General features: G+C 40.9%; 4 protein-coding genes across 4 annotated transcripts; 2 read left to right on the top strand and 2 right to left on the bottom strand.

The window, feature by feature from the left end:
• Positions 1-17,937: 17,937 nt before the first annotated feature.
• On the top strand, positions 17,938-43,013 carry hgfa (hepatocyte growth factor a). The gene is made up of 18 exons (XM_074698436.1): positions 17,938-18,082; positions 22,238-22,400; positions 22,554-22,666; positions 23,281-23,395; positions 26,538-26,680; positions 28,024-28,144; positions 28,334-28,458; positions 31,895-32,066; positions 32,277-32,410; positions 33,983-34,076; positions 35,259-35,398; positions 37,688-37,723; positions 37,912-38,020; positions 38,126-38,200; positions 40,107-40,244; positions 40,477-40,583; positions 40,704-40,837; positions 41,993-43,013. Exons 1-18 carry the CDS (start codon positions 18,019-18,021, stop codon positions 42,167-42,169), a joined length of 2,160 nt encoding a protein of 719 aa, XP_074554537.1. The 5' UTR covers positions 17,938-18,018; the 3' UTR covers positions 42,170-43,013.
• A 5,633-nt stretch (positions 43,014-48,646) lies between these two features.
• On the bottom strand, positions 48,647-52,225 carry pax4 (paired box 4). Its single transcript, XM_074698291.1, has 10 exons — positions 52,192-52,225; positions 51,953-52,083; positions 51,607-51,822; positions 51,435-51,525; positions 51,176-51,316; positions 50,994-51,076; positions 50,849-50,912; positions 50,685-50,758; positions 49,611-49,716; positions 48,647-48,948 (listed from the first exon to the last, which is right to left on the bottom strand). Exons 1-10 carry the CDS (start codon positions 52,223-52,225, stop codon positions 48,647-48,649), a joined length of 1,242 nt encoding a protein of 413 aa, XP_074554392.1.
• A 3,517-nt stretch (positions 52,226-55,742) lies between these two features.
• snd1 (staphylococcal nuclease and tudor domain containing 1) lies at positions 55,743-285,267 on the top strand. The gene is made up of 24 exons (XM_074698290.1): positions 55,743-56,079; positions 58,710-58,859; positions 59,482-59,602; positions 60,731-60,812; positions 68,416-68,576; positions 72,768-72,859; positions 73,549-73,707; positions 73,795-73,901; positions 74,484-74,574; positions 83,061-83,165; positions 99,485-99,586; positions 112,667-112,767; positions 117,301-117,411; positions 118,797-118,869; positions 124,073-124,214; positions 139,033-139,142; positions 199,252-199,440; positions 231,402-231,543; positions 250,546-250,669; positions 252,252-252,321; positions 256,045-256,158; positions 263,779-263,982; positions 281,570-281,614; positions 284,234-285,267. Exons 1-24 carry the CDS (start codon positions 56,005-56,007, stop codon positions 284,297-284,299), a joined length of 2,736 nt encoding a protein of 911 aa, XP_074554391.1. The 5' UTR covers positions 55,743-56,004; the 3' UTR covers positions 284,300-285,267.
• On the bottom strand, positions 165,407-170,750 carry lrrc4.1 (leucine rich repeat containing 4.1). Its single transcript, XM_074698610.1, has one exon. The coding sequence runs from the start codon at positions 168,929-168,931 to the stop codon at positions 166,067-166,069; it is 2,865 nt and encodes a 954-aa protein (XP_074554711.1). The 5' UTR covers positions 168,932-170,750; the 3' UTR covers positions 165,407-166,066.
• Positions 285,268-286,137: the final 870 nt, after the last annotated feature.

The raw sequence follows: 286,137 nt of genomic DNA, 5'->3' as shown, positions 1-286,137 counted from the left end.
GCATACAGTAGAGTAGAGCTCACATACCAAAGTTCACCACTTAATTTATATGCATATTCTCAAAACCTTCCCTCTTCTTGGCAAATGCTTACTCTTGCATTCCCCTCTCTGTCAGATGAAGAAGATATAGTTTTGGAATTCTCCTTTCCATTCTGTGAAAGCTGAACTACATAGTGAGTGGTTTTGAATTACTAAATGTCCCCACACAGAACCTGTGTCAGCAGGCTACTACTGAGAAAATGTTGTTTTTGCACAGTTGCCCTCAAACGATCCAGTAGGCGCATGCCTGTTGAGAAGTAAGAACAACTTTGAGGGCTGTGGTCAGGAAAAATAGCATTTAGATCTCCGACGCACAAAAAAGAGCAGAAAGATTAGACCACCAAGGCATTGTTGTGGGCTGTGTGTTTTTTTCCACATTTCCTGTCTTTAAGCTCCACTGTGTAACTTCAAGGCCCGCACTTTGACTTAATGCTCAGGAGGAACATCTGTAACCGCCCTCATCCCAAATGAAGTTTGAACCCCTTCATTTAAATTTCAAACACCTCATAAAGGCATTTGTTTGGCCCGGGCCCAAAACCCAATCACAAGTGCTGTAATGGACATCTTGTGATATTTATAAGTCACAAGGGGATATGATTTCAGGGAAGTTGAGACTGACATGCTTGGGGCATGCTGTTCTTACAGGATGTCTCATTTATTTGCCTTATTACTCTGAAATGTTGGTATGTTCTTGTTTTTTTTTCCAGGCGCAGTAGTTCTCTCCTCTGAAGTTCAAGTTAACTCCACGCTATCAGCTGCCCGGAGGTGTAAATGTGAGCACAAATTGTTGCCTCTTACTGTGTCAAATCTTTGATTGGCTGATAACCTGTTGAGGACAGATCTGGTGTCAGGAGAATCAGTTTAACGCCAGTGACAGATAAAGTCTGCAATGATTTTGTTCAGAACAAAGTGAGGACTTTTGTTTTGGAAGAAGTTTGTTTTCTTCAAAGAGAACAGATTGCTCAATATGTTGTAAAACAAAATGTCCAAGTTCTAATGAAGCGTGAAATGGATACACACTTTCTGGTTTATCTCTCATTTCTAGACTTTGGTTTGTTTTTATTATTATTTTATTTTTTATGGGGACTAATGGCAAAGTAAATTTTCTTGTTTGCTTTCCCTTTTGGGTGCAATTACTGCCAGCCTTTTGAGTGACTCTCCAACATATCCTCAATACCTGGGGAATTTTTACTAACACACACTTTGTCTATTGATGCAGGGACCCAACACATTTATTGTTGGAGCTCAATTTAAAACACCTGGTCCTGAGTGTTCAGAAGCTTAGGGTCATGAAAACAAATAATTGTATTTGATTATTTAGTTCTTCATCTGTGTGTTAATGATAAAAAAAAATCCACAACTAAGTCTTTTAAGGTTCTCCTTGTATTACTGTATGGGTTATTTTAGGAGTTTTTGCTTCAGGTGAGGCAAAACAAGGAACAAAAACTAAAAACTTTTTGTGTAACACTTTCTACAGTTTTTTGATGTTAAAGTTTTTTTTAGACACACACCTTCTGGTTTATATGCACTTGAAGGGACTAAAACTTTAAAAAATAATGTTGTTTAACGCTGCATTTGAATATGAGTCTATTACTGTATGAACCTGTATTTATGAACACTTTCTGGCAAATCTGTCATTTTAAGGATGAGTAATGAGTTGGACATAAGAGCTGCCTTATGTAACCAAATCAATTCATTGTTTTATTTTAATTTGACATTGTAGGGATTTAGGGTTTATAGTCTCAACTTTTTAACGTTCTTTTTAGAAAGAAATCATCACGTTTTCATAATCTTAATGAAGTAAAAAGTTGAATTTGCACTTTCAAATTTTCACCTGCATCTTAGATATTTTACTTGCACATGAGTTCTGCCTCAAAGTAAGCTTCTTATCCTGCCTCATTAAGGCTATGTCTCCGTCTCTATTTGCCAGCATTGATGGCTCTGTGCTTAACCAACCACCCTGCGGCTCTTATGTGCTCACCTTTGGACAGTCTCTTGGTTTCGAAAAAGGTACAAATAAGCACATTACAGCGTCCTGGCATGCACTTTGTTTGTTGCATACTAATTTCGTTGCTGTATTCTTGATAGAGGAACTGTTTAGCCCTCCAGTGTCTCAACTTCATTGGTACATTTTGTACCAATACTCTGCTTTTGAAACCAGGTGTAACCCATCAAATTGTCCCTGGGTCCATCTCAAAATGAATCATTTTAAATCCATTGTGATGACATTACTGTCTTCCTCAGGAAGGACATCAAAGTCTTTTGTAAAAAAAAATCAGTACATCATCAAAAGATCTCAGACGCAAAGGAGGGTAGGTGACACCGGTACTGTCTTAACATAGAGTAGAAAGTCACCTCAAAATCCTGAATATAGAACGTATGAGCTCATATGTAATTGAAGTGATAGAAATAGAGGTTCATCTCATATTTTCCATGTAAATCTGCATCATGAAGATTCATCATTGTAAACAATCAAACTCAGAATAACACTTCTGTGTAATACAAACCAGCAATGATGCACATCCTCTGGAAATTAGAAAAGTAATTATTTACATAGCCTCATGCAACCTGAGAAACACGAAAGCTTTGGGAGAAAAGCTTTAAACAATTGGCTGATGAAAAATCGCTATCTTTCCAAAACAGCTTGGATCCAAATTCCTTCACCTGCTGCCCAGCCTTTGCCCCACTTTGGATCCCTGTTGGGAGCTCTGTTGCTTTGTGACTCATCTGCTGCTCATTTCTGCACTCACTTTCTTGTAATTGCTGCAGTCTGGTAGCATTGGCTTTCCATGTTCCTCCCATGTCTTTTGGCCACAGAGAAAGTGGAGCTTAAGTGGAGGCTAACGGGGTAACAGAAAAATAACCCGGGCAGATGTGGGACACCCTCCCTCAGTGGGCTGTGCAATGACCAGTACCAGAGGCTTGATGTGGTTTTTGAATCAGCAGCATCACCCACGGTTTTGCATCAGCTGTCCTTGACAGGAAAAATGAGTGGTCCGACTCCTTATCTCAGGGGAGGGAGGAGAAAACACAAGAGCTCTTGCTGAGATTTGCAGACATATCTAATGTGAAACAAGAAAAAACTGTTGAAACTTTGTTTTTTATGATGGTACCTGAACTGGGAAGAGGGAAAAAATATTAACCATTCTAGAAACTTATGAACATCATCTGCATCATCTCAAGAGAGACATAAACTGATGCATTGTTGGAGTTCATTTTAGGAGTTCATCCCAAACCTCTATTTACACAAAAAAGTTAGCAGGCTGTGAATTGAAGAGATTTTCACAGAATATGCCAAAACCTTTAAAATAACAATTTTTTTTTTGAAATTATTTCAATGACACCTTCAGACAGGAAAAGGAAACTTTCTGTAATGTTGAAAGGACAACACCTGGACTGCATCTCTTAGTCTGGAAGAGACTAAACAAATAATCCAACAGTCTGGTAATGTTCTTCTTCTGCATAAAAAAAGCAAATCTATGGATGGTTTGATAGAAATCTCTGCTAATAGGGCACAAGGCTAAAATCACCTGGATCTGTATGTATGTTCTGTCATTAGCAATGAAAGCAGAGAAATTATACTTGTATCTATACAACAAATCACTTTCCAAACTCCAGAAACTGTTCTCATCAGTTCACAAACTCTGTGGCATCACTTTTTAAATAAGCATTGACTTTCCTTAAAACAAAGCATATTTTCAGTGTCTGCCTTTGATATGTTGTATTTGCTCAATTTTCTCTTAATTATAGGGTTTAAATGTTTTGCAGCCCTTTGAATTCTGTTTCTATCAACATGTTACAAAGCCTCCCCACTTTTTGGGGAATGGGGTTGTATTTTCTTGTTCCCCACCAATCATTAAAAGCTTATTAAGGATTATTTTCAACCCTAATTGGTTCATCAAAAATGTGAATTTGGATCGTTGTCAGGACTGGTTGATTGCAGGGCAACAAGAGAAAACTCAAGGGAGTCAAATAATAAGTTAGCAAACAAATAGTTGCGGTCACCATTGATTGTTTTTAACCAGTCATGTTTTCTGGAAAAACTTTAAGCGAAACATGTTTCCATGTTGCACCACACTGTCCCCAAAAAACACATTAAAATGTTTTCATATGGGGAAAACTTTTTGTAGGTGCCCGTGAGTTTCTAAAAGAAAACTGTCACAGGTTAGTTTCTGGACTAAAACAGTACAAACATTACAACAATAACAGAAAGTGATTTCAAAAATCAAATAACACGAAAACAACACATCCATATGGATGTATCCCAAACATCTTTGGCAAGTACATAAAATAACTGAACTTTTCCTGTTTGTGCCAAGAAAATTAAAATCTTTGATGAAATATTTTAAAACTACAAACAGAATTCTGAATCAGCTCCATGCACTGAAGTTGGTCCAAAAAATTTTAAGCAAACAACATCAAAATGTAATACCTGTCTCAACTCTAACAGAAGTACAGAGACTTCTTTTTGAAACTGAGAAAACAAAATAATTACTCTGTTAATAACAATTATCACGCTCACACATCAGCTGCATAGTGTTCATCGTTTATGAGTAAAAGGAGCTGTAAACGAAAGATTTATCAGCTTCTAGTCCATGCGATGACTATTATGTTTTTCTTGCCGGTAGACATACTCATGACTGACCAACTCAGTGATTGGCTCTATGCCTCATTCAACATCAGAGCAAACAGATACATTCACCCCCCGAGTCATAAACAATGACTCACACAGACGGACAAACAGCTCCGTGACTCTTGGGGAGTCTCTCGTTACAGAGGCAGACGCGTATCAGATGGATCAGATACGAGTCAATTACATAACAAGTCTTTTACTCAGAAGTCCTTCACTTCAGTGAGTTATTTCCTTTAATGTGAGCCCCAGGTGTCCCAGCCAGTCAGCATTTTATCTGTGTGTGATGATAATGTGTGTGATTAAGCACAAGGGTCTGGCACATGCAGAAAGGCTACTCTCTTAAAGACCCTCTGACACGCAAAGCACCGTCTACTGTGGCTAAATTAAACTGGAGCTGTAGCTTTCAGCTGAAGCTCTGACAGATGTTCTGTGCAGCCCACACACCAAACACGCAGTCACAGGAAAGATAAACAAACTGTAAATCCTGATGCCTAAATTTTCATATCAAGATACCAAAACTACATAGTTAGCATATCTGGCTTATTCAGAAAACTCTCTCTTGGCTCAACCGCTCACAAAAACACACACCGCCCACTGTTGTGAGCATGAAGGCAGGAAAAGTTACAAGCATGCAAACAGGCCTGTGTGGCACCTCTCTAACCACAACCATCAAAGGGGTGGCTTGTGGTTAACCTGTGTGTGTGGCTAAGGGGTAGTTAGATGCCTAATAAGTGCAAATGTGTGGTAATGACCAATTAGCGCAGCTGAACAGGGTGAGAAAGTTAAAGCGACTGTTTGAAATTTAGCTAGGTTCAGCTGAGTTAGCTAAAAACTGTTAGCATCTTTGATTAACCTCAAACTGGAGACATGCTATCATATTGTCAAAAATAAGCTTATCTTTGAAGCCTAGCCTAGGAACTTTGAAATTATACAAGTGAAGCTAAGCAACTTCTAGCTTAACTTAGCCTAGCTCAATTAAGCTTTGCTGAGCTTAGTAAATAAAATGTAATGGGCAGTCACAAATTAAAAACAATACTGAACATTATCCTAGTTAAGAAAAAAAAAAAAAGTTACATGCACTTTTTCGACTCTTTAAGGAAGATCAAAATCTGTACTAGCTAGCTAATACTAGGTACAACTACGCATTCTGTGTTTTCTTCACTCATCCTCTCAAATGCAAGTATGCTCCAGAAGTTAGCTTGTTTTTGTAGCCACTCTCACACTGTCTGAGTCAACCATAGTTTAACATCACATTGTGTCATGCTAGTTTTTGTCAATTCATTAATAGTAACTGGTCAAAACCAAGAAAAGGCATAACTACGGATGACAACTTTGTCAAAAATTATGGTCAAGGTATTGGGAAGTATCTAATCACACTTTTTATTAAGAGAATACTATTTTTTAATGTACAGCAGCTTCCAGGGTTTGTCACAATTTCTGTAAAGTGTGTTTATAATTTTTTGAAAAAAAAAATTGAAAATAAAAACCATCAAATAAAAGCCAAAAGAAGTATACAAAGCATTGCAAAACAGATATTAATGAGTGATATGAATTTGCCGTGAAACATATGTTGTGACTGGGGAGAGGGGTTGTAAGCACTGCTAGCATAAAAAATGCTGTTAGTGGACACAGGCCCTTAATATTTAATTGAGCTGTAAACAAATGGTTTATAATTTATACGAACAGAAGAGGCACTCTTGTCCATCTTTGGAAAACTAGCCAAGCGGTAAGTGTTTTGATTTTTTTATTCCTCAGAGAATAAGTGGGGGAAGCCGAATTGAAGCATTCCGATTCTGCTGTTTATGACTTGTTTGTGAGTAGAGATGTGATTTTTAGACCATGAAAGTTTTATTTTTAGTGGATGTTGCATGAGTTATGTCTGCTTGTGTACTTTGAAATAAGCTAGCATGTAGCCTGCTACTACAGGTTTAACTTCAAGGATGTATGTTTGTGTTGTGTGAGTGTAACTCTGGGTGTATGTGTGTCACGGGCGTGTGTCTAGGGTGTGAGCTGAAGGGAGGTCAATCCTCGGTCTGGGTAATTTGCCACAGATGAAACCTGACTCCATTCCAGGGGACCAGCGTGAGCAAGCGTTTCAAAGCTGCAGGAAATCTATTAGCACCTGGTGGGACTCCCCCCGCCCTCCTCAGTCTGTCCTCCCTCCATTCCTCCATCGCTCGCACTACCATCTCACCTCTCCTTGCCCCACCCCAGTTAATAAAGCCACACAAGACCACCACACTCCCGCTGTGCCACTAAAGCCGGGGGATTAGTGGCTGTATGTGTGTGCACGTTTGTCCATCTGTGGCGTGTGGCGAGGTGTGCATTTACGTCTGTGTGCAGACTGCTTGTAATGTATGTGGACCTGTCTTTGTACACACGTGGAGCCAGTTAGTAGTGAATGAGGTGCCAGACAAGCATGCAGCAGCTGCCACACTGGAAACAACAGCTCAGGATCCAGACACAGTTAGCAGTTGAGCGCTGACTCCAGGTCAGAGCCTGTTGACTGCTGTGAGTGCTAAGATGATATTACTGTCAGTGTCATGTGTACTGTGGTCAGTATGCTGTTTTTAATGAATACTCTTGTAAGAAGCTGACACACCCAAATATGTCAACCCTGTCACCATGTTTGCACAGAGCTCTTGTAAAGCATTTGTACTTTGAGTTAAAAGCTAAATCATCCTAGCTCATCCCATCAGACAGAACATCCGTGATTCATTTTGTTTGATGGCATTTAATCAAATGTTGTCCAGCTGTCTCGTCTCAAAGTTTTGATAGAGTAGGGTGATGAAAACATGAATTAACAAGAAGACTTGCAGCCCAAAGCTCTCAAATGAAATATTTTATTACAAGGAAAACAAACTAGATTGTAACAGTAATTTCAATACTTGGAGAAGAAACTGTAGCTGACAGCTGGAGGCCAGATGCAATTTACTGCCTGTAATTATGACTTGCTATCTCCCAAAACTTTCAGATTGATATAGTTTAGTCTATGTGAATGTATAATTGAATTTATCCTTGGATTAACTACAAAGTGGGGTTATCTCTATAATGTGGAAAAAGGATTTCAGGTTACCATAACAGCCACTATGTTTTTCTGTGTTGGCGTTTTAAAATCATGACATTTAGAGCAATGTCAGCCCTTCATACACACGCGATGGCCTATGTCCTCCTGAGCACTGTTGTCCAGGCACAGCTGGTGTGTCACCTTTTGATTGGATGTTAGTATGCACAGTTATTTAGCTCCCTTCCTTCCTTGAAGGTAGTGAGTTTTGTCTTGATCCAGTGGGTTCATGTGAGGTACTTTTCAATAGTAAGTGTGTTACCCACAAGGGGATGTAGGCAAGCTGGGCCTTTTTGTTGAGCTGAAATACCATTACATTTTTTTCGCTAACAGAAATTATGATGATAAATGTTTGTCGACATCCATTTTTCATGATGAAGACAAGATGATGATGAGCTAATTTAATAATTAATGATAAAAACTTTGATGAATGTTTTTTTTTGTTTTTGTAACAGAAACAATAACAAGACAACAATGTTTGTGTGGACAACATGGCTTTTAAAATCCACATTTTCCCAAGTGAAATGTCTTAAAGTTGAAGATGAATGATACATATTTTTTGTTGCTGAGAATTTTGTCTACAAGTCAAGAAAAGATTTTTTACTGGTTGAAATGTTTTGTTTTTTAGTGTCATCCAAACCAATTGAAAGCTATAAAGGGCACGTAACTAAGCAGCTTCTAACAGCAAACCAGCTGAGCTTAATTTAGCCAAGCTTAATAGAGCCAAGTTCATCTTTAGCTTTTGACTTTACTCTGTCAAAACCATAGACTGTAAAAAAAAAAGAAAATGGACGTCCACTTGCTCGGCTTGAAGTGACGTCTCCTCAAAAACCGCTCCCCCTGGTGGCTGGCTGCAGTATAGGTTAAAAAATCCAGCTTTCCAGCCATTCCAGATGGGCTGTGGTCAAACTTTAAATAATTGATACACCTCGTAGAAATGTTTCTGACGTCCGATAGTTGTGGTGATTTGAAGATATCATTTGGCTGTCTTGTATTCAAGTCCTCCTTTTTCTGAAAAGTTTCATTTCATTAGTTATAAGAGGCTAAATACGAGGTTTTACGTAACGTTTAACGATGATTGACAGATGCCGTGTATTTTTTTCAGGGATTGTAAATTCTGTCGGGAGGTAGAGTCAAGAAGTGACCTGACTCTCGAAAGAAGAAAAAATATATATTTTTTGTCACCCAGCTCCACTCAGATTCTCCCAGAATCCCTCACAGTCTCTACTGCGCAGACTCTGGCTGCAAACTGCTACAACGGCTGCACCTGTGATGGCGGTGTTTTGGCTTCAAAACCGTACAATGGTAAATGGTGGAGCCATGCTGTCCACTCTAAATACAGTCTATGGTCAAAACTGAACATAACTCACCTCCCATTATATTCTGAATTACTTCAAATAAATTGCATGCCCTTTGTTAACTTTCAAGAAAGCTCAAATTTATGGAATACAAGATTATCCAAGGAAGAACAAGGCACAAGTGACAAAAGTAGAAGGGCCAAGCAGAAGAGCCGAGCTGACAAGCACCACATGGCTCAACAACCAAAAGCCCATCAAGCAATCCCACTAAAAAAAACAACCAACCATCCCTTAACCATTCATCGTTTCCAGACAATGCCAACAAGCATTTGCTGACAATACACCCGTCCTACCACACTGGTGCTGAATGCTTCTGTTTAACAGTTGAGGGTAACGATAGCAGCTGTGACTCTCTCTGGTTTTGCAAATGTACATTCCTGCATTTCAAGTCAAACATAAGCTCTATTCAGTCTCATCTGTTTGGTGTTGTGGGTTTTATCACTGAGTTACAGCAGATAAAAGTCGTTACAGATAACTGTAGGGGGGGATCCATTGTCTGCTTTTGTCTTCTTGCAGCTTTTCTTTGCTGAAGGCCTTTTGCTGTGGAAACAGCAACAAACGTCATTGATAACTTTGCTCTTATGTAAATGGAAACCATGACAGGTGTAACAAAAGTAGCCTTGTGGGGGAAGTGCTTAACAGTCGCTGTCAGATCAGTGCGCAAATAGGAAGCGTTCCATCATTTGGCTGAGAGCTAATCCTAAACGATGCTTGTCCTGTGTTAATAACCTACTCGAGCTTGCCAAACCACTTACACTGTAGCAACATTTATGAGACAGCTTTGTAATTCAAGGACTTAATGACAAACATACAGCATTTATCGCTTTCACCAATTCATTAATGTGCGGAAAATTGATTGGCCAATAACCTCGGCCTATGAAATAGAATCCTTATTGGAATCACATATCCCGGAGATCCTCTGGCTCCTTGTCATCTTCGATACAAAGCTTTATTTACGGCACTTTCAGGAACAAATAACCAACTTCAGAGGGGTGACGTTTTTGACAGAACGGCTCCCTGAGTGAACATGTTGAAGTTTTGTTGCCTCTGGGTTTAAAAGCTTGGCACAAAACACACACACAAGGTTATTTGATCTGTATTATTGGATCCCAAGCCTTGCGACATTGGAAGAAGTCTTGCAGTTGATGATGCAACCTTGGCGTAATATAAAATCCTCTGATCCAATTCTGCTCTGAAATGCGACATTGTCTCATGGATCTCCCTACTCTGGTATAGATCAGCCACCTGTGTAAAGAAAACCCTGAGCTGTCAGAGTTGATCACCCACCACTACATCAAAACCAGACTAACCCAAACAGCCAAAACCCTGAATTAGAGCATTGGTTTACTTAAGCTTGGAAAGTCTTTAACCATTACTCAGTCTATATCTTCCTTTAGCTGCTGTGAGAAATCTGATTATTTAAGTCAACTGTGTCTGTTGAGCGTTTGGGCGGTCGACAGCGCTTGTCTGCTCGCAAGCTAGCTCGTGTGCAGGGTCCGGCCTAATTGGATTTATGTGCGGGAATGTTTTCCAAAGCCACACTTGTGAAATACCTCCACATCTGCTGGCCATTAGCACTGGACATAACACACAACAGAGAGAGCAAAGCCCCCAACGCCTTGATTCATTGGAGTGCAGCTCTGCTTTTATTGCAGCGGAGGAAAAAAGGCTCGCTGTAGTGTTTCAGCACAGCGCGAGTCACCTTATCTCTCTCTGTGTTCTTCCTCTCATGTTCCCTATTTTATTTGTTTTCACTTTGGTCATTCAGTCTTTCAGTCTCCTTGCCGTGTCCCTAAATCTGTGTGCTTTATGTAACAGGCATTCAGTATGTGGCAGAGGTTGTTTTCACTCTTTCTTTTATCTCTAATTTTTGCTATTTCTCCCCTAAACTTTGCCTCAAATTGCCCCTTCTTCTCAACTCTATCCAACTGATCTAATTTCCCATCTGCTTCCTACCCAGACTTCCTCGCTCTTTGTGCTGCAGTGCCCAGTTCTCCGACACTCATTTATCTACGTCAACGTGACTTCCATCTCGAGACTTTTCTGCCTTGTCATTCCCCAAGGCAAGGACGTCCTCCTGTTTCATCCCTCGGTGAGTGCGACGAGAAACTGGCAAGGGGGTCCGTCAACCCCCTGACCCCTCATCTGTCATCTGTAAGGAGAAAAGCACCCTCCTAATTGGGGAGGGTGAGAGTAGGGGTGATTGGTGGCTGGTGTGGAAGTTGTTATTCTAATGTTTTGGGGGGGGGTCAGAGGTGAAAAGAGGGAGATCACACTGGTGATTAGCCTTCTTTTTGTGCAGAAGTAGGGAAGACTTAGGGACACGGGATGTTGCTGTGCAGCTTTTGTGGAAAGTTATCAGAGGGTTGCACTTGAACCAAAGGCGTAGTCATAGTTTTCAAGACAAGGTGTGAAGCCAATTTCAAGTGGGTGCCATTCTGAAAAAGCAAGACTCGACCTAGCAACAGTGAAGTCTGGATGAGACAAAGAGGTGGGCCTCAGCCTCTATGAAGACAACTACAGGGTGCCCACCTGTCAGACAACTGAACCATGCCCTTATATGGTTAAAATCCATAAGGCCAATAACTTACAAAATAAGAGTTGTGAAAAATTCACCCTGTACAGTTTGTGCCAAAAGAAAAATCACCTATCCAGACTGAACATGATATTTGAACCAAGCTTCAGCCACTTAGGTAGCTAAGCTGATTTTCTGTAGGAAACATGATAGATACCTTTCAATTCTTGCTTACAAGTGACCAGTGAGGTTGGGTGGAACTGAGTTCAGGCAAATTGCTCATGCTAAGTGGGTCAACCCAGTTCCGTGGTTGTTGCTGTTGATATATTAACATGATCACACATTACATCCTGTAAGGTAGAGGGCGCCGTCGATCACGCGAGATGAATTGCTTATTTTCACATTCTTAGGTGCAAGTCAAACAGAAGTCATTTCATTAATTATGGAATCATAATGATCGTCACTGTGCCTGGAAAAGTTGTCGCATTAGGTATTTTGAGACAGTGTGTGCTAGCTTAGCGAAGAGGCTATAGCTTTTAAAAATAACTCTTTAAATCCTCTTTGGACATCCCAGACCAGTCAAACTTGTAAGCAGATAGTCAATGCTGTTGATCATGTAATATGGTCAAGGCAGTTGATCTCAGGCCGTCTCCTTTAAGGACTGTAGCTTGTACATGGGGCGCATAATGTAATCACCAAGCTAAACCTGGAAGTTGGTGGAAAAAGGGATAGGAAGGTGGGGCTTACCATGCATGGAAGAGTCACTGGGTCCGAATTCAAGCAGGACTACCTGCACTTGAGTAATGTAAGATAAACAGCATTGTTTCTTTTGCACCGCCAACGAGACTATGATAAGGGGAGTTCAGGCCAATTCTAAGAAAGACAGTCAGCAGCACTGACTGTAACCACAGTAGGTCATAGGCGTCTGATGGTTTTAAGTTGATCAAGGTTGTAGATGAATCATGCTTCTGTTTGCCAATATTGGTCATTCCATTTGTCAAATGCGATGCTCATCATTTAAGGCTGATGAGGCCATTATAAAGGCATAAATGCCCAGTTACTGATAGAGTAATTCCAAGCCAAACCCAGAAATACCTCACACATACATAAAAAGACTCAAGATAAAAGCACTGCAAATGTTACTGCTTCTATTTTGTCCTTTGAAAGACTTTGCATCATCTCCTTTTGATGTATAAAAAACAAAGTCTTAACTCGCCAGCTGAAAAACTACAACAGCTGTGTGTTACAAGTCAGTTTATCTTTGAACCCCGCTCACTGGCATACTGCTGCGAGAAGCAGGTCAGGAGAAAAATACCAAACGAGGTTGGATTACGTGAGTGCTGACAAGTTCTGGCCCCTGGAGCTGACGATGTCAAAAACCTCCCTGCCCTCCCTGATGATGAACATCGCCCATCTCTGCCTGCCTCCTTACTTGTGCTGTCTGCACCTCTTTACGTGGCCCAGCAGGTCATGAAGTAGGTGTTTGCTAATGCGGGCATGTGGAGAGGGAGGAGGAGCAAAAGAAAGACAGATCTAAGAAGATGTATCTTTCAAAGATCCTTTGTCATTTTGATGGCTTTTTGTGTTTGTAGAAAATGTGTCCTGGCTCGGAGATTTGAGATTGTGAAAGGATTCAAGCAGATTTTCACCAGACTCCACCAATAAAGTAGATATTATTTAATTTTCCATCTGTTGTTTTTTTTTCTTGATCCATAAAAGGATCATAATAAGCCAGAAGGGAGACAAAACCCAGGCTGATCCTGGGTTTAATTAATTTGGTTTGTCCCCTGTGATTAAAGCTCCTGTGAGGAGTTTTAAGTTTGTGAAACAGATTTAAATTGATACTGATGCCTCAATAATCTACAAAACATAAAAGACCAAACGCAAGAACAAAGATGACTTTTTACCAAATTCATTATGCCTGAAGCCACTGTGAGGGGGGAAGTTCACACGAGGACTGGTATCAATGAATGACGTATTTGCCTGTTAATATAAAACTGGATGAGATTTTGTCAGAAATATGACAGAGCACATGATCGTCAGAGTAACAAGTTTTATAAATATATTTTTAATACATGGGAGCGCCAAAATCGACACCTACTCATAGTACCTCAAAGCTCTACTTTTGAAAATTCTGGAGTTGTATTCACACATGGGCAAACCACCTTAAATTTACTAAAACATCATCTCATGGACGCAGATTTTTACAGCAAAAGTAAACGTGTTTACAGCTTGGTACAAAAACAGTTTGAGTCTGAGTAGTTTGTTTTTCTACCAGCTTATTTTCTTGCAACTTGTTTTTTTTTAAGTTATCAAACTAACAAGTTTTGCCCATACGTGGGTTAACTAACTTGAATGAAAGGCAGGAACCCTGTACCTGTAAGTGAAGAGCCGAAAGACCCACCTCTTAACCTCACCTTACTGGAAGTTGGGCTGAGTTTAATATTTCTAATTTGGCCACCATTAAAGACAGGCTTCAAATCTCTGTATCAGAAACAAATGGGTGATGTCACAGAAACTATGTCCATATATCATACAGGCTTTGAGCAACGTGTAATGCAAAATAAGCGAAAGAAGTTCAATAATCCTCAGTCCCTTTTTTTTTAAATCCAACACACATTAGAAATCCTTTGAAAGAAAGCAAGGGTGCAATTCTGAAAGTCATCTCCCAGACATCTGCTGAACTTTGTTCTTGGGGGGTCGCAAATTTACTGGAAATCCTTTGGGAGCTACTTTGTTATCTGATTAGCTTTTGAAGGTGCTGTCCAAGAAGTGGACGAGAGGTGGACACTTGTTGTTACTGGCAGTTGTGAAATCTATGTCAGTTTTGCTGATTACTTCTTCAGCCAGTGTTTTTTTTTTTTTTCCTCTTAAGGCTCATCAGCCTTGTACATCACGGCGCTGCCAAACTTCCCATGCTTTAAATAACAACACCGCGGAGTGACTGACGTTTTGGAATCCTGCACGGTATGCCCGAGGCTGAGAGTAGAAAAAATCAATCATGAAAGTTTATACTCCCATTGCTTTGGTGTGTTTTGAAGAAACACTCCCACTTCCAACATCTTCCCCCTTGATGCATAATCAGCTGTCAGACTTAACTTATTTACCTGATGTGTGTGAGGCACATGGGACAAGGCGAGATGGAGGTTCAAAAGGTACCAATCTGCAGAAATTTCCTCAAAGACAGATTTTCTGAGTGTCTGGAATTCCTCTTTGTGCTGACACTGATTGACATTGTGGGTGTGATGTGTGCACCGTGCACGATGTACCTCCATGTTGGCTGCCAAAGCTCAAAGAGCCACACACACACACCTCTACACCTGCTGGCATTTTCTTGCACACACACACACACAGGGAGGAGAAAGCACCAAAGGAAAATGAGATGACCTGCACGCGTCTTAATGAAGGAGGGCCAGGCATCTGGCATTCACCTCAAACCATTTGGGCACTCTCTGGAGGGCTTTAAGCCTGCTGCCGTTAACAGCTGAAGTGTGGATTACCTGTCGAGTCAGGGTTAGGGCCCAAGGAAAGTCCTGTAGGCTGGTACCTAAACGGGATCACTTCCAGCTGCCCTTCCTTACACATACACTTCACGTCCCTGTTGGGATTCATGGTGCAGAGAGTTTTCTTTACAAAGAGGTTATTGCACTTCCATGGCACTTTAACCCCTAATAATCAATGTAATTATCCCTCTATAAAGATATAACATAATATAAAGTTGCATGTCTGGTCCAATGGTATCCCTGCATTGTATTTCCTTATGGGGCTGTATGAGGTCAGTCTCAAAAGTGCCATTGGAAAAAGCCACAAATAGACTCTTGGCTCTCTTTTTTCCCCCCATACCTCGTCCTCTCATGAGGATTGTTCGAACAGCAGGACAAATATTCCCTCAGTCCCGGACAGATATTTTTCATCACTGTCATACTCTGACTTTCATTAGGACATCTGACCCTTTGTGCGTATAAAGATGCTGTCTCATGATATGGCATGGGAGTGTCTCTAAATCAGGTTTATGAAGTCCAGTCCCAGATTGTCACTTTATTGAGGGCATAAATCAAAGAAATGTCAGTTTACAAGCTCTGACAGACTGAGAACATTCCATTGTTTTTTCCAGACACGCATTAAATCTCAAAGTCAACATGTTTGATGCCACAAACTTCAGACTTTTTCACATCCACAGCTTAAACGGCTTGCTCAAAGACACCTCAGAAGGCCAGCTCATGCTCATTTTGTACACTTCACACTTGTGCTTTGTCTGGTTCTGTGTGAGGCATTTTGCAACTGTCGATTCCTTTGAGGATGCAATCACTACCACAGGCCAAGGGCTCTTTGGCGCACCATGTAAAGAATCACATCTGCCTTCTCAGCTGAGCCAAAGTGAGGCAAGTGAAGAGAGACAGAAAGATCATCCTGTCAAGAAGATCCTGTGTGATGGCCTCTTAGAAGAAGTTGGCTGGTTGGTGAGTGAAGACAAGTCATTCATAAAGTCATTAGAGCAAGAGTATGTAAAGTGTTTTAAAATGCAGTTTTCAACAGAGCTGGTGAAATTCTCTTTATATACAGCAGTATATTGATCAAATGTGCTGACAGCAAACAGGAAAAATACTAGTATCTGCAGCGGTCTCAGGGCTGTTGTAGGTCCATCAAGTCATTTCAATTTGAAGCACCAATATATCTAACACATGCTGCTTTTTTAGAGTTACCCATCCTGGCTTTAAAAGCTCTATTATGTTTTATTAAGCTCTAATCAGGCCGTTAATTGCAACCTATAAACCCTGTAAATAGTGTCTCTTTTTAGAAAGCTGTCATCATGTGTTCCCATTTCTACACCATGGGGTTTTTAATAATGTCTTAAATACTGAGAATAAGCTATAAGAGGGCTCTCCAAGTCTGTTTGTTGTAGTAGTGCTTGCAAAACAAAACCAGATCTTCATGCTACCCAAACCTGCGGCTGCACATCCATAACATTCCCATTGTTTGATCACCATTGGCACATTCTGACTGATTAGCCTGTATGCTAACAGCTCCCTAGTATGTATCATGTGAAAGTGCTCACTTTTAGTTGAGTTCGAGCTATCAATTTTTTTTCTCCTGAAAGTGAAAGCAAAGTGACACCAAAATATTAACTCAAGGGTTGTTAGCATATGATGCTGGAGGCTCCAAGGTATGTACTGGACTGATGTCACAGCGTTAACTTGAATCAAAGTCCTAGCTAATGTTTAACTTACTGATAAAACATCCAAGATCACTCTTGTTGATAAAGTCAACAGTAGAATAGCTTCCTGCGCTGATATGAAGCAGACACTTGTGCTTTTGTGGATATAGAAATGATTTTTAAGTTTGTAGAATTGTCATCTGTGACAATAACGGCAGCTCCTGTACATGGGGTGCACACCTACAAGTTATGTGTTGATATTAATGATGCAGTTTTAAGTAAATATCAGATTTTAAAACCTTGAAATTTTCTTCAAGTTTAAAAAAAAGAAAAATAAATGTTCACAAAGACTGATAGTTTTTCCATTTTTTTAATTTTCTAAAATACTAAAAGTATAACACTTTTTCTAAAATAAATGAGTCCCTCTAAAGATTTGTACTGATTTTGGCTTTTGAACATGGACTTTAAATTTAAGGTCAAACAACCTTTTTACTCACTGTTTTTCAGTTTGTCAGACTTACATCCTGGTATTTTGGAATTATACATATTGAAAACCAGCTTTTCTTCCTTCTTATCTCAGGATAACAGAGTAGATAAATATATTTAGTTATTTTGAGGCAATGATTTCTGTGATAACTGGATCAATTTTTGGAGCTGGACCACAATATGCCGTGCAGCCTTGAACTTGTGTCTTACATTCTCGTTTTTGTCTTTGTACTTGGGATATTAATTAAGGGAGACTTCAAATACCAACTGAATAAACTTGCTATCTCAGAAAAACAGATTAAATGTAATGGCTAAGCTCTGAGTGTTTTATTACTGTGAGTCAGTTGTTGAGAAAATGTGCTGCTGCTTTGATCTTTTTGCGTGACTCCTTCTATATCACAAAGAAACTGGGTGTGATGAATTCACTTTTGCTTTTAATTTGCTGACAACAGAAAAACTACAAAGAATCACCAGACTTTGATTTTTAAATTATACTATTTTAATTAGTCACCTCCGGCTTTATTTTGAAACTCACTCCAGGAAGTTGTAGTATTTAACGGAGAGCGCTTGACGCTGCTGAGGTGAGAGACGCTGATAGAGAGGAGCACAAACTCAAGTTAAGTGCGGGGGGTTGAACCGAGGACGTGTGGTTTGCTGGCAAAGTGGCATCTGAGTGAGGGAGTCTTCTGCTGCTCTACAGACACTCTGAACTTCATACAAGCACCAAGTCTGATTTACTTCATCCGGATTGTATTCTGCTCAAAAACCATGAGGACTAACGTATGGATTTACCAAGCTTTGGTGTGTGTAGTGGTGACTTTAATGGACACAGGTAAGACACGAAAACTTAGATTTTAATCATGAAAATCAGCTTTTTAAAAAGCCAACTTGTTAACATCATTTATCATTTTAAATTAAATTCAAACGTGTCCTGCAGAAAGAACAGACAATAAAACAAGTTTGGAAATTAGGGGAAATAATAATACGCACCAATTTTGTATTAAGTTTATCAGTTGAGGCTTGTTTCAAGTATTTTTAGAAAATAAGCTTTGTTGTTTAAATATTCGTCAATGATTGTACATACATGACGCAGATGAGCATTGAATGAATTCGACTACAAGTCCCATCTTGTGCCGCAGATTTGGCTCTGTCTCATCACGTAAATACACTAATTGAGGTTAGCGAAAGAACATACTTGAGGCTATTTTTTTAAAGTGAGTCTGTCAACAAATATTTGTAGCATTCACTTCATTACAGCTGCAAAAAACAAACAGATCCCAACAACATAAAATGCTTTGTGGAGTACATTTAATTCATGGTCCAGATTACTCCGTCTCCAGCTGCGTAAAGGTCGAAACTCGTGCCAAAGCGCACGTTTTGAAGTGCATCTGCTGATGTTACTGCTTTGTCATTAAACCGTTTATAGGTCATGGTGATAGGAACCCCAGAGACCACTGCATCTGCAGGGCTGTTTTCTGGAGGCAGCGCATGTCTGCTTGTAACATTGCAGCGCATAAACGCTTCAACAACCACTGTGCGTTTACACGCACCCGAAACGAGCAATGCGCCTTGTTTGAAGCGTGGATTATTTGGTGCTTGCAGAGTGTGCCAGTTCACATCCGCCCCGCTGACATGTCACGGAGTAAAGCACTGGATCTGTAGTTACCACCTCCAGGGGTGCCGACCCTGACCTTTGACCCGCCCTGGAGTCGGGGAAAGTAAAATGCGCTTGTGTCCCGGTAGAGAGATAGAAAAGGGAGCGTGTGTCTGTGTCAGGGGGGAGAGGGGTAACAGAGTTTGGGGTAACATCTGGTGGAGTCTGACTCTGAAGCAGATGTATGTGTGCTTAATTCCCAGACAGTCACACCTTTACACTACCTCTTTCAAAACACTGCCTTCAAATGTATTTAAATGCAGTATTGTTGCATTTACGCTAAGGTCACCTGGACTTAAACACTAAAGAAGCTGGCGCTGAAGTCCGCTGCTCAAGGGCACCTATGTAGGAGTTTTAGAGGAAGGTGAGAGTTTCGGTCAGTCACCTTACCTCTCTACATTTTTCAAGCCAAACCAGAGGTCTCAAACCTGTTCCCTGTAAGCTATTCCTGTCTCTTCCCATTAAATCCCCTCTCTCTTAAACCTGCCCATCGAGCACATTTTATTATAATCTCCAACTTCAGCGAAATGCTCGGGATCTGGAGATAGCAGGAGTCGGACGTCAAGAAGAGGAAGAGACTTAAGTGAAATCTAATTGAGCAGCCTGGCCAGACATCAGGGCTGGAACAACACCATGATGAGTGCCAGATGTGATCCAAGGGAGCCCAAACATTAATAACACGTTCTCCTCGAAAAACCATTTTCGGCCACAAGGACCCTCTAAACGCTACAAAGTTTATAATATCCTAAGTACACACACAAAGTCCTGTGTCGGATCTTGGCACAGGAGCATGGAGCTGTAACTCAGTAGCATAAGATTTCCCTGTGTGATTTATAACGCACTTGCCCCTAATTATAAAGGAAAAAACTGTTGTAACCTAGCTCATACTGTGCTTTAAGATGTTTTTGTAGACCTCAGAGCTGATTTTACGGTATCAATCAGAACAGATTGAATTTTATTCAAAAAGGTAAAAACAAATGACATATTTTTGTTTCAAAAAACTTTCTCAACAAATGCTTTTAAATGATCAGTTCCTTAAAATTCACCCAACATTCAAACCTGGGCTGTTTTGTTCATGTCGAAAGCCAAGACGTGCTTTAATCCTGAATCAATCTACAAGATTAGTGACATAAAGCACCCTCTTCTTTCTTACATTTGTTACATTATAAGATAAATGTGGCCCTCGTAGCCTTGATTATTAGAACACGATCGCTGTCACTGCAGTTACACAGCAGGAGTCTGAGTACAAATAACAGGACTGCGAAGAGTCATGAGTACAAGTTGCAGAAACAACATGTGGGTATCACAGATTTGATTATCTTCTATGAGATATAACTAGCATAAATGCCACAGAGTAGTTAAAGATGTTGTCAAAAGCTGTTGTTTGGCTCTTCTTGAAAGCGCTGAAACATGAGATACACTTTCATGGGCAGCAAATGTCCAATGGAGGCACTGGAGCGCAGCAGCCTGTTGGATGGACATCATTCTGTTTTCTTGGCTGTCTTCGCGGCTCAGCATCCACTCTTCATTTGTCAGGCAACATTCAAGCGAAGCTTTGATCCTTGACACACTTCATACTTGTTTTCTGACACTTGAACAAGTCTGCAGCTCGGGGTCAGCCAGCACAGCCGAAGTACAAGCTAACAAAATGTTCTCATTGTACATGCCAGACATTTGAGGACATACTTACCTTAGGAAGCTAAACTTTGTTAGTGTGCCACGTCAGCAAGATACAGGTATACAAATTGAGCTGATGTAGCTGTTAGCCAGTGTAATCATTTCACCACATCCAGCTAATCTGAAGCTAAAAGTAGAAAATCAGAAGACGTATTGAGCTGCGTTCATGATAGAAATACTGTTAAGCTATCTGTTTAGCTACAGTTTCATAACACTCAACAGCTTCTCTGCTAACTTTGTTTAAAAAAAATAATACATGGAACCATTTTTATCTTGCAAGAAAATGTGAGCTAGCTTAAAATCAGCTTTCACAGCTCACATAATGCTCTTACAATTCACCACATCACAACAGACAGTTCCCTCTTGCCACATGCTCAAGTTAGGATACTTAAAATCAATCGTGACATCATGCCAGCATATTCCAGGCTATCCAGTCATCTAACTCTACAGAATCTGGCTCATTTTGATTAGCACTCAACCAACTTTTCACTAACTTCTTTGACAGTTCCAATGTTCTATGTTGAGATAGAAGAGGAGCCGAATTGAGGCCATGACGGTCGTTAGCTAACTAACACTTGGCAAAGAACTGGTCAAAATGGAGTTAGCCAAAACGCTTGTTTCCATCTGGAGTCCATGACCGGATGTTAAAAAGGGTACATAAGAAGAACCAAGTAAAATAGAACAAAAAGGCAATAGCTTGCAAAAGCTCCTGTTGCCAATAGTTTGCTAAAGCTAACCATTGTCTACAGCTAGCGAAGTGACTTAACTATCGCTTATCAGTTTGTTTTTTATCTTCTTGTGTTTTCAATAGTTCCAAATCAATCCAGAAGCAGAATTTAACATTCAGTATAACAATTCTAACTTGAAACAAAGTGAAAACCTTGAACAGTGCAGTGCTTCTCTGTAAAAGCATTTTACTGAGCAGGCTTCAGGTTTCAGAGATGCATGAGAGTGATTTAGCACTGTCGATGCTCACACATCAACATGAAAAAGGTTTGATGAAGTATAAAGATGACTTCATTCACTGCTGGCCACCCAATAGAATATATGACAGTAGAATAAATTAATCTTCACAGTACTTAAGCCGTGCCAAAACTCTAAAACCGCTTTTCGTACCTCCTGCTGTTTTAATATTCAAACCACCAGGTGAAAACTCTGAGGAGCACTCTGAACGCTTTGACAAGTTCTTCTTTACCTGAAGCACCTTGACAGCTGCAGTGAAATGTTTGGCGATGTCTTAGCAGCGTTTGAGTAATGTTTGATGCTTTGACAGAATAGAGAAAGAAAAGAAATCCCTGTTTTAACTTTACTGTATCTGTTTTTGCATCTTCTTGGCAGCTGACAGCTTGAGTATAGTCAGGACCTAGAGGTTCAAGACGAACTGAATCCTGATTTCTGACACGAAATGGTTTAAATCCAAGTACCTGTCCAAGACACCGCCCGTTATGTGGTTTTGTTAAAAGAGTGTCACTCAAAAGATAACTCGAAACTGTCCTATGTGAGAGTGAGGACTCAGGCAGTAACATTTCTCATAAATAGTTGCAGAAGATCTAATACGGTCTTTAGTAAACAACTAAAACTTCTTATCGAAAGCAGTGCTTCTTAAAATTGTACTTAAATTGAAAATTTATACATTGTGCCTTCATGTTCCTGCAGGTTTTTGCAGAAGGACTCATCAGTCATTACAGAAATATGAAAAGACGGAGCATCACATGCTGGTTTGTACGGACTGTCCTCAGCGGACGATGGTACGAAACAGCCGATCACAGGAACACTGCGCCCGAAAATGCAAGAAGGTCAAGAAAAACTTCAGCTGCAGGTGAGAAACCCTCGCTTTCTGTTTCCCTGGAGCGTTTCTCAGAGCCGTGTTTTCTCAACTCTCTTTCTTTTCCTGGATAGATGAAGTATTTACATATTTTTTGGGTGTTTATCATTTGGTCATCTCTCAACAACTTCCCGTGTGTCTCCACAGGGCTTTCAACTTTCATCGGCACAACAGGAAATGCCACTTGCTTCCCTTTGACCGTTTCACCCACGGCGCTCAGAAGCAGGCGAATGCCAACTTTACTCTGTACGAAAAAAAAGGTAAATACGTCTATTTTTAGGCTGACTTTTTGAACCCCTGTTTATGTGGAGAGGATTCAGGTGCAGGGCGGGCGACTTGTTTTCTTGGGGATCACAGGTTGTGCTTCCTGCATCGGGCTCTGGAGGTTTTTAAGGTCCTCAGGTTTCTGTTGACACAATAAAAGGCAGCCAGTCTCCCTCACCCCCTGCTGTTTCATCACGCCAGTGAGAAGAGGCGCGTGCATAAACATGTAGCAGGCTTTAAGTGGAGTGTAAACAAAAAAAAACTCATTGTTTACAGACTGAGCGCAACAGTTTTCCTCCACTGCAGGCTGTGGAATCTAGCACTTTAGAGTTTACTGCAAAATTTACGGAAACTCCCCCTGGTGACATTTAATGAACTTCAGGGAGTTGACTGTTTTGGGAATAACACACAAGCCGAACATAATAAAACGGTCGCTGTTAAAACGACTTATTGACCATAGATGGGAAAATATACTCCAGGTGGTCAAGGTCAGTGTTTAATTGACTTACTGCTGAAGAAATTGGCACACACAGAGTTCACAGGGACATCTTGTATCAAAAATCACAAATGGATGTTTTCAATTGCTTTCTATACCTCTGCTTCTTCTTAGATTATATAAGGGAGTGTGTCATTGGCACCAAGGACAACTACAGAGGCAGGAGGTCATGGACCAAGTCTAACATCACTTGCCAAGCTTGGTCAGATAACAACATCAACGAGCACACGTAAGTCTTCCTTTTTGTTACACAGGGAGTGGATTTCCAAGTCAGCTGTGGCTTGTTTGCGTGACACGGGGAGTGGAAGGTTTTATTCATCCCGTAGATTTGAACCAACAGCCTTCAAAGCTTGCTTCACTAATCTTTGTTCCGCACCACCTTCTGGATGCTCCTTCGCTTCGTCTCTGTGTCTGATATTGAACAGACCTCAGCAGCTGATTTATTGATGTTCACATCATCCTGCTGCACCTCAGGGGTTAAGGGACGGTGGAGGCTGGGAGGCGAGTGAATGTTTAGCCAGAGTTAAGTCAGATTTCTTTCAACACAGGCAGGGATGTCCTCTCCACTGAGAGTTTTTTTCTGCTGCACTGCAGGCCATCAGGTGTATCCCAAGGATTTTTTTTTCTCATTTGAGGCTCCACGCTGGGAGAGATCAGTGAATTTTGTAATGATGGGTTCAGTGCCAGGGGCTCATTAGCGAGGCTCATTAGTCACAAGACATTTTAACTGCTGCACTGGGGAGGGTTTGAGAGACAGAGTTATAAAAGTTTGAAGAAGTGCAGAGAGAAAAGTAGTCAGGAAGGAGGAAGAATTAAACAAAGGAAGCGCAAAAATTTATAGACTGAAGTCATTTACTGTCTGTTTTCCAGCTGAGCTAAAAAAGTACTGATAAAAAATTCCACCAATCCCCCTCGATTAAATCACTCTGCAGTGTTGGTCTTTCCCCCCCTTGTCTCCTCTCCTCCTGTTCCTCTTCTTCTCCTCAAGGAAGCAGCGCCACACAATGCTCCATCATTGTTTATTTGACACACAGTCCGAGTTCCACATTGCCCGAGCTTGTCAGCAACTTTTAACCTTCAAAGAGTCAGAGGGAGCTTTGCTTAAGGGAGATTTAGTGCCACTGTGAGGTTACCTAACATGGGACCGTCCCGCTGTGTGAGAATTACCGCCGTAATGAAGCACGCACTATTTGAGTTTCAGGTAACTATTATTTTCATGCTTGACTGATCGCCATGGGGCAGGGGTGATTTCTCAGGAGGTTCCCTTCCAGGAATGGGACTTCCACCTGTTGTCTATATTTAGCATTTGAACCACGGTGAAAAGAGCTGTGGACTGGTGCCCAGCCGAGCGTGGTGAGTGGAGTGGAATGGAACATATCTGATTATATGAGTAATAACAACTCCCTTAGGGACCATTGTTTATAATCTACACATTTAGGAAGGTACAGTTGATTCATTCAAAGAGACAGTTGAAAAATTGCACACCTTTCATGTCCCTGTACAGTAGGCTGCCTTGGTAGCTAGCAAGGATAGCTTAGCATTACCAGGTGGTTTCTTGTTATCATTAAGTTTTAATTTGGTAAAGCATGTTGGTGTTTTGTTACCATTCCCATCTTTTCTCTGAGCTAAGCTGAGCTAACCACTTCCTAGCTTCAGCCTAATATTTGGCTAGCTGCAAAAGAAGCTTTCAACATCCTTTTTGGCAATCCAGCAAACAAACACACATGCAGAAGTTTATAATTGCTTTCACTTTAACATCCTGCCTCCAAAAATCATTATGTCTTAAGACTCATTAATCGCCTGCGTGCTTGCTTTAATCTGCTAATAATTTTTCGTTTGGATGCGCCGCAGTGATGCATGACCGCGTTTGTTCCGTAATCTCCAGGTGCACGTTACTTGACATTTTACAGCAGTTACTTCAGCTTCGAGGTTTCAACTGTAGTGATATCCAAAATCTGGCCAGTGTGTTTTTTCACCGACCCAGGGAGCGAAGCATGTGTGCACAGTGTCTGCCTGTGCTCCGATGGGAACAGACTTTGGCAAGGAGATGAATAACTGGCCAACATCTGTTAGTGCAACATTATTATTGCTAACTTGCTCCCATGCTGTGGAGTTTTTTTACGGACTCTGACCAGATGCAACCTTTTTTATATGTGAAAAACCTCGTAATTCCATTTATAAATTAAAGATACTGTACTATGATAGAAGTTTGGTATTCTGGGCTCGTGAGTTACATTCAACAGATGTGCACTTTGGCGCTTTATCGCAAAGGAATTAGTGTCTTTTTTTGTTTTGTCACAGTTTGTCTTATCCCAGTCACATTTTTCCAAAGGTGGGACTTTGATATGTAGCTTCCCTTTCGTTTCTTCTTTTCTGCTAAGTTTGGCGCCTGAGATGTTTTCTACTTTGGGATGAGTGATGATGTGCATTAGTGTACAAGCGAGGGTAAGCCCGGGGGCACAGAGGGGAGAGCAGAGCAGACTCCCTCAGGTAAAGAGTCATTGACTGAGGAAGAGTGTTCAGACAAGCTGTGGGAGGGAGGGTGGACTCTGGTTCCTTTTGTGTATTTATTTCCTCATCTCAATGAAACCAATTTAACAGTACACTCTTAACTTTGTATTTTCTTAAGCCGTCTTCTGTCCTTTCATGCTCACTACCTTCCTTTCTGTCTTCTATCTCTGTCTCCTTGGGTGGGAGGTGGAATGTGGTCAGCATGGATCACAGGGGTGATGACATGCCAGCTTTTCATCATCCTTCCCCAGCAGAGGATGAATTTCACACACTGTCCATTTAGTACGGGGCTCCCATGATGCCCCCCATTGTTACATCCCATATGTTTGTACTAGCCAGGTTCTTTTTCTTACAGCTCTGAAGTTGCTCGACAGAGAGGGATTGGATTTAAAAGTGTTTGAAGGATGCCAGAAAAAGACCTGCTTGGGTTGCTCCCAGTGGTTTGGAGCATTGTTCTGTGCTGTTGGTGGTTACTGTGCTGTGACAGAGTCTGGCTGTTTCACACATGAGGGAGCAGGGGTATGGTAGGAATCAGTAAGGCGATCATGCAAAAGGTGCAAACCTTGAGAGTAGAAGTGTATCAATGACATACTTTGCATGAGGTTTCCTTGAATGTTCATTCTGGGATTTCAAATGTGACTTACTCATGTAACATTTTCTCAGAATGGAGCTTACATCTGAATATAAATGCCCTTTGAATTTGTTTGGCTTGTTACTGAGAGCACTAGCAGGCAGGCATGCAGGTACAGCACTGTATACACCAGTGGGGCAGCCAAGTGTGCAAGTACTCCCTCAAATTTATTTAAACAGCTTACAGTATCAGTTAACACTTTCAATAATGTGTGTCTACTCCCCTGTAGGTTTTATCCTGATAGGTACCCAACACAAGACCTGAGGGAGAACTTCTGTCGGAATCCTAACAACGATCTTGGTGGTCCGTGGTGCTACACCACTAACCCTAATGTACGGGCTGAGGAGTGTGGCATTCCCAAGTGCTCAGAGGGTAAGACTCTCACAGGTCAGACAGAAGCTACATCTCTGGATGTTTTCTTACAAAAAAAACTCTGGTTGCACATTTTTATTAGCCTTTCATACCTAATACAAGCCCCCCATAACGGATTGGCCTTAAATGGCTCCCATTCCCCGATTGCGAACCTAGGTGGGCTACATGCTCTACCTCTGCTGACTACGCAAGACATATTAGAAAGAGGAAAGAGAAGGCAGAGCTAAGACAAGACTGCTTGGGCCCACCAGGGTACGCTGTACGCTCTACCTTTCCCAACTCCCCAAATTTCTGTGGTAGGAGTGGAGATAAGGAACCAGGTACAAAAGTATAAAGAGAAACATAGTGCAAGGAAGGTTGAGCAATATCAAGACCTATTTGGGCAAAAGCTTACTCTGCCAGCTAAGGCTGTGTGCTCTACCTCCCACCACTCTCCCACCACTCTCACAGTTTTAGTGAGGAGGAGTTGGGGAAACGTAAGGAAAAGAAGTTTTGCATGACAAGTTGTAAATGAGAATGGGGAAGGAAGAGCACAAGTGAGGCAACATTTAGAGTTTGAGCTCCCGCCAGCTGATAAGACTGTATGCTCTACCTTTCCCTATTCCAACAATTTTTTGTGGTAGGAGTGGAGAGAAGAAAGGGAGAATAGGTAGAAAAGTAAGTAGATTTACATATAGCAGAGAAGGCAGAGCAAAGGCAATTTACCTGTTTGGTCTTAAGCTTACTCTACTTGGTTGAGCTGCATGCTCTACCTTCCACCACTCCAGTTTCATTAAGGACCAGAAGTGAGAAGTTTGAAGATAGACTTTGTAAATGAGGACAGGGGAGGAAGAACAAAAGTGAGACACCAGTTTGGGTTAGCCCTACTCGTACAATTTTATCAGGTAGGGCAGAAAAGGGGTAAGTGAAAACAACGGGAGGGATATGCAGCGTAGTGTTAGAAAGAGGAAAGGGGAGAGCGCAAGTGTGAGACACCTCTTTGGATCTGAGCACACTACGTTATAACGCAGTATGCTCTACCTCACTCTACTAGACATTTTTGTTAGGGCGGAGAAAAGGGATCAAAAGAAAAACTGGGAGAAAATTTCAAGTTTGTGAGATGATACCCAGTATCCCAATCCAAACCCCTTTGTTCTTTAGTCTGGGTGCTGTAAATCACACTTATCTCAGACTAGACTTCTTTAAGTCAAACAAGGGGCTCTTAAAAAGATGGTCCTGTTCCAACGAACACAACAATCAAATGATGTTTTTATTCAACGTTATAAGGAAGGCTGTCAGAGTATCAGGTTCTGTTTGTCTTCATAAATCAAGAAGCTCTAATGACTTGTTCCCTTTTCTGGCAGAAGTCTGTATGACATGTAACGGAGAAAATTACCAGGGTAAAATGGACCATACAGAGAGTGGCAAAGAGTGCCAGCGATGGGACTCCACACGGCCTCACAAACACAACTTCCAGCCCAAAAAGTAAGCTGCAAAGCACATAATCCTGTCGTATCATATCCTTTCTCACAGACAGTGCTGAACACACCCATGACAGATGCTTAAAGAAATGACGCTAATACTCATGGGACACAGACCTCACTGGTTATTATGACTTATTTCCCTCCCTCTTATTTTCTTTCCACCCTCTGTCCCCTCTGCTTTCTCTCCCAGGTATCGGGACAAAGATTTAAAGGACAACTACTGTCGTAACCCGGATAATCGTCTTCGTCCCTGGTGCTTTACAATGGATCCCAAAACACCATGGGAGTATTGCAACATCACTGTGTGTGGTACTGGTAAGAGGCTATTTGTTGATGTTCACATCTGGGGCTTGGCAGATCTTTAACAAATCTATAGGAGAGCAAATTAATGTTTACTTAGATTAATGACTCTGTTTCTATTTTTTTCAACATTTAGTGCTGTTGCAAGCCTTAAACCATTAAGTATCACATAGATACAAAGATTTAAAAGATTTAGAACTTTAGATCCTGAGCTTGTTTTCTGAAAAGACTGTGGTTGGGTACTACCAGCTGGTGGTTTGGGGGCTCAAGGGGTATGTTACATTTAGGACTTTGGTGGTTTGGGGTTAGTTGCAGTGAGATGAGTGAAAAAGCCCCTTTTCTCCCCTGCAGAGTCGCATAAATCTCTTGTTTACTCGGCTGAGTGTTTCATGTGGTGTTCAGCTTCAAATCCCTCTACCTCAACAAGGAAGAATAAATAGGTTGTTTATAAAGGGGAGGGCATCAGACTTGAGAGCCTGAAGTGTTTTACAGAGACCACTGACAGATGACTAGGAAGGAAGAGTTACAATGGAGGCCACTATATGGAGATTAAGATAGCTATTTCAGTGCTATAAAGAAGATTATGTATATACATACAAGTGATGAATTAAAGGGACAATAGAAAGGAGAAACATCATGAATGCAGATGCTGCCATACCATGCACAAAGAGTGGCTGAGTGGTTTGATGATCTGGGAAATGATGTGAATCATATGTTTTGGTCCTCTCAGTCACAAGATCTCAATCAAATTGAAAACCTATGTCAGGCCTTGAAGACTGACAACATTCCGCCACCAACCATCGTCAAAACACTGAAGCTGTGTCTGAAATAGCCCATTACTCACTGTAGAGTACACTACAGAGGAGAACTGACATTTTGTGGTGGTTTTTTCAGAAATCAAGCTGTTTTTGACTATGTAACGGTAGTTTCACACCAGAGACGATAAAAGGTGAGAAACCAAAGTTTTTATGTAAGAAAATTAATGAGTTGCTCTGTGAATTCTTTTTTTTTTTAAATCAAACTTCATTCATTTTTTCATTCATGGTGGCCATCACTGAATTTGACAATATTTTTTGTTGTTGAGTGACATTTTCTGACAATGTTTCCGATTTTTTTTTTCATCAGCCTAAGTGTTCTACATTTTGCAAATGGACTTACAACCCCAAAGCATGATGCACCGTCAGTTTGCTAACAGCAAGGTGTTACTTAGACCAGGGGTTTAGAAACCCCTTTTTCATTCTGTGACATTCAAAATACCACGACAAGAGACTAGTCACCCCATGCTACACTAACAGGCCAATCTAAAAACAGACAAAAACAAATAAAGAATATAACAGAACCCTCATCCTTCTTTCAAAATTTAAGATGATAAATTAAATATTTAGTTAGAAATTGTTTTTGATTTTTGGAAGGCATTTTGGGACCCCCCACTTTGAGAACCACTGACTTAGAACCAGAGTGCAGTTCCTTGTAGGGGATGGTGGGGATCAAGCCCTCCACTGGTTTTTACATCCCTTCCTCTGCTGAATGAATTTCATGCTTGGGGGGGACGACCCTGTCAATGATTAAACCCAATTGAAATAACAGGCAGGTTGTGACAGAGTTTTCTTACAGGTATAGCCCACATTGCTGGCACTAACTTTCACCTGACCTGAACTGTCAGTAGACTTGGAATTCACTGACATCCCCATGTGCATTCTTACATTGTATACGTAACAACGTACATACACTCCGAGTGCAAATGTGGATTTAGTGCCACGAATCACAGCCTCTCTGATGAGCACAACAGATTGAATGACGTGCATTCGCCTCTGCTCAGTTGGTAATGTTATATCCGGCTGTTGTATATCTTACCTTCAAACTCCTGGTATGATTCAAGCACCACCTCTGAATGGATTAACCCCATTGCACTTCAACACTCTTGAAAAAAAAAACCCCAGAAGCAACCACGACTAACTGAGACACCTGAAGTTGATTTTCTTTGTTTTGTGACCAACTTTTATAAGATAGTGCCGAAAGAAACTCTCACCGCCAAAACAAATAAATCTGCTGTTGAGAAGAAAAAAAGTTTGGTACATTTGATTTACATCTGCTGCCATGAATATCAACACAGGCTGCTTGGCCGTGTTATTTTCAGGGCGGTGTGCTTTTGTTTTAACATCTTGCTCTTGTTCCTGGAGAACCAGCGCTACCAGTGACCCATTTATTGGTTTAAAATGCCAGACTTCTTTTTGTGGACTCGGACTGGGATTTTTTTTGTTTTTCAAACCAGCCACAGAAAAACTTTGTAAATATTGCTGTTCTTTTTTTAAGTTAAATGTGCATGGTCAGGATAAGTCAGTATTAAAAAAGAATTATTAAAATATTAAATCCATTGCTGTAAATAAGTATTTATAAGAGATAATTGTCATTTTATCACTGCAGCACTTCACAGAGCAGTTGTTTAGCCAACTTTAAGTCCACCAGTGCAACAAAAATGTCTGAGTATGGATTCAAAGCAAAAGTTCCCCAATAGATGTGTTGGTTTTTTTCTTTGAAAGTGTAATGAAATATCCCCCGTGCACAGTCACAAACACACAGATCATCTCTCTTTGTCTCTGTCAAACACACACATGTAGTGAAGAGTACATGTTGTGATTTACAACGAGGGCGGAGGATCTGCATTTGTCCAGATGTGTGCATCCCTCAATGCCTGCCCTCGGAAAGATAAAAACCACTGACCTGTACAACACAGTGCACACAGACACTGGCATGCATTACATCAAGCCAAAGAATCCCTCTTTTCCATCCGCCTTCTCATTTCTGCTTCAAAACATTCCCCTTCCTCCTCCATCTTCTCCCATCTCATTTGTCAAAGGCTAAAGAAACAGAGACAGAAATCCGGAGGGGAGAAGTCGCTCCCTATGTTCTGCAATCCCCACACTGCTGAAAAGCAGAATTCCTTCTCAAGATGTTTGGAATAGTTTTCCGGTGGATAGAGTTGCCCCAGCCAGATTGGGTTGGATGTGATATCTTTGGTTTAGCTGGGATAAATATATTCACCAGAAACATGTTTAAACGTGGCATGGAGGTTTTCCTAAACAAAATCAGGTTCAAAGTTTTTTTTTTCATGACAACCTGTGACATTTTGTGGCGTCAGCAGGTTGAATAACTGCATGGTGTTTTGTTTTGGGTGTCCCTGCAACAGCGTGCAAGAATGTGGGGCACCACTCTGTTTTGAATGTACAGAAAGTTTTCTGTCAGGGCAGAGACAAGGGGGGGGGCTACTGTTTTTGATCATCTGTCTCTAGGTTAAACATGACACATTCTTATAGGGATTAATATCTCCCTCCCTCCCCTCCTTCTCCCTGCCTTTGGTTTCTACATCTCACTCTCTCCAGCCAGCTTGTCCTGTGATTTCAGCTTCATGATGACACTCAGACATACAATTTCTTTTTTTTTTCTTTGCAAGATTCTGACTCAAGTGAGGACACAGATGTCAATGTAACTTCATCCTGTGTCCAGGGAAAGGGCACAGATTACCGCGGCACGATGAATGTGACTCCAGAGGGGGTGACATGTCAGCGCTGGGACTCCCAGTTTCCCCATAACCACTTGTTTCTCCCTCAGAACTTCAAATGCAAGTGAGTCATCCTTCTTTCATGGCCCCTGACAGCTTGGATTGGTTTCTATCTGCTGTGTCAGGGAAGTGATTTGTTCATTTTGTGCATTTGATTGTTGTCGTGCCAGAAGGCGAGGGATGAAAGTAAGACTTAGGTAATCCTACGACTGCAATAAAGAGAATTAATTCATCAGCGCTATGATTTAAGTTGTAGTATGTGTCCATGTTACAGGGACCTTAGAGAGAACTATTGCCGTAACCCTGATGGTGCAGCTTACCCATGGTGCTTCACTACAGACCCTAACCAGAGGAAAGCCAACTGTACCCACATCCCCAGGTGTGATGCTGACGCCACACAAAAAATAGGTAAAATGCTGTTTCACTGTAATTTTTTTGAAGTCTGGATTCTTTCCTGTCATGGCAGTGAATTTATTCTACTCTTATGTGTCTTTTGTAAACATATAACCAGCTTGCAGAAACTCAAACTTTAGCTTGGCTCTGGCCAAAATATTGTCTAGTAGCTATCTAATCCTTGAAGTGTAACCATGAAATATCAATCCAGCATATACTTTTGAGTGGTTTTAGTGTGATGTATTCATTGTGACTGCTTCCCCATTTCCCTTTTAATGCTAGGCTAAGCTAAATGGCTGGTGGTTGTGTGTAAATCATTAAAATAAATGTGTTCATGTAGCCAGCTCATATTTTAGTGAACGGCCAACTGACTGGCTAAATTTACAAGTCATGTTGTTGTTGATGTAGTTCACTCTGGGGACAGTGAGTGACCGCTTATATTATGGTAAGGTCTCTAAGGTATTGAGAAGGCATTCTGCATAGCTCATGTTGCTAGCAACTCAGATGTAGTGAGTGGTGCTGATGGTGCTATTTCTTCCAAACATTTAAAAGAGTTTTTCGGAACAAACCATGACAAATTGATCAAATAGGCAAAAAACTCAAACTTGTACGGTTTTAGGGTTGTGTTGCTTTTTTGATACAATTCATGCTCTGTTCCAGATTCACCCTTTGTGTTTGGATGCTAAATTCAGAACCTCTAGCCAAATATTCAATATATATTCAAATATTCAATTTTCATAGCTGAGAAACTTTCCTGGGTTGGAATATGGATTTCTGGGGGTATAAAACTTGATCTGTCTTTGATCATGTTGCAAAATACGGTAGCTTGTTTTTTTAGGGAATGTTACTGATCAAGGGCTGGAAACCAAAGCAAAGGTAGCTCTACTAAAAAAAGAATTCAGAAAATAAATGGTTTTAACTTCTAGACTATGAACTTTAAAAAACATGCTAATGAAATGAGCATGTGGCAAATTTTTAGTCCATCAATCTGATGTCCATGCTGCTTCTTGTGCAATATGATTGAAAAGAAGAACCACTAATAGTCTTGAAGACATGTCATGTTTTTGCAAAGTGGATTTATGCAGACACGTTCTGTATTGCTCCCACAGGAGCGAGCCTCTTGGCAGCACACTGCCCACTGAATTCCAATTCATGAAAAAGAACAAAAACACCAGACTTTCTCTAAAGTGCTCTCTATCATTTCCCATGACATTCTGCTTTACATTTTCTGTAAGACCACACATGTCAAAGTGCAGCCAGACTCTTGGTAACTATAGCAAAGCTTCCAAGCCTGTTCGAGAACAGATATAGTAAGGGTTTCATTTTCTGTTAAATTTGAGAACCATCGGTTACACGGAGGCCCTGAACACTAAATTGATCCAAACCACAAGGAAAACTAAAATTTTGAGCTTAATTTTGTTATACTTGCTCCAATGAGAAAGGCAGCCACCATCGAATCAAATCATGCACAGTTCTTTTTATGTGCCCACTTACTGACTGCATAACAGTATTTGAAAAACTGCTTGATTCAATATTTCATGCATGCCTGGGACTTCTTCTTTATGACTTCACCATGTTCTTCTTCAGACTGTTATGAAGACAATGGAGAGGCATACCGGGGCACTTTATCCATAACCCGATCAGGGATTCCATGTGCAGAGTGGTCACATCACATAAACAGGTAAGAACGCATTGAAACTTGTTGTTTTTCACAATCAAATGCCAACCAGACGGGCTTGTGATGTGTGAAAAAGAAACATTAGAGGTCTTTCCTAGAGAGACTAAGTGACATTCTTTCCAGCTCAGTTGATGAGTGTTTGTTGACAATTTAGCTCCCATTGCCCTGTGAAAATCCCTTTCAAATGAATGAAGCCAAAGTGAAAACAAACAACGAGAGGAAATCAGGGGTTCCACAGGGGTCAATACCAGGCCCAATTATTATTCATCTAACTGACGAGAGGAAACCCAGGGGTGCACTCTAAGTGACCCAACCTGATGGAAAGGTTGCCCACCCCATGGCTGTTGCTTCATGCGTAAGTCGGGCTGTTGGAATTACTTAATTTACAGGAATTTTAAAAGCCAAAATGGCACAGACAGATGGACATGTTCCAGAGCCGACCCCTGACCCCAGGAAGTGCTTTCTGAGGGAAGTAGATCAAAGCCAATCAGCTCCCTTGCGTAGACTGCAGCCAGCGAGTCTACCCTGCTCAAGGCCAAGGGTCATCCCAGGAAAAACTGCTGAGAGCTACAGCTTGTTTAACATTCTCCTGGGAAGTGGAATTATCTTCACCCCCTGACAAATTGTTACCCATCGCTTAGCATCATTTTTCCATGTGTGTGTCCAAACTTTGCCAAAGCAGTTGATTTTTTGTGGTATTTTGGATATCTGAGATTACATTTAACTACCTCAGAGCCAAAAGGAATGTTACAGAAGGGGACACAATTAGATGTGAATTCCTAAAAATGTAAAGCAGAGCCAAATCTTTCTGCAGAGGATGTGGCTCCCGCTGCTCTGAGGCCTTCTGAATGCTTAGAGTGCATACTTTTATACTCCCATGAGCACTCCTCACAGAGCTCTGTTTCCTTCTACGGGCTCTGTGTACCAAATGAAGTGGATTCTCTACACTATAGGAATCCCAGAGTCAGACTAACACAGCTTCATACAGTGTGCATGTACTTCTTGTATCTGTGTGTGTGTGTGTGTGTGTGTGTGTGTGTGACTCAATGTTTGCACATGCTTGTGTGTTTGTAGAGTGTGAGAGCGTGTATGAATCTTCATGAGCCGCGGCAGAGTCTTAGCACTAAAACACTGTGGGCACAATAATAAATGGAATATGAGAATGTGTATTTGTGTGTTTTACAGTGGGGATTCTCACTCTACAGAATCCCATGTTGGCCTAGAGAAGAACTACTGCCGGAACCCAGACCGGGACAAACATGGCCCCTGGTGTTACACCAATCCAAATAATCGTTTGGTCTGGGACTACTGCAAGCTAAAGCACTGTCAGTTGATTAAATTACCTTGTCTCTTCTTATGTCTGTGTAATGTAGGCTGTACAAACTGGCTGATCCTGTGTTCAGCAAGGGGGTACTTTGTCAGTACTGTATTTCAAGAAATACTACATTAGCACATTAGCTTGTTATCTAAAAAAACGTATGCCTATGCTAAGGAGCTCTGCTGATGCTGGTAGGCAGATATTTATATAATTTTTTAGGAAAGCCAACTGTTTCCCATTTACAAGGAAGTTAGTTAGCTAAATTTGCCAAATTTGCTAACCAGTTGCTGCTAGCTTAATTACTATCCTTTAGCCTTAAGAGTGGTTTCAACCTACTTTGAAGCCTCTTTTTAAGGAAACAACAAACATGCTAAGAAATTGCTCATTGAATCCTTGCAGATTCATAATTCCCCTGTTTCCTGTCAGCCAGATAGCTTACCTTGAATATGCCAAGCAGTTTCTGATACCAATAACTTTGGAGCGGCAAAGGTCTACTTGTGTAATGCAACAAGAATTCGGAACAAGTGCACTACCAATATGCAAATCTAAGGATTGCACTCTTGCTAGCATACTATCAGCAGATTAGCTAAACTGTGCTAATCTGCTGCTTAAAGATGTGTTTTTGTTTAGCTGTATTAGTCTTAATGTTAAACTCCCATTGAGACTGAGACGAGTGTATTTCATTAAATTCTTAATGTTTTGTCATTAATTAAGGTGTTCCACTTGGTTTCCTGCTAATTGGTTAGCTAAGTGGCAACAGTGACTACTTAGCTTAATTTTTTTGCAAAGACGTTGAAAGAGTAAAAGTGTATTTTTATAACCCTCTGCAAGAAGAAAAACAAGCATATTATCATAATGACAAACTATGGGTAGAGGTTTTCTCAGTTTCCAGATGGTTAGCAAAGCATCGCCAAGCAGCTGCTAATTGCTTTGTTTTGTTTGCTGTTAAAAGATTCATTTTCCCCCGTCCCAGACATGGGACCAGAATCACTTTACTCGTATATCTCTGACCGAGTTATTCCCTAAAAGTAGATTGTCTTTGAGAAAAGTTAAGAAATGTTGTCCCCTAACAGAAAAAACATGGTTGCCTTTGAAGTCAGAACTTGCTGCTCACCAAAGGGAGGAAGGTTACGAGGGATAAAGTAAATATATTGTTGGTATATCTGAATGAACAGGCTGCAATGGGTGAAATATTGCCTGTACAAGCAATAAAGAGGCTTTGCGCTTTTAATGCTTTGAATTTTATTCTGGTGGTGACAGTTTGATTCAAAAACAAAAACACAAGGCTCCTTAAAAGCATTTGCAGAACATTAATTGCTGCCAACACAGATGCTGTTGATACTAATATACTCTCGTAAACATGCCAGAGCAAATAAAAAAAAAAAGGGGAGCTATAAGATTAAGGCGAAAACAGTTCCAGACTGTAGATTGGGTGTAATCACACCTGGAAAGACCCTGCCGATGTTTACAAAATGCAGATGTTGATTGAAAGTGGCACCATGGAAACATTTCAACAACGGGTCTTAATTACGTGGCAAGTGGAAAGCTTGCTTCTAAACGCGGAGTGCAACCACAGAATTCAACACTCTGGACAAACAATAATAAACAGCGTCAAGTTCTGTAAAGAAACCAAGGTGTTTGTCGAGTGCAATAGACCCTATAAAGTTTTAAGATGTGTAGTTATATTTACGATGTGCAAAAGTGCCAAAAAAAGATACTTCAAGGTCAGGCAGGGACGATTAGTGGTGATCATTTATAGATCAGAGAACCCATAATGGTTTTTGGGTGCAGTACAATGAAACGACAGAAGTGATGAAGTTTTGCAGCCTCAGTAGACTTCATCCGAAATGTCTTTCTTTAAACAGCTTGGCCGGTGGCTTATGTAATGTGTTTGCCATGCTTTCGTCCAACGTTCAAACAGCAAACAGATGCAGATCTCTACTGACATCCTTCCATTCGAGAAACGCACACCCACAAGCGGCTGGACCCAACATTTTCTTTGGCTGGTTTCAATCTGGCTGCATTAAAAAGCCGCTTTCAAATGGCTGCATAATAATTTCCATAATATAAAACATGTCTTCCGTGAAGTTTTTGAGGTCTAGAGCAAATTTATTTGCTGCGGTTGCTGACTGTTATAGCCTTAAACGATGATTCTGATTGAGAGATAGGTCTTTATGAAGTGAAGAAAGGTTTCCTTTTAGATGAGGTTTAATGCCTCGTGTGTCAAGCGGTCTGAATTATTGCATCCTACTGTGGAGTCTCATTTTACAGTTTCGCTTTTCTTTACTTCTATCAGGTAAATCAGCTACAGTGGCTCCTCAAGCAAACCAAAGTGAGTACGGCTGTGACTTATCTGCTTTCCACTCTTATCTTTAATCTGGCTCCTCTCTCTTTTTCATTTAGCTTTGACTAAACAAATCATATTTTATGGTTGTCTTTTGAAGTCTTAAAAATTTTCCCATTGAAATGTAAATTTAACATGTGTCTTACTTGCAGAGTAAAAACTGTCTCCTTGTTTAGCTGTTAGTAGGCCCAAGATATCGTGTTTTGTGCATATAAACACAAGGATCGTCGGAGGACACCAAATGCGAGGAACAGATGGCAGCTGGGTTGTAAGCATCCAAAGAGAGTAGGTTATTTTACCTCTGTGAACATACATTTCATGCTTTTGTTCAACAAATTTATGCTTTCTATGCCTACTATAGTTGTGTCATTGTTGCTTTGTTTTTCATAGGAAGGTTCATTTGTGTGGTGGCTCGTTGATCAGAGAAAACTGGGTTTTGACGGACCAACAGTGCTTCACCTCCTGGTAATTTATGCTTCAGATTATTCTTTCTATTTTATTTGTTTTCTGGAAGCTTATTAGCCAGTGCTGCAGAATCACTAGACATGGCAGGAGTAGTGGAGCAAGACAAATTCTTTGGAAAATGGACCAACATTTTGAGGACATATCTTCTGAGTAATCGTCAGTGACAGAAAGTCAGTTAAAAACTATAAACATGAAGGCAGCCAGAGTTTTTTTAATCCTAATATTCAAGGTGCTCTTCCAGCATTTATGTTTTTCTTTGTATATAAAACTGTTGGACGTAAACAGCCATGAGTTTTGGTTTGTGCAGCACATTGGTTACTCACTGGACGCCAGTGATCCCCTGTTAATGAAACTGCATTTGCACTTTTCATTAGTTGCTGTTTCATAACAATCCTGTGCGTATGGAACTATTACTCCAGGGGGAAAACAAAGTGTATGATTGGTTCAACCTTTGACCAGTGTCTTGTCCATTGTTGACCGACCTTCAGTTAGTTGCAACCAGTTTAGTAAGGATGCTCCTAACTAGCTCTGTACTGGTTTTTGTGATGGGGTTGATAAAAGCCTGATTAGCTGCACCTGTATGCTTAGCTCATGGTCAAAGTTTGTCATTACAGATTCACTGAGCTGTGTTTGATCTTTTTCCAATAAAATGTACCATTCAAATGTGGTTTTATTAGCAGCGGAAGTAAAAGCTGCATTGGCTTAAGTATAGTTTTCCAGAAAAGACAAAGTAGCAGACGATAAGAAAACAAATTCAATACCTTAACTAGCTGTTCAAAGCTGACAGGCCTGAGAAGCATACTCTATACCTTAACTGGGCGGAGATTGGAAGGCAACTGAATATAAGTTGGATGGCAAAAAAAGAAGCAAAGTGGCACCCTCATGTGGATGTTTTGTGTAACTTCCAGCACAAGACACATATAAGGAAGTGGAAGAGTCATTATGGACAAACAGTCAAAAATGTACATTTCAATTTTCATACCTAAAGGAGGCATTAATGATGTCTTAATGCCTCAACGTCAACCAAATCCTTCTTTTACTGTATGTTCCTCCTCCGATTACTCTATCCTTCAAAAATGCCTCTTTTCTACTCACTCCCCCTTTTTAATAATGTTTAAAGATGTAGGACATATCCTGTTTACAGACAGCTCCCTTCCCCAGGTCCCTGACCTGAGATATGGAACAGAAAAGCTCAGTCTGCAGATCTGTTTAGCTTCTGTACTTATCTAAGTCAGAGCCAATTGTACACACACACACGCACACTATCTCTACATCTGAAGTGGCTTTAAAGAAAAAGACCATATCTCTCTTCAGTCTGTATTTGTTGCATATGGAGTGAATCAGCGGCTTTTAGCTGATATTTTTAAGCCCATAAAAAATCATGTGGGGCTTTGAAACTCTGCACTCTTCTTTGCTACATTTGTAGGTCTTGTCTCCACCTGTAGTGTTTTTGAAAAATGATTGGTATAAATCATATATTAGTGTTAAATGTAGATTTCTAACATAGTCTTTGCTGTGAAGAACTTGTCAGAAGGTGCAAGGAAATGCAAAGTTAAATTAGAAATTTATTTTGGACAATTGTACCATTGACCCTGGCACTTTCTCAGGAGTGTCAAAAACAAGACCACTGCTGCTAAGGGAAAAGCTCATTTTCTCTCTCACTTTGCTTGCCTTATTTAGAGTTGATACAGAGTTGCACATCCATTAACTTGTCAGATTCAATTAAAGACACATTTTAAGTTGATACCAGCAGTAAAAACCAAGATATTCCCAAAGGAATCATTTTCACTTGGTCCTACTTGCCATGTAGGAAACATATTCCTTCCCCCTACATCTCTACTTCTTCCTAACCAGTGTCCGGTTGTTTCAATTTTGCAACTCATATGTTGCTACTTTTCATTACAAGTGTTCCAGACCTAAGGGAATACAGTGTGCAAGTGGGTCTTCACCACCTCAATGAATCATCAAATCACCCTAGACTTCACATCTCCCGCCTGATCTGCGGCCCTGAAGGCTCCAACTTGGTTATGCTAAAGCTTGCAGAGTAAGTCCACATTACTCAACATGTCTCCACTGACTGTTAATTCATTGCTTGTGTCATAACTTTTAAAGAAACTGTGTGTTCAGGCTGGGTTTAACTTCAGCCTGCAGCTATTGACTGTTATTTACCCATTCCCTCATCTTTCATTTCAAATCTGTTATGAGTCTGATTTGTTTCATTTGTGCACATACCAGTTTTATTTGGCATTTCATGTGTGACGTTTTTATTTCTACAGTCCTGCCCCTGTGTCTGAAGGTGCCTCCACCATTCATCTCCCAGTCAAAGAGTGTCACATTCCTGAAGGCACCAACTGCACCATGTATGGATGGGGGGAAACCAAAAGTACTGCCTTCTTTCACCCACATACCATGCCATTCTGCATTGAAATCTTATTTTAACTTAAAAAAAAAAACAACTGTAACTGTCATTAGTAATGCTTTATATATGGGTTCTGTTTTTCAGACACAGGACACAATGAGGCGCTAAACTCTGTCACCATGCCTATGGTTGACAACAACATGTGCTCACAAATCAAGGGGGATGCTGGGGACAGCCGAATATGTGCCGGTGGCAGGAGAGGAGAAGGCGTATGTGATGTAAGAAAAAAAAAGAGAGATATATGTAAGGTGTCTTTGAAGGTAGATTTCTTGAAGATGCTTCACCTCTTTTCAGGATTCTTCACTTCCTCAAAGCATAGTTTTCTGCCAATGAGACGACTCCACTAATGCCCCCATGTGACTCACTGGCAGACTGATGACCAAGATTGTTATAGTTAACAGAAAACAAATGAAATTACAAAAAACGAGAGGTGAAAGAACATTTCCATAAACTGAACAAGGCTTTACAGAAAAAGTTAACAAACTTATCATTTTTGCGCCAGTCAATGCTTGCACACAGGCAAGGACGCGTCCACACTTATGATCTTGTGTCTGACAGGAGCAGGTGCCTTGCACTGGAAGGTGATGAAGTATACGGAACACATCTCAAAGTCCATTGAAAAGCTCACAAAGGGAGGCCAAACTAGTTTACCTGATCAAGGCCTAGCCCCCTTCCCCTGAAACAAAAGCTAAACCCTAGCCAGGCAACATGAAAGCAGGAGCACGATAAAACCATGAGGATGGATGTTTATCTGTTCTTGGTGTTAACAATCTAAAACCAAAAAATCAAAACTATAACAACCTTGGTGATGACCCTAAAAGGCTTATATTTTCCATCCTCTGGAGCAGCCTTTTGGAAGGAATGTGAAACTTCTTTAAGAACTCCAAGTCCAGTTACCTTAATTGGATCTGGCTTGTAAGAGAATTTTGAATAAGGCAACATATCAGTCTTTTTGTCTCAGAACAAACATCTGGCCCTGAATTTTGGGATAAATGAACAGTCGACCAGCAACTTGACCTTTTTGTTCTTGTTGCTGTTTTCCTTTTTAATTGCATTTGAAGGATGGGAGACAATTCAGCGAGCAAAATGTTTCAGATTAAGTTGAAATCAGAGATCAAAAGGCAAAGAAACACAGCCTGCTTTTTGTCATTTTAGTCAACTCACACTTTAGGCATTTGAATGTATCTGGTATTTGTTGGGATGAAGGATATTAAGTATAAGAACAATTAGATTTTTTTTGTAACATCGCCTCTAGCATCGTGCTCTGAAACCCGTTTTTTGGATTCAGGTTTAGTTTGATTTTTCACAGTGTTTTATCTGCCTTTGTTAGCTTCCTGTTTCTCTGATGTGTTGATTCTCCTCTTCTCTTCCAGAAAGACAACGGTGGTCCTCTTGTTTGCCAGGAACACGAGCGCAAAGTCATTGTTGGTGTGAGCATCCAAAGGACCAAATGTGCCTCATCACAGCCAGCACTTTTTGTGAACGTCGCTTTCTACTCAGAGTGGATTTACAAAGTGTTCAGACTTTATCCCAATTCTGAGAGGAACTGATGGTTTGGTTTACGAATCAACTCTACATACAACAAACTTCAAGAAGGAACTCAGAGACTTTCCAAGAATAGACCATGGGAAGAAATTTGGAATGCGAGGTTGCCATTTTTGGATTTTATGGCTGAATTTCACAGAGAGGACAGATTGAAAGAGATGAAGCCTAAAGAAACAAAACGGAATATCATTTTTTTTACCACTTTTCAAATGAAGACACCCAAGTCTCCCTCCATTGCATCATCACAAAAAACAAAGTCTTCGGCACATGAATACTTGTAGTATTTTTGACATGTTCAGACTTTCTGAAGCCATCCAAACAAAGACAATGAGACGGACTCGTTTGACTCGTATTATCTCCTGGAAAATACTTGAAAATGGAACGAAATCAATCCTTTGGGGGTTGGTTTTCCTCTTTTTATGCCTTGAGCTGGACTGCAAGCTATCTTTTTACATCCAACATGAAGGACGTGTTTGGATTCTTGTTGAAGCCCAAAAAGATACAAATGTGGTCACAAAATTTTGGGATCCCCAACAAATACAACACCAAAATGAGAAAACTTTTACCTGATGAATCCACTGAAGTTCATTTGAAAGACACTGATAGTACAGACCCTTAAGTCCCAATAAAATGGTGATCAAGGCTATAGCCCGTAATTGCAGCAAAAATTAAAATAAAGCTTTTAATTTTCCTGCAGCTGAGTATCTAAATTCCAGCATTTCTAACTGCAGCAGCTTTGGCAAACCATATCGTGCTAATTGTGCGCGGTAGCCGGACTACCTTTTCCCCAGTTAGCTGTAACTGTTAGTCTCCCCGTGAGAGGGTCTAAGTAGGAGTGAGCGGACTGCTCCAGATCTTATGCTAATATTTGTAGCATGAGAGAGAGTAGAGCCATGCCAAGTATAACATGGCTATTTGGTCTCCAGTTTGGAGGGAATTTTGGCCCCTGGTGGGCTGTGTGTGGTCAGTAAGAGATTTTATACTTTACTTTTGTTTCATGGAAAGTAACTGCTTATGTACATAGCTGCAGATTTATTGAGTATGTTTCTGCAGAGCTGTAAGGTTTATAGGTCTTATAGATCTGGATTATTTTTGTTCTCTTATGTCAAATTAGCTTTTTCTTCTTGTCTCTGATTGTCTTAAATATTTAAAGAGACGGATCATTTCTAAGTAGTTGTTAGGTATATTTATTTTTTTCAAATCAGCAGAAGACATCATTTGAAGGGAATGCAGATTCTGTTTTGATATTTGGAGCTTTATTTGGAGAGTAGTAGTAACCCGGAAATAACTAGTCTGGCTGTTTGACTCGCAGGTCAAGGCTTCACAAACATATAACAACAGGCTCGGTTACAACATGCCTTTTCATTAAGAAGTAATTGTTGCTGAGTGATTTTATTTTTTTCAAGGGGTTAAGATTTATTTTTTAACAGAACAAACCCAAATACTTTCCGTTTTTTCCAAGTGAAGTAATCACAGGGAAAACCATTGACATATAAAAACTGGAGATGGTTTTAAGTTGTTTTTTAAAAATGAAAAGTTAAAAAGATACAAAGAATGATCCTTTAAAGCAAATATTCGTTAATAGTTGTGTGTAGTATGCAACAAATAATTAAATAGTCCCTCCCCCCCCCTTATCTGCTTGGTACATCACTCTCTGTGCACGGCTGCAACTGACTTATGATACACCAAATTGCCAAGTTTGCTCTTGACTTTAATTCGTCAAAGAAGTTCCTCACAAAACTTTTTGAAAGCTGACAAAGTTTCTGCACTTTTCTTTGGCTCTGAATCCCATAGAATCACACTTAATGCTTTTATTCTTTAATGCAGTTTTAAAAAAAAACTTTCATATAGGCTATGCAAACAAAATGTATTTTCATGGTAAGTTACTTGTGCCATGAACTATTTGATTTTTATTTATTTTTTGTTTTATTAGAAATAAATCACTAGTTGAATATTTAAAAGTCATGACTCATTTCTATTAACATGGTCACAATGCTTCTCAATTAATTCTAAAAAAACAAGTTATTTTTCCTGACAAAGATCTTTGTCTGTGTCCATTTCTGAATTTGAAAATAAATAGTCAAATGTTGACTGACTCTTGTAAATGAATAAAAAGGGGAGGGGGCTTCTTGACTCTACCTCTCGAAATATTTTACATTCCCCGGAAAAAAATACACAAGAACGGCAGCCCACAGTCATCGTTAAATGTGACATGAAACCTTGTTTTAACCTTGTATAACTAATGAAAATGAAAGTTTTCAGGAAAAAAAAAGAACTTGAACACAAGACAGCCAAATAACAGCTTCAAATCACCAAAACAATCAGACATGAGAAACATTTCTACAAGGTGTATTAATTTTTTCAACCACAGCCCATCTGGAATGACCGGAGAGCTAGATTTTTTGACCTATACTGCAGCCAGTCACCAGGGGGAGCAGTTTTTGTGGCGACCTCACTTAGAGCCAAGTAAGATGTCGTCCATTTTTATTTTTTTTAACAGTCTACGGTTTCAACATATGTTGATACTGAGGATACATTCCCTGACACAGTGGTCCCGAGTTCAGCTTTTCCCCTACTCTCTACTCTGTAGATTTTGTGTCCTATTTAATAAAACCAAAATACCCTTGAAAAAAAACGGTTAAATTGTGCCAAAAGGACCTTTCACTCTCCATTAACACATTTATCTTCCAATGTTTGTGTAGCACTTAACTGGGAGTCAAACTATGCTTTCTACTCTCAGCTCCAAGAAAACCATTCCAGAAATCACATTTTAAAAATGGTACGAAACTACAGAAGCTGAGGACGGTTATGATTGTAATTTTTTTATTTTGAGATCACAAGTAAATTTTTTTTTTTCTTTCCAGACACTCAAGCTTTTTTTTTGCATCTTGTTACCTGTGGAGAAGGACAACTTTTCAGGCGATGAACAATAAGAGAGCATGTGACAGTTAAGATGTATTCATGAGTAAGAGTGTGATACATTAGATCATAACTGAAATCATATGAAAGTAGAGTCTGATAGGTGCTCCTTGATTTTATTCATCTTAAATATACATTTTTAAAGAGGCATTTTGCCTCCTGGCAATCATCTTTACAATAATTTCATCCTATACAAGATTTTTTTTTCTTTTCCTTGGATTGTTTTACTGTCTTGAGAAAACAAAGCTCCTTATCTTTGACAAACAGCATACATTATTTACTTTTGATCTTGAGATAACTGCATTACATAAACTATTGCAAACAGGGCTGTTTTGGCTGCCGTACAAAACAATAAAGAAAGAGAGAATCATAGCAAGGGCTTTGCGTCAGTCATTTTATCCTTTAGTTTGTCTGTTCAAAAACCACAGCTGCTGCAATAAAGTCATAACTGTAGCTTTTACTGTACTCTAAGGAAAAATGCAACCCTTTAATAGCTATGCATATGCTAAACCAAAGGATGAAGTATGACAAAAAGAGATTTAAAAAAGAAAAAAAAAATATTCACAGTTTACATGAAATTCCACATATCCATAATCATGTTGCAAATATACGATTCCCCGTCAGCTGTGCTCTTTTGCCGTGTTCACTGTTATTTAATTTGACTTTTTTGTAAAAAAAAAAAAAAAGTCTTTTGTAAATGAAAATGTGTGATTTCTTTTTGTAAATATCCTCTAAGTATTTTCACCATATATGTTTGTATACTGTAAATGTTAAATATATCAGCTGCTATTTTGTGTTTCACTATGTTGTTTTTATACCTATGACTTTTTCTGAAAGCAGTAGCCTTTGTATCCCTCCTATTTTAATAATTAAAAAAAAAAAAAACACAACTTGTCGTTATGTTTAACTTTACCCTGCACTTTTGCTTCTTTCCTTTGGCCTTTTCCCACATACTTAAATATGTTTACTTTGCTTTTGGCAGTTTACTCCTTGTATCAGTCAGAGCAGCAGATTCAAATGTGTGATAAATACGCTTAAGTGTCTAAAAGAGCAGGAGTCATCCATCTAGGCATGGAGGAGAGAAATAATAACACGTCTTTAGAAACATTCGCTGACAAATGCGGACATCCAACAGCTTGGTTTAGATACAGTTTAGCTTTTCGGTTTGGGGTTGCTCAATCAGAGATTAGACTAAATGCGCTGAAGACAGATTTGGTGTGTCTTGTATATGAGTGTTTTATGTGGCTGTTCCTGGGGATTGAGCCCCTCCAACAAGGATCACAAGATAAAGCATGTTGGCCAATCGTAAAATGATTTATTTGGTAGAGGAGGGGAAAAAAAGCAGTTCTGCTTCATATCCCTGTTCATTTGCAACTTTAATCTAATCTTTGTATGCCTGGGAAATAGATAATTTCACATTTCAGTTGTGAAACCACCAGAAGCCTCATGAGGGGGCCCTGTGGTGCAGCTCTTACATTGGGGTCAACATTTAACTTGAGAGGGAATATCCTGGCAACAGTGCGTGGTTGGCTAATCAATTGTTCTACACTAATTTCTGTTGTGACTTTGATTTTATTGGGGTTTTTTTTTGTTTTTTTTGTTTTTTTTTTTTCAGAGGGGATTTGGTTTTTTTGCTGAAATAGTCCACAACACTCACAGTTTGATCCTAGCTGTTTATTCTTCAGCCATCACAACATCCATGTCATTACTCACACTAAACTGAACATTTATTCAAATTAGAGTTTTTAATACTGATATCAAACAGAATATTTCATACAGTGAGCCAGTGTGGCTGTTATGACTCACATTTAACTGAATATTTTCTAAAACAGGCTAATGCGGATTTCTTACATGAGCTGCTTTTGCTCACATTAAACCAAATATTTCTCTAAATGAGCCTACATAGCTGTTTCTACTCACATTAAATTGAACAGTTAAAAAAATAAGCCAGAGTAACTGTTATTACTCAAACTAATCTGAAAATTTTCCTAAAATGGGCAACTCTAGATATTTTTGACCACACAAAACACACAAGATTTTTTTAAAAATAGATATACGGTGTCAATATTTAAAGTAGAAGGCAGGGTGTTGAGTATTTTAAAAAAAGGAAAGTGGTGTATCAAAATGAAATACTCGGTGAAGTGAAATGAAATGGAAAGACTGGAGTCTAAGTTTCCAAAAATTGTTTCTGCTCACTACAGTGAGTAACCCCCTTGACTAATATCAGTTACAGTAAAACTGGCCTCATCTTAAAAAGGCATAATGTTCCCTTTTCCATAGCCGAGCCAAATCATTTAAAAGGCTTACACATGATTTATACTCGCAGCAGAAATCACAACACAAACGTTTATTCTGTCATGTGGAGATGTAATTTACCTATCTGGCTCTGTACTGTTGAATTCCAACAGGTCACTTCTGCCAGTAGGCCACTTCCACGCCTGCTGGCCAAGCTGTTTGCCGTCTGATCCCTACGTCTTCCCCCCCGGTGACCAATTATCGAGAAACTCCCGAGTCTCAGCGTCTCCTCACTGTAGTAAAGGGACACGAAGGAACTCAATGCCTCTGCCCTGTGGCACTCATAAAAAGTGATACCGAGCAGAGCAGATATCAGGTCATGTTTAGACTTTTTGAAGCTATACTTTTATAGGTTTTCCCACTGGCCTCCCTGTGGAAAGAAATGTTGGAAGAGCGCCTTCATCTCCTCTTGCTCTTATTAAACAAACATCAAACTGAGACTATAAAAGAGATAACATCCATATTACCTAGTGGTAACCTTAAATGATCCGTAAAACTATGGTTTATGTTACAGTTAGGGTTTATCACAAGCAGGTACCACATCCAGATCAAGCTATGCACAAATGTTTTAACTATTTTAAATACCCATTAAAGTCGACACCATCTCAAGCAGAAGCATTATTACACTCTGAAATCAGACTTCTCCTGATCGCTAAGATCTGATTTTAACCTCTGATAAAAGTCTCAAACCAGCCCTCTCTGTTCACCTTTACTATGGTACTTCCTCCTGTGTTTTCTTAGTGAGTTTAGAGTTTTTGAGGCTGTTTCAAACATCATAATGAAAAATGGAATAAAAATAATGTTTAAGATACTTATCTTCATTTATTTCACTACTCAGTGATTGATTTTCAATAACAGTGTGACAGGGGAACTGATGAGCAAAGCAGGAGTGCGTTTCAGAAAAAAAGACCAGGCGTTAACTTGTGTCTTTTGCCGCCCTCTGCTGGTTAAAGTAAGTCAATGCAGCCTAGAATTGTATTGACTACAAATTGAGTGTGCTTACCACTGATGGCATATGTGACTCAAGTAAAAACAGATTTTTTTTTCAGCTTTTATTGGTATTGAGTGAACAAATTTTATCACTGTACAGAATGTAAACATGGCAGACTTAGCAAAAATACTGCTGCTCACATGTGGCTGCAGCTCTCGACAAGACAGCTTGGACAGAAACTTTGCTGACAATGATTTACAGATTCAAAACCACAGTACATCCATAAAAAATTAACATTTTACGAAATGAAAATGATCGTTATTCCATTATTATTCTATTATTCCATGTAACTGTGTGGATTGAAGGCCCATGGCTGCTGGGAAATCTGGCTCCATGTGAGAGAAACTCCCCGCTGGTTCCACATTGGGGTCCCAGTATTCTGTGGTCTTATTGTGTCAGAAGCCAAAGGGAAGGCAGAACATGTAGTAGCACTGTGGTGGAATAAAGGGAAGATGTATTTGTCTGTGTGAAGATCCAGTGCAGTCTTTGTTGTCATTGTGTGGGCCACCCTGTGATCGGGTTGATGGAGGAACGATCCTGGGACTGAGATTGATGTCATATGTCTAGAATGCCCAACACCTGTACATCAGAGTGATAGAAATAAAAAAATAGTACCTTAATACTCTTTAAAGTCAAGTAAGGACTCCTTTGTGTTGGAGTAGCGTGTAAAGGCAGCTCTCAAGGCATCACGAAGGGCAAAGAAGCAGGTGTTTACAGTTACGTCTGTTATTTTAACATCATAAATATGCATGTTTGCAATTACATGTGAAATAAACTTCACTGGAATATCCCTGTGATTAATAAAATGCTCAAATAGTGAGGAAATGATAAGAAATTGGCAGAAATTGAAACAAAGCTAGCAGGGTGGTTGAATAATCATGTAAATTAAATGCAGTTATATGAGGCATCGTGTTTCATATAAGAGGCAGATATGGAAGACATATGGGGAGAACTTGCTGAATAAATCAATGCCAGCTTTTTCCTTAGATTTTGTAAGCTTGAAGGAATGCAGAGATCAAAATAACGATAAACCTAACCGAACACCATGTGTAAGTTTCTGTTTTGACAATTTGGCAACTCTGGGATTATAAGTCTCACCTTGTGTAACTTTTCACACAACAGATCTCCATCCAGCTCTGAATAATAAGCCTTCATTCAAGCATTTAAAAACACAAACTAACAAAAAACATACAGACGACTGGTCAAGTTGATGCATTCAGAGAGATTTTTTCAGATCTTACCTGTTTCTGACGCCAAGTAGGAGCCATTTTGCAACTTTCTGGCAGCTGCATTGTATGCAGAGGTGGAAGCTGAGTTTTCACAGAAAACTCTTGACATTCCTGTCATCTTCAAATGAACACAAACATAGAATGATTGCAGAGTACATGGTTACCTGTAATAAGTATCAAAAGCCAGTTATGATTGGCAGATTTGGTCACAGTTTTTAAAGCGGGTATTGTAATACAGGGGTACTGTAGTATTGTATTGTAAGTGGGTATTTGTGTGCAGTCATTTGTTGTAGAAATCCCTCAGTCTGTCTATAAATTGTGCAAAATGTTTTGTTCTTGCAGAAATTATGCGGTCATCAAATCATGATCTTCTAACTGGCCTGTAGCCAATCAGAGGGGAGAGGGTTTGTGGAGCTGGGAGGTCTTAAAGAAACAGCAACCAAAATGAAATGTTTCAGACGGAGGCTGAAATATATATATATTTTTTAAATTCCATTATGAGGCAAATGTTTTTAAAACTCTAAATCATTTAAAGTTACTGCGGGGAGCCAGATGGATAGAATAATCCCTAGGGAAAAAAAGAACAGTACCCCCTCTTTAAACAGTTTTCTTTTCCACTAACATTACACTTCCACTAACATTTTTCTTGATTTGAACTGGAAGTTGTGCAAGAGCTCAGCTTCTTTTTTGAAAAACTGAATGGAAGCTAGCATATCAGCTGCTACAGACAGAGTAAACATTAGCATGTTGCTAATTTTTTAAAAATTGCAACCCAAACCTTATATTTGATGCAAGTGGTCACTCTATTCAGGAGATTCTGATTCTAAGAGTACTTAGGTCTATGATGTATAAGTCAGCTTAATTCTTTTCCAGTGTAAATACAGTTATAGTTTTGATAGTTTTTTGCCTCAGCTTGATGTCATTTTAAGCAACAAATGCTAATGCTAAAATGTAAGCTATCTAACCTTTTATTACAATCCTTTAACCAGTGAGAAGAGCACATGAGAAACATAGGTAGTGAAACTGTTGCAGTATGATCAGGGCCTTTCAGGTGCTGGGGTTTGAAAGTGTGAAATCAAACAGTACCTGTTGAGATGTGGAGCTCTGTGGCATCAATGCATTCACAGGAACAAAATCTTTTTGGTTTTGAAGGTCTGCTTCTGTTGTGGAGAGACGTGGTTTATTAAATAACTACAGAGTCTGGATGATGTGTTCAGGGAGACTTCCCACTCCCAAATTCACATACTTACCTTGCATACTGCTCTGGTGTTTGACCTCCCTCCTCCATTTGGCCCGTCTGTTTGAAAACCACACCTTCAAGAGACAGAAAGTCATCATAAAACAAGTATTCAACATAAATTTTTAGTCTCTTTGAACACTTACATGGTTTGTTACCTTAATGGTTTCCTCGGGAAGTTTGATCTCAGCTGACAGTTTCTCTCTGGTGAACATATCTGCGTACTGGTTTTGGGAAAATTCTTAATGTGGAGGATCGTAATGAGAAATTAGCTGCAAGTCCAAGTGGAAAATGACAGTGTTGAGTTGGTTCAATATTTTTCAAGATTTAATAAAGTCACCTTGCTCAAGTACTGAACTCTGCTTTGAAGTGAAGGTGGTCCGGATTCGATGTTTTGCACCTTTGGGATTTTGGTTGCTGCTGCACACTGATTCAAATATATCTCTCTCATTCACTTCTTCTTGAATGACTGAGATGAAGTCTGCAGACACAGAGAAGTTACATAACTTCAGAAGAAAATTGTGCACTTTATGACTGTTTTCCTCAGTTACTGGTGAAATATTTCTCTTTTTAATGTAACCTCACTTATTTTAACTCACCCTGCTCATTCCTGCTGTGCGCACTCCTCTCCATACACAGTGGTCCATGGTCCAAGTGGATCCTTCTCAAAACCCGATTAATCGACGACACCTTGTAGACAAAAGGTGTTCAGACATCAAAATCAAAGGGTGGAACATACCCAAAACTCCATTAGAAATCTCTCTGACTCACACTGGGGGTTTTGGAGGCCTTGCACACCCGAGCTGCAGCGAGCCGTTTTCGAATCTCCCAAGCGAAGATGGTTGGGTTTTCTCTTTTGCACTGGATGATTGTGGAGATGACACCCGGGGTGAGGAGCCGGGGTCGACTCCCTCCAATAGTCTTTGGCTCTAGGAGTCCGGTGCGTCGGAATCGGCTCAGGATCTTACTGACGCAGCCGTTGGACACCTGAAATAGTAACGCAATTTGATCCACTTCAGTGAAATTTACGCAACAAGAAAGGTCTGTTTTGAATCATAAATTACATGTGAGGGACAACTTTTTTCAACATAGTCTGAGCCAGAAGGGTTCTACTCACCCGTAGTATCCTGGAGATCTGGCTTGGACGGACTCCCTCTGAAGCCAGCTCAATCATTTTCCTCCTTTTGGATTCTGGGAGAGGTCTGCCGTTCAGAAACATACCTCCAAGCTGGTTTACAGTTCCACAACCTAATTATAACAGACCTTAAAGTTTACATCACGTATCACACCGTTACACTCGCAACAAATTCTTGTGCGCAGGTTGACAATGTAGTGCAAAATAATTGTTAATTTCACCTTTATTCTGCGGATCAACGTCTGCTCCACACATCTTTTGCTTGCTCCAAACTTTGATGATAAAATCCAGGAATAAAATCATCAGGTTGTTCAAAAATGTCCAGATAACTACGCGCATCCACGGAGACCGACAACGAGGAGAATGACGCTCTTCGGCTCTAATTTATAGACCTGACCTCAACATGACGTGGTGAAGTGTCACCTGAAATGTCAATATTTCTCGGTGGGATGTAAACGCAGGTGGGGACTTGAAACAGGCTCCAAATTATTTTACAAAGCCATACGTTTATCAAATAAAGACGTTCGTTTCTGACGCATCTTGTTTTCGTAAAAAAGCTGACTGCTTAAGTCTTGGACTTTGAAATGGTTAAAAAGATTCCTACAAGTCAATTTCCAGCAAGTTTATCTGATGTCTAGTCGAGGTATGACATGTATGAGTAGAATCTATAAAACACGCATGCGTAAAACCTCAAAGAAATCAGCCAGAAACTCAATAAAACACCAATCACACAGCAAATTAGCACGTGCGAAGTCAGATATGTGAAATCATTTTATACTGCGTCATTGTTGCCTTGTAATTGTGTGGCATTAGTTTGCTTGGCCGTACCAAAACACTGAGTTGAGTACACTTTCGTAAAAAATAAAATCTGCTCCAGAAATTACATCAGCCACAGACGTATCACCCTTGGAAGATGTGTCTGTGTGATGTTTCTTCTCCCTGCTACAGTAAGCAAATCAAGTTACATGTGTCTGGGACGTCAGACTGGCTTCCTTTTACGCATTAGCAGCCCCCCAGTCTAATTCAGACCCATCACATTTTCGGTGGAGGATGATTTAGGCCTACACCTTTCAGCTTCTTTGTGTGTATTTCTCCAAAATGAAGCTGTTGAAACTTTTCTTTAGAGGAAACTAGCTCTGGTTTGCATCCTCTGTCGGAGATATGTGGTCACGTGACTGGAGCATCCTTTCCCCGGGGTGAAGTGGCTCAGATTAAAACCATCTCTGGCCTCATTCATAAAACAAACATTTGTAAATCTGCCCCATTGACGAATGCCATATGGTAAAGTGCTTTTGATAAATCATAAATCCATCACCGGGTCTCTCTTTATTACATTTTCTTTCAAAACGTGAACAAATAGACTCGTGCATGGGCGCAGGGAAAGAGCCAATTGGAGGACCACGTTTATCCAGACGAGGGAGGTTGAAATAACCCTCGCAGATGTTCCTTGGGCAGCCAGCAGATAAAAATGCGCTGTAAACGTTTCAAAGGGAAATATTTGACGAGTAAATATTAGCCTATGTGAAAAGCCACACAAGGCTCGTTCTTTGGCGTGTTTAATGACTAATTGAATATCATTAGTAGTGTCCACACAGATCGAAGTGGCACCGAAATAAAGGCTCAGATTTTAAAATGCCATATGGCCCGAATTATACATTAACCATGTGTTAGTGGACTATAATCCTCTCTGTGTACAATCAGTCAGGATGGAGGGAGGACAGCCATTCTTGGACACCATCATCTCCTTGCCAACCAAGAGACAAGACAAATAAGGCAAGCTTTTTTTTTTATTTATTACCCTGGAGTTAATGTGGTCATTCATTTATGGTACTTGATTACGCGTACAGCGTGTGTCAAACCAGGTTAATTAAGGTACTTTGGTTGTTTTGTTAAGATAAAACCCCGCATTCGTTGTGCGTAATTTTTAATCCGACCTCGCCAAAGAAGTAAACTGGAGTTGAAAACGCAAAACAGTGCCACAAAATAGCAAAATATGTTACTAACACATCCCATGTGATTGTTTTGTGTATGAAACGCTTGTGTTTGTCTTTCATTGCTTCCTCAGGTGTTTGAAAGTGCAGGTAACCATCCGCGTAAAAAGGTCAGGTTTGCGTCACTAAAACGCACAAAGGAGCTGTGCGCGCAATGGAGGTACTTTCCACGTCGTGACAATGAAAAATATCCAAGAAAAATAGTATCTGAATTTCTTTTTCGTCTATGTATTAAACTTTGGATTTTCAGTTGACCCTGGACATGTGTTTGTTGCAGACGATGTTTGATTTTATTTCAGTACCTTTTCAAAACAGTTTCTCTTTGTTGCCACATCCATGACCAGACGCGCTGATCCCAGCAACAGGGCACAGTACAGACAGCGTGTACCACAATGAATCATTTCATTTTGATAGAGTTCCTGTTTGTAAAATGTGATAAAACTGTCTAAATAGCTGTTGAAATCATTTCCCACCCAATTCTAAAGCACCAAAGCATCAAAATGTAGCCCATTTCTAACGGCACACGAACGCACAAGCTCGATGTTCCATTCTGTTATTTTCCCATGATGCTGTGTCATTTTTTTCGAACGAGATTTTTGACACGTTGTTGAAATTCTGACACGCCTCTAGAAACACAGAAACAATTGATGGTAATCTAAAGTCCCCCTTAACCCTGATCTACATCTTGATCTCATGCGTTCTTGTTTCATGGTATGCGTCACGGTTATGAACTGGCTGCGTTCTGCAGTTCAAACGTGCCAGAAAACATGCGTGTTTTATAACAAATAACAGAGCAGCTCATATAAGAATCAAGTGATTTCGCTTAAAAATTTAAAATTCATCACCCAACTGACCATTTTGGAACTAAAAAAATAAAACGTGAATATATTCAGGTATAAATGTGCTTGAATTTATCGGCTCAGTATAGCCAAAACATACCATATGTTATTTCAATGTCACTCATGATGCAGTTTTGTTTTAGCATATTAAGTATTGTACTTGGCAAACACTGATGGAGGAATCAAACAAAGAGGCAAATGAAGACTTTTTTGTAATGGTTTGCAAGTAACTATATACTTTTAACAGGGTAAACACATATTAAAAGGGATGCAAAATTAATCAGAAGAAAAGAATTGTTCATTTTTGGTCATTTTTAATTTGTATTTAAAAGTACAACATGTGGCCTATAGATATCCAAAACTTAGGGAATCCAAAAGTTGTAAAAACTTCTTTAGAAGAATACAAAATTCCATGCAAAGGCTAAAGTTACACCTTTCTGCCTTCTGTCTTCTACCTAATCCCCCCCTAGTGATAATCTGTCTCTTTCTGCTCATTTATCTACAGGGTTTGGTTAAAGTACTTGAGGCACTGGGCAGGTCGTATGTGTTAAGCTCAAATTGTGAAGGAATACAAAAGTTAACCTTGAGAGTGTTTTTGAAGAAATGTAAATCTTTATTAGTGTGGAAAGAGTTTTTCAGTTAATATTCAAAGTTATTTTTGGAACATAAAAAGGCAAGGTAATATAATTTCTAAAGCTAGTACATTAAGTAATGGCAATAAATGAAAAAAAAAAACAACATAAACAATTTTGATAAATACCATTGTAGACCACTGTGACATCAAGAGTTTGTAAATAAATCTTTTGTTTGGTCACTGGAAAACATTTTATTCTGTTTCTAATTCAGTAGGGCCGTTCGTGTGGTCCAGGTCAAGAATGAAACTTTCAAACTCCCCTTGAAAGCACCATGAGCTTGGGTTAACAGTATGCTGACGTGTCGCAGCTCCTGCTCCGGAAGCCTTTATTTCAATTCGTATACGCGGTTCAGCCCTGGCTCCATTCACTTCCATTCATTCTGCATCTCCAAACCCGGAACAGTTTTGACGTGTGTGTATGCATGGCACAGTGTGTTTCCGGTATAACGTGTGTGTTGATCGGTGCTCAGCCTTTTTCTCTTGGCTTTCAGTAGAACAGTCACCCACTTCAGAGCCCCAGCTCCCTTACCTGGTCACCCCTTAACGACGTTGTATCTCTAACCGGTGGACATGGCATCTGTTTCAGCACCAGCGCAGACAGCCCCTTCTCCGGCTGCTCCTCTGCAAAGAGGGATTGTAAAAATGGTAAGGAACCTGACATGTGAATATGTGAGCCTTCTGCGCGAGACTGAGCTCACAGCTAGTTAGCTTTAGGCTAATGGAGGCTAAACTAACTCTCTGTCACCCTACAACTTTAAATCAACTAATTAGACATTATATGCTAATTTATCTACTTACTACAAGAGTGGCAGCAGTGTTACTTTTTACTGTCACTAACTCTGAACTCACCTGGCAGTAACAGCATGACGGCTAACATTAGCTCCAGTGCCAAGCTGCTAATAAGCTGAAGCCAATCGGCATTAGCACATGTTTGCTACTCTACTACTTAGCTTTGAGTAACGATGAAAATGTAAAGTGTCCTTTTGATACCATTCTTGTAAAAAGTATTATATTGAAAGTGAATACATTGTAATATAATGCTTTCTAATTTGGATTAAAATTAGTATTACTTTGAAACTTATTAGCTTTAAGGTCAACAGATGTTAGGTTTCCCAGCTAATGGAAAGCTAAGTGTCCGCTAAGGAGCCTTTAACTTTCCAGCAAGTATTGACCAAGTGAACAAAGTTCACTTCAGTCCAATGTGCTGCTGAGTTTGGTCACAAGTGAGTTATCTTATTCAATTATATGAAACTAAATCATACATTTTGAGAGTATACTTGGAATGAGAAGTATGGAAGTCAGTTTCCGTTAGGTAAAAGAAAAGGGAACCTTGCCCTAAAAAGTCAAAATTATACAGAAGCCTTGATACCAACAGGTACAAAAAGGACTAAAAACGCGAAAGTTGCCCCAATTAGAAAAAAAAAAAGAAATTAAAACACCTTGTGTTTTTCAGCCTGTCAGAAACAGTCTTTCTGTATTGTTAATATTTCATAATTTTGAATCATTATTTCAAATTTATCACTGAATATTAAAAATTAATTGGACTTGCCCTAAAAAATAAAATATATTTTTCATTAAGTTACCCTGTTTTTTTTTCTCACTATATAATTATTTAACTTGACAGAATAAGGCTCACGTAGTGACGCTAACTGCTTCCATCCTCATTATTGCCACTTTGTTTCCCCCTCAAGCATATTTCTTAAAAGCTGTTGAGTCACATTTCTGCAAATGGAACACCCGTTATTAGTGGGATCCCTAGACAGGGCATTTCCTCTGTGTGCTGGTTAAAACCAACCACGGGAAACTGACACGTAGCTGAAGGTTTCATGCCCCTGTAATCTCCCATTCATCTTGGCTGTGTAGAGACACTTCTTGTCCATGTTTGATTTTGTCCACCTTTTGATTTTACATTCAAAGAGGCACATATTTCCTTCAGATTTGACATATTTAGCTGTGTTGGCAGATTTAGGATACCTGTGGAAGGAGCATGCCTTTAGCATTAGCATGACAGAGAGACCAAAACAAATGCGTCCAGTACTATAGAGGCCTAAAAGCAAGATGCAAACTTCATTCCTCCTGACTTGATATTAAGCCCATTGTTGCGTTTGATAGGCCGAAGATCATACCTCTATCATGAGATTAAATAATCCAAAATGAAGGGTAATTTAATGGTTATGCTACGAGAGGAAATGTACAGAATTTTTTTTTTTTTTCCCCACACAAATGATAATACCAAGATTATTTGCACTCATGCTCTGTGTGTTGCTTCTTTATCTCAGGTAGCATACTTGACTTCATAACCATCGTTTCCAGGTGTTTGCAGAAGTGTTTTTAGTTATGTGGTAAACTGGTAGGTGGAGTTTTCATCCTTGGAGAAGGAGATGTGCCACACTCTTTTAGGTTTATTATCTGAGGAATTGAGGGTTCTGGGAAAGAATAATTACTGCATCTCTTATCCAAATAAAGCCTGTGAAACTATAATTTTGTTAAAACATCAAACTTTTCAAAAAATTACTCAGGATTTTAATATCCTTTTGTGGGAAGGTAAAACTTTTGTCAACACAAAATAAAGACTCAGTGACCCCCCCACCCTTTCGGTCCAGTCTGTACTTGGTGGGACTCAGTCAGACAGAGGGTGATGGTGGTGATTTGATAAAAGTCTTTATCTAGCTCACATCTTAGATCAACAGCCCCTGGGGATGCTCCCTGCAGACTCTCTTGAGAGTCCACAGATAAAAGGTGTTTGCTTAGATTCGTGTAAATGCCATGGTTGTCAAACCCAAGAGTAGGTTATCTATTTTTTTTTCTGTATTTAGCCACGTTATCAGATGGCCTGATCTCCCCTTGTATTTGGATGACACATCATCACTATAGCAACATGCAGTTTGCGCTGGTTTACTAGATCTGTAATAGTTTTTCAGCTTTTTTGTAACTTGTTACTGTTTAGAAATCTTTCCTTGGTTGTTTCAGCAGATTTGAATAAACCTTTCCTCACTGTCATGGATAACTTGACAGACTGATACTTCTATAATCCAGATGCAAATACATCCGTTGACTGTGTACGCTACAAAGAGAGAGAAAGAGCACTCTGTCAGAATAGACACTGAAACTGTTTTTGCACCTGCTGTTTTTAAAGTATTTTGTTTTTAGAATTTCTTTCATTTAATAAATTTAAGAAGCAAGTATTTGAAACTTTTCTTTGCACCTGGTGAATTAAATCAAGAGCTTAAACTTATTTTCTGTCCTCTAATTGTCTTTTTTGCCCCCCCTCAAAGGTCCTGTCAGGCTGTGCCATCATTGTCCGGGGCCAGCCTCGAGGTGGCCCGCCCCCGGAGCGCCAGATTAATCTCAGTAATATCCGAGCCGGGGCCATGGCCCGCAGAGCCGCTCAGGGTCAGCCTGACACAAAGGACACCCCCGATGAGGTGAGAGCCTCTGTCCCGTTGTGTTTGTTTTTGTTTGTGTTTGTGTGTGTTTGGCAAAGGCAGAGCAAGGTCTTACTTAACAGCCCTGCAGCACAAACATTGATACTCCTATTTGTGGTTGAATGCTGGGGTGTGTGTGTGTGTCTTTGTTTGTCGTGTGGGGTGAAGATTTTAAAGACCCAGAATGAACTGGTGTCAAGAACATGTGTGTGGGAGATGATGATAGAGCCTTAAGATAAATATTTGTCATTTTCTTATTATGATTTAAAAAGTCATCACTTAATCATTTAACACTGATGACTCCACTGCTTCTAATGTAAAATAATCTATCATCAGGAAGTTGCTATATATAACCTAATATAATGTAATATAATATAATATAATATAATATAATATAATATAATATAATATAATATAATATAATATAATATAATATAATATAATATAATAAAACATTTTTGTGTAACCCAATGGCTTTCCAGAGAACTGATCATTCTGTTTATTTCAGATAATTGTACACATTATTTGAAAGAAAAGGTCTAAGTAATCAAATGCTTCTTTTTAACTTTTCTAATTTTGTTTCCTTACAAAGGTTTAAACTCTTGTTCCATCTGTTTTGCAGCCTTGGGCCTTTCAAGCCAGAGAGTTTCTGCGAAAGAAGCTTATCGGCAAAGAAGTGTGCTTCACCGTGGAAATCAAGACAGCTTTAGGCAGAGAGTACGGCATGGTCTACCTGGGACGAGGTGGGTGGAATGATACTTCTTGAACCATGAACCAGTATAAACAGATCATTTACAAATCAGGGATCAAATCAGACGACTTATACTCCTCATGTTGCTACATCTTAGGTAGCATACTCAACATAGTAACTCTTGTCTCCAGGTGTTTGCAGCGGTGCTGTTTTTAGAAATGTGGTAAACAGGTAGGTGGAGGTTTGCTCCTTTGAGGATGCAGATGTGCCACTAAGTCACACCCTTGAGAGTTAATCATTTCTGGAGTTGAGGGTTCTGCGAAAGAACAATCTTGCACCTAACTGAAGGCTTTTAAGCTAAAATTTGAGAAAAAAAAATAAACTTTTATCATAGCCCTGTATTTTAACTCACTGTTATGTGCAGTATGGACCAGTTCAACAACTTTCATATACGACTCATTATAAGGAGCCTGATGCCTGGACAAGCATGATCTGAAATCCAATTTATTTACTTTGAAATTGTATTTATCCTACTGGAAAATTCAGATCTGTATTCCTTTGGTTCAAAAATGCAATTTCAGTTTGCATAATTTGGGTTCAGTTTCACTATTTAGTTTCAGTTCATCTGTGAGGAATCTTAGCCTATAGTTAACACAAAAAAGTTGTTAGTGTCTTTTTCCCCTGTTTCTTGGATAATTTTCCACAGAGATCTTAATCACTACCTTATGCACCAGTATTTTTAAAACATTCAGTATATGAAAAATAAGTTCACCCCCTTTTTTATTTTTTCGAGGACCAACAATGTCATATTGAAGACTGTGTTATGACAATCACAGTTTTTGCATCAGCTCGGAGGAGCTCAGGCTTGTGTTCAAATTTAGGATTTGTTTGACTGTTTTTTTTCATTTCAGTAAAAGTTGTGCCTGGAGTCAGGATATTTTACACACTGTGAACAGAAAACTGTTTGCAACGAACCGTAAAATCAGCACACCTGCAAAAAGTGATTGTGTGTAGTGAAATACTCCTCTTTCCAAAGCACCAGCTCTCATGGTTGCCTCTCCTGCAATCAAGCTAGCAGACCTGAACTAACTGCTGGGTTATTGTAACCGACAAAATAAAAATGCTGCTATGTTTTCCTGAAGTGTTTGATATTTATATTCCCTCTGAATTCTCATTACAGACACAACAGGCGAGAACATTGCTGAGGCTTTGGTGAATGAGGGCCTGGCTACAGTCCGCAGGGAAGGGATCAGAGGAAACAAGTAAGAGTTTCTGCTTCTGTCGCCATAGATGTGATGCTGTTTGTTGGTTGGTTTCTATTCAGTCCAATGGCACAACACACGCATGCATTCACCACTTAACCTTACAGTGGAACTGCTACCTATTATTAACAACTTTGCGTGTTAGCATGACACAGTTTTGTGTATGAACATGTGACCGCTTCTTCTCTTAACATGGAGCAGCATCCTTGGCACAAAACTGTTTCCAATGTTAGCCTGAAACAGCTTCTGAAGTTAGCATGCATGCCTGCAGACATGCCTTTATGTTAGCAAAACAGAACTTCTTATGTTAGCATCTCAACAACTCTAGTGTTGAATTGAAACAGTGTAAGAAAGATTCAAGGCAGAACTTCTTATATTAGCATACAACTGCTCTCTATCTGCTTCTAATGCAAACATGAAAAACCTTTTTAGCATGAAAAAGCATCTCCTCTTAGCGTCAGCAGCTTATTGTGTTAGCACAATTATATTTTTAAGGAGAAAAAAAACAAAATTTGTCAACTTTTTTTGGTGAAAGATTATGGCTAGTTGGAGACAGCTTCTTGTGTTTGCATGAATGGCTTGGTATGTTAACAAATAAAGATTTTATTTGAGCATAAAACAGCCTCATTTGTTAATATCCTCTTATGTTAGCACAAAAAATAGCAAACATTAGTGTTAGCATCAACAGCTTATTTTGTTAGCATTAGGGTTTTTATTGTAGCTCAAATTGGCCTCATCTGTTAGCTTCTTTTGATGGCATGAAAAATCTTTGGTTAGCATGACACTTTGCTTTTATGCTACCTCAGTCATTGTAAGCACACAGCAGCAAAGTATTGTCACGTTAGCTCTGGTTGGCATGAAAAATCTTTGTTTTATCTGTTCATCTGCTTTGAAGATGAGTTGAATTGTCCCCCTATAATTGCCATGTATGTCATAATTTCCCCTCAGCCTATTTGATGATTCATCTGATTGTGTGATGTGATGATATAATCAGCTCTGTTGGCCTGGTTGACCTCCAGTGTGGTTCTAGTCGTGCAAGACATCAGTGCCAAACATGTTTTCCCTCCAAAACTGTTTGCTCAGTCAGTGTGGTTGAAGTAATTTCTTACCCCGTCAAAGCTACTTTTGGTCTGAAACAGAACTCTTTGTCTCACAGAAAGAGGCAGAAATCACTTTTGGTAACATGATGTAATCATCTGCTTGCCTAAGCTTATAGCAGCACATCACTGGTAAATCTGCAGGGAGATGTACACGAGCTTGACTGCAGAGAATTGAGATGGAGCCATAAAGTCCCAGATGGTGGCAGCATTACCCTGCTGCTACACCACTGTCCCTCTGAAGCCCTTTTCTGCCACATTGGCCCCAGGCTGTAATCCCTTAAATACACTTACACACTCAGCTCTATATGACAAAGCACTATATATCCCCCCCAGTGGCAGTATTTGCACATTACACACATTACAAGCAATTTGACTCATGCTGCTACATTTGTTTCCTCCAACATGAACAGAGATGATGATGTGAATATTCTGCCACTAATGACCCATTCCAAGCATTCGGTGCAATGGCCCAGAACGGGCTCTAATGTAAATGATGCTTTAAGTGTAAGCAGGCATCATTTGGCCAAAGGGGGAGGCCCATTACTCAGAGAGGACTTCAGGCTGCAGTTTTCCCCTCGCTGCCCTAGCCTCCAATATCATTACCCCTCGTGACTGGCTACACTAACAATGATGTGATCATAATTACGGGGGTGATTATAATGATGATGGCTTTGGACAGTGCAGTTAGATGTGAAGAAGAAGCCCACCACGGCTTGGGAAAACTGTCAGCCAATTCACTGATTTAAGTGCCCCGGCTGTGTGAAGCGGTGCACCAGAGCGAACTAAGGGCACAGTTGTTTGGGGCTGGTTTTCATTGGTTTATTAGAGCAAGAATGAAGACACAGACACTTTCTCTCACAAACACACAGTTCACAGGAGCACACTTCTGTCCAGATATTTATCAGACGCTGAATACATTTGGAAGCATGTTTCTTTTCTAAGCTACTCTTGAACTTATCCATATTTGTTTGTTGTGAAGGAATCAGGTTGTAATTCCTCCATGAATTGCAACCTTGATGTCTAAGCTAAGCTCAGTAATTACGTATGAAAACACTAAGCATTTTGAACACTAAAGGCAGGTATTACAAGAGCCAGAGAGACGCAACATTGTAAAAATGTGATATCCCGAAAACAGTATTGTAGGGATTCGATATATCTTGTGTCTACACACTGCCAAAATAGTATTTTGGACATTTTCTCAGAAAGAGATTCATTGTGAGTGATATGTAGAGAGGTTTTTGATTGTTAAAACAAGGTGGGAATTATTGTTTTTGCTCAAAAGCACTGTTTACAAAGCAGCAAAAAAGATAAGTCCATATTCCGTAAAACACAGAAGCAGTCTTGGTGACATCACCCAGAAGTTTTTATGAGCTTCCAGTGAGCGTACGACAGACAGAAAGCTATGGCATGCTTTGGCCTCCTCGTAACTACCTCCAACATTTCAACTCGACTGTAATCCATACGTTCAATTATAAATTCAAACTCTGTACTGTGTTGGTCTGACTATAGCTGCTTTTTGCACCTGACTCTAAATTTGCCATAAATACAGGCGTTTTAATTTGGGTGTTAATGGGCATGACTTGGTTTTTGGAGCCAGCCTCAAGTTGACAATCAATGAAATGTTGTTTTATTTACACTTCAAAAGTGGCTTAATTTTTTAAATAAATGAATCCAAATCAGTCGTAGAAGACATCAAAATAATAAACTAAAAATCTCCTACAGGAGCTTATGTAGATAAAAAATAGTGATTGTGCATTTTTGACCATTCAAAGCACTATCACATCGTTATCACAAACCGATGGCAGGACCTGGGAATCAAACCCTCAACCCTCTGATTAAGAGAGAATCGACTCTACCGTAAGGTTTGTCTTGCTTTGAAAAATTAAATTAAGAAAAATGAGATTGAAAAGCAGAAAGACAGAGTCTTACATTGTGACATCAGCAAAAAAAAAAATCATCATCCATCTGACAAACTGAACTTGAAATGAAGAGTTGGTGAAGTTGTGGTTGTTTGTCCTTTTCTGTTGTTGATTCTTTATTAAAGAAATATTTTTTACCTTATAAGGCTAATTATGAATTTTTGTGCCATAAAAAGAAAGGAAAAAAACATTCAAAATACCTTAAATGCACGGATGACTCTTATCTTTTGGGCTTTTATGAGTTTGTGGTTCGGACTGGATACTGTATAATGTAGGAAACTCAGCAGCTTAGGTTAACATAATAGTAATAGGTTTTAATAAAGCTTGAAAAAGCCAAAATGCCATGTACCCAACATTTTATGATAAGGGTTCAAGAGCCATAAAGATGACTCAATTTCTTGTTTTCCATATTTTGATTTCTTGGTTCCTCTTCCCATCCTTGATTCTTGTAAATAATTTACTTGCGGGAATTTCTACGGAACATAGAGTCCTCGGTCTAACTTTCTGTCTTATACACGCTGCAGTTTTGACTGTCAGACAGATTTATATCTGTATAAGTTGCTCAGATGAGTTTTTTTTTGGTCAGCTGTCTAGGACTTCATCATACAACTGAGTTTGACTTTAACGTGATCAGGCATAACAAATTCTGTCCTTGGTGCTGAGCCATGCAGTGATTGATGGAGACGAATTCATCAATCTTCTGGACTCAGTCTCACGTCTCTGGCTCCATCAGCCAGTCAAAGTGCTTATCTTTGAAAGAGCTCTGTCCTCAGATGGCTGAGCCGGACTGACCAGGTCGGATTTCTTTGAGTTAAAAGATAAAAACTCTAGACAAGACCCCTAACCATGGTGGCAAAGTAGAGCCACATTAACGTGGGGTCCTGCTGTGCTTTATCACCCCCCATTGCTCCCTTTCAAGCAGCCCTGTAGAGGAGGTGTTAACGTCTGGGGGATGATGTGGGCATCTCTGCCTACTTGTAGAGGAAGCACACTGGGAAACCTACACCCTCTTCAAACCCAACAACACAGGCTGTAAAAGGCTCGCTAAGGTTCGACACTTTGTGTCTTTTGAAAGTATTTTCGGTTGCTCCCGGGAGCCTCTCAGAGATGAAAGGTGTAGCCTACAGCGTGTTCAAATACAAGGGAATTGGAAAGTTTTCCTTTACCTCGGCCCTTTTGTTTCTCCGCCAGTCTTGCTAGGGATTGCACTTTCTTACCCATCAATATCTGTTTTGATTTAAAGCAGTGTGTTGGTTGGAAGGAGCTGCTGACCTAAAAAAAAAAATCCACTCTTTTTGCAGACATGGATAAGTTCACTATCGTCTGCCTCCACACATGAAGCTATTTCTACATCCTTCAAATCTCTGCTGGGGAGTTGCTTTCCATTTATCCCTGCGCCTCTACAACATCTGCCCCTCTTGATTGTATTGTTCCCTTCGCTCCTTATCTTTGTAGCTTTCTCTCCTCGTTTAAAATCCAAGTAGTTTAAACACAATTGACTTCTTACAGAAAGTTTCACTCAGTAAGCAAGAAACGGTTTCATTTAAGTCTGAAGTTAGCGGCCAAAGCAAACTGGACGGCTTTCGGGCGCCAGTCCAAAAGCCCAATTAGGAAAACAGGACTGCAGGGGAGGCCACACGTGTGTTTCTGTGTGTGGCGTTTTAATTGAGACCCACTTTGTTGCTTCTCGAGTTGCTATCGCCACTTTCATGTCAATCAAGCAGCGTTTGCTTCGTGGAGAAACAAAGCCTGTTGGCCATTTGAAGGTCTGAATAATTAAAGTTGTACAAGAGCCCTCAAAAAGCATTAAGGCCGGGCGATTTGCAGAGCCGGCATGGAATTAATTGTGGCGTTTGTAGCCGTCTGCGTGGCTGCTTTTGAAGGAGCTGTCAAACACAGTTATTGTCTCCTCACAAAGTGCTCTGATACATTTTATTAAAGCTGTTATAATCTGGCGGTCAGCTGGTTGCTGCTAAAACGGCTGCACAGTTTGTCAGGAACAGCACTTACAGCAAGAATTAGTTCACCGAATCTGGAGCCTCAGCAAAGCCGTGCTTGTGCAGTCCCGTTGTTCTAATGAGTGCTTGTTTTAGGTGCTGGAGTTAACAACCAGCGACGGTGCTGCTGAACCGAAAAGCCATCGCCGATGCTCGACGCATTTCACTGAACCCAACGCGAAAGGCGTTAAAAGACATTTCATTTCATACAGGCTCCGACTTGTTATTCTTGTAACATTAATATTTGCCTGTTGAGGAAAGGCTTAGGGTGGCTCATGATTCCACACAGACGGGATAAGAGCAATTAGAACATATTGAACTTAACAAATGCTGCGCGTCGACAATCAAAAGCTTTCCTGCTCGTTAAGCACACACACCGAGTATGGCTCCCTGACTCATGTGGAATTAATTGCAACTTGTTAACAAGCCGTGTTAATGGTGCTATTATATTTTAACATATTTTTTTCATCATAAGCAGCTTGTCACAGGAGCTGTATTGCACTCTTAAGATTTTCTGATTAATACAGATGACTCTCCCAGCTACTTCACATACATGCAATGCTTCAACAAGAGTTGCTTCAGATTTAGAGCAGTAGTGATTCATTTTTCAGAGCTGGGTAAAACATATCAGAGAAATATGAATTAAATCATCATTTAGCCTGGAATTAGTAAGGAATCAGTTGAGGTGAAGTTGCTTTGGATATTTCTAAAATTGCCACTAAATGAAAGGATTTTTTTGTTTCCCTATTAAATGATGCTAGATTTATAAGAAAGGTACATTTGTGGGATGAACTGCAGAGCTGAGTATTTGGGTTGTCCCCCATGAAATATGCCAACAGCTTATCCTGCCACTGGCTTGCATTTTTTTTCAGACTTCAATCATGCAGTTCATCAAACATCACAGAACAAGACCTAGCTCAGCTGCTCATTCTGCAAATGCATGTTTCATCAAAATGAGGCACCATTTAAAAGGGGCAATAACAGGCTTTCTAAGGGTATAAGATTTATTTCTAAGAAGCATTGTTACAACAAAAAAAAATAATCAACCAAACACAAATTTCCCTATGTTTTTCTTGTGAAGTTAACCTTTTATTAAACTTTTTAGTTTTCAGTTTTCATTCAACATTTTTAAAGAACAGATACATGCAAACTCAAAGTAGTATCAGTAAAATAAAAGTCAAATACAAAAGAATAAGACTAAATGGTTGGGGTTTTACTATCCAGGTATAGGCATAGACAACCATGCCAGTTTGGGTAATGATTAGTAATGTCTTTTTTATCCAATCCATTTTTCCCAGTGTTGTTCTTATAGACCTGCCTTCAGTCTTAGATAGTGAGTCATTTTCTCAGTGTATGCCCAACCACTGTCCTGGGGATAGCTTTTTTTACATGCCAGCGTCAGGACTTTGAAAAGATAGGGGTCCTCACTTTCAATTAAATCCACAGGAAATAGTCTGAGGTACATAACTCTTGGGTCCCTACTTGGGATTGGCATTTCAAGCAAAAGAGCTGTACAATATTCGCTAGTGACTATTTCAAAAAATATTCGAAGATCTCCCCACACACAAACCTGCACCAACATTACACTTTGACAAAGAGGGAGAGGGCTGTTATGCTCTGCACATTGATCATCAAACTTACTTCTAGGGTGACGAAGCAGAACCACTGACTGTTGATCTGCGGACAGCACTGCACTTTCCGCTGCATGCCTTGCTCTCACATGCAGGGCAGTTGTTGATGACTTGTGAAATGCTAGACTAACTTTGCAAAGTTTGCACTATACCTCATTTTCGATCATTTTTCAAGGGGGTTCCCACACTCCCCAATCCATATTTGAATATCTTCTTGTTCTTGTTTTGGCTGTAAATCCTCCAGCCTTCACTTTTGGTCTAGCTCCATTCATGATGCCAGTTAATTGCTGTGGTCTTGACATTTTAGATGGTTTCCGTGCACAACTTCCTGTCCCCCTTGACTCGCTTTTTGTGAAATTGTCTTGTAACAGCTTCGGCATCCTGCGTAAAACTGCCATTGGCTGCAGACAAGACGAAGTGATCTTCACATGAACTATTTGATTTTTTTTATATTAATGACTTTAGAATATTCGGAAATCATTGCCCATCCCTAGTCCCTAGGTGTCTTACAGTATAAAATCTCTTCAAGAATCTGGGTAACACTGTCCCTGAATGATTGAAATTTTTTACATGACCAACATATATTCGAGTTACTGACATTTACCTGACTGCACTGTATCTACATGATTCCCATTTTATTAAATTCAGTCACACTTAGTTAAATCTAAATCAGATCAAACTGAATTGCCCGTCTTCTGGTTTCTACAGCAGCTTCTTTTAATGGAGATGGCCATGTTCATACATTTTACATTTGTTATAAAACGACAAACACATCACAGTTTGAAGGCTGTAAAACCAACTTCTCTTTACTTGATTTTCATCGAGAAACATATTGATTTGTTTTCGGGTTGAAGTTGACCAAAGTTTGAAATGTACTTCTGTGAGCATTCGTTTATTTATGTCTTAAACTTTTCCTTTGTGTGTGTGTGTGTGTGTGTGTGTGTGTGTTTTAACAGTCCAGACCAGGCCAGACTCTGTGATTTGGAGGACCAGTCCAAGGCTGCAAAGAAAGGCATGTGGAGCGAGGGCGGCGGCTCACACACCATCCGCGACCTCAAGTACACCATAGAGAATCCACGCAACTTTGTCGACTCCTTGCACCAGAAACCAATCAACGGTAATTGGAGAGCTTTGCCTGAGAAAACAAACATTGTGTATATGTAAGCTTGCATAAATCCATAAAAGACATGCATACATAAGCTCTGTCAGCAATTATGAGTCGGAGGTCGAGGGCGTTATGTTGGAAATATCCTCCATGTAATGCCACTCCAATGGCTCATTTCTCCGTTCTCTCATCTTCGACCCAACTGGAGGTGTAATGTGCCACTCACTTCAGTTCCAGGCGACTGCTGCCAGCAGTGGCTCAGCTCATTTCACTTCTCTTTAATTGAATGGAAAAATGGAGAGCACATTCTTTTATTTCTCATCCTCACCACTCACGAGGCGCAGTTATGCTTGTTTTAAGACTGGAGGCAGCAATCCACCTGAAGTGTGCGACGAGTTGCAGTGGCTGAAAACAGGAATTCCAATTTCTCTGTCATCGGCTTACGCTGAAGCACACACAACTATACATTCAAACAGTTAGACACAGAAAGAGAGCACTCAGAGTCTGAGAGAAGCCATAGAAACACCATTTAGGCGTGAAATGCTTTTTCACAGGTGACTCAAAACCTCTTCAATTTCCTGAAGCACTTCAGAGGTCAGCAGCTACATTTAGAGGGAAAGTTTAATTTTGTGACCTGAAAGCTTTCCAAATAAATTGACCTTGTCTCAAGCCCATGTGCTGCCGTTCGTACAGAGTAGCCACAATTTTGAAGTGACTCTCAAATATCCGTTGGTTGAGTGTCAAGTACACACCTCTATAGGTTTAAAATGAAACACTAAAATATGGACAAATTGAATTGAACTTTCTTCCCAAAGGGCAGTGGTCAGCTTTAGTCTGTAATGGATAAGTACAAATATATAGTTAATGAAAAAACAAGCATGAAAAGTACAAAAGCATTTTAATTAACTAAAATAAAAACAAGGCTTTACCAAAAAACAATAACTTACTCAAACTGTATTGTAAGTTTACGAAACTAAAATTGGAGAGAAAATATCTATAGTTTTTTTGTCTTTCTCAATCCATCTTGTACAAAAACTCACTACTTTGTTTTTTTTACACCATCAGTCTTGTGTCCAGACAGAAACACACATTTCATTGTTTTTTTGTGGATTGTTTTTAATCTGTCCTTGGTCAATATATATATATGAAATTTTATAACTGTATTGAGTTTGTTTTGCAAAATACTGTGCTAGCATATTTAAATCTTGATTATCCTAAAATTCAGCATTTGCAAAAAAGCCTGAATTGTACACTAAAAACTACTTTAAAACAAATTAAAACTAAAAGGAAATTAAAAATAACAATTTAGACAAAAAAAATTAAACTAAAGAAAAATGCTTAGCTATAATAACTTTGGCTCATGCTGCTATAAATACCACTTATGTTGCAATAATGTACAACAAACAAGGAATTCTGCCCTTCTAAAACTGATAAAACTTAACCCCCCCCCCCCCCCCCAAAAAAAATAAAAAAAAATAAAAATAATAATAATAATAATAATAAAATAAAATAAAATTAAATTGAATTAAATTAAATAAAACCAAATTATACAAAAACTGTACTTGAACCATAAAAAACAAACAAACAAAAAAATAAAACTAAAGAATACAACAAAAAAAACCAAACTTCCAAACAGCGTTCTTCAGATTTTTGTGATGCAGTTGAACCTGTTTGCTTAGCTTGTAGATAGTCACTCTAACTTATAGGACTACATGTACTTTTCCCCCAAAGCGATGCTTTTGGCCTTTTGTAAGAGACAGGAAATAGTGTAGGAAGACATTTAGCAAAGGATCGTCGCTGGGAGTGGAACCAACCACTAGCAAGGGTTTAAACCTGTGAGGCGCCTCAATGTAAACAAGCTACGTGGGAGTCTAATCACAGAAAAGTGTTATCATTATTTTCCAACACTGCACTAGTGGGAAGCAGGAAGACTATGCAGCAGCTCAGCTACTGTGTACCTAAAGGGACAAAATGGCTTGATTTAAAAAAAGTCAATTTTAAACATTAATTCCATCACGATCAATGCTTTCAAACTGACAGCCCCAGTTTTGTGGCTTGTCGTGGCTTAAGAAACTTCTTGTGTGTGATGCCAAAACTCTTTTCCAAGGCTGTATTTGAGCACTGAGTGGTAAATTGTGCCTTAGAGCTTTTATTGACATTTTGGTTTGTTATGTTGTGGAAACTCCAGTTATTGTTAGTAAATGACTTCAGCCTTTCAAATCTTGTAATGCTGTGTGGAGGAGGTAGAAAACCTTTTCCAGCCTCCCTTTCAGCCTACAGTTACACGTGTTAAATAAAGATTTTGGGTGGAGTATCACTCGAAGTTGAGTGCGCACTCCATGATTTTCTCCTCTTTGACAAGCACCAGAGAGCAATCCTTTGAAAAGACACTTCAATTCAACTGCTCAGTGAAACACTGCAGTTGTTTTTAGCATGTCAAAGGTGATATTGGTTAAAATTCAACCAGTGTCACTCAGGTCATCGCTGAAATGGTAATTCATGTTATGACAATCCTCCCAGGTTGATAAAAGAGTAATACAAATGAAATACACTCAGATATTCATTGGTGGGACCTTTTTGGGTCAAAAAATCAGGTCCAGTCCAGATAATGGATTCAAATTCACTCTAACACCTGATAAGAATGTCTCCAGGAAGAAATTAATGGAATCAGAAAATACACTTAAAAAGCCACCAGGGATAATCAGAGTGCGGTACTAAAAGGTTCATTCCACAAAACACAGAAGCCTGAGCAGAATCTGGACTCAGCTGACTCCTGTCTCTCATGGTCCTTGGCTTTTAAATATTTCTGATACAATTCAAAGATGGGTTTCCGTTTTTTGTTTACCTGTGTTGTGCTTTCGGGAACCTTGCATTGACCTTCAGTCACGCATGCACAGACGACAGTGCAGCCTGTGCGACGTGTGGCCATCATGCAATCCTGCCAGCTGTTTCTAGTGATCGCATTCGTTTCATACGTTGCGTCTACTTAATGAAATCAGTATGTCCTAAAGAATCATTCATACCCTTGTGCTGTCAGCATTATTTACAAATGTTGGCCACTGGAAAATGAACAGATGCTGTGAACAGAAGCAGATGTTGCATCAGTGTTTGCTCAGTGTACGCCTCATAGACAGAGGCTATAGTTCTCGTTGCAGCAGTCGCTGGTCTTATTTCTTGCTGCAGCTCTCTGCGGTATGTCATTTTCAACTCTTTGCACCTCCCACACAGACAAAAAGAGATTTACTTAAATTTCTGAACTGCCTGTTTGGATTTTACCATGTCGACAAGAAACTTTTCTGTAGGTCTTGCCATGACAGTGATGCACAAAAATTCATGCAAGTAGTTTTAAGTAGCTTGAGGGGCTGTGTTTTTTAGCTGGGGGGTGCTATGGAGCACATGTTGGAATTAAAACTGTGAAACAAATTTTGCCTGACTGTAAGCACATTCAAGCACACAATTTGGTGGCGGAAGAAACAAGGGGGAGACCACGTGCAATAATTACCTCTGCCAATGAGGTTGTGTTTTTGGGAGAGTTTGCCTGTGAACAACAGAACTCAAAAAGTTACAAACAGATCTTGATGAAGTTTTCAGAAAATGTTCAAAATGGGATAAGGAAAAAGTGATTAAATTTTGGAGGTGATCTGGATCACCGCCTGGATCCAGGATTTTTTTGAAGGATTCTTTATCATTGTAAAATAGGGCTGTTTTCACCACACGTGTATATAACTCCACGACAAATGGCCTGATTGCTTTGCATAACAATACAAGACAAGGTCAGAATAATTTCCAACAGATATTAAAGTATGATCCAGATCCTGGCAATATTCTGGATACTAAGATCCAGAATATGAAATATGTACTTGGTCATCATAATTTTCAACACTGTCAGGTAACAAATTATCGTACAAGCCTGCAACTAACACCAAATTTTAGCAGACAGTCTGCAGAAAGTATAACATTAAAGAAGAGCTAAAGTGTTGTGTGAAAATCACAATATGATTGGTGGAGGTCTGCACTCTGAGTGCTTTTTATAGTTTGATACATCAAATCATAGCTTGTTTGAAAAGATCAAGAATAAAAAGCTCTTATGAGATTGGTGTGTAAACTTTTTATCGCCATCAAGCTTAATGTCAGTATGAGTTGTTATTCAACACACTCTCCTCTCTGGTGTTTTCTAAATTCTCTACCTTCTCTCCCCTGCAGCCATCATAGAGCATGTGCGTGACGGCAGTGTTGTTCGTGCCTTGCTGCTCCCTGACTACTACCTGGTCACTGTCATGCTGTCTGGAGTCAAGGTAACTGCCAATCACCTGCTGCACTATCAGATGTGCTTTACTGTCAACTTGTGATGTCCTTGTGTAACACACGAATGTCAGAAGGTGGGATTACGACAAAAAATGGAAATACACTCAGGGTGCCTGTTTTCTTTCGCCTAAATATTCAACCACTCTCTGTTTCCCAGTAATGAAATATTTGGTTGTGCTATTTACACGCTATACCACTTTGACTGCACAAATCCCCATCCTTACTCTAAACAAAGCCCAAATGGTAACACTTGTTTTTCTTCCCGTAAATCTGTTTGCTCCACCAGTGTCATTTCCGCTCTGCTACGTTTCCCCATCCATCCCTCTCACCAAGCCCAGCTTTGCCAATTGCCCACTCAAGATAACTAATCTGTTTCATCTCCCACTCGAAGATATTACTTCCATTTCAAGGTGTTCTTTGTCTCATTGTTCAAAGGCTTGTCTTCCCTTCCTGTCTGTATATATATCTGTCTGGTGTTCTGCTACACTCAAAGGAGATTACAGATGGCGAGGAGGAAAGAGGTGACACCAGTTTAAAGAGGATATCAGCTATAAACCTAAATAAAACAGATGAAGTGGGAGATCACAGGAAACCAAAGAAGACAAAATGTGTTCTCTTTTGCTATTTTCATATAATCTTTTGAATTGTTATTAAACACAATGGCTCCCTTCTTCCCCAGTGTCCCACGTTCAAGCGGGAAGCGGATGGCACAGAATCACCAGAGCCGTTTGCAGCAGAGGCCAAATTCTTCACCGAATCCCGACTCCTGCAGAGAGACGTCCAGATCATCTTGGAGAGCTGCCCCAACCAGATCATACTGGGAACCATCCTGCACCCGGTAGGACACGAAGCAGCATCCTCCCCTCTTGGATCAGTCTCTTTAAATTCAAGCTCATGAAACCAATTCTTGTCTTCGTTTCCCCAGAATGGAAACATCACAGAGCTGCTGCTGAAGGAAGGCTTCGCCCGCTGCGTGGACTGGTCCATGGCTGTGTACACACAGGGAGCTGAGAAACTCAGAGCTGCTGAAAGGTACAAGTCTGCTGTGATACAAACATTCATGCTGGAGGTGTAGAGTTACATTCCCCAAGAAAAGTTGTGACAAAAACATTGTGTAACCTACCTTTATGATACTGAGTAGACACTAACATCAAGCTCTTGTGAATACCAAGAAGAAAATCTAAAAATAAAGGATGAGGCAACATATTCTTCAGCATTTCATGATGTTGTATCATACATAATAAATCAATTTTCTGACAGAGAGAGGTCTTAGAGTCCATTTTAACACACATTTTTCCTCAAAAATTACTGATTTGTCACAAGATTAAAAGAATAAAAACTGTGCTTATAGACTCATTTAGCTGAAACCAAGAAGCAAAATTAAAAACTATACAAATTAAAATGAACAATCTAGCACAATTGTGCTGCAATTATATTATTTCCTTCCTATTATAAGCAGTCACAATGGGCTAATCATGTTTGAATGCCCTCCTTGTATTTTTCACAGCCTGTTATAGAATTTTTAATCACTTTGATTAAGCACTTAATTTCTTGTATCTGGATGATGTTAAGAACTACCACTCATACTGATTATCATCATTATTTCTTGGCCAGATCTGCTAAAGAGCGAAAGGTCCGAATCTGGAAGGACTACGTGGCGCCCACAGCCAACTTGGACCAGAAGGACAGGCAGTTTGTAGCCAAGGTGAGGCCGTGTAGTGGCTTTTATAAGCTGTGAACTTGTGGTAAAGGTGTCTTAAAATGGCTCTTCATCTCTAGCCCCCAGCGTAATGTCTTTCAATTTGGACCATCTTCTCCCCTTTGAAAGTCCTTGCTTCTCTTTATGCTACAAAAAAAAATCATTTCGAAGGTGTAAAACTTGCAGCATGACATGCAGACATTATCCAGCATGAATAAGACCTGGCTTCAGTGCTGAGAGGGAGCTGGTCATTTCTTCTGCTGCTGCATTTCCAATTTCCTCCCAGCAGGAGCAGAGCTACTTTGAGGTGACTAACGAATTACTCCCTGTTGAAGACTCTTTTTCCCCACATTTGCACCATCTCTGCTTAATCAATGCAGAAAAAAAACCTTCATTTGAGGAGGAATGTTAAACAGCAACCATATAGCTCTCAAATCAGAGCCAAATCACCGGCCGATGCTGTAGCAGCAGTGCAGAACGACGCCCAAAAGCAGAGAGATATTAGCTTTAGAGGTTATTCCCCACAGCCTCAGGGGAGAAGACGTGTCCTTAAAATCAAGTACAAGGGACTGCACTCCCTCCTGGTTGTCAGCACGTATTAGTTTAAATCGAGTGAGATGGATTCCTAGAAACATTTTGGTAACAGTTTTACGATGGGATGAAAATTACAGTGCCCATGTTTTAGCTTTAACGTAGTAAGGCGACTCTCTCCTCAAAGCATTACCGTCAAATCTGGTCCCTTGTGTAAGCATTTTGATTCAAGCGTCACCCAACCCTTCCCTTTCTCTCTGTTGATATATTTTTCTCCTGAAATGAAAAAAGTTTAATACCTCTTAAGTTTGCCTTTTGTCTGAGTTTGCTTCCTCTGCACCCCAAACTTTTAAGACCCTGAAAAATTCACCGCCAGCCTGAGGATTGCACCGAAAGGTGTTGCTGTGGCAGTTTGCTTACAGAATGAATTTGATAAACGGTGAACTCATAAAGAAGGCGGCGAAAAGGGAAACTATGTGTATGAATATTTTTTTCCCTGAGTAAGAGGGAAGAGGATGGAGAGAGGATAAAACATTTATATGATCAGTGTGAGCTGCTCCAGCATCTCTCTGAAACCCTTCAATAAAAGAGGCAAGGGTGTGGAAAGAGAGTGAGGAAACATTTGGTGTTGAGCTCAGGAGGGGGTGTAATAAAAAAAAAGAGGCAGAAGGCTGGTGGAAAAAAAGTAGAGGGTAGAAGAAGAAACTGAATATGTGACTTTGTGAAGAGAGGAAAATGGAGGCTTGAGGGAACGGGGATGAAAATACATGAGAGGGGGGAGTCAGAAAAAACTGTATTATCAAGATCCCTCGGACTATGTGTATCCTCTGCGGTATCCTCACACTTTTTTATACTACAGTGCTGCATTGCTGATGCCCCAAGTTAAACTTTGGTGCACTTTTTGATCTCTCTATGACTCCTCTCTCTGTCCTCTTTGCCTGGAACTGCTCTTGACCAACAGATCTGCAGAGGAGGATTTCTCTCTGTTACTTTTCTGAGCTTCACTTTTTGGAAGTAGATAAAGTATTTACAGACTTTTCGTAGAAATATCCAATACTATGTGCTGTATGGACTTGAAAAGTGTTTTGAATTCTCTTTGTAGTACATAGAGAAAGAGACCTGTCATGTATTTGTGGGCTTTGGTATGCAAGGAAAAAAGTTCCTGCGGAGAGTAAAAGCTGGTGTAACAACATCTTGATAAGTAACAAAAAATCGAGTGTACAAGTCTAGCGTCCTCAACAGTACAAAATGCAAAATAACAGTATTTTACCCTGGAGATGGTGCCCAAAAACAGACACAAAGTTTCTGATGCTGACTTTGAGATTAGGACAGAAAAACCTTTTTCACCTCATGTGACAGCTTAGGTTTAGAAAATTAACCTTACCTGCACTCTATGCCCAGTCTTAGATAGTTTGAGACATTCTCTACAACAGAGGCAAAGGCTCTTCTAAAATTGCAGCAGCACCATCCAGCTCAAAAACTTTCCACCAACAGTGGAAATGGCATGCTGACCCTGCCACTGCTTGAACCGTTTCAAAGCTAAGTACATATTGGACAGCCTAAGGTTACTCGGCCCCATCATTGCCCCTCCACAGTCGTCCCTGTGACATTTGTGGCCACCTAATAACTGCAATGCGCCGACTCTCCCAGGGACACATCAATCCATCAATCCCACCATCATCATCGTCATACACTCCTCCCCTCTCTTCTCGTCCAGTCCACTTTTCACTTCTTGTTATCTGAGTGATGGATAGAGTGGAGAGGCAGAGCAGCTCCAATCCCCACAAGTCAATCCTGCTGACGCATCTCCCCTCTTTCCCTGTCTCGCCTCTTTCTTCCCCATCCCTGCTGGGACTAGGGAGGTGGATGTAGGCCATGTCCCTATTGCCTGCACCGTTTTTCCTTCTTTTTCCCATCCCTGGGTGACCACTGCCGTGCAAGGTGATGAATATAAGGTGACGTGGTGTAAACCAGCCTCAACAGGCGCCACCAGTAATTTTATGAGTGAAATTTCTGAAATTGTTAGAAAGTAGCAGCTGTTAACCTTTCGAACTGCGACAAGATAAATACTATGTTCCGGAGCTGACTGGTTACCCACACAGGCATTTTCAGCTCATTTAAGTCATCAGCCCCCTCAAAAGATCTGAGAGATAATTGGGTTGGGATGTGACAATATGCAAATTTCATGATGCCAGAAAAAAAATAAACAAATAAGAAAGTTAGTTTTATTTCACTCTGAGTATCTTGTGAACTTCACCCATCCCTGTTGAGTAAGAGGAGCTCCACTTGCGTAAGACTTCTTAACTTTCTCTTGGTCTCTTTGTAAAGAGCTCTTGAATCTTTTCATGACTGTTGCCAAGGGAAGTTTCATATTAATTATATTCCCCAATTTGGATGTCAAAACAGTCTGGCAGTGTTAATTTTATATTTTCTGTGTGTTATCACCAGTGTCAGTCAATTTTGCTGGACTACATCTGAAGGAAGACTGATATGGTTTCTTCAGTTCCCACAACCTTCTGCTCCTCTGCAGCTGTTGCAAAACTTCATTTTGAATCCAGCAGAATGTCTGATACCATTTTTCTGCTGTTTAAACTTTTTTCTTGGATTTTAAATAGGGGTGCACCGATATGAAAATTTTGGCCGATATCTGATATTAATATTGCTGTTATGGCCGATAACCGTTATTTACTGATATTGGTATTGGTAAAAAAAAAAAGATGATGATGAGATGGTGTGTAGAGGTAGTTCGGAGAGAAAGATTGGCGCGATTGTGAAAAGAGAGGACCGTGGAGAGAATCAAAGGATGTTCAAGGCTCTGATCAAAAAAAGAACATTTTGTCTGTTTTTCGATCAAAAACAGGAAGTGAGACACAAAGGAAGAGGGTCCACTCTTCTATGGTAGTTTTGGTGTTTACACGGTCATACAAAAAAATACCATTTGGGTCTTGAAAGATTGTTCAAGATGCTCTGAAAATGGCCGGCAGCTAATGACTAAATATTGGCTCACTTTTACACATTGGCAGTCGCTGATGCTGATATGTTAAAAAAAATGACAATGATACTGATATTGATTCAGATTTATCATGCATCATCTCTAATTAAAAAAAAAAAAAATGAAAACAGCTGTAAACCTGTAAACTTCTAGTATTGCAAGACTCAGACATTGACCTCTACCTTTAAGAAGGAGAAGCTTGAGCCTTGATAGTAAGCTTCAGACGAGGACACATTAATGTCAAGTAAAGAAAAGGAAAACTGTTCAAAAGCCTGCCTGTCTGTACTCTGTAGAAGAAAGATTTAATACCAGCTTCTTGTAGTAAACAAATTTTACAGTCTTAACCTGTCAAAGACTCAGTTTATCACAACTATGGCGGCTTTTTATTGCTAAAGTTGAGATTTGGAATGATGGCTTGGTGACATGGTTTATCTGAAACAGTGAGTTACAAGAAACAGAGCTGACAGCATTAAACGGAGGGCTACAGATGTGATTGTCAAATACAAACAAAAATAACCTTAAATTCAAAAGCAAGTGACACTTGTCTTGTTTACTTCACAAGCAAGAATCACGATGACATGAGGCAGAGAGGCTATGGCAAATCCCCAGCTACATGTCATTATGGTAAAGGCTTGAGTTTATTTAATTTCTCAGGATATTCCAACTGTGAATTCATTTTAAACCAATTGATGATTCTTTTAAATCAGATCGTAGCCATGAAGTTTGAATCAGTTCGCTTTAGAAAGAAGAGATCCACACTTCTACTCTTCAAACTTCAGAGCCATGTTAAGATTTCCTCGATAAATCATGATTAAAACAATGGGAAGTTTTGTAGTGGGGTCTAAAGGGTTAACATTCTGTGGCAAAGAAGCAATTAAAGATGCATTTGGTTGGACAGAGTAGTGCACTTTAACACTGTTTAAGAGGCAAAGCAGGCCTCCTCTGGCTGTCAGGCTTCTTTCAAGGTCACAAACCCACTTTAAGAAATTAAAAAGTCTATTTTCTGTTAGAAGATTAGAAAAGGGTTATATTGGTTTGTGCAGCAGTAAAAATAGGCCAAGGGATCAGGTCAAAAAAGTCTAATTTATTAGTAGCAGTCTCAGGATAGTGTTTCTCACACTCGTCAGGCTGTTTCCAGCAGCACCACAGGGCAACACGCCAGACTAATGTGTTTATCACAGCATCAAAAACAGCACTAGTTTAAATGAAAGCATGTAATTTGGGTGACATATTATCTCCACTGGCAGCACGACTGAAACACCGCCATAGGTGTCGCTTTTTAAGGCAGATCATCCAACATGAGTAATGAGCTAAGTCCTGGCTAAGCCTTCACTCGTCCCTGTGCTTAAAACAAACTTAATGGATTCAACTGACAGAACCAACACAGTCCCTGACAGCAGCCAAGCTCCCTCCTTCTCCTCTGTGACTGATCCAGGCCACTGCAGATGTCATGTCACACACAGACAGAGGGTGGCAGTAGATCCCCACCTCTGGGCTGTCACATCAGACCAGTGAGTCATGCTTGCCCGCCTGTTTGTCTCCTCTGCCTGCTCACTCGACCCCTCATGGCAGCTACTTTGCAAAGACTTTTTTTATGTGCTCTATTTTTTTTTCAATCCATTCTCCATCTTCCTTCTTGGTGATATTTGCACAGAGATTACAGTCTGTCTCCTTGTCTCGTCTATCTTTGTCGCGCGTTGATCCGTCCTGCTTTTCTCTGTCGTCTTGCCTCCCCCGGCTCATAATTAGCCAGTAAATGCTGAGCCATTTTCTCCACATTCTCTACCTTGCACTTTCCTCACTTGGGCAGGGCCTTCAAATGACCTTGTGACAGTGTGAATTCAAGCACACGTGTCCTCCTTGTGTTTACTCATTACACCTCTCCCCCCTTCTCCCCTGCTCCCCATGTCTCCCCATCTCTCCCACTCAACTCACTGATTAGTATTTGATGTATTTTGGCTGCTGTGGTGGGCAGCCTGTTGAGCACGTGGGCTGGGCTAATTTCTGCTCTCTGGTGGCAATTGCAATGCCTGACTTGTTTTCATGAAATATTGAACCTAAAGCACCTGGATTTATGTCTGCCGTACACTGAAAATTCCTCAACTCAGCCATAAAAAATTTAAATGAAATTTTTGTTATTCCACCAGCCACACAAACACCCACACAACCCTAATCACGCTTCCAACATGCCAGAGACCTGGGTCTCCAACTTTAAGGGTTTTAACTTGAGCTCAGCCTACATATGAAGCACAGTTTGAGTGATGATTTGGCCATTTAATTCACAAGTGGGAGGCAACATGTGTAGGGCGATTGATTTCTACGTCTCCTGCAAGCGGCCTACTTAAAGGCTCTGGTCTTGGATGCCTCTTCCATCTAAGTCACATTATACCCCCAATCTGTCTTACTGAGGAGGGAGCAACACACAAAGAGGTACACACACAGACAGGGTTTAGTTTAGGGAGGCACTCATTGAGAAAAACAGGGCCCATACCGATTCTGGTTTTTAGATATTAACAAGTTTGAAGATATTTTCAAAATTAAATGTTCTTGAATGTTTCTCCTCCATCTTGGACAGAAACCCTTTACAGATCTTTAGCAAATCATACCCAACATTGTTGGGTTCAAATCTGTTTGCTTATGGCATCCAGACTGTATGAAATGAAGCCATGTATTTGGTAGCTTCAGGTGTAGGTATGGGCACTGGATTAGGTACTTTTATAGGTACCAACTGAGTTCTGTCAAAAGATTCATGTAAAAATCAAAAGGTACTGTGTTTTGGAACCTAAATGCATCCCTGTAACTTCGAGGGAGTGGAAGAGTTGGCAGTATTTCTTGCTGGACATGAACACAGCATTGCATTGCAAGGTTATATATTGAAGAATAGATATTTTAAATTGAAAAAAAGTATGCTTTATTAAAAAAAAATTGCAAAAAAGTATGCTTTATTTAAAGAAAAAAAAAATATATATATGTATATATATATACTTTTTTTTTACCCACACAAACAAAAAAGTACCAAAAATTGGTACCGTTGAGTACAGGTACCAATTGCTAGGTACCAGGCATCAGTATCTTATCTTGCTGATGTAGAGACACTCAGGTCTCGACCGCCCCTACCAGAAGTACATTCAAAAGTAATTAGTGAGAATTATTAAAATCATTCAAGCTTTTGTTCCAGTTTCTCTAAAAGCACAATTTTTGACATTTTTTTAAAGTTTTTTTTTACATAAAAATTGTTCTTTTTAAAAAGAATTTACTCCTTGAAAAGAGTTTTTTGCCAAGAGGCTATTTTTATCACATGTATAGTCAAAGCTAAAAATGACTTTTCTTGAAAACTTGAACACTACTTTAGTCTCATATCATGTTAAAATTCAAAAAAAAGAAATGAAAAACACTTGGAATCATTTTTTACTTCACATGCCAGATAATTTATAAACAACAAGGGCAGTAATTAAAAGTTGTTGAAGTTTGTGTGGTGACAAAAAAAGTGTTTGGTCACAAAAAATATTAAGTTGGCTCCAACAGAAGGCTAACTCTACTAGTTATAATCGCAGGAACCTTCCCATAAGCTACCCTACCCTACTCAACCCCACCCAACCATGACCCAACCCTATGCCAACCATCTATACTCCACCTCTGCCTGTTTTACACAACCATACTAGCCTATATCACCCTACCCTGACCTACACCAGCCCCTCCATTTCCCTGCTATAACCTAACCAACAGCATCCTTCCCTGGCATACACTAACCTATAGTACCCTACACTACCCTTCCCTAATGTACTCTGCCTTGCTCTTGACATCACATCATAAAACAGCAAGTCTTTATAAATGGAAAAATGTATTGCAGTCATTTGCAGTTGTACCTCAAAATAAGTAATTGACTGGAGATTAGAAAATGGCCCTTTAAGGAAAAAATATGTGATGAAATTAACATGCTCAATCCCACTGGCGGAGTTGCTGCACTTGTTTAATTTAACTTCTGGAATCTCTTGAAGTGCCAGTTTGATTTTTAATAGCTAATTTATATTTTTAAATGAAATAATGTGGAAAAATAAAAAAGAAATACATGCACTTATTTTACAGGAACACATGGGATTACATGGGTTAATCGCGCCACCAAGAGGGGTCATAAAGTATCAATGTGGTCAGGGGGAGTTTGTTAGAGTGCTGTATGAAGATGTTGATATTTGGGCTCCTGTTTTACGATAACTGTATTACATAAGTCAGGAACATGATGTATTGCCCTCCTGATATTTTCTCCCACCCCTCACTGCTACCTTTTTGAGCTCTGAAATAACATTCAAATGCCAAACTTAAACAAGTCTGAGTCTTTAGTCCCACTTGTAAAGGTCTCAGGGAACAAAGTGCTGCCAGCCTGTTGTTTGGCAGAGATCTGTGTAATGCTCCAGCAGTCCATCTCTAACAGGATGTTTGTGTTTTAAAGCTCTTTCTCTTGCACTTGGTCCCCCTTCGCCTCCTCCCTCTGGTGCCAATCCCCCAGATAGCACAACGTCCTCGCTCTGTCCTCCAAACCTCGCCGGGCCCTGCTGGGACGACTCAGCTCGCTTACTTACTCAGTCACTCAAGGATCACTCTTTCTTACCCCCTCTCTCAGTGCCTTGTGCTCGTGACAGCACACGATCTGCACTGTCACTCTCCTCGCTGCCTTTGAATAGATCTCTTCCTCTCCATTTATCCTTTACCTGCTCCTTCACTTCCCATCGTTCTTTCAGTCTGTCTGCTCACCAAAATACAATTCCTCTCTTCATGCTCCAACTCTCCTGCATCCTGCAGGAGTGTTTTATTTCCCCTCTTTCAAGTTTTCCTGAAGGATTTACATGTTTTTTGGACCCTTAAATTACTTTCTTATTGAGCTCCTCTTTGTGTGCTTTATGTTTGCCAAGCAATTTCCATCCTGTATTTATTTTAACCAATCTCCTCTCCTCTTCTTTCTCTGTTCCTCCAGGTGATGCAGGTAGTTAATGCTGATGCCATGGTAGTGAAGCTCAACTCTGGAGAATACAAAACCATCCACCTGTCCAGCATTCGTCCCCCCAGAATCGAGGGAGAGGTAAAAAACAAACCTGTATCTGTCTCCTGTTAGTGTCCACAGTCTCCCTTTGAGTGAGTGGCTACTTGTGCATGAATAAGTGGATGTATGTGGGTGAGCCTGTGGTCAGCCAATTAATCAGCCGCTCCACAGAGATGACTCGTGTCACTGCTGCTTCAGACTTCTTCGCAGATTCATATTATATTTATCCAAAGTCAAACACTTTCATTTCTTCCCCTGACTCTTTAATATTTATCCATCTCTTATGCCGGCTCCTCTCTCTTAAAACAGTCACAGGGATATATTTCACCACTTGGTGGCGCCCCTGCAGTTGGGGCACATGCAAACACAGCGAGACACTTGCACACACCCAGTGGTTGCAGCACTGCAGAGAGGGAGGCAGATCAATTGTTTTCTTTTTTGGCTGTCCCCTTCTCACTCCCCCATTCTCCTCAGAGGCACTTTGTGACTGTAAAAACATAAACCCACACACGTACATGATGCATACTTACCTAACACATATTTATCCACACAGCAGGCAGTGTGTCTGCAGGCACACCTGGACCTAGAAGTACACAGTGGTGAATGTCATTCTGTCTGTACAGCCTACCAGAGGTGTGTCCAAACTGGGGCAGGAAGCACGTGTTTGCCTGCTAAAATACAACTGTCAGACAAGAAGAGTTTTTGCGTCTGCTTAACTTGGTGTAATACTTAAAGATCTTGACAAGATGATACAGCTAAATCTGAATTGCATCAAAACACACATTTGGATGCTAAGAAAGCAAATTAAAAACCTGATGTGTCACAGCCCAATCATCAACTTTACACCTCTGTTGGACTTCAAGCTACTCTAGATGCTATCAAAGCACTTGAGATGAGGTGGGCCTTAAGCTTCCTTAAAAAAACCACATTGCTCCCACCTTTATCTTAGCTTAGCAACCCCCATCATTAATCAAATTTATGCAGAGTTCTTTACTTTAACATGATACAAAAAAGACAAATGGCAAAAATGTTTGGCAGTGACCAAGCAGCGAACTCAGGTGCAAAAATAAGGCAAGGCAAGTTTATATATATAGCACATTTCAACAACAACAACATTTAAATTCAATCAAAAAGGCAGATGAAATAAAATAAAATAAAACAAAATAAAATTGGGGGGAAAAAAACATTTAAACTGATTTTAAGGGCGCAAATGGCCTAGTGGTCTGGGTCGTGCCCCATGAGGCCCTTGAGGTGGCCTGGGTTCAAGTCCAGCCTGCGGCCTGTTTCCCGCAGGTCATTCCCCACTCTCACCCTTAATAACTTAAAAAACAAAACAAAAAAAACATTGATTTTCTAATAAAAGGCAGCTGTAAGTATGAAGCAACACAGAAATGCTAAAAACTGCAGTTTGTGAAGCGTCTGCTTGAGGCTGGCTCTGGAAGTACGGAAAAACCTGTGGCAGGGGTGAAATTTTGATAGATTAAAAGAAGATATTAAGATACCGAGTTTGCCCAATGAGAGACACAGTCCATGTGACGGACAGGCGGGCGCCCTGTGATTGTAAGTGAAGAGGCTCGAAGCCCGCCTCATTTCCTTTATGGCTCCTGTCAACAATTTGCTTCAGAACTCCATAGCAGAAATTGTTGGTTGTTGATTTTAAATGAGCACCAGGGGTGGCCAAGATTTCAGTGGGGCAGTGCCAACCCTGTACGTCACACCTGACACACCCCTGTTGCTTTTATCCCCACATTAACCTGAGCAGGTTTGTGTTTGAAAATAAGCCTGTTTCTTTTGTGTGCAATAGTTTAGTGTCTGTTCCTCTGAAAAAAACATGTTTCCTTGATGAGCAATCAATTTGTATCTCTCAATTACCCTTGTGTCTGAACTGCTTAATTTCTGTAAATTACTGACTCAAGATGTCTGAAAATGTCACTCACATTAATTACAAAGTTCAGTGTCTCAATAGAAGTAATTTTTACATTTTTTTCAAGGAGAGTAATTGTTTTCCCCCTTTTTTAACACGTCTCAGGCTGTTTAATAACCGCACCACCAGAAGACACACTGTTTACCGTGATATCAGTTTATGGGGAAGTCATGTCTCACATTTGCCTCTTGAAGACATATGAAAAGTCCAGGAAACACTCGTAAAAGTCAAATCGCAGAATGTCTGCAACAGCCCTTTAAATCCTCTCTTTTGATTGTTTTTGTGTTTATTGACTGCCTCTCTGCTTGTTTTACAGTTTATAGCTTACTTTTTTGTGTCTTTTCCTTTTTATTGTTTGATTCTCTCGCCTCTCCTTCCATCCATGTCTTTTGTCTCCCTCTCCCCTCCCGGTGTTGTTTGTGTCTCGCATCATTAAGAGACCGCTTTGTCTTTCTCTTTCTCTTTGCCTCCTTCCTTCCTTCTGTCCTCTCTGCTCCTCTCCCTAACTTTGTCCCTCCCGTCTTCTCCCCTCTGGTGTGCACAGTGTGGTCAGATTGCTGACCTGTGATGCTGCCCTGTGCGTGTGTTTGCTCTCCCCAGCTTTGTGTGGTTGTTACAAGCTTCTGGGCAAAGAAACATTTCTCCAGTTTCTTAGTTTTCATGTATTTTGTACACAGCTTCAGCTCCCAAACCTTATTCAGCTTTGCCCTGTACTTTTCCTTCCCTTCTGTACTTCTTTTCTTCTACTTTCCCCATAACTTCCCTTCTTTTGTCTGTTGTCTCTCTATCTGATTCCTTTCTTCTTTTATTTCCTTCTTGTCTCTTTTGTCTGTATTCATGCTGTCGCTGTCACTCTGTCTCTGCCTGCACCAGATGCCTCAACAGTATGTGTTTTGTGCTTCATTACGCCATCGTATGTTACAGGGAGCCTGGGAGAGTGGGCCCAGATGTGTGTGTATTCTATCAATTTTATATTGCCACAGTTCTCTGTTGCTATTTCTTGCAATACCTACATACTTAAAAGTCATGTGTGGGCGTTTTTTACTTTTTCTTCTTCTTTTAATGTCAACAACCTGCATATTTGATAAATTCTGCTTGTCTTGGTGCCAGTTGTCTGGACTAGTTGAGTGAAGTTCATAGTCTGGTGTCTGAAGATATGAGAAAAGTATCTTTGTTCAGGATTGGGACATGAGCTGGAGCTATTATTAAACACAACAACTAATTTATCTGATGGTTGCCATCAACTATTGAAACATTTTATCAAATACTCATCAAATGCTCTTGCCAATAAAAGACAGATGGCTGTGTTTGACTGTGGAGTGCAGTTACCATAGTTATTTTGCTCCACTATTTGGTGGCAGAAAAGGAGGAGGAAATGAGTTGAAGGAGAGAAAAATCTATGAAGTGTTCTTGGAAAGTATTTTAAGGTGAGAGACTGAAAATCTAAATGACAGAGAAATCACACGGTGAGGTAGTATCGTTGGGTTGTTAAGTTGAATGTCACAGTTAATGTTTAAATAGGGGGAATTATGTGAGTTTTCAGGCGTTAGATTGTCCCTCTGAAACCTTTATAGAAGCTTTACATGATTTGTGACCCCAAAAAAAACTTTATTTCAGACAAAGGTCTTTTTGATAACCCTTCATTCCAGCTACTGTCTCTTTGAGGCCACTCTCAGAACTCTGAAACTTAGCATTTTGGGAGCCTCCCCCACTGTTGCAAGGCTACAAAGTCATGTCTCTTGAAGTATGAGATAAAGCCGTTAGTGAACTAGGAATTTTTTAATCCCTTTTTCCCCTTTTTTGGGGGGGCTGTGCTATGGTTATTATGCCATGCCATGAGATTCGCCAATCTGTGATGTCGTAAATTAAATCTCATTTCCATCTGGCGTAATTCTACTATGGCATTCTGAGAGATGTTCCAAGAGATTTGGAGCAGCCTGAAGTCTTCTTCTGGAATCTTCCCAGCACACATCTCACAGTCTGAAACTCCAACTTTTAATATCAACGTCCAACATTTTAACTATGTAATTTTTGTGAAACATGTCATCTTTTCAGCTGTGGAGTATTAACAGTAGTAAGCAAAGATTACGATGAAATCTCGTCCCACTGAGAGAAGTAGTGGTAGTTCTGGAAAGCAGTAGTGTTTCATTAGGTGCAGATTTGCAACATTCTGTTCACCTTTTGTAAACTTATCGCCCCCTGGTGGCTGTATTGTATTCTCAACTCCAAGTAGTGGTGGAAGATGTGCGAGATGGCTCACTCCCCAACAACTTCTCACCAAATTTTGACAGCTAATGGCATGACAAAAAGTTAACTTGCTAATAATCTTCACAGTTGAACTCACCCATGTCTGTTTTTGTCATGTTTTTGTCGCCAGTGCTGGCTCATTTTGCCTTTTCTGTATAAAAATAAAGTTTCAAATTTTGCTCTTAGAATGCATGATTAATTCTCAGTTTCACAGCCCTCTGTTTTTTTGTGCAACCAGTTAATTGGAGGCTTGCTGAAAGCTTGTTTTAGCTCCATCTGACTGCATCACAGTATTGTGAAAGCCTGTTTCCATTAGCCAAAATTGACTGGTGCTGAGCAAGAAAGCATCACATGTTTACATGAAATATTCTTTTAATTCATGGCAAGAGATTTGGACTTTTATGATACCTTTACTGGAAGAGTCATACCACTTAAATTTGTGGCAAAATCTCGATTGCTATTGAAAAGTGTGCACCATTTCATAAAGAGAAGTAAATCCTGATAGATAACAGCACAGATGAGTCTTTCTTTTAATTTCATGTCACCCAGCTTATTTCCTGCCATGGTCAGTGCTCTCTTCGGGCAGGAGAGACCTCTGCGGGGCAATCTTTTTTGGAAGTTGCTGTTGCATAAGATTTGTTGCTGCTCTCTGTGGTTTTGTAAAAGCCTGTTCATGGTGCTGCTGGTTTTGTTTGTTAGCTAGTTATTTCTGTCTGCGAGCTAAAGAGCTGCCCGCCCGCCTGCCTGTCTGTATCGCCGCTGGCTCAGCTTTGAGTGTTGTCGCTATGGCAGCGATGCAGAGTGGTGATGAGGCTGTGATGAGCCCTTGGACTGTGAGGCAGAATAAAAGCAGCTGACAAAGAAGCAATGGTATTTATCTGACTTCTTAAATACACATTTTTTTTCCTTTTATACTCCTGGAACTGAGAGTTTTTATGTCCAGTCCTCATTTACCCCAGGCAAGTGAGCCGTTTCCTCAGGTGAGCCGGGAAACTTAATTTCATGCCCTGTCTCCCTTCCTCCACAGATGCAGCTGCAGAGCTCCCCTTTATGTTTTCAGAAGACATTGTAAACTGTTAAATTCTCCTCTCATAGAAGTCGAATGAACCACTTTAAAGGCAATTAAATTAATCGTTTAGCACCTCCAAATATTTGTGTGCACCTGTTGGAGTATTTCTGAAGAAGAAATGTGCCAGAGAAAAATTAGCCCCAAGAATGATTTTTGTGTTTTCATAATTTTTCGAAGCGATTCTGACCTCTAAAACTTCGGATCCAAGAGGTCACAGCAGGTATCTCTCTCCACCCATGCTGACATCATGTGGGCTAACGCTGTCACAAGCGAGCTGGCGTCTTGCTTACAATGCAGCTGGAAGATACACAAGCAGACGTCGTCACGGTTTGCGGCACACACACGCACGCACACACAGAGACATGCTCGGTTAAGCTGCATTAGCTGATGTCAGGAAACATCTTCGAAATTGGCGTCAGCGTGTGCATAAACATGGATTACGCAGATATGTACCATGTCTGAGTGTAGAGTAACACTCCAGATGGGCGCATGTAGCCCATCTATGAACCTTCTAGAAACCCACCAGAGAAAACGACCCAGAGTTTTTGCATTGTGGCCTTCAGTGAGTGTGTATTTTTGTGTGTGTGTGTTGTATTCTCTAGAGGTCTGCAGGGATTTTCTCGTGCCAGTTGTCATTATTATCTCTGTCTGTTTGCACCGTTTGACCGTGCATTCTGCAAGCAAGGCTGTTTATGCGTTTGTGTCTGAGTGCTGACTTGTGTGTGTCTTTGTGTGTGTGTGTCTGTCTGTCTGTACAGTTTGGGGGCATGGGAGGCCAGATGCAATGTACCAGTGCACTGATCAACAGTGACTGTTCTGCCAAGCCCCTCTCCTCCCTTTAATGCGCCTTCTTCCTCCATCTCCCTGGTTATTTTTTGTCCCTTAAAACACTCATACAGACACATGACATAATTTTAATACTTTGATACTTTTCAATAATTTGTGCTTTGAAACTCTTCAGTCTGCTTTAGTTTGAAATTAGACTGTTTGAAAAAGGCTTGAGCCGTTTGAAAAAGACAGATCCTTAACCCAAATCTTCTGGAGGCAACAGAGAAAGCATCAGTCGTTGTGTTACCTAAGCCCCATTTCCACCAAGCAGTCCAGTTTAGATCAGTATGGTTTGGTATGGGTTGGCTTGGTTAAGCTTAGTCCTGTTTGTGTTTCCACAGACAACCATGCCCCCCCACAGTAGGTGGCGTGTAAGCCGCATCAGAAACATAACAGCGGGACGCTATGGCAGCGTGACACAGAGTACTCCGCTAATAAATCCTGAAGAAGAAGAAAAACACAACACAGTAAACAAAGGGCAAGATGGAAGACATCCAGCAATTCGTCTTCTTTGTGATTGGCGTGTGTCTCTTTGTTACAAAGCACAATCAAGCTTTTTTTTTTAGAGAGAATACTGTGTGCTGCCAGGAGAAATACATTGATTGTCACATGGGAAGTGATGATTTTATTGACCAATCAATGGTCTGCAGTGTTGTAGCTCCACCTTCTGGATTATATCGGTTTAGTTTGGCACCCCTATGGAAGGGTGCCAAAAAGTGGAACAGCTCGTCTCGGTTCCTTGGGGATCTGTCTTGGGATTAGTCAGTGGAAACACTGTAAAATGCGTGCCAAGATGAACTGAACTGAACCGCTTGGTGGAAACGGGGCTTTGGAGAAAAAATAAAGCAAGCAAACACTGCAAATGAAAATCATGCAATGAAAAAAGAAATGTAGTTGTGGATGTATTTCTTCAAGTTTATGTGCCTGTTGAATTACGTTATGGACTGGCCCAGTATGCCATGTGTTAATATAAAAAAAATGCTAGCTTCTAAATTATGGGTGCCTGGAAGTTAAGTTTTTGTGGCCTTTATATCAATCCGATTGACAGTGTCGCATTTTATAAAGAGCTTTGATTGTGAGGAAATTAAAGTCCAAAAAAGTGCCATTTTTTTTAAAGATAATGCTTCTTTTGTTTCATTTTTTGTATTACTACTTACAAATGAAAATAACAGGGGCATCAAATTAGAGAGATGTCAACTGGCAACACCTTCACTAACGCTTGTCGAGCACTGTTATGCAGTGCTAATCGCCACAGACCTGTGGATGAAACTGAGCTGTAGACATTGCTAAAACTAAGGGGTAACTGACTGCAGGCGGGTCAACAATATGAACTCCCTGGCTGGTATGACGTCTTCAGGTTTGCCTGTGGTGACTTATCATGCTGTATCATAAAGGAGGATAATAGTTTCAGACAGAAATGTAAGGTAGTTTTTGAAGCAAACAAAAAAAAAAAGTTTATTTTTGATGATTAATCTAACAGTCAAATTTATAAAGGACACTTGTTGCATTCATTAGATGACCAAATTGCAACGTTGGTGAGAACTGCTTGACCTTCCTAACATTAAGTAATAAACTGTTTGGAAATACATAATGATGAAATTTTAAATATGTAGTTAAAATGGGATTAATCGCAACTAATCCAGATTAATTGTAATTAACTACAAAATTTAATTGGAACTTATATAAAATAAATGGAGATATTATGCTCATTATTTTCCTTTTCTGCTCAGTAGTAGAGTTGTAGTCACTCAGTTGGTAGCTTGGGGGTTCATAAGTGCATTAGTGTCTTTGAGCAAAACTCTGAACCCAAAATTGCTCCCACTGTCGCTTGGAAACAAGTGATCAGCTGTGGTGACCCGTAAAAGAGTAAAGTTGATAAAAAGAAGAAGAAGAAGAATCAAGATGGAAAATTAATCTTTTGAAATTCGTAATTTTAATGAGTATTTTGTCAAATTAAAAAAATATTCTGGTCATGTGACAGCAATGACAACAACCCAACACACACACCTTCCTCTCCTGTGACTCCTCTAATTGTGCTCAGATTGATAGATATCTGGAGCAGTGGTGTCGTGCTGCATCAAGACATAGCACTTACATTTCCTCTCTCCTTGCCTCCTCTCCTCCCCTGTGTTACTACTGTTGCGCATCTTCAGATGTGAGTTATTTTGGGCTTGGGAGTTGGAGTCAGCTTTTTCTTCTCCCTCCCTCTTTTTCCTTTTTTTATTCCCTCGTTCCCTTCTTCGTTTTCTCTCGTGTGCGGCAGGACAAGCCCAGCGTAAACACGAGTGCAGAGAGATGTCTATGCTACTCAGTGACTCACTCGTACACCCACACACTCTCTCCGCTTGCTCTCTGCTTTTTGGTTGTGTTTTGTGTTGTGCATGCGTTGAGTCTCGAGTGTTTGTGTGTGTTTATGTGTGTGTATGTGTGTGTGTGAGATTGTGTGCATTGTAATGTATCTGTGTGCTTATGTGGTTTAAGTAGGGTTAAGGACACTGCTGATGGAGCACATAGAGAGGTCAACTCACTGTCCTTTATATAAGGCAGCACGACGACTGTGGCTCATCCCTGCACTGCTCCATGCAGCCCTGCCTACTCGTCCAAACTCTTAAATAGGGGTGGGCGATGTAGCCTCCAAATTATATCACAATATTTTAAGGAAATTTGCGATAACAATATTTATTACGATATGGGAGAAAAAAAAACGACATCATATTTTTGTGGTTGCTGCTTCTAAATAATAGCATATTTTACTTTTCCAATCATTTACTACTGCTACACAAGCTTAAAATGTAACTGTAATAAGTAGGTCAGATCCAGAGGAAATCTGACGTTCGAGGGGAGGGAAAGTTAATCTTGCAGGTGAAAAACTTCATAATTCTTTACGACACAACACATTCTTTCTATAACGACACCATCAGAAAGGAGAAAGCATAGACTGAAGCTGCTGAAGTTTTGAGAGGCCAGATGAGCTTAACATACTAATTGATTATCAAGAAAGTATGTTGTCTTGAGTGGGATTTCTGCAGAAATTTGTGGATCTTGTGATCTCAGGTATCCAGCTGCTATGGGCGCTGTGCTGCGCAGCACTCCAGAGACACATCCAGTATGAATTGGCACGTGCCCAATATCTGTCGAACTGCACTGTGCAGTGCTCTTGCTCTATGTGCCAATTGGGGGTAATGCTGATATCGGGTTAAAAGATACTAATGTAGCTTTTACGTCCTCCTCACGTGTCTTCATAGCCTGTTGAGATTATTCGGCAGTGTGTTTCAGCTTTAGGTGGTGGAACAAGTTTGTGGTGTTGCCACTTTTCGCAGTAATAGTTCTCCTGCATATTTTTCATTTTGTGTGTTTTGCTGCATGTCTGATCTTTGGTCAGCCAAACCACCTCCACATCATTGAGGTAGCTCCTCCCTTGGGAACCAAATCCTCATGTAAGGACGAAGTTGATGCTGCCGTGTTACTTTCGCTCTCGGTCATCATTGTTTTGTAGACAGCAGGGAGCGTCCTACGTCATTCCGCCTTTGCACTAGGGCTAAACAATTAATCAAATTTAAATAGGCATTGCAATGTAGTGCAATGCAATTGTCAAGTCGCAAAGGCTGCAATTTAAAGAGAAAAAGAAATGTTAAAGTGCATTCCACAAGTATACATATTTCAGTGGTTGAGCCAAAACTTTGTTTTTTATTTACAGATCTGCACTTTATTTAGCCTGAGATTCATAGAAGAGAAGATTCCTATTGATTTTCAAATTATTGTTCATACGTGGCCTCTTGTTCTGCAGTGCTTTGTTCCTTTATCTGATTTTATTCAAGGAAATTAATGATAATTTTATTACATGTCTACAAGGCTTGAAGTTAAAATCAATCAGTCAATATTCTACTGTGATTGTAGTAGTTTAAGATACATTATTCATATCAATTCATCTCATTTTGTCATAACATGTAGGCCTGGCCTACGGGAAAGACTTGTTTATATGTTGACAACATCCTTTGTTGTGTTGGTCATACAACAGAATGATGTACTGCTTGTGTTTAGTGAATAATGTAGAAGACACATCCCCCCTAAATATCGCATGCTAAATCGCTATTAGATTATTTTCCAAAATCGTTCAGCTCAACTTTGCACTGTAAATATCGCGAAATGACAAATTTACATTACCAAAAAATTATACCGGTATTATCTTAGACAGTATGATATGGCACACCCCTGCTCTCAAGGGTCCACCCCTGTGTGTGTTTACTTTTACTGATATTTTTTGTCTTATGCTCAACCCTTTCTGCCTTTTTTTCTTTTTCTTAAGGTTTATTTTTGCACATTGATAAGCATTCCTGCAAATACAACAGCTCTAACACAGGTCCTAAGTCAAGCAAAGTGTGTGGGCAGAATTGAAAAATTTCCACATCTTCATAACAATGTGCATTACGTGAAAAATGCAGATCCATCTCAAAAAGCAGCAACAAAACAAACCAAATCTATTTTTATCGTCGCACAGCTTCCATTGATTCACATATTGTTCTCTCTAACAATAGCTATACAGTAGTAGGTTTTTGTTCCATGAGATAATGAATTCAATTTCACATCTACAACTGCAGTCAAGACATCAAGGTCCCGGGAAAGGTGGCAAATATGGAAATGTGTTGCTGCAAGTAAGCTAATTATCAACCCAAGTGCAAGGCAAGATGCTCTGCACACAAACACAATGGGAGAAAAAAAAAGATGATCATTCAAATGCTGTCAAACAGAGAAGTGACACCATGCTGAATGAAAAAACAAAAAGACAAAAAAAACAAGTTGGACAAAATGACAGACGGATGGGTAAAAAGATGTCAGCTAACAAATGAGTAACAAATCAGCAAAGTGAAAGAATTCATTGAAGTAGAATTTGGCTTTGTCTTAATAGAGTTCTGAACTTGGTGTTACATTGTGATAACATCGCCTTGAATCTGAGTGAGGCCTTTTTCAGTGTGCAAATGTCACTTTTAGAGCAACATTTTCACACTCTTTGTTTCTTTCCTCTCAAAGTTTAATATGATGTAGCTTCTCTTAACACAGGCCAGCCCATCTGTTCCACGCTTTCTAGTCCCCCCCTTTCTTCCTACCCTCTTTGTTTTCGTCCCCTCCACCCCTCTTCTCCTCACTTCCTCCAAATCTTCTGTCCGTCCATGTGTGCGCCCTCAGCATGCCCCAAGCCTGCCATGACACGCTCCGACCCCAACTTTTTTGAGAGGAGGGTCACCCACCCCGTGATTCACTTGTGCACTTTTGCCCTGGTGAGGCAGATTGGAAGCCAGTATGTGTCCTCGCTACTGGGAGGATATTCTTGGCCCTGCTGCACTGTTAAAAACACAGACTGTCTCGTGTTTGTGTTAGAGAAGAGGGAGGAAGTTTTACGAGAAACTCGACTGTACTCTTTACAAAAGTGTCACCTCCTCAAAAGCAACAAAACACATTGCTGGGAAAGATTTCTAAACACAAATTGTTATCAAATACACCATTTATATGAAAGGGACTGTGTTTGGATGGATGTTCAATATTATCCAGCGTACGCTTCACAAATTTGCTTGGTGCTTTCAATAGCTGAATGCATGAATACAAATAAATGTCAGCAGTATTGAAGCTTTCCTTGCAGGAAGACTCCAACTCTGCATCATCGTCCCTGTCCGCAGGGCCACTCTGTCACGTCCCCGAAAATTTAAAAACAACCCACGTGCTTTGACTCCCCCCTCCCTTCCCTTTGACATCCTTATTAATGAGTTCACAATAAGAGCATGAGCTGCAACCTGTCACAGCTGTCCCGGTAAATTTACCTGCACCTGTCTTGCGAGCGGCTAATCATGAATTGAGTGGATGTTTTGTTGTTGTGGTGCTACAGGTAATTTCATTCTGAAATCCAGGTCGTCTCTGGAGTCTATCAGTTCAAGTCAGATTAGTAATGACGGATTTCTATTCCCAGCAATAATGCTGCGAATTTAATATTAGATTAGATGAATTAGATTTTCTGTTGTAGCACTATAACAAGTGATATCCTTTCCTCTCTGACTTCAGGAGGTGCATTCCTTCCTTCTTTCCTTCCTCTTTCTGTGCACTTCATTGTCCTGCAACCTTCTGCAGCCATTAACTCTTCATGCATGCATTATTTAGCAGTGTTGTTAAGCATGAAATAGTGAATGCTGATCTGTCAGATGCTACAAGTTCACTCTTTAATCAAAAAATAACGTCCAATTTCTGGTGCACTCACAAATATCTGTCTAACCCTCTGAATCTGTGACGTTCACACTACAAAAAGCACTCGCCTCAACCTTCTTATTGTGAAACTAATACAGTACACTCCCCACGACAATGCAGCCCAACATCACAGAGCATGACGCGCTCCTGAGTCACGATTTCACCCTTGAAGTTCCAGAAAGCTGCAAATGCTCCTAGCCCCAGCGTCCTCACATTTGCAGCCCAGCCCTCCCTCCAGCCCTGCGACACTGTACCATCCAGCCAGCGTCATGCCCCTGCAATAGTCAGAGATGATTCCCGAGCTTTAGTCGGTAATTTGGTACGAAGGGAATTTACCCCAAATAGCACAGAACTCCCCCTCGAGCGGAGTGTGGAGCAAGCTGTTGTTATTGGGTCATGGATGAGACATAACAGTGACTCTTTCTCCTCTTCCTGTAACCTTCCTGGGCCTGCATTATCATAGATTTCAGGATGATGCACGTGGAGCTGGACTTGTTGGAAGGTTTTTATGATGCTAACATCGTCGGTGTCTGGGGAATAAAGTTGAAATCTGCTCTGAAGTCCAATAATTGGGCTTGTCACGGCCTATTTTTTAAACTTTTATTATCTCCTGTCTCTTTGAAAAGCACAACAAAGGCACGGGGCCGTTTATAGTTTTAATACAAAACAGGATAAGTAGTGCCAGTGCAATCACTTAACATTTACATCTATGGTTGCGTATGTTTTTCTAAGCATCCTCTCCTCCCACTCTTGTTTTCTCATGTCCGACTCTTTCACCTTCCCCTGTTCCTCTCTGTCTCACTCCGGTCCCCACAGACCCTCTAAAAGATGGAGGAGTGGTACCTTTTGTCCTCCTGGTCTTCTCCTCCACTTCTTGTGCCTAATTGGCATAGAGTGCTGACATTTACACTCTTCGCCCTCAGTGACACAGCTCCCTTTCCGCTGTGAATCAGCTTATTAGTAAGAGATAATTTTTCTTTCTCTTTCCCCTCTGCTTCTCTTGGGTTCATTCTTTACTTCTGTGTTAAAAAAAAAAAACCTTTTGTTCAGATTTCTTGTTGGCTTCCAAAATTAAGTATGACCATTGAAAGGCTGGATGTAAACCTGGACTGTCCAGATATCTACATTCTGGCTGTACTTCACGATTAAAGGAGTAGTTCACATTTTTGAAGTGGGGTTTTAAGAGGTACTTAACAATAATAGGTTTATTACCTACAGGGGATCCTGTCCAGTTTGGTCTCTTTATTGAGTCACAGGACCAAGGACTTGCAAAGGAGTTAATTTGTAGTCTTTCCTCGACGGTCTAAGCATCACAGAGTTGGGGGTTTGATCCCTGGTCCTTGTTCTGCTGAAGTGCCCTCAGGATAGACACTCCTCTAAATGTCACTTTTAGACTTTCAGACCTATTTTGAGAGAACTGGATAGTTTACAGAACAGGAAACTGGAAGGAAGAGCAAACCTGGGCTGCCTGCTTCAAGAACTAAAGCCTCTGTATATGTGGCCACTTGGTTCCCTTTTGGTGAAACACTGGACCCCAAAACCACCCCCGTTGGGTGTGCCTACAGTGTGTAAATGGGATTCGGAACACTGATTTGCACTATCAATAGCTGCCTTTGCCATTAGTGTATGAATGTTTGGTGATCATGAAAGCGCTTTGAGTGGTCAGTGGACAAGAGGAATTTATCATCGAAGCATGGGTCAAGAACGTAGACTGCCATCGGAATAGAACCATCAACTGTTTGGACAAAGTTCTTGCTTTTACTGTGGAATGTCAGTTATTATTTGTTGCCAGATGTCAGTTTAGGAACTTTTCATCTTCTGTTGTGTCTGAAAGTTCTCAGTTACCCAGGTCAGGGTAATTCCAACAAGGTAACAGGACTTGGTAGAGTTCTTGAAGACGTTGCAGATTGATTAACCTTGGCATTCATCTTCTGTCCATTACCCATACAGATAATTTTGTTCAGGGTTGATTCTTAACTGATCCTAGCTGGCATTGGGTTATGCTGGATAAAAACTGTGAAGGTTGCTAGTCAGTTCAAGGGCTAACATAAAATGTGTAATAAACGCTCAGATTTGCTCTCAAATCAAAGGGTTGCCAATCAGCAGAAACAAGAATGTCTTTAACTTGTGGAAAGAAGCTGGAGTGCTGGAGGGAACCCAATGAGTGAAATTGATCCAACCAATTTAGACACAGAAGTATGCACCATAAGGTGTCAGTGAAGAGGTGAGTCTGGTTGTGGTTCATCCTTAAGGACAACTGGGTTTGGTCCAGCTGGTGGTAGAGCAGCGAAGCCTTTGGTTAGCCTTATTTTACACACTCTACTACAATTGTTTTACCAACCTGAGTCCCTGCTTGCACCCTGGGGAATGGAAAAGGTGGGAATCATCATAAATGTTTGACAACAAAGATCATTACGCTCCAAAGGAAGATGTCTGGAAGCAAAACAAGCTTAGTTGAAGTCACCCTCATCCCCAGCGGTGGACGGCTCAGGTCCAAAATGGAGGATCCCTGTCTGGCAGTGCTCCTAAAAGGCCCCATCATCCTTCCCGAAACAGGCTTGGTAGAGGATGAGAGACCTCGACAATAAGCCCCGGCTGACACAAAATGGAGGACATCGGCTCTCGGCTGAGCGGCAGGGGGATTTCCACTGGCCATGTGTGAGATTAAGTCACCTTTGAGGTTCCATGCTGTGCTGACTCTGCTGGCAGGAGGGGAGAAAAGGAGGGAGGGAGCGATGGAAGCGAGGGAGTACGAGAGAAAAAGATGGAAAGCTATTAAAATCAAAGGTTATTACATTGCTGCCAAGGTTAAAGGAGCTCGGTTGGCTGGTAGATTTGGCAGCATCGACTAAGCTTGAAATCCAGAAGGCCTTCTGTGCAGTCATGTTGAGACTGAAATATTAGCAGCGTTTCAGCTGGAGAAGTTGCTGCTTTGTGTGGGACTTTTTCAGTTTCAGACCAGTTGAAAAATTGGTCTTGGGGACTTTAATGGAGCCAAACCCACATGGAAACAAATGGTGAGGCACCTTTTTACCTCCCCGTGTGTTCTCTTGACAACCATCGGTCCAGCTGTGTGCCACACCTGGCAGCCCCCAACAACTGGAGACGCATTAAAAATGAATGAAAACCATTCAATAGCAGAGGAAATGAGGAATTAATCCAACCCTGTGTGTGTTCATTTTGAAGAGTGTTACTTCCATTTGTATGACAGATAATGATGGCGCTCATAGAGGAGCGAGGGACGAGTAGGGGTGGTGCACATACAGGAATTGTCATTCATAGCCCTATAGCGCCTGTCGTTTATTTTCCCACTGCGTCATTGTCATTTGCCGTATTATTTTTTTTCCACACCGCCCTTACAAAACAGCACCTGTCACTTTGCGTGTTTCTGCGTTTTAGTGTGTGTTTGTGTGTGTTTGTCTCCTCACACGGGGAGCAACACAAAACCTCAGCCTCCTTTTTGAAAATGCAAATAGCTTCTATTTGTGGCCCGCTCCTGTCAGAGAGTGGGTGAGCGTATTGAAAGAAGTTTTTTGTGTGCTGCGTGTGGCTACATCTATGTGTGTGTGTAGTGTGTATGTGTGTGATGTCAGCTCTCCTTTGTGCATCTGCTTAACACTAAGTGTCTTTACCTTCCCTGTTTGTATCTGTGTCCTTGGCAACTGTGTACTTTGATTTTTTTTTTTCTTTTTTCGGTGCAGTGTGTCAGTTTTGACAGCAAAAGAGATGTTTGTGTTTATTTGAGGATGGTGTGTGTGTGTGTGTGTGTTTGTGTGTAAAATGCTGCTGCTCACACTTAAATATCTCACAGTGAGTTCAGACTCCTGATCCTCTTGTCGCAGGAGTGTGGCAGAGGGGAGAGGGGAACAAACAAGCTGACTGTGTTTGGATCTATTTACTGTGTTTACGTTTGTGAGTAAAGTGTGTATACGTCCTATGTATGCGAGTGTGTGTGTGGGTGTGCATGTTTCTGCTTGGTCTGTGTCTGCAGCAGATAAGTAAATCTGCACAACTTTATGTGTCTGACTGTCTCTTCTGTTTCTGTTCGTCTGTTTTCAGGAGAAGAACAAGGACAAAGACAAACGTTTCCGTCCACTGTACGACATCCCCTACATGTTCGAGGCCCGAGAGTTCCTCAGGAAGAAGCTGATTGGCAAAAAGGTAAGAGTTGATAAGTAAGAAAACACAATGCTGCAAAACCCCGAAACAAACTCAGATATTGATCTAAAACTTTGCACAATACCATGTACCACATAAACAAAAAGTAAAAAAAGTTTCTTTACCCACACTACGACCAACAATGCCTCATGCACGGACTTTAGAAATGACGCTAGAAAGTTTTCTAAAGTTTCCTGGACATGCAGAGACACTTACTTTCTTTCAAAGGTGTCTTTCCAGTGATAACGAACCTGCACAGGAGACCGTTTTTTTTTCTTCCCCCGCTCGCAAAAGACCCAGACATAAAACAAACCCAACACTCAAACCAAAAACTTCAACTGATCACAGATGACACAAACAAAGGCAAAGTTCAAAAGCAGGTATTTAAAATAACAGGAAAAGGAAGCATAGTGTTGAGGTGTTTCTGTCTGGTTGAACCATAGATTTACATAAATCACATTTTGAATGAAGGGTTTTAACAAGGAGCTGATATGTATTAAATTCAGCACATTTACAGGCTAAAATATAAAGAAACATTCATCTCCAAGTATTCACTTAAACCTGGCAATCTGTTTTGTCTACTTCTATTAATTTACTGGCTGTAAATGCACTTCAAAATGGCATTAGCTGGCTGCTAACTACATATCTGAAAGTGTTGAACTAATGACATATGATGTGGTTTCAGGGAGCACTGTAAACACTGCAAAAACTGAAATCCAGCAAGTGTTGGCTTATTTCTAGTAAAAACATTTTATTAAACCTGATATGATCCACATTTGCCTGACAAGTCCATAAAATGTCTTATTTCAAGATAAAAAGAAAAAAATGAGCTCAGATTTTCTTCACCCATTTGGATCAACGTAACATTTACGTGTTTATCCCTTTAAGGCTGGATGGGATGTGTAGGTCATTGACATGTCATATCAGATGGTGTCATCAATCTGAGCTGTCAAAAAGTCGATCATAAAAATAAAACTCAACACAAACTTTCCACTTCTTTTCAGCCAATAACAGCACATTTCATTTGTCACATGTCTCGAAAACTATGACACTGTCTTGAAAGGCCTACATGTCACACATAAATGTTGCATCTGCCAAAAGAGGTTAAAGAATGGAGATATGCAATAGTCCTGCTTTTGCCAGAAGCCTGAGCTGTGACATGTCGAGGCAGATCTAGTGGGACAGGAAGTTTAGCACAGAAACTACCTAAAAACGCCCAGGGACTTTCAAAGTAAAACATACTGTCAGAACCAGATTGTTTTTAGCTTGACTACAACAAAATGATATGAGCGCAAGCCAAGAGTCAACAGGTTTGAGGTTTCACAGCCTGACAATAGACTGTAAAAAAAAAAATGGACGTCATCTTGCTTCCCTGGGGCTGGCTGCAGTGTAGGTAAAAAAATCTGTCTCTCCAGTCATTCCAGATGGGCTGTGGTCAAACTTAAAAAAAATTAATACACCTCGTAGAAATGTTTCTCATGTCCGATTGTTGTGGTGATTTGAAGATATTATTTAGCTGCCTTGTATTCAAGTCCTCTTTTTTTCTGAAAAGTTTCATTTTCATTAGTTATAAGAGGTTAAAAACAAGGCTTTAAGTCACTTTTAATGATGACTGACAGCTGCGGTTCTTGTGTATTTTTTTCAGGGATTCTAAAATACATCAGGAGGGAGAGCCAAAAAGTGATCAGACTTTCAAAAGAAAAAAATAACTTTTATTTTTGTCACCCGGCTCCTCTCAGATTCTCCCAGAAACCCTCACAGCCTTTACTGTGCTGCACAACTGCTACCAATGGGTGCGCCTGTAATGGGGGTATTTTGGCTCTAAAACTGTACAACAGTAAATGGTGAAGCCACGCTGTCCACTCTATATACAGTCTATGAAACTGACGTGATTGAGCAGAGGCTTATTGAAGCAATGTGTGGGAAGTTCAGGAACTCCTTGATCTTGCGACTCTGGTGTCCTGCAAGGTGCCAGACTGAATACACAGCCTGTGTGAGTTGAGGAACGTGAAAATACACGGTCAACTTACACAGTAGTGGAGCTGGATGCATTTGGTGTTTTCCTGGCATTGGATTATGGTTTTTGAAGTATAGGTGCGTCTTCTGTTATGAAAGCTATGATCACGGAGATCTAGAACTCTGTAGATAAACCCCATTCGATACTAAGGCTTTAGTTTTGATCAGTAAGGAGGTTCAGTCACCTTTTGTTCTGAGCAATCAGCTTTCTTTCTCACTCTTTTCTCTTTATCTTTCTGCTCCCTCAGAGTTGCTATGGTTATGGGAGACACTGTCTCTATTGCTCAAACTTTCCCCTCAGGTACAGAGATGATTTATCAAAGCAATGAGATGCCTGATAGAGGCTATAAGGAATCTGATAACAAACCAGATGACCTCACACCTCCTTTCCTTTCCTCAGAGAATACAGTTAACAGAATAAGCAAGCAAGGAAAGAAAGCATACAATGTAGTCCATTGAGATAAAGTAAAAGCCCATTCAGAGGTCATAGTAGTGTGGCCCCACAGTGATGCCAAACTTGCACCAGAATGTAATTCAACCAATCAGGGATTCCCTGATCAGTGCAGCACACCAACGCTCCTCCCCTCACGCTAACCCTGACACATGTTCCTGGAGCTGAAAGCTTGGCATCCATTTCCCTCCGTCTCTCGGTTTAAATACCAAGTACTCCCGCTGCACGCCCAGAGGCTTGGTATTGGCCGGGGCGCACCCTTTAAACAAGCAGTGTTGATTCCCCCCCTCTTGTGTCTATTGATCTACCAGGTCTGTGCACCTTAGGGGCTGCTATGATTCACACACATCTGACCTGGCGGAAAGCAGCTTAGGGAGCGCTTTGGACATGAATCACTGCTTGAACATCTCTTTTTTGTGTTGAATTTGGGAAAGACGCTCAAATTGACCGAGATCGACTTTGAACCTAAACACTAAGAAGAAAAGCAGCTGAAAGCCATAGCTGTATCTAACTTCACTCTGAACATCACACGATACGTTACCATCTTCAATTAGTAAATTAGTGCAATCGATACCATCATTGTGTCAATTTTGCCATCTTCTGGTGAAGACGGAGGAGGCAGCTGTGGCTCACAGGGACGCCCAGGGGTATTGTCCACTGCCTGAAATGATAATGCTTCATGTTTTTCCAAACAGCTAACTCTTAACTCATGACAGACACAGAGGGCCCACATTACAATGAGAATCACGCTGGAAGAGATTGAAATCTTCTCTTGTTAAAATCTACATGGAAATGCTGTGAAAGGGCAGATTGTTGAAAAGTCTGACAAAATAGAGAATCATGCACAACCATGCGAGCTCAAAAACTTCCTGAGTCAAAGGTTATCTCATAAATTCCAGGCTGTTTTGCAGCTGGCTTTTAAATATCAGATTTCGGAGCTTAGACCTTCAAAAAATCTATTATAGATGTTTTTTTTTTTTTCTAAATCCCAGCCTGTTTCTGCTGGGCTGACTGTACCAAACAAATGTGCGAGTTTCAGAGGTCCAAACCACAGCAGCAAAACAATAGATGGTATAAACATTCCCATCTAACACTCTCATAAGTCTACAAAGTAAAGAGAAAAAAAGCATTTGCTGTTCAGCCTGATAAACACAAAAACATTCACCCACTCAAAGCCAAAAAGCCAAGAGAGTTCCTTTTGGCATTCAGCGCAGGAGTGAGATTCATCTCCCTGTCCCAGCCTCTTATCACTGCCATTTTAACCATCCTCATTAATGTTCTTTTAATGACAGAAAACACAGCCCAGAGCTGGCTTTTGACGAGTGAAGCGAGAATAATGATTCGGCTGTTTATTCGTGGTGTTTGTGTTTGGGGGATAATGACCGTGTGTGTGCGGATGCGGGTGTGTGTGTGTGTGTGATGGAAACAGGGCGGCTGTTGCCTCGTGAAGGTGCAAATATATGGTGTACATTATTCCATTAGCGTGAGGATGAAATGTGGAGCAGAAAGCCACGTATCAAACCTTTGATGACAGAAAAGCACCGTTTAGAGACTGTCGAGAAATATCAGTATACAGATATATCAGTGCAGGATGTATGGGTGCACCTGGACGAGGAGACAATGGACATACGTATCAGCTTTCTTTACCATTACTCTCCAGAATACATCCTAACGGGTTTAGTTTCAAATTTCATCCTACTAGGCTTTGTTTACAAGAGAGGAATAAAAGTATGCATGATTTCACGCGTCCTAAAGAATTACATATCTGAGGATGACTCAAGTATGCATGTTTCTCCACGAATATATCAACACCCATGTTTACAGTCTGCATTAAAATGCATCAAACATGATCTAATCAGTAGAAGACTGCTCGAAATGATGTGTCAAGAGATTTTTTCATCCACGTGCATCCTATATGAGAGCAAATTAAACACCAAAGTACTCAGGGTTGAAATACAAGGAAAAGCAAATCAATAGGAATGCATACTGATAACCTGAAGGAAGATTACCAGTATTTTATTTACATTTTTGAGTTGTTTTTAATTGTTCGTTCACACTTGAACCAAAGAAAAGCTTGATGTTTCTAAAGCTGTGAACAACTGGGTCAGAACATTTTCAAAATTTCAGCTCAGGGTTTCCAGTTTGTGTTGGTCAGCACTTCCCAAAAGTACTCCCACTGAGTAGATCTAGATAACTTATGACATGGGGGTGAAGGTTGGCCCCTTGAGTTCGATCAGACAGAAAAGAGTGGGTATTCTGCCTTTTCATATTTCAAACGTGGACATAGAGTAACAATGCTAGACAATGTGCAGATTTTTTTAGCAACTACTTATTTATATGTTGTCGAAATCCCTTTTGAACTGCTCAAAAGGGTCTGTTCTGAAACATAGCATGAGATTCTCATGAGATCCTAACAAGATTTGCTGAAATGATGAGGTCATCACTTTAGGAACTCCTAACTAGATGAAAGGTAGGTGAGATGGAAGGTCAAGCCTCAAACAACAAAGTCTGCCAATAGCGCTACCTTCTGACATGCTTCCAGGGAGGTGGCCAATCAGAGAGAAGGGGATTCATGGAGTAGGTAGCCCTAAAGAAACAGCTGCTAAAACAAAGTTTCAGAAGGAGGCTGAAATAATGGTTTCCTAAAACACCAGTGTGAGAAGAATAGTAGTAATGCGCTGATGTCAAAATTTTGGCTGATACCGCTATACGATATTAATATTGCCTTTATGACCGATAGCTGATATTTACCGATATCAACATTGGTAGAAAAAAAATCCAAATCAAATGAATGGCAGCTAATGAGTAAATATTGGCCCACTCATACACATTGGCCGATGCCGATATGTTACAAAAATGACCGACATCAGCCGATACCGATATTGATACCGATATATCGTGCATCCCTAAAGAATAGGGATATCTTTGAGTTGTAAATCATGTCATGCTAATACTTGGGTACCAGAGGGAGAATTTGAAGCCTAAAAATATAGATACCACTCTTAAAACTAATGAAAAGTTAACACTGGATCTGAATGCAAAAAACTCAAAAATGTTTTTGTCAATAGTTTTTTATGCTACGATAAAAAGATGTGGGTTTCTAGAATATGTAATTGTAAAAGACTCAATTTTGAGCTAGAAACAATGCTTCCATTGCAGCGATTATTTTCAAACTTTTCCATAGAAATAAAATCATGTTCCATTTTTTCACTCACTGCACCTTTAAACTTCCCCGAGCTGTCTGTAAGTCACACACAGAACAGCTTCGATATGTGTGAACTCTCTGGATATATATTATTCATCCCTTTACTCCTCTACATTGCATTAGTATTGAAGTTTCGTCTCTCAGGTGTGTGCTTATAGGCACATAGAAGTGAGTTACATTTAAGTGGAGAGCTCTCACCCATTTGCCAAACAGTGCAGCCTCCTCCTTCCTCCTCTGTCTGCAAAATCAATAACGGAAGAGCTCAGGAGCACTGCTTTCCTCCCATCCCTTCATAGTTGCTAAGACACCGAGCAAAAGCTCTGAATTAAGGCCTCCGTCACTACGTATCTGAATTTCTTTTAAATGATTATGAGCCAGGTTTTTGTAGGTACAAGCATCCGCTGCTTCAGCATCCTTGGCAACATAAAAGAATTAGTTCGGATGAAATCAAACAGACTCTCTGCGGTTGAGTGTTTATATGTGAGCACAATACTTAACCTTCATAGCTGTAATGTTAATCCATGCCACCTTGGCCTACTTGAGCTGTCAAGTCGGATGCAGGTAGGAGCACAGGCGTACAGATGCATGTTGCACTCCCAACAAGGCGAGGAGTTTAGTCGACCCACTTACTGTCATCCTGTCTCCAAACACTAAGCTCTGCAGAGACAGATTTGGAGCAGTAAGCATTAGGAGAAGACTCTAAGACCATCGCTTTCCCTGAAATTCTGCTCAGGAGAGACACACTTTTATCTTTCCTCCCTTTGACACAAACAGAAACAAAGATTTTACCCATACAGTTGAGGGGTAATTGGGCCTGGACCTGATGGATTTAAAGGAAATACTCTGAGTCTTTCCTGAATCTAAGAGGAGGAAGACTAGGTGAGTCATCTTCAGAAGTACAAGCACAAATCACATCAAAGAAAGCGTATCTTTACATAATCTTGCTCAAACTGGACTAAGCTAAGTCAGTGTCGGGGTGTCAGAGTGAGCCACAGGTATTCACCTTCACAGCATTCCTTTTCATAAAGCCAGAAGTCGCATTGGTGTGCAGTACATTACATGAATTGGAAAACAAGCAGATTTTCCCCTGACTAAACCTGCCAGGACGTGACTAAGCATTAACTACGAGTCTCTGCGTGCCGAGCAAAAGCTCCAAGCCCTAATGCCCCCGCTCCGCTTTAGGAGTATAAAGCGACATTAAATGCTTTTTTTTCCTATTAAACCTCCTATTCCTCATCTCTATAAGGAGAGCAGGGCGCTTTTGATCTTTTATAAAGCATATCTAATATCCATATTCAAAAGATGGCCTTTTTTCCTCTCTTTCTCCTGCCAAGTGGAGTCTATATTTGATAGATTTTAAATGCAGAAAGGTGCCATACCTGGTTTGATCTTCGTAGGAGGAATTTGCAGGAACAGATGGTTTTAAAAATCAAAATCAACAACCATAAATGCGCAATCACTTTCATGCTTGCTGTGCTTTTTCTGCCAGCTCTGCGAAACATTTAATTCAGTGATATCTACATGTGATCATTTGTTGTTGTATGTTTGAAAACTTTTAAACGCTCCCTTTAAAGTGAGCTGAATATGCACAGTGGCAATTTCCCCGTCTCTCTTTTCTCTCCGTCACTTTGCATCCACCTGTCTGTCTTCACGGCTTTCATATTTCCCCACCCGCATTGAAACGGCACCGCTTGCATGGTGACATAATCCCAAAAAGCTTGATTTGGCTAACTTTATAAGTAGTGCTTCTTGTGCGCCTGGGTCTCAGCCTCAGCAGAAAAAAAGTCCAGTGGAAACGTTGAATTAAGCCACTTATCAGGGTTGAGCACATTCGGATAATCCTGCGTGCTCAAAGTGGCTCCTGTTATGCAGCTGTGTGTGTAGTACTGTTAGCGCCAGAACCCCCCAAACCCCCCTCATTTGTGTGCATGCACTGAGAACGCCTTGTGTGCAATTTGCTATTGGATGCGGTGTGTATTTCAACTCAGTTTTTTTGGGGGGAAATCTGGAGGTGTGTGTTTAAACAGATGCAAAAGCATTCAAACAGAAGCGTCACCAGGTCCCCTGTTTGAAACCTCCAGATGGGGCTCCCTCGTCTTTCTTTTCTTTCCTAGAGTTGTGCCTTCCCAGCCTCAGGATATTTTTCTTCCAGCACGGCTCACTTCATTAATTGATAGCCAGCTGCGATTACAACCGGCTAAAAACACAGCAGCAACGTGGGCACCCCTCTCACACACACGCTTGCTCACACACGCGCTCTGATTCATTCTTCTTATTACCATGCTCTTTCTCATGCTCTCCCTTTTAAGCTTTTTTTCTCAACATCATCCCTCTGTCTTTGTTGCTTTTCTTTGCCAGTCCAGGGCTTGAGGGCACTCATTTATTCAGACCTGCTGTGATTGGCTCATCTCAGCTGTCCACCTGTGTGTAGGCCTGCTCAGTCTATGCCTGTTTTTTTGGCTCATTAAACTCTTCAGCAGCACCAGCTTAACTGTGTTTGAAGACTTTCTTCCAATAAGTTATACACCTTTTTGATTAAAAAGTTTTGACCCTAGTTTGTTTGATCATTTTCAATATATTTTTGTTGGAAGCTCAGTCTGCAAACAAGAAACAGAACAAAAAGGTAGCGGCTGTGGGTTTGATGAAAAGGTGCAGGTGACAGGTGTTTACTTTGCTTGAGCAAACATAAACCCTCCTACACTTGATCAGAGATAGAAGCCTTTTACTTTGTCGGGTCTAGAAAAAGCACCCATGCTAAGCCAGTGCGGGCTCTGATGTCTTATAACATTTCTTGTTCAGGAATCGTTACTACACTTAGGTGCTTTATTACAGTTTTGGGTCCAAAATTGGGTATAACATCGCCTTTACTTTTATAATGTGTTGTAAATCTCTTTGTAACGCTTACAAGTTAGGAACACTTAATACTCTTTTTAACTGCTATGATAAAAAACACACACAAAAAAAAAACATTGTTCACAAAAAGGCGCAGGTCATAACAGCTTCCCCAAAGTAAAGCCAAAATATTCTAAGCCTCCTCACTCATTACCTGCCCCTCCACCAGTTAACAGAAGGGCCAAAAGTAGGGATGGGTACCTTTAACATTTGAAATGACATGGCACTAAAGCCTGATTTCTGGCAATCGGTATCAGTACTCAAAGGTACCAATTTTTTGTGGTATTAAATATTTATTCATTTAATAATAGAATCTCAAAGTTTTTCAATTTACCATACTTATTTCTCAATATATAAACTTGCAATATTGTGTTCATGTCCAGCATGGAAAATCTCCTACTCTTCCACTCCCTCACAGTCACAAGGATACGATTAGGTACATAAATTTGGTACCTTTTGATTTTACGTGAAACACTACTTGGTACTTCAGATAGAAATCGGTCGGTATCTATAAAAGTACTAAATTCAATACCCATCCCAACCCGAAGGTCAAACTTTGAAATCAAAATACCCAACAAATGAAGTAATTTATAGTTGCTGTCATAATGTACTTCCTCTCATGCAGTGTTATTTTAAGAACATTGGTATGAAGTCATTCAGTGCTTTCAAAATGTATCTAGCAATGTAGAATCTGGACAAAGAGATTTTGATTTCTAGCATGGGAAATCTTTTGGCTTCTGTTGGTAACTCAAGTAGTTCTGACCAGTTATAGCAAGCTATGTTATATGTGAGAATGTGGAAAGCAAAAGCAGGCGCACAACATTTATCTTCACTGGCATAAATATCTGCATGAAAGCACAGCTAATAATCAACTCTGATAGAATACTCCAACTTGAGCAATGCTCTCCTTAACCCTGTTACAAAAGCTCATCCCAGGTTAGATTTCTTGACTTTGAGAATGTAACAGAAACGATCGGTTCGGCCATCGATTGTTGTACATTATATATATAATGTACATTTTTCCTACGAAAGACCAGCCTCATTACAAATTTGCATCAAACTGTCTAGTTTATGGCCTTTAAATGAGTGTTTTTGGCTTCAGTTTTGTACGTCATGTTGTCTATCAATATGCTCAGACGTGTCAAGAACATGATTCTTTACGCAGTGCAAACTAAATCCCCCAGCTGCTCGTCAACTCAGCAGAACAAAAACATTTTGTTTCCCCTCCTGTTCTTGTCCTTATCACTCCCCCACTGTCTAAATCCATCCACTGTCTCCCCCCTCTGCCTCCCTCTCCTCTGGGGGTTCTTATAGATAGCTTTGCCTTATCAGGAGATCGGTTAGATGGCCCGTGGAAAATGGGCCTGGAAACTCCTCCTAATCTAACATCGCATGGTCAGAGTTTATAATCTGTCATCATCTGGCTTAATGGCGAGCTACTGGTGCTCTGGTTTCACATCTTGTAGCATCCAGCGTTGTATTCTGCTCCTGTGTTTTTAATCTCCTCCTCAAACGAGTGATGCAACCGGTATAAAAATGTCACACAAGGATTGATTTAATATGTCAAGTTTGTGTCTGTATGCGAATCAAAGCTAAAGATATCCCATATCTTATTACTTTTAATACCAGTGCCTGGTCTTTTATGGTATTGCCCACAATTTTTTTAGCAGAATTAAACCTGTTTTACAGCCAGGAACGACAAATAATTCTCTTTTAGAATAGCTCAAGTCTTAATCACTTATAAGAATATGGTGACAGTTTATGTAATTATTTATTTACAATACTGAGCCTTAAAAGAACCATATGGAAAATATAAATCAAAGAAAAGGCACTGAGAAGACACTCTGCCCCAAATGTCTTTGCCGTAATAAAGTGAGTAATCAGAGCGCTGTCCTTTTATACTGTTCAATAAATAAATATTGTATAATTTCACAAATTTATACATTAACAGAGCTGGTAATTTTCTGCCAGGCTTCCTGGTTTTTGCTGCGGCAACAGTGGTACTTTTGGCCTGGATGATGTGTTTGAGTTCTTCATATTTCTAAATGTCTACTGGGTAAAACAGGCTGCTGTGCAGGGTTTCTCCCATTTCTTCATGTGTGATTGGGTAGACACTGCCAACACCGACCAAGACTGGAAAACCCTGGGTTCACTTACTGAGTTGATATCCACTTATCAGTACTATCAGAACAAACCAAGTAACAGAAAGAGATCCTGAATGTGTTATTACCGCTTCATATTACAGGCCTCAGGTATCCAGGCTAAATTTGCAAGAGAAACACCAAAGGGTCCATTTCTAGGATTTTCTCTTCTTTTGACACTGGTCCAAAAAGGCCTCATTATCTTGGACATTCCTAACATAAGTGGGTATGGTCACCCACAATATCACAGATTCTCCAACATCGTTTTGTAGAATTATTCTTAAAACCATGTTATTACACACTCCCTCCACTCCACCCACTCAAACCTCATCCATACACCACGGACCAGGTTGAGGACTATGGGTGATAGGGCCTTCTGTGCCACTGCCCCACATCTTTGGAATTGCCCTACCTGACAACCTAAGAGCCACAAACTCCACCGGCTGTTAAAAAAGGGGCTGAAGACATTTCTTGTGAGGAAAGCTTTTAGCCAACTCTGTGGCTTTTAAGATTTCCTGTCCCAAGCTGTTTTGAATTAGTTTTTAATTGCTCTTCTTTTTTTAAACTTTCTTGTTGCCACCTTTTATCTTTTTATCTTTTCTAATTACTTATCCTCTGTTCGTATGAAGTTGTAGCACTTTGAGATCCTTAGATGAAAAGGGCTTTATAAATAAAAATGTAAAAAATGTTATTAGTAGCGTTCTAAAGAGCCCCATTGTAGGCATTAACTTTACCCAATTTGTGCAAGAAGGAAGGACATTTTTTGTTACTTTTTCCAAAGATAATCAAATGGCAACAGTAGAATGAACTGACTGGCATCTGCAAAGATTTTGCAAATTTGTCATGGGTGCAACCCACATCCTCAGCTCTGCCATTCATCTCACAAATGTATGTTCTTTACAGATGCGGCTCCATTTAAAAGTGAAACAAAGGTTTTTTTACAGTGTACGATTTTTTATGAAGACGCATTGTAACAACAAAGAAATAATCTGCCAAGCACAAGTTTTTTATTTTTTAAGTTTATATGAAGGCAGTAGACAGGATATAGGGCCTAGCTGATTTGATTGACAGGCTACCATTATAGCATTGGTTCCACTTTTAGCTGAAAATAAATTAAAGTTGGCAAATCTAATACAGCGACCGCAATGTTTTGGCTCTATAACTTATCTTTGAAAACAAATGGGGGTGGCCATTGTTATTTTTATAGGCTTCAAATCCACCAAGTTCTAGTACCAGATAAGTTTATTTTCTCAAACTTGCCTTGCTAAATACCACATTTTTCTCCAGTACCTGCTTTTTCTAAGGTTTTTTTTCTCATTTAAGATTTCTCTTGCCAGTTTCCAGCCCTCGAGTTGTCAACCAAAACATAAAACTTTGATATCATGACTCATTTTTAGTATCTCCATGACACCTCTATTTTCCGGGCTGTAGTAGTTTTAGCGGCGCACTCATTTGTATTTAATGTTGCTCCCATTCCATTGCCTCCAAAACCCATAATCCATTCCCTGGAATCCTTTTCAATTTCCATCTGCGCTTGATATGCAGACAGTACTTCCTGCAGAACAATAAGCTCAACCACATCCATTCAGCTCTGACAGAAGCGCCTCTGTTCCTCACGTCACCACGTCCCCATCCCGTCCATCTAATGACAAGCCCACATCTCTGTGTGTCCTGGTTGGCATCTCTTTCATGTTCTGGTAATAGGCCTGTCTGCATTGTCTCTATTTAACTTGTGTCTAAGCTATGACACTGTGATGCAGAGCCAGATTTCCCACTGATTCTTCTCTTTGCTTTCCTTCCCTCCCTCCCCATCATCACACTTTTTCACACATCACACTTCCGACGCCGTTGACACGTAGCTCTTTAACTGCCGATCATGTGTACCCGGTGTGGCTGCATCCCTGCTGTCGGCACTGTCTGCCTGCGTCTGGGTCCACAAAGCAGGCTTTCCCCATCACAAGCCTCTGTGTACTCGCAAAAACACACAAACACAACACACACAGCTGAGTGACAAAAATTGTATCTTCAGGGTGGGAGGAATGGAGAATATCCCTGGGGAGCTGTTTAGAGAACACACAGCGTAGGGTCATGTGGGTTCTATCACTGTTCCCTCAGTGTGTGTGTATGTTTGTGTGTGTGTGTATTGTCCCAAACACCCACTGTGTGTTAATACTCCTCCTCTGGGGAGATCTACAGCGCCGCCTGATGTGATTCACACTGACTAGGGGTGACCTTGAGAAGTGGGACAAACACAGATCCACACACACACAAATCCAAATACCCCCTACACTTATTGTTACAATAACTGGTGTTGCTTTCCGTTTATGTCACTTCTGGTGCCGTATTTGACCTCCTTTCCTGGCTGTTTGCCCCTTTAGGTCAATGTGACAGTCGACTACATCAGAGCAGCCACCGGTCCAGGAGAAAGCACCCCTGCCTTTGCAGAACGCACCTGTGCCACAGTCACAATCGGCGGCATGTAAGTAAAACGCTGTTCTGGTATGGCTTTCAAAACCTTGTTAATCAGGACGTTAACCAGCAGTGCTGAAAGATCTGAGGGGGAAAAATCACACAGTTTTGGGACTTGGCTCAGAGTCCTGCTTTTACTTTATCTTAACATCAGAATACATCCAGAAATGGAGCCATTACAAAACAAAAGAACACTCACTCCCTCATGAGCTTACAAAGCGAGTGTATAGATTTAACAAAAGCTTTGGTACTTCTTGGTTAAAACCACATTGTAACTAACAGGGGACAATTACACAGACTGTTGAAGCAAAAAGAAGCACTGGAAATATCACATTTCTAAAAGTAATCCTTTTAAATGTACAATAACTCTCATCAAGCTAGAGTTAACATAAGTTCATTCGAAGGAAACATCCTTAAATCCTCCCCTATCTTGACATCCAACCTGGTACAATCCAGATTGGCGTAGCAAGGGAAAAAGGATGTCCTGATTACAGGTGTTGGATTGGTACAGGCACATATTAGATATTGAAAAGTTGTATTGTTATCCTGATTGGGACATTCCTATCTAAAATTAGTTGTGTTGAAAAACACTTGTGGATCCTTAACACATATCAGCACACCACAACTGTTATCCCCTGATTGCTAGTGAGGAAGCGACTCCCCCTTGCACACACTGAATACTCTCCTTTTATTTATGTCTCTTGATGTTGTTTTCTTATTGTGTCTATTGGATTCTCATTTAGCCAGGGTTAAACAATGAGTGCACTCATAAATTGCCAAACAAGTATTTAAACTGCTCAATAAAAGAATGCAAGTCTTAAAAAAGTTGAAGGTAAAAAATATCCTTCAAAGCAAAGTGATGCAAAAGCAGGCAGATAAAATGATCTATGGTCGCTGATTAAAGCTCCTGTAAGGAAATCCTGATGAGTGATAAAACAGATCAAAATCTGTCTCTGTTTTGTAATTTTAAAAAGGTTTAATCACTGTAAAGGAGTTGGTCAGCTGGATGTACAGCAGGCCAAAGTAACAACCTTGTTAAGATTTTCTAACTGCAAATGTTTACAAGAAGGGAGGCATTTCACAGTCACATGATAGTATTTATCAGAAAATGACAGCTCATTTTGAATGAAATATATCTTTCAAACTTTCAAACTCTGGCTTTCAAACCCCTTTAAAGAATTTAAACTTGGTTATGAACTTAAAATTAACAAGACCAACAATGTGGAGTGTTTTTCAGAGCTAGTAATCACTGTCACAGGATAGGTTTTCATATACTCCTGTAAAGACTGACAGAGATTGACAAAGAAAATAAGATACCGATTGAAAACGATAAAAAAAAAATCCATCACTTAACTAAGGCAAGATTGGCATTTCTGTCCACAAGGGGCACCAAAATCACCAAAACTGAAAGTTCCTTCAAGGAGCTTGAAATAAAAATCCTGAAACGGCTGTTTCAGTCAACCTGCTCAGAAAGTATTAATTATAATCCTGAAAATTATACATTTTACAAGTGTTTTTTTATGCCAGAATTTGGACCTGAAGGGTGCTGGTAAAACTGATGTATTTTCAAAGCCTTACAGTATCTAACACCCTCATCCATTCAGATTTGGCCACAGATAAGATGCTTTTGCTAATGTGTCAAACAGTGTTTGATTTGTGAACGTGAGATTCTTCAGTAACACATTTCCTTTCATTGCATTAGCTCTGTCCCTGGATAAAGCTTTAAATATAAGGTTCATTTGATGCAAGATGACACACAATAATCATTTGCAAATGCCTCGACTCCCTAATCTCACCATGAATCCCAGAGTAACCTGAATGAGCCTCTTTGTATTTTAATTTTTCATGAGAAGGGTCACTTCAGTGCAACCAATTATTTTTCTATCTACAAACAGGGCTTTGAAGAAATCTAGTTTTATCTGTTTGAAGCATGTACTTTATTCAGTGCCACAGATTTAAGCGTTATTAAACTACTCAGTGGTTCAAATTTAATCAGAACGGGAGAGAGGAGCTGTGATGCCTCATGACTTGAAATGAAGTCCATTCTCACACAGAAAAAAGCTGAAAGGCTCACTTATCTTCTGCTTCTCCCTATCAGTCTAATTCTGGGCTCTTTAGCACAAAGAACAGTTTTATGCACACTGGGAAACTTGGACATCTTCGTCAGAGAACAAACAGTCTTGCTTCCCGATAAAGCATGTGTGTACAGGTCAGGACCTGACCGCATGACCTGCCAATTAGAGCCCAGCATTAGTCAGCTAAACCAGCTGCTCTGCTCCACAGAAAACAGTTTACATTGCGGATGTCGAGGTCGAGGGGTGAGGCTAGTCAGCGGGGGAGATATATTTGACCTTTTGGGCATTTTATTGTTCAAAGTTTTGTTATGTGGTAAATGAGATGAGACAGAGCCTGATTGAGCTAGTTGTTAAAAGTTTTAAAGCCCTGCATTTGAGGCATGTGTGCCACACTTGATACATCTTAATAAAGTTATTGCCACGGAGGAAATACATAACACAATGTTTTATCTTATTTCTGGAAAACAAAAAAATATATACAATGTAAAAATCTATATCCCTTCTCACACATTTCTGGATTATATCAGGACATCCCAGCCATGATATTTTCAGGATTTGCTTTTCACTCTTGTACCTGTCAGACAAACTTAAAATACCTTGTTTTCAGAGGGCGGCTGGGTAGGCCATGCAGGAGGGAGAACGCTTACATAATGGTGACTCTTTCTCTGTTTATACCAGAAGGAAGTTCCCACAGTAAACAACTGGGAAAACAGTATACAGCCAACTGAGATGAGCAGGGAAGAGTGTAAGGCAACAAGTCAATGCAAACATCATACCTGCGTAAAGAATTACGAACTTCTTACAATACCGGAGAAGTGATATTGACACCTGTTTCAACCAAAATTGATCTCTCAGGCATCTTTTGTTTCGTTGTCAGGCAGTGTTAGAACAAAAAGTCACAAAAAAGGAGACCGGCATTTTTCACACTGATAAGAGCGTCTTATTTTCTGTTTCACTGTTTTGTTTTCATTTGCAGAGCTTGCTCCCTTCACTTTATCTCTATGTGACTCAACTGCTTTAGCAGTTTGAACTAAAAATATGGCTGTAGAGCTGTATTTTTGTACGTTTAAATACTTTGTAATACTATCTGATACAAAAATAGTACAGACTATAACACTTCAAAGTGGGTTATGTTGAGAAGTGTTCAAATGGGGAAATTTTTTGGCAACCTTTAAGAGTGTAAAGTCTGCCTTCTAAAAATGATCTCCTTTACAACTTATGTTGCATTGTTGGCAAACAGCGTTAGAACAGAAAAGTCACCCAACAGAAACCAACATTTTTGACACTGATAAGAGTGTCATATTTTCTGTTTCACTGTTTTGTTTTGATTAGCAGCGATTGCTCCTTCAACTTAATCTCTATGTAACTGGAGCTCTCTCTTCCGTGCTAAGGAGTTGGTGCTAAAAATATGACCTTAGATGTGTCCTTTTCATACATTTCAACTCCTTTATATTTTATCTAATTTGAAAAAGCATGCTGTATCACTTTAAAGCATGTTTTATTGAAAAGTATAGAAATATTGAACATTTCAACTAGGGATGCACGATCCAACTTTTCTGGTTCCGATACCAATACCTGGGCTTTGGTATTGGCCGATACCAGTGTTAGATAACAACCTGCATGCCCTACTGTGGGATAAGACCGGTAATGTTTTGGGTAAAAGGCAAAAAGTGAGAATATGGAATTACTGAAGTTAATATTTATTTAAACTCTAAAATATCGAAATGTTTACCATCAAAACAATTATTCAGAATGTACACAAGTTCTTTTCAAATATAAACTTTTATCCCCTGTTGACTGGTAATGCAGCAAAAAACAAAGCTAATGCATCAGAGGCAACATTTCAAATCAAGTAGCACAGAGCTGTTTGCCTGGCACCGTGGATCTCTTCCCACTAACACCTATTGAGCCTTGAGGGACACCGATACACCAATACCACAAATCGGTACCGGTGTATCCCTAATTTTGATTACCTCACTAGTATAAAGTCTGTTTTGGAACTTAAAACACAAGTTCTAGCTTAATATATATTAGAAAATGAAATGAACTTATAATTAACAATGAAAACTTGGACTATAACTTTGTGCAACAAGGGGACAGAAGTATACAGTGGATGACTCAAGTTCAACTTTTCTTCCCCTTCCCACGTTTCATCTAGAACACTGATGTTCAAAGGCTATCCACTTAGTGTTGTACAACAAACACAACACTCCTCTCTTCTGCCCTTCATCTTCTCTTCTATATATCAGTAACACAGCAACAAAGTGGTTAGTCAAGTGTGCTATGTCAACATTTAGGTGCCCTTTGTTCCTTAGCAAACCACCTTTGGGATTTCTCATGTCCTTATTTTCTTCTCGTCGTTCTTGCTGACTTTTAATTCAGTGTGAAGCCATGGGGGAGGTTTAGCTCGTTGTTTTTATTATTAAAGTAATCTCTCTCCTTCTCTTTCCCCCCTCCTTTTCTTTCAGTAACATAGCGGAGGCTCTGGTCAGCAAAGGCCTGGCCACAGTCATCAGATACAGACAGGATGACGACCAGCGCTCCTCCCACTACGACGAGCTGCTTGCCGCAGAGGCACGGTGAGGAACACACACACACATACACACACACACTCTCTCTTTTACACATTCACTCCTTCCATCTCTTTTTTTCTTTACTACATGAACCTGCACAGCCACACAATGTCTCTCTCATGCGTACTAATCACAACGCTCACGCTCTGCCATCCACGAGTTGTGCATAACCTTGACAAATTTTTTTGCTCTTGGGATAAAAAGCAAATTGAAACTGACCTTGAGGCAAATTGCTTTTGCATTTTCTGCTGTAACCAGCGTGGCACAGGTTAGCAACTCACTTGTTATTATTTTTCTGAATTTATTCCCACTGTGACACTATTGTAAGTCCCAGCCTATCACAGCTGTTGCTGCATCCCCCCTTAGAAACATGCCATGCTCTCACATTTACACTCCTACGTGTTTCTTTTCTAACAAACATGCCTCGACACAAGCACACCAAGCAGGGATGCTAAATCAGTAGCTCTCTTCAGACCGGCCCTATGAATATAATTATGTGGAGGTGCAGTGGAGAGATTTAGTACAAGCTTTATTACTCCACCATAGATTAAGATCTGCTTGCTATAGGTAGAGCAGATGCAGGCGCAGCTTCTTTTTATAGGACTTTCTTCGGTGCATGGTCACCGGCCAGTGGCCCTCTGTCTCCCTCCACCTCTTTCTTCTTTTGCACATTTTGTCCTCCTTTTCCCACCTTTTTTTCAATTCTGTCCTTCTTTGGCCTTGGTCCTCTCCCTTTCCTCTCTTGCTCTTTCTCTCCCCCCTTTCTCTCATCCTTTCTCCGTCCCTGGTGAGGTCTTATTAGAGCTGATGAGAGGTTTCTGTCTCCCAGCCTCGGTTGTATTTTTAGTTCCCACTGCACGAGGCCAATTGCCCGCAGCCTTCAAGAAACCTCCCCCTGGCTATTAAATGCACATATATACATGCTTGTATAAATGCACCCACTTTAGCAGCAGTGGCCTGCTTCTCAAAGACCCATAGGTGGAACGATTACACTCCACAGCAGCATCTCATTTGGCCCTTGAGGCTAACGCAGCGATAACCAAAGCCAGTCATCATGGCTAAAACCCCTGACTGCGAAGAAGCAACCCCTGTCTTTCTATTTCTCGTCATCCAGCTATTCTTACAAAAATATCCCTTCCATTATTATTCCTTTTTCATCTTAAGCCTATGGATTGCATTGTGAGGGACAAAAAGCTCTCCTTAGCGCTTCCAGCTGAGCCATAATGGCAGTTCAGGGAAAGGGAAACTAGTATGAATTTACATCCTATCCTTATGTTAGCTCAAGGAGCTTCCATACCTCCATTCTTGTGCTTTCTTCATGTAATTTGCTGTGCGGTAATGATGACAGACTTGTGTAATTTTGTGTGCACTTAATGTTTATTTGACTGCAGGGCCATCAAGAATGGAAAAGGGCTGCACAGCAAGAAGGAGGTCCCAATCCACAGAGTGGCAGACATATCTGGGGTATGTATTATAGATTCATATACAGGACATATTTTACATCCAATTTCATTCAGGGAGTGAGAGACGATGTAGCACATCATATCATTCTTGTCCAAAGACATAAAGAAATAAAACAAGGTCTTTCTGTAAGGACTGGTGCAAACACACAAACATATTATAAGTGCTCAAATGAATATTCATTCATAGACTGCTCCCCCTGGTGACTGGCTGCAGTATAGGTAAAAAAAATCCATCTCCCCAGTCATTCCAGATGGGCTGTGGTTCAAACTTTAAAAATTAATACACCTCCTAGGAATGTTTCTCACATCCGATTGTTGTGGTGATTTGAAGATGTTATTAGGCTGCCTTTTATTCAAGTTCTCTTTTTTCTAAAGAAAGTTTCATTTTCATTAGTAAAATTATCAACAAGCCAACAATTAATTGCTGCAACAGTATACTTCAAACTTCAACAACATTCAGTAGTAGTGCTAAAAAATTATAAGAGCTGATTCCTAGACCTACTAACTCATTCTACCCCTGAGGGCAAGGAGGAGACGGGTGAGCAGCACAAGTGTTTATTGAACAGATGAGTTTTCAGATTTCTCTTAAAGGTAGAGAGGGGCTCTGTGGATTGTCTGGAGTTAGGTAATTCATTCCACCATTTGGGCACAACAGAGGAGAAGAGTCTGGCTAGAGATTTGGAGCCGTGCTGGGCTTGGAGCACCAGGCGTCTTTCACAAGCAGAGTGTAGACCTGGATGAGGGACCCCAGGTTGGCAGGGGCCATTCTTGTCAATGTTTTGTAAGCCAGAAGAAGAGCTTTGAATTTGATTTGAGCTGCTACTGGAAGCCAGTGAAGCGAGATTAACAGCTGGGTGACGTGTGCTGTTCTGGGCTGGTTTAAGACCAGACATGCTGCTACATTCTGGATCATCTGCGGAGGTTTAAATGTAATGTAGGTGTAAATGCGTGATATCACAAGAGCCTGTACCAGAAGCTGGTATCGAAATACAGTACTGTATTGTACTTTGCCATGTCAAAAGCATGTACTGTGAATACTTTTCATCCTGGACTCATTTAACACATTCAAACCTGCCACTAGAGCCCAGATGCTCCTACTTTGTTCCATTACACAAACATTATTTCCCCTATCTCTTGCCCCCACAGCCGATTTCTTCATCTTTAAGAAACTAAAGCTGCCTCTAAAAATAATCAGCACCATTAATAAACCCATCAGTGGTGCTCGGTCCTAGCTTGTTTACGTGTGCCCAGGGGCTTGATAGAGGCATCATTTGGCTAATGAAGCCTGATTGGGAGTGCTCACCAAATGAACATTAACATGGGGAAGCCATAAAATCTCTCAGTAACGAGTAATGGCCGATTCTTACACATTCTTTGTAAAGAGTGTGTTTTTTTACCGTGGGAGCATGCTTTTTTGAAATTTGATCTCATTAATGTGCTTTCTCTCTTCTCGTCAATCCAGGCTCCCATTTGTATACTAGAGTGCAGTCTTTAATAACTCCCCACACACTGCAGTGTTGTCTAACATTGTCAAACTGACTGGTCGAGTTAGACGAGCTCTTGTGGAGAGGGAAGGAGTGAGAAGTGCGATGAGCTAAAATGTGCGCTGATAGCAGAGATCCAGAGATTAAACTCAGGCGCTGGTGATGGTCATTGTCGCTTGCTAGGTGCTGTTCTTGCTGGTGGCCTATTTTTATCTTTGTGTTATTCTCACAGCACCCAGGAGGGAAATTGAGGTCAGTCAGTCAGGTGGTGGATAAGTCACCCTTTTGTTCCAGGGTGATGTAAAATCTAACATTCTGTAGCAAAAAGATGTTCTTACTTTATGTATTTCCTCATAAAATGTTCTATTTCCTCCCGTTTGGCACTTTTGAATGGCCAATTTTCATTTTATTGTGACCTTTGTCTTTGCTAACTGCCTCTGTTTGCTTGGGGAGATCTTCTGCTGCCATTTGTTTACCCCCCTAGTTTTTCAAGCAGCCTTTTCCACCTGACTGCAGCTCACTCGACAGCCTGAATTTGACCTTGCTGTCTCATAAACGACTTGCATGGTGGCTGTAGCATCCTCTTATTCAGACAAATTCAAGGGCCTTTTCTGTGACGATTAGCCATCTCTTCTACATTCTGATAGATGTTCTCAAAACCAAACTCCAGACACATTAGCACCTCATTGTGCCTCTCACTCGAGCTCTCTCGTAGTGCTTGCACTCGTCGGCTCTTGAGGGACATTTGGTGAAATTAATCAGGCCCTTTCTCTGTGTTATCCCTTTTTTCAAATTAAATTCACCAGTTTCAGTCACCATGCACATGCCCCCGAAAGTCACTGTCACCCTGCATTTGAACAGAGGCACCCAGCCAAGCCATTAAAGCTGTTTAACACCAACAGGCTTGTAGAGTGTGCCTAATAAGTCAGACATTGCTCTGCGTAACATCTCTGATGTTGTGCTGCTCCACATTATCATCATCATAACCTCCCAGTGTCTTATTGTGTCAGCACGACAGCTAAATTATTGGGCCCTGTAAAAATAATTATGACAGGGAATTGTTGTGCTGACTGAGCAGCCCTGTGCTATTTCATCAGGGCTTTAAGTGCATCTAATACCAAGACACCCCCAGAACTTAAACGGCTAAATTGACAAGATTTCTGTGCAGCGATGACTTGGGAGTCGGGTAATTAATTTACTTTAATAACGACGAAGAAGAGCAATATGTGCCACACCCCACATCCAGCTGGAGATTTCACACGTCGTGCAAATTAAAAACTGTCCCAGTGACCCAGCGAAGAATCTGATGGTCTTAACATTTCGTAACAATGTGCTGTGTCATGCATTTGAGCGTGACACGAGCCCCTCTTAACTCTCCCTTATTAGCGGTTTGGGTTGGTGCTTTAATGTGCAGCTGCAAACTCCTTCCCTTCCATCAGCAATTCTGCTAGTTTCCAATAAGACACATGCACACATACACACACATTCACACACACACACACACACACACACAGAGGATGCGCAGCACAGTTCAGGACCATTGCCAGTCAGTGCCGGTGGGCGTGTATGCACGCGCACGCACCAGTTGTTTGGCTAGGCTAATGTAATGAGCATTCTTAAGACCAAAATAGCAACACCCCCCTCCCCATCCTTCCCCATGCTTCTCCATCCTTCCCCTCCTTTTCTCTTCTCCTCTGTGGTTCACGCCCACATGCAGCTGCACACGTGCACACCCGCACCCCTTCCTCCCCTCAACCTACATACCTATAGAAGATACACACTTCTTTACGTCATGAAGCTCGGTGGTAAAGGTTTACTGAAAGGGATTATGTGCATTGAGTAGGTTGTAGTCACAAATAGAGCACAGATAGGTTTATAAACATAGTGTAGGAGCTGAGCAGAGGGGGTGGGAGCAGAGTGGATAAAGCACTTGACTCACCTCGTACCTCTAAAGGTTGCATAATGAGGTCCTCTCCTCTCTCATGTCTCTTTTTTTTCCTGCATCGAGTTAGACTGCTCAGCCCACTCACTGCAGGTGCTCTGAATGTGTTTGTGTGAGCGACAGAATGTTTGGCTCTGTTGTCTCCCACTCAAGGGGCTATTTTGGACCGCAGTGGGTGGAGTTCAGGTGGTTGCATCTTATGGCTTAAGCACGTACCCTTTTTGCTTACAACATCATATTACTGAGTCCCACCGGTGACGTGTTTTGCATGTTGTTTCTGGTGCATTCTTTTCCCTCCAAATTCCCTCAATGTTGTGTACAAATCCGGCAAACGGAGGGAGAAAACATCCCATCCAGCAGAAGTCCTCTCAGAGTTTGTTTTCTGTAGCTCTCACATCCACTTACAGTAGTAAAAGTGAAAGCCTTTGTTAGTTCTGACTTTCCTTGTTTGAACTCTGTCCTTCCCTTCCAGCCTTTGCTCCAACTCCAGGGGCCACACAAACACACACGCACACACACCCTTTACTGATCCACGACTGGCTGGACTGGCTGCCCACGTCCTCCTGCCTGCAGTAGGCACATATTAAACAATCTTTTATCTTTTCTGAACCCCTCCTCCCTCCAACTGCTGCTGCATCACCAGCCCTGCTTGAATACACATGATTTAGCTCTGCTTGTAATTTTGGCCCCGGCACAACAATAAGCCAGTGAGTCACCCTTGCAGACAGGGAAGGAGGAAGGAGGGAAAGAGAATTATTTTTGATTGTATGAGGTTTCAGGCGTGTCACGGAGCAGAGTGGACTTCATTATGGCTGGAGCAAGATTTAAAGATGTCTGGAGGAAGCCCAGAATTTTGATAAACTTAGCAGATTTGTCTCTTCTATGTTGGTCAGTTTTTATTTGAATGATTGTTTTTAGGATACTCTAACCAATCTAATTTTCAACAAAGCCTTGCATTATTGACTGTACAGATGGAGGATGAGTCTCCACTTACTTCCCCTGCTTAAAAGTGAAGCTGAAACACCTTAAAGGGCACTGACTTCTATACACAACAACAACAAAAAAAACCCCAATGTATGTACTATGTTTTAATTGGTTACTTACATAGACTGTATTTAGAGTGGACAGCGTGGCTCTGCCATTCACCATTGTACGGTTTGAAGCCCCTGTCACAGGGGCACCCATTGGCAGCAGTTGTGCAGCCAGAGTCTGTGCAGTAGAGGCTATGAGAGACTTGGAGAGAATCTGAGTGGAGCCGGGTGACAAAAATATATATATATTTTTCTTTTGAGAGTCTAATCACTTCTTGACTCTGGAAAAAATAAACAGGTCAACCTGTCAAACATTGTTAAACTTAACGTAAAGCCTTGTTTTTTAACCTCTTATAACTGAGAAAAAAGAACTTTTTAGAAAAAGGAGGACTTGAATACAAGGCAGCCAAATAATATATTCAAATCACCACAAAAATCGGAAATGAGAAACATTTCTATGAGGTATATTCATTTTTCAAAGTCTGACCACAGCTCATCTGGAATGACTAGGGAGCTGGATTTTTTGACCTGTACTCCAGCCAGCCACCAGGGGTAGCAGATTTTGTGGTGAACTCACCTCGCTGAGCAAGACAATCGAATACCTTCAAATGCCTGTCTCTATTTATGACTGCTGCCTTTCAATGAGAGGAGTGCTGTTGTTTTGGCTTCACTTTTTGAGAGTTGCCGTGTTGTCCATCTTTGAGTCTTTGTATTAATCTGACTGTCTTTCCTCTCTTTCTGTTTTAGGAGACACAGAAAGCCAAGCAGTTCCTGCCCTTCCTGCAGAGGGCTGGCCGCTCAGAAGCTGTGGTAGAATACGTCTTCAGCGGCTCTCGCCTCAAGCTGTACATGCCCAAAGAAACCTGCCTCATCACATTCCTCCTTGCCGGTGGGTGAAGCTTTCTCCCCCTTTGTCCAAAGATTAAATTACCTGGTCCTTTAACTTACTTATATACTTATCTTTGTATGCATTAGTTGCTGTAGGCGGAAAGTGCTGGCTGGAAAAAAAAAGAACAAGAAAAAATGAAAACAAAATAAAAACCTGTGGTTAAGATTTTACAGATACTGATTTTTCCTGCCAGCACAGAGCTCAGCGTTAAAGCCCTCTGCACACCTCTCTGCAGTCATCCCTGACAGAGCAGAGGGTCAGGGCAGGGGATGTTGCACCAACTACAGCCCGCCCTCATTCAGAATGGTTGGGTTGGCGTGAAGCATGTGTCCCCTTTGACCCTCACCTTCCCCTTCTGGCTTTTCGCCAAGTTTGAAACAGTTGTGCCCTGCTCTCTTGGCATTTTCTCTTCTGGCACAGTGGTAGTCAACTTTGAGAAACGTTCACTGCTGATGGAAGGTAACAGGAGGCTGAAAACTCAAGCGGATGAGCAGGGTTGGCAATATTGAGGTTATGAAATGATTTGTAACTTGTAGAAAATGAATTGGAGACTATTTTGAAAAACAATTTTAGCATTTTGGCCGGCCTCTACTTCTCATCTCTGAAGGTTTTACACATTCTTGTTAATCCATGATTTAGAAGATAGGTTCATCATTCTTTAAGATTTCCCACCCATTTTCAGCTTGAGAAGATAACAGGAGTTTAGGGCAAGATGCAGATGGGATGAAATACGGACTGTTTGATGGCAGGTCTGGTCATTTATTTCAGCTGCTCGCCTGCCTTTGACAGTTTGCACTAGTAATAAAAACACTGAGACTGTATCTTTGGCAGCCAACAATGATTTGCACACCCTCCCAGATCACAGGAATGGTGAGAATGCTTATCCCTTTCTCCACTACGGATGATACTCTGTTATAGTTAGCAATAAAAGATCTGTTTCAATCCGTCTCCATTTCAGTGAGCCATACATTTCCTCTCCACTTCCATTTGGACAAACATCATGTAGTTCTGACAGACACTCAGGTTCAGCTTAATTATGCGTGGCTAAACCGCCGATGCATTCATTAATTTTGCAATTTGCCTCTGATTGTCTTTGCTGCCTGCTGATGGTTTCCATAATTGCATTTTTTCTTCACTGCCTTCTTCCAAGATGTATTGAAATCATCTCTGCCAATAAACCATCCACATATAGGAACGCATGGGACACTTCTCCCTCTTCTTCATGACTCTGGACAATTCTTCCTTAATTAGAGTGCTCAGTGTTAACAAGTGGAAACCCTTTACTCTAAAGAACACGTCAGGCTGCGTGTGCAAAATAGTGTTTACGAAGTCTGTCGACTTTTTGAGGAATTTGATTGAATCAAAGGTTATTAGCAGCACATTAGGGCTGATAGCCTCTGAGCGTATTTGATGAAGGTGATACTCGGAAAAGATTCATCTGCTGGAAATGAGACAACAAATATTGCCTTTAATACACACATTAGCCTGGATTAGCTCTGATTGATACAAATGATCCTTTTCCCTATTTTGTTTCTTTTTCCTAATTCTATTCTAATTAGAGTAAGCGCTCCCCTGTGTAGTCTAATGTGCTTCTTGTCACTACTGTTTCTCCTCTTGTTTATTCTCTTTTGACACAGGAATATTATAAGGTCACGTCCTCACTGTGTCCTATACAAGCTCCCCTCTATCTGATAACTGGTGTTAAACTTATAGCTGAACATGAAATCAAGCCCTCAGGCACAAACATACCTGTATTATCTCTTTACCTCTAATCTCCAGGTGTGTCATATCTCCCTGTTTCCTTTCCTTGTAAAAGTTATCTCAGCATGTTTTATTCACCCATCTGCAATATGGGCTGTGTATGAAATGACACATACATGATGAATAAGCTGCTGGAAGCCTCTTGTGCTTATCTGACTTTGAAACACTACAAAGCATTCAGGCCCTTTTGTTGAAGCGATCACGTCCAGTGACTGATAATGAGATGTTATGAGAGCAGATCTAAATTATGCATGTTTACTGTTGAGTTCAATTGGTCCTATGTTAAGTTGGAATTGTCCCACCCTATGTTGGGGTAGAGTTGTGAACATATTAAAATAAACTAGAAAAGCACTCAGAGAGTGCAGACCTGGGTCTGTCAGGTCTGTATCTACTGTATTTTGAATCTTAACAACATGGGCAACATTCCATTATTTTGTATTTCTAAACCATTTTTATTTCTTTATAAACAATATAAAGCAGTACATTTTAAGGCTTTTATGCTGCGGTTGTCCCCTTCCATTGCTTTTATTAAGCATTACCGCAGTTTCCTTTGATACAACAAGCATTTTACATTTGTGATTTATCACCTAAGCCTAGGGATGGGAATTGATAAGATTTTATCAATACCAATTCTCTTATCAATTCTGCTTATCGAACCAATTCTTTATCGATTCCCTTATCAATTCCTCTTGTGAATTTTTTTCTGTAAAAAAGTAGCTTTACAGGTTTTCTATGTCAACAGTAAATTGAGTTTGTAAGTGAATAATATGTAATTGGTCACTGGATCTGGATATCTCTGGGTGTAAATATACAGAAATAATTAAAAAATAGTTTGTCACGTGATGTCATTGTAGTGTTTTGTAATTATTATTGACTGAAATAGGCCATCTAGTATCTCAAAGTGATTAAAGCATTATTGTAAGTTGTTTGGAACCTTGCCGTAGTTATGAAGCCAGCCATGAGCCTGCACCTAACTTTTCTTTAATTTTCCTGTAAGCATTTTGACATTTGTGATTTTCAGTATTTCTTACAAAGAGTAACTGTGATATGTCTGTGCTGAAAGTTGAAATTCTATTCTGAAGCTGGAGTTATACCGATGTATGCTTACAGCTAGCATATCAGTGCAGTTTTCCCTACATGCCAGCATAAAGCTGGCGCCATTTTGTTTACTGGAGATTTATAACATGTTGACTGTAGTGAATAGGAACCTCCTGTGAGAGAGTAATGTACATTTCTTTTTGAGTACTCTTCTGTAAAACTTCAAATTAAAAATCCGGAATCAGAGTTTTATTGGTTAAGTATTATCATCTGCTAAGCTAAGATAGCCGCGGCAGACTAGTGGACGTAAGGTCCTGCAGCTCTGCATAGTGAAAAGAATTGATAAGAGAATCATTAAGCACAAAGGCTAATCATATTGATGGATTTAACCATTTATTATCGATTCCCAATAGGAATTGATTTTCGATTCCCATCCCTACCTAAGCCATATAGAAGAGAAACATGCATTTTGAACTGCAGTGGTGTCACAGTTTTTCATTACAGCAGCACTGGGAAGCAGGAAGACACTGCAGCAGCTTAACTACAGTGTGCTAAATGGACTGAATAGTAGGGACTTAATATAAAGAAGCTTTAATGCTAACTCTACTATCTTAAATTAAATTATCCATTGTCATGTTGAGCTACAGAGTGTGTAGAAGAAGATGTTTTGAGCTTAGCACTAGTCTCCTAACAGTTAGTTGCAGAAGTTATTGTATTTTTTGAGCTGACTGAATGAATACTGAAAAGTGTGTTTGCCTTCTATTTCATATCATGTATTCTTCATTATAGTATAAAAGCTGTATTACTCTAAAAGTTGTCCTGAATCACAACAACTGCTTATGTAACACTCCTTGTACAGTTGAATTAAATCTTTGAGTGTTGTTTCCTGCCCACATGTACATGATAAATCACCGCATTAGTCATAATAATGCATTGACGTCATGAGGTTTGGTCATGTTATTAAAAGGTTAGGTGTCATAATTGATGGATTGATGTTGAAGTAGATGTCCTCTATAGGCTGAGCTTCTACACACTCATCTGTTGTAAGTTGACGTGGGTAAATATTGACTGTATGTAGATAAACAGAGAATATATTCAATGGCTGCTGCTGCTTTTAAAACGCTTCTTTCATTAGTCATCTGCTTCATTAGCTGTGCTGTCTTCATACTGTATTCATCAGTGCAAATTTTTATTCTGTAACAATACCGTGGGAGGCCATTGATGAGCAAACTGTTTACAGTAAAGCTGCAAATGAAGAGATCCCAAGGCAGTCGGTGATGTAACGCACTAAGAAGGAATTATAATACCAAAAACACAGTAGAGGCGTATCAAAATATGAGCCACTAGCTTCCCTAGCCAGCAGCGGTCCTTGCTATGTTCTCATCGTGATTTTAATTTTAAGCCCCTCTCATAGTAAGAGCTTGTTTCTCTGGTGAGGCATCCATAAACCGGCGGATCTTCCTGGCATAGTCTCCTTCCTTTTCCAAAGTTTTCTTTATGAGTCAAGACAGTGGTGGTAGAAAAAAAAAATATGTGAGGAAACAACTAGTAAAGTCCATGCTTCAAAGACGGCCGGAGGTGTGCTTCAGGTGGAGTTGAAGTAAAGTTCCATATCCTCTCCTCCCACATCACCTCTCCTTTCTTCTCCTTTCACTCTCTGGCCTGCACGGTGTCACATCCGTATGCAAGTTTGATAAAGGGTAAAGGAGTCATCCTGTTTCTGAAAGGGGAAAAAAGGAGGGCTTCTTACACAGGAAAGGGATTTAAGAGTGCAGGGGAGGGGGGTGAAAGGAGGATGAAAGACGGGAGGAGAGGAGGTGAAGCGAGAGCTGAGGAGGCAGAAAGGACAGGGAGGGTAAAGAGAAAGCGGCATGTGGTACAGAGAAGACAAAAGTACAATTGATGTGGGGTATGTGGATATAAAGGCCTGCTGAAGCTAAGGGAGACCAAGCAGTGAAGAAGGCTGTAAAAGTTTACTGGCTTCAATAGCTTTCAGAGTTTCAGATGGAGGCCACAGCGGGTGAAGTGCACTTTCAAAGTTATTCGGAGAGGTATGGTGAGCAGCAGTCTGTCAAAAAGATGAAACACCCATCACTGGGACACAAAGATTTACTGCGTCAGCAAGAAGCATTAGCCATCCCAGTGTGTGGCTTAGCGCCATTTGTCTGATTTTTGATATCTGTGTGTGTGTCTGTGTGTGTAGGGACACCTGTGAGCCAGAAAGATGGTGAAGTGGTGCAGAAAATTTGTAGACTTGTTCTCTATAAAAAAAAAAAAAAAGTCTGTGAGCCAGAAAAAGTTTGGCATATTGGAGAGCAAGTCTGACAGGAAAAAGCTGCAAATAAAATGTTATGTGCTCTGCTACAACCTCTACACATTTGTGTCCTTGTCTGCGACTGCAGCTCATATAGATTCACACATTTATGAGAATCCCAGGTGAGAGTAGGTGGCTGAAAGAGATGCATTTCAAGGCCTGGTGTCATAAATGGAGATGGAAATGACACCTTTTGTTAAAAGCACTTCATTTTACTACAGAAGATCTTAAAACTAAACATCAGCTTTTAACAAATCCATTGTAACTGGTACGAGAGAAATAATAGTTCCCAGTTCTTTAACGTACAACTATCTCTGCTGAGAAATAAACACGTGGAGCTTATCACAGCTCCTGTCTAAAGAAACTAAAATCAAATGCTTTGCTTCAGTGGCCTGTACCTCATTATTTGGGTTACATCATGCAACCAGCTTTTCACAGACAACAGACCATGCCACAGGCTGACTTTTAATATCGGTAACCATTTCCTTGATATTGCACTGCTCCTTATGTGTTCATGGGTTTTTGTTAAGTCAAATTCAATAACAGTAATATAATAGTTGGGCTGTCCTAACGGAACCATGGTGCAACGTAGGACAGAACTATCCCTAAAGAGAAGAATATTTCGCCTTATGAGAATCAATATATGTTTTTCTGTTAGCAAAACTCTTAGTTAGCAGTGCCAAAGCATTCTTTTCCCTATAAGCTGCGAGAAGCTGCAGGCTGAGCAGTTGCTAGCTTGAATTATAGTTTAGATTCTATCTGTGATTATTCACACGGCTAAAATACACCAGATGCATCTGCAGCGCGTCTCTATTTCATCACAGCAAATGGACAGGAAGTTGTGACCGGAAACTACGTAAAAACACCCAGTGACTTTCAAAATAAAACAAACCCATGTCAAATTCAGTCCATATTTAGCTTGACTACAATGATAAACACGCACAATGAGCGGAGACGGACCAGGAGTCAACAAGTTTGAGGTTTTACAGCCCAGCATGAATGAAGAGAGACTTATCAATGGAGAAGGAAGCATGGGAACTTCTTGGTCTCGTGATTTCAGCTGTCTCAGTTATGCTGCTTGTCAGAGTGAGCACGCAGCTAGTGTGAGTTGACAAATGCAGTCAACGGGGTCGTACCGCAGACGTGTCTGGTGTATTTCAGGCGACAGGGTTAAGGCAAGAGTTGATTTACCAATGGTTCACTAAACTGACTGATAAAAGTTTCAAATCACAGCTGCTCTGTATCTCTTGGTTGGTCTCTAAGGGGCTGTTAACGATTTGAGCTTGTTTCTGTGATAATGCTAACTTTAGCCCCAAGACAGTCCAGCTAGAGACCTCTGCTCTCAGCAGACTCCACTCTGAGATCACCTTCACCCTTAGGAGAAGAAAGTGACATCAGGATATAAAGTAAAAAAAATACAAAATAAAATGAGAGCGTTGTCTTCAGAGTTATGTTGGTTAGGCACTTCCGGTTTTACTGTGTTTTCATTACCTTGATATTCGTCAGTAATGTTCCGTTTAAAAAAACAAAGTATAAAATGCACATCATCAATAACACAAAATAAATCTGACTCTCACCGATGATTTCACTCAAAACTTTGTATCAGAAAAAGATGGGTGATGTCACGGAGACCAGGTCCATATATTGTTGGGTCTGTTGTTCGAACTGAACTCTTTGGATGCAATTCCTCAAAGCAGAATGTGAACGACGAAGAATCATCATGTGGAATCACCTTTGACGCCAGTGTTAGACTCTTGCATTGCTAGTTGAAGTTGAAGAATTTCAATATAAAAAGGAGCTTTTGTGAAGGCGTGCAGACTCAAGCACTTGGCAACATCTGGCAATTGTAAGACTAGACTTCATTTTAAGAGGCAGCAACCTTCACCAAAGCAGGACTTATGAAACAACCACCTGCTGCTTCTGGATAGATTGAAAAAATACTGGGATTGATGTAGCTCTAAAACATGAAAGATAAGATCTTTGGAGGTTGAAAAAAGCCTGATGTGGCATTGATGTTATAAAATAGAGGACATACTACAGGACTCTAATTCAAAGAGCCAAATTCGACTGATTCTGTTTTTTTCGGGGTTGAGGAGGTATAACACTGAGGGATAGTTGTATAATACCCTGATCTTCCCTTCATCATTTCGTCCTCAAGCTCCTCTATCACCTTGTCTCATCTTTGTGTCTCGCCCACCTGCATCTGTCACTGCTGCACTTCCCTGAGCTGACCTCATGGTAATGAAACAGGAGAAGAGGGGAGATTAATTTCTTGGCAACAAAAGCCGAAGTGTTCTTACCAGTCAAACTTTTACACCACGCCAACTCTTAGGTCTGTGTTTGTTTGCCTGCTGCAGTGCTAATTATGACCTGTCAACAGCTTGTCAGAACTCAAAAATTAGTCAAGTAACAGCATTAAAAAGATGGACGCTAATGGCGTTCATACTGAGCTGACTGTATCCTGCTAGTACCCGTGTACACCTGCAGACACACTAGAGTAAGAGCACAGTGTCTGGCAGTTTATGAGCAAAGAGTCAGAGGCTAATCAATATGCATATTATTAGTATAGGATTCTGCGACATGATGTATGTTTGTATAAATTGCAGCGATGGCATTAATGCACAGCAGCCGCACGTCGCTGCATTCCTCCCTCCAGAGCCACTTCTACAAAATGAAGCTCATTATCTCGGCTTGGTTAGCGGAGGAAGAAAGGTCGACTCAATCCTGTTTCTGCTGTATGTCGGGGCGACTATAAAACCCATTCTATTACAAAGCATAAAAAATATATATTGGGACGGAATCAGGCTCGCCCGAAATATATGCATATGAATCCATCCAATTAGTTTTGGTTCCTGAGAAGAATTAAAACTAAAATGGAGATTATTCTGTGCTGAAATGATCCATTTTGTATTTGCATGCCAATTACTTGTATTGTTTCTGTAAGTGCATCCTAAAGGCCGGCAGTGATTACATTACTCCTGCTCCAGTTGATTGGCATAAAAGTTAGATTATTGACAATTAAAGCCTATAGAAATCCAAACTCAATTTAGACTTTTAACTGTGTAATGAAGAGAATTATTTACACAAAAGTTGGCGTCTTCAAAGTAGAAATGAGTTTTAATCAAGCAGCAACTTCGAGTGTTTAAAACTGAAGCTAATGCGAATGATTATAAAGCCTGAAGTTCCTTAAGTGTCCACTTGAGGCTCTAAATGCCTGAGAATTCACACTTAAAAGCTCCTTTTTTACAACGTGTATTGAGGCTGAATTTCTCAAAGCAGGTGGCCCAGGTTTGATTTCAGCCTGTCACTGTCACCTCTCTCTTCCTAGTCTTCTGCTTTATCCTCTCTCCAAAAAGCATAAAAGCCTCGATATTGTCCACCATAAAAAAAGAGAGTGGCTTGACATCAGAAATATGACAGTTGTGGTTTCTTTCCTGAAGACTGGCTCTTGATTTACTGACACGGGCTTCAGTCCACTCCTGGTGGAGCTCTCTATTCACTTTTCTTGGCAATCCTTTCAGGGTCATATCTGTAGCTTGCGCACATTAACCTGATAATTATCTGTAGAAGTCAACTTTCCATTAATACTTATTGGTACAATTCTGTAACAGCCAGCCTTTTCAACATTGACCTTCTTCTTAATTGTGGTTGAATGTTCTGAACTTGTTGTAAGAGAATTGCTGTACTTACAGTGTGAATACTATTTGACTCAACCTTAAAGAGGGGGTATTATGCTTTCCCATATTTTAAATGTGGATATAAAGTGACAATGCTGGATGTGCAGATTTTCAAACTGCTACAGATGATGTTGTAGAAATCACTAAATCTGTCTGTAAACTGATCAAAATGGTCCCTTCTGCAAAATAGCACGAGATCTTCATGAGATCTTTATGAGACTTGCTGTAATGAGGTCATCACATAACAATTTCCTAACTGGTTCGTGACACATTGGTGGGGTGGGCCTCAAACACCTAGGTCTGCCCATAGCTCAGCACAAGAGGTCTCCAGAGGGCTGGCCAATCCGAGGGAAGGGGGTTTTGGAGCAACGAGCCTTAAAGTGGCAGCAGCAGCATACCCCCTCTTTAAAATAACAGTTTTTCATATTTTTAAAATTTTAAAATGCTTGAAACCTTTCATCAACCTGTAACAGACTTTGTATATTCCTTTCTCTAAAATCTGATGTTAATATGTAACTTTTAAAGGTGTTCTAATGTCTGAGATGTACTTGTTTTATTGGATAAAAATTTGATTTTTAACCAAATTTTAGCAGAATAAGTTGAACTTTTAAGTAAAAGTTCGACATCTTGGAGGGAATTGTATTTTCACCCTTGGCAAGAAAGTGAGTTTGCACATCATCCTCAAGTCTACCTGTATAAAAGAAATCCACCTAGCGCTACCTTCATAGACTGCATAGTGTGTAGTTTGTTTGCATTGTTTGTCATTTCTAGCTACTGAGGTGGCAAAGTCACATTGTAAGGTTTGTTTTTTGGGTTTAATCATTAAATCAACATTATCTCTGTTGATTTTCTCCTTGAGTGAGGTTATCACAAAATCGTCTTTAGCTTTATATTCAAATCAGTGTTAAAAAACACAAGGTGGAAAGAGGAGTTTAAGCACAAAGGGAGAGAAACAGTAGGTGATGAGAAAAAAAATAGAAATTTAATCAGGCGCATGGCTCACCCTGAATCACAGATTAAAATGTTACCCACCTCTCTCTGTGCCTGAGCTCCACAGAGGGGAACAGGAAGGAAGCGGCATTATTAAATGAAACGCTTGAAAGCGTTTTGTCTGTTAGGAGTGTGCTTGCAGAATTTGGAAACAACACAAATTGGTTCTTTAATCTGTTCATTCAGTTGTGCTATCTTTTGTCACTACTAACTCTGTTTTCAGATTTGTCTCCACACGTCTCAAAATCTAATATCGTACACACCAAACACAATGATTGATGTGATGTTTGGTGGGATGACAGTGAGAGAGACGCAGCAGAGCCCTGTGCGTTTATGTGTGTGTGTGTGTGTATGTCAGTAGTCATCAGCGTATGTCTTGTTCGTCTCTGGGATCAGATAAGATGGATATCCTGCAGTGTGACCCAGATGTTTATCTCCGTGTCAGGCGTGACTTATGTATTGTGATGCAGGGTTAAAATTGGCCGTGCTAATTGACTCCTTTGGTTTAAGTGCTGCAGGGAGGACACTACAGTTCAGTACAGTACACTACTGTCTGTGTGTGTGTGTGTGTGTGTGTGTGTGTGTGTGTGTGTGTGTGTGTGTGTGTGTGTGTGTGTGTGTGTGTGTGTGTGTGTGTGTGTGTGTGTGTGTGTGTGTGTGTGTGTGTGTGTGTGTTCCAGGACAGCGCAGTTACAGAAAGCTTCGGGTCATTTGAGGAGAGCATGTCCATTTGCATTTGACTGCAGATATGAAGCCACATCTCCCCCTCATTATATTCGGCTCCTTTTTTGGGATTATACCACTAATATTTAACCTATTGTAACCCTTTTTTCGGATTATAATCCTATTACTTTTTCTTTGTGCATTAAGGTTTTTTGGGAGGTCTTTAAAGACAGCATGTGCTGACTTAGGGATTGTTGCAGAAAAGCCCCCTGAGACATTACATTGTATGAGCAACACAATTAAACTTGACATATTACATCCTTGTGCAGTTTTTTACTGTGGATTATGGTAGAAAAACATTCCTAACTTCTATTATTAAAACCCTGGCAGAACCAAGAGAACAAGCCAGCTCCCTCTCTGCAGTTGCTTCGTATGCAAATATTTTCTTTCCTCCTTTTTTTATTTTTTATTTTTTTGCATTCTGCCTCTCTGTTGTAGTCACAACCTCCCAGGTGGAAAACCTGTCCTGGTCTACTACAGCTAAAACTTTAGATGATCTTGACCTTCGGGGTTCTTTTTCTACTTTTTTCTTTTAGAAAGTTTTAGTTTTATTCATTGAACTGATTGTGAGTCATCAGTTTGTCCTTCTGGTTTGGGCATCCCTTGTTCACAGGATATAGTCCTCAAAGAGTTTAATGAGTTCTGTTCTGACCCATGGTCATTCACCACTGTGTTTTCTCAACTGTTTTACTTTATCAAAGACCCTCCTGTCTGTAGAGGCATAGAAAGCCCAAAAACAAACTTGAACAAAAAGACTAGAAAAGCACTCAGAGAGCACAGACCTCTGCCAAGCTTATTGTGATTGTCACGCAACACGCCAATCCTACTTTAATGTTATACTCCCTTTCAGCAGACTGTCTGCTACAATTTGGTGTTAGTTGCAGGTTTGTACGATAATTTGTTACTTGAAAGTGTTGAAAATTATGATGACCCAGTATATATTTCATATTCTTCTTAGTATCCAGAATATTGCCAGGATCTGGATCGTACTTTTACATCTGTCAGAAATTATGGTGACCTTATCTTGTATTGTTTTGCAAAGCAATCCGACCATTTATCATGGAGTTATATACACATATGGTGAAAACGGCCCTATCTCACAATGATAAACAATCCTTTCAAAAAAATCTTGGATCAAGACGGAGATCCAGATCACCTCCAAAATGTAATCACTTCCTCCTTATCCCATTTTGAACATTTCCTGAAAATTTCATCAAGATCTGTTTGTTACTTTTTGAGTTATGTTCACAGACAGACAAACTCCCCAAAACGTAACCTCCTTGGCGGAGGTAACCATAGGTAATCCCATGGATGGTATGATACAATATAAAAGTCTTTGTTATGTACTATGCAGTACAATACCATATGTTACGATACAATACAATATAACATGGTTTGTTACCTTATGTTTCGTTACAATAAGTTAGGTTATGATATGAGATGGTACAATACTATCAATAAGTTACAATAGGGAACGAAACAATGTTACATGACAGATGTGTTGTGTTATGATACGACACAATACATTACAGTAACATATGTTACAATAAAAAACGTTATGATACGTTATGAAAGGATACAAAACAAAACAGTTTTGCCATGTTATGATATCAAACCTTATGATCGATTCCATGCGGTTTAACACAATAGGAAGTTACAATGTGTTTTGATATGTGGCATGACATGGTAGGCTATTACTGTGGTGTAAGATATGATATGACCATTGACTGTGTAATATCTGGACATGGTCTCTGATATTATCAAACCAAACTTTGGTATAAATAAGTGGAGCTGTTTCAGTCATTTAGCCTCTTGGCTTACAGCTACAGTGTGCCTGCCTATTTGACAAGATACATATCTCTTTAATGAGGTAAAAATTAACAGGACCCAGGTACGGGCGAGTGGGTAGGTCGGGCACTTTTACAAATAAACTTCTTTAAAGAATATTCAACCATAATTAGAGTCAGAGTCAGCGTCCTAATACATTTCCTCTGTGTGCTGGATATCCAAGAACAATCGTAAAGCAGTTGTTTATAGAAACAGCTTCTTACTGTAAGGTTTGCACATTCTCACCTATTTACTCTGTATACAAATCTTCTTTATTGCTGCATGGCATTTCAAACCCATTTTATCACAGTTTATATATTGTACAAAATATTATGGCTAGAGGGAAAAGATGCAAATAGTTTGCTCCAAAAGGGAGATTTTCATATCTAATTGGTTTTAAAGCTCCCTGCTGTACACTGAAGACCTTTATGTTTTTACAGATGGTTGACTCAACAGTTCTACATAACTCTGAAGGTGCTGACTGTCCTCTGGCCTTACTTTGCCTTTCCTGGGTCATTTTCTGTTCTCTGCCCGCGTGAATAAGCTGATGTCTCCTGTTCTCGGTCTCAGAAGTGGGACATTTGTGTGCAGAGGTTTCTGTAGGGGACACAAAGTGCTGCAGAAAAGCTGCAGTGTTCTCATCTCCAGATACTAAACCATGCTAGGAAGCTACAGTTTGCCAGGTTAGGTTATTCACAGCCATGCCAGTCACGCTTTTGGCAGGTTGTGTTCATCCTTTGGTTGTCTTGTCGTGAATCATACAACTCTTGGCTATTTACTAGGACTGGCAGTCACTTCTCCTGGATAGATGACAAGCCCCAAAAAATGACAGAAAATTGAAAATGAATAAAAAATTAAAAATCACCCTGGACAGTCTACCTTTCTGTTGGAGTCCAAATACAGGCATTGTTTATTAATTTGATTTATCAATTTATTCTTACTGTTTACCAGTCACATGTTAATTATTGATTTAAAGAAGCCAAGAAAAACTTTTGCAGAACATTCTGCAATTAGAAAACAATGAAACTCTTGGATTTTTCACTTAGGAATGCTTCACTAGTTAAAGGAATCTGAGGAAACAAACACTGGAAGAGTTCTCTTTTGGACTGTCATTTATTGCTGTGTTTGTGAGACGCACTGTAGTTCCAGTATGTGGAACATTTTCACTACCAATCTCAACAATGTGGTTTATAATCAAAGACTGTGTTATCCTCTGTTTGTGCACAGAGCTTGCAATCTAACCTTAAGCTTCATTTGTTTATGATCTGCGGGCTTGTTAAACCTCAGCATGGTGTCGCCTCTAGTTTTGTCATATTGTTGCGGACACAGGATATGATTTCTGTCAACTTCCTCTTTTCCTGTTCCACATCATAATCCAAACATCAGCTTTTAATATTGTAGGCTCTGTCTAATTATTTAGCCAAAAAGAGTCTGTGTACAATGTTAAACAGTATAATTAAACCTACAGTGCCCCTGCAGGAGTGGAATTTCATTACAACAGATGTATGTGCATGTGTCAATACATATATTGTATGTATTTGATGTTTGGTAGCCCTTGTCTCAAATGAAATGAATGTGTTTTGATTCCCCAAAGGCATAAAGAAGAAGTGAGTCTAAGTTGAAACTTGGAACAGTCACAGTGTCTTGTACTTTCATTATTAGCTCTAGCAAAGTTGCACTTCAAATTCTAAAGCATGCAGCACTTAGAATATAAATAAAGGCATCCTGACTCTGATTCTCAGTCCTTCAGGAGGACTAAGGATCCATGACGTGTGAGAAGCCAGTTTAAGACTTTCACCACACATTTACCTTCACAGAAATTCCCTCAGTCATGCAGTGTATTCAAGCACATCCCTTTCTTTATTGCAGTTTATTTTTTTGAACAGTCTGAAAATGCAGAAATGATGCAGTCTCACAGCTCCTTTATACCCACTCACTCCTCCTGCACCCACCTCTGCCCTGAAGCTTATCCATTCCTACCTGAACTCAGCAAGAAAGCCTTTAAAAATCTGCTAGAGTCAACGTCAAAAAAAGGGGCCTCAAAGACGCAAATTCCAACAAAGCAGGTTTTAGGGAGGCACTTTATGCGCTCAGGATCGAGCCCTTGATGACCAATTATCCATTAAGTGCTGATGATAGTGTTGTCGGTTAATCTGTGCTGTGCCACCAGCATATTTCTGTCAAACAGTGTGGCTGAAGGTTTTTGACCTTGGCCTGTTAAGAGGGATGAGAGGATGCTTGATGTGGTATCAGTTGTCCCGGGCACCTGAAGCCCCTGTAAATTGTCTATAGGGATTTATAACTGAGTCCTGGTGATATTTATATTAATTCCCTGTGTGTTTCTGCTTTTGCTGAACAGATTTACTCCTTCCTGTGATCTTTTTGAACTATAAAAGGCTGATAACGCTCTAACAACTCTGGACATCTTGCTGTTCTTTTGATTCACTGCAGTGCTAATTTTTAACACCTGCAATTCTCTTTGGTCCAGGTATTGAATGTCCACGCAGTTCCAGGAATACGCCCGGAGGCATGCAGGTGGCCGAGCCGTTCAGTGACGAGGCCATGCTGTTCACCAAAGAGCTTGTGCTGCAGAGAGAGGTAGGCAGTGCAGCGGGACTTTTCTGGCCCTGGTTTTATCATCTCTTAGTGTTTCAGTGTTCATTTCTGTGTTGCTAACACTTGGTGTTGCTGCTTTTTTGGCACCCACATCGCTGCATTTCATTTTCACACTCACAGTCCGAGTTGAGTCTGCTTTGAGCACGAGATCATTTGGTTCGGGCATGTGAGAAAAAGTCTTTTTTACTTTTTATTAGCAGTTACTGAGAAGTTAGAGCACTACTTTGGCTTGAAATATATCTCTAGTATGCATCCTGGCTTACTGTTGTGTATTACATTATTAGGGAGATCTAAGACTGTACATTTGAAGACGCATATTAACGCTTACGTAATATTCACACTCGTTACTATGATTATATAAGACTCCCTAAGTTAAAGCTTCTTTCTGTTCATGTTCATTTCAGAGCCCTGTGGACCAGGTTTTTTCACAATTTAGTTAATTTACTGAGATATTTCTGATACTACCTTATTCAAAGTCGATCTGTACAATCTGTACCTTTCTTTTTTCCTTTGTAAAGCTGTTGTAGGTGAAAGTGAGCAGCAGTTTTTGGTCAGCATAGAAATACAGTCTTGTTCTTTATACGTCAAACGTCTTCTTTCTTTGTTGTGTTACTCTGCTCCACTCTCTGTCACAGCAACTGAATCCAAAACTGCTTCCACTTATAGTCCATCAGATTTTGCCAAATCCTTTGGGGTACCAAAAAGATGCACATTAGGTTTGAGCTTGTTACAAACAGTTGGTTGAGGAGTGAGGCTGACAAGCTTGTGTATATTTACATTTGTATTTGGTTAGTCCTTCCTTGTGGACTGTTGACAGAGAGATTTAAAGCAGTTCAGTGGGTAAAATTATGATCAACGTAAAAGAAACATGAAAATTCAAATACAGCACACTTTAGTATTAAAGTATGGTTATGGATATGGATAAAGTATCTGTTTTTTGTTCACAGGAGTTCAAGGAGTTGTTTTTTGTAGGGATGCATGATATATCGGTATCAATATCAGTATCGGCTAATGTTGGTCATTTTTTAACATATCGGTATCAGCAGATATTTAGTCATTAGCTGCTGGCTTTTTCAGAACTTCTTGAATGATTTTTCAAGACCCAAATAAAATTGTTTTCTATGACCATGTGAACACCAAAACTACCTAAGAAGAGTGGACTCTCTCTTTAAGTCTCTTTTCCTGTTTTTGATTCAAAATACAGACTAAACATACTTTTTTTGATTGCGTTTATCCTGGGCACTCCTTTGATCTTCTCCATGGTTGTCTTTTCTCACAATTGGGCTGCTCTTTCTCTCTGAACTACCTCAACATATCATCTTAAGTTTGTTTTTTGTTTTTTTTTAAACCAATATCGATATCGGTAGATAACAGTTATGGGCCATAACAACAATGCTAATGTTGGATATCAGTATCAGCCAAAATGTTCATATCAGTGCATCCCTAGTTTTTTGGATTGAAGCAGGTTAAAATTAATTTTTTTTGTTACTTATCTCATATTGCACTGCAAAAAAAGTTTTATCAAGTTTTTTTGTCTTATTTTAAGTAAAAATTGTCTTGTTTCGAGTTATTTAAAGACAAAAATTAGGTCTGATTTGCTTGTAACAAGTAAAAAGAAAACCTGGAAAATGGAACAAGAAAAATCTGCAAGAAAATTTGCTTGAAACTAGAATGTTTTTTTTCCTGATAAGACAAAAACACTTGATAAGATTTCATTTTTTTTCCAGTGTGATGCTTCAAAAATTCTTGAATTCAAATCCAATTATTTTCTTTACAAATTTGACATCCAATCTGTTTTAAAAGCTAAATGTAGCATTTATTGTGTATTTTAATCTAGAAAATGTAAACAAAGGCTAATTTGGCTGCAATTCAATTTGTCTGACACCTATCCAGCTTCACTGGTTTCCAGCTTTAATGTTTACATTATCAAAGTTGTACATCTTGCCCTGAATGGTTTTGTTTCCTTCCCTAGGTCACATAGACACCAGTACTAATTTCAGTCAGTTTCATAGCATATAAAAATCATCACAGGAGCTTTAATAAAATACATTTAAGTTGGAAAAGCTTAAGAAAACATTTTTACTGTTATATGCCTCCTTATGATCCCCCAGTCTTTATGTTGTATCAATTTCCAGTAAAATTCATTTTAACGCAAGTAATAAAAGTATTTAAAAGCAGTATTTTCACTCAGGAAAGGATGCTTGCTTCATCTAAATGTTATTAAACAAACTGTCCAGAGATTCACAAGAAGAACTCATCCAAACACTCAACTGTCATCTTCCCCTTGACATTTTCCGTTTTGCTCTTTCTTCGGTCTCATTAAACCAAATATTTGTCTGTTAAATGGCTAATATAGTTCGTAAAAAAAGATAAGGCCACTAGCTTTAATAAGCTGATTAAACTGTTTACTCCCACATGAGCTTAATTACAACATTTAAAGCGGAGTGTTTGTACCTTGAGTGTGGTGAAATCTCAAGAAAATCCAAATAAAAGTGGCCACAAACTGGTACACTAACCCCAGAGCACACTCACACACCATGCTCCGCCACTCACTCCCAGTTTATAGAAAGCTCACCTGATAGTGGATCAGTGCTCCTGGGCTTTAGAAACCTCCCTCCACTGTGCGCCTGTTCATTCACATGCTAATAGGTTTTTATAAGGAGCAGTGAACGGACCAAAGCCATGATGGAACCGGCTATAATCCAGCCACCACTTATCCAGGCCTCACACGCTCTCCTTCTCTCTGTTACTCCACCTCTCCATTCCTATCTCCACGTTAAAGGGCTTTTTTTCTGCGTAGGGTGGCTGACTCCTCTGTCCTCTGGTGTTTAATTGTCATGGAAATGTAGCCTTGGCCTGGCGTTGGAGGTGGACGAGTGTTGGTGTGAGAGCGCCTGTTTTGTGGCGAGCCAGGAGTGTTTGTTAGAAGCATGCCTGGACTAGTTGATGCTCTCAACTGGGGGGCTGATTGACAGGGATGAATCCTCCTCTTATGAGTCTGAGCAGACATTTTCCAGCAGGTACATGAATTTTTATTACACCAGTTGACGCATAAATATGTAAAGACACACAATTAACTTGCTTTTCCCTGTTCCATGCATGGATTATTTTAGTTTATGGTTACCATGCATTTATTCTCCATGCATATACACTCTGATGCACACATTTTCTCTCTTGCGGGTCATCCATAATGTCAGCAGGTTTTTTCCAAGGTAGGTGGGAGTGAGCAGGCAGGACTGAGCCTCGTAATGAGTCCTGAGCCCAGTGCGGGGGCTGCTTGGCTGGCTGCACTGACCTGCTGTTACAGACTAATAGGACACAAACATTGAAGTTAAAAACAAGAGAATTAAACATTCACGTGAGAGCTGCCACGAGGGCTGGGCAATATGGCATTTTATTCATATCTCGATATTTTTAACCTATGTCACAATATACGATATATATCTTGATATAGCCTTGGGATGTTGCTATAATGCATACAATCGAACCAGAATGGCAACACTTGATATGTGTATTGATATTTATTATGAGTATTCATATTAATTATGAATCCATTTTAATGTATGAACACATTGGACCTAGATTTGTTAGGGAAAAAAAACAGAGTGGGAAATCACAAACATGCAACGATTCATTTTTATAACTCAAGATGCAAATATAGGTAGTTAATTTCAAATGCTAATGTACGATTTAAGCAGGCAATACTGTAACTGCATTAAAACAGGAAACTGCCTGGCGTTTTTGTACATCTATTTACAAAACCATCAGGTGTCAACAAGCTTTTACAGAAAATTGCCATGAATTGCCTCATTGCTCTGACACACAAAACACAAAAACTACTGTACGCACTGAACCCTCTACGACACACCACCAATATAACCCAAAAACGTTAAAAGTCACAAATAGATTAAAGTAGGGTGCACAAATCACAATTTTCTGGCCAATCTTTGAAAAGCCTGGCCTGCCAATACTGATTTTTATTTTTTATAGCTGACAGCATATTTCTTCAATGTTCCAATCTTATTTTATTGGAAATCATGGAACAATACCCATAAACTATAAAATCTTTATGTTTTAACTTAAACAACCAATAAAGTGTCCTGAATTTTAGGTCTCAGAGCAAAAAGCAACAATGGCTGGGTGTCATGCAATTTCGACCAATAGGAAAGGAGTGCTATGTTTCTCTGTTGTTTTTTTAATCTTGCCGGCACTTTCGGCACTCTACACAGAAGCACCTGCTTTTACTGTTTCATCCTGCACCATACGCCTGACAGCAGTCAGGAAACAGGTTTTCGTCATTCTTTAACAGAAACGTTTTCATGCTGGTCATCTGACACGCTGAATCCAAACCATCTCCAAATTATCAAGCCACCATCCATCTTTGACTAACTTTTCTTTGGTGACTGAATCCATATCTGTGTTGTCGCGGAGTGAGGGGAGGGAGAGGAGGAGGGATGTTCATCACGTCACAGAGCTCGGGAGGTGGAGCAGAGACGCTCTGTGTGAGAAATATGGACACAGAGACCAGGAGAGGAGAAATAGGAGCAAATTCGAGGACCATATGATGAAATGTACTGTTAAATGATATGAAGATTTAACTATATCAACAATAGAGCCATGTTTATATCCTTTAGAAAAAATATATTAATAAAATTAAGATATCAATATATTGCCCAGCCCCAGCTGCCACTTATGCAAAAGACTGAAGCAAGGCTGCATCTTTATTTTATTCAAAGAAAGTGAGAGTTCGAGAGTCTCCTTCCCAGAAAGTCGGTGCAAGTGTCATCCTTCTGGATCACCGGCTTTGTTGAGACGTCCGCCAAGCAAAGTGGGACAGTTAGAGGAGGGAAAAGCAGCTCAGAAACCAACACGCAAATCTATCTGGGAACCGAGTCAAAAGGGTCAAAAGATGGCGTAATGTTACACAACGCCTGACACTGAAGCGGGGATCGGTTTGCATGAGAGAAAGCTGGAGCGAAGAGGTGAAAGAGATCGAGGGCTCTAATGAGACACAAGTTAGCAGCAGAATGAAAGACATGATGGACAGCTCTGTGCCCTTGAAACCAACGTGTCTTTCTATCTCTCGGTACAGCAGTGTGAGTGTGACACAGAAACAGGTTATTAAGGTGTGACACACTCCAGCGTAGGAAAGTATCATTTGATTTCATTAGCATAAGATTCTTCTGTTGATGCAAGCTTTGAATAACATCTGATTGCAGGAAGACGCTCTGTAAAAAAACCCCACATGAATGACGTTTGATTTGATGTTAGGCTGTGGATTTATTTGCATTCAGAAAATATTTTTCTCCACTCAAGAGTCATTTTGAGTTTTGTTTATCTGATGACAGGTTGAATCAAGTCTGTATTTTCTTTTTCACCTCTGTCTTGCATATTTTTCCACCCAGTAATTAGCTCCTCTTTCTTCTTTGAAATAGAGTTTGGGTGCCGGCTGTTGCGCACTTTCTTGTGTTTTGCAATCGCTTCGCTCTTGTGGCCTTTTCTTTCTCTTCTCTCCTCTTCTTCGCTCATTTGTGCCTCCCTCGACCAGTATTAAATCTGCCGCTGACATTTGCCTTTAGCTCTCTCCCATCGCGTCTGCCATTTTTCTCCATCCCCTCCTCTCTTGGTTTCTCTTTCTAAACTGACTCTCACACGTCTTGATTTCTCCCGATGCAGACGAGAATAATTAAAGTAGCATCCAGCGAGGGCAGAGGCCTTGCTTTCCGTCTCCTCTATTTATAACCAACTTGCCACCCCTCGGTCCCTCTGTCTCGACACAGCTTTCTGTCCTTTTTTCGACTTCTTCTTTTCAAAAACTGTGTTCATATCCTCTGTCTCCCTGCTTCCCTCACCCTCTGTCTTCTCCCTTGCTTGCTGTGTGTAGTGTTAATCTCTGACAGACACTGCTCCTGTTCCCAGCGTGCAACTGAAACAGCAGCACAAAAAAAAGTCGGTGCAAAAACACACTGGTAAACACCACTCCCCAGACATTTCCCTTTTTTCTTTTTTAAAGTCTTACCATTTAATTTCTCTCACCTCCCACCTTCCATTGACAGAAGAAAAAAATCCACAGCGTCTCAGTCACACAGCCCCTCTGTTGATTCTTCTTACTACTTTCTGGTGGCAGCTTCAGAAACTTCAGCCAACCAGGATGAGGGAGGACAAAGGAATTTAACTACATTGGCGTGTTTATCTGAAATGAGTCAGGCAGACACCGAACATAATTAGTGGACTGGTGTGTGTTAATAAGACACAAATCAGTGAATTAATGTTATCTCAAGCCTTATTGTAGTGTGAATGTTTGAAGTCATTCCAGACTAAGATGCTTGAAGTGAGAAAGATGTGATACAAATGACAGACATCAACATCATTGAAGTAAGATGTGTAAAACCTGTTCTTAAAGAAGTTATGTGCTCAGACAACTTTTATTTAAAAGTGCTTTTGATACATGGTTGATTAAAATAATTCACTTTTTGCAAAGGTTGTTAAAATCTATCTTGAATTTTAAACTTAGAACTGGGATCAGCAAATAGACATGATTGATTGGTGCTGATTTTCTTAATTTGGGGGTGATCAGGGATCGGTGATTGGCCCATCCTTACATATGAATCTGATCTTGTATTATACCTCTGGGAAGGTCTGACAGCCAGCCTTTGATGCTTTTTGCTTTGAGACCTAAAACTCTGGACACTTTATTGGTTGTTTAAGTTAAAACACAAAGATTTTATTGTTTCACAGGTATTGTTCAATGTTTTCAATAGAATAAGATCAAGACATTGAAGGTATATGCTGTCAGTTAAAAAAAAATAAAAAATAAAAATTGGTATCTGGCCAAATTGGTATCAGCAGATCATAAAATTGTGATCGGTCGACCGCAATATTTTACTTAGTTTATAGGTAGGGATGGGTACCGAATTAGTTACTTTTATAGGTAACGACCGAATTCAGTCATAAGTACCGGGAACTGATTAATGTAAAATCAAAAGGTACCATGTTTAGGTACCTAAATGCAACCATATGACTGTAAGGGAATGGAAGAGTAGGGGATTTTTCCATGGTGGACATGAACACAGCATTACAAGGTAAAATATTGAAGAATGAATATGTTAAATTGAAAAAGATTTATATTTTATAATAAAAAAATGGATGTTTTTTACCACAAACACAAAAAAGCACTGGAAATTGGTACTCTTGAGTGCCGGTACCGATTGCCAGGTACTGGGCATTAGTACTCTATGGTTTCAAATGTGAAAGGTACCCATCCCTATTTATATGTCAATACATATGAAACCAGTCACTGGATCTGGATATCCCGAGACGTAAAGAAATAAAAATAATTAAAAATCACGCATGTCATGTGATGTTGATGCACCAAAGTGTTACATCGATGCTTTGAGCCGTAGTTAAGCTAAAGTCAGCCACGAGCCCGCATGTTAGCATCAAGTTAGAGCTATTTTTTCTTTATCATTTTGGTACATTAGGAGTTAAATGTATTGAATGGAAATCTTGTGTGAGAGGGTAATGTACATTCTTTGTGTGCTCAGTTCTTGGGGAAAACTTTAAGCGGAAATTCCAGAATCAGAGTTTTCCTGGGAAACTGTTATCAGTCTGCCAAGCTAAGACAGCTGGGGCTGATATAGTCCACATATGGTGTGGCAGCTCTGGCTTTATGTAAAGAATCAATAAGGAATTTGTTAGGCATAAAGTTTATGATCTCGATGGATTGCACCATCTCTTAACTATTCTTAATAGGAAAGGTTTTTCATACCCATCTCTAGGTAGAAATTAGTTGCAACTTGCTTGGAGATAGAAAACTGTTAGCTTACTGTGTTTTCAAGCTATGTGTGGTTACACCTCTTACATCAAGTTACACCAACCTCTTTTGGGTTTCATTTCACCCGGTGGTAAAAATGGTGCTTATATGCTCTGACTTAACGTATTGACAAGCAAAGAATAGACTTCCTGATTAAAACCATTGTTTGTATTTTCTGTTGTCTAGCGAGTGATTAGGCGAGGAAGCGGGAATAAGAATAACTGAAGCGGAGATGGAGTGTTTGATTGAGCTGAGACGAGAGCAGGCTAAGTGGCCGGTAATATGCCGTGTGCTGATCCACCTACGTTTCCTGCCAGTCCTATCGACCTCATGCAGTCTGGGTGGTCTCTCATCTGTTGTAGTGCCCTCCCTGCCTACCCACTTACTATTTTTCTCTCTACATCTCATCCACAGTTGCTTGTTCGTTAGCATGTAAGACAACGATGAGGGTGCAAAGAGGTGGAGAGATGAGTGATTTCCGACAATACTTTTTCTTTTGATCCCTTTAAAATAAAACAAGCTTCTTTCAAAGAGCTCATTTGCGTTTTGTACTTGTAATGGATTATCTCGCATTTGACTGAGCCGTTAAAAGGAGCAACAAATTTAGTTTAGTGACGAGTCATTGTTGTTCAAAGTCTTCCATTCTCTGAAAACATTGTCTGGAGTGTATTCAGGAGGTAACAGTATTTCCAAACAATGCCAGGAAACCTTAGTTTGGTGATTATTTTAAACTTTGATCGACAGTTTGTAATATGTGTCATCCTTTGAAATGATAATTAAAAAACTTGTAAGAATTCCAGCTGCACTTGAGCAAGAATGAGATTGCAATGAGGAAAAATGTTAATTGCAGTAATCAAGCAAAGAAACAAAACAGGATTATCGTTTTAGCATAATTACCAAAGACTCACACACACACACACACGATTATAAACCTAACACACACTCACATACACGCACATTGGCTTACCTCTGTCTTTTGGCAGAGTGACAGTTCATCTGTGTCGTACGCTGCTCTCCCCAAACCCTGCAGACTGCAGCAGGTCCTCTGCACCCACCTTATGACATGAACACTGCGTGCACCGGGCCTCCACAGGTGGGGGGTTGGCACAGGCTCTCTTTCAGACCTGCAGGAGGTTGTGTTGTGAAGCTCCGATGAGTCAGTGTGCCGGCGTGGCACCATGTGTTGCACCCGCTCCCTGCTTTAATAACTGTTCTTGGTGAGTGTTTTAATTAAATGCTAACACATTCAACACCTTTGAAATATCAAGAGGATTGTTCTTTCTATTCTCTGCGCGCCTTTTCAGGGTATCACTACCAAAAGTCTAAACGCGCACGCTGAGGCAATGGGATAATTGAAGTGTTCTCCAGTTTGTGTTTTTTCTACTCCGTCTCCGTGCACATCTGCGGTCAGTGTGACTCAGATTGATTCATTTAGCATTCTTCACACACACATAGGGGCACGCAGAATGCATCCTTCATGCATTTGAGCCTGTTTTCTACATCTTATTTTGCCTTTTCCAGGGCCGCAGGACAGCATCGGATTTCTCCACAGCGTCCATGCTCTCACATTGATTTCCGATCACGCTTGAATTATTTTGGCATGAAGCCGATTACACAAGTGCTGCGTTTCCCTGTCTTTGCTCACATCCCCACCCCCACCTCTTAAACTTCTGTCCCGTCGTAGTGGCCTGTTTTGTCGACACCCATTTGTGCATCTTATGCCTTTTGCATCTATTATGGACTTGTTTTTCTTTCCCTTACTTTGGAATGCAGTATCTGAGTGTTTGTGTGCGAGAGAGGCAGAGAGTACACATTATGAATAATTCATGGTGTGGTTTCCTGGTCAGCCAGACAGACAGACGGCAGGGACGGTGAACTGGCCCTCGGGTCCTTTTTCTTCACCACATATTGTAGTTAAACAAACCACAAGTGCAGAAGGTGCCTCATATCTGGATTACTGCTGCTTTAAAGCCACAGACAGGATCTGTCCCAGTCCATTCATAACTCTGGTGCCAGTCTGAGCTGAATCCACACCAGAATATTCAGTCCTTCGTACCATCATATGTTTACTAATCCTTCTGCCCATTTTACCAACGGTTTCAAGTTTGTTTTTATTCATTTAATTTATTGACACCACCCAGAAGCATTTAACTGATATTTACAACATTAAAATAAATCTTTATTGGCAGATTAGGTGATAAAAATGTAAATCAAGTTCTGCTCAGTTATCAGTGGAGCAACACTAAAACACAAAATCACAAATGTGCCTTAGTAATGTGTTAATGTCTAAAAACGGAGGCACAAAACTATTAACTCATTGGCAAACTTAAAGGATGTTGATACCTAAATGGTTGGGGTCATTTTTCATACAAAATGTCAAACATTTAAAATTCACAGCACCTCAGGTTAGGCAGCTGTTAGAATAAAACTCAGAACAGTTTTATTAATCTGTTTAGATTCAACTCGGTTATTCTGGTTTTAAGTTACTAACATGATTCATCTCTGTAAGGTTTAGCCCTTATATTTACACACATGTTGTGGGATGTTTTTTTTTTGTCCTAACAATCGGTTTTGGCCTGTTGATCTTGAGAAAAATAATTTAAGTAATAAAGATAAGATTTCTGTTTTTTAAGGCAAGCATTCAAGCTATGCAGCTGTTTTGTAATCTCTATTATTTCAACCACTCCAATCATTTATTTATTTATTTAATTAATTAATTAATTAATTTATTTATTTGACCTTTTAAGAAGGAAAATGTTCAGTCAGGAAAATATGGCCCTAAGTATTTAATAAAAAAAAATATTCATTGCAACCTGAATTCTATATAAGTTCTTCCTCAATTTTCGTTTTTTCAACATTTTACCTGCTTAAGACTTTTGGAAGGCAAAAATGTTAAATAATGAAAATCTGGCCCAGATTTATCACTAATAAACTATATTAACTGCAACCTAAATCTACTTGTACTCTAATAGAATATTTAGTTTGTGAGACTGTTCATGACTTACCAATGAAACTCGAAGGCAAAAGGATCAATCTTGAAATTCTCTGTAGATTGATCATCACTGAAAAGCTGCTTTTGTAATCCACTTATACAATTTTATTCCTGGATATGCAGCTTTTTAAAAATCATTTTCCTGAAAATCAATGAAGTTTTGAACAGTTGGTTTGGGGGAAACTGTAATTTGATGACCTGCCTAAATGTGAATGTGAAGCATACTTCCATTCACAGCAGTCTTTGTGGAGCCAACCATCAAGTCAAGCACTCAGGGTCAGTCTTCATTACTCTTAAATGATTATTGCACAAACCTAGTTTGAATTTGTTTGGGGTTTTTTTGTACCTGAGTTTTGGCGTCACAGTCTGGCCTCTTTGTTCCTTTTAAATCCTGAATCACAGCCTGAAGGTGACCACATAACCCACATAAAGGTGTTCACTTTGGAAGATAGATGAGTCTGAATGGAGATGGAGCGATGAGAGGAAGGGTGAAACCTGCTCACCGCTTTATCGCCCCAACCAGTTTACGAACCTGACCTTGTGCTCAACGTACGTGCACGTGCGTGTGTGTGTGTTTGATGGTGTTGCAACTTTGCCGTCTACCCTGATAAGCATACCCTGAAAACAGTGCAGAGACGCAGGCACACACTGTGCTCGGGGACCAGCTGAATCCTCTTAGCCTTTTCCTCTACATGAAGGGCACTGCAGCACTCTTCCACATCAATGAGGGCAACAGAATAATGCTCTCCTGCACTTTTACTCTACTGTCTTGCAGTATATCACTCACTGTATTCACCCGGCTCTTTAAATCTCTGCTTTTCTTTCTTCCACCTCATTTTACCCCAAGATTATCTGCTTTATTTAAATGCTAAAACTCGCAGCCAGATAATGGAAGTACAGTTCGCAGGACATTGGTGTGTTCTCACATTCCTAGACAAACACATTTCTTAAATGATTGTTGAACCTGAGGCGGCAGGGCTGAATATTTTTCAGCAGTGATTGAAGCAGCAGGGTAAGGAGGAAACATTTCTGTCATCTCTTCTGTGCCCTTTTTTTTTTTTTTTTTATCTTTCCCCCCGGTTATACCCCTCTCCCTCTCGCTCAAAAAACAAAATAGCCAAACTACATATTGAATTTCTGCTCGGTCTGAGGATACTGGAGGCAGCCAGCCAGATAGCCAGTGGCTGTGTCGTTAGACACGTCATTACCTGTGTTATTATTTGGCTTCTGTTCTCCTCCCTCTTCTCTCCTTTCACTTTCTCTAACAGCCTGTTGTTCAAATAAAGAAGGCTTTGTTTTAATTTCTCACTCTATTTCATCCGAGCCAGTGATTGTGAGGAGAGGGCGAGGGCTTATAATTGAAGTTGGATTGAGTGTTGGGAGTCACTGTTGAATATTGACTACGTTATTGAATGAAAGCAATCTAGTACGGCCGCTCAATAGTTCAATTTCTTCAAGTAGCTCATTGTTTAAAAGCCTCTGTTTACTACTTTATCAGGTATGTTTAATTCAATTTGAAACATGAGACAAGTTTCCTTTTTTTTTAACAAACTATCAGAATAGCCAGCTGATAAATCAAAGTGTGGATTCAGGTCAAAAAATGACTGCTCCTTGTCCTTTCCATCTTATATTTCATTGATTAATTGCACTTTGGTTGTCTTGCCTCCTCATTTCACCAAATGTGTCATTTGCACGTCAAATCCCATTGATTTTTGGTTGTCTTACTTGAAAACCAGCACACTCCGCCCAACAAAGAAGACAAAATGCTACATAGACACCGTGTCATCTGCACTTTTCCTGCTGTGTCGCTCTGCTAGCTTCTTAATCAGTCTTTTATGATCTTAACATGATCACAGTTTGAGACTATGCAACTAAAATGATGTGATATTGCCATCAGGGGCAAATTAAGTCTGATCAGATCCTTTCTCTGCAAATTAAAAGATAAAACATATTAGGAATCATTGTAATTAAACATAACTAAAGATCTGTTTTAGATGCGAGTTATGCTCAAATTCTAATGCCTCCTCTGAGTTCTCAGACATGCAGTCTGACCTAGATAGTGCACAGCACTGGAAACACTTGAGTCTTTGTCGATCACCATATGTTGGTTGAATCTCCAATGAGCCTGCCCGAGGAAACCGCTCCAGGCTTTTATGCTTTATTGATGCTCAGATTGATCCTGTCCTGTTGATAATTGTGACACTACGTATTGACAGTTCTGAAAGATAAATATTCATTCATCTGCCTTTGTGTCTCCACTGTGCAAGCATCAAATACAGACGATAACATATGAAGAGCATATTGATGTTGTTTCACTGCTTTGCAAACAGTATCAATTCTACATTCTTGAGTCTATATCTTGGGCGTATGCAGAGGAATTTCATGTGTGTCATCACAAACAAACATACAAGAGGGTCACCGAGTGTGTGCGGAGCTGATACCAGCCTTTCCCTTGTGCTAATGGTTCCCTTGACAACACAGCAGTTGCTACTCTTCAACGTTGTCTTGGCTGCAGGGTTCAGTCGCACACACGCATACACACATGCACATTGGGCTTGCACATGCTCACACTAAAGTCAGCTGTCGTGATAAAAGGAGCCAGTTTGTCCCTGTGCCTTCTCTCCCCCACTTTGTGTCTTCACATTTAGCCTCAAATGGCCGAATTTAATGACGCACTCAACTTACGATTTTCATAAGATTTCCAGGGTGTGAATAACCCAGTGTAAGTCAAAAGGAGAGGATGCCTTATGAAACTGTGATTTGTGAAGTGTATATAAGGAATGTCCCATAGCCACTCATTTACTGGCTGTTAAAAATTTAAATTTAAATTGTTACTGGTCTTAAAGTAAAAAAGATAATAATAATTCAGAGAACAATTGAACACATGATCAGGCAAACTGGGAAATTAGTCGGCTGTAAGCAGCTGTTGTTAGCGAAGCTCGCACAAGGAGCTTGGGAATTTTTCTGCGAGTTAACATCCACATGCCTGTGCAGGTCACGTATTGCTTAAGTAGAGCAATTAATTGTACCCAGATTAGGATACAGCAGAAGTGTGCCATCTGTCATCTGTGCATATTTACATCCAGGTTTTAAAGAATTATAGCACTATGGGAGTGGCCACTAACAAGGGCTACAACCACAGCCAGTCCAAAGTGCTAAAAAATTGCAATTCCTTCTGTGTCCATTAGAGGCTGGCACCAGAGTTACCAGAAATGTAAAGAACCCTATCTGTCCTGCAAAAATATGCATGTTTACAGTCAGGTAAAAGTAGATATAAAGATTATGGATTATGCATTTATCCTTAGGGGGGCAGACAGTGCTTTTTGAAATCTTAGATTATAACACCCCGATAAGACACAATCAAGTATCCTATATATATATATATATATATATATATATATATATATATATATATATATATATATATATATATATATATATATATATATATATATATAAGAAACACTTTGGCTACATCTAGAACTGCAAAATCTACACTAGCTACTGCCATTGAATTTACTCATAGAACAAAAACATAAAACGTAGCATCTTCTGTTTGTGTCACTTGATCTCTTATTGAGTTGTCAATGTGTGGCCCCTTCTACTGAAGCTTAACCCTGTTAGACCTCCAATCGGCCCTGCTCTTATCCTTTTACCTTCCTCTCTCCTTCACCTCTACCTCATAAGAAGCTCCTTTATCCGTGTGAGTGTGTGTGTGTGTGTGTGTGAGTACGTGGCATGAGCCTGAATACATCCTTGAAGATTTAAATAAATAAAGCGCCAAGTAAAGGCCAAAAAAAGAGAGAATTGAAGCAGTAATCCTTCGCAGGCTTACCCCAGCATAACGTCCTCGCTCCTGCACCTTTATCCCCATCTCAGCATCTCCTCCTGTCTACCCCTCACCTCGTTCCTTTTCTTTATATTCCTCACCAACAAGAGAGAGGCTATCTCAGTGGCTGTGTCAGCGATCGGCGCCCCCCTCCTTCTCCCCCTCCTTCCTTTTCTATGTTTTCCCACAGGAGAGTTGGGGGCACAAAGAGAAGAACAAGCCCGGCAAAATCTTTTCAAAAAACCAACAGGGATTGGGCTCTGAGCTTTGAATTCAGACGGATAAAGCTAATGGCAGAAGTGGGCGACAGGCAGAGAGCCTGTGTGTATATGTGCAAAAGCATAGCTTCAATTGAGGCCAGCTATAGAAACGTAGTTTCCTTAAACCTCTGTGCTGGCTGAGTCTCTCTCTGAATGTGCAGGGGTGTATGCAGGGGAAGTTCCAAGAAAGGCTGGCCAGGGCACTGCAGTTTTTGAATATGCTTTCGTTGCCAGCTGAATTTCTCTTAGAGTGAGAGTGTTTGCTGCTGTAAATATGCTCAGCTAGGCTTGTCTGAAAGGTGAGGTTTACCTCTGAGGCTTCCTGTACAAACTACATGATTTTGGTATTCCGGTCTGATGCCTGTCTTTACATTTCCAAAAGATCTATGTGAGATGGATTTTTTTTTTCATCGTTTCCCAGAGAGGGTCTACTTTTGTGATTGTATCTCCCCCATATGTTGTATTTCATATAGTGTAGGGAATGACAAAATGCATTGTAATAGAGTAACATAAAAAACTAAAGTCATTATATGTATAAAATTACACTGTATCCTACATCACCTCATCTTACCCTACCATATCCTAACTAACCCTTTCCTACACTACTCTGGTGCACCCAATTGTATCATATGTACTGTTAAAATTGTATTGTATTGTGTGGAAATTCCCATAATCTGCTACCTGACCAAAAGAACCTCAAACAAATCTTCACAGTCCAACCAAAACATATGCAGGTGTATGGATTTATATGCTAAAAAGTTTAATTAAAGTGCTGTATCCTCCCCCACTGACCCCTCTGCCCTGTCTCTTGTTGCACATAATGCCAGCACCGTATCCTCTGGCACTCTTATACTGCTGACATCCAGTACTAGAGTCTGACACACCCATAGACATACAAATGCTTGCTTCCCCTCACATGTTACACGCCTCTCCATATTGTTCGTCTGCCACCCCCTAGCAACACGTTTGCCACTTTTGGGTGAGAATTACCCCTCAAACAGGAATACACATCCTCACACACTCACACTCACACCGAGTTATTATCTCCTGGAACAATACTAATAGATGCATGTACTGCTGTGAGCAAACAGTTTGTGCCTCTGCTGCCAACAGAGTGGGAGGGTGAGTGCCTGCCAAGTCTCCTCTCCTCTCCTCTCCTCTCCTCTCCTCTCCTCTCCTCTCCTCTCCTCTCCTCTCCTCTCCTCTCCTCTCCTCTCCTCTCCTCTCCTCTCCTCTCCTCTCCTCTCCTCTCCTCTCCTCTCCTCTCGTTTCCTTATCAAACACACCTCCTTATCTTATCTCCTCTTTCTGCCTTTCTTTCTTCTTTGATATTTTCCCTCTATTCCCTCTTGTTACTTGTCCCATGAGCTGAGCCACATCCTCCTCCTCACCTTCTCATAGTATTAAACTCCCTTAAGAATACTACCTCTATAGGCCTCCTGCCTCTCACATCACTGATGCATAACACTACATTTGATTATTTCCCTGACTTGTGGCACTAATCCCTCATGTTTACACACTTATAGTACATCCTCAACTGACTTGGTTTGAGTTAATATTCTGCAACAACAACAACAAAACTGTAATTGAGGAACAAACACAAGGCTCCTTCCACACACATCTTGGATGTGTCTGGTCATGTTTAATTAGCGAGAGTGAGGGACATGAAGGGGTGAGGGGAGGGGAGAGGGGAGCCGTATAACTGGCTGTCTAATTATTGGCTCCCCCGTTGGGCAGGTACTCTTATATCATTTGTGCCGACGAGGTCGCGCTCAGCTTGGGGCCACACAGCGCCTATGATTCAACCTCTTGTTGAAAAGTTCCTCATTCTGAAACGAACAAGTCAGCCGTGAAGGCAAGTCTCGTCAAGGAAATCATCTGCATTCGGAATAAGAATAAGAGCGCAAATGAAACCCTCCCTTTTTGCACACATCATTACACATTATATGACGCTGTAGACCTTCTGGCACTTAAGATTTGATGATGACAAATCTGTCTGACCCTGACTAAGCGGTTTATTGTGTCTGTGTTGTCAGAAAATGCCACTAATTCTTTTCTTTTTAAGCCTTGAGCCCTTTCTTCATGTGTAAATATTCCCTCTCTAAACCTTCCAACTTCCAATTAACAACATCCCCTCACATTTATAATTTCCGAAGCTGCATTCAAAGGCTTATGTTTTTTGAGGTTGTGCCAGTGCAGCTCCAGAGGATCTCACAGAGTTAAAGTTTAAGTGTTGTCTCGCTGTCTGACATAAATATGCAGCTACTGGATATAAATGCTCTTTGCTGTCGGTTTTTCGTGGATGGCATGCGCTTTGATCAGTTTTTTTCCTGCGGAGGCGGCATAGTTAGACTGGCGCAGGTTCACCTGCAGTGACTCCTACACAAGCTTTTTTACATAGATGGAATGCAAGCACACAACAGTTTTTGTGCCTGTTTGGATAGCTGAATCTCATGTAAATATGGGAACAAAAATGCTGGACATCTGAGAACAATTCAGCAATGTTATCTTCCGGATTTACCCAAACGAGGAGGCTGTTTACCTCCCTTCTTGTGCAGCACAAACTCACTGAAGTGTACCCACACTGAATAAATACACAAACAGACTCTTTCATAGCACTTCTACTCTTATTTTCCTCTTTTTGCCAACATCCAACCACATTTATATGGCGCCAAGACAGTCCAATTATTTTGTTTCTACCTAAGGTATGCCTGCAAACCCCCAAATCCTTTTATCTCCAAAAGTCTCTATTCAAAATAATATTCATTACGATCTACTGGAGCTCATGGCTTGGATAAACACCAGGAATTTCACCTATATTTCACACTATAAAACAAAACAAGACAGTTTTTTTATCTTTCCTTTTTTGCTTTCAATTTGGATTTGAAAACACTCAAATTTCACATCTCACTGAGATTGTCAAAAATTCAGCCCTACTTGGGAAATAAGATGACACATCTGAAGTGGTGTGCTTTATCCCAAGCTGCTGTTTAAAAGGTGATCATGTTGCATAGAGACTAAGGCTGTTTACCAAACCACCTACTACGTACTACATGTAAAGGTAGTATTTAGTATACACTGCATACTGCTTACTGCTTTTGCATGTAGTATGTAGTATGACTGTTCTTTTGGGTCTGTTTTGTAGTATACTACTCTGGTTTTCAGTTTCAGGAGGCGGAGCTCAATTCGATGTTTTTTTTTCACCTTTATTAAAAATGTACAAAACAAACGATGGGTAGATTTAGACATTTTTGTTTTTTTGTTAATAATACCACAGCAGAAACATCATATTTGATTTTTAATATTACACAAAAAGTTGTGTTTACTTTCACAGCTGATGGGAAAACCACTTCCCTATAATCCAGGAATGGTTAAAAAACGGTAATAATTGGTTTATATGGGCTTTAATAAGTTTGTCGAAGTAAACACCTTTACAACTAGAAGTGACAAGATTTACTGGTGTTTCTTTCTCATCACTTCACTTCTATCTCATGGACATTAGTGTTGTTGTATTGTAGTTCTAATGCAGATTGATTTCAGTAGATAGCAGTAATTCACTGAAACCTGCCACCCACATTAACAAACAGCATCAGCGCCGTGCATTGTGGGAAACAGTATGCCAGGTAGACTGGTCCGTTGCATACTGAGAAATTTACCTGGATCAGTAGGACATCCAGGGATTTTTAGCATACTACATATTTTGCAAGTTTTTGCATACTACCTACTACATGCTAAATTTCCGTCAAAATAGTAGGCACTGCTTGTGTAGTAGACGATTTGGAAAACAGCATAAGTGACGAGAATAAAAACATAGTGAAATGCAAGAATATAAGTGTCTAAATGCATCAAAGTTTAACACTACACTGAGATTTCACAATCAAAATACTGACAAATTTCCAAATGCTCTCTGAGATAAAAACTCAAGTGTGTTAGAAAGAACTTCACTACCAGCGCTGCAGTGAAGCTTTACTTGCCCATGACAAACAGAGGTCGCCTATTGATTAGTTTGATCTTTAAACATCTCTGCTGACCCGTCTGCTCACACAAACACAGCAGTCTGCTACAACAGCCGAATAATTCTGCCACCCCGCCAAAAACCGTGTGGAGCTGGAGCTTTCATCTTGACGTCACTTTCATGTCCTGCTCTACACTCGACATTGCACGCTTTGCGACTCACTCACTCTACTTGTTGTGTTGATGTCCACATCAGTGTAAATTCATGATCCTGCAGTTTCTTCACAGTGAAGACAGAACCTTCCCTTTAATGTGTCAGCCAGGACGTATTATCTATTTCAGTCACCTGTTCTTTTATGCCCCCCCACACTCACTCACGTCGTCTCCTGGTCTCAACGCCCATTTCCCTGCCCTCTTCTCCCTCTTTCCATTTAGCACCGCGACCCTCTGAATGACTAAATCAGGGTGTCATGGATAATGTGTTGCCCTCGCTCCTACCCTCGGTTAATTCTCCTGCCCTTCCTTCACTCTTGTCCTTCTTTAATGTCTTCTGTAATGCAGGAGGCCATTTTGTCACCCCTTTTTCACCCTTCAACAGACACCAAGATGTCTACAACCTGATGAGCTCATTCTCATCTAAGAAATCCTGAAAGTAATCCCAAAACTTGCCCTGCCCTTCTCATATCATATCAGTCTCCACATTTGTTTAGGAGCTCTCCTTTCCCCTCCTTTTCCTTTCATCCAGCTTTGAATCAAAGACTTTCTCATCAGCTGAATGTGGATATGCTTGTTCTGGTCTTACTCGGGCTCTGAATTTGCATGGTAACATGCTGGAGTGCCATGGAAACTAAAGTACAAAAATAGTCCAGAAAAATAACATCTGCTCACCTTTTCAGAAGTGAAATCTGAACATGACAACATGGAGGTTAATGTCTGGATGTGTCGGGTGAAAACAGGAAAGCAGAGAGGTTTCTTGCACTCCACTGTGCTGAATATAACCAGCATACATACTGCTGCTGTTGTGTCTTGGTGATAAGACATGCTTAATGAGGAGCAGAGAGGTTTGAGGCAGTGAGATTGTTAAAAGGATGTTTTCCTTTTACATTCAGAGTTATGAACTGCAAACTATGGCTTTTCATTTTGGTTGGATTGAAAAAAGCTGCACTTAAAGTGTCTTCACTATGCAACTTTAGACATCTATCCTTTGTGTTTGTGTGAGTGAGTGAGCGAGCAAAAAAGACCTGATCCCGATCTCTGTATCCTTGGTGATGCTGAGGCTGTGATCATGATTTCTCTTCAGGCTGTAAATCTTAACAAAAGCAGTGAAATTAATGGTCAATGGCTCCATTTTTTTGCTGTGTGCGTGTTGGTTCATACCTTATTGTGTACCTTCTTTTATATCTTTGCACTCACAAAAACCTCAACCCTCCACCTCCTCATCCACATATGTCTCAGCTCCCTTCCTTTCCTCTCTACCGTGTGCAGCTCTCAGAGGACATGATTTACTACGCACACACCTCAGCCTCAACTACTGGACGGGACTATAAAAGTAAGGCTTCATCGTCGGTGGCTGCTAAGATAACACAGTGATGTTTTTCACCCACCGAAAGGGCAATAAAGTCTGTCTCACAGGGGAGTAACACACTCGAGTGGTCCTCTACATGGCAAAAATAGCTCACACAGCCCACCTGCCACTCAGCTTTAGCAACAGAATCTAGTGTTAGTTTGACCGCAGTGTATATCCAATAAAATCTGTTGGCATGCACCTATTCAACACTACAGCCTTGACAGCACTGGGCTCACTGCCAGCAGTATACTGTGATGAAAATCTTTCTTCTGCCTGTGTTGACCTCAGTAACAACAAATCAAACCACCAGCTGGTCACTGAATATGGATATTTGCTTCAGTTTTCACACAGTCAAAGTCAGCACACGCCACCCTTCCCCGGCGTGTCCCCCCTTTGCCCACAAACACCTGCAGACCTTTGTCTAATTCATTTAAACTCCCTGGTATTCAATTTGAAAATGTCAGTCACAGAATATACGATGAAGTTAATCACTGTCTGATAATTCAAGATAACCTGATTGGTCAGATTTTTCAAAAAGACAGATTTAGGATGTCCTTGCCTTCTACATGGATGATGTATAGGGTCCATCTTTGACTCCCCATCTTGTCCAGTCCCTCTGTTTGACATTACGACCAAACGACTCTCTGGCCCTGACTCATGTTGACTCACACAGCAGCTCCCTCCCAGGCCTGCTTAGAATAGCCTCCTGTCTGCTCCACTAGCACACTAGCTAGTCCTCCCACTATAAAAATCACCATGAAGCACATTGAGCTAGCTAGCTTTAGCATTCAAAATTTGACTAAAATGTATGGTAGCTGTCACTTCTTGAAACCAACTGAGAGAATAAAGAAAATTCAGTAATAGTGTGCAAGTTTTTTATTTTTTTGCAGAATGGCCAAAAAATGCATTTTTAAAAAGGGATGCACCGATCTGATCCTGGTATCAGGTATCGGCGCTGATCCAGCCCCTCAAAGCTGGATCGGGTATCGGTGGGAAAGAATCTGTCCAAATTCGACACTAAGGCTAAACTATGATTTAGTGTACAGGGTATGAAATTTTACAATCACATAGTCATTTATGTAAATGAAGCATTTTTTAACCAAACTGCTGTTAAACATTTAAACACTTACAGTTTAAATAAATATTACCTTCAGTTCTCATTTTTGTCTTTTACTCAAAAAATTACCAGTCTTGTCCTACAGTAGAGCATGCAGATTATTTAACACTGGTACCGGATCAGGATCGGTCGATACCCAAAGCCCAGGTATCGGTATCAGGACCAGAAAAGTTGGATCGATGCATCTCTACTTTTAAGTAATATAAATGCACCCAACTCAGACTTTTAATGATAACATTCAATAATGTGAAAGTCAGAAGTGGCAACTCTAAACAAACTATTGTGGAAAAGAGTCCAAAGGGCATAGACTTCATCTTTTTTGTTTATAAATAATAGCTTTGATCAGAGGTTTTCTAAAAACCTTAAGCACAAGGAAAATTAGCACGAAGTTTAGGTGCATCAAACACCTTTAGTCACGTTCCAGAAAGGCCAAAAGTTCCTTTTATTATTATGACTGCTAGTGCATCTCAGAATACTAAAATCATGAAAAGTCATACCACAGTCTTTTTTTATCGGTTTGGGGATCACATATGCAGGCATACATAAACATATGTTTCATTTTGTTTAACCTCTAATATTTGGTAAAACAATGAAAAAGATCACAATGTTCAAATTTTATGAGATGCAGTAGGAAATAATTTGAAACTAAAAGTTAAGGGGCGCTTGAAACTGGCAAACCTTAAATAATGTAGGATAGAAGAAGCTTTAGGGTTAAGAAAAAGCCTTTTATCCTTTTTCTGTTTATAAACAATCCCAGCAAAAGCTTTGATCAAAGGTTTTGTACCGATTTTACTAAAAAGTCAGCCTTATGAAACACCTGTATTCAAGTTCTCCAGAATTGGAAGTAGCAAGTTATTAGTTCCAGTGCATTTTTAAACAGGAAAAATGTGTATATGAGTATAATTTAAATGATAAAGTCCTTATCACTTCATTAGAATAACATTTCACTAATACCATCTTCTGTGCAAAGTAATTTTTGAGTTGAAAATCTAATTAAGAGATTGCATCAAAATAATTTGGTTTTAAATTTCCTATAAACCATTTCAATTTGAGAGTCTGTCCCTGAATTGAATGAAAAGAGGAATAAAGGCTTTAACCTGCTTTATTCAGTGTCCTCTTGCTCACGCTGCAAACAGGAGCACATTCACATGGCTGCACTGTGGCCGTTATCATCCCTACAGTTCTATTTGCGCTGACCCCTTGATCCTCCCATCCTCTCTTCCCTCATATTCACCGGCCTCCCTTCCTCAAGTACCCCCAGTGGTCCAGTCCATTACTGGTATCAGCACTTCTTATCTGCTGCACTGTGCTATAAAATCACACTCCATCCTCCCTCCCTGCTCTCCCCTTCCCTCCCCCACCACCACACCCCTCGTGGTGCAGTCCAGGCCATTCACCAATCACGCAGGAGCCATGATGGCCGGGATATATATCCCCCTTTCCATCTGTAGCTGGCACTCTTGCATCACATTTGCTCTGCTTTCTCCTCTACTAAGCGCCTTTGCTCTCTTTTCCTCACTCTCACTGCTTTGCTCTTGCTTCTCTTCTTCCTTCTCTCTCATTTCATTTGATTTTAATCACTTTTAACATCTTATGTCTGTTTTTTTGCTCCTACGTTTTCTGTTTGGCTGCTTCCTTCTGTCTCCTTACTTTTCCTTGTGGTCTGACTTGTTTCTTTCTTACATCTTTTCGTCTCTTAGGAACACTTCTTTGAACCATCTTTACCCAGCACTGCCACATTTCTCTGCATGTCTTTCTTTTTTTTCTTGTCTCCTTCCTTTACCCTTTTTTTGGCTGAAGTCCCCACTTTCCCTTGTGACCTAATAACTTCTTTCTAGCAATCTGTCTTACTCCCCTACATCCTGATTTCTGTATCACTTTATCATCCTTCCTCCTCTTGCCCTTATCCCCCATCCTCCCTTTCCCCCTCCATCCTCAGGCTTTGTGAGCTGTGTGTAAGTAGGTGCATCTTGCCTTGCTTCCTCTTTCAAATAGCTTCATGATTGCTAATGAGCACACGGACAGAAAAAAAAGGAGACATGATGCGGAGGAGGAGGAGGAGAGGGAGGAAGGGATGGTAGGGGTAGAAGTGTTTCCCATGGTGACGGGCCCTTCAATTCCTGGCTAGCTGATTGGCTGATTGATGACCCTTTAGCCATGTTGAGTGATCAGTTTGACAGAGCCGTTTATAGCACAGTGCAGCCTTATATTTGACTTCCTCGCACAATCCAAAAGTAGCATAAGCATCACCCTGCCTTAGCACACTTAAGCAAGCAAAGAACAGCACAGCCAAGCTTACAAACGAAAGCCATTACACAGCTATTACTCAATACAGTGCTTACACCAATTTGTGCAAATGCTTCCAATCCATCAAGCCTTTTATACGAACCACTTGAATCCCACAAATAGCTTTCAGTATTGTTTAACATTCCCCTCACCTGCAACACTTTAGCCACGGAAAAATCAAGCTTTGCATTGCTATGATATCAAAACAATTAGAAGTAAACAACAGGAGTGGGAGACAAAAGCATGCTGTGAGCGTTATGAGTCAGCATAGTGACAAACATTCAGTACAGAATGAAAAGTTCCCTTTCTTCCTTTTTGTTTGAAATATTCCTGCTTTGGCAATTCGCCTTCTGTGGAAAAGGGAAAGAAGAGGCGCAGAGGAAATGTAGGGAGAGGATGCATGCAACAAAAGTCCACAGATTCATTTGCAGAGTGGATGTCTGAGTGTGGATCCTATACCTCTTAAACTACTGCTTCTTGTCCTCCAAATTGGCATGTCAAATGTGACATGTAGTTACATCACTCTGCTCTCACACATTTCTACAAGCTCTCTTTATAAATCCCCTTTTCTATAAGTAACTAGAATAACAGCTTGTTCTGTTCTTATGCATACAGACTGGCTTGCATGCTCCATACATTTTCTCATTTGTTGCTGCTGCAGTCAAAACACCATATTTTAAGCGTAGGCTGAGTTATAAAAAGACATCACAGGAGGGGGTGAGGAGGATTGTTAGAACTGCTGTTGATTTTTTTATTCTTTGTCTGATTATTTCAGCCAAAGTGACCAGATGTGGGGCCCCTGGGTGCAATTTGGCAGGTTATTTTTATTCAGAGTTGATGATGGATTTGGGGAATTCTCTTTTGGGAATAGGATTTGTATATGACAGTGACAGCTAGTTGTCTCTTATGTCTTTGCAGCTCTAACTAGAGTTGGTTTCAAGAATCTTGATCTCTATAAACGTGGAAAAATGTGGCAACAGTGTTGGAGGACTCTAGAATCACACATTTAAGGCAGGCTTAGACAAACAACTGACAATATACTCATTAAAAACAGCTCATCCCTTTCCTCCCTGTGCCTGTTCCTCCCTTACGCCTCATAACTTGGCTCTCACACATGTAAGCAGGCACACTCTTCTCATCTGACAGCGACTACTTCAGGTTAAGCACATAACAAGCTCTCAGGTAACTGTTGCACTCCTTTTGTGCACCATCTCTCCTTTCTGTCTCTAATTCTCAAATGCTGCAGAGTGCAAGAGGCAGTAAACACATTGTTATTGTGGATTTTTGAGTTGACACGCTATCCTCTCAAGCATTCAAAACACTTTCATAAAAACAGGTGAAATCAACAACACAGGCCAGTACTTTGCTCGCCTGCAGAAGCCTTTTTGTTTCATTCTGATGAGATCTCATGCAGCTAATTGTTTGTGGTTTTAAGTTACTCTTTTTCTCTCATATTTTGATGCTTTTAGTGAGATTATTTGTGCTGGCTGTGGTGATTTTGTACCACAGCTTTTGATCTATCCACAGGAGTCTTTTTGTAGTATTCTCTTTATCATCTCTCACCCACATGTTGCCCATTTCCAACACAACACTCTGTTCTTTGCCTAAATACGCTCCGAGGTAAGTTGTACCAGATTTTTTTCTCTCCAGTGAGCTTAAACTACTATCTCCAGCCCCAATTCAAGGTAAGAGAGAGTGCAGCAGCACCACTTGGTCTTTGATTTCACCTACCAAAGACAAACAGGCTCATCTGTCTAATACATGGATACTACCGCTGTATATGTTGTATGTTATTTTTCTTTGTTAGGCAGAGAACTGAGGCTGTATTATGACTGAGAGGGGTGATATTGTCAAAGATGAAAAATGCACAGTTAACAGCAAGACCCAAATGCATTTGTCACCATAAAAAGCCCCTCATACTGATTGATGACGGCACAACAGCTGGCAATGCAATGAAAAGTGAAATGAGGATCCATATTTTTGGCAAAGTGCAAGACAGTCGTAACACCCAAACATTATTTCACCTTGATTTATCGCCCTTTCACTTATTAGGTACATGATTAATAATACAAGTGTGTAATGAAGAAAATGAGGTAGATAACACAATCACCTTGCAGCATTGACAAACATTGTTATCAGCATTTCATTAAGATTAGATTTCATGATTTCTCCCACTTGAGCTTCTTCCTTTCACTTCTGCACATGTTTGAAGAAGAGACTGAGATCAAACTCTTGCGTTTTTCAGCCACACCTTGATGAAGCACCATGAAACTCACTGTTGGTATAAAATTACAAACTAAACAAACACGCCTGTACAAACACACAGGATTTAAAAGCAGGTAATGATAGAATTTAAAAAGCACCATCCATTTCTGCACCATGATTCATTCTGCCTGAGTCATTCAGCACACGCAGGGTTAAAGTATAGCTGCAGCGTCTTACTGCAGTGTCTAAAGCATTTGGCTGATCGTTACAGTATACGCTAGAAGAAGAAGAAAAGGGGAAAAAACATCTCTTTCTAATACTTCCTTTTTTCTTCCAAAAATCCTTTTTATTGCATTTTATAACATTTGGCACAGTACAAATTCTTGGTGCTTTTACAAGATAAACCTGTAAAGATCGACACTGATCTTTTTTCGGTTTTTGTTAAAGAAAGTCTTCTCAGTATAAATATTTTTTCTTATCACTGCATTCTCTGTAGCATGGTGTAAAAATCACACAGAATGCCCCTTTTTTAAAACAAGACTACCCTCATTTGTCAAAGTCAAGACAGCATCTTAAACAACTCATTGTTTTAAATAGAAGTTACAAGTTAGAAAATAGTTTCAATTTCTTTTAATATATGTTTCTCTATCACCAGCCCATGGTAGTTTCAATTTGTCCATATATATATTTATTTATAAGCATGTACAACAAGAAATCGTCAGTCTTTAAGTTTGCACTCTGTACAAAAAGTAGTTCCTGTCCTTTTTTCGTTGTGCATTCTATTGCATGATTTTATGGGGGGATGATGGGAGGGGGCAAAAGGACTGGGATGGGTGGGGAGCTAGGGGCCTAGGGAAAGAAGTGGGAGCTGTTTGGGGCCTTTTTAAATCTGAGTCTCCTGTACTTTCTCCTTGGTGTGAGTTTTTATGACAAAGGGCTCAGCCATCGCTGTGATGGTGCTGGGCAAGGTTCGAGGCAAAGAGTTCCCAACATTGTTGTCTGTCCATTTAGCCCCATGACCAGTTGGTTTGTAGGTGTTGTATTTGGGCTTTAGAGTGCTGTAGTCCACCTTTTGGGGGCTGTAGTCCATTTTGTGTGGACTGTAATCCAGTTTAGGTCTCTGAGCGTGTGGACTGAAGTCAGACTTGAAGGCGCTGTAATCCGCTTTGTGGGGGCTGAAGTCAGTCTTGAAGGCGCTGTAATCTGTTGCAGTCTTATGGGAGGCGTAAGGGTCCTTGGGTTTGTAGGTACCGTCAGTTTTTGATCTCTGGGCACTGTAGTCTGGCTTGGGTTTAGGCTGAGTGCTAAAGTCAGGCTTAAATGGGCTGTAATCCGGTTTAGGTCTTGGATGAGTGCCATACTCAGGCTTGAATGGACTGTATTCAGCCTTGGGTTTTTGCTGTGTGTTGTAGTCAGATTTCAGTGGGCTGTAGTCATGTTTAGGTTTTGGTTGGGTGCTGTAATCTCGTTTAAAAGGGCTGAAGTCAGTTTTCTGCCTGGGATGGGTGCTGTAATCTGGTTTAAAGGGGCTATAATCTGGTTTAGTTTTTGGGTGAGTGCCAAAGTCTGGTTTGAATGGACTGTATTCTGCTTTAGGTTTGTGAGTGCTGTACTCCTGTCTAAATGGGCTGTAGTCAGGCTTTGGTCTATGAAGGCTAAAATCTGGTGTTGATTTGTGAGTGCTGTAATCTGGGATGAATTTGTGGCTACTGAAGTCCATATTTGGCTTGTATGTGGTGTATTCAGCCTTCGGCTTGTGAAGGGTGAAATCTGGCTGTGTTTTGTATTCGGCCTTGGGTTTGTGAAAGCTGTAGTCAGTCTTATGACTAATGAAGTCCAGTTTGTGTATGTTGTTATGGTCCCGGATTTCAGGCAATGTGAGAGCTGTCTCTTGAGCTGCAGATGCTGGTGGTGGAAGGTCCTCCTCATCCACCTGGATAATCTCCACAGTGCGGGCAGCTGCCACTGTGCTCCTCTGCTGGTGGCGCTTCCTCAATTTGTAAAAGGCAATGAGCATGACTGCAGCCAGAAGTGTTACTGCCACAAAGCAACCTATTATGATCTTAGTGGTTTTCATTACTTCATCTAGGCTAGGGCCTGACTTGCCGGGCTTGCTAGTGACACCTTGGCCACCTGGCGCCACGGATGGCTTAGCTGCACCTGGTGGGCTGTCAGTGCTTTGCAATAACACTGTTGGCGTGGAAATAAAGACAGGCTGAAAGACTGAAGGAGAGGCAGTAGTTGTCGTTGTCCCTAGGCCTGCACCTCCTCCTCCAGCTACCCCAGCCCCTGCAGCAGTAGCTGTAGTTGTGGTAGTTTTAGGTTTGGGCATCTCAGTAGTTGGCCCCAGAACCTCAACAGTCACTGTGGTGAAGTAACTCAAGTTGGATGTATTCAGCTCAGCTGCACTCACATTGAGGTAGGCTGAGGCGTTGGAGTTCCCAGCTGCATTGGACACCATACAGGTGTAGGTCCCTGTGTCTGCTGCCAGGACATTAGAGAAGTTCAGGGTACCATCATTGAGGATGGATATTCTCGGATGACCAGACGCATGTGTCAGGATAGTCCCATTGGGTAGGAGCCAGCGCACTGAAGACATTGGGGCTGTGCGACAGCGAAGATCAGCCACTCGCCCAGCAGAGATGTTTAGGTCCCTCGGTGCATCAGCAATGAAGGGTGCCGAACACTGGACTGCAGCACCTTCTCCTCTGTCCACCTCAACCAGCTGTCGACCTCTCATGCTGGCAGGGGAGTGACAGCGTCCACAGCAGGTCGAGTTAGTTGGTATGTACTCCCTTAGCCAGCGTGCTAACCACACAGCCTCACAGCCACAGTTCCAAGGGTTGTGGTGGAGATGGAGCTCCACCAGGTACCTGAGCGGGGAAAACAGATCATGTGGCACAGCGCTCAGATTGTTATGGGCAAGGTTGAGCTCCACCAATGAAGAAAGGTCGTCGAAAGCATTTCGCTCTATCACTGTAATTTGCGAGTTCATAACCCAAAGTTTTTTCAGCGAGCGCAGGCCTTTGAAGGAGCCTGGCTTTATCTCAGGGAAAAGATTTTCAGAAATCTCGAGCTCCTCCAGACCCTTGAGGGGACTCAGGTTTGGCATATCACCCCTTATGTTGCACATGCCCAAGTTGAGGTACTTGAGGTTTTGTAGGCCCTCAAAAGCTCCTTCGGAGATGTACTCCAGTTTCCGTAATTCGCCCAGGTCCAGTCGCATTAGTGAGGGCACCCGGTTGAAGGCATAGGAGGGAATACTTTCAATGGGGTTATTCCTCAGCCACAGTTCTCGTAGTTTTGACAAGTACTCAAAGGCCCCACTGGGCACCACTGTCAACCGGTTGTCAAACAACTCCAGTGTGTTGAGGCTGGTAAGTCCATTGAACGCGCCCACCTCAATCTGCCGTATGGCATTTCGCCCAAGCTGGAGCACCTCAAGGTGGTGCAGGTGGCGAAAGGAGTCAGCCTGCACCGCCTCGATGGCGTTTTCCATTAGATTGAGGTGTCGCGTGTTGGCAGGAATGCCAGGGGGCACACGGGTGAGGCCACGGCGGGTGCACACCACCTTCCCCTGCTGATTACTGCAGGAACACTGCGGTGGACAGCCCTGGGGTCCCTGAGACACCGCCGCCCCCGCCAAGGCCAGGGAGGCGCTGCTCCACGCTCGCGCCATCAGGAAGACTACACAGAGCAGGGCGGCTTTCCTGGCACGATGCACAGCTACCCGCCCCAGGAGACTCATGATGTGGCACGTTCATAATTCAGCATCATCTGGGGGGGAGGTTGGGGTGTTTGGGGGTTTAGGGGCTGTTGGGAGAGGGAAAGTAGCTTGATGGCTGGTCGTTATGTCAATGGATTCAGAGTTAAGAGGTGAAAGGAACTTCAGAGGACAAGGGATAGGGGATGGGGGGTGGGGGGTGCAGGGTTGGGTGCTTGCTAAGGGGGCAAGGGGCTTGACCTATTCTCAATCAAGCAATACTTTATTCCCATGAACTGTTCTCAGGGGCAGAAAGAAAGGGGAGGGAAGGGAGGGCTGGCTTTTCTTGAACGTGTGTGTGAGAAGGACATCATGGAAAATTAAGCAACTAAAAACCTTATTAAAAGACAGAAGGAAGGGTAGGGTGTTACAAATTGATTCAAAGAGGGGTTGAAACACTAGACACCTACCTCAAGTTATTATTACAGGTCCTTCAACTGAGATATAAAGCTTCCCTCCTGTTTGCAACCAGAAAGAGCTGTGGTATTCACATCAGTTGTATGTATATCCCAAGACCAGCAAAGAAAGCCTTTATATATTTGCTCTGACAGAAAGGTATCAATGCCACAGAGCTTAAGCAGAGCTATTTTGTAAATCCACACATCCAAAGAGAAAGGTTCGAAGGCCCTTTGTGATTGTTTTTTGTTCTCCCTTTCCTTGTTGACAAGAAAAAAAAAGGAAAAAGAAAAGAAAGATTGCAGATAGGAATCCAGTCAGGCTCCCAAAGCAGCAGTGCTCCCTGGCTCGCTTCTTGCTGTCGGCTCCTCTTCTCCCGCTTGTCCTTGGAATCCGACAGTTGATCCCCCTGCTAGACACCTTACCCAGGTCTCCATAGCACAGACGACCACACAACCACACATGCACAGTTTTTTTCTTTTTTCTTTTTTTGCACAAAAGCCAAGACAGAAGGAGGGAGGTCGACGGGGGTGGGATTGAAGAAGGTTTAATCAAAATTCCACAGTCCTTCCCAATGTTCTTTGCCTTCTGACTGCGACGGTTTGGAGGAGAGGTTTACAAGCCAGGAAAAGCAGACTTCTTCCTCTCTGTATTCCTGTGTTCACTTTTTTAGTGGTCAATCAGTTGGTCAGTTTGACAGCCCTTTTACCTTTTTCTCACTCTCTCCCCTTTTGCGTTCCTCAGAGTGTGGCGTCGTGTCCACTTGATTTGTCCTATTTTTTTCCCTCTCCCCCAGGAGTCCTCTGCGGGGGGTTAAAAAAGGCTAGGCGACACACACTGCCTTCATTAGCTTCTTCTGCCCCTTAACTAGCCACACACTCCAGCCTCGACAGCCGTGGTGGCGACAGCAGCAGTCGCGAACGCACACACACCATCCCTGCGCAGCACACAGCAGCAGTAGCGGAGCACACACAGCAGCAGCTGCAGCCTGCCTCCCTTGCACTTCCCAATAATCCGTCAATTTCTTCAGAGAGGGAGCGGGGTGGGGGATGGAAGGGGGTGCTGGGAGGAGTGGGGGTGTTGTAGCTGGGTTGATCGAGGTGGGTTGGAGGGAGGAGGGGTGGTGCGCAGTTTTTCCTTCCTCACTCCGGCTTGTTTCTTTTTTCTTCTTGTTTTCCAGTTCTTTTTTCCCCCTCCTCTCCTCGTGGTGATCAGCACCCCCTTTGCTAATGCAGCGTCCGAACAGGGAGAGGAGCAAGATAGGGAAGGCGAGTGCCGGCAAGCGCACGGCTTACAGGCGTGACGTTAACAGTAGCGTCGATGTGGAAAGGATCCGTTGTAGCAGCAAAAGAGAGAGCGTGCACCGGCTTGGATCTCTCCCTCGCTTGCTCTCCTCTCTCTCTCACTCACACACACACACACACACACACACACATGCTCACTCTTTCACACTCTCTCTCCCCCTGCCTCCCTCCTGCTCTCTCTGCAGTGTCCTAAGGTAGTTGGGTAGGCTCAAAGCACTCAGACCTTTTTAGACATCTACCTCTTTAAAAACCAGTTTTCTCCCGCCGTCCTTTCGCTCTTTTTTAATGCTTATAGTCTCTTGTTCTGCGGCTTTCCGAGGCTTTGTGTGGCTTAGGGGAATAGACGAGCTGCCCAAGCAAAAGGCAGAGATGGACAGTGGCATCCCCACAGCAACCAGATTTTAACCCCCTCCTCTCCGGCAATACTCCAGCCATCCTGACGAGTCTGCCAAAGCTTTCCAGCATTTCTTTGGTGGAAAAGGCGGGCAGATGGGACACAGTTTTCTCTCACTTTCTCACTCTCACACTCCTTGTTTCATCTCATGGTGCCCTCTCTTTCTCCCTTCACTGCCCTTTCCTTCATTATCTTTAAATCTCTTTTATTTTATCTCCATTTGCTCACTCACTCTTTTAGTTTTTGTCCTCTGGTAGAACATAAAGGAACATGAATGGACTGCTGACGCATCCTGCTCGGAGCAGTGCTTTGGTTTGATGCAGTGTGTTTTGTGCATTAAATCCCCCCACCTAACCCACTCCACCCTTGCCCTCCTTGTAGTCTCCTGTGCTCTGCTCACTCTTCAACCATTAATGTGTCACTCTACCCTATCTGGCTGATCTTCTGAAATGACAACTCAACTCATTGAAACAAATTTTCCCATTGGTTCCATCCCCTTTTACAAGAGCACACCGTCATTTCATTACCTCCGCCAAGGAGGTTATGTTTTGGAGAGAGTTTTTCTATCTGTCTGTGAACAACATAACTAAAAAAGTTACAAACAAATCTTGATGAAACGTTCAGGAAATGTTGTAAATGGGATAAGAAAGAAGTGATTAAATTTTAGAGGAGATCTGGATCACTGTCTCCATCCAGGATTTTTTTGTAAGTATTCTTAATCATTGTGAGATAAGGCTGTTTTCACAATATGTGTATATAACTCCACGATAAATGGTCGAATTGCTTTGTAAAACAATACTGGACTAGGTCACAATAATTGCTGGTAGATGTAAAAGTACGATCCAGATTAAGATCCAGAATATGAAATATGTACTGGTTCATCATAATTTTCAACACTGTCAGGTAACAAATTATCGTACAAACCTGCAACTAACACCAAATCGTAGCAGACAGTCTGCTGAAAGGGAGTATAACATTAAAGTAGGACTAAAGTGTTGTGTGGCAATCACAATATGCTTGGCGGAGGTCTATGCTCTCTGAGTGCTTAGGTTACAATAACGGGAATGGATTGTGTCAAACACACCAGGAAAAATATATTTCTCCACCTTTTCCCACTCTACTCCATCATGTGTGTCTGTGCAGGTAGTTAGAGCACTCTAAGCAGGCAGGCCTTAACCCTCAATTTGATCACAAACTGTCGCTTCAAGAAGCACACAGCCATAAAGGTCAAGCTGAGGAAAAGGGAACAGGAGAAAACAAGACATGTTTTACCTTCTTGCCAGTGGAGGAGAAGCAAAACAAACGCACCCCACTGTCCCATCACCCTTCTATCTCCCATGATTTGTACAAGCCTCATGTCCATTAAACTAGGAAGCAGTGTGGGTAATTGATGGGAGGTAAAGCTAGCTGTGACAGTGCTAGGTGTGTGTGTGTGTGTGTGTGTGTATTTGTGTCTGAGCTGGAGAGTAAGCGTGTGAAAGAGGGAGAGGATGGGGAGGGGGGGTTGAGAGAAGAAGGGGAAAAGCACGCCAGCAAGAAAAGGTCACTCTGCCTGTAGCGCAGTACGTTATTCCCACCGGCACAGGAGTATAGAGCCAACTCCTATATTACACACACACACGCAGACTTTCTCCTTGACTTCATTGCAGTTGAATATGAAGAGGCTTCAATGAAGCACATGTAACAGTGAGGTGGCAGCCTCAGGAGAATACGGGGGATTCTCCTTGTTAAGAAAGAGGCCATTTCCTCTCCCTTTCCACAGGGATTCCCCAGCACTGCGGCCATACGGACAGCAACATCAAAGGTGTCCTGCACCACCGTGTCCTCTTCTCTGCATTCTCTGAGCAAGAGGGAACACAAGATTATGCATGCATATACTCATGTGCAAAAGTGGTTGTACAAACAGAGTGTGCTGCAAATGTGCTGCTCAAAACATCAACAGTACATTGATTTGTATCGAGCCAACTTCAAATGAAGGCTTGTAGTTCACTGTGTGAGTATTGATGACAAAAATCAGATGTGTGCATAATGGAGCCAGAGTTACTGTGTCAGATGGTGGCTGCACACTGCTTTGTAGGTTTGTTGTGCTACAGTTTGATGAAGAAGTGACCCAGAAGGAGTTGAGGTTGTGTTTTGGCCACCCGGCACAGTCACGTCCCAGACTATCCAACCAAAATCACCCACTGACCCATGACATGACCGCCGCTGCCAGGACAGCTTCTCTCCTCTTGGCCTCCACCTTAACTATTCCTCTCTTTTCCTGTCTTCTCTATTTTTGACTCTGTACTGAAGGGAGCTTGGGTCATAGCCTGCCAAACTCTGCAATGCTCCACTGACCAAATGTGGTCAACACCTTGCGATGTTCTTTGATCCTGGTCTGGAAAGGCTGACATTGCTTGATTGTCAGCCAAACTTTAATCACAGAAAGGTTTTCTCAAGGTCCAGAATGTGGATCCATGGGTATGTGTGCAGTTTACTTGGCGCCCCTGGAATTGGCCAATTGATGAACCAGAAAAGCCTCTAAGCTTGGAACGTTTTTGTGGGTTTACCTTTATTCTGTTCTCGACTTTGTGGCTTCGACAGAACTGTTGAATCAGGAGTAGCTTTAAAGACTCAGGTTAAGTATTTTGATGCTGCCGTGACAAGGAGGGTGTCGTCCAGTCCTACCTTCAGGGACTTGCTAACCATTCAACTTGATGAGTTGTCACAAACGTAGGACCTTCACGCTGTCATGCCAGCCCCATGCCCCTGCTGTGTGACCCCTGCCCTCCCTACTCAATCCTCCAGGCAAAATAGAGCCTCCCCACCCTGCACCAGGCCAAGAGGGCACTGGGTGTAGTTTGTGGCAACCGCACGACCTACTTTGGTGTGGCTCGTCCGCCAGTCAGCCAGCATGTTCGAGGGCTATATGAAAACATTACAGAACTCATCCCCGGAGGTGGATGCTGGCAAATCTGGGCTGCGGCCAGTCACATGTAGGTCAGCAGCCTGCGTAGTGTGTGTGTGGTTGTGTGTGTTTGCGTGTGTGTGTGTGTCAGTGGTTCCATTTGGGAGGGGAATGGCCTGCAGTATAGTATGGCAGCGATGACAATCGGAGTTGAGCGATGCACAGTCGAATGATAGATCTAATGATAATGTCATTGCCTCTGCCATTGCCAGGATCAAGGATTTACAGCGTAGGCCCTTGGGCAGTCCACATACGGTTTTCTGTGTGTTTGTGTGTGTGTGCGTAGGAGAGACAGAGAGGGAGATTTTCTCAAGGAGACAAGAGGCACACTATTTTTGGGTCTGTCTTGTGCACTGAGAGCTGTTACAAATTTTATGTATTACTGTTTTTGTGTGTTTGCGTGCTTGTCCTCTAAGTATCCCAGATGTCCGATCCGATGCATAGCAGAGCCAACCCTGGCACCGTATTCTCTTGCACCAATATTTCAAGGCCACCTTACTTGCATATATGTACTCCAGCGCCATAACGCTGTCCTTGAGGTAGAGAGGCTTGTTTCCAATTTTTATTTTCCAGGAATTAATTCTGAGAGAGATTACGACCAAAACTTGCCTCTGCACACAAACACAGACATGCTGCTATCACTGTCCCACTAAAGGCTTATACTGCTCGATAGGGATTTTTTGTGGTTTATCTTTCTCTCATCACAGAGATACACACTGACATGAACACACAAACGCACAAAGCAATCGTATGCCAGCATATCAAAAGATTATAACAGGCAATAGGGTATATTAGAAGCGTCCATATGTTAAGCTGGTTTCATCTCAATACCTTTGCCCTCTGGTCTGCTTTTGAGTTTGCAGAGCTATTGCTCAGTCAAAACAAAATCTTTGTAGCAAGTCAGGGGAAATGTAAAGTGAATGGGTTTTTATGCAAATTGTAATCTCGATAGGTTCCATTTCTATACTCTTAACATATTCCTTGCCCTCTTTCTTCCTTGTCGCTCCCATTTTCCTTTACTTGGCCTTGTTGCAGTTTTTTTTTACCCTTCTTGTTCTGCCTTTGTTCTTGCCCTCTTTCTTTTTTCGCTTTGCTGTGCTGTTCACCCCTTTCTCCCCCTTGTCTCTCTCCTCCTTTAAATTGCTCCTTCCTACACTCTTCCTCTGCTCTACAATTTGCAGGCCAGTCTCAAGTTAATTGTGTTTGCTCATTCAGCATATGTTTTTTGTCTGTGTGACTGAGTGTGCGCGCTCAAATGAGGGCATTATCAGGTCACGGCAACTTGAAGGCACACAGTAAAAGATGAGCGTTTTTGACTTCATTTTTTTCTTTTCACTCATCCTGCGGTTGCTCGGTGTAGTGAGCTTTGCTAGCAGCCATTGTCTCCAGACTAATGGGCTTCATTATGTTGAGCTGTGTTCATACTGGCTGCCAGTGCAGGGATTAGCCCTAACGCCGTGTTAGCTGGAAGCAGAAGAAAGATACAAGTAGGTTAGCGCTGTTAACCCAATCAGCATGAGCCAACATAGCCAAATGCTTCATGCGTGAAATCGTAGTGTTTCTACTTTGGCTTTTTGTTGTTCACAGCAGTTTTTGGGGTTATTCCTCCCAATTAGTGCCCCCTTATTTTTAAGAATGGGGTTTTTACATCAGCATGATAACTGCTGCAAATCATTGTACCAAACCTGTGATAAATTACCCTTTAATATTTTCTCACCGTATGCTAATGCTCCCCATGTCATACCCTGGCCACTTCATTGGTCAGCTTGTCTCATTGAGATTCACTGAGCATCCCTCTATGTGCGTTCATCACAATGTTGCCTTGCCAACTGCCAGGCCGTAGGAAATGGATGTCTCATTCTCTGAGCAATGTGAAGGTAAAAACATAGTAATTCACAGCAGAGGAAGAAGCTAAATCTTCCCGACTTTTAGCTCCTCAGGAGCAAAGATGCCGTCTTCATTCAGATCCACCCCTGCCTCTCTCCCTCTTCCTTTCTCTTCTTTTGCTTTTTGTCCTTGGCTTGATCAAAACAGAATTCCTCTACAATGAGTTTGCTCTGCAGCATTATATTGCATATGACAAAAGTCCCATGTTGGGATCTTTTATTACATCTGCTCGTCTGTGTTCACTTAATTATTTTTCTTTAATTAAAAAGGGAGTTAAAACACTGATTAACTGAACGTGAACAAATGCATTTCTTGTTTTCATCGATACTGATACTGTTGTTTAGTTTGTGTGCACCAGTCATACAAACAGTTATTAAGTGTCTGCTCCTGGAGGCAGTTAGATAAACAGGTATTCCACCACAACAGCTCCAAGGGCCTGTGTCCACTGACTCCGTTTCTTAACCCTTGCAGTTTCAAAGCAATATTTCATATTATTTTACTCAGCTGCATATCTGAAAGTTCTCCCCTTGAAAATGATTAATGATATATGACAGACCATGTTTAGCTAATCCTCTAACATTGTTGACAAAGCTGATATCAGTAGTAAAATCATGTGGCGTCTGTGCCCTTTGGATTCACAGCAATAATGGGATTTATGGGTTTTCTAAAGTAAGTATGCAGTGCCATTACAATAAAAAAGGCTTCTGGTGGGCACAGTCCCTTTATTTGCATTTCATGAATGTTCCTTGTTCAAAGCATTTGATATGAAACTCCATAATTTTGTGCCTCCAAAGAAATCTGTTGATGGAAACAGGCCCTCATCTTCTTCTTAAATGTTCCATACTCATAGCGTTTGACATAAAACCCTTGCTTGTTTGCAACCAAAAGAAAATCAGTCAGTGGAAACAGACCCTTATTTTTCCTTTTTATAAATGCCTTCTGTTCATTCAGAGCAATATTGTCTTTCCTCTAAAATTAAGGGGAGACTTAATGGTGGAATCAATAAAGATTAATGTTATTAGAGTCAATCAAAGTTAATGATCCCCATCCCTAATCTTAAACAGCTTTCAAAATTAACCCATGAACTGTTTTTCTTAACCCTAATTTTGTCGACAATGATCCCCTGACCTTCAAATTCCTCCCCCTCCCTGAGATCCCAGTCACAGTAACCATCCTTCCCGCGTTATTCCATGAAGCGGTTAATCCCAGAATCTCCATCAGGCGTCATGTAGGGGGGGATTAGCCCAACTGAGGCCTGTTACAGCACAGACCCAGGGATGGAAGAAAAAAGAATGAAACAGCTCTTCATCTTTTCAAATCCACCTGACCACACCCAGTTTACGGCTTTACTGTCCAAAAAAAGGGGCTGTGTGTCTGCGTGTGCCAGTAATCTGTTTGTCAGCCTATTTTCCTTGTGCCAGATACATTGCTACAGATATTAAAATCTGCTTTCCAATGATTTCTCCAGAGTTAGAAAGCAGAACAGAGCATTTTTGTAACATGCTACTCATTTTCGGTTTCATAGTGATAGCTACCTGTCCACCTTATCTCCGCAAGATACAAGGAAGTTTTTTTCAGTAGGATAAAAAGTTTCCCTGTGTGTGTGTGTGCTCACCAGTCATCTGTGTGTGACTGTTCTCAAATGCAACGACTCACCTCTCAGCCAGTTGTATTTTTTCCTGTGTAATATCCGCTTTCTCTCTGCCTCCATATTTTTTCCTTCCCATGCTGGGGATTTGAGAAGTCAAGCTAAGTGTGTCTAATCTATGAGCGCAGCCAGCACAGCGTCAAATGCTCAGTGCTAGTGTTCCTACAGCCTCCGACAATACAACACTTGAGCAGCTGTCCAACCAAGCAGGTAGGAGACAATGTAGAGAAGGGGGGGTTACAGGTTGAGACACAGACACCTAAGTAGAGAGTGACATTATTGCTAAACAGTTATGGAAAGACTCCAGAGAAGAAGGGAGAAATGTGTTGAAATGTTGGATTTCTGATAACAAAGTGGGTCAAAGAAAAAGTACCCTTACATCACACCTCCGTCTAACTCCAGACCCTGCGACCTAGCTTAAATGTGTTTTCTGTAGCAGTGTAATCAGGGATATCCCCCGGAGGTTGGCTGCGGCTAAGGGCCAGCAGGGTCCTGGCTATGAAAGGGGAAGGGGATGGGGGTAGGGGGGTGGGGAGAAAGCAGCAGGCAGCACTTTCTAAATTGAAGTCAATAACACAGCAGTCCATTCTATCAGAGCCAGTCCTCCCACACAGTCCGCTTACATTCACTAAGGAGAGCTCAGGGGTTGGATGTCGATTGAGTTCTCCAAAGCACCATCACGCATGGCAACATGTGTTTGTGTGGGCGCAACACATGTGGGGAAGTGGTGGCACCAGGGCAGAGAGGTGTGGCAGTTGGTAAACTTTCTCTGATGGGAAAACTGAGAGCTGTTGTCACTTTTCAATGTTTGCATATCCAAAACATGGGTAGGGTATTGGTCACTGGAAGCTATCTGAAATCAAACACTCAAAGAGGAAAAAATGGGAATAGAGAGCATCAAACAAAACTGACCACATACCCTGAGCCTGCTTCATAGAAGTGCTTTTACTCCACATTGTGGCTGTTGTATGAAATCTTGCTAATGCAGGCACATCGGAGACACACATGCAGACACAGCCTTATTTTGTCTTTAATCCCTTTTCGCATGTTAGCACTTCTGCATAGCTTTGGGGATTAGACTGGGGTATGCTCGGCCTGCTCAGAGCAGTGAAGGAAATTAGCGACTGGTAGAGGGGTCGGCATCCGGCTGACATGAGCGTGTGTGCATTGCGAGTGTTGATGCATGCGCAGTAAACATGCACACCTTGTTTTTTTAATCTGATGACCAGTATGTTATAGTTACCAGCACATCCGCACAGCATGGAACAGGCATGATTTGTTTGGGCGCTAGCACTTTTTTGCTTACTTTTGCTGAGCAGATTGCAAAAAAAAGTCAGCCAGCTGCAGTTTTACTGCTCCCAGTGGTGTGCAAACATGCTTGTGTGTGTTGTGTTTTTCTTACAAGCAATTTTATTTTTATGATAAAAGCTCATTTATTTCTTAGTCTTGGGATGGTAGGATCCAAGTGCCTGTGCAATGTGGTGATATGTTCAACAGGGTATCAAGGGAACAAGCTAAATGAAGCGTGAAGCTGTACTTCATCAGGGCTCTTTAACTTTTTAGCTTCCATTGCTTCACCACTTCACATCCGAAGCTTTCGTCTTTACATTTAATAGCTAAGTGCATCATGTTTTATTTACACCATCCCTCTCATACGTTTCTTTCCTGTTATTCTGTCATTGTTTACTGGTAGAGACAGAGCACTAGGACGATTAATAGGCTGTGGCCTGTGTGCAGAATGGATCCATAAAATATCAGTCAGTCCCCTCGCTGATGGCATCAGTCTAGGTCACTTGCACCCTGGTTGTGTTTATTGGTGTGTGGCCGGGTTATTTTTTCCATAATAACCCCTCACCCCACGCATAGTAGTGGCTTGACACATGGATGAACAGTGGTAATTTCCCAAGGCAGACATTGATTTCACTTTCGTTTCCCCGCCTGCCACTCATCGTTTGACATCCTGCTGATAATTATAGTTTGGGCTTGAAACCTATTGCTATATTTCCATTACTAATTTCTCAGTTTCTTGAGTGACTGACAATAAAAAGACAGCAGTGGGAGCAGATTTTAAAATGTTTAAGAGGTGTAGCATATCATATATTGTTGCCTCAAGCTAAAGATGAATACATTTTGTGATTCACCATTCCTCCACGTATACTTGTTTAGTTTACTCCATTCTCTTTTGTCCTCAGTGTTGGCTCAGATGTGCTGCGAGTTTCTTAAATTTGTTTTGTACTTACACAGTGCAAGCAATCATTTCCAGTGCCCGCACATGCATTTTAATATGCACATTTTGCCTGGAGATGGCTTTGCTGACTTAAACGTCTAGACACTCTCTTCTTCAAGAGCTGCCATTTGTTTTTCCTGTTGCCCATCACTGTTCTGCCATCAATTTGTTCTGTACTCTGCTGTGCACAGCAATAAATGAACTGAAATTGATGAAACCACTGAGACGCGTTGGTTCAAATTTTCTTTGGAGGAAACAACTGAGCTCTCCACTTAGTCGTCCGGCAGAAATACCACGAGACAAGCAGCCTGTGGGCATGTTTTTTTTCTTTTACCTCTTAAAAGGTGCCCCATTGGGTATTCAAGCAGTTAGTCTGGGCAGCGTGAGTGTTAAGCTGGCCACAAGATTGTTGTAGCTTGTAACTCCATGATACAGTGGGGTGTCTGCTTTCGCCTGTGGCCACATTGTCGAAATTGAATTTGTTGAGTGTGTGTGTGTGTTACTCTGTATGTGAGGCTGCCTGTTTTCAAGTGAGTGTTATCCATCCTATTTGGAAGCACAATTGTCACATATCACACCTGGTGGAGTTAAAAGCACTCCTGAGGGAAACAGCAAGTTCAAAGCCAAATGAATCAAGAGTATGATCACACGCTGTTTTTGTTCCATTCTGAGAGATTTGATCTAAAGCTGTTCTCACAGATGTACCCTGTTTACTTCAAAAACTTATCAGGATACCCAATCTTACTGTCTTATTCACATATGTCCCTCTCAGTGTTTAGATTTTCCTGTACTGCAAGTTCAATAGGAAAAGATATTCCTCTAAGAAGATGACACAGAAAATCATTCCACTTGCAAAAATCCAAAACTATTTATGCTGGGATACATTGGATGGATCTAATTGATTCTTTGGGCACCAATTCAGGCCAATTTAGAAACTACAAGTGGACGTATTCATGCAACCTACGATTTAGTGTTAAATGTGCACGAAATGGTTAGTTTAATGCACAGAGACTGCACCAAAACCCCAACCTTGCCCAACTCCATTTGTGAGTTTTCCTGAATACCTCGCAAATTGGATCACTTGAACGCAATGCCAAAAATCTCACAGCAAGGAACTTAGAGAAAGTAAGTTCTGGTAAACTTTGAAAGTTGAATATTATGGCGATTTCCACTTGCCCAGAGTTTTCCTTAACCCTTTAAACCTTTGTGTATGAGTGAATAAGGGTGATGAGCATAAGTGCACCAAGGTTTTAAAACTGTATCCACTCATATAATTGTATTCCTGTCTTACAGTGCTTGAGAGTCATCAAAGAGCTTGCTATTATCAGGAAAACAATTGCTTGCTAAGCTGACAAAGGAAACCACTTGTACCTATGACATAACCTTGTACCTGTTGTGCCACGCTGTACTACAACTGACTATGCTCTTAGTAAGCCTTCAAGATCTTTTTGTGCACATGTTTCACAATCCTTCACGGCTTGTCAAAACTTTGATGCAACTCTGACATAAGCCTCAGCCCTGGTGTTGCCATGTAACGACACAATGGCATCTTAGACTGAGTCACGGCTGAGTCATCTCTCTTCGTATGCTGAAAGGAATGGGCTGTGGAGAAAAGGTATTTAACATTATGTATGTAATTGAACATTTTTTCCAGAAGCATTGGAAACCATGCCTGCTCTATGTAATTCTAATTGCAAATACATGTTTCGATGTAAACTCTAATGCAAACCGTAAGTCAGGTATTGATGTGTAATGAATCAATCTTGCTCTTTCTGTGGAGATTCGTATCATTCCTTTCTGAAGGATAGACAATTTTTAACATCTATGTTTCCATTCTTGTCGGGTGGGAAGAAGATATTGAATCAGAATGAGAAGGAGGAAGAAGACTGTTCTACATCATCACTTCCCCACATAATTTGCAGCCTCTCTGAGTATCTCATCCCACTAATGTTAGCCTGATTCCCCCCCTTGTCTCCTCATTAATGTAGTGTTTGGACCCCAGTCTTGTTCTTGACACTTATTCTCTCCTGGTGTACCAAACAGTGGAGAAGAGTGAAAGTTGGAACTCTCATAAATAAAACCAAGAAATGTTTGAAACCATTGGGTTTTTCTCAGGGCTGTCAAACAGTCTGCTGTCCCGTGAAAAATCAGAAAGTATAGCAGATTTGTTGTGTTGGAAAAGAAGCAAACCACCTTGAGCAGAAATGAATAAAGAAATGGACACTCAGTTTTATTAGGTACCCAGTTCTAAATGTTCAAGACTGCCGAGGCTTGAGGGAGATATTGGTTTTACCAGCAGTATAAGATTGGGAGAACATTGAAATTATTATCTGATTTAAAGGATCTGTGAGGACTACCCATTTGGTATTGACTGCAGTGACACCTGTGGTGGAGATTGGTAGTGTTTCCCATAAACACCATCAGCCACTGTGGTAAAGACATGACTCCCAAGACATGCATTTGTTTTGGAGAGCAGATTTTCGTTTTAACAAGACTTCTCTTTATTTTTTTTCCAAAACAAATTTTTGTTGATTTCAAAGCAACAAGCTAACATTTATTTGTAGTTGTGTGGCGCAATTGTTTGAAATGAGATAAGCAGACTTAATGAACTCGGTTTATAACGTAATTTAGCGTACAGAAGGTGAGCAGATCGTTTAGTGTTGCCCACAACCTGGTGTTCTTAGATGTGTGCCGGTTTTAAATAGATTTTTGTTCTCCGGGGGAAAATCAGACTTGACCATGGATTCTGAGAAATGCTCATATCCAGTAATAACAAATAATGGTGCTGATAATCTTATTCTTAATTTTAGATAATGATGAAAAATATAAAAGTGAGACAATTTCAATATCACTTGTCCTTCTTAAAATATCATTGTCCAAAAATACTATGCGGTTACTCATCTGGAAGTACTGAGTTCAAAGCTTTATTCATAATGAACATTATCAGAGCTGTAGCATATCATAAGAAAAAGAGGTTAAAATAAAAAAGGACAAAAATCTCTCAACTTCAAAGGTCAGTACTCTATTAAGCAGCGCACTTATGTTCAAGGATGACTCTCTGACTCGACTGACCCAAATATTCATCTCCAGCATGAGATGATAACACCCACCCACCTAAACCTAATTTTCCCTTCAAATCTGTAATAGAGCTGCATTTCCATTATAGCATCTTCCTAAAGGTTGGCCTGCGAACAAAGAAGGTACAATTTGTCTGTAATTCCATTTATTCGATACCACACTGAATGTAATAACTACCTTGTCAGGTACAAGTGCAGCTCAAGTGGTCAAAATGTGTCGCAGAATGAAGGAAAGAAAAGTGGAATCACATCAAATTGGCCAGTGACTCGTCCAGCAAAAGACTAACTGCCTCCTAAGTAGGCATGACTTGATTCAATCAGTGGGCCCTCTCCTATCCATCCCACACACCACCCATCTCAATTCCCATCTCATTTGTTGATCGTCGCTTGCCATTTATTTGATTGAATGTGCCGAGAGGTTGAAATGGATTGCCAAAACTGAGAATGACTGTAGGAAGATTCGTCTGGATGTTTTTCTATCTTGTGTGCTGCCGAGTGGGGTCAGATCATCATTTCCGACGATGTGATACATGTTGACATTAAAGATTCACTGCAGGCGGATGCAATATGCTCTCATACTGTTCTTTATAGAGACAAAACAAGGAATTCAGTTTTGGTCTGTTAATTGTAATTTTGTGTTTTACCAGATTTAGTGTAATTGGATCAAGTTGGGTACTGTTTTTATCCAAACTTTTTCTTGTGAACAGAAACATGGAGGAACTCCTCCCCACTACTTCCACTATTCTCAAACTTCAGCCTCTCCCTAACTACTCTCCAACCAGCCCAGCATGCAGTGCACAGCCTTCTCCTTTTGACAAGCGAACAGAAGTTGACAAAAAGCCATGTTAAAAAATGCCTCAGTCGGCTGTTTTCCTCCCCCTTTTTTTTTCCTCTCTCCCCCTTCATTCTCCCACTCTGTCAGCACAGGCACGGTCTGGGAGGACAGAAATGGCTTTTTGAGTGACACGGGCTGGCTATGCCATTTGCCACGTCAACTGGTGAAAGAGGAGAGAAAAGGAGGCGGAGACAAATGATGATGGCCTGGCCATGATTGTCCTGCACCCCTCCTTGCTTTCAGACGCCATCTTTTCCCCCTGAGGTCACTGGAGTCCAAATAACATTGCCTCAATGCCAGAATGCCAGTTGGCTCAGAAATGTAATTCACTGCGTTATTGAATTTTTCCTCTGCAATACAGCTTGGCCTTATTTCTTATTTTTCAGTATTTTCATACTCTTTGGGTGTACATCTCTAGAAACTAAATCCTTTGTGAAGATATAAACCAGTGTAAATGAAACAACTTTTGGAATGCAGTAATTTGTGTAAATAATGTAAGCTAGATGTGAATTATGAACAGAGTTGCATAACTTCCTGTCTGAACATTTCTTTTGAAAAGAGAGGAAGAATACTTTTAACACTTAATCGTCATTCAGCCTTTGATGTTTTAACTCACTGCTGTCTTTGAATTGGATTAGCCCCCCCTACGTGCTCTATAATGCCTCCATAAGCTATAGCTGTCAGTACACTGAAATGTTCAGGAAGGAAACATGCGACTGCATTCTTTTCCCAACACAGGGCTATCATAGCACACTACCGCAGAGTGGTCATTCCAGCCACAGCATCATAAATATTTAAAATTCCATTATAAAATCTTAAAGCGATTTCACGAAGCTGTGGCAAATGGTGCATGAGTGAAGAAACGGCAACCTATGTGGCGAATGGAATTCCAAGGTTGAATGAATGCATGTCTTCCATGTTAACACTTGTCACCAGTTATAATGAGGTTTGAAGCAACTTATCTCCACCCCTCACCCTTCCTAACACCTTAAACATATTGTAAACACAAAAACGTTTAAAACTTGTAAAATTATTTAAAATGCCAAAAGTGTGTCATCAAATGAATAAATATTTCAAAACAGGTAAAAATAAATGTGAGCATTTTTTTTTCAAAAATAAAAAAAATGTTTGTATTTGAAAGGTAGAAGTGTTTCAAAGTTTCAGAATGTGTCGAATAAAGAAATAAATCAACATTCTGTTATGAAACAATAGATTCAGCAAAAATAAGTTGTACACAACAAAATCATTCCACAAAACATTAAAAAGTATTTAAACAGACTAACATTTCATTTTAACAAAATGTAGGATATTTATGAAGAATATTTGTCACAGTAATGAACTGCTTGTGCAGCAGACTTTCAGTGCTGTTGTACATATGATACCATTTTTTTTTTTGCTCAGGTAAGATGACAACAAAAACATCATTTGTCCCTTTCTGTTATACAATGACTACAATCTTATAGTTTTGTTCTGACATTTCACATAATTATGTATGCCAACCACTGTAATGCACTTGGGAATTATCCCTGTATTGTGTGAAAATTGGTACCCTGGTAGATCACGCAAGAGGATGTGATATGGGAAACTGGCCCATTAAATCAGTCAGCTTTTGTAAAGAAAAAGGAGTGGTGCACTATATCGACCTATAGCTGTTTGCTAGCTTGCTCTTTCCATGGCATTGAAGTAGTAAATGTTTGAATGAGGTGCGAACAAATAATTTGTTATATTTGGGATGATAAAATGAAAAACCCACGATACTACGCTGTTTACATAAGTGGCTATTTGAGCTGAGCAGCAGCATTCAATTTGCATACTCTTTGTTGACTGCTCTTCAATGGGAGCTGTGCTCAGAATTCATGCCATTGTCATTTCCTCCATGTCTTTGTTGCAGCTGTACTGCTTGGTGATTGCAAAATAATGGCCAGGCGTTATTGGTTATGTACTCTGAGGTATATGTGTAAATGGATCTGCAGGAGAGCATTGCTGTCATTTTCAGAGGTAATGTGGCTTAATGCCCTCTCCAGTCATTTTGACCAACCCCGTAAGTGTGCTTAATGTGGCTTGACTGCTCCCACCAAGCTCTTGACGCTTCAGGCTGCGATTTTGAAGATTTGGACTCTTACCTCTCATTGCTTTCCAATACCCTAGGGCACTGAGAAGCTGCGAGTCTCAACCCAGAACTTTATGTACCTCTGGGAGCTAAGTGAAAAATGCTTAAAAATCAAATTTCCTTCTCTTCCGTTGTGTCTAGCAGTGTATTAATTCAGACTTTCCACACTTTGGTCTCCACATTTATCAGTGTTAGCGCAGATGTTGCCAAAAAATGAAAATTGTTCCAAACTAATAACTTTCACAGAGCTATGACATTTGTTTTTAACAGCCACTCAATAACTTGCAGCCCTGTTCAATTTGTGTTTCCCACCCGCAGTTTCACACCACCCAGTTAAGGGGAATTATGTGATATTAGTAATATTACAAATGTAGCTCAATATTCATCGACTGGCGTGCCATGTCGCCCCTCTCTTAAAAATGAGATGGACTGTAGTTATTGCTGTTATTGATTTTAATAACCAGGCTGTTAAGGCCCAGTGCAGAGCCTCTCTCTTGCTCGGTTACCTCTTGTGCTGTATGAGGGCTGTGCTTTATTCTCATCTGGATAACAAAGGATCTATAAAGTAATTTAACTAAAGATTTAGTATGATTAAGTTTGCTGACTCTTGTTGTTTGTCTTTTGTCTTCAGATCTTTTCTGGTGATGGTGTATAGTACAAGTTTTACACCTTTTCTTTAAAACCCCAAAATTAACAGGGATAAGATAAAATTCTGGGGTGGCACTATATCATCACGTCATGATTCCCCGAATAGACCCTGTAATTAAATTTTAAGGAATATGTTGGTGAAAATTAGCATTTCCATTATGGCTCCCAACAACGATAGGCTTTAAAACTCTGTGTCAGAAACAATTGGGTGACATCGCCAAAACTACATCTATATATCATATAGTCTATAGGATGCACCAATCTGATCACGGTATCGGGTATCAGTTTGGTTTAGACTCAATAAGCTAGATTAGATACATGTGGTAATGGTCCGATGCATTGGCCTCATCTTTTAAAATCACATAAGAAAAGCAGGAAGTTGCCAAATCGTCATACTCTGCCTCATCATCATATTAATAAATGGAAATGTAAAATTACACCAATATCTAATCAGTGTAAGCATCAGTATTGGTTAGTCCCAAATTGAATTAGTGTGTCCGTAGTTCTAATGGATACATGTGTTGGGCAGCTTGTTTAAATGGTAGACAACAGAAACCGTGCTAATATCCTTTTTTTATTTGAATGATCAAATTTCTTCAAACCATCATCAACATTATGGTCGTTGGAGACAGAGTGACTGATGTTGAATCTAGTCAGCCTCAGGACTGGCATTACTCCATGTCACTGACCCTTTCACTGTGTAGGGACTTGTCAAACCCCTATGGTGTCCAATTGTTGTACATGTCATGGCTTTAGGGGTGAAATGACAGAAAAGTATAGTAACAAAGGTCAGCGAGCATCACAAAGACTTGCAGGTTTAAACAAGAATCCATTTCCCTTTTTCACAAACAGCACAGCAGTGCTCTTGTGTCCTTTTAAATGGTTTTACAATTCATCAAGTGAAAGAAAGAACAGTCTAAATCTTTAAAGAACAATGGTTAAAAGCTTATTGCTAGTTCGCTGTCTGCACCTTTCAGCAAATGGCGCCCGTGACAGGCAGAATTCAAGGTCAGCCACTTGTTCCAGATTGTTTGGTCTGAGTAGTAGCAACAGATTTGTTATGACATTGCTCCACTTAAAGCATCTTCTGTAGACTCTTTCTGGCCTCAGAAAGAGATGCTTCCATTTTCTATTGCCCAGGTTTGTGAGCCTACTTTAGGTTATTTGCAGAGGAAAACAGCAGCTCTGTTTCTGATCGACTGACCATTGACCTTGCTCTATTTCTTTTTTTCTATCACTGCCCTGACTCATTTTCTGCAAAGGCTTCATAAGTCTTTGAAAGTATGTCTTTCAAAGACTTTTCTCCTTGCTTAACTTTTTCCTTTTATCTTTTTCTCAATGCTGGCAATAAAGCTCAGGCTGCAGCCTGGACGTTTTTCATTCTTTCTTTCTGTTCATCTTTCCATCCGTCTGTTGTATTCTTTCTTTCTTTCATATTATTCCTCTTACTTTTCTTTCTTATCATTCGTTTTTATTTGTCAATCTCGGTATTTGTCTCTATCATTTTCTTTTTCATTACGTTTCTTTCCATCAATCTTCTTCTTTTTTCTTGTTATTCTTTCTCATTATTTACCTTTTCTTCTTTTTTATTTTCTTTCTCATCTTTCCTCCTCATTGTCTTTCTGGCTATACCTCTTTCATTCTTGTTCTATTGTTTCCCTTTCTCATTATTTATTTTACTTAATTCTCTTTTTTACTACTCTTCTTTCTTATTTCTCACTCTTTTTTTCCCTCATCATTCCCCTTCCATTTTCCTCTTTTCTTTTATTTTTCTACTTTCTCATTTTCCCTCACTTGTTTCTCTTTCTCATTTTTTTTCTTTTTTTTTCCTCTTTTCTTTTATTATTCTTCTTACTCCGTATTCCTCACTCTTGTTTCTCTTTCTCATTATTCCTCTTTTATTGTGGTAAACAGTTACATAAAAGGCAGCTACGGCGACTCCTTTATTTGTTCTTGATGGTTAATGGAAATGGCGTAATGCACCAGCACCATGTCCACACATCATTTCTAAATACTTAGTCCTAAACGAAAATCAGAAGCTAAGTGTTCTTTCTCTTAATTTGAAAACTAATTGGTGACACATGGGAAAATAAAGTTTGACATGAAAGTGGTGTGAGGATAGAATAACATTTTCTAAGACTTTCAGGGAACCAAATGCATCAATTAGTCTTCCACTTGTATTAATGGGGATATATAACATATTCAGCCTGCATCCATCTCCCTCAACCCTTTTCTACCAGCGTCCCTTATGCACCTGTTCTGTCAGAACACTGATGCAGGGCAAACATCAATTATCTATTGATAAAAGAAAACCTCATTAATGGGCGTCAGGCAGGTTTAATGGTGGGGATCATGCTTGTTTGCCTGACCGTTAATGGCCCTTGCCATTAGAGCAGCCGTTTGACTTTTCCCCACCCTGCCACCGACAGACAGCGGTGTGCCACTGACAGTGATGCATGGGACCCCCTGAGTCACATTGATCACCCTGGGAGAGTCTACACACATAGGCACCCATACAGACACATTCCTGTCCACTGTGCATGCCATTGTTTCCTACAAGAATGATCCAAAGTTCAGGGAAATAACTTGTGAACGTGGTGGGGTTTGAACAAACCCAAGCTTATTAAACAGCGTAACAGCTTCTGTAAACGGTTTCTGCTGCTTCCTCTCAAATTTAAAGAGACAAACAGTTTGCTCTGGAAACAAGTGGACGGGCCGGGTCAAAGCAATAAACCTGCAAGTCTTGAGGGTGCTGTTGTTTGTTTGCTCTAACTACTTCTATAACTGTAGACCTTGGGCATGTCAGGAGAAGGCGGTATGGATCACGACAGTGTCCTTCTACAACAAAACAGTTCAGGCAGGCAAATTGGCACACACTTCAGCTCTTTTGTGAGCACTGTGGACAGCAATAATCCTGCCAAGCAAAGGCTTTCCTTTAACTTACACTGCACTATTGGTTGATCGCTTCTTTCTTCTGCTTTTGACATCAGTTCTGCCCTCCATTCCCTACAAAAGACTGTCCTTCTGTACTGGTTGGTTGTTTGGCAAAACTTAGAACTCTGAAGCATTGAAAGAGTACAGCAGTTTAATGTATCATTTAGCACCAAATAATAAAGTCCTCAATTTCCAGTTTTTACAAAGGAAAATAAAATCAGTTATTTTATGTCTCCAGTTTTATAACCTTTCAACTCCAGGGCTTAACTCGATAATTCATGGTATAAAGTGTTCACCCAGACCCTGTGGTCAAGGAGTTAATGAACTAACCTTGCCTGGAATTGGTAGGTGACAGAGGTTTGGTCCTTGGCCTTGAGCCTAGCTGCACTGCTAGGAAATAACTCGCAGACATGGATATTTTACCATCTCAGCACAAGAGGCTGAGCCAAGTGGGAAGCTTTGCCTCAAAAAAGAAAGAAGTTACCGTAAAATATAGAATATAGGTTTCACCTTGGACAGAAAATGCAGTCTGTTTTTGAGCGTCCTTGAAATTATCTTGATCCCTTTGCGTTTAGAAAATTCAACAATGTGCAAATTCTGTGCAGTTGCGTAGCTCTTCCTGCTTTGCATTCTGCTACACAGTATGATTTCAGCCTACCATAGCTCTGACCTTGAAGCACGTACCCCCCCTCCGCACTCATTACCCACCTCCACCAGTGACATGTTGTCTTGAGTGGATAAAAAAAGTATTTTCAGTCAAATTAGCATCACATTATTACTTTTAGAGCATGCTAACCTTTTCTTTTCGGCACTGTCTGTGGCTTTAATTAAATTGGGTGATATATAGTTGTAGATTCAAATTTAAATGCTCCTTTGTCTTTTCTGTGCTAATTTTGTGTAAAACTGACCATCAAAATTTTCCTCAGGAGGCAAGAAAACTCCTAATTGTAGTTAACAGAAATATAATGACTTTTTCTGTTCAGGTAATAATAAACTAATTGAAACATTCTTTGGAATAAAATTCACCATTTGTACTAAGGCTGTCTAAGTAAATGGTGCTGAATTTTGCACACTGTACCTTTAAATAAATCATTAAGTGGCGTCCTTGTGTATCCCAGTCCTACTTGGCGCAGCTGCTTGCAGTGCACAATGAATGGGGTGAATTTTCTGTCACGTCAGATTGCATGCAGTGGATTCTGCAGCTGTCTACAAGGTGTATCAGTATGTGGGACACAGCCTCTTCTCGTATTTAAGTCCAAAGACTTATTTATGACTTTTATAGTACAATACAATACAATACATAACATTAGGTTCCCCTGACTCCCACCCCCACCCACAGTAACATTGGGGAGGCCACTAAATAACAAAGAGCACAATAAACAAGTAAGAAGACAAAATCACAACAGCAAAAATAATAAAAGTAAGGAAAAAAAAATAGATAAATTAAATCACTGTAGACGAATCAAGTAGAATATAACATTCAATAAGCCATTTGGGGTCTAAAGTAACACACTCTATCACCTTGGTCACAAGCAGTTGCTGAAGAACACATAAGGGAGGTGCAGCAATACACAAACCAATGGGTAGAAGATGTAACAATGTTTGAAGTATAGATATTAAAGGTCACTCATTCATAAAATAATCAGAGCTTAAACTCTCAACATGATTTAAAAATGGCCGCCATATCTGTAAAAACTTGTCACCTGACCCCCTGACCAAATACCATATCTTCTCCAATCTAATAAAATAAAGCTTGTCTTGTATCCACTGTGTAAATGATTACAGGTTACTGTCTTTCTTTCATATCAAAATTAAGGCCAAAGACTTTTGACTTAGTTTTGTAACTGGCAGCAAGAATGTGTTTTCATTATTGGTCTTCTCAGATCACAAAGCGTCTTTCCGCATAGCTTCTAAAACAGGTCAATCACTTTAGCCACTGTCAATAAAACCAGTATCCGTCTCATCACCCCATTTTACCACTATTCAATGACTGCTGACCTCTTTTACCCCCCTCTTTTTTTGTAGTGCACTCACTCACCTCTCTTCAACACTTCCTGCTGAATCTCTTCCTATGTCAAGATATTTTTTTAAATTACAGGCCCCATTAACACGCTATTTACATCCTTGCCTGATCTATGCCATTAAGGAATCAATAGCGGTTTGTTTAATTCATTCATTTATTCTTCCACATCTCTCTCTGCTTCTCTGTCTCTGTAGTTTTTTAAGGGTGATCTATATTTATAGATTTCTCCCAGAACCCACTGGCCTTTTCCTCTTTCGATTCAACCACAGTGACATGCTAACACATTTAGCCCTCTAACACTCAGCAAAGCTTTTTTTTCCATCAGGGAGTAAAGTCTAACCCTTAAAATAGAGGGGTGTGTACTGATGTTAAAAGTCAGACGTCAAGTTAGCAGCTCAGAGCTGCTTATTACGATAATCAAAATGCTAAGTTTTATTTTGAGGGATTTAGCATGTGACCCTGTTTCCAGCTGTGTGACTGTGTTCCATTAACAGCAGTTTATGGACCTCAGTAATGGCCCTGCACTATTGATAATGGGCTGTGGGAAGATTTCAAGAGGGTTCAGGGCACGCGGCCTGTTTTAAGCCAAATAGCAGCCTTCTTGACTTCTACGTGAACTGCTTCGGGGTGTTAGCGCATTTTCTTTCAGCAGCTTGTCATTTTCTTATCCCTCCTTTTTATGCTGCTAAACATACACATTAGTATGGAGCCCCTTTCTTTTTGATGTCCACACTGTCACAGCTGCTTACAAAAACAAGAGTGACAGCACTACTCGTTGTTTAAAGTGCAAACAACCCCATACCTGTCGGAGAAGCTAACACTTAATCCAGCACTATTTTAAACCCTATCTTATACACGTTACAGGATCACTTGGCCTTTCTCAAAGCTGCCACAGCCCTGTCACACCAACACTGTATTCATTACCTGGTAGTTTGTGCCCCTTTTATTTATCTTGCTCTGCAGCCATCTGTTGTGCGGCGCAGTTTGATTCACTTCTCAGTTTGGCTTTGATTAATTATCACTGCCCGGCGGGAGCTTTTTCTCCATGTATTGATTTTTGGTTGAAATCGGATCAAAGTTGTGAGCGCATGTCCTGCTCAAGGGTACAGATGTATCATTTAAAGAGACTGAGCGTGAAGAAAAATGAGCTGTATAAGTTAAGCTAGCGTGAGGGGCTAGCATGGAGAGATGATGGACTCATTGTTGGATGAGGCCCTTTAAATGGAGTTTCCACGCAAGACTGCGCTCGTAGCAGCATTGGCTGACCCTCGAGTGCTGCTCAGCTTTTTCTCCTTAAACCCACATACGCCCGTTGAAGAGGACAAACTGTCTTTTTCGTGTGACATTCATGACTCTGAATTAGAGTCTACGCCTATTGATTTTTTCTCTTAGTGAATAGGGAAGGTTGAGAATATGAATTAAGGTCCAGAGATGAGCTGATGGCTCCATCCATTGTCACCTTTCTCCCACTTCTACCAAGGCTTAGGATCCCTCACTGCTCAAGAGAAGGTTTGATCTTTTTCCCACAGCACATAAAGGAGCACACTCACACACACACACCTCCACATCAGTCCTTCAATCTTCTCCAAGGCTCAGTTTGATAAATGGCTTATTCTGCTGTATGTGGGAATGACTTCTTTCTTTCTTTCTCTTTCTTTCTGAATTCAGATTCTTTCTAACTGGCTGCCTTGTTTGTTTCCTCTGAGTCAGGTTGATGACGAAGGATAGTATGACAGCGACTGATGCCCCCGCTCTCGGTTAAGTTACCTTGTCATATCAGCCGTGTGTGTGCTGACATGGGATACCAACATACACCCAAATTCATTAATGTGATGAGCACTTAATCTTTTAATACTTAAGTATGCACAAACACTACTACATAAATATTTTCCTCGTGCATCATTTAACTCGCTGCTTAAACTATTGATATTTTCACTTTGATTTTCTCTTACACACACACTTGAGAGAGCTTAGTAAAGTGGCAGAGTACAGTTGCCGTTAAAGCACCCGCTTCCTCGTTGCTTAATGAGAATGAATGAAGATGTGCCAGAACATCTTCTCCCGTCAATATGTTTTCTCTCTCCCTCACTCTTTCTTATACACACACACACACACACACACACACACACACACACACACACACACACACACACACATCAGAGTACACTCCGGAGATATACACTGGTTGCCACTGTCAGTGCCCTGCTTTTAAACTTTTACGACCACTGGTGGTAATTTTACTTAGGGGAACTTAAATCTTGGTGCTGATGACTGTGATCTCAGTTATTGGAATATGCAGTAAAATAGAAAAGTGTCAGTGTTGCTTTCACTGATGATTTAAAGCACTGACTGACAGATTCATCTCCTCTATGTAATGTGTACTGCTTGTTCTCACTCCCAAGGAGACAATGCAAAGCACATAACGTTCGACTTGCTGGGGCGTGTCCAGAAAGGTGACCCCCATTGAAGTCTGATTGGCCAAAAAGGACACCACCCAAAAATGCATGATAAGCTGTGAAGGACTTGTCAGGGGCAGGACTTCAGTTTGAACACACAGTTTTTTAGCTTTGTTGCTTCTAAGGTTGTTATTGACTTGTATTTTTCTTTAGTTGTAAGATTGAAATTTCAGTTAATTTTATTTTTTTATTTTTTAAGTTGGTTTTCTAGTTTAGTTCAGTTCTTTTTTTTTCAAAATTATTAGATTTTGTTTTATTTTATTTTTTTCCATTTTTGTCCGTGTACATGCACCAACTGGCATGAAATGGGCAGAAACAAATACATTTCATATCCACAACAGTTTATTTTAGTTGTTTTTCCTTAGTTTGAGATAGTAATCATTTTTTATAAATCCTTGTTAACAAAAAAAATCACCTCTATTTTTGTTATTTTGTAATTTTTTGATAATCATAATAACCTTCATTGCAACATACTGCAAGAAATTATCACTGCCTTTTAAGGCACCTCAAATTGTACAAAGTTGTCTGCGTTAAGAGTTGACATGCCGCGTAAGACAGGTCTGGATAGAATGGCAACCTTCTGACCAAGAGACAACTTAACTACCGAGCAACAATTGCCTTAAGAGGCAAAGGGGCAAATAAAAGAGATTAATTTGCGGACTAATACTTTTTGACCCTTGGCCACCACTCCAGAGCCCCATCTGGGCCACCTTAGATAAATATTCTAGTCACGCCCCTGTGCAAAAAGCAATACTTGAATTGAGCTGTAACCTGTATTCCAGGTAGGGTTGAACACATCAGTAAACATGCCCTGTTCTCAATGACCTTGGGTTATCTATCTTTTCTTTTTCCCCCTCCAGATTTTCACTTTGTTTTTGTTAAGATGTGGTGATAAAAGGAAATCCCATTGCTCGCCAGTTTTTAAATTGCCAGCCCCCACTGCGTTCTTTCATTTTCTTTTAGTGCCAGCTTTGGCTCCGACATGACGCGTCACCCACCACAGTCTATTTTGATTTTCCCTTTTTTTTGTTCACTTTCAAACAGCTAAGTGAATTAAATCTGCTGCAGTTTTAAAACATGCCCCGGGGCCAGGTTTCACTTCAATGGTACCAAATGGCTTTGTCTTTGCTGCTCGCATATGTGTATGTGCGAGCACGCACATGTGCATTGCTTTTGTGTGTATGTGTATTTTGCCTTTTTTTCCTCTTTTTTTTTCACATCCACTGTGTCGACACAATCCCAGCATTTATGAGATTACCAGAGCCCATTTGTGTTCCGGCGGGAGCCATCTTGGCTCGGAGGAGGCCTCCGCTGGGAACCATCTGGGCTCCACTCAAAGCAGTTTCCATTCCGCCTCCCCTGTCCTCTCTACTTTGTGACCAGAGCTATTTACTTTAAAAGAGGGAGTAACTGAAATTTAATGTGTCTGTATTAGTAAAGTTCTAAAATTGTGTCTTCAAATCAAACTGCTGATCTCTGATGAGGCACCTCTTTCAAGGAAGGTGGGGAACAGTTAGAGGGGATTGTTACGTATGGCAGTTCAAGATCCATTTTTTAAAGTCCATCAAAAATATGAAGGATACTGCGTACAACCTGACAGATCATGAATGTCATCCCACTTAACATATCCAGTTTCCAAAGTCAAAGAAGCAGTGATTTAATGACTGACACTGTTCCAAAAATAGTAGAACAAAAGGCAAATTTTAATTCTTTGAAAATGTTTTATCGAACAAAACAAAATGGCTGAAAGCAACCCAAAAGCAGGACACAAATTGCCAAGTCTGATGGAAAGAGATGATTATTGGCTCTGATTGCTCACAGTATAAACAAGCTGTTTTCAGCCCATTTTTCACATTTAATGCAGCATATTGTTGCAGCACCAGAAGTACGCTTCAATCCTGCCATGGATTTAAAGCCTCTCCAAGCTGATCTTATTCTGCCAGCAGGAAAGTGGGCCTCCGCTTCCCTTTTATGAATTCATTTGTCCTACTTAATTTCACATTTGACCTCTCGATTAGCCTCTTTCATCTCGTCACACTGCCCGGTGAAATGCTAGATCCCTTTTTTATTTAATGATACTCTGAGGTCTCCATCATTGATAATTTATAATCTAATTTGTAGTAATTTTTTTTTACTATCTGGGTGTCCCATCCAATAATAAAGAAAACTACCACCCCTGTCTTTTTTTTCCCTTGAAAGACTGTTTTATTTTTAAACACAGATTTTGTTGAAATGTTTCTGATCAGCTTCCAGAAAGTACCAGTAGTCTAAAATATCATTTTACAGTTTTCCTGCCCAAGGTGTTCACTATCTAGCTGTCGAGGTCTTTGCCACACTAATCTCAAGCATCAACAAACTCTTCTTTTGATACTTGACATTTTCCTTTTAAGAGGAAAGCTATCTCCTTTACCTCAAAGTCGTTTTCTGCACCCAAGTTGAAATCTCTGGAGATAATCAGGGACAAAAGATGTACGGAGATGATTTTTTTTTCTTGTCTTTGACTGTGTTGCATTGACAGTTGTATTGTTCAACTAAAGTGTGATTGTTAGATCTTTCTTGCTAAGCAAAAGGCTGATCAGACTGAAAATCACAAGACTTCAGCCTCGTCTGCAAAGACATTTGTCTTTGAGCGTCCTCTCTTTTGTGCTCTTTCCTGTGATAGCTCTCTTGGTTCAGGAGCTTTTATCGCGCTGCCTTTTTTGTTCATAGCGTTAGCGTGTCATTTTGTAGCTTTCAAGTTTTTTTTCCCATCCAAAGTGTTGCTCTACATTGTCAGTGTTTTATTTTTGTTTTGTATTCAGTCCGTTAGTGACAGTAAAGTTGGCTCCAGCCATTCTATCTCTTTCTCTCTCCTGCACTCGCCCACCTCCCCCGTTTGACATTTTGGGCGCTCAGAGGACCAGTGGCGCTCTAATAGCCTAGTTATGTAACTGCTTCTGCACTTAGAGACAAAGAGAGATAAAATGGAGAGAGTATCTGAGATAGGGGAGTGGAAGGGAAAGCAGATGAGGTATAAGTGTACTTAGATTGTATCACAGTCAAAACCTGAGATGGGAGACAAATGTCCTAGCTGTGTTTTAGCTGTAATACAGCGGTTCTAAGTGCAAGTGACAGATATAGTTCATATATGATTAACACAGCATCCTCTTCTTTTGATACACGTTTTGATGGTTTCCAAATCATTCTAACCTTAGCTTAAATTGAAAACTGTACAATTACAGCACATCAGATGCTGAAACAACCCTGGACACCAGTTTTTGGAGTTTTAATTGGAACTTTTGTCCCTTTCTTTAAGATATAGGATTTCAGGTGCACAACAGTTTTGGGTCTCTTTGTCAATATTTTTTAATTATGCACCAAATGTTTTCAATTGGTGACTAAAGTCAGCAGCTAGACTCTCCCACTGCAGAGCCCTGCTGTTGTAATACACGGACAGTGTAGTTTAGTGTTGTCTGGTGGAACTACACATCGGTGATCGGCCTATCCTTACATATGAAACTGATCTCGTATAACTCCAGGAAGGTCTGACAGCCAGCCTTTGTTGCTTTTTGCCCTGACACCTAAAACTCAGGACACTGCATTGGTTTCCCAGGTATTGTTCGATGATTTTCAATAAAATAAGATTAGAACATTGAAGGTTTATGCTATCAGTTATAAAAAACAAAAAATAAAAATCATTATCAGCCTGAACCTGTATCAGCAATTCAGGCTTTTTAAAGATCGGTGATCGGCCAGAAAATTGTGATCGGTGCACCCCTATGCGGAACTATACCAGATAGTGACTGAAAAAGGTGGAATCAAGATGACAGCTTGTGATGCTCCAATGTGTTCCCAACTGTATAAGTTATCCATGCAATGGGCATTTTTGCATCCCCATACCATCACTGGTTGAGAGTTTCAAAGGGTGCCAACCTTGTTGTCTTTTAAGTGCAACTATCAGTGTCCATGATCTCCAAAAAGAATATCAAATTGTGACTCATATGCCAGCGTTTATTGATCATGTTTGCAGTTTCAATCTGATGAACTCTGAAGCGATTTTGAGCCCATGTGGTGATATCCACTACAGAGCCACAACTGTTCTCAGTCAAGGCGTGTTTTCAGTCACACTCAACTTTTTCAGAGTTTTATCCTCCCAGTGTCTTTTAAAAAAATATGTAACTTGAGTTATATTTAAAGAGGAAATATTTTATTCATTAACTGTACAAAGTTTCAGTTTCAGTATTTGATACCATGTCCACACATTTCACACAACATCCCATGATTTCTTTGAATTGGGATCACAAAAAAACTCTACAATCTAACCTTACATTTGTTTCTCTCCATGTCTGTATTGCCTGTACAATTATAACAAGTTTCACCACCATAGAGGTAATACATCCCTTTTCATTTCCTGTTTTCATCCAAGTGGAAACCCCATCCAGAAGTTGAAAATATGTAAGTTGCCTCTGACTGCCAACGTTGTCAGTTTTGCGTTTTATAATAGAGCAGATTATGCACTCATTAATAAAATCCTTATACTTGAGTTGAGAACAAGGCAGAGCAGTTTACAAACTTAACTCCCTCAGATTTCCCTCGTGGCTGCAGGGCTAAGCAGCACCAGTCTTAATCGCTTGACTTCTCCCTATCTCCTCAGCACACCTGCCCTCTCACTTTCTCGCTGACGGAGGCTTTAGAGTAGGGGAAAAAAATCGATTGATTTTCCTTTCTTTTTTTTTTTCTTGTGCTCTCCTCCACTTTTTCCCCCGGTCGTCCATCACTTATGAAACAAAATGTAATGAATAGATAATTAGCCTGAATAGGCAGAATTTGGTCCGAGTCCATTGTGGGAAATGTTGTGAGATCTTTCCTACTTTGTCAGCAGGGTTAGCTTTTTCAGTGCCCTCATTTGTTCACTTAAGGGAATTGCAACTCGGCTGTCGCTAATTGCAAGTGATTTACATCACAAAAAAGGAGGATCACAATATTGAGAGTCCCAATTAAGGTTGAAGTGCTTATGCGACACTAATTTACAGCCTCTTGTACTTTTTTGCAGGCCCTGGGATTTCTCCCCTTTGGGTTTTATTGTTTTCAAATAAACGCAGAAATTGTTCCCTTGGAAAGTAGACAGTAGCGCTTGATCAGCTTCAATTTACACTGAGACAAGAGGACACTCCTTGTGTCAAGCTGAAAGAGGCCAGATACTGCTGATTGAGAAATCAACAACAGAGGATTGAAACAGGATGTGCGTGTGTGTGTCCTACCAAATCAATACCAAGCTCAGGGGGCCTCAATTGATGTGTCTATTTAAGAACAGTGGATCCAGCCCTTTCCCAGCCACCCACTTTCACTTCATTGCTGTAAAGGAATCTCAGACATAATCTTGAATACAGAAAATTAACTCCCCTTCTCACTTCCCTCTATTCTGTTTTTTCTCTCGCAGGTGGAAGTCGAAGTGGAAAGCATGGACAAAGCAGGCAACTTCATTGGCTGGCTGCACATCGAGGGCCTGAACTTGTCAGTGGCACTGGTGGAAAATGCTCTTTCCAAGGTCCACTTTACAGCTGAGCGCAGCGCTTACTACAAAACCTTGGTTTCAGCAGAAGAGGTCTGCCGACAGAGGAAAGAGAAGGTAGGTGTCACTTAAATGTTACAGGAGCCACAACTACTCCACATCCTCTTCAACTTTAAGTGAAATGACTTTACTCCCAACTGACACAAAACTGTCCTCACAAAGCCTCCACACACACGTTCGTTAGAGTACGACTTGGATATGCAGCATGACATCTAGTGATGTATTATTTAGGAAGAGCTACTTTTCTGTCTCAGCATTGTTATCAAGCACAGGCAGTGATGTCATGTTTCACAGCAAGCAGTTTAGGGTACAGAGCAGTACTTTTGTTGTTTTGACCACATCTGACCCCCGAAGTCTTGTTGCTTGTGGCCTCATTTTAGTTTTTTGTACATAAAAGCAGAGTCAGTCTCTCTTCCATCAGCCCTGGTTGGTTAAATGCTAGCAGACTTTGTAAGTGCAAACAACCACGATGATGATGAACCTCAGCAACAGAGGAGGAGACAAAAAACTGTTGCTCCAAAGCAAAGGGGTTCCAAAAACTGGAAACGAGTGTAAGGAAGTATGTGGGTGATATGCTGACATTTCTTTGACCTTGAAAAGAGCAGCATTCTGAAAGGAGTGTAGATGGGAAATTGCTGTTTGATGAAAAAACAAAGTGGAGTAAATTGTAGATGTCCAGCCTGGATTATTTTAAATTCTAAAATAACAAGTTCTAGATCAGAGATTGGGGCCAAAAAGAGGTATCTCAGTTTTGGTTAACTCTCAGGAATTGTAGGCTAGCTTTAAGGGTTATATCTGCTAGATTTTGAAAATTTGAGGGGAGATAGAACTGCGTTATATCTGCGTATCATCTGGGTATTTTCTGTATAGCAAAAGATTTTATGAGTCTGGATGATTCTCCTGGCCGAATCATGTAGAGACTGAAAAAAAATAGACCCAGGATTGAACACTGGGGTACCCCACATGTGAAATTTGTCTCTTAATATCTTGAAATTGAACAATTTAACATTAACACTTGCTTGGATTTTAATTTTTGAAACTCAACCACCTGATCCCTGCTAAACCAGAATACTTAAAAACTAATGGAACCAGTCTTCAAAATACAAATGGAGCCTCAAAACACTGAATAAATGCTGTTTTTAAAGTGCATTTCCATTTTCACTAAACTAATTGTGTGTCAAAAGTATTAGAAGGATTATGCATAAAGTGAAGAATAAAGCTAAAAGATGAATATCTCCCGTACCTTTGCAGCACTCGATATGCGAGAAATGCTACAGAAGAGAAATGCACACTGCTTTCCAGATGTTGCCAAGTAGATGCTTCCTTAAGCACTGCCAAACTTCTCTCTCAACCTTTACTCTCCTACTCTGTCCTCAAACTCCCACACATTGCCCTTGTCAAAGTCATACACCCCCTCCCCCAAACCAGCATGTCAGGACAGGTGCTGCCATGACCTCTGGCTTCCATTAAAACACAACAGCACAGCTTTATCTGGACAGAAAGCATGTATCATAAAGAAAGATGCAGATACATCAGTATATCTCACCTTACACACTGTTAAATCATTAAAACGGCAAGTCTTGTCTTTATGTGCTCGTTAGCATGCAGGCAGTACTGTAAGTCAAAGCTACAATAACATGGAAATGCTCCATCTGGGGCTGAGAATAGCCACATATTTCCTGTTATCACCGAAGCTTCCTTTCCTCAATGGGAGTCCTTTGATGGATGGAGGCCTCGCTCACACTGATCCTGATCTCGCCCTGCATTTTCATTATGGCTCCACGAGTCACCCCTGCCAGATGCATGAAGTGCCCGGCCAGCTGTCATCCTCGCCCCCTTTCATTCTATCTCCGTAACTCATCTCTTTTAGCCTCCCTTCTTCCCTTCAGTTCTCTCTCTCTTTCACTCCTACCTATTTGGGTCCTTTAGGAGACACAAATGCCTGTTCTCGCCACATAAACATGATCTATTGCTGCAGCCAAGAAGGGGCTGTGCTCTTTTTTTCCCCCTTTCGCTGAATCCGTCATGTTCTCACTCTCTGTTTTACTCCTTTTACTATCTTCTGGCTTCCTCTCATTCTCGCAGATACTTTACATCAGTCCCTTTCCTCAAAAAGCTAAAATATAGAAATAACGATCTGGAGATTGGTATGCAGGTGAACCTCCATCCAGAAAAACATCCCGCCAGCCATGTGAGCACACCGGCCCTGCCATGTTATATCTACTTTCCCCAAGACGGCACCCTCCTGACACCTCTGATGACAATTTCACTACCAGTTTCCAACCCCCTCTTTTGCAGTACCGAGACAGATTGACTTCCACCACAAGGTTTTGACTGGAGTCAACCTGAGTGTGGACAGGACTGAAGAGGAAAGACGACAGAATGGGGCCTGAGTGGGCCAGACAGACAGTGATCATGTTTGATGTTTGTTTGCTAAAGGCTCTGACGCACGGATCATCCACAGCTGGATTTGTTTGTGTGCACGTTGTGCTAATGGAAGCACATGGCGGTCGTATGTGCTTGTGGATGCATCGTTTGCAAAATGAAGGCAGATGAGGTTGGACCTGGTGTTCTAATTAACCCGCAGAGACCATCTTGTGAAAAGCTGAAAGCTTGGTGTTTTTTCCTCCCCTCGTCTTTCCCTTTTGAAGTCGTCGGTCTTTGTGTCTGAACGTGGGCTGAGGCTAGGTAGGGTAGATTTCATCTCCTCCCGTCCTCTTCTTTCTCTTCCTCTTTCATTGCCCTCCCTTTATTGTCCCTACGGCTGTGGATATGGAAGACCTCAGCAGCACTGCTGTGTCAGGAATCCCTACAAGAAAACAAGGTTGTCGTAATGAAGTGGACTCTCAGAGGGTGTGTGCCCAAACACACACATTCACTCACTCATTAAAGACAAACTTTGCGTTGGTGGTTGAGCAGGGACTCTGGACAACGAGGGGGGATTGAGGCCTTTCTGCAGCTGCATCATGAACCAAAACTGCTTAGTTCGAGTGACTTAAGTGAATATGAGTTTTCGCTCCAATGAGACCAGTGGGACGAAGTGATTGTGTTCCAAATGAAGCGGTCTAAAGGGTTTGAAGAAGAAGCCGCCTTTTCTTGAGCTCAGCATTATTTGATCTTGCAAATCAGCATCTCTTGGAACAATATTTGGAACAGAAAACACATTTCCCTGCATATGCAAAATCGTTACTTTTGTTCCCCCTTTTTTTTCCGGCTAAGCTATTGTTCACATAAATCTCCTTTAAAGTGTGTCGCCCTGTCAGAACCTATTGTCATGCCTTCAGCATTAACGGTTGCATGATTCAGCTACAAGACAGACCTGGGATACTGTTTAAACTCCTCTTACGTTGTTCTAACAATGAGTCGACTGTTGCCAAGCAGCACTCATAACCCCCTCTTAAATCTCCTGCCTGGTTGTGCAAAGCATTCTTGTGTATATTTAGATTCTCCCCGGGTTACAAAAACAAATTCTTGCTTACCAGGCATTTCTGTAAACAAGAAATGTTGCAAAAAACACTACATTTTGTCACTGTAATATGAGATGGCTCATTGCAGCGATTCATGCGATGTTCCAGTATTCCCAAAGCAGCGGTAGAGAGAAATAAATTTGACATGATAGCAGCAGTTTGGTTGGAAATGGATCGAGAGCAGAGATTTAAACTTGCAGAGACATTTACCATCGCTTTCTATCCTGTTCTTCTTGTACGGTACAGGTGTTGGGTGCTACACCAGTCATATTTGATCGATTTCACATGGGACATTTTCTTTTTCTTTTAAACTAAGAGGCCAAAGAAGAAACTTACAAAGGGTGATGAGTGTGGAATCTGTTTACACTCTTGAAAGCTCATTGTTATTTCCTACAAGCGTTCATCGCTCATCGTTCACTGATACTGGGTGATCTTTCTTGATTAGTTCTCTATTAGTCATTGTTAACGCTTACATTGACTGTGTAGAAAAAGTTCCCATAAGCAATCAAGAAACCAAACATGCTAACAAATAGTGTGGCCAAATGATGAAGATATACCTCAATAAAAACCAGATGGTGTATTTTCTTTCTCTTTGTCTTTCTTTTTGTCCTCAATTTCCTAATGTAACAGAGATACAAAAAACTAGGATGGATTCCAGCTAGGGATGGGTACCTTTGACATTTGAAATGTTACTGTACAGATCCCCGGTACCTGGCAATCGGTACTGGTACTCAATGGTACTGATTTTTGGCACTTTTTTGTGTTTATGTGGAAAAAAATATCTTTTTTTTTTTCTCAATTTAACATATTTATATAGCCTTGCAATGCTGTGTTCATGTCCATCATGGAAAATCGCCCACTCATCCACTCCCCTACAGTCACAAGGATACATTTAGGTACCTAAATATGGTACCTTTTGTTTTCACATTAATCAGAACCAGGTACTTTTGACAGAATTTGCCTGGTACCTATAAAAGTACCTAATTTGGTACCCATCCCTAGTTTTCAGCAGAGCTGGAAGAAACTATTCCATGTCCCACAACTCTCTTTTCATAATCTAGCCTTGTTATGTAAAAACCAAAACTCTCACCATGATCTTCTTCACTTGATACCCACTTGCTCCTCCCAGTTATCTTCTTCATGTGCATTCTAATCACAATGTTTTTCGAGATGCCCCCTGTCATGGCCTTGTACTCCTCATCATATTCGGACCTTCGTCGAAATGGTTCAGGATTGAATTGCATGTTCCACTTTTTAGGGTAAGGGAAAGAGAAAAACTCTGTGAATCATAAACTGAGGATTCTGTGCTGCTTTTCCAGTATTCTTCACCCGTCAATCAATGACACTTGTCAAAGAATTTCCAGCAGCATCGTCTTGACATTGAGCTTGGTGACAAGTCCTTGGTAGAGCCTGATGGAAGCACATAATCTTGTTTCCATTGGGTCTTCCTTTTTTCATTATTTCTTGGGTAGAATCCAGAGTTTGAAAGTCTACTTGATTTGACTGTGACTTTACTCAAGGGCTTGTTTGCAGGTATATTTAAACACATGATGCAGACCAACCACGCAAACAGTGTCCTTTGAATGCGCTCTGATTGGATGACTAGCATTGTGAGCATGTCTGATTATTTCATTATATTTCCATTCATGATTGTATTTCACTTTTGTTGCCTGAGGCTAGCTTTTCCAAGGGTCAAGCAGCCCGCCTCACAAGCAAAATATCTCTCAACGTCAAACCATAAACCCACTCCACCATTCATCTATGATTTCATGCTGTTTTCAAAGGGTGTGCAAAAAAATCAACATCTTTCTGTCCTCCCTTCTGAGCTGTGTCTTCCCAGCAGTCAGCACATCACACACCTGGCTACACAGGAACATGCTGTGGATGAATCACGATAATTGGGCTTTTAGAAAAGCTAATAGGCTTGTGTCTCTGAGTTGAGGCTGGAGGAGTTTTACCTTTTGTGGACCAGTTTCATGCATAAGTATGAGTAATGAGTTGCAATCTGTCTTTTTCCACTAATAGCACTTACAAAAAACATACGTGGTTGTGTGTGTTTCACCTGGAGCAATGACCTTATACTAAATTAAGAGAAACTGCAAGTCTTGGTTGTATAAACTACATTGAGCTTCCCAGTCTTCTGCAGAGAGTCGTTCACAGCATTTAAGCAGCCTTTTTTTGTTAACTAGATGATGGTTCATTTTTTTAATGTTACATTTCCTGTTCTTTCCTAAGCCCCCAAATGTCTCTTTGTCTTCCCATTGTTCTTAGCCTCTTTTGGTGAACTAATCTGTGGCAGTCACCAAGAAATATCACGTGAAAAACTGCCAGAGATTAATACTAAATTAGCTCATCTGCAGTCTTCAAAGTAAATTTGGCTCATTTTGTGTCTCACTTTACTCATTGTTCTCCAATTTAGGCTCTTTTCTAGCCAAATCCCACTGCTGCTCCTGCAAATTAAGTCCTCTTAACTCCAGCCATTTCAGTGTTAGTCACTGGCTTTCCGCACTCCACAGAGAAAGTTCCGGCAAACAAGAAATCATTACTTTTATTCCTTTTTCACTAAAATTTCATTAGTACTTGCAAGAAATGGTACCTTGATGGTTTTTCCGGGGCAAACAGGATGATTACACCTGTATTACCATTTAAGTCATCCTCTCTTTTATCTCCCCAGTAATTGTTGCCATGTGATTTAACAAATAGAAGTTACTCAGTGTCGAGACAGGAGCAGTGTCCATGAAATGGCTGATTGCTTAAAAGTGATATTCAGGTAATGAGCGTACAAGATGCCTGACCAGGTCATTTGAGCGGGAACAAGAATGACCGCTGAGGAGACTGCTCCTTGGAAATGAAAATGCCAGGTGGGTACGAAAGGCTCCAGGGAGACAGTAACTCTTGAAAAGAAAAGTACAGATGTTTTAAGATCTACTGGAGATTTCCTGGACATAGCTTTTGTACTTCCATACACTTTCAGCCACTGTAAGAAAGTCTAGTTAGACTCCCTGCGAAGACCACTCTTTGAAGTCCTTCCTAACGTAGCCTTGGTCTCTAGGGGGTATATAGATTGTACCCCCTGCAAGCAGAATAATGTCATGGAACACTCCATTTTGAAGCATCTAATAGTTTGACTTTGTATTAAAAAGAAGGTTTTGTGTCTGGACTAAATGCCCACAATCTAAAAAAGATTTTCATATGTACAATTTAGAATCTCTATGCAAAGGATAAGAGTTTTGGCTGCAGAAGTGCTTGTCATCTGAGTAGTTCTCAAACCACTATTGAGCTGCCTTTGATTGTATGCTCTCAAATCTTTTGGAGAGCAAAGAAAGGCACAATACAATGACTGAAGTACAATCCTGTAACCTGGCAACCATTATTTCCAAAAACTTAGTTTTTTATCCATCTCTATTAATGGATGCCTATTTTTGATAACATCATGGCAAATAAAAACCTGCAAATTTGTGTCTCGAGTTACTTGGAATTAGATGTTTCAACAATTTGGCCCCTCTAGGGGAAGGATTGGGGGCTGCTAAGAAGCCAGTGAGTTCCAGTATTATCTCATCCAAGATACCCAGTAGATCCCAAGGTTAGCCTGTTTGACCCCATAAGGCTTTGTACTTACCCTGAAATGGCCAGTGGACTCTAGAATTGGCTAGCATACCTTAAAGGCTTAAGGGTTACTTCCACCAGATCCACCGGTGCCCCTCAGTTAGGTATCTGCTCCACCCCAGCTCAGGCAATCCTGAGCACTCTGCAGCAGATTTGTAGGACTACTAGTTTTGCTGGTAGCTGTTGCATCATATGTTGACCCAGCCTAGGGCAGATCAAAGAGACAGGACATCAACACCAAACCAGCTCAAATTTGGAATCAAAGGTTTCCAGAAGCTATTGATCACAGAATGGATTAGGAGAAGCCTATCATGTTGGCGGAAAGCTTTTGACTTTTAACTATCATGGGAAAGCCCCAGTGTCAGGACTCCTATGGGCCATCAGTTGTACCCTGTACTGTGCTCCTGAAATGCAGCTGATGGGTGTTGATAGACAAGCACACAAACAAACCACAGTGTTTTGAACAATAGCGGGGTGTTGTAGGGCTGTGTCAGACCAAAACAACTTAACATCAGTCAAAAGTCTCTCAAGTTGTAGCAGTGCTCTCCGTGTCTTGTTGTGCTGACTGATGAGACCGCGCTTAGCGGAAACAGATGCTTCACAGTGACGTAGACGGACCATGCGTGTATGTGATACCTGCCTAAGTCTGGACCATATTGTAGTCGTGTGACCGCTGGCTGTACTCTCCAGTGGGAGAACAGCACTGCAGGGGGGCTATCGTGCTTGAGTATGGCATGTTTTGAATGCCCAGTGTGACTGCGCCCTCAAACAAAACGGACATCCAGTGAAAGTCCAGTGTTATGCAACCATGTTGGTGACCCTTGGAGACCCTAAATTTGGACTCCAGTTGTATATTCTTTTCTTGGAATCACCACTTGGTTCTACAATTTTTAATAACCCTCATCTTTATTTGATTTACCTTTACCCCAGCGGAAGAGTTCCTGCCATATTGCGTGCATTCTACAGATCATTCATAATGCAAGTGTTTAAACTTAAAACAGCTGACTCCAGCCAACTTGTGTCATATCAGCAAACTGTTTTTCAGACATGCTATGAAAGTGTAAATGACACGATTTAAAATGTATGTATCAAACACCACAGATCCTTTTTCAAGAAATATCTTTAAACTTTCCCATAAGCAGTGTTCCTTTAGTGTCTTAAAGTGGAGGTTTTAAAGAAAATGTACATTAAAGCACCAGCTCAGTGCAGAGGCCCTGCCAAATGCTAGAAAACTAATGATAGACCCAAATGGTGTCTGTTGCAGCATTTCGCTCAGCCATCTCAGAGATAGAGCACCGTGGAGAATCATTATGTCACTGGTGATTTGCATTTTTTTGCCCTTTAGGTGATGAGTTGCTAAAACTGTGCCAAAAGTCACAGTACATCACCTCACCCATGGGCAATCTATTTACGCTCGTCTCGCTTGTGTCTCAGATATATCCTGTCCGCAGTCTCGTAGAGTACAGCAGTCACAAAAACACTGAAGTCCAAGGTCTTGGCTGCTTTTTTAGTCCGACATGATCTGTTAGGCTGAAGCTGGAACATGCTGTTTAATCTGTGAGTAGCTATGAACAGGTTAGTGCAGTTTGATGACTCATGGTGCTGCAGTCCTCAGCCTACTGTGGTCAGATCAGCTTCATGTCCAGGTTTGAGGTAGCAGCTTTGACTTTACTCTTTACAAAAAAAACAACTTTACCAGCGGGTTTGTGAAACTTCTTACTTGAGTAGCTCCACTTTTGATAAGTGATGGTAAAGGTATTCAAAGGAAACGAGAAAATATGCAGCAGAAGTAAGTTTGCAGAAAATAAATGCTGCAATCTAAGGGATATGCCTCAAGCACTGGAATATATCAAGAAGATTATTTTAATCTAAAGAAAAGAGTGCAATAAAGCGTAGCATTGCCAAATTAAAATGTTGGCAGTATTTCAAAGAGGTTTGATCACAGGGCTGTGAATCTAAACCGAAGAATACAAGTGGGCCATGAAAGTACTACTACAGCCGAAAAGGAATGCGATTTATTAATAGGATATAAACTTAACGCAAAAAGTGAGGAAAGTAGTGTTTGGTACAATATTTTTTAATTGCAAAAATGCTACTTGACAATAAATCTTATACTGTTTAGAAGGCCTGTTTATTTTCCTTAAGGTCAATTTTGTCAACGACTCCTGTTCCTTCAGACTTCAATCATCTAATCCAGTAAATAAGACATATTGGCAATATCCCAACTGGCTGCTCATCCCACAAAACATGACACCAAAGAAACAATCTAATTAAACACAAATTTCCTGACTTTTGGTGCTATGTTTTGATCAGTGGCTGAGGAGACCTTGTCCCATTTTGGAAATCACTAACACATTCAGCCAGTGTTCATTGCCCCCCTTTGCTGGCGTGTCAATAAAGCAGTAAGATGAAGGTTGCAGGGTTTGTTGGTAAGTGTGAAAGGACAGCAGGTTCACAGCAAGGGGACATTAATGCCTGCAGGGCAGCCACAATGGGAGAGGTGACCCGTGTGAGACCTCACATCACTGGAAAAGATGGAGAGGACTCACTGTACTCTTTGTTATATTCCACAAATTCCTACAATCCACTCTGAGTCTGGCTTCATATGTGTGTGACTACATCATTTTTTCCTCTTTACACTGCAATCATGTTCATATGGATGTTTGTGTGTGTAAGTTTAGTCCTGCCTTCATCTTTCGTCTGTGTGCACAAACTGAACCACCTACCACACAAAGCAAAGAGCTGACGGAGGCTTTTTCATATGGCTAAAGGATTACATAATATGACTCTCAGTGCGCTGTGTACACATCCGCGCGCACACACAAAACTTGGTTGCAGATAGAGGGAGGCACCACACGTGCACACACCATACTCTCACTGTCTCCCTCCTCCTTACTCAAACACTCTTTGAGCATGTGCAGCCCGACAGAGCAAACACCGACGTACACACAGACACACGCTCCTGTGATCCCCCCTTCTCCACTGGAGACGGCAAGCCGGACCCTCCGAGCCCTGAGGCACAGAGACAGAAAGACAGAAAAAGAGATCAGTAGAGCCAGTGATGTGTGTGTTATTTACACCCCAGCCCCCATTTCTCCTCCTCACTCACTCACTCCCTCTCCGTCTTCATCCTCCTTTTCCCCAGTTCCAAGTTGCAAATTCAGCAGTCTGTCAGCTCCACTCGCTGTCTTGTGAAATCTCATGCAAACATTCTTTCCATCTTAATCTGCTCCGTTTTCCTTGCAACACACACTGCTGTGCACGTGCGTTCACCTGCAAAATGACGCATGCAAACTGGTTTTGATGAGCAAGAAAACTAAAATCTAACGCACATGCTCAACGGAGCGAGTCCGCCCCAGCAGTCTCACCTTCTGCGCGCTGAATTATACATTGACATGAGTTGCAGGATTACGCGCTGACTTTAAAAATGTCATCTGAAAAATGCATCCAGCCACAAGGACATGGGGACGATCCTGAGGAACACACACACTCTCAGATGAAATATTCTACTTGATGAAGCATAAAAACAGGAAGTAGACCCTTTTTGTTTAGATCAACATTTGGCTTTGTGTTCTGTGTGTGCGTCTTTGTCCTGCGTCGTTGTGTTGCTGCAGCATGCACATGATCCCTGCTGTCCACGTATTTCTTGCACATTCTGTTTAACTTGCACCTGTGAGCATGTTTATTGTTCTGTTTATGATACTGCACAACTGTTTCAGTGCATTCGTCTGCATGTCCTTGGCCTTGTGCTTTCCTTTTCTCCAGTCATGCACAGGATTCTTGCAGGCTCTTAGCAGAGGTCCTAAGGGGCAGGTTTCTGGCTGCCTCTGGCTCATCGCTGCAGAAGAGCTCCGGCAGCAGCCCCCCCTTACCACTACTAACCCTCCTCTCCTCACTACGAATGAAGGCCTGAAAGAGTGGAAGGAGGTGAAACGCTGGCAGGAGGCATAACGTACTATGACACAGTGCATTGCATTATATGGCTTATTTACACATTCTCTGTGGAAATGAAACCCCAGGTCTCAGCCCTCCATTTCTTCATTCCTCTTTTTTCTGTGGGCATCCCTCCTTTAATTCCCCTTCTCCTCCTATGCCCCACTTTTACCTCTGTTGTTTTTTGCTGATGAAAGTGAGTGTGAAGGACGTGCACGGACTGGAGTTAAGCAAGCAGATTATTCCCTCTTTTTTTCCTTTCTCCCTCACTCCTGGTTTGTCCCTCCTGGGACACTGTAAGGAGACACTTTTCCACTTGGTTTGCTAAGGACTGGTTGGAGCTGACTGCCTCCTACCTCCTCCAGGATGCAGGTGGCGAGCCTTGAATTTTAACGCCGGCGCATTTGACCTCAGACTGCAGTGCTTTGATTAGCCAGTTCCTGCAAAGATTATTACCTCGTGCTGCTGCTGATAATGATGCAGTATTCTGGGTGTTTACTTCAACACCACACATACTTATCTGAAACTGCTTGCGTTTGAAATTATTCCCTTTTGAACAGGATTTTAAGACGCTCATTAATCCTTGAAATGGCTGTAGCTGTGTAGCTCCCATCATCTACATCATCTTAAAGAGTACGATTACTCAGACGATAACTTGAATGTGCTTGTTTTGATGACATTCTTGTAACCTTGCAGCGGTTTGCACAGACGACCCTGCCTTGATGTAATAGCCGCGCCATTCATGTGAACATCCTTTACGGGAAGAAGCAGCGATGACATTTTCCCTCAGCAGATAAGTGACATTTATACACTTTTTGAGTCATCAGGCAGATGCTGTGAAAACATCAAGCCCTGGACATTTTCATCCCTGCTGCAGGTGCCCTTGTTTAATCGGGGGAAGCGTTATCTGTGTTTGCACTAAAAATACGACGCACACAAGTTACAGTCATTTACACGCACTCTGACATTTTTTAGGGCCCTTTGCTCGGAGGGACACTTAGCTCCATTTAATATGGGTCGGCAGTGAAATCCCCCTCCCTGTACTTGTTCCCTCCCTGCTTCACTTGCTTCTCTCTGCGGTCTAATGAAATGCTAAATATTTGTTTCTTCAGGGCACCATTTAAATCCTCTCTTGCGCTCCCTTCCTCTCTTCTGGTTGGTGGCTGAACCCTCGTCCCATTTAATGAGTTATGGTTTTATGAGTTTCAAGGCATTATGTTAAGACCTTCACTGGCCTGTCGTCGCCTAAAGGTGCTACAACACCCCTGACCCTACGCACCGTAGATTCTTACTCCTGATTATTAAATTGCTCTTGGCACTCTTGGTCTAAAGCAGTCCACTCGGAGCCAGTGTGGAGAGAAGAAGCTTATAGCCAGTTTGGATGCAAACACCTCATCAGTTCTCTTTATTACCTGCTCTCACATACAGACTCCTCCACACACTGGCAGAGCGGTCTTGCTTGAGCAGCCAATTCCACTCCTAAAATGCGTTTGCTTATTCTTTTCCTCTGTTCCCCTCTCAATGGCTTAGCGACTCCCTCTCATCCTTCAACCTTCTTACTTTTGCCTCTTCTTTCTGCCATTCATTTGTTCTTGCTTCACTACACAAACCCTATCATCCCTATCACCTTTCTTTCCCATCATCCCGTCCTTAATTCAACCTCTTTCTCTTGCCACCTTCCTTACTCCCAATCTAAGCCCTGAATTAGGTATCCTGTTTATTATTCCCCCCTTACCTCACATGCTCTCTAATGCTTTCCTTTCTGTGAGGAGAATGCCAAGCGCATTGATTCATTGATGCATTTTTTTCTTCTACTGTCCTCTGGTCTTTCTGAAGGCATCTTCGGTTTTTGAAATACGACATTCAGCAAGGGCACCCGCAGAAAGAAGTTGCTTGCTTTTGTTTTGATTGACACTCCTTCAGAAATTTCTCCTGCTCATATGTCTTACAGTTAATATTTGACAAAGAAGACACTGAATCTGTTATTACTGCTCAGTATTTTATCTTAAATTATTGCGTTTGCCGCCTCTTGTATTGTTTGTGAGTCATGCATCACCAGCAGAGTTGATATGAGGCCCATTTCTGCCAACTGCAGAGCTGTCAGCTCCACTTTTATCTTCTTCGACTCATATTTTAGTGTCTTTAGTAGCCCTCCGGGAATCGTCACACCATCCAGCAAAATAAAATATGCTCGTGTGACTGCAGTTAAGTTATGAAATGCCAGAGCACTGCAGATTGCTGCTGCTGGTTTGTGGAGAAGAATTCAACATGCTTTTGAAAACTTCAGTAATAATAAAAAAAAAAACGCTAGCCTTTAATGTGAAATGGATGGGTCTTTTTTCATGGGCTGTCAACCTTGGAGAGCGGTGACATGGGGAAAGAGGAATGGATGGATGAATTTGAGCAGGCAGCTGGATGTGTTTCGTTTAGATGGCTTGCTCTAGTCAAGGATTACAGGAGAGGCATGTCTCTGGGTTTTTATGGTCAAAGGTCATTGGACTGAAATAAACAGCTTCGTTATATCACTTCCATGCATTATTGAGGATTTTTTAAGCAGTTTTACCCCAACCAGTCATGACATCGGGACCATACGCCTTGTACTGAGTAGAGCCCACTTGACCCCTGACCTTACAAGGTGAAGGCAATCACAACCCTGACCTGGTGAGCCGTGGATTTCAGTCAATCTCTGAAGGTGTGCTGTGGTATCAAGGCGTGAACAAAGGTCCTGCAAGTCCTTTCAAGATATGTGTTGGGGCTTCCATGGTTCAGACTTTGCTGTTCAGCATGATGCTTGATTGGACTCAGCATATTTGATATCTTTTTCCTCCAAACCACCTCATCCTGTTGCTTTCGTCCAATTCTTGTCCCCAGGGTTGGCATTTTGGAAGGAACTGGCACTGTGTGTTCTTACACCTTCCGGTAAGAACCAGCATTAACCGTGTATCCACCCTTTGAGTTCCAGCATATCTGCTGAATTGGTCAACACAATGAAGAGATGAGATTGAGCCCTGTCAGCTCCCCAGTTTTCTTCCCTTGTGCTTGTTCTCATTGGATGTGGACCATTGCAGATGGGGATCATTGTGACAAGACCCACAAATATGGAAGTGCCCTTGCCTAGTCATCTGGGCATCACAATTAAACCCTAATCTTACACCACACAATCTTCTGAAGGGATTTTAAATTGCTCTGACCAACCATCAGCAGGGAAAAATAAAAATTGTCAGGGCACCGGTATAGCCTCCCAGTTTGGGTTGTACACCCCAAGAGGCTAACTTTTGAGCGGGGGTCCAAGTTTAAAATGAACCTGTGGCACCTTTCCAACATGCCACCCCCTTTATCATGTTTCTTGCTCTTTCTACTATCCAAAAGGATTTTTCAATGCTTTGTCAGCAATTTAAGTTGGCTTTCCTGAGGATTGGTCCTTGAAACTCGGGGTGACTGACCTCCCTGAGACCTTCTCAGTTGTCTTCAAGTTGACTTATTGCTACAAACTAGTCAAACAGTGTCTAAAACTTGGTTGTAGAGTTATTGTTAGGAGTTGTGCCAGATTTAGGTTTCAAATCTATGATTTTGTTTTATATTTGGTCATTTTTAGTAGGGGAACGCTGGATATCTCAAAAAGAGTAACTTTGTAGCATGTGAACAGTGGTGAATAATATGAAGTCTGAAAATGAGAGTAAAACAAAAGGGAAAACTTTGCCGTCTTAAGTCTTATGAATTGGCTCCAGTTTGGTAGACTTTAGGAGGCAGTTAGAGCACTGATGCCAATAAATGGTTATAGCTGTTATTTGACATTGTGTTTGTTTTTAATAGCAGTTAGAGGTGTGAATTTTGTTTCATCTCTCCTATAGTTTATGACACAAATATGCTGACACATCTCTTTTTTTAAATCAAATATCCATGTTGAGTGACTTCATATCAAATCCTTAAATGACCCTCTCTTAATTTGGGTCAGTCCTCTGTGTTCAGGCTCCTGGCTCCATAGCCTCCAGAAAACACTCTAAATCTAGAGAATGGGACCACTCTCCTAGTTTGTGAGTGTGTTTTTGTGCATTTTTACAGAGTCCCTCTTTCTGTTTCTCTCTGTCGTGCCTTAGGGAGCGACAGAGTTACATAAAGAGGCTCTCGTCATCACTGCGCTTCCAATTCCCCCTGTTGTACCAGTCTCTCTCATTCTTGGCTTAACCCCCTTCTCTTTTTTCCTGTCAGCTCCTGTCTTTTTTCCCACTTTACTTTCCCTTCCTGTTTATTTCCGCTGCTTCCTCTATGTGTCAGAAGAAGTCTTGCCAGAGCCTTTTTGCAGAGGTGCTGTTGCTACTTTGGGTGCACAACGTTGCAGCTGCACAGGAGGTTTAGACAACTGGTGCTAAAAATGACAACTTAGTGGCTCTTTGATGCTAAAAGAAAGAGAAATTCTGTCATTTGTGCATCTGTAATAAGGTGTTTATCACAAGTTTTATCAAAAATACAAGATTTTAATGGTGATAGTATGGACTAAGCTAATTGGAGGTGTACTCAGGTGCTTTATCATTAAAATGTATTTGAATTGAATTGGTTGCCAGTACAGGGAAAGTAGTCCTGGTGGACCTAGTTAGCAGTATTGCAGCAGGATTTTGGATCGTGTTTAGACAGTCAAGGAAGGAATTATTGAAGCAGGTGAAACAGGAAACAAAATAATCGAATAAAGCTGAAATAAAAGCATGAACTAGCATTTCTAACTCAGCTTTCAAGGCAACAACAAACTTAAGTTTTGCCTTGTTACTTGGCTAAAAGCAAAAGCAACAGTTTGAAGAGTTTGTATTTCATTCAAAGACATCCTATGATCAAGAATGAGACGTTTTTGAGGTTTGTTTTAACAGAGGTAGAAAGGGAACCAATACAATTAGCAACTCTAGCAGCAGTAATTACAGGAAATAATGAGGGCCTCTTTTGTATCCATGATCATCCAAAGAAAATGATCATTCATTCTAAACCTAATTGCAGACAGTTGAGTAGGTTAGAGAGTTTCAGTGTCATTAGGTCCAGAGGAGTGGATAATGAAACATAGTCTGCATAACAGGGTTAAGAGGTCCGTGAATGTTTTCAAATGCTATGGCTCAGTTGGAGAAAAAACAGTACGACCCAGCACAGAGCCCTGAGGCACACCACAGGATAGATTGGCTGGCTCAGACATGTAAGGTCCAAGTGACACTATGAAACATGAATCTGAGAGAAAGGATGAGGACTAGTCAGGGACTGGAGAACATCGTGTTTTATTTCAGACTCTAAAAAGAGCTGTTTCAATTTTTCTGATGGGAGCCAGGCTTTCCAAAATTTAGTGTGTGCTGATAATACAGAGTAAGTTTGCTGCAATTTTCTCTCAAATTTTGGGGTGGTGACAGGCAGGCCTGTAGGGACACAAAGGCGAGGGTTAGTTTTTGTAAGAGCTCAAACAACAGCAGATTCAAAGTAAAATGAGACATTTACATTTTAAATGTAAATTTAAGGCCTGATAAACCTGTAGATATTGCTTTTAATTGTACCTATACATGACCTAATTTAGTAGTGATTGTCCTCTAGCAGATGTCGAAGGTGTTCATAACCTTATTCCACTTATAGCAAGCCGGTTATGTTTCTCGAACTGGGGAAGCATCCGCTCACGAGAGCAGCTCCAGACCTCTGAATCTCTTGACAAATTGTGAGATCTAGGAAGCATTTCAGAGACTTCAAGGGGCTTTACCTCTGATGTGGTAATATTGCCATATTTTTCTTCCCTTCCTTTCTTTTCCTTTCTCCTTCTCTCTCATTCATTCATTCTCCTGCTTTCCATTGCTACCCCTCCCTTACTGCTGGATCCATATTAACCTCTCTGTCACTCTTTCGCTGCTATCCTGCATCTCTCCCATTCCCCTTAATCCCCACCAGCTCAGCTCCCCTCCCTCCTCCTCTTTTTTTTTATTTCATTATTATTTTTTTCTCCTCCAATGAACAGAGAGTAGGGAGTGGGAGAACAATGGAGTGGAAGGTGTGATCAGAGAGAAAAATGATCAGGAGTCCTACACAGAGAAAGAAAGAGAAAGAAGAAGAAAAAGAAGAAGAAGCAGATAACAGCGCCCTGGAAAACCAGTAGTCATGGCAACACTGTGGCAGCCCGGGACGGACTAGCCTGTTAATTAAAAAGTTGATTAATTGCCTTTTAATTGCATACTTATACATTGTAACATTGAGGTAGTCCTATTTCTTAATCACTCTGCTTTGTACACGCCTTTTCCTTCTTCTTCTTTGACTTGTTTCTTTAAGCCCGCCGTTAATTTCCAGCGATCAGACAAGCGGCGTGCTCTCGCGGACAATAAGCTGCTCAGTTGATAAACATATCTTACAGAGGAAGGATGAAAGGAACAACTGAGGGCGGAAGGGACAAGGGGAGGGCTTCAGTTGCTGCATTTCAACCCTTCTTCGTTAAGCCACGTGGATGTCTAATACGAAAACAGACTTAGCCTATTTAGAACGAAGGTCATGAGGATGTCAAAGGAGGAGTGAACACAAGAAAACTGAAGGTTTGAAGAATCTTTATCACACTTACAAACACGAAATCAGGAGAGACAGTCAAACACAAATCAACAAGCCCTCCTTTGGTAAAACCTTTATCTATGTGAAGCAGCAACTCATTTTTTGTCAAGGTTATAATGATGCACAATCAGACAAGTGTTTTATTTCTTTCCTCCAGCCTTATTATTTTGTCTTCTCTCCCTCTTTCCAATCTCCATTTTTCTTCCTCCCTGTCGACACTGTCTGAAGAGTGTGCGTCGTGTGCCCTCGCGCTTGCAGCTGGTCGGCTCTAATTGTGCACCGATTCCCCAGTGCTGCTTTTGTTTTGCTTTGACGACATCTTGCTCGGGCTTGATCATGTTTTAATGACCGCCGATAGGACACTCTCCCTCTCAGCTCTGAGAGGAAAAAAAAAGGGGAAAGCAAAGAAATGGCCTACTTCACATTAAAGCTCCATATGCTGGAGTGACTGCCTTCAGGGACAATGTGTGTGCGTTTGATCTGTGGTTTCTACTATCAGCCCTCTGGCTTACCGTACCAGCAGAGTTATGTGGCAGCCGTGAGGATGTTTGCAAAGTTGTAGGTTTGAATATGCACATTTTCCCTTGATTTTATATGCACCAACATATCCTGTTTCCATGGAAACACATTGCCCCTCCCCTTTTCCCATTGACGTGCACATACCACCAATCTCTGTAGGGTGCAAGTTAATGCTAAGTTTAATTTTAATTTGGTTCTTTTTATGTCTTTAGGTCTTTTTTCTGCCTCATTTCTTTTTCTCTCACATTTTCTTCCTTTTTCTTTTCTTTTAAAAGCCTTATGATGTCTTCTCTTTAAAACAGCTAGAGATAAACTTCCCTGCCGCGAGAAGTTTTTCTCAGCAAGGCGGCAAACCTCCATTCCTTTTCCCAATACACACTCACACACACATCTAAGTGGATAAATGTATGCCAATTTGAAAAGTGTAACAAGTAACCACCACGATAGCCTAAGGTCGCTTCCAGTCCTCAACTGCTCCGTGCGTGCACGTGTCGCAGAATAAGGGGAGGTCATATTAGCCGTGTAAGCCGGGGTTGAGTGTCCCCACTGCCTGCCTGCCGCCTCTGTGATGGGAGAACATCTGTGGGCTGCGATATGAAGCTTGGGGAAGTATCTCTTTCTCCTTCTCCCCCCTTTTTTCTCGCTAGTATGAATTCCCCAGCTGCTCGACTCCCTCCTTGCACCTAAAAAACCCTGTCCCGCGCCACCTGTGCAGTTTTAATGCATAATTTATCCGCTAAGTAACCACATCCAAGAGACTCATCCCTCCGTCCCTCTGCTCCTTCCCCTCCTTTCTCTGCCGCACAGTGTTTGACTTGGAACGTGAGAGCGGATGGCTCGCCGCGGTAGTAGGTGTTACAGACGTTACACGGTGTTCGAACATGGACAGATTACATTACTTGTTCAGGGCATCCTCCTACATATCACTTTTTCTGACAATACTCAGACACTTTAGGGTCAAGGTGAGGGTTAGGGTACTAATGTGGCTTAAAAAGCTCTCAGCACAGAGACCCAGAAGCCTGAGTTCACAAAGCGTGTTTAGTTGACTCAGAGCTATGCAAATAGCCAGCTGACTGTTAATGGATCAAACACTGAAGATATAAAATGGACGCACTTTCTGGACGAAAAATAAAAAATCCCCATCTGATTGGCCAGCTCTGAAAGCCTGTCAAATTAGAGCTATGAGTAGACCTTGGTATTTAAGGCCCACCCCTCTGATGTGTTATGAACCAGTTAGGAGATCCTTGTGCAGTTACCTGATCACTTTAGCAAGCTTTGTTGAAACCTCATAAAGATCTTGTTTTAGTTCACTTCCACTGGTGCAGAAATGTTAATAACTGCAGTTCCTCAAGTGTTTGCTTGAGCCTGGCTCTGGAAGTATCAGACTACACATCAGATCATTCCAAAAACAAACAAAAGGAAAAAATAAATTATGATATTTATTGCTTTTAGTGTTGGTATGGTTACATATTTGGTGAGCTTTGATAAATAAAGTGAATTTAAGGCTTCATTAATGTGCAAAAATGGTGACACCAATGAGGATCTCAAGTAATTACAGAAACTAGAAAAGCACTCAGAGAGCACAGACCTCCACCAAGCATATTGTGATTGTCACGCAACACTTCAGTCCTACTTTAATGTTATACTCCCTTTCAGCAGACTGACTGCTACAATTTGGTGTTAGTTACAGGTTTGTACCATAATTAGTTTCCTGACAGTGTTGAAAATTATGATGATCCAGTACATATTTCATATTCAGGATCTTACTATTCAGAATATTGCCAGGATCTGGATCGTACTTTTACATCTGTCAGAAATTACGGGGACCTTGTCTTGTATTGTTCTGCAAAGCAATCCTACCATTTATTGTGGAGTTATATACATAAATAGTTAAAACGGCCCTACCTCACAACAAGAATCCTTTAAAAAATCCTTTATTCAGACGGTGATCTGGATCACCTCCTAAATTTAATCCCTCCTTTCTTATCCTATTTTGAACATTTCCTGAAAATTTTGTGAAGATCCATTTGTAACTTTTGGAGTTATGTTGTTCACAGACAAACAGAAAAGCTCTCCCAAAAACATAACCTCCTTGGCAGAGGTAATTAGAAATACTGGCTTTGGTTTATTATTCAGTCAAAAATGTCCACATATTCTAACATTCTGATTCAAGGCCAATGGGACAGATTGGTTAAAGTCAACTTTATCTTAAAATCTTGATCTGCTCTTTGCTGTGTTTTACCCTGAAAAAATTATATTTCTTGTCCTTTTTACCAGGAAAAATCTAAAATTTGTTGTAAAAGGAATAAATGCCTCTGGAATGCTTTCTGTGATTTGATGTGACACATCAATAGCCCAATACAACATGATATACCACTGTTGTGCGATTCAGGTTTTTACAGCCTGTCAAATCATCTGTGTGTGCAGCTGACATGTTTTGTTACCGTGCCCACGTGTGTGGCCTTGCCGGCACTGCTACCAGTCTCACTGTATTATCCCACTGTGGCAGGAACGATGCTGTAGCTCAACCTGGACCAATTCATCCCAAGGCCAAGACTGCGCCTACAAGCTCACACATGTTTCTGTGTGCTTAGGCCAGTCAGTATGTTTTATGATGCAAGGCCGCCATGCATTATATCTGAATATGAGGACAGCAGGAAACTCGTGCACAGGCCAAGCTCCCTGTCCTGTAAATCAGTCCTCCCCCCTGCTTCTACAGCCAACCCTCTTAGTTATCCCTCCACAACAAGGAGAGCGCCCAGGGTTAATGTACCATCAACAACCCTCTTAACCTTGGAGCAGGTCTCTTAGAGCTAGCATCAGGTTAATGCCTTTTTTTCTTTACTCTACAAGAACAATTGGGCCACCCTGACACCTGTCACAATAGCCACTGTCCAATCGATAACCAAGACGAACAACTTTTTTCCCCTTTTACATGGAAGTTACTCATTTTGATTCCAAGGTTGTCAAGAAATGGTCTGCGGTGTCACATAAGGTCAACACAGCTACGTGTGTGAACCTGGTAGCTTAACAGTCTGTCAATCAAGGTGTGCCTGACACCAGCCTCCTGTCACATCACTTATTGACAAGTGGTCATATTCGTTTGAAAGGCCAGACGTAAAAAAGGAACATATCACTCAGCTGCAAATGGAAAGAGAGCATTTGTGTGCTGCTTTTGGTTTCATAGAGGGTGGTATTCTTGCTGTCAGCCACTAATTTAGCAAAGAAAAACAGCCCTACCTGCAATTAAATCACACCATTTATCAGCCATCAAACCCGGCCTGCGTATGAAAGGTAGCGTCTAAATATTAATACCAGCAAAAATAAAAAAGCTGAGAGGCCGAAGTGGTCAGAGTATCTGTTGTTGTTGGTCTCCCCTTTGTGTTAAAAATATTTGTCTGGGTTTTTTGAGGCTGTTGATTTGAAAAGTCTTGATGCTGACATTTTTCTGCCTTTAGCAAAAGAAAATCTAGTCTTTGTCAAATCTTGTTTGGCTGCAGTAACATCTTAAAACTCAGGGTTCTGACTTTTTCACGCCCAACAACTTGTCATATTTAGTTTTTGGGAGCTTGCAAAACAAAAGGATCAGCTGAAGAATAATTAAACTCTGAGTCTTTACTGGTACCACTGGAAATTTTCCCATAGGAGCAATGCATCCTGAAAAGTAACGAGTTTCAATGGTTTGACTTAATTTATTAAACCTGTACACCTCAAAATATGCATCATAGAATTTAATCAGTTAGGCTCTTAATATTTATTTTGATCACACAGGCTTTGATATATCCGATAAGTGAAGCAGTTGTCCATCTTCTTGATCATTCTCCGCCTCTAATGGTTCAGTCAATACTGACAACATCATCGAGCTACAGGAAATCCAGGTCGCCCACCTTTCTACCACACAAATCTGACCCTGTCAGTGACGTGACTACCAAGCAGATCTTTAATCATTCTGTCTTAGTTTGTATGCCGGTCATATTCATTTTCTAAAGCTTGTTGTGATTAAAGAGGCTCATTTGTAAATGAGTTAATTTGAAATTAATTCATGACTGTTATACAGCAAAAGTACTCAAAGCAGTGTTTGACTTTTTGCATCTCCATTACTTTTCTTCGATACCATCTCTTATCACCTTTTTATCCACCTAGCATCCAAACGTTATGAAATAAAATATGTCCACTTTCTAGTCTTATGTGTAGCTTTCAGTCTTTTGATGTGCACTTTAAAAAGGGGTCGAACAGTGAACACACAGAGAAAGAGAAAATAGTGCCACCCGATGAACTAATTAACCATTCTCTCTAAAGGGGATTCATCAGGGATATAATAAGGGCTAAATTGATTTACAAAGTGCACTCTTATGAGTAACATGCTTCTATTGATTTTAATTGTACTCAAAGCATGATTGGGTATTGAATTAAAAATGGAACTATGTATTACCTCTGTAAGTAGAGAGACCACTCTATAACATCGAGCACATTGTGCTTAATACTTAGGACTAAAACAGTTTCAGGAGTACATGAGTCAGTCTTAAGATGTATAGACTGACCAAGAGAGGCAGCAGCTTTAAGTCACCTATTTCTCAACTGTTAGGGTAACTATTTCTTTGGGTGATTTCTCAGTGGCATCAAACATATTTGTCCCATCAAACTTGAAATAATGAAATTAAACCTCACCTGTCAAGCTCTAACGTCTCTTGATACTAGATGATAAGAAGTCGGCTTTCTGCAGTGGTTGCTGCATAAACACCGGCAAACTTTGCTTCTTCTGGAGAAAATGTTCTCCATTATGGGTAGGGATAGGTACCTTTCACATTTGAAATGATACGGTACCAATGCCTGGTACCTGGCAATCGGTACCAGTACTCAACTGTACCAATTTGCGGTACTTTTTTGTGTTTATGTAGTAAAAAATACCACCGAAAAAATGTGTTTAATAATAAAATGCAGATATTTTTTTCAACTACACATATTTATTCTTCATTAAATAAATTTGCAATGCGGTGTTCACGTTCAGCATGGAAAATTGGCTACTCTTCCACTCCCTCACAGTCACAAGGATGCATTTAGGTACCTAAACATGGTACCTTTTGAATTTAAGTGAATCGGTGCCCGGTAGTTTTGACAGAATTCGGTTGGTACCTATAAAAGTATTTAATTTGGTACCCATCCCTAATTATGGGGGGATATGGGAAAAATGTCAAGACTTTTACATTTTTATTTCAGGATTTGTTTTTTTTTTCACAATTGTTTTTCATGACCTCTATTATGACCAGAAAACAACATTGGTAGTCCCAAATATTTCTTATCTTTCGTATTAAACTATTTCTGCAAGTTTTGTATTTCTTGTACCATTTCATAACTTTAACAAGAGTTCCTGAGTGTCTGCAGAACAGACACAGCTTTTGCTTTTCACTCGTAGGCTGTACACAGATGAACGACTTACCAGCTCCGCAAAAAGTGAAGCCAAATTATTTGGCGTTCCCTGAACTGATCTGTCACAGCACTGGTCATTTAATTTGTTCTACACACTGAGACTTCTATTTTTTAATATCTGTGTGTTCCCAGTGGAGCATAAGAAGCAGATTTGAGACTGAAGTGTGTTTTCGCTGACGCTTAGAGTGACAGCTGTTTTATACGAACAAACCCTCTGTGGGTTCAGAGTGTTTGAGGAGGTCCACACATTATGGGTCATGTGGTCGAATAATTGAGCCAGGAAATGGTTTGTATTCATTCCCCCATGATTGTTTCTTTGCCTCTGCCGATGGCCACCTCACCTCCGCACTGTGTGAGTGTCCAATTATTGTGGTTGTGCCCAAGGCATGTACATGTTGTTCCTCTTCATGCAAAGATTCATTTTTTATAGGGTCTAACCAGCAGAAATACTTTTTTTATAAACAGACCAAACACACACAAAGGCACAATGCAAAAATTGACACACTGCCACGTGTAATCAGTGTTGAAAGCAGCCCTCACCCCCTCGTCCTGGCATCACATTTGTGTTCAGTCATCCATCTGTCTGTGTATTCATCCACCTGTGCTTGTATGTGGGAATCTATGAATGTAGGACCATAACTCAGTTGCTGCTCTCCATCAAATCAGAAATATTCAAACAAATCAAACCTCAGTTCATCAGCTGCTCAGTTCAACTCCTTAAAAGCCGAACAGCACGATAACTACTGTCAAAGAGCTTCTCTTCATTCCGTGTGTGTTTGATGCTTAAGGCTGGGAAATTAAGGTTTTGCAACCAGTGAGTTTCTGCAACAATTTAGCTCCCAGCAGGTGTTTCTTTTTTAGTTGGAGACCTTTTGCATCATCATCTCACTTGTTAAAGGAAAAAATTTGGCAGCTGAAAGTTAAAGGCTGGTGTCCTCGAGAGTTTGTCTCCCCGAAAAAAAGATTCTCAAGTTGTCAGAAAAGGGAAGAATCACATGAATCCAGAGAGGAAGGAATTAACACAAGAACAAACGGCGAAGCAGTCTCTAGAGTAAAGACAATTAAGCAAACACAGAAAACTGCAGTACCTTAAGTGTCCACTTGGGACTGAAGCTGGAGAAACTACAGGGCAATTTTTTCTGGCATAATAACATTTCTTTATTAACTTTATTGGTGAGCTATTTTTATTCTGGGTCACCCATTTGTTTAAATCAAGGGAAGAGTTGTAAATATGCACTCAAGGGGGCGTGGCTGATTTGACTGACAGTTAAATCAGTGTAGTAACTGTTTTCTTGGTGGTAAGGCGGATGTCATAAAAAAATTTCTTCAAATATTAGAGACCAGCTAACCTCACATTCTGTTTCCTACTATGCATGGTGCTATTTTTTTATTTATTTTTTTACCTTTTTATCTTTTATTGGGGTTGATGCTCAGTTTTAGATGCATTATCGCCACCTACAGTGTTACCAGTACAACTGTAATGTTTGGTAAAGTGAAAAAATGCCTTTGACACTTGTAACTTGTAGTTTTAAAAAAAGTGATACCTTTTTCACAGGTAACTGTTCATTTCTAATAACATTTACGTCCGTCTAAACTTTTTATTTGTTATTTTCAAACCATGAGTTGTTGATACAGAAATGGTTTTGCCTTCAGCTTTAAGTGTGCTACAAAATAGATCAAATGGATCAGTCTAACTTCATTCTACCTTTACAAAAAGTATGCAATAGGTTTCAAATCAGCCCAAGTCTTCGCCTGCTTCTAACTTAGCTGAAGGTCAGTATTTCCAATATGGCGTCAACCAGCTTTAAAGCCTTATAAGCCAATGGGTGACTCCAGATAGTCAGTCTATTGAACACATGCAATTTCACCTCTGAATAGTTGAGTAAACACTTCTTTTGTTGGTCTAAGACTGACCTTGTACCATAAAGAAATGTTGTACAACCCCAAATGGACTCTTTGGGTACAAGTGTGTTTTTTTCTTCAGGAGTTGTGAAGGTCAAACTAACCAGATATCTCTCCAGCTTGTCCTCCATTAATGGGACTTGTTGTCCTTTCAGCCTCAGCTTAATGGCTTGCTGCTTTTTTCCTCTTTCCCTATTTTTCTCCCCTCTCTTTCTCTCCCCCCTCTCTTGCTGTCTAACTCTCTGTCAGTCTTTCTCTCATTGTCTCTGGCATCTTGGTGGCTCTGGCTGCAGTTGCAGAGCGGCAGCAGAAGCAGCAGTCACATACCTGCATTCGAGTGGAACAAACAGGATGGTTGGCTGCTCACGGAAGGTCATCAGCCCTGGGCACAGTGTGTGTCTTTCTCTGTGTGCATGTGTGTTTTTGCATTTAGTTGTGCTTTAAAAAAAGAGATGGGAGCTCTTCAATGTTTCCAATCGTGCACAAAGAGACAGTTCAAAGCAAATACGATCACATTGACCTCCGGAGTCTTTGAGGAATCTTTGTACAAGTGGCCTATGAAAAATCCCAATATGAGTAAGCATATATTTAGTTTCAGTGTGCACATAACTGATAGCTTTACAGAAGGATTATTAGCATAAAAATTTGAAATACTTACCAGAACTTCAGCTATTTCAGCAAATTTTCCCCCAGGCTTTCTTTGTGAAATGAAATCCTGTGACTAACACAGCGCTTCTGTGCTACAACATTTTATTGAAATATTTTAAACTCAGGCATACACAGCTTAAGCTCAATTTGTGCTTCTTATAGCAAAGCATCGTTTTTCATTCGTCACGCATGTCTAACAGAACCGATATGCTTCTATTTCAACCGATCCAGGCTGAGGGATGCCTCGTCTTATGCTTCTTTTCCAGACACCTAAATGTCTCTTGAGGCGAAATTTCTGCATTTCTATTTTCTCTCCTTTCATGCATTAACTTAAAGAGTGTGTATTTGGATACGAGTTCTGCCAAAATGTGGGTAACCTACACTTAATACTGCTCTTGAATGCATCCACAGAAATAGAACTGAAGCTGCTGTTGCTGCTGCTCTCTGAATACGCAGAACATTATGCCTCCTATGCAGACAAGATGTTAACCCAGATTTACACCTACAACTACAGAAGGAGACAAAGACGGAGGCGGTCATTTAATGTTGCAATTCTATATGGATAAAGATTCAAGACGTCTTGGAGGGATTAGCTTTTTGCAAATGTCCAGATGTGTATCAGAGGAGAGCCTGTATTTTGCAAGCTGAAGGAAACAAAGTGTTAGATTCTGCACGCCTGCGGAGTCAGATCTGAACATGTAAATCTCACGCTGAGCACAAAATAGATGTTTACACCAACCACCCCCCAAATCCAAAATGATCAAGGCCAGACTACTGGCCTCTCTCTGACAGATCTTTCTACTATACTCTGAAGCAAGCGTGCATTTTTTTTCCTTTTCTTTGTCGTGACTTTTCTTTTGTTTCTGTGAAAAATGTACAATACCAATTCAGAGACAGTTTAGATGCCCTGATTGATGTTGTTAGAAACAAAATTGGATAGTGTGCAAAGGAAAAGAAAATTGTGTAAATGGTGTTCAAACACGACCAATTTTCTGGTCTTTTAAGAAAAATTCAAGCACCAACAAACTGACTAGACTTAAGGTAAGAGGAAAAACTGGATGGAGTAAATGCACACATGCCTGCGTGAAACTAAGAAATAAACATTTATAGATTTGATGCCAACAACAAGTCTTAATAAAGTTAGGGAAATATTAGGATGTCATTGTTGAAGCTGAGCTTACACCAAACTTCAGCAGCCTTATAGAGGACGTTATTCAGGAGGCAAGTGTGTTTTTCCCCTCAGTTCCTGTATGAGCTGTTTTCAACTGATGTCCGCACTAGGGCTGCAACGATTAGACGGCATAATCGACTCGACTATAGAAAATTAATCGACGCAAATTTTAATAATCGACGCGTCGTATTATTGTTTTCATTGTTGTCATATCATGAAATTAAATACCAGGCAGTAAATGCTCATCTGTAACTTCAGTTCACTGCATGGGGCGCCACGTTAACAGATACTTTTATGGGAAAAGATCACTAAGTTCCAACATGAGGAATATTGATGAGAAAAATCTCCGCACTTTGATGGCACTGTGCGCTGACGGAGGCGCTGCATCTCCGGCTTGAACAGCCTGACAGCTCCAGGTGTTTAGCGCCTGATAACGTGAATTAGCAAGTCCTCTTCGCTCTCTGTTACAGACAGTTTTCAGAATCTGAGTCGCAATCTAGTGTCAAAACTCCCCTAACTTTTTAAAAGAGAGGACGTTTATTCAAAGGAGCTCACTTACCTGTGCTCACACTGCACCGGTGACACTCAGCGGGGTGGAGGAGAAGGGCGGAGTGCGCATGAGCAAAGTAGCGCGTGTAGAGAAACAAAACTAAACGTGTTGTTGTGGAGAGCTGGGAGGGGGTTAGGCAGGATCATACAGACAGCAAAGCAAGCCCTAATAAGCAAACAAACATACGAAAACAAACCCAAAGTCACTATTTTTTCTGTATTGTACATATATTTTTATGTCATCGTGAATGAAATGAAGACAAAAAAACAAACATGACATAGGGCTGACCAATCAGAGGGGAGAACCTAACTCTGGATTAATACAGTGAAAATGCAGCACACAGGTTGAATTTTAAAGGTAGGCACATTTTAAAGGTTTCAACTAATCGAAAAAATAAGCAATAGATTAGTCGGCATTAAAAATAATTGTTAGTTGCAGCCCTAGTCCGCACTCAACTCAAAGGTCAACAGGACCCCCTGCAGATGTGCTTGGTATCCAATCTCACTCTAAGCCCACCCTCTCAACAGCACCCTAGAGGTGCTGCAATGATGCCCACCCAGCTAATGAATGGTGACACTCTAATCTTTGTAATCCCTAATTGGTGCTGTGGGTTTGATTAGAAGCCAAGCGGTGTCAGCTCAGTTGCAATGAAAGAAGCATGTTTATGACCACACACTGCGCTCCGACATTTGTGACTGTGCATATAATGTCTGCATGCAGCCGTGTGTGTGTGTGTGTGTGTGTGTGTGTGTCTGTGCGAGTGTGAAAATGATGCACCTGCCTGCAAAAAAATCCTGGTTGATCTCTGGGTTTACGGAGCGTGGCTGCATTTTCGGTCTTCATTAACCTTGCTCGCCCTCAATCCCCAGAATTTCTACCTGCTTTATTTCCTCCTTCCTTCCCTCCTTTTGCCCCCTCTTTTCTTTTCTCATTTCTTTCTGCAGTGTTAGCGGGATGAATAATTGAATTTAATTGGGTAGTATGACCCTTGTCTTTTGTTAGCGGGTATGCAGGGCAGCAACGCTCATATCCACGGTCGATTGCATCACGGGGTTACACTCGGAAACATTTGTTCTAGTAATGCAACTACTGTTGTTTTTCTTGCAAATTACACTCACACGTATTTTCTGTTCAGACTCCTGCCACTGTACATCTCTGCATCAGTGAGGTAAAGAGATAATCTGAAGAGACAGCATATAAAAAAAAAGGAAGCCCTGGGTATGATTAACACAAGCAGATGAGCTAAGGCAGAGTGAAAAACTGACAACACTAAAAGTAGCTAATCTAATTATCACCATGATGCCATGCAGTTAAATCATTAGCCAGAACCTAATTGGCTAATATCGCTGCACTGTTAAAAAACCTCCCTGCCTCTTTCCCCTCTCTTCCTGTAACCTTTGAAAATAAACACTTCCCAAATAGCCTGCAGAAATGAGCAGTAACAAGCTGTGCCACTGCTGCTGCAGCACAAGAAGTTGGATGTGAGCACTTTTTGACTCCTAAGTTCCTCCCCTTGCAGATCCCCCCTCCTCCTCCTTCAGGGATTCATCTGCAGGGAGTTGATTATCTGCCTTTCATCCTGTGACGGTCTTGTGCTCTCTGCACGTTCTCAATGCTGTTCCTGTACTTAAAGCTGTACACAGACACATCCCGACACCACCCACTTTTACACTGCATCCCTCTATTATTACACACTCACAAACACACACACCCTGACATCCGTGTAGTTTGATACGTGGCCCAAGGCGAAGCACTTCTTCCTAATGAGCCTCCTGCCCTCTGTTTCTCCTGGGGAGTTGAAAGAGATCTAACCTTGATGCAGCAGAGAAACGGATGCAACCTGCCGACAGATGCACGCTAAAATACACACATTGCTATGCTTGCGAGGATCCTCATTCACTACAATCTTCCTTCTGTTATGCTGATTCTAAACCTTGCATAACCTCACATCTAATCTAACCTTCAACCTGAGTCTGAACCCTGAAAAATCCCTTTTAAGAAGTGCGGACTTTCGAGCATGTCGTCATTCCTCAAACTTTTATTAAAGCTGATATTTGGCTTCTTTTATTAGGAGCACTATTCATCCCCCATTATGACTTTTCATTTTATCATACAGAATGTTGAATCAGTTTATTACTCTTTCTGTTATTCTCATATCCTTTGTTGATAAGACTGTCAAACAAAGAAGATCTTTACATTATCTGCTCTGAATTTAAACCCTCTGATGCATTAGAGTGGTTCAGGAGACTAGGGAGAAGCCGTAGCCTTTGCGAGAAACTGGTTTTTATTTGACCCCAGATTATGATTAAAAATGTTAATCGTATTCTTTCTTCCATTCTTTGATAGAAGAAACATAAAACAATATAGATGCACCAGTGTCATTTCCCCTTCAGGTGCCATAAAATTACAATAAAGGTACATCAAGAGGCGATTAAGGGTCTGCTAAAGAGAAAAAAAGTTTACATCTGCCTTCTTGGGCTGTCACAAGAATAAAGCTTATGTGAAAGTGTTAAAAGCTGCAGTTCCTCAAGTGTCCACTTGAAGCTGAAAGTACGAAAAACCACATACACACCATTTCAAAAAAGCAGAATTTTACAGCAAGCATAAACATGTTCGCAGCCTGATATTGACTTCAGCCTGAGTATGTAGCTCATTTTTCTTAAGGTACACACTGTACAGGGGTAACTTTCCAGTTTGCTCAAACAGAGGCTCAGTTGACCTGACAGACAGGTGGGCATCCTGACTAAGTGAAGAGGCTTCGAGTTGCCTCTTGAGGTCAGTGTTACCAATATGGCTTGAAACAAAAGAGTAGCGTCACAGATGCAACGTCCATTAATTATGTACGGTTATGTCAGCAGCTAAATACAAGATGGACTACCTTTCCTTTTTCAATTCTTCAGAATAATTTTAAGATCACGGCGCTCAAGTCATTGTTGCTTTGCAAACTCACTCACGTATGCATGTCAAAATCAATATCTCTGAGGGACTACCAAACTACTGGTAACACATTCACACACAAACAAAAAAATGTGACATACTGTCATACCGTCAAAATCTTGAAAAAATACCGTAATATAATTTTTTCTCCCATGCCGCCCAGCCCTAGCCAGGAGGGTACCTTCAATTCCAACTCTTGGCCCTCTGACCCCATGTCATCCTCTGCCTCCTCCTCATAACACCATTTTATCACTTAACAAATACTCAAACGCCCCCAAATCAAAACCTTGTTCCACTGTGGTTGAAGAGGCCAATACACCTGGATGACTATCTTTAATACAGAGCTCCAAAAGTGTCCACTAAACCGCATTTTCTGTAACTTAACACCATCCCCGAACTCCTTCACTGCAAAAAAATTAAATCATAACAAGTGTTTTTCTCTTCCTTTTGGTAAAAAAATGTCTTTTTAGACTTGATATTAGCCCCTTTTACCTGACCAGTACAGGAAAATATCTCATTTTAATTTCTTTAAAGACAAAAATGAAGTCTAAACTATTTGTAAAAAGTTAAAAAAAATCTGGCAGTGGGGTAAGAGAAATGTGCCTGTCAAGATTAGAATGATGTCTTAATACAAGCACATTTCTCTTTCCCCACTGGCAGATTTGTTTACTTGTTACAGGTTGTCTTATGATAACTTGGAACAAGACATCTTCTGGACTAGTTAGGCGAATGTGGCTCATATCAAGTCTAAAAATAAATTTTAATTGAAAATAAGACAAAACACTTGATAAGATTTCAGTTTTTTTGCAGTGTTCAACATCTGACCTCACAAAGAAGGTTCCTTTCTTTTGGAGAGTTGAGCACAGCCTATGTTAGAGTCGATACTTGTAAGATATGGACCAACAAGCCTGCAACCTTTTTCCTTAAGTTTGCCAGACATTTTAAGAGACTTGAAGACACCACGTATTTAAGGCATCGCACAAGGTTCATTTCCTCAGTAGTATACTACTGTTTCATGCAAATGCACAACCTAATGGGAGAGAAAAAAGTGGCGCTGCCAACTCGTATCCGTGTCACTTTGTATCCCAGCAAGGTTTGCCAGTCCCTTGAAAAGAATATTGGCAGCACAAGCTTGAAACACAGGCATTTTCCTTGAAACTGTGTGAAAAGTGTCTCAAAATGTAACAATCTCTTGTTATTCTGTTGTACAATCAGTTTTGAAGGATTTTTGCTTCTGTGATGCAAATTTAAAAAGTTTCAGCTTCTGTTTCAGGTATTGATCTGTCTCTGTCAACCTTGTGTTTTGTAGATCTGGGCCAACTACGAAGAGAAACCAGTTGAAGAAGTTGTTCATGTATCAGAGGAGAAAGAACGGGTGCCCAACTACAGACCAGTATACGTCACCGAAATCTGCGACAACCTGCACTTCTACACCCAGGACGTCGAGACAGGTACCTGAGATTGTGTTTTACATGAGCGAAAAAGAAAAAAAAAGGGCAAAATCAGAGGGCACAAAACATAACATGACATACACAGGTTGATCAAATGTGAATTAGTTAAAGTTGAAATGGCATGCTATATTTCTTCATGCTACAGCGAGCATTTCATCATCCTGTGCAATCCAACACAAAACACCAGCAGCAGCAGAAGTCTCTCTGAGGTGCGAGCAGTGGCTCTTACTTTTTATTCTCTTTTAACACCACACTGACTTTATGAATGTCAATTATCTGCAGCACTCTGACATTCACCTCGTTCCCTCGCTGCAGCACCCCTCCCACCAGCAGAGACAAAACAAAGAGCGTCCCTCTTGTTATTACAACTGAATGACAGGAATAAATCACAGCAGCCCCTCTTGTCACCAGTGAAAGGAGGGAAAAGTTGGGAGATGGGAAAACTAACAATCCCTGTTGTTCCTGCATGGCTGCTTGCCCTGACAAGCAGTTTGAACCCATATGTGTGTGTGTGAGAGTGTTTGTATTCTGTTTGGCGCTGGGTAATGGGCCATCTTTCAGGCTGTATACTTAATGGGGCATCCTCTCCACATCAAAATCAAGGTGTGGGTTTTCTTGTATACATTTGTAACTGTTTTTAATTGCTGGGTCATACAGAGGAAGCCTGTTGTCTGGGATTGCCACAGCAACTGCTGGCAGATTGAGTTCACACTCTGAGTACAGGACACTTGAAAGCACTTTTACCAATTTTGTCAGAACAGGAAATGTACGACAGTCTCAAATTATGGAAATTGCCTTTTTCATTCCTAGCACAAAAAGACAGAGAAAAATCCAGCAATACCTGTGACCTAAGTGACCAAACTCCCAGTTTAAACCCATTTAGACCACATGCGACATATATTTACCTTTAAGGCCAAATATGATGTTGAGGTCATTTCAGAAGGTGCCATCCACCTCATTTAAGAAAATGAAAATTCACACAAATGTGTCTTGGAAATGATGTTACGGCTAGGGATGGTACCTTTCACATTTGAAACAATATGGTACCGACCCCTGGTACCTGGTACTCAATGGTACCAATTTTCAGCACTTTTGTGCATTTATGTGGTAAAAAATGTAAATTTGTTTGATAATAAAATGTAAATTATTTTCAATTTGACACATTTACTCTTCAATATGTAACCTCATAATGCTGTGTTCATCACCAAACATGATACCTTCTGATTTTACATGAACCGGTACCCGGTACTTTTGACAGAATTCGGTCGGTACCTATAAAAGTACCTCATTTGGTACCCATCCCTAGTCACAGCCCGAAATTACCTACATGTCGCACCCTGCCTTTAAGGTATGTATGCATGCGTGTTTAATCCAGTCTAAACAGGTTAACACAAGTAGAGTCCATGATGACACTCATTGAACCTTTAAAAACAGAAGTTTGCAAAGTGCTTTGACCAAAAAGGAACATGCAGACAACAAAGCACAGAGAAGCAAAAGCAGGACACAAGGCATTTAAGACCCTAGCAAGAGCAAATGTCATAGGAACAAAGACAATTCAAGAACCATGCAACATAAAAAGAGACCATGAGCACTGAAATATAATCTAAAGACATACACTCAGTAAGAAAAAGAGAGAAGGTAATAAAAGGCAGTTAAAAAAAAGAAATGGAACAGAAAATATGAAAAAATGAAATTATAATGGTGATAAAACAATAAATAAAAAAATAATTATATTAAAGCAAAGACAAATTAGAATAACACACATGAGCAAAGGATAAAATAATCAAAAGGCCTAAAAGGGTATCAGTAAAAGGATTAAAAGTGAATCAAAGGTGAGTTATAGATGAGATAAAATCTGAAGAAAAGTACATAACTACATTAAAATGTTAACATTACATAGAAGTAAATAAAAGAGGATGGACTTGAAAGTGGTGTGAGATAAAAGATAAGACAAAGGCTAAAAAGACAGTAAAGTCAAAAAAAGATAAAGACAAAAATGAAAGACAAAAGACGTCACATAAAAGCCAGTCTGTAAAAGTAAGTTTTCAAAAGTGACTTAAAAGTGGCTCCAAGCATCTTGAATGGAAATTAAAACGTGGGACTGGACTTGTGAAATGTGCTGTGTTTTACACTGCATCAGCTGTAACCCTCAAACTGGAGACTGTGAAATCTGGTCCATGTTGTTGTTGACACTCTCTCATGTCACTAAAGATGTTTCAGGCCGCTAAAATGCTTCTTTTTAAGTGGCATTTAAAGTCTATGTGGCTTGAAATGTGCTCATATGTCTAATAAACAGGCTTTTTAAAACTTGTGAGGACAGGTGAAAACCTTTGGAGTTGGACCATGACGATAGCAAAGAGGAGGAAATAGTAGAGAACAAATATCACCGAAAGCCTTCTGTGTCAGGTACGCCTCTTAAAGGAGTATTAGAAGTTGATCCAAGCCATCTTTGACACCTTTGATTTCGTGGCTTAATCATCAACTCACATGGTTCCACATTTAGAAACCCACAGCCTCACTCAAACCTGCATCCACAAACTAGCTGGAACAGATCTGAAGCCTCCATGCCAATCATCCTCCCTTCATCATCTGCCAGTTTGTGCAAGATCAGAACAGGACTGCGAGGTCTCCGTCTCACAGCCGCCCCTCACATCTGGCTCCCCTGTCAGAGGCCATGAAATCGACTTTGGCCACATCTTAATTTCCCTCACTGACGTTATTAATTAACTTGACTTTATTCACTGCCAATCTGAGTCTGAGCATCACTCACACCATAATAATCCAATCTCATGTGAGTGTGGAGAGAACTTGGCCATCAGTTGTGTTTTTGAACTCTCTCTTCTTTATTCTCCCCTCAGCCTTCCTTGAAACCTCTCAGTGCTCTGAAGTGTGCACAATCTGCTCTTCATCTTGTTGCCACAGGCTGTAGATTCAAATCTAAAGCTCTTCCACTCCTCTGGCTACTTCAGCTCCACTCCCCTGCAGGTCAAGAGTGCTGTTGAGGTTATGCGCAGGGTTTTATCATTGATCAAAATCACATGTCACTAGGAAGCAGCAGAGATGAACAGTGTGCGTCACATGTGCACCCGGAGGCAGGGTTAATGCCTCCAGCATCACCTGCTTCTAGCAGCTAAAACATGTAGGAAGAATGTGTTTACCTGTCGTATGACAGGCAGCTGCACCCGCATGGTGTCCCTGAAACACACACACACACACACACACACACACACACACACACACACACACACACACACACACACACACACACACACACACACACACACACACACACACACACACACACAGTGAAGTGAAGCAGTGCTTTTCAGATTGACATTTAGCAGATTTCTCTAAAGGTCTTTAATCCTATAAGGAAACCAAGATGCAAAGCATTAATAACTTTCTTCTCAGCAGCAACTTAAGTGTTACATTTAAAGAAATTGTACACAAACCGCATTTTTTTATATTGCTGCTCTCAGTGTATTTTGACAGCACAGCTGAGTTATTTAATCTTTTCTGGTATAAAGGCTTGATTTTTAGATGATCCAGCAATGCCGGGCTTGTTTATTTATTTATTTCCCCCCCTTTAATTGGCCCGTGTTCCTCCACCGAGGGGCTTACGCGCTATTTTTTTCTTCTTTTTTGAGAAGTGTTATTCTCAGCAGGGAGGTAAAACCTGACCGGTCTTCACCTCTCCTCATCCCCCCTCGCTCGATCACGTTGTTTGCCCCTCCCTTCGTCGCTTTCTCTCCCTTGGTCTCTTTCATTTTCGCTGACGCCTCCTCAAAGCTACATTAAGTCATACCAGCCCCTTGAAGAGCACATCAAAGTGTTAGGGCCTGTAAAATCACACAGACTGAGTGCTTTGCAATATCATTACATGTTTCATACCCCTCCTCCTCTTAAATTCCAAAGTAGGGGAATTAATAGACTCAGATAAGCTTGGGAGCAGAAGCTGACTTTCATAAATATGCCTGTGATTGCAACTTATGACAACATAACGCTCCACATAAACCACAGAGTGGTTATAAGGGAGGCTACAGTTTCTGATCGCTCTTAAGAGTCACGGACAGAGATTTGACTTCACTAATTAACATTTAACAAATCAAATCTTTTTAGAACAAAGTGAAAGCTTTAATATTCAATAGATAAAGCCATTACTGCGCATTATCTCAGTTTAACATAAAGCACTCACACTGTATGACCTGACATTCTGGTGCTTTTTGGAGTAGCAGCTCCACATTTGCTGTTCTTGTGCATTTTTATCATCACTTTGAAAAAAACTACTCCACAAACATCAATTCTGAGTCAAAATCTGACCCACGCTTTGCTTCAATTTGGATTGTTCCCCACCGCAAACCCAAGCCACTTTCTCCTCTCCTGTTGCCTTTCTACACTCAAACATCAGAGACACATTTTACACTGTGCTTTTTTGGCAGTCGGTGCAACAACTCCATTTGCCAGATGGAGCAAACACTTTCATGGAGCACTCCTTAACCGCCCTAGCATGCTTTTTCAACACGGAGTTTAATCCTAACCGGCTTCTCCCCTCTGGCCCGACTCTTGTTTGATGTTTGAAGCCACGGATGGCCTCCCTAAAAGTAACCTGAGCGGGACGATAAAACTATACTGCCCTGGATTTGAGTCGGTCATCAAAATGATGATAGGTGCGAGCCCATTTACTTAACTTGAATAATCCACAGATTTTATTGTGGGCATAAAATGGGATTATAAAAGGAAGGTGTATTTTTAGTAACAAGAGAAATGATTAGAATACAGCAGGGGCTGGCACAGAGTCATTTTTCTGTCTGCAGTTAAGCACCATTTGTTTAAACCATTGCTTCGGTTAGATAAGTTGGACTTAATTGATTCGATGTTGGAAAATTAAAATGTCTCAGCAGTGAGGAAGAATTGAGATGTGGCGAAAGCTTAAAGAAGCAAGATTAAACATACCGTAAAGTGTTAAGAGCACTAGTGTTTTACAATACGGGAAAGAAAAAAGATAAAAATTCAAACCTCAGTCTAATACACCGGAGGGAGTGTACACCTCGTACAGTAGAATAAAGGAAAAAGACTGCTTATAGTCATTAATATTTAGATGCTTTTTCCAAACCATTAGCCCTGTGGTAGTTCTGGCCACCCAGCAGGCCGGGGCCCCTTTATTATTTATTGTGGTCCGCCGAGGGCAGTGGTGATTGAAAAGGCCATCCCGCTGTTGTTGCACTTAAATAAACAAACGTAGGCCCTGTGAAGTAATCTTCATGCTGTTATCTACTAAGTGATTCTCATATTTTATGGAGAGAATGCACTTTGTAATATCTTTTATTCTCTGGGGGTCCTAAAGCGCTGTGCATTTTCCCCTTTTTCCCGTTTTAATTACCCGCTTTTAATTACTCTTAAGTGTAGGTTTTTTTAGTGTACGGATATCTTAACACGGGCTCGATAAGTGATTAATTCCACGTTTGGAATGGGCTTTTCCAAGTCACTGAGAAGCTTGAGGGATTGCACTCTTTAATCCACAGTTTATTTTAAGGCTCTTTATCTGTTGCTGTATGCGTTTATCTCTCATTGTCTCATTTTTCCTCCCGCACGCATTGTCTCTTCCTGGTTCTGCTTTCTCCTGCTTTTCCCTTGCTGTTTTCCTTGTGTATGTTGCTCTCGCACTCTCTCCGGAGGCCATATGTAATTACTGTCAGAGGGGGACCTGCATAGATCTGTGTGACCTTGGACACTAAAAGACAGAGGCCACTCTAGGCGCAGGGGGAGGAAGTGGCTCTGTGCTGTACACTGTTGTTGCTTTGCCACTGTGCTGGGGAGTTGACATAATTAAAAACCTGCTAAATATAGCCCTCAAGTCTTTATGGATGTGCAGCTGTAATGATTGCAGCCTTAGTATTGGATTCGCCATCACATTTTTCTTTTTTCAATCAAAGACATTAAGTGCAGAGGTATTAGTCTTCTTAAAAACACATTAGCTGTGCCCCAATTTCATGGTATATACGTGTTTTAAGAGTCTAAAGTGGCAGTGTGACGCGCAGCAAATAATTACTACTGCAAGAGATATACACAACCTAATATATAAAACAAGAGCCAACCACAAATACATCTCTTTTGCTTATCTTTCTCTTGAAGCTCTACAACTTCAGTGATCAGCTTTACTTTTTTCCTCAATCAACACATGATTCTACATATATGTTTATTTAAATGCTCATATAGAAGGAATGAATGAGTAAAAGAGCTATCACAAGTACTAGGTTTTAATGGGGGTTCCCTAGCTTTTGGGGCTGGCCTCAAGTGGACACTTGCTGAACTGCATTTTTTTTCATTTGGCAACATATTTGCTTAATTTCTCAAGAAAGAAAGGAAGAATGGTTTAACATCTTGGATGAACTAAGCGCCAATCTCCTGCGGCCTGTAAGAAATGAAGCCAGTGCAGAGGTGGTAAAAGCTGCAGTTCATTGAGTGTCCATCTGAGGTTCCTGAAATACCAGAATCAACCACATGAACTGAAATTACAAACTGAAACCTCTCTTATGGCACTCACTCCACAAGGAGAATTTTGTCACAGCTTAACAATTCAGAACATATTAATATTAGAAGTTTGTTAAGGCAAAGGCACAGCTCACCTGACTGGAGGGTGGGCGCCCTGTAGCTGTAGGAAGGCTCAAAGCCCACCTCTTGAGCTCAACATTTGGCTGCCAACAACTATATAAGCTTTAAAATTCTGTATCAAAAACAAATGTGTGACATCACAGAGACCATGTTATATTTTAGTCTATGGGTTAAAGCCAAGCCAGCTTGACTGGGTCAGCCTTCTTGGGTGTTTACATAACAACTTGATCAGAAACAGTCATTAACGACTTTAGCAGTCATCAAAAGGCCTGACTTTAATCAGGTCTGATAGAAACTCTGACAGGGAGGCAGATTAGAGAAAAAATAGAGGATTTATTATTTTGATTGTGCATTAAGCAGACAAGTGAGCAAAATAAAGACAGATCAAAGACCATGTAGGCTTCTAAAACCGACTTGGGAAAAAAAAGTTGAAAAAAATTATTAGAAAAGCAAAATAGATGAGTTTTTGGCAGTTTTTGAGCAGTCTTTGAACTTCCATGATGTAAATAATTTGTATACTTCCTCTTTGATCCACTATGTACTTAAATAGAAGTGTGAAAATGCAACAAGAGCCAAATGCGTGGCCTGATTTCTTTGGAGGAGTTGGTTAGAGCAGCCGGACGTGTTAAACTCAGTCTGCGTTTGCTGGTCCTGGCCACCAAACTGTACTACTGGGCAATAGTTTCTTCCTCCTCCTGATTTGGACCACGCTTAGTTTTTATCTTCATGGGCCTTGAAAGTGATGCCCAGTCCCGTTAAAAAAGAAAAAAATAAATAAACCTGCCTACCTTGAGCCTCAGCTGCAGCGCAGTCAGTGGTACATCCTGTCTGCTGGTTGTCACCTGGCACCCTTACCACCTCATAATGAGAGGAGTCGTTCCCCCCAACCAGGTGCCACTCCGTCCGCATTATTCACACTCCTACCTTTTACACACAGCAGCTGTTCATCACCTAATGAAGCTGGACCCGGCCAGAGATGGAGCAAGGCAGGCAGTGAGCTGCTCTGCCTCTGGCCACACTTCAAACCAGGACTTTTTTCCCCCGTCTGTTAAAATTGAATACTTTGAACTGTTACATTTCAATCATTTTCTCTTTGTGAAGCTTGTTTTTCTTACTGCCTGTGGCAAATTTTCATGTTGGCCTGTTTACTTCTTCACCCTTTGTGTTTGTGTCCTTTTTAATGAAGCTATCCAACATGTCTGAAGCTTAAACGGCCTCCATACAATCATTCAACAACATTACAGCATCAATAGTCCAACTATTTTATTACCTGGAGGCAACTGGGGACATTCATTCTGCTATTCATGGTGCTGATTTCAGTAAAAACACATGAGAATTTAGTATTTAATATTTATCATGGTGAGTGACTTGCTAATTGGATGTCATAAAAAGGCAGCCAAGAAATGGTACCTTCATACAGCTCAGCTTCATGAACACATCGAGTAATGGAGCCTGTGCTTCATTAATTTCTTCTTTAACCCTGGGTAACGTATCTACGTGTGACATTGTGGGCACCAAGCCAGAGTCAGTCAGGGGTTGAGATAATTAACTCTTATGCAAGAGCAGTTATGAAAAGCCTCAAAAATTGAAGCATCGGAGGAAGTAATTATTTGTTCGTCATGTTGTCACTTCTTTGTTGAACTTGTCTCTTAAAAAGAATGGAGTACAGGGTGGTGTGGTATAATGGATGATTTAACTTAGATATCAGTATAGAGACAAAAGAAATGTAATAAAGTGTTTCATGTAACACTTAAGTGAGTGGTTTAATGATCCCATCGCAGACAAGGAGAAAATATGTTGAAATTTCCAGAAGCAGCTGAATCTTTGGTCATTTAGTAACAGAAGAAAAAAGAAAAGTTGCATTCAAAGCAACTTCCGTCGTGGCTACTTTTTACTTTCCCAGCCCCCAGATCCCGCGGCAGATACAATATTTAGAGGTCAGACCCAGCCTGCATTATCTCCCGCCTCCCGTGGCATTCATTATTAAATCAGATACGCACCTTTAGCTTCTAAAAGGTCAGCTCACCTGTCGCTCTGAGGCAGCCCACTTTTGATTTTCCGGCGGAAAATAAGCGGCGCGGTCCACATTCTTCACCATCCCAGCGAGCATGATTTGCACTAATGTCAACTTGTGGGTCTATTACCTAAAGCTGAACGGCTGAATGGCACTTTTCGCAGCGGTGAGCCACTTATGGATCCAAATGGGGTTCTCTTCAGAATTGGCCCCTGCTTGTCTCCCTCCTTGCTCTAATGTTGCAAGAGGCCATCTTCTGAAAATATCTGGAGTCCTTACAATCAAAGCAGGACATTAGCTGAAGTCAATGAGGCTCGACAGGTGGCAGAGAGAGGAGCCGGAGAGACGGATGCAAAAAGAGCGAGCCACAGATGCTGTCTCTGTTTAGATTTTTTTCAGTGATGGCTTTTCCAATTACAGAAACGGTAATTTGCTGTAAAAGGCTCCACACTGCCGGGAAGGGGAGAATGGAACAGGGTAATTGCTGGTGGAAGTGGGGAGGGGGTATCGCACGAGTTATAATCCATATCACTCTCCGGTGGGAAGGGAACAGCATTAGTCAAGCAGAGGGGGATCATTTGTTTTTTATAGTGGCCTCCCTCAGCGCTGGACAGATGCTGACACCACTTTAAACATCGCTCAGGAATGCGAGGAAATGGTCCTTCTCTTGTCTTGGTTCCATAATTGTCGCACTGGCTTCAGAAAAACATGACGAATATCCCCGGGTGAGTGGTGCTGCTTTGTTGACCAACCACGGGGGGCACTGGTCTCAGAACAGCTGTGTGTGTGTGTGTGTGTGTCCCTGCACACATATTCATGCCTCCCGAGCCGGTACGTACTGTACCCAGCCTGTGTGATGTTGTTTGTCATTGCGAACTTTTTTCCTTTGAAGTGCTGCTTGCATGTCCTGAAACGCAGCCATTCCTCTACCCCAGAGGATAAAGCCCCTGTCCACACCTCATACATATTTAACACAGCGAACAAACAGGTGAGCAGAAGTACAAAGCTCTGTTCAGATGGTGGATGATGCAGCATCCATGTGTTTGGTTCAGATTCTGACCAACCAAATGGGAAAGGCTCTGTGGTATTCCCGAGATGAGGTGAAATGTCGCAGCAGAAACTTTCCCGATCGCTTCCTCTTTGCTTCATTAATTAAAGCGAAGGTTTATGTCTACAGATCTCTTGTTTTACCGGCAGGTGTTCTTTTCACAGACGCGCTCCACTTTGACTCTCCGTTCCTTCGTTCTCATAAGCCAGGAAATTAGCACGCTTTCATAAGCAGCCGCTGCTCTCTTGGCCTCTGCTTCTGTCATTTTGTGATTATTTACCCCTCTGTGATTTTAATGGCTCCCGTAAACAGCTTAATAGAATTCAGCAAAGCCTTGGGATGCACAGCAAAAAGGGCACATGATTCACTGTTTTCATTGGCTTTTTGTTCCCCTTCTTGTCTCTGCTCACACACCGTGTTCCACAATATAATCAAATACAATCATAACCAACCTGTAAAGCTGTTGTCAGCTGCTCCCTTTCTTCCCCTCCGCTCTCCTTCTGCTCTCTCCTCTTCTTGTTTTAAATCTGAACTGCTCTCCCACTCTGCACCGGGCATTCAGAATGTAATTATATATGATTTACAAACAGCTGCAGCCATAATGGTGTATATACAAATTACAGAACGAGGGAGAGGGAAAAAAACAACAGTACAATAAAGAGATGAAGACGGAGAGAAATTGGCCAGCATCAGACACAGTCAGTGGTTTGGATGTTTTTTGGATCATCGCTTTGGCTCTCTCTGCAACACAAAATGAGCACTCACGCTCGACATGGTTTAGCCCTTCTGCACGCAGATATTTAGTTGTCTTTATGCCAGCATTAAATAGGAATTTGCCTTTGTAATGCAGAGTCTCCTGGCTGCACTTCCTCCCTAATGTTCACATTCACTCAGAATTTCTCTGGGATGCTGCATAAGACTACTCAATTGACCCCAGAGGGCCTAGATTTTCTCTCTGTGCTCGCTTGCAGAATGTAAAGCTTATTCCACCTTTTGCCGTCGGGACTGCAGTCAGAGTAATGTCTTCTTTTTATATATGATTCTGAACGGCTGCTTTCTCTTTAGTGATATGCGCATTTTCCACAAATAATTCAGCCCAAGCCTCTGTAGACGAGCGCTCACCTGGACATAAACCTGCACGGCGCCTGATAAAACCCCAACCTCAAATCCGGTTCACCTTTGTCCGAGAAACCACCACGGCAAATTGGAGCTGTAAATCCCAACAGCGGATAATGATAATGCATGAGGCACATCCTGCTTACTAAATCAAACAAATTCAGACATAGGCTTTGCAAAATGCTCAGAAAGAGCTTCAATTGGCGGTTTGATGCTGACGATCATTTCTAATACTGTGTCTCGCTAGTTTCCTATATACTGATCAGCCTGCAAGATATAGGCACCAAAAGTAAATCCATTTCCTAAAATTTACAGACAGCATTTGAAACATGAAATACATGTTTTAAAGAGCAAACAAGCCGACTCATTGTCAGTCAGTGGATAGATTTATTGTTACAGTGTGACTCTACTTGACCGAAGTAATTGAAGAGAGTCGGTGGGTCAGAGCAGATCATAAATCATAGTGTTATAACTGGTGATCCATAACACTGCACTGTCAGTGCCCTGTGACCGTATAACCCCAAACAGGGTCCTCAAAGAGTCTTGTGTGTGTTTGTAAAGCACAAAGAAAGATCAACTAATTTATTCTGCAGTACACTAAGGTCAGTTTAAGAAAAAATAGCCAGTAGCAAGACATGGAAAAACAAGTTGTGATTATTTGTTACATGATTGTTGACAAAATAAGGAAAAATCTGCCATCAGGCTGTTTGAGTTGAATAGATCTGGTTATACTTGTGAATCTCGGTCTGGCAAGGGTTAACAGATATGACACGGGTCCTTAGATGGGGACACACCAATCACCAGTGGCCTCCTACACACCTCATCAGGTCAGGGCCAATACAACTCAGCCATGGACTCCACTAGACTTCTTAATGTGTGCTGTAGTATCGTGCGCCAAGACATTAGCAGCAGATCCTTAAAAGTCTGAAAGTTGCAAACTTGGTTGATGTGCAAGCAAAACCCAAAGACGCTTGATTGGACTGAGGTCTGGGAAATTTGGACACAAACTTCTCTTGTTTTTGTTCCTTCAGGTCACCTTCTTCCATTTCTGACACTTACTGTAGGCAATCTCAGTGATAAAATAACAGGGATTAGCATGTGGTCAGTGGTGAACAAGTGTCTCATAACTGCTGAGCCACTGTAGGTTTTATCCCTCATGCTATTTTAGCTCTGCCAAGCTAAATACTCCAACTTACTGCAGTCGATAAGCATAGAAGAGCATAGAGCTAAGATGAAAAAATCTTCCTTATGAGTGGGTCCTTCGTCCACAATATTTGATCCAACTTTTTGAGTGTGTTTTGGATCGATTCCAGAATGGAGAGGTGCATTCCTATTTCTGATGGCCTAAAAAGCCATCATCAGAAACCAATAGATGATGTCACAGAAGTTATGTCCATATATTAAACTGTATGTTGATCAGCAAATGTTAATGCTTGGTGTGTTTTGAGATCTTCAGGTCATAACTAGCATCAGCTTATTAGCAGTTTAACCACCAGCTCTTCTGTCAGGTCAGGTCTTGTAGACGTGTCCTAGGCAGGGATGCACAATATATCGGTATCAATATCGGTATTGGCTGATGCTGGTTAATTTTTTAACATGGTGGATGTAGAAAGTGGGCCAATATTTACTTACTAGGTACAAGCCATTTTCAGAACATTTTGGACGATCTTTCAGGACCCAACTAATCTTGTTTTCTATGAATACTTAAACACCAAAACTACCGAATAAGAGTGGACCCTCCTCTTTCATGTTTTTCTTCCTGTTTTTGATCCAAAAACAGACAATACGTACTTTTTTGATTGCATTCATTGCATGCGCTCCATCCTCTCCATGGTCATCTTTTCTCACGATCGCGCCACTCTTTCTCTTAACTACCTCAACACATCAACTCAGACCAATATTGTTATTGGTAAATATCGATAATATTGGATACATTTTTTATATTGGTGCATCCTTAGTCCCAGGGTCACTTTTTTCCCCCTCCTTGGACCACTTTGGGTCAGTACTGACAACTGCAAACCAAGAACATCCAACAAGAGCTCCAGCCAAGTCGTCTATCTCTCCGGTCCTTGTCTGAATGTACTTACTCTTGCCTGCTCATCTTAAGTTAAAAGAGTAGATTTAGTGGCATAGTTAGCATGCTGTGCCATGATAATGATTTCTTTTTGTCCAGCAAAGATCTGATGATCATATCAGTTCATTGTTAGATAACTGGTCCCCATTCCTCATGTTGCGTGCATAGATATTTTCCTCTTAATGCATCCTGATAAAATCTGCTGCAGCATTTACATGAATAAAGTATTTAATTAGGTTGGGCTGAGAGGCTCCATCCATTAAGGCTTCATGTACGTGAATGTATATATAGCATGAAGGAGCCTCTTAAAGCTCATGTGTCATTTATTGGGCTCTCTCTGGACCTAAAGTGGAACATGGCCCAGGAAGTGAAATAAATAAATAAGTGTGTGTGTTAATATACACACAGAAGCACACACTGTGAGGGGGAAGGAAAGCACACTAACTTTTTTTAATTAGATTAATAAATCAAAGAGGTGGCTGCCTGTGACGGCTATAGACGCTATTCCAGTAAGCTCACATCAAGCTGCTGTGGCAAAGCTGGAGCGTAATGATGTAACCACACCGCTACTTCTTGTGTGTGTATGAGACGAGAGGCTCGGAAAGCGATTCATCTGACATGGTTTCCGAAAACTGCTTTCTCTACAAAACTCTGCAGAAGCTTCTGTATATGTGTGTGTATTTATCCTCCCTTTCCCTTCCCTGCATGTATCAGCATTTAGTGTAGTGGTGGGTGGCTACCCATCTGTTTGGACCCCATCCTCTGTCAAACCCAGCTCCAAGTTTTCCCCTCACGCTCTCAATCCCTCTGTACTCGTGGCTGCTGTTTTTCTTAAAGTTTGACACCATGCTAATGAAGGCTCGCTGTCTGCTGTTGGTTGGCAGCTGCTCGCCTGTCTCCACACAGATAACCCTCTGAAAGCTGCATCATTATTTATATTTACTTGTTCTGCAGCAGAATAAATAACATCAGGTGTTAATGACAACTCACCGGAGCAGTATAGAGGAGAGAAGAGGTGCAGCTTTGCACTGTCTGCCTGCAAGCTGTTTGTTTGATAGTACAGAAACCTGCATAGTAAGCAGAACTTAATCATTATACGGACTGGCTGCTTTTGTGTGCAGACACTGAAGCAGGTTAGTGGGGAAACCAGAGAAGTGTTCACCTTTTTACTGATAAATCCAGGTTTACATGCAGACAGACAAAGATTTTTTTATTTTGGATGGAAACTGCAGTGTGAGAGTGAGAGTTTCTCTCATTTTGGACTGGAAAAGTTTCAGCTTTGACACTTTCTTCTTCAGACCTGTTCATCTTTGAGTCAGATTGCTTTAGATATATACTTTTGTACTGCTTTACAAGGTAATAATTTCTTCTTCTACCTAACTAAATGTCCATACTTTCCACCCATTCCGTTCAGAACCAGAGAGTATAAACTGTTAGCAAGGAAGTAATCATCCGTGTAGCTTTTTCTCAACACCTTGTAAAATTGTCTTTCATTCCCACAGAAAAAATTCCCTTTGTACATCTATTTTTTTTAACAACTACCAGTTTCAAGCCAGCTTTGAGCATGATGTTCTGAACATTAAGTCTTTTCAATCTTTTCCTTACCTTGAATCTTTTTCCTCTACAGCATAGAACCTCTAACCAATGTGTACATATGATAAATATGTTTCTATGAGTTTCTGATCACGTTAAAGGCCCTGTGAGGACTTTGTAAGTGGTCTTGAAATAGTGTCTTTTATATATTTTTCTGTTCATAAACCATGAGTTAAAATGAGATTTTCAGCAGCATAACCTGTTGTTTCTAAATACTAGTTCTCAATATCTATGGTCAAATCTGATTTTCCAGGGAGAATATGAATTCATTTACATCGCATAGACCAAAAGTTACTTGGACCTGCTAGCAAAGTTTAGCAGTAGCACACAAAATCCAGACTTTGTTTCTCGTAACATGTTACAGACACATCTTATCCCGAATTCACACATAAAGCGTAAGCGCCACGCACAGCGATCACCAACTGCTGAGTGCGGCTGTTTCGCTGCGAGACTATTTTGGTCGGAGTGCGCTGCAGAAATGTGTCAATCTCTGCAGAGCAGGTTGTACCGAACAGAAAATCAGAACCATGAGTGTCTGGTCATTTCAAAATGAAGCTCCATGTTCTGGCTCCCAATCGTAAATCTCACCATTGTTCATCAAACTTACGTCTCTGGCACATGGCAAGAAGTATTCAGCAGGACAAGGAAAGTTAATCTTGGAGACGAAACACTTTATAATTCCTTGCAACACAACACATTCTCACACAGAAAGTTGAAGGCATGGACTGAAGGTGCTGAAGTTTTGGGAGCATCCAGTGTGAATTGGTGCGCGCCCCAAAACTGTGGTACTGTACAACACTTCATGTGTGAATTGGGAGTTAGAGCACCAAGCTGCGAGATTTGTCCGCTTTTCAAAAAACATAGAGATTATGAGGTAAACGCAGAAAATAAGAGTTCCTTTCCATACTCTCCCTTTGTGTGCATGTGTTTTCGAGATGCTCCATAACTCAGGACCCAAGCGTCCCCACTAAACCTCCCCCAGGTGGTAGATCAGCAGAAACCGCCTCTGGAAAAAAACACTTAACTGAACTGGCTGCTGTAATTGCCCTCTTACACTTCACACCTGCAGACCTACACACACACACACAGGCGTAAACATACTCGGCCATACACAAACAAAATACGCCGTACATGCTACACAAACACCAGAAAGTGGCTCTCTTGGAGATGCACGTACTTTACGGCACTCATAATTAGCTCCCCGATTGCATCTGATGGGTGCAAATCAGGCTGCCACTTACTGCAGTCATTAAATCCATGGAGCACTGACTCACTATCTGATTTCTGTAACTCCCACCATATTGACAGCCAGACTCTCGCCTTGGATCCACCATAATAGGTCGGCACATGATATAATGGCGTGATACACCATGAAGTCGCACTAGAAGAGCTGGCTCACTTCACTCGCAGCTGTGATCGTCCAACAGGGTCATCGAGTATTAGCTGAGTGATGCTAATGTGCTAAAAAAAATAGGATAACCTGATTTTGCCTTTTGTGTTCTGGCCTCACTTCACGTAGAGCAAAGGAGGTTAACATGGGTGTGAGAGGATATGTTTTAATGATTTATTGTTAAACGTCCTTGTTTGAAGCATTTTTTTAGATTTGTGCTCTTTAAAAAAAGATTCACACATTTGTGCAAGTTGAGATTTCAAGGGTTTTCCGTGCAGCAGTGATGCAGTTAAACTGACACCACAGCGTTTTACTCTAATCCCTGCAGCAGCAGTAAAGTCATCTAAGCTTCTCATCACAAAAGGAAGGAAAATAAGTATGCAAATTAAAAATCACAAACAACCTTTGGAGAAATCCCAAGACTGAGCAGAAGTTGCATCAGACTTCATTTCATCATGACATTTATGAACAACCCCGGCACGGCTGAGAATTTTGAAAGTGTGTTAATTTTCTGCTCATGCACGAGGACGTGTCCTCCGTCAGTCACACCCAATCAAAAACAACATCCCAATCAAAAGTGTCCTGCATGCTCTGTCTGAAAAAATTAGGTGTAATTTAAGACCAATTTAGAACAACTACACCTTATCTTTTCAGCTCTTCTCTTTGGAGTGGTGGTGTTGAGTTTTGATTAAATAGAAAGGAAAGCAGAAAAAAAAAGTAATCATATCAGAGTGTGTGAAAGAGGAAAACTATGACCAAGTATGTGGGGCCAAATCAAAAGAAGACAACAGATTTTTTTGGAATAAAGTAGTAAAATCACAAGAATAAAGTTTTAAACGTGAGAAAAAGGTCTTAGTATCAGGCTACGAGTTATTTTGAAGAGGAGGATCTGAGGAGCAGCCAGCTGCCTACACGAGAATGAGAAATGTGGAGGAACTTGTGAAGTTGTACATTAGTAAAGGTGTCATAAATATAACTGAATCCTTTAGCTAATGAGTAGTCTGTTTTTATGAGTAATTGTGGAAACTCCTACCTTTAACCTGCCTGTTTGTTGAATTATCAAACAGTATTTCCCAGGTTTTTTGCACTTTTCTCAATATTTTTGCGTTGCACTTGGAAGGCTGGCCACAAATTAATTCAACTGTCACAGCATTTTTGTTGGGTGTTTTCGGTCAAGGTAAAACATTGTTTTTTTTCTTAACTGTGCAACATATTTTTTCATCTGACACCTAATCCTTCGCTGTCCTTGTTTTGAATACAAACGAGACAGAAACTGTGCTGTTCACCAGTTAAAAAATGAAAGTCTCTAAACCTGCCATCAGTCAGCACCCTTGAGGGGATGCAGATTGAACTTGAATCCCACGACAGATACCTTGGAACTTTAATCAATGACTCTTTGGCTTTTGCTCTACACATTCAGAAGCTCAGGTTTATAGTTTTGAGTTCAGGTCCTTCTGTTGAAGAAGCAAAGAAACTTTTCTGTCTGTGCTTGACTAGGCTATTGCACATCTCTGCTTGCATGCACTGGATACTGTGCATCATGGAGCTCATTTTGAAGCAATCACTCACCGCTGTTTGCTTTATTATCATGTTGGGTGGTCATCCTTGTTGCCACGCAGACCTAAAACATCTGTATTTTTTCATTCATAAGTGTATCTTAACTCTGCTTCCTGCTTTTATCCTCTCTTACATTGTACATAAAATTACAGGAACTCATAATCTTGGTTCACGATATCTATCTGAAGTTAGGGAAAAAAGCTTTCAAGTTTGCTGCTCTCTGCTGGAACAACCTAAAAAAAGACTTGAAACTTGGTGAACTGGGCTCAAATTACACTTTTAAGGGAATCTTGTACAATCTGGAGGCAGATTCATCTGCAGTTGTTTAGTTTGATGTATCCTGTGATGTTTTGAACCCTGGAGGTAGTTGTTATATGTGCAGGTTCAAACAACTTGAAGGTCTAAAACTCTGACTTCAGAGTATTCCTGGTTGGACGTTAAAAAATGGTGTGGTGAAGAAGTATTCTTTGGAGTAGGATTAAGCAAAGAGCAGTTTCGAGCAGGTTTGCTCTGACTGAGAGCTTTTGTGACAGATTTAATTTCAGATATTTTTGCTATAACTTGCTGCTGGCTCAAATTAGCTACATCTGTGGGAACAGTTTTAACTGTATAATTGATTGTTATTAAAATTAAAAAGGTGCAAAAGTCAATAAAAAATCATTTTGACTATATTAAACTATTCATTTGAAGCTTTTCGGTGGATGCTCGCATTGTTTTATGATGTTTGATGAACCAATCTCTGTGAAGTCGGGGTAGAGTTTTTTGAGTTTTTAAGTCAGAGCTCTGACTTCAGTGGCCGTTCCAGCACACTTTTTCAAAGTGTGAAATTTAGACAACACCAAACTCCAAGTCGTCTGGAACGCAGCGTGTGCATACTTATTGTGTTAAATGTGATCTTTGTACTCCTGTTGCTCATCTTTGCCGGGACACTCATGAAAAAGGGATTCTTCATCTCTACAAACCTCTGGTTTAATAAATCAAATAATAAAAATAATAATGCCTTGCAGAGCATTAAAATGATACATTCTATATAAAATGACAACTTAAAGGTCTCATTTGGTCTTGTTCACTTTTGTACACTGCAAAAAAACTGAAATTTTATCCAGTGCTTTTGTCTTATTTTGAATAAAAATTGTCTGGTCATAATTGATATTAGCCACATTCAACTGGACAGTCTAGAAAAATGTTTTGTTTCAAGTTTAAGACAAAAATGAGGTCTCAATTGTGTCACAAGTAAAAAAAAAGAATAATGTCAAGTAAAAAGTAACTACAAGTAACTTTTCTCTCGTTTCATTGGCAGATTTTTTTTTTTTTACTTGTTACAAGCAACTCAGACCTCTTTTTTGTCTTTAAACAACTTAAAACAAGACATTTTTCTGGACTAGTTAGGTGAATGTTGCTCATATTAAGTCTGAAAAGACATTTTCTACTGAAAATAAAACAAAAACACTTGGTAAGACTTCAGTTTTTCCAGTGTAGCTCAAAAATGGTTTTTATTGCTATAACCTGTTTAAAAATCTTACTCTGAGCTTTGTAAACACCAACTCTGGATGCATTGCAATGTCTCAGTCTAACTCATGTGTTTGTGTCTTTGTCAGGAGGCCAGTTGGAAAGTCTGATGGAGACCATGAGAGCAGAGATTGCTGCCCAGCCACCAGTGGAAGGATCCTATTCTCCACGCAGGGGAGACTACTGCATAGCCAAGTTTGCTGATGGTGAATGGTAAGCAAGCCCAAACCCCGTCCGCTGTTTTTATCCCTATGAAGAAAACGAGCTGTACAAAAAGATGATTTCCTGAAACACATTTCACAGCTGGGACATTTTACACCATTTAATTAGATCCATTTCTATCAGACATATAGGACTGTGTTTTTTCACTCTTAAGATTACCTGACATTTAATTTCTGTCTTGTCTCTATTTAAAACTGCGATGCATTAACTGCAGACACCCACGGGCTGTAATTAGCTCTCTGCCACTGCTTTTGCCCCTTAGAATCAGCAGTCGGTGACAGTAACACACACACACCTCTTCCTCCTCACCGGATGTTGGAAGTTTACAGATGGTCATGGGGACAGATAAAAGTCACGGTGACAGAAGGAGGGAGAGGGAGCGTGTATGTCAAGAAGGTGACGGCGAAAAAAGATTAGGAAACTGATTAAAAAACCAAATGTTCCCCTGACACAGGTGCTCTTCTCTCTCCTACACCCTTCCCTCCATCCGTCGTCTCATTATTTTCTGAGGCAAAGTTATTCTTTTGCAGCCACCAGTGCAAATCACCGAGTTTGGAAACAAGCCATCGTTTTATTCCCTGCCCCCTTTTCGAGAAAACTCTTTCAACAAAAACTCCCTCCTCTGAGAGGAAGATGTGTGAGATTTTTGGTCTTTGTCTTTAATTCTCCACAAGCTAATTATGTTCATGTTCACATTGTTCTGTCCGTATCTTTGTAGTGTGCGATGTATTTGAAAAGTGGGCTTGTTTTATTAGGGGGCTAATTAGACATTTGTCTCTTTTCGAGGCCTGTTAGCGCCAGCGTAAACAGAAAGGAGAAACCTTTGTTCATCAATCAACCGCACTTTGTCTCTTAGTCCCGTTCTGTATGCCTTCCTGTTAATCACTTATTTTGGTTTTAACTTTGTTCACTTGTCTCTCTGTGCCCATGTGCCTGTAATTATTTGGCCTCCTCCTGCTGTCCTTGGTTCTCGGCCAATTTGTCGCCTCTCGGAGTTGAGAGCCGCACAGGCGACGGTCAGAAGAGGGACTTTCTAAATTAAGTCAAAACATGCTTTTCGGAAGCCTTGAAATGTATGAAAAAGCAGGTTTTGTTAAAACACACACTTTCGTCAGTGATGTGTTATGCCCTTGTAATATTTAAGCTTGTTTCAGGCTAATTCAGCTGCCAAACGTGCTGGAAAATCACGCCTTACAAAGTGAAACTGCTGGGTTTTCTGATTAGCTCTAATGCGCTGAAGTTGTTTGCTACAAGGCAAAAATTGGTTTAAATTTCTGCCCTTTATTGCAAAGGGGCCTCGACGCAATTTTCCCAGCCCTGCCATGTCCTGATAGATCCCCTCTGTCCCCCACTCTCCCCCACTCCCCCGGCCTGCTCATCCTCTCCTCTCTTCTCTCCCCCGATCACAACAGACAGATCCTCCAACACCTTCTCCCCAGGGAAATAAGCGGGGAATCATTTACTCATCTCCTTTTCCTCTTGTGCCCTCTGTCTTCATCTCCTCTCCCCTTGCTCCATCTTTCTCTCCTTCTTTCTCTCCGTCTCTGGCTCAATTATCCCTTTGCTGCTGCAGGTACAGAGCCCGAGTGGAGAAAGTTGAGTCGCCAGCAAAGGTTCACGTCTTCTACATCGACTATGGCAATGTGAGTAACTTTGTGACCCTGAGTTTGTGCTGAATGTTGCATTGTCATCATTAAAACATATCGCCACTGTTCGGAGGCTCAGGAAGCACAAACATTAGTCATGTTTTGTTTTGGCCAAAACCACAGCTGGAGGGAAACTATCGCCTGAAAGGGATTTCTTCTCTATCTCTCACATTTATTCAGACACCAGTTGTTTGCTTGATTCTGCATTCGAAGCAGAAAAAAGCTTTTGTGTTTCCTTCAAGCTGCAGTTTTTAGGACAAATGTGATGCAGGCTTGTTTGTTTTCCTTTTATTATTCGGGACTGAAACAAAAAGTGCATCTGAGTGTATCATTTTATTCTTTTTATACCAAAGACAAAAGAAAAACTCCCACTCACTCTGGATCTCTTTTTTTTTTTTTTTTCTTTTTTGCTGATGTGATGACGAAGGCTCTGCTTCCTTGCGATGTAGTGTGTGCTGCTGCCCACGTGCACACACTCATGGCTCATGCAGCCAACCTCAGGCCTGCGGGAGTTTCCCATGATGCAGTGTAGCGGCTCAGTGTGACTGACCTCGGAGTAGGGGATAACTCCAGGTTTGGCCAGCAGACACGATGCGCCCTGGCATGTTGCTGGAAGTGTGATTCTGCGAGGCCGACCTGGCTCACCAAAAAAAAAAAAAAACCTTCCAGCTGATATCTACCTCATGCTCTTAAGTTTTGCATCACTCCAGGTTGAGTCACTCCGGCTTTGATTTCACGCTGCTGTGTCATGAGCTGCTCGGCAGTCACACAGCCACCTGTCTCAGGTACCTTCCGCTCTGAGTTATTACGAGATCATTAGCAAACACAGCAAAGCTCTTTTGTCTTCCATTTTTTAAAGCCCACATTTACAGTGCCGTCAAAATCTAATATGGCGTTGATAAATCTCAACCATAACCTTATCCATAATAAATGCTGAAGGTATTCTCTGTCTAGACTGAACAGTCCAATGAACACATTAACCTAAGATATGAGGGTCATTAAATTAACTCCGCTCTCCTAACGGCTGTTTTTGTCTGACTTTCCATCAGCAGCGTCTCACTCAAAGCAGCCTGTGCTGAGCTCTGATTGGCTGCATTGGCTTATACCTGTTGGGATTCATCAACTTTATCACTTCATTACTTCACATTCAGAGAATGTTGTACAGATTTAATAGCGAAGCACAAGTGCTTTGTTCAATTTAGAGAAGTTCTGATCTGCAGTTCAGAGGTCAATGCTTATATTAAGACTGTTTGCAACATAGACGACATGACTGCTCCATTAAAGTAAAGCCAAAACATCAAGAGCTGCCTCATCTGCCAAAAATTTCAAACACATGTTGAGAAGATTTCAATGTTTTTCTATCAGGATGATGACGTGTTTGCACCACGACTGTTTCAAGCTTGACGTTTAGAAGTGCACTTCAGACTTCATTGGCTGAGCCCTAGAGTTCCTAATTGACGTCACTAGGAAATTGATCGAGTGAAGGAAGCTGTAAGAGCTCAATATGTTATTACAGAGACTTGCACAGCATAAATATAATCGTGACCTGTGTGACACCATGTTGCTCCCCCTAACAGCATTAGGATTTGTTTCTTTTTACTGTTTTTACTTCCCTAAAATCCAAGCTGACCCCAACAACCTGATTTTCATGAGATCAACTCTAGCAACACAGACTGGATGAGAAGCAGATAAAAAAGTGTTTTTTAATTTTTTAAATCTAGCCTTAAAATATTGATAATTATGAAAAATTAAACATGTCTGTGCAAACAAAAAGTGACAGAAGATAACTTGATTTATGGAGATTAAGTCAGAGGAGTAGAGCCGCTGCTCTTTTGCATCAGAAGCAGTCAGATGAGGTGGTTTGGGCATTTGACAGGGATGCCTCCTGGACGCCTCCCCAGGGCAGACCCAGAGCTTCGTGGAGGGATTTATATCCTTTAGTTGTGACAGAAAAAGCCAACTGGAAGACTTGCAAATTATATTATAGATTTTCTTGACTAATAACCAGGAAATAATTCGGAATCAGCATCTGCAGCCACTTGCGGGTTTATTTAGGACATGATACACAGTTTACATCTCTGAAAAAACCTAGACAGACCCCATCTGTACCCTGAGAAACTGACCTCTGCTGGCTTGTCTGCCACAACACCTTCTAGCCTGAGAACACCTTGGGGTCCCCAAGGAGGAGTGAGGAAATGCTGCAGGGGAGAGGGAGGTTTAGGTCAACTTGCTTAGACGTGGATTCGGGATAATCTCTGTTAATCTACTGACAAGCAACATTTTTGTCGTTTAAAATGACATCTTGCCTGCTTGACTAAAAGATGCATACCAGCCTCAAAAAGTCTGCAAGAGATCCCTGACACATAAAACAATCTGACTGTGGGACAGCCTGAAGTCCAAGTAGACTTAGCAGGAACTTGAAGACCTCAAAGTCTATGAGAAAGATGGAAGGCATAACAGGTCTCCAAAAGAGAAGCCAAAGCAGTGAAAACTCCAAACTGACCAGCTGCAGTGTAGGAAATAAAATCCTCGTTGAAACGTGGGGAAAAAGGCTTAACTTCAATCAAAAAGTGATATTAAACAATTTTATTCCTGCGAGGGTTTCTGGCTAGAAAAATAACTTCCAATAGAGTAGTCCTCTTTACGTTTATTGATTTGCTGTCAGAAGTTTGGTTTTAATTAATTATTTGAGGCTATAATATGAGTTATGATGCAGTGTTAACAGAGTCAGTTACCAGAGTTATCTTTATATGCTAAGATTTGGTTTAATATTTGCAGCTCTGCCTTGCTTTAAAAGGTCTGCAAGAAAAGCATATGGATGTTTATTTTTTTTTACCGGGCTTCAATGTAAAGGTTTTATCCTTGCAAAGATGAGCAATTTCATGAAGCATGGTGCTTGTTATCATGGGATAATGAAACCTGAGGTATTGTCAAAGCCATATTTGCACACGTTGCCTAGTTTTCTTCCCTTTTTTACATTCCACTGATTTTGTTTGGTTTTCTAATCCGACAAGAGTCTCCTGACTTCCCACTCGGCCTCGATTGTCTCTTCTCCTCTTAGCTTGTAGCAGAGCCGTAGAGCAGATGGAGCTTAGTGAGAGTGAGTCAGTGCTGCTGCAGAAACATCTGTGAAATGACTGCGAAGGTGACATATACACTCATCCAGCCCTTAAGTTACAAAATGGCATCTGTCCGTCTCCCGCAGTTGTAAACTATCGTGTTTAAAGTGAAGGAAGGATTTCAGAATTCAATCAAAGAAGATGGAAGATGGAACGACATGAGAGGGTGCAGGATGGATTCAGGATCTGAACACCTGCTGTGTTTTGTTTGAGGACGTCCTTCACATGAAGACATGTTTGATTTCAGAGATGTGATGTCAAATATTTAGGATGAAAAGATTTCCACCGCCTGGTTTCACCCACCCAGAGTCTGTGTGAATCTCTGTGGGCTTCTTTTAAGGTGGCTGATGCCTGCCATGTTTGAAGGGAGAAAAGCACACCTTGTGTGTTCTTAAGTTTTCCTCAAAACTTCAAAATCACACATCGAATCATTTCCCTAGGGTCAATATTTTGTACGCCAAGTTGTGTCTCGTGTTGATAAAACAGAAAACCAAATGCTGCTCTGTCTCTACATGATTAAAAATAATCATTGATCAAAAATAATCAAGACTGCCTTAAAATGTTCCATATTTGATTTCTGTCCTCTATCATTCTCCCTCAGAGAGAAGTCGTGTCGTCCACTCGTCTGGCTGTCATCCCCCCTGCCTTCAGCACCCGGACCCTGCCAGCACAGGCCACCGAGTACGCCTTCGCCTTCATCCAGATCCCACAGGACGTAAGTGCAGAGCTGAGATATGTCTCGCAACCAAGAGGCTCAAAATTAACTTTGAGATATCAACTTCTTTACTCTCGCTTTGCTGCCAGCTTCTCCGAAGTTGACTTTTTTTTTTTTTTTTCTGGCGAGGCATGAGAAGTGTTTGGATGTCACTTGTGGCGCGAGGTGATAAAGTCTGAAGCTGACAGACGGGGTCGAGCCTTCTTGCGTCAATCCTTCTCATTCATAATGCATGTTCATACAGAGCGGGCAGAGAAATGACAAACATGAAGGCATTGATTTACTTGGTTGGAAAAACATGAGAATACGTGACATAGAAGCAGTGATCAGATAATCTTTACTATGTATCTTCAACAACCCAGACTGCACATCCTGCATTGAGCCTCAAACCATCCAGGTGCTTTATGTGTCTGTGTCTGTGCATATAAATGTCATCTAAGAGCAGAGCAGCAGTTAGTGTTTTTTTCATGCTGCAGTCCTAATCTTCTTCTTAGATTGGAGTGTGTTTACTCATCCTCTGGTGACCACTTATGTGAGTGATATTATTGTTTTGAGTATGTAAGGAGGTCAGCTTATTGGTCGCTTCTTGAGCTGGCAGCATACCGGAGAGTTTGTGGTGATAAAAATATGTTTGTTTTGGCGATAGGCGCGATGTTAAGCCTGGTTTTTAATTGCTTTTATAAGCAAGTGTGTTTGTTTGAAGGGTATTAGCTTCATTAGCATACAAAACCTGATGGATACAAACAAAGGAGATAGACTGAGTCAAAAATAGGTGGATATACAAATATATAGATAGAGACATATTGGCATATTTGGAAAAGTCTCAAAGGTCTCAAACTTACCATTTCATAAGCCGCGTTTCCACCAAGCAGACCGGTTCGGTTCATCTCGGTATGGCGCGCACTTTGAGGCGTTTCCTGGGACAGATCCCAAAAAAACCAAGACGAGCCGGCCTACTTTTTTGGGACCCTTCTGTATGGGTACCATACTGAACCGATCCGCTCTTGGAAGGTGGAGCAGCACACTGCAGACCTTTGATTGGTCAAAAGAATAATCACAAACCCAGACAGCGGCTGTAGTTTTCCTGGCGACACACAGACTTCTCTGAAACAAAGCTTGGTTGCACTTTTTAATGGAGAGCTACATGACAATCACAGAGAGGACGAAATGCTGCATGTCTTCCATCTGTGCTCTGTGTTTACTGTCTCGCATTTTTCTTCTTTGTTGGATTTAATAGCGGGGTAAGCAGCTACGGCGTCACGCTATTGTTTAACAGCTGAGGCTTTCAGCATCCAGCTTACACGCCGCCTACTACGAGAGGGCACAGTTTGCTGTGGAAACGCGATTGGGATCGGGCTTAACTGTACTAAACCGTCCAAAACCATACTGAACCGACTTGGACTGCTTGGTGGAAACGCGGCTATAAGGCCCGCCACTTAGTATCAATTTGTTGTAAAATCATGTTCATGGACCATTCTACTGTTGAGACCGAGGGAGGAAAACACAATTTTTTAGTTGACCCTGAACTTAGCATAATAACTACGTAAAACCAAGCGAGGAAAAAAAACAAATCATTGAAGAAAAGTGCTTGTGACTAGGGGTTTTCATGTCGTGGCAGACCTGTGCCCATTTTTTAGCTTGACCGGCAAACCCATCAAGGTCAACTAAAGAAGTCGCTGGTGGCAACTATGGTAGGGACGTCTTGTCCCACCTGCAGGTTAACTATCACAGGAGAAGGACCGGGGTAGAGTCAGTGTAGAAAATGGATGAATGTTCACCTTTGGGTTTCAGTGTTTGCTTAAAACAATCTGTTACATTCTTTTCAAGTAGATACGATTGCATTAAATTCAGATATTTTTGTTGATTGGTTAACGAAAAACTTACAAATATCTACATGTCTTCCTCATCTGATGTTCATACAACCAAAAAAAAAAAAAACACTAAATGTGTTGTATTTTTCAAACTTCAAGGTAAAGGTGTTCATCTCTTCATAAGTTCATTCCTAATGTGAGCACTGCACTGATTTTTACTGATCCCTTACTGTCAGCAGCAGTTTGAGGCTATAGATGAATTATACTGAGGTTATAGATAGAAATGAATGGATCATGCTGATTAACCTGTCGAGTATTAAAGCATTACACAGTGAAAGAAAGGTGTGAGTGTGTGTGTGTGTGTGTGTGTGTGGGAGGGAGCTGGTGGTGCCTGAATGCATGCTGTCACCTGTCTGATGAGTCAGTGTCTCCTGAAGGATGAAGTGGCCCATCTGTTGATCTAACCCTGGGGACAAAGGCATCACCTAGACTTTACAACACCACACCACACACCAAAACACACACACACACACACACACACACAGCTTTCCCACACACTGGAAGCTGACACGCACCTCCCACCTCTCCCACCCCCTCCCTCTCTGTCACTCTGCATCTGTCTCACCTCTTTCCCGCTCCTCTCTGTTTTCTCCTGGTTTTTTCCTTTCATGTGTTTCCCGTCTGTTTTATCTGGAGCATTTTTTCACCGCGTCTCTCACGCTGCTGACAGCACCGTGCCCCACTTGTTCTGCGTCTTTGCTGCTGCACAGAGGAAAGGTTGTTGCCTTTGTCTGGCAGTCTGTCACCTGATGCCCCTGCACAAAAAGGTCTACCCTCACAAGCAGAACCACATCAGAGTATTAACTCTTGGTGGTTTTGACACCAAAATCCTGCCTGTGGGACGCTGCTGCTTTCCAGCGTAGCTTCCATAAATGTTGCATAAAGTGACAAGATGGCGTTTTCTTGTTATGAAGAAAAACTTTCTTTTTACACTAAGTGTGTACAGAGTGTGCAAATGTCATCGCCATGACACCTGCAGCAGCCGCTTCATCAGAGCAAAAAACTGCCTGTACGATTTTTGCACAAGTGAAGTGAACTCACTGCCAGCTCTGTATTCTACCTGCTCAGCCAATTAAAGAAAGTAGTTTATGCCAAGAGTGCGCTCATAAAAAAGATGAACAACAAATAAATTCTGAAAGATAACACGCACTAACTCCTCCCTAATGGCTGTGCTTTATATAAACCTGACAATGAAAGGTTGCTCAACGCAACAAATAGCTTTAAGTAATATCATGGTATGGTGTGAAAAAAAAATCCAATAGCAACAAAAGGTTGTTGATTGAAGTAAAGGTTATTCTGCTCTACTCTTCATGATCACATTCAAACCTTTTCTTTTATTATCAAACCAATTTCACGTATTACGTCCAAGTTATGACTTTCTGAATTTCTCCTCAGCTCCGACCAGGAGTTTTTGATTAAAATTTAAATTTAGTCAGAGTAAATTTCCTCCAGTAAAGGTCACTTTCTCTCGTTAAGCCACATAGTGAGCGCGAGCACACCCTGTCTGGGTTGTAAAACTGGCCTGGGATTCTGTCAGCCAATCTGTGAGTTGGCTAAAGTTATATTTATATTTTATTAATGTTAGGCCCATAGGCTTTAACAAACTGTGTGGCGTTTCCTGAAGTCATGGTGTATAAAATGGACTTTTAATACTGTATTGATATTTAAAAAGTGAGCTGTGACAAAAATGTAAGTAAAAAATAGAGGTCTATTTCACAGACAAAAAGTGGACAAGTGCTTTCCAAAGGTGAAACATTCAGAAAAGAAATGAAAGAGAGAAAACAGGCAGTGTGAGAGTACAGTGCAGCTAAAGTCCCTGCCAGGGCTTTCCAAGTGATCCTGAAGACATCTTACTTCTTTATATACACAATCTGTATACATAATCCACAAGTTAAAATGAGATTATAGGATAAGTCTCAGAGCACTGGGCTGCGAATAGTTCGACGTATAGCCTGGTACTAAACTACAGAACAAACTGAGTTTACAAATTTATCTTGTTTCAAAAAATAGCGCTACATAAGTGTTGAAAAAAATATAACCTAATCGCTTTGCATCCTGGGAAAAGTGTCTTGAACAAAGAAAAGCAGAGTTAAAAAGAAGATCTGCTCCATGGCCATTTGCTTAGAAACAAATGAGTCTCGTCTTCACAACAGTGGGTGCAAGTGCTCATGGGAAATAATCTTTATCCAGGAGAACACTAGCTTTTCCCTTTCAGAAAAGATGAGCACTAAGTGAAGGAACAAACCCACCACTGCCTCTAGAGATAAGTCATCTACTACCTGCTACCTCGAGTCCTAAAGCCTGAAAACAGATGGCTGGCTAGAGCTGGAACATCTCTAGGGTTTTATTACATGAGCTCCTTTTTTTACTATAAATAAAACATGTGGTATCAAAGATATCAGGAAAGCCACGCACGGATCAGATCAGATCTTATTTTCCAGAAGATCGAACCTCCACCTGTCAGTTTGCCACACCCTCCACCATCAGCTCAATGCTGATTGTCCATCGTGGTGTAAATGATTGGCTTCAGCTCAGATTTTTCAGCTCTTCCAAATAAGTGAATGAAGCATCTCTACCTTGACTTTCCATGTAATTCAGTTGTGCTGATTATTTCAGTTGCGTTGGTTGTAAGTGCACCATTAGAGCCACAACACATTGGAGAGACTTAACAGTTAGCTCCATCGTCCAGCCCACATTGTCCATTGTATCCATTGGCAGCACAACTTGATGAACCCCATATGCAGCGGACCCAGCTTTCGTATATGCTCACTTCAGGTAGTGACAGAGCTGACTCAACAAAGGCCCATGACAGAGTCTGTAGTTGGACATAGAAATTATTGTTTGGACCGCTAACTTGTAATTTTTCTCCTCATCCAGGTCCACTGACTCATTCTGACTGCTTCTTCTGAGGTTTCCTTTACCCTCTTTAGCAAATTCTGTTGAAAGAAAACTGATTGGGCTTCAAACCCTCTACAACCTCCTTCTACTGCACAAACCCTCACTTTCATTGTTGTAGATCCACAATTGCACCTGAACATTGAACACAAAGAAAGTATAGATCTCCTCCTGAGAGAGCTCTTAAAATAAACTTCTACCCCTGACTGTAACTTATAAATGAGTGTTAACTACGTCACTTTCTGTTCATGAATGGAACTCATTTAGATTTCTGAATCATAATCTATCAAGGCAAAACCTTTGTACTGTGACATAATGAACACTAATGCACATAAAGAGATCTGCTTGTTTTCTTCAATGGAGACTTGTGAATAGAAACATTAGTATGCCAGAGAGGAAGTTCTCAAAAAGCAGCAGTAAAAATGAGCGATCGGAGTGACCCCCATTGAAACCCCCAAACAATACCCAGCTGCAGAACCTAATTATATAGATTTACAAGAAGTAAAAAGCAATTACTTAAACCGTCTTTAACATTGAAGCAGGTCTACTCTGCACATATGGTGGACAAGAGGGGGTCACTACGAGATGCTCATTAATCTTGTATTCCCCCCTCACTGGTGTCAAAGTATTCTTGTTTTGTAACTCCCTCTTCCTGCTTTTTTTTTTTACCTCTCCTCCTGTCATCTCTCCTTCTCTCTCGCGCCCTGAGCTCCCCTGCAGCGCCTCTGACAAGTTGACCAGGGGGACAAGCGTGGGACAAAGAAGGCCCTTAGTTTTGTGCATTGAACAAGCCTACCCTGCCCACACACACACACACACACACACACACACACACACACACACACACACACACACACACACACACACACACACACACACACACACACACACACGCGCACAGAAGAGACACAAACATACCCAAGGGCGGCTAGCTCGAAGGGGGTTGCCATGGAGACAAGACCAGGGCGAGAACGAAGGAAAGTGGAGAGATGGATGGTGTAGGGGAGGGATGGATGATGGCCAGAGACTGATTTTTTTTCTTTTGAGTGTCTCCCTTTCTCTGAAGACGCTGCTCTCTTGTTTTCTCTGAGGTCAGCAACACGTCACATGTAGCCTCCGATGTGTGTTCGAACAAACTTGAGCCTTTCAGGTGAGAAGAGGGAGAGGAAGTGAGGGAAAGTAAGGGAAGAATGAGCAGAACAAAGGAGAAAGGGATGGGGAGGAGGGATGGAGGTTAGAGTTTGAGCGTTAGTTCAGCAAGAAGAAAATCTCTTGAAGTGGTTAAGTAGATAATTGTTGTGCAACACGACAGACGGATTACCGAGTGAGTGATCGTGTAACAGTAATCGATTGGTGCGAGCGTGTTCTCACTCAGAGGATTGCTTTTTCCCCACTTCAATGTTTTCTCCTCCAATGGAAATCATATCAGGGTCATTCATGTGATTGTCTTCCATAAAAATCTGTAGGACAGGTATGTCCAAAATCAGGCTTGAGATTAATTTTTATGAAGCCCCCAGCTTTCAGCTTATATCAAAACTAAAACATATTAAGTACTGTCTCACAAATCTACATTTGGAGTAGAGACAGACCGATATGGATTATTCCAGGCCGAGACCATTATTTCTAGTCAAGGAGGCCGATAACCAAAATTTGAAGCCGATATTAGTTTGCAGTAAAAGTGCAAATATTTGTGTCAAAATTTTGAACAATTCAAACTCCAACACTTAACTTCATTCAAATACCTTTAAGCATGAGTTAAACAGCTCCCAGGCTAAGCAGCATGTTTTATACAGTTGAATGTAAACTTAAAAAAATAAATAGCTAAAATTTTCTACAGTAAATAAAGTTGTTGTTTTTTTTATTTCAATGTAACTGCAATAACTGTAATAACTGCACTGCTGATTGGCTATATCACAAGCCATGGCTCTGCTTGTAACCAATCAGATGGTACTGTGGGTGGGACAGTGCTGGGGACTGAGTAGTGACTGCAGACAGCAGAGCGGCTGCATCAGAGTCTAATTTCCCCAGAAAAATAGCCAGCAAAAAACTGCGTTTTTCTGAATGTTGGACCTGAAACCCAGATCTGAGAATACCCACTGGGGACGCCTCTAGGGACCTCACAGACGCACCCTAGAAGTTTTGGAGCCATGGGGCTACGTTTTGTGGCGTTACAGCCCATTTGGTGAAAAGTTAAAAACAGGCCTAATTTCCCCAGAAAAATAGCCAGCAAAAAACTGCGTGTTTCTGAAAGTCGGACCCAAAACTCTGAGAAAACCCACTGGGGATGCCTCTAGGGACCTCACAGACGCACCCTAGAAGTTTTGGAGCCATGGGGCTACGTTTTGTGGACTGATGGCCTATTTGGTGAAAGGCAAAAACAGGCCTAATTTCCTCCCAAAAATAGCCCACAAAAAAACTGCATTCTTCTGAAAGTTGGACCCGAAGCCTGGATCTGAGAAAACCCACTGGGGATGCTCCTAGGGATCTCACGGACGCACCCTTAAAAAAATAGCCCGCAAAAAACTGTGTTTTTCCAAAAGTTGGACACAGTTTTAAATTTTTTTATTGGCCGTCAGATTAAAAAAAAGGCAGGTGCCAATATGCCTCAAAACAACAAATATCAGCCCTGATAATTTGCCTGGCCTATAATCAGTCAGTCTCAAATTTGGAGTGCGCATAGGCTACTTGGATTAATCTAAAGCTCTGTATATTCTGCTTCAACTCAACAACTCTTACCACTGATGTCTTTAAATAAATGTATTTATCATGATGTTGAAATATGCTGTCCCATTCTCTGACCTTCCCTCACCTCTTCTCTCTTCTCTCTTCTCTGTCCTGTTCAAATGTCTTGCAGGAGGATGCCCGTGCAGACGTTGTGGACTGCATCGTGCGTGACATCCAGAACAGCCAGTGCCTGTTGAACGTGGAGTACTCCGGAGCTACCTGCCCACTTGTCACAATACAGTTTGGGGACACCAAGGACGACGTGGGCCTGGGTCTGGTGAAGGAGGGGTTGGTCATGGTGGACGTCCGCAAGGAGAAGCACCTGCAGAAGATGGTGAGTGAAGAAAGTGGAATAATTGGCTGGGTTTAAGTCCTAAAATCAGCTTCAGATTTAGAAGTCTGATGTGTTGTTTTTTCAACCAGACTGGGATGGTCATGTTTCAATAGACACCAAGTCTGTTCAGTTTTGTTTTATTAAATCTGTAGGTTGAGAAGTCACCAGATATCTGTTCTTCAATAAAAAGGACAAGCACTAAGTGGAGAAACCCATCCTGATATGCCCTCGCCCCAACATTTATGCTTCACATAACCTACCATAAAACCTCTGATGTCCTTCAACACCCGTTAACGAAGATAGAAGAGGAGAGATGAGCTGCGAGGGCCAGGGGTTTAGCTCATCCCCGCCGGGTTAGACTGTAAGCTCCCCTTACTCCCTTAACCTCTACTCTAATGAGGGAGGTGAGGTGAGGAAGAATTGAGATGTCAGAGGAAGAACAAGGAATGAATGGATGATCCAGGGAGGAAAGCTGTTTCAGGATAGCGCTTCCTTTTACTCACCCATTTTTATGAGGAAAAACAGGAGTCTTTTGACGTCGTATGAAGTTTCTCTCCTGGCGTGAAACCAATCCTGGAAAAAAAAAAAAGGTTAGACTCTCACAAAGAGTTGAGAAAATTCGGACTGCTCCTGGATGTTTTCCAACTGCATTAAAGGAAGGTCAGAGTTCTTCCTGTGTTAAAGAGAGACTTCATAGTTTAGGTCAGTTTGAGTCATTTTAGGTACATTTTGGATAGATTGTCCGGCCCACTCAAGCTTTTGTGTCCATGCCAAAATGCAAAATACGTGCCGAAAGAAAAGTAAGACACTTTCTCTACCTACGTCTTCTTGTTTCCGTGGTTCATGTGGTTCACAACAGATCAATACCTTTGCTAACTGTTATAAATAGACAATGACGTCCATCGATCAATGGTAGGAAGTGCTGCTTGAGTCTAAACACAGTAAATGTTGAGCATTCTCAGCGGTAAACAAGCCCCTTGTGTATCATTGAAATGTTGAGAGGTCCATGCCGCCTATGGCTTTCTGACAGTCCAATAATTACCACATTTTAAAGCCAGCATGCATCTACCCACTCATTCCCCCCTCAGTTTGTCATGTATGGATTGTTTTTGATAAGTGACAGCTCATCTCGCCTGTAGGTTTGGTAATTCGAACATAGTGGGACATAAAACCTCTCCTCGGTTGTCAGTCCGCAACCGCACAACATATATTTACACACCTCTACAATTTGCCACAAATGGCGGCCATTTTGTCAAACCGTGAAGCGTTGCTCATTTACTTTCCCCTCATTATGCTAATTCTCCCCACAGACTCCAAGCTGCTCTGTACAGGAAAGATAAAGAAAAATGGTGGATATTTATTCCTGCTGCAATTACAGCTTCCACACACCCTGGTATTAGTCACTCTGCTGTTTATTGAAAATTTCATACGCAGAAAGAAACAGAGTAATACGACCACAAGCATGTAGCTGTTCATGAACATGATGAAAATGAACATTCACAGAGGTGTGTGGTTGGTGGACATTCCTTAACACGATTTATTCCCTCACGTGGGGGCTCGTTTTTGTACACACTAAAGAGCAGCAATAAAAGCACTTCCCGCCTCCCAGTAAGTCAATAAAGCACTGTGCATCATTGTACGAGTGCTTTGACCTCTGACCTCCCGAGAGTAGCCAAAGACCATAATGCAGTCTCTGGGTAATGGACCCTATAGACAAGGGACAGCGATTAAACCCCTTCAGCCTAATAGCCTTACAGACCGCACAGATTTAGGTTTTTGTTTGATCGAATGGTTTCTCTTTAGTATTCAACAGCTGGGTCTCAGTATTGCCTTTTCCGTGCTGGTTACAGACGAATATTTAGATCAAGAGAGAGCTTAACAAGCTGAAAGTGTTGCCAATGTGCTTACAAGTGTGTTAAAATAAGCTGCAAAGCGTTTCTTGTAGTTAATTCCTCACATCAAGTCTGCGTCTCACATCCATGCTTGAAGCAGAGGAATCTTCCAGACCGCGTGAGCTCAGGGATCCCTTACCAATGGGGCGTGACCTGTGGGTAGAGCCAAGAGGCGTAAAGAGATGGCATTAACTCAGAGTTTCAACTTGCAGATTATGTCAGATTTTGTGAAAACTCTGCCTGGTAACAGTGAATCTTCACGAAACATCTTAACAACTCAGTCAAAAACATGAAATTACGATGAGTCACCACTTGCACTGGCTTTGACTTTCACCTTGGTGGGTCGAGACAGTTGTCACCATCAGTGCCACCTTGGTTTTCTAGTTCCACCTCACAGGCTGAGGTTGCAATTCTGCTTTTTTATAGAAAACATTTCAAGTCAGGATCCAATTTCTTGTCATCAATTGTCTGTCTGCCTTTGATATTGCTTTATAGTGTTCGATTCTGGAGTGGAAGCATTAATTTAATGAGCGACTTAATTGGACAATAGTCTGTAAACTGTCGAGCCATCCAGTTTGATGTCCCAGTCATTTTTTTCAGTCTGAAACTCCAACAATTCTCTCATCACAGCTTCTCACATTGGAGGATTTGCTTCTCTTCTTTGTCTCCATAATTGAATCTTTTATGCTCTGGACTCATGGTCAGACAAAATGACACAAAGTCACCTTGGACTCTGGGAAACCAGTCTGAACATTCTTATCAAACCGTTTTCCAGACGAGCTAAATTGAAAGAAGAAACACCTTCACTAGATTAAAGCAGAGCCTTTAATGGGCTTAGATTGAAGCCTCTTCTTTGTTATCAATGTGAAATTTTTTCTGTGTTTTTGGTACTTGTGACTTTACAGTGCAATCTGTTGTTGACTTTTTTTATTTGTTGACCCGGAGTTGTTTGTTTGCGAGGCACATCTCTGGCTCAAAGATTCATGAGGCGCCCTGCAGCTGCTGCTGGTGTGACAACAGAAAATGTTATCTCACCGGGGCAGCAGAGCCAAAAACTCTTCGAAGATACAACCTTTTGTTGACCTCTGAATCCGTGCCTGTAGTCTTCTCTTTTTTAGAAAGTTCCCCTTGAGCTTTTGATAGCGTAGTATCTAGACTCTGGGTCTTTCTCTCTTCTCACTTGCCCAGACTATCAGCCGTCTTGAAGAATGGACTTTTGTCCCTCCTATCTGCTCCGTTTTAGCTCCATTCTTTATTCATTATCCATTCCAGGGGATTGGAACATGCTCATTGTAATCTGTACTCCAGTGTTAAGCATTGCATAACAGATGGGCTGTAACGTTCAATGTCACTTCAGCGACTATCAATAGTGAGTCATAAGTGCGCTGAAGGTTAACACCAGTCTTTGAGGATGGCATTGTCCCAAGAGAAGAAGAGCAGTGAGGGATATCCATCCATTTAGGGTTTTATCTCTTCTTCTTTCATGTGCATTTGCGCCCTAAGCCCTACATCCACTGGAGCCTACTATGCACGCCATATGGGCGCCCTATACAACCGTGTGGTGGATACCAAGGATAAACAGTCATTTTGAAAGTGTAGGCGAAAAGATGATCATATGGATGGCAGCTGCTGGATTCTGATTGGATGGAAGTGGTTTATTAAAAGAAAGGCAGGGGCAGAGGAAGTAGGTGGTGGGTGGAAGGACAGTAAGCTGCATCATGATTGATATGATGTACTTAGCGAGGGGGAACAGAGTGACCCGGAGGTGAGAATAGACGACAAAGCGTGGGATTAAAGTACAACTGCCCTTTTGTCCTACATAAAGGAATGACCCAAAAAGCCTAAGTCAGAGCGCTGTATGCATTTCATACTGTTGATATCCATTACAGCAAGAAGGCTGGATTTAAGGCTGGAGAATACACTTAAATCTGCCCTACAACCCCACAGCTGGACAGTATGTGACGTTTATAAGGCTTTAAATATTTAGATTATCACTCATTTGTGATGTTATAGCTTTAATGCCAGTGAGAGAAACAGAAGAGGGACATGGACGCAGTATTAAACATTTATGTAGATACAGATTATGTAGGTTAATTCTTTGTTGTAACAATGTTTCTTGGAAAAACTTGTGCTGTTTATTTACCTTTCATATAGGGCCACATCTGTAATAAACATGCATTTGTGGGATGAGTAACAGGACTTTGTAAGTGGGTTGTGCTTATTTTGCCATTGACTCTTGTTTGGTGAACTGATGTGCTGTTTACCCCACAAACCTATGTTTCTTTTAACATTTAAAAGGAAAATAACAGGAGCCCAAAGCTTTCCAACCATGTGAGATTTACTGCCAAGAAGAGTTGTTACAACAAAGAAACAACCTACATAACACAAAGTGCTAAGTTTATATTTTAATTTGGAAAAAAAAGCTTTAAAACATCATTTTAAAATCAGTTTAGAAGAAGGTTACATCTCTGTGAGAGTCTGTGCAAGAACATGGTTCGACATTCAGAATAATGTATCTTGAGGTAAAAAGAATTTGTTGATTTAGTTATCTATGAATGAGTGAATGGATGCTTCATTTCGAACATGTGTGCAAATAATGTAAGAAGTAGAGTGGAAAACAAAACAAAAGAAAACAAAAAAAAACTGAACAATAACAGACAAACCAGTGAGAATAATTAAAACTACAATAACAGTATGCACCTTAACATGTCCAAAAAGGAGTGGGATAAAGGAAAAGCTTATTTTAAAAGCCGCCCATTCTTTGCCACTCAGTTAAACTTACATATTTACATAATACATAATGAGTATTTACCAAAATAGAAAATAAATCGAGTAAATAACAACACATTATTAATTAAACACCTGATTTTTAAAGCCCTTCACAAAGTTAAAGTTAATGAGTTTCAGGGAACTGGTGGTCAAGGTTTGGCGCCTCTCGGGGGTCAGCCAGCTCTTGAACAGGTTTGAATCCAACCTGCGACGCTCTTTCACGCATTTTCCTGCTCTATCCACCGTCCTGTCCTCCCTAATCAAATGTATAACAAGCCTGACAAAATAACTCCTCAGAGAGGCTGGAGAGATCTGCGTAAAGAAGCCACAAGGCTGAAAAACCGATACTGGGTAGTTGGCTCATCGAGCCCTCAGGCAGCACTGCTTTTAAAAGAAATGACTCTGCAAACCATCAAATTCCATTTTTAGGAATTGTGCTTGAAATTTAGATGGTTCCATGGTATTTTAAGCTTTAGAGGATGGTAACTGTGTCACACAGTTTTTGACTCTCTCTACATCTCTCAAAAAACGTCTCTGGTTGTCTTTCAGAATCACATTACCCATCTCTTTGTTTCCCCCTCTGCTCCTCCGTTTTATTTGTCAGCACTCAGGCATTTTAAACCCAGATATAGAGCCTGAGATATCTGCAGAAATCAATTTGTAACAAAGTGGAGTGTGTTGGCATGTTCCCTAAGGGTGCAGGCCTGCTGTACTCTGTAGATTGTCAGGTACAATTGGCTGCAAGGATAGTGGCAGTCTGTGTCAATGCTATCATCATGTGAAGATCATAAATTAGCTGTTTGCAAGGCTCAACAATTACGTGTGCCCCAGATAGCCAGATTAGAGCAGTGTCAACCATGTCATTAGGTCTGATTGCTCGGCTGCCTGCTGCTATTCCTGAGTTGGGGAAAGGAAATTTGTTTTTCTCTTCATTATATCATTGAGCAAATGCGTGAATAAGAGCGCATTGATTTTCTCCATCACGAAAAATGGGAATGAAAGTAAGTGTGGAGTTGAATCAATAAGGGCTCAGCAAGAACAGAGATAACTGATAATAACAGAAGCAAACTTCATTAAAACCTGGAGGATCACTCATCATTTCAGGGTGGTTTTATTCAAGTGTTATTACTTAAACTGTTAGCAGCTGCAGAGCATCATTAAACCACCTCTTAAAGCCCTTTTTATTGACTAGCTTTTGTAAAATGTTGTTTTTTTATGCATTTCTTTATATTCAGATCCTTTTAAATGTTTTTTCCTTCTTCTCTTAATGTCCTCAGCTTTCATCATATTTCTGTCTGCATCCCTTCACTGTGGTTTTACAGCTTTGTCTTCCTGCTCTAACTTTATCTTAATTGCACCACTTTGGTTTATCTTTGTTTGACTTTTTATTTCTTACTTTTATTCATACTTTATTCTGCTGTCAGAGTCACCCAATGAACCATTTGGAAAGTTTGGTCCTCAAACAAGAACTATTATTTAGAGTCACTTCGGAAAGACAACTATCTGTCAGTGTTGGATACTTAACATAAGATGTTTATTAGTTTAATGTTGTCATTAACCCATTTAGACCAGATGCAACATTTATTCCTATACACCTTTATGTGCATTAATCCCATTTTAAACCAGATTGACATGTAGATCATTTTAGATAGTGTCATAAACATAAAAATTAATGCAAAATTTTCACCCCCTCTGCATGAATCTAAAAACTCTTAAAGTAATGCATTAGGGGTGGGTACCTTTCACATTTAAAACAATACGGTACCGATGCATGGTACCTGGCAATCAGTATTGGTACTGAACGGTACATATTTTGTGTACAATTTTGTTTTTATGTGGTCAAAGCTATCAATTTGTTTTATAATAAAATGTTTTTTTTTCCAACTTAACATAGTTATTCTTCAATATTTAGCCTTACAAAGCTGTGTTCATGCACAGCATGGAAAATCGCCTTTTCGTTCAGTCCCTCTCAGTCATAAGGATGCATTTAGGTTCCTAAACATTGGTACCTTTTGATTTTTTGTTAATATGTACCTGGTACTTTGACAGAATTTGATCAGTACCTATAAAAGTACCTCATTCGGTACCCATCCCAACATATGCATGTCATTTCCTCCATATTTCAGTGAATCACAGCATGTTTTGTGAGTCAAGTGTCTTGAGAATGATGACAGTGTTTGAAAGGACTACCACATCCAACCTTATAGGTTAAACTTTTATTCATACTGTAAAAAGTGCAAATTTTGCATCCAGTCTAACTGGGTTAACAAGAAGATGAGGAATCTAAAATGTGAGGGGTGGCCTTTCAGACACTTAAAATCCATGAAATTGTCACCATTGGCTGTCAAGTCTCTAAAAATCTTTTTTTTTTTTTTTTATGATTTCAACCCATCAGTGACAAAAACAATACCTGTGGTTGGGGTGACGTTTGTTTAATAAATGCTGTTGTTTTGGAACTGACTTAACATTGATTGAATGCAGCAAGGCAAACTTTAAGAGACATTCAGTAAGACTGTCCAACGTGTACCTGTCATTGCATGTGCATTTGGGTAAAGGTGCAGTTCAGTCTTTGTGTTGTGTCCATATCTCTTGATTGAAGCATGTTCAGTAAGCTAACGTGTGCTTGTTGACATCCAGTTATTATTGCAGAGCTACAGTTCCAACTATAGTTAAAGACTGTTACAGCTCAGACACATTTAAACAGAAATGTAGGTGTAGAAATATAAGAAAAATCATTATTTTTTTCTGCCAATCACTAAGTTAACTTACTGCACTCCTCTGTGCGTACAAGCCTCCTTTTTATCACATCACTTTCAGAGTCCATCTCTGACCTAAGACTCTCACTGACTTTATGCCTTCTCCACCTCAGGCGTTGCACTAAGCCGTCCTTAAATTGTCCTGGCACCATCAACCATCCACTGCTTGCATGGCTCGTCGCCACATTGGCACACTCTAACTCACAAAAACACACTTGCCTCTCTCCTCTGCTCTGTCTCCCTCTACCTCCACCCCTCTGGACATCCCCCTTCTTCTCACTCATTGTTTAGAGTCTGTCTTCCATTATTCCCCCGCCTCTTCACACATCACTCAAGTTTGTCCTCCTCTTCTTCCTCTCACCTCTTATCTCTGCTGTGCTCTCTTCTCCTTCTTTGTTTACTCACCCCTGTACTCTATATTCCTCTGTTCTATACTTGTCATTATTACTTTTTCACACACTCTCCTTGTGTTCTTTGTTTTAACCTCCTCTGCTCCAGTTACCCACACTGAGCTTGAGCGCACCATGTAAACGACTCATTCCGCTTTCTGCGCACGCTAATCTGCATATTGTCTTTCAGCGATATGTCATGATGAACAGTAATCCCCAGGAGTTAAAGTGAAGAGGCACTCAGATCAGACCTGATGTTGGCCTCGTGATGAGCAGTGATTTAAAATGCTGTTATCTGCAATTATTTAGGACTTGTATCAGCTGATTCTGCCCTGTGAACCTACGAGCTGACAGTAATGCCTGTCTTTTATCCTTTCAAGTGGAGGCAGGGATACAGTGTAAATGTGTGTTTTATGGGCTTGTATTTAAAAGAAAAAAAGTTTGGGGCTTGACATGGAATTCGATACGCTGGAAATGATTCTTTCTATCTGATTGGTTACACAAGTTTTAAGCGCCTGCAGGAGCTCTCTTGACCAGAAAACCTCTTTTTTTGCCTTTTTGTGGCAGATGTAGCTGAAATGAGTCTGTCATGACAGCTCAATTGGAAGATTGCTGTGTGGTTAGAAGCACTATCTTTTGTGCTCGGCTGCTCCTCACCAATGTTTTCTGTCAGCAGCTGCCAAACGGCGTGACTGATTCCAGCTCTGTCAGGCCATCGGGCGCTCGGCGTCTCACCCAGTCACCTCCACTAACTGACACCGGCGCTCGCCCCCCAAAGTGCATTAGAGTTACAAGCTAATAACCTCCTGTTTGCTAATTACGAGTCAATTACAAACACGGAAGAGTTTGTCACTCCCTCGCCAGTACAATTATTATCAATCACGAACAGGGACGAGTCCCGCTGTATCGACCAACGCACAGTTTCCATTCAGACACGGATACAGAGGAACACCTTAGACTAATGTTTGTAAAGACATGCTTCAGATCTTTATCTGAAAGTTTCACTGCTGTGTGTGTGAGACTACAGGGGAAACAGCTGTGAGGGGGCTCCCAAGATGAGAGTCCTGGAATCCTTAATTACCCAGCAGCCCCCTGGGAAATGTGGTTTTATATATATTTTTTGCCTTTCATCTTCTTCCTCTGTATTGTTGCTGTACTCATCCTGAGGCCTCACTTTTCATGCATGAGTGTTGAGAAGAGGACTTTTAAGTAGCAGAAGAGCAGCTGAACATAAGATGCAGGTATTTTATGTTTTTTACACACGTTGCCTCATGGGTTGTGTAGTTTTCTTCAAGCTTGCAGGCAGAGTCTCCAGTGTTTAACGGTGTGGCGGTCACACTGCACAGTAATTGTGTTAATGGGGGTTGAAGCTGTAGATGAAGATGAAATGGGGAGCTTAGAAGTGTAGTCACACCTTAAGCTGCGTGTAGGAATCCATACAGGAAATCAGGAAAGAGGCTCTCACATGCGCGGGAAGCCTCCAGGGACGGGCTGTACCATTTATCAAAGTGCAATTGTGCCATTTGCTACACACTCTATAGGAAGGTGGATCATGTGACGCAGTCTGCTGCTGCCACGCTGTAAAGGCTCAGGGTTTGGACACTGATGATGTGCCTCATGGGAGTTTGAGTGTTTCCATACAGCAGGTTCTGTGCAACACAATGAGGCCACATGGGCAAACAATGTTTCATGTTGTAGCAGCTATGTTGTCACTTATGAGCCATCCCCAAGCAGAGAGGGCGGGCCAGAGGATGTGTGTGGGGAGTGCCACATGAGCTCTAACACACGCTCGGTTTCACGTGTAGATAGCTGGAAAAGGAAAAATACAAGGGTAGAGTCCAGAAAAATCTGTATACATGCCTATGACCATCTACAAAAGCTTTTCAAAGATTGCAGAGGATTATACACTCACTGGCCACTTTATTAGGTACACCTTGCTAGTACTGGGCTGAACCCCCTTTTGCCTTCAGAACTGCCTTAATCCTTTGTAGCATAGATTCAACAAGGTACTGGAAACATTCCTCAGAGTTTGGTCAATATTGACATGATAGCATCACACAGTTGAGATTCTCTATGATGAGAATCTCTCAAGGTTGGACGTGTTGTGTGTTCAGAGATGCTCTTCTGCAGACCTCGGTTGTAACCAGTGGTTATTTGAGTTACTGTTGTCTTTCTATCAGCTCAAACCAGTCTGTCCATTCTCCTCTAACCTCTGGCATCAACAAGACATTTTGTCCCACAGAACTGCCGCTCACTGGGTAGTTTCTCTTTTTGGGACCATTCTCTGTAAACACTAGAGATGGTTGTGGGTTAAAATCCCACTAGATCAGCAGTTTCTGAAATACTCAGACCAACAACCATGCCTCGTTCAAAGTCTCTTGAATCACCTTTCTTCCCCATTCTGATGCTTGCTTTGAGCTGCAGCAGGTTGTCTTGGCCATATCTACATGCCTAAATGCATTGAGTTGCTGCCATGTGATTGGCTGATGAGAAATTCGCGTTAACACAAAGTTGGACAGGTGTGCCTACTAAAGTGGCCAGTGAGTGTATAACCACTTTTTTGTGGTTTTGTTTTACTTCAAACTTAATCCCTCCTTTACCTGCGAGAACAGGAAAAACACACCTTGCACCCTATAAAGTCAAGCGTTCCTACGTAACTGACAGCACTTGAGAAACAAAAAAACACACCCAAGAAAATAAAACTGAAGAAAAAATGCATCAAGAGAAAAACAAAAGTCAGGGGCTGGCGTAAATGTGTCAGCACCCTATGGTTTCTGACACGGTGGCTCAGGTTTCTCTCCTCCCCCAAACCGTAAAAGTTCCTCACCGTGTCATCAATAAAAGCCTTTCGCTGTGTCCAGACCACCACTTGACTGACTCACAGGTCGGTGCCCTCCCTGTTCAACCGCTACGTCTGTCACAGCCCATCAAGAACCCTCCACCTCATCCTGAAAAAACACCACAGGGCACATATAAACACACACATACACACACACTTTGAGCTTCATGGCTGTGTGGCAGCATGACCGCTCCCCACCAATGGCTCAATACCTAATTTACAAGTGGAGTTAGAGATGGGCCTTTTTAATGGACATTTTCTGCCCTCCTGTTATCGACTGCACACACACCAACACACACACTTCCTTCCCCTGTTGCTACCACTTTGTTGCCCTTTTGACATGTCCAAGCTGACATACACACACCTCTTCCCAAATTTCACTCAGTCTGCACTGATCTACTCTCACACTATCCTCCCTGAGTTGATCAGGGAGAGCAAGCAGACCTATTTTGACAATAATAACCTCAAGAGATCCAGAAAAGAGATACTGCACTCAGCTTATATAAAAATGTGTGTTAGTGCATGCATTTAATTTATTTCTCTGATACATTAGCATTTACGTAAGACTTGTTTTCTTTCTGATGCCCTCAGGAACACTGAAGAATGTTCTCTTTGATACGTCTTGTCTTTGTGTTCGTCCTTGCATTCGCTGTGTGTTTGAGTGCATGTTTTCCATGTGTGTGTCCTCTTTTACTCCATGAACCCATGCTGGTGGGCTTGTCAGGCCATGTTGCCGCCAAAGTGCCTGATCTCCTCCGACAGGCACGCTGGGGGGAGGGGGCAGCGTGCAATGTGGCAGTTTACCTCAGTTAGGGGCAGTGACACTCATATTCAAAATGCACACGTACGGAAATTTTCCTTTCACCCTAGTGTAAACAGATGTTCCCAAAAAAGAGTGGTTTTCTGGAGAAGCAGTCTACTGTGAGCCAGTTTGAACTCAGATTGATCTCTGCATTTGTTCAGTAGAAGCTGACTCTGACTTCTGCTTTCAACACAGTTCTCAGAAAGCTAGTCTGTTAGCATCCTCACAGTTTTTCTGCCCCGTTAAATACACAACAACTTTACCAAACAAAATTATGTGGTTCCAACCATACAAAGCAGTACAATAGCAATCAAAATGGCAAGATACAGCACGGTATAATACTTACGATGCAATCTATTACAAAAGTATAATACAACCCCAAACAATGTGATAAAATACAATGTATTAAAAAAAATGATACACCAATGTGTAGAACTAATCACAATAATAATACCTCCTATGGCACAGAAGCAAACCATCATATAGTGTGGTGCAATAATCTGAGACATACGATTAAAAATATTATGATATGATACTTTATGATGAAATACATCATGATATGATACTAGATTGTTTCTGATAAATGATACATGAAAATTGTAAATGACATGATATATGATTGTTATATGCTATAGAACAGATTATATGTATGATAATGAAATGATTAATAATTTGACATATGATAATTAAAACTGAATGTGATAAATGATATAAAGTGATATATGATATAAGATGAAATGATAAATATTATGGTATATGATATGATATGATATGTAATGATTCTTAACATATAAAGAGGAGACAAAAGCATAAAATAGCAAATTAAATACATTACAAACAGATGCAAAGCACACTTAAACACAATTAAATGCATTAAGACCAAGGAATGGATGTGATAAGATGAAATACAAGGCAAAGCATAAACATTAAACACAAGCAACAATTAACCCATAGGACATATACATGGTCAAAGATTTGAAATACGCCTTCTCCATCAATGCAACGTGGAGTGACCTTGTAACGCCTCCTCTGCTCTTCATGCAGTGGAGACTGTTGAATGAGAGACTTCTCTCAGGCTGCTCAGCCCAGCACGCTCCACTTGAAACACAAGTTACCAACATAAAAGCGAGCCTGATCCTCCAGATGCTCTGATGACGATCTGTCATGTGCAGAAATTTCTACTTTTTATGGAGTCAGAGGGAGACAGACAGAAGTGGCAGGCGGAGGAGTGAGACTGGAATGAGATGTGATGAGGATTCAGAGAGCAGTACAAAAAAACACAATGCAGAAACAAAGACTCAATGACAAAAGCAAGTCAGTGGCAGCTTTTTTTACTTTGGAGTTTGACTGCTCATGTCTGGGAGGCTGTGTGTCTGATCGTCATTGGTGTTAATGAGAAAAGCTCAACATGCGTGGAGGACAAGCCTCATTGTTCCCTTTACACTCGACTGGTTTTTACGTTGTCTGACATCCCGTTTCTGCGCCAAGGACCAAGAGAGCAACTTTGATCAGTCGCTTGCCTTTTTTATATGCATCTATCCAGAATCAGGTTTTACTTCGGAGGGGAGGGAAGGGGTGCTGTGAAGTTTAAAAAAAAAGGAAAATAAAGTGGCAGCTCACCTACGCACCAGACGTGCACAACCTGTCAGAAAGCTGGCCCGTTAGCTCTCTCTCAGATCTGTCACTTTCACACCACACTAACCAGAACACCACCTGGGCATGGCTCACAGGCCGGCACGGGGAAATACGCTGTCCCGCTCTCACTCTCAGGCAGACAGATTCACAGCCGGCCAGACGCACTGACGGGTGCCAAAACACCAGACCCACACCACCTGTCCCTCAGATTACGGAGAGATTCACACTTACACAAAGTGCTCCAACAAGTATGTGAGGAGATTACCTGCATGCATTAGAGCGGACTCGGCTGTAAATATTTTCCACTCAATATGCGAGCAGTATCTGATGTTTTTTTTACTCTCTGAATGCTGCGATGAATATACTCATTTCTGCACTGTTGGCGTGAAATTGCACTAAATTGACTTCTGTAATCAGTTAAACTTTCTCAGTTGTTTTGTTGCAGACTCTGAGCAGAGTCAAACCCATGCTAAGAATTAATCACAACACATTCAGGGACTTTCTCACACAGCCAACCAGCTTATCCATGACCGCTGATCACCAAACATGGCTTCTGTCAGGCATATGGGAGCTCTGTTGGGTCATCCAGACAAACACCCAGTCACCCATCGCCTTCTGCCCACTTAAACCCCATCCAAACACTTTCTTTCCCTCGTTCCTTGGTTTATTATCCTCTTTCTGTTGTTTCATATTCTCCTCCTCGGCATAATCGGCTTTAAGCTGCTTCCTTGCTGGCCTCTCGCCTCTGCTTTGCTTGAACATCATCATAATTTCCTGACAATCCTCCATCATCCCTCCTTTCTTTCCACCCTGCCTGTGTCCTCAGCATTGCTCTTGTTTCCCACGAAGAGAAACATTCCTTTTTTTTTTCTTTTTTTTTTGCTGCTCAAAGTTGACTCCAGATGAGTTTTTGCTTCTGTTTGTGTGCTAAATGAGCCATTATGCCTCCCTACTGGAGCCAATAGAGATGCTGTGAAAGAAAGATCCGGGGACCGGATACGTGGAGCTGTTCACAGCCCCTGAAGGCAGTCATCATCTGCGCTCAGCTGCTCACTGATTGGCTGTTGTGTTACAGTGAGTACAAGTGAGCAGAACAGTAAAAGATGAGGCACCCTCCCGACCGGAGCACCGAGTGGCTTACCGTGATCATTTCAGCATGGCAGCATACAATTTTTGCGTATTGTGCTGAAGTGCTCTTGACTTCTTTCACTGGATACTTTACATTTGGATGCAGACACTCAGCTGAGCAGAGTTTTGGAAAAAGGGCAAGCTGAATATATTTTTCTTTATCCTCCAACTCGAGCTGTGATTTTTCTTACAAACGTCATTTTTCCCCCCTCGCACAGTGCTGGATCCACTCTGGCTGATATGAAACCCTTTCCCACATCACGTTAGCCTCCCTTAGCTCTCCAAGTGCAGCTCTAAAAGAGCCAGCTGAAACTGCTACAGGCCCTCAGAGCTCCCCTCCAAAAGCCCAAATGGCATCAGTGGCCTTTTGTGCCCAGAAAATATCGTCCGCTGGCTCCTCCATATGGTGACATCTGCCTGATGGGACCAAGATGCCATATTCCAGCTCCTTCCAAAAATTCACTCCTTTAGTTGGCTTTGATGGATGACTGATGCAGCCACTGCACTTTTCCTCCAGCAGCACTGTCACACGTGTGCCACCCCCTCAGACGACGTGTCCGCGCCGTCCAGCTGTAGGTCTGTTATCTTGGCGGTGCCATGTGCAGCGCAGCTATCAAATCAAGCTACGAGCACGAGCTGGCTAAGCAATTAAACTCCAGAGCCCCATCCACACTCGACAGTTTTAACATCTGGCATCCTTGTTCTGGTGTGTGTGTGTGTGCGTCTGAGTGTGAAAGCCAGCTCATCTGCTGCTATAATAAGCTACAAAACATGGTGCACAATTGAATCCATTACAAGAACACAATGACTCTTCTTTACCGGCTGCTTCTCTCAACTGACTTCTGCTTTCTTTGTGCTGCAGACAAAAAAACCTGCTAATTCTTCAACTATTCCTGCTTTCAGGATCACATTTCTAGTATTTGCACTTCACCCATCACCGCAGTCAGACGTGGGTGGATGGGGTTGATCGCAGCAGATGTGAGGTGATGTGTGTGTGAAGTTTGATCACTCTGAATCCACTCTGACAGCTCCACTCCGCTTCTCAAGGTCCAAACATCAACTCATGCTGTTGCCATCTTATCAAACACTGCCTCTCTTTTCTTTCCCTCTGCCCCCCCCACCCCCACCTCCTGCCCTATGACTCATCACTGGTTCATTCAATGAGGCTAAATGGCTGTTCTAGCAGAAGCAGTCAATATGTTCAACTCTGCACATTGGCTTCCTCCTGTCTCCTCCTCTCACTCCTTTATCCCCTCTGTGAACTCCCAGTATGTCTTCATTATGTGACTCCTCTTCTTTGTGTGGAGAAAAAAAACATACGTCTATTCGTGATCAATATTTTACAATAATTTAATTCACATATAGTGCACGCTGTTGATAATGAGAAAACCTGGCGAATGTGTATCACATTTCACCAGGTGTGACGGCTTTTTTAATCAAATCATAGTTATTAATGAGACGTCACTCATCCTGTCACTCAGGAGATGCTTAATAACTTAATGGCTTAATTAAATCCAGTTTTCAGACAGATTAATGACGATACTTAATGAGAAGAGAGAAATAGCTGTCAAAGTTGTCACAAATTACAAATATTTGAGTAATCATTAATACTTTACTGAAATTGGTCCCCACTTTTTTAAAACAGTTGACACAACTTTTTGAGTTTGTGCTTCAATAAAAGAGAGGATGAAACAAAAAAGAGGCAGCTAATTAATTCAACAAAAAGTTGGACAGGCTTAAATATGTATGAATACATTTTTTGGTGGGCTGTGAAAGAAAACAAAACCGAGAAAAGGAACACTAATTTTGTTTTAAAGACTTGAACTTTTTAAAGAATTAATCAACAAGTTGATTTGTTGGCATTTACTTTTTGTTTTCAGGTTCAAGGAAATTTGAAAAACTAAGTTGAGCTTCATTTTGATGATTTGATTTTCCATTTTTTTCCTGTATTTTAAAATCAAAACTGACCATGTTAACGATTGTTTTCTAAAAGCACTCTTTTGACATCCTTTGACATTGTTTCCAGTGACCATAGTCCTCTTTGTAAAACAAAACTTGGTCTTTAAGAAGCTTTTAACTGGGTTAGCAGAGATCAGGGCTTTTTCTGATCAGGGTGATTTTCTATCCAGAACAGTTTATTGCTTTAAGACCACATCATTTGGGGCTTTAAGTTTAAGCTAAACGAAGTAAAATTGGACTTCTTTATCACAAGTTGATATTTTTTATGAATCAGCAAAATCATTTTATTTCTAGGAAAAGCAGCACAGCCAAAATTTTATTTATGTTTTTAAAATACAAGCAACATCATTTTTAATTAACAACAACAAAAAAAGCTGTTTACAAGAATAAAGTAACTGGATTAAAAGAAACAAAATTTAGTGTGGCAAAAAAAAAAAATCCTACTTGATTTTATTGATTACATAAGTTCACATTTGTCCAGGGAAAGGAGTTCCTTTTGGATTTTTTTTTTTTTACGTATTAGTTTTGCAGAACGATACAATGTAGATAAGATCTTGTTGATTGTGAACTTTCATTTGTCCGGGGAAAGAGTGCATTTATTGATTGAGCTTTATTTTTGTTGCCTGAAGAGATATATGGATATCTGACTCTGTCCCCGATATTTTATCGATTATGTTAAAGAAAAGTGATGTGACTGAGGTTGGAGCTGCCAGCCTGGTGGATATAAATAAAAGTGAAATAGTATAAATAAGTCACAAAGCCTTTCTTTAAAGGGAAAACTCTTGGACGAATTACCCAGCCCGCCCTTTGATACAGCACAGTCAAGCTCTATTTTTCATCATGAAACATGCATGAAAACGTTAGCCTCTTAGCTTGTAGCTCCCTTAAGGCATCCTGTGCACTTGATTATAAATTGCTCCTACAAACCAGCTAGGTGTTAGCCTGAGGCTAGGTGGCACGAGGTGTTTGAGTGGCTCTCGTCTCCATTGGCTCTTGTGAGTGTGAGTCGTAGCATGAAGCGCAAAGTGATGCCCTGCACGCGCTGCATAAAGCAACTGACCCCTGACGACGGGCGGTAATGTGGTGTTCTGAGCTCCGTATGCTTCTCTCACAACGTTTGTACATTAGTGGATACTCCAGTGACATAAAAACTCGGCATGTGTGTTGTTTTGATCCGGTTGGTCTTCACAGAACATTGAGTTCTTTACATGTAGTGGGGCTGAGAGGTTGAGCGAGCGCCCTCAAAAAACCGAGAAGCTGTGCGTGAAAAACTTGTGAGTTCTCATGTAAGCACTTAGAAGAAAAGTCTGGAGGGGCAAAGGAGGTTGAAAGGAGGCATTGATTCACCTTAATCCTTTAAAATCCTGAGTGTGACGCACTGATGTGATATGCTAATGACTCCTCTTCTCCCGCCCTAGGTGACAGAGTACCTGAACAGTCAAGAATCTGCCAAGAGTGCCCGGGTAAGTCACTTCAGCCTCACCTCTTTGTCTTTTTTATCATCTTCTTTGAAACGTGTGCTCCGTCTGCCTCAGAGAGACTCGAAAAACAAGAATCCATTACAACACCAGCTACCAGGGAGGAAGGCTCTTTCCTCTTTCTCTCTCGTACTCCATGAGGAGGCGACACATCACATTGGCAGCAGCCATTGTCCCATATGGATTGCTGCCCACAGTCTGTGCAGGGCCATACTGTGAAAATGGGGACAGGGAGGGAGGGGTGCACAAATGTACAGTGAGGACAGAAAGATGGAGAAAGAATAGAAGACAACAACAAACACACAAAGCCTCTGACTGAAGATGGAGTCTCAAAGATTAGAAATAATAATTAAAAAGATATAAATCATTTTAAAATCTCGATCTGTGCAGAACAGAAGCCTAAACCCACATTTTATTGGTCGTATCAACAAATATTGACTGTTTTTTCAAAGCCTGTTTCGCTCATTTCCCTGATCCATAAAGCTCGATTGTTTTCCCCAAAGTGCAAACATCAATAATTCTTTATTGGCTCAATCAATCGTTGTCGATCACAATTTGTGAACATAAATATTTACTAATGCAATAACAAGGCCTATAAAAGTCGAGCTTGTGGATGATCTATGTATTTCTCTTTAATAAGAAGTAGTCAGCTGCTTTAAATAAAACTGTGCATGTCATCAGTGGAATTATTGGGCTGAAGCCTGAGAAACAAAGATAAGCAGAAGATAAGGTTTCAGTCGTTAGGGGAATATTCTGACCACAAGGAAAAAACAGAATCGAAAACATAGAATCACATGTCTATATCCCCACCAGAGAAAAAAGTCATGGTTTTGTGTAAGCTGAGATTCTGAGATGCTGCTGCAAAGTTTCAGACTCCTGTTGACAAAAAAAGCGTCGATTGAATGATCAATATGTTTCAATTAGTTTTTATTTGGAGCTTTTAATGAGGGTTGCCAAACACTGATTGTTTTGATTGCATTATTTAGCTGGATTTGAAAAGTTAAATATGATTGATCACATTTTTAATCACATTAAAACTCTGAGACTTTGTGTACAAAAGGGCAACTCTTTCTCCATTTCTGCTGCAGACAAAGTGTCAGGTTACCATTCATGCTGATCCCATTGACACCGCTACCTTAAACCTTTTTTTTTTTTTGAGAAGACTTGCTAAAAATCGAGCAACAAACTTCTTCAGAAGGCTAACAAAATAAAACAAAGATTAAGAAACAACCCAAAAATTAACAATAAGACAATGACATCTTATCAGCGATTTAGGGGAAGCAGCTTGAAATCCATAAAAATATATATTACTTTTGGTTTAAAAAAAAGTCTTATTCAATTTGAGCCACATCTGACATCAAGATATTAAAACCCAAAACTGATGTCTGTTTTGTAAAGGGTATAATAAAATCTGCCTGAGTTTCTTATATTAAGACATTATTATTATTTCAAGAAACTTGACAGGCACATTTTTCTTCTCTCATTGACAGATTTCTTTATTCTTAAACAATTTATGTACATTTTTTTTATTTTTACATATCTTGGAAAAAGACATTTTCCTGGACTTTAAGGTGTATGTGGCTGATATTAAGTCTAATTTGACAATTGTCCCTAAAAATAGGACAATCACTTGCTTGATTTCAGTTCTTGCTGCATAAAAAGTCAGCATCAAACAAAGTTTTAGGAGGTTTACTGCTGAAAATGCATCTCTTTGCAGATGACACTTTGTTTTACTCTGCTTAGAAATAGCTTGCAGAAATGTCATATCAGGATTGATGAATGTTCCGGTTTCTTCATCTGCAGAAGGAGATGATTAAAACTATGCAGACCTCCTCGAAGATATCAAAGTATTTATTGATGTCGCCACAAAGACATTGGTTCACTTCTTCTCCTAACCTTTCTGTTTAACCCCAACAAAAACTGTCGACATGTTTTCAGGGCATCATGTCAGAGGGGAACAAGCAGCAGAGTGAAAGATGACAATACGTACAAATGGCTTCATTCACTCATTCATACTAATAACTGCTGCTAATTAGCGTTGTCACTAATTAGCTATGAATCACAGCATTAACAGCTGAGCGCACAAGCCTCTCAGAGCCAAAAAAGAACCATTCCACTCACACACACACACACACACACACACACACACACACACACACACACACACACACACACACACACACACACCCATGAGACCGCACAGTTTCTATCACATTTAAATAACCAAAACGTTTCTGAAGCTGATCCAAACTACACACACACTTTGCCAAAAGCGATGCAATAAAGGCGGCATTTAGCTGGGAAACCCATGTGATGCTTTATGAGGCGACACGATGTGAACGTAATGGAAGAGGGGAAGTAATAGACTGGGTGGTATTTGAGGCACTGGAGGCCTCCAGCTTGGATGGGTGAGCACAAAGTGTTGGATTAACCGCTGATGATGAGGAGTACGGTGCAGTCGCCTTCACACCGGGCTGTAAAAGCACTCATCTCTCTCTCATTGTCTCCTCTTTTTGTTCATTTTTTGACTATTTAGCTTTAACTGTATTCTGTGGTAGTTAGTTTTCATCATTTGTTAATCAAACTTCTTTGTCTTCCCTTCAGCTCAACATTTGGCGCTACGGAGACTTCCGTGCGGATGATGCCGATGAGTTTGGTTACAGCCGTTAAGCGAGATCGACAACAAACACGAACCAACCATCCGACCAACACCATTCCAAAGATGGACACGAGTGATGCATTGGACAGAAGACAAAGGAATACACAAACGAAACGACAAGCATTGACTCACTCTTCCTCCTTAATTGACATTTCATCCCTGCAGTCCTGCTTCTCTTTCGCTCACGCCTTCCTTCCCTTCCAGCTCGCCTCCTCCCTGTAGCTCCTCATAGAGCATGCTGCAACACTAAAAAAAGAATCAAATAATCAAGCAAGAATCATTCTCCTTTCATCATTTCTTTCCCTTTCGGCCCACTGCCAGCTCAAGCAGCCTGCACTATTGCCAATCTGTGTTATTTGCCATGTTACCTTCTCAGCAGACTTCCTGTGTGAATGATGTAGTTATGATACCTGCGTACATGTTTCAGCCAATCATGTTCTTTGCTCTCTAATGCTCTCGCCCGGTTCCCTGCTTTCCTCTGTGCGGGAGCGGACGGGCGTTTTCCAGGGGGAGACGCTTGATCTTTTTGGAAACAAATGCTTCCCTAATAAACTTAATGTAAATGTGAGGATATGTTGAAAAGTGTAAATGGATTTATTAGAGAGAGACGCTGTAGGTGGAGCCACACAGACAAAAAAAAAGAGAAGGACGGCTTTATTTTTGTCTTTGATGTATATCTGTGTGATTATAACATTTGCGGATGTTTTTGTGGGGAGTGTTTTGTCGTTTATTCACTATGTCACACTTTTATGACCAGTAAAAAAAAGGACGCCAGTATGTGGCATTTCATCATCTCTTTATCTCTCTTTCTCTCCTCTTCTGTAAAGTTTACATCCTGAGAATGGTTATGATCCAGTCTTTGGCAGTCTCTTCTCTTTCTGTCTCTGTATGCCATAGCAGAAACAGTGTTTGAATTTGTTTCCACTTAATGGACCTTTGCATTCTATTAAAATGAGCAAACTAAACCCTCGTCTCCTTTCTTTTCTCTCGCCTTGACTGATAATCCTTGTGGAGTAGATAAACTGTACTTACTTTAAGAAATGTTTTTCGAACACCAAAAGCCAAACAAGAGGGTAATGTTCCTTTTTCTAAACACTAACTACAGCTCAACATAATTTTCCTCACTGATCTGAATAAGAATCAAAAAGCTGCCTTAATCGTTTTGAACCACAGTAACCACGCTTGCACTCTTTACTTTTCCACCATCAGTACAAAACAACCGTGTCAAATGGGCAGATTTACTCTCCTAAATCCAAGCTGCACAGAAGGGAAACTGTTGAATTAACATGAGATGATGTAATCTGTTTTTCCAGAGTTGTTTTGAAGAGTGTATGTCTGAGATATGTTTGTGTGAAGTTTGTGCCAAGAAATAGAACAGCACACTCAAATTAAAACAATGAAATGTAATGTTCAAACACTAACATTTCAGGAAAATTAAGAGACAACTTCAAGTCTTAAAAAATGTTAGTTTCAGGCTGGTGTCTTAGAAAACACTTGTGTCACTGTCCCTCTTCATTGCTAAATTCTTGATACTATTTCTTTAAGTTTCCCCCAACCTGAAGCCCACGTTTTTGGCCGGCTCTCAAGAAGCTTGTCTACTGTTGAAATGTGACAAAATTGTCTTCATTTTGCTAAGCGATGTTTAATTTTCAAATGAAAAACTATGAAATATGTTCATGTTTTAGAAAAGGAATCTGAACCAGAAAGGGAACAAGAAAATTTACAGCATCAAAGAACGGAGCAGAATGTTTCTGTTTGGTGAGGGACTTTTACAGAAAGTCGCCAAACAGTGAAAATATAAACTGAGCGAATCCTGTGACCTATTTGTGTCATTTTCTCATGACTTATT

The sequence above is a fragment of the Halichoeres trimaculatus genome, unplaced genomic scaffold, assembly GCF_033239565.1.
Source record: "Halichoeres trimaculatus isolate MK-OKI-2021-1 unplaced genomic scaffold, fHalTri1.1 fHalTri1_scaffold_21, whole genome shotgun sequence".
Lineage (NCBI taxonomy): Eukaryota > Metazoa > Chordata > Actinopteri > Labriformes > Labridae > Halichoeres > Halichoeres trimaculatus.
The sequence above is the reverse complement of the archived record's forward strand: the minus strand, read 5'-3'. Positions and strand labels throughout refer to the sequence as shown.

Bases quoted from the DNA above. Each gene is read 5' to 3' on its own strand.
- hgfa (XM_074698436.1), top strand. From the start codon at position 18,019: ATGAGGACTAACGTATGGATTTACCAAGCTTTGGTGTGTGTAGTGGTG. The intron at 23,396-26,537 runs GTAAGTCTTCCT...ACTCCCCTGTAG, and splicing joins AACAACATCAACGAGCACAC to GTTTTATCCTGATAGGTACC. The intron at 34,077-35,258 runs GTAAGAACGCAT...TGTGTTTTACAG, and splicing joins TGGTCACATCACATAAACAG to TGGGGATTCTCACTCTACAG.
- pax4 (XM_074698291.1), bottom strand. From the start codon at position 52,225: ATGTGTGGAGCAGACGTTGATCCGCAGAATAAAG. The intron at 51,317-51,434 runs GTGAGTTAAAAT...CTGTGTCTGCAG, and splicing joins GCACAGCAGGAATGAGCAGG to ACTTCATCTCAGTCATTCAA. The intron at 48,949-49,610 runs GTAAGATCTGAA...TCTGATGTACAG, and splicing joins CTACTTGGCGTCAGAAACAG to GTGTTGGGCATTCTAGACAT.
- snd1 (XM_074698290.1), top strand. From the start codon at position 56,005: ATGGCATCTGTTTCAGCACCAGCGCAGACAGCCCCTTCTCCGGCTGCT. The intron at 199,441-231,401 runs GTAGGTGTCACT...TGTGTTTTGTAG, and splicing joins GCCGACAGAGGAAAGAGAAG to ATCTGGGCCAACTACGAAGA. The intron at 263,983-281,569 runs GTGAGTGAAGAA...CTCCCGCCCTAG, and splicing joins AGAAGCACCTGCAGAAGATG to GTGACAGAGTACCTGAACAG.
- lrrc4.1 (XM_074698610.1), bottom strand. From the start codon at position 168,931: ATGAGTCTCCTGGGGCGGGTAGCTGTGCATCGTGCCAGGAAAGCCGCC.